At 45.9% G+C, this 284,551-nt stretch overlaps 1 protein-coding gene and 1 pseudogene across 1 annotated transcript; both read left to right on the top strand.

Moving 5' to 3' along the window:
- Nucleotides 1–5,984, top strand: part of LOC144783679 (28S ribosomal RNA) — a 9,204-nt pseudogene extending 3,220 nt beyond the window's left edge.
- A 57,496-nt stretch (nt 5,985–63,480) lies between these two features.
- ATG14 (autophagy related 14) lies at nt 63,481–276,530 on the top strand. The gene is made up of 10 exons (XM_078659860.1): nt 63,481–63,789; nt 117,950–118,012; nt 140,631–140,673; nt 155,739–155,820; nt 174,746–174,983; nt 182,415–182,644; nt 183,764–183,881; nt 225,943–226,033; nt 236,712–236,797; nt 276,130–276,530. Exons 1-10 carry the CDS (start codon nt 63,581–63,583, stop codon nt 276,434–276,436), a joined length of 1,467 nt encoding a protein of 488 aa, XP_078515986.1. The 5' UTR covers nt 63,481–63,580; the 3' UTR covers nt 276,437–276,530.
- Nucleotides 276,531–284,551: the final 8,021 nt, after the last annotated feature.

The following is a 284,551-nucleotide window of genomic DNA, read 5'->3' as shown; positions in this document are numbered from 1 at the left end:
TTCCTAACATGCTCGGCATGCGCATCCAAGAGCGCAAAATGAGCTAGACTAGCAGCTCTAGCAAGCAGCAAACCGTCAAAATTATGGTCCCAGGAAGAAATACTGCTACTAGCAGAATTGGAAAAAAGCATATGAAAATAAGAGGAATATTAATGCGATGATGGTACCACATTTGGACGATAATAACAGAAAACAAATTGCAGAAAAAAGAAGAGATAGAAGAGATAAAAGCAAACAATCCGCAAAAGATGTACTGCAAGCATCAAATGTTTCTGAAAATGGCTCTTGCAATGAACCAGAGGTTACAATGGAAGTAACAACAGAAAAGCGCAGAGACTTTATCAATCGTAAACCTGCGCAACAAATCAAGAACTTTGATGAGCTGGAAGACAGAATCACAGAAATCGAGAAGTACACCCAAAACGTAGAGCAACACGATGCTGCCATGGATCTGATGGATGAGGTAGTGACTTATATTGCAGAAAACACCACTGATATAAGTCCTACACCAGCAAGTGTACCGACAAATGAACCAGCAAGTGAACTCAATAATGAGCCTACGAACTCTGCTCAAGATGAGCACCAGAATGCCTCAGTAGGGAACAAGATAACAAAAAAAGACAAGAAAAACAGAAGGCTTAATCGGACGCACAAGAAAAATTATGCCAAAGCAAAGGACAGCTATAAAGAATACCAGGCAATGTTTAAAAAAGACAAAAAGAAAATTCCCAGGTTTATCACCGATGGGGCAGAAGATGCCACTTGCCAAATCAGTGCTGATGAAATCTTTCAATACTACAAAAACATAATTGAGAAAGAAAACAAGAAAAATCCTGATTTCATGCCGATTGTTTGGATACCAGAGGATTACGAAATTAGAAATCTATGTAAAGAAATAACACTGCTCGAAATAACTCATGCCTTTGAGAACTCCAATTTAAAGAAAGCAGTGGGGCCTGATAAGATTGGTCTGAATGACTTGTATAAAGTGCACAGGCAAACAAGACTGCTGCCCAGAATTCAATCGTCTTGGTTGTTGATGAGAAGAGTACCAGAAATTATCAAAAAGAACTGATCAATTTTGATACCCGAGAATGTACCGATTAGTGAACTTAAAAAAAACAGTAATTGGCGTCCAATTACTATCGGTACTGCATTCATGAAGTTATTCACAAAAATACTAACTAAAAGACTCTCATTTTTTGTTGACTTGAATACGAGACAAAAAAGCTTCATGAATGTGAGAGGTTGTCTCGAGAATCTGACTCTCCTGCAAAATATCATAAAGGGGGCATGAAAAAACAGTCACTCATTAGCAGTTGTGTTCATAGATATATCGAAAGGATTTGACTCTGTCAGCCATGGTCACATTATACAGAGTCTCGCAAGGCAAAGGGTCTAATCATACATCAGAGACATAATAAAGGACTTGTACACTGACTCAACAACATCTTTGAAGGGAAAGAACAGCGAAGCAACTCCTGAAATAACAATGAAATCTGGGGTCAAACAAGGTGATTCTTTATCCCCACTACTATTTAACAGTGCAATGGAAACTCTGATCTGTGATCTTCAGAAAAACGGCAAGGGCTTCACTTTTGGATCAGATGGTCTTATTGAGCAAATCACCGCTCTCGCCTTTGCTGATGACATCGCAGTACTAAGTACCTGGGAAGGAATGAGTACAAATCTGAAAATCATTGAAAAGTTCAGTAAAACTACAGGATTAAAACTTAATGTGAAAAAGACACAAGGATTTTATATCAGTCACCATAAAGAGAAAATCCTGATTAACAACTGTAAACCATGGCAATTTGAAAACGAAAATATTGAAAATATTCATCCAGGAGTAAGTGAGAGATACCTCGGATTGAACTTTGATCCACACACTGGTCATACAAGCAACAACAAAATTAATGAGGTTCTTGTCAATTGGGCTCAAAAACTTGATAACCTACCACTTAAGCCCACGCAGAAAATAGAAATGTTGTGACAGTACTTGGTACCTAAACTATCATTCAAATTGGAAATGACTGGAACAGAAGCAAAAACTTTAAATGTTCTGGATCAAACAATAAAAAAAAGTATGTCAAACACTTTCTACACCTTCCTGCATACACATGTGATGGTCTCCTATATTCGAAAAGATCATTTAGGGGCCTCAGTATACCAAAACTGTGTACACAAGTTGGTCTCAATAAAGTCAATAGTTTATTGTATCTCAGGGCAGCTCCAGACCTGTACATAGCTCATTTATTTATGTATGCAGGAGAAGATATGAATGAAAAAATTGATAACATCATCAAAACACACAAACTTAACATTTTAGACAGTAGGTTTCTGAGCTATGATTTGAAATTGTTAGCAAAAAACACAGTTGATGGACAGAATGTAGAACAATGTCATACATTCACCCCAGTACAAGGATCTGGGCCTAAATCCATTGTTTTTTTGCACTCCACACCACCCTGGGTTAGACACTGGCTATATGCAAATCAGCTCTGACCCTGTGCCTCATGGGAACAGTCCAGTCTGAACTACCAAGCCATGTCTTTCCCAGAACGGAATCAAGCATCCAAGGGTACAGGGTCAGACTGATTTGCATATAGCCATGTCTGCACTGGTATGGCAGAGTGGGCTAAAGAACGGTGATGGATTAAACCCAGATCTTTTGACTGGGTGTGAGTGTTTGATTGATTCAGATGCTCCGTCCATCACCACCCCTTTTGTACCGATTTTGGCCGCCATAAGTGTGGCAGGGTATGCTCAGACGTGAGTCCCTTGCTCACTTTGCCACTGGATTCAAGCAAGCCGGGCTGAAGACGGCTGGAATGCCAGAAACCGGTCCTCGGAAGCTTGTTTCCGGTCCAGGGAAGACATGGCTTGGCAGTTCGGGCTGGACTGTTTCCATGAGGCACAGGGTCAGACTGATTTGCATATAGCCATGTCTGATCTGGGGTGGCAGAGTGGGCTAAAGAACGGTGATGGATTAAACCCAGATCTTTTGACTGGGTGTGAGTGTTTGATTGATTCAGATGCTCCGTCCATCACCACCCCCTTTTGTACCGCTTTTGGCTGCCATAAGTGTGGCAGGGTATGCTCAGACGTGAGTCCCTTGCTCACTTTGCCACTGGATTCAAGCAAGCCGGGCTGAAGATGGCTGGAATGCCAGAAACCGGTCCTCGGAAGCTTGTTTCCGGTCCAGGGAAGACATGGCTTGGCAGTTCGGGCTGGACTGTTCCCATGAGGCACAGGGTCAGACTGATTTGCATATAGCCATGTCTGCACTGGTATGGCAGAGTGGGCTAAAGAACGGTGATGGATTAAACCCAGATCTTTTGACTGGGTGTGAGTGTTTGATTGATTCAGATGCTCCGTCCATCACCACCCCTTTTGTACCGATTTTGGCCGCCATAAGTGTGGCAGGGTATGCTCAGACGTGAGTCCCTTGCTCACTTTGCCACTGGATTCAAGCAAGCCGGGCTGAAGATGGCTGGAATGCCAGAAACCGGTCCTCGGAAGCTTGTTTCCGGTCCAGGGAAGACATGGCTTGGCAGTTCGGGCTGGACTGTTCCCATGAGGCACAGGGTCAGACTGATTTGCATATAGCCATGTCTGAACTGGGGTGGCAGAATGGGCTAAAGAACGGTGATGGATTAAACCCAGATCTTTTGACTGGGTGTGAGTGTTTGATTGATTCAGATGCTCCATCCATCACCACCCCCTTTTGTATTGAATTTGTTAGCAACATATGATTGGAGAAAAGAAGTATTTGAGAAATGGGCAAATCTCCCTGTCCAAGGTGATGGTATAAAATACTTAGCAAGTAATCCAACCTCAAACTTCTGGATCTGCAAGCATAACAAAATGAAAGAAAACCAGTACATAGCTGCGCTGATGTTAAGAGCAAATGTTTTATATACCAGGGAAACCACTAGGGGAAGAAATCGTGCATTTGCTACATGTAGGTATTGTAATGATGTTTGTAAAACAATTTCTCATATTTCAGGCGCATGTCCTAAAACTAAGGACATTAGGATAAAAAGACATAACAAAATTCTGGAATTGCTCATTGATAGAGCAAAAAGGTGTGGTTGGATGGCATATAGGGAACCTCATGTTAAGAATAATCAAGGAGAACTATGAAAACCAGATGTAGTGTTTACCAAAAATGGTACAGCTATAGTGATTGATGTTTCAATTCGTTATGAAAATTCTCAGAATTCTCTTGAATTAGCGTTTGAGAGTAAAGTGAAATACTATCAAGATCTGTCACAGCAAATCAAAGATCTCACAAAATGCAACACTGTAAAATTTCATGACTTTATCGTTGGATGTCGTGGTATTTGGCCTCAATGTAATGATGTTGTCCTGGCTGATTTAGGTCTGCAAATGCCATTCCCATTCAGGAAAAATGTTTGCCTTTCTACTTTAATGGACACTCTTAAAATGTGCCAAGTATTCATGGACAATTGAGTATCAAGCTTATACTGAGATGTACACTTTCTTGCAGCACCCATGCCACCCTTATAAAGCATAATGTTTTAACATATAGGTGTATAGTTGACACAAGATTTAGTATAGATGTGAATTTTATAGATGTGAATTTTTTTTAGATGTGCTTTTTTCTAATTAGATGTGCAATTTGTAGATGCGTATTTTTTTTAATGTGTGCTTAGAACAATTTAGATATAGTTGTGTACATCATACTTATTGAAATGTCTTGAATGATGAATAGGTCTCAAATAATTGCATACACATAATTATCACACATTGATTATTGATGTCCTGCTAATCACATTTTGATTTCTCAGGACTGTTCGTAGACCATCTTAAAATTGTTGGAATAGTACTGCAGGGTGTACTATCTCTGGCCTATATGTGATCCCAGTTCCAGTGAGGACCGCGTTCAGTGTGGCTGTACTCCGGAGCGAAAGAATGTTGTATTGTTGGAAGCAAAACCGAATTGATGCTGATGGGCGGCATAATAACCCAGAATGAGCCACCGCGAGGTGGTACAGATAGCCAAATGCCTCGTCATCTAATTAGTGACGCGCATGCATGGATGACCGAGATTCCCACTGGCCCTACCTAATATCTAACGAAACCACAGCCAAGGGAGCGGGCTTGCCAGAATCAGCGGGGAAAGAAAGCCATGTTGAGCTTGACTCTAGTCTGGCCCTTATCCTACACATGAGATGTGTAGGATAAGTGGGAGACCATCGGGCTGCCGGTGAAATACCACTACTCATCATTTTTTCACTTACCCGGTGAGGCAGGGGGGCAAGTCCCGTGGGGCTCTCGCTTCTGGCTCCAAGCGACCAGCGCCCGCTGGGCGTGACCCACTCCAGGGACAGTGGCAGGTGGGGAGTTTGACTGGGGCAGTACACCTGTCAAACAATAACGCAGGTGTCCTAAGGCGAGCTCAGGGAGGACAGAAATCTCCCGCGGAGCAGAAGGGCAAATGCTCGCTTGATCTCGATTTTCAGTATGAATACAGACCGTGAAAGCGGGGCCTCACGATCCTTCTGACTTTTTGGGTTTCAAGCAGGAGGTGTCAGAAAAGTTACCATAGGGATAACTGGCTTGTGGCGGCCAAGCATTCATAGGGACGTCGCTTTTTGATCCTTCGATGTTGGCTCTTCCTCTCATTGTGAAGCAGAATTCACCAAGCGTTGGATTGTTCACCCACTAATAGGGAACGTGAGCTGGGTTTAGACCGTCGTGAGACAGGTTAGTTTTACCCTACGGATGATGTGTTGTTGCAATAGTGAGTGAGTGATATATGCTTTATTTCGATACATAGATATCTTAAAAGCAGTACATACATTAGAAATTACATTCTTAAGGCAAAGATGAAATACATTATAAATTTAAAAAGGATAAAACAATCAACACTGTTGTAATAAATAATTAAAAAAGAAATAAATTGAAATGGAAAGCCTTTTAGAACGGATCACCCATACCCATTTTAAGAATTTAGTAACACCACAAACAATGGGGGATGATGTATCAGTCAATAAGATACGGAGGGCCACCAAATGCAGTCGTGTACCTAAAAGTCTGCACACTGGTGTAAGCCAGCGCCTCCTTGGAGCACAATAGTCCGGGCATTCAAAAAGAATGTGTGCCACCGTCTCCACCCGTGTCGAACACAGAGCACAGAAGGGTGAGGACTGGGAAGATGATTTCCACCTGGACACCAGGTTGCCTAAAGGTAAGGTACCCACTCTAAGTTTAAAGTAGAGAGCCCTGTCCAATGGAATAGAAATGAGGTCCAGATAAGGCTCATATGCAACCACGTCTTTGATTCTTAGGAATGCTGCGGTCGAGTTGCAGTGACGAGGATTGCCAATGAGTTTGGACGATACCCACTCCCAGTATAGTTTCTTCAGGGTGGCTTTGGGAGGAGCAGAACGGGTAGCCCAAGAGTCATCCAACCCCAGCTCCCCCAATAGGCTCTTAACATCCCTTAGCCATTTAATTCGATGCCATCCCTCCATTGCGATCACCTCAGACAAGCCTGCTGCATATTTATTTATTTATTTATTTCTTGTATTTGTAAAGCGCGACACTCATCCCATGGGATATCACGGCGCTGTAAGAACAAGCATTTGCAATGCAATAGGTCTCGCATTAGGCAAAGTTTGAGCTTTTAGTATTGTAAATGGCATTGGCTATTTTTTTTTTGCAGTAGTTACGTTTTGTTTTTATAAAAAGGGACATATAAACCCAATACAAGGTAGGTCACTTTTTTTCGAAATGCTGAATACATGTTCAGTTTTTTTCCCACTCAAATATGCCAGAAGAAGCCATAAGATGTAATTCGAACAAAGAATGTCACTAGAGCGTACAGTTAGGTGATGTGTATTTTTTAAGAATATTTTTGAGACGCACCTTAAGTTCAAATGCAAACTGAACACATAACTATTTGCGGTAACATCCACCCAAGTAAAAAATCCAGTACACATGTACATGTGGGGGGGGGGGGGGGTGGGTGTAAGTGTCAGAGTGTGAGCAAAAAAAAGCATATACCATTTTAGATAGTTTCTCCAGTTGCAGGAGTCCTAGGCATATCAGTGTTATTAAATAACCAGTTTTCAAAAAGATGATTATCTGGGAAAAACAACATTTCCTTAAAACGGCAAAGACTGCCTTGATGGAGTTTGGTTGAGTAAAAAAAATGCGGCAGTGCTGCTGGGCTAAAATTACAGTTATTTTGTTTTAGTTTTGTCGTTTAATTACTGCCCATGTTTGGGAGCATTAAGATGAAGTTACTGGATTTTTTGGATATGCCTAGGACTCCTGCAAGGAGCAGAGTACATTTCCCTCAAATGTTACTTTGTACGCATTAAAAACCATACATGTGTATTGAACTGCATGTGTATATAATGGGTTTGCCTAGATCACTTTGTCTTCATGCGACATCTTAATTCCAGGTATATTATTCGTTGTCTGGTTTTCATATGCCAACCACAACATTTTCCCCAAACATCGGCACAGCAGCATTGGGATTTACTTATGTTTTGTGACAGTAGGGCACAACTGGAGAAACTATCTAAAATGGTATATGCTTTTTTTTGCTCACACTCTGACACCCACCCCCCCACGTGGCTAGTGATTTTCATGCAAATTCAAAGTAAATCTAGTCCTGATGGACCAACGCTTAACACTTATGATATACCTGGTCCTTCAGCTTGAAAAGAAATTGGGTTTAAAGGAGAGGAACCCTCAAGAAGCACAGAAGATGAGAAAGAAACTGATTTAGCAATGCAAGCATGCACACAAAATACAACTAAAAGCGACCACCAGATTAATTTGGCTTATCTACAGCATTTATATAGGGCACACTAAAATACCAGTTTAGGAACATGATTAAGATATTTAAAAACGCAAACATAAAAAACGCGTTGCGACTTAGGGCCGCAAAAAACACTTAAGTGTGGCTCACATCGCTAATCTGTGTGTTGAAAGTCTGCGCTATATAAAAATGCATAAATACATACATAAATAAATACCGCCTTCGGGTAAAGTCTGCGCTATATAAAAATGCCAAATTAAATAAATACATAAATACATACCGCAAAACATCCTCGTTACAGGCAGGCCGGGGGCGGTACTGCGGGACACCTGTGACGTCTTTCCCGGGCCGCGCTCTGATTGGCTGCTGGCCCGGGACCTGACGTGCAACCAGGACGAGGAGCCGGCAGCAGGAAGTGGCGTGAGCATTGCGGCCCCGGGGCTCCCGTGACCAGGAAGGAGCCCTGGATACTGTTTCCCTTAAAGTCCCGGTCCCGAGATGGGGGACCGGGTGAAGACCCGCGGGGCGAAGCGGGCGCACTGAGGAGGCGGGGCTCCCATGTGGAGAGAGAGTCCCGCGTGATGTGGGGAGAGCCTGCAGCTGCGGAGGAAGGGAAGGAGCCTGGAGACCCGGGGAGCGCCTGCCAGACACCGGTGAGTGGAGCCGGGAGGAGAGGGGCTGGTGTGTGTGGAGGGGTTTCTGTGTATGCGTGTAGGTGCGACGGGGGTGTGTGTGCCTGTGTATGGATGTGTATGTGCGCATGCGTGAGTGGCGGTGTGGCTGTGTATGTGCGCATGCGTGAGTGGCGGTGCGCGTGCAGGCAGAGAAATCCAAGCAAAGCTCGTACACCTTCTCGTCCTTCCTTCCCTCGAGACAGCTAGCTATACGTCTCCGACCCTGGACGCATCCTTTGGATGCTCATTCCAGGGCGAGACCTAAAAAGAAGCAAAAGGACTTGACATTCAAGTTTTGGAGAACTGGAGTTTGTCTCGCCACGCAGATTTTTTTAAGTTGTGAAAAGTAAGCATAAACATCGCAAGCACCAAATGTGCTACATGAACAATGACGAGGTAAAAACCGCTCCGACTGTCTAGGATCTGCGACGGTCATGTTTGTATTAACACTTTCAATGGAGTAGGACTTGTGTTACTCGGATGCCAGAGAGTTGGATTATATCACTCTGCGTTTCCGAAGAAGCTAGCCGAGTTTCAACCAAGTCACCATTTTATTTTTGAAATAATCTGCTATCAAAAATTCCGACTCAGAAAACCCAACACAGTCTCTGTGATAGCTACTCACCTCCTTGGCATAGTCCTTGTGAGAGCAGCAGCAGCAATGAGAGTTCACAATTACAAACACGGGACACACATTTTCCTGCTATAATCCATCTGAACAAAGGTCACAAATTGGAAGGAAATGAGAAGTTAATCCAACGGAGAACTCGGACAAGAAGTGCCCAAGATCAGAGTGTGCTAGCCGACAGCAGGGCACAGATAAATGCTCACATCAAAGTGAGACAGGAGCATTGTTTCAGATTTGCACACGACTTATGCCGATTTCTGAAAGAAGTCCGAAGAGCTTGGCTCGCGTTCAGTCTCTGTCAAAGCTATATTAAATATGAAAGATAACTCTTCTGAGCCCCTCCCACTCTCTTTTCCACCACTAGGAGTATTATGTGCAAACAGGCCACAAGCCACCATGCAGCGACTGTCCCACCCACCGTTTGCACGAAGGCTCGGCCCAGATGTAAACACAGCAAAGATTATCACACCCTGCAACCCGCAAGTGGTCAGTCATATACAAAAATGTATGGAAACTGATACTATATTATGAGCAAGCAAGGACAGGCGAGCATCCAGGCAAGCCAGCCATAAACCTGCACCCGCTGTTCACAGCTCTTGGAGACGACAGAAGGGTTGTATGGAGCCCTGCAGGAAACTCGAGTTATTAGCATTATTATTTGGGCTGGGAATGCACCCCTGTATTATCGGTTAGTTTGGGATGGCCACTTCACTTGCGGGTCAGATTAAAACGACTGCTTTCTCGAACCATTACACTTAACTTTTAAATTAAACATACCAATAAAAATAACACTATGCCAGTTATAATTTAAGTGAACATCCGTAAATGGGAAAATTCATGACAGTTTCCAAGAGGCAAAATACTAAAACTGATCCATTGTTTTTAGTTGATAATTTAGCAAACACCGAAGCAATCCCAGTCAATTTCGATTAAAAAAATAAGACGGCTTTGAAAGGAACATTTTTCGACGCAATCAAAATTGTAATTGGGCATTAAAATAATTTCTAAAACAACACAAATTCATGGACTTGTGGTGTGCCGTTGCAAAACTCCATTGCGGGACTCATTTCAGCACTGAGTGAAAAAGGCAGGTGTTCAATTAAATCAGCCAGATCTCACTCACCTGGGCAGCAGAGGGGGCAAGGTGAAAGCAAAGCCGATGGAAACATTGACAGAAATGCCTTACTCTGACCTGCTTGCGCACGTGGTTACTGGCACAGACTCAACCAAATCCCTGGAGATACAGATGATGCGCTCTTCACCACCTAAGACTCAGGTTTTTTTTAGCACAAAAACTGAAATCACAAAGTGCATGTTGCACACCACAGTGTTAGAAAAGCACACGGGGGGTGGGGGGGGGGAGTGGGGGGCTGGGAGGTGAGCAGCTGCACTATTAGAGGAACAAGTATGGCGTATGCCTACATGGGAGGAATGTTACCTTAGTTAGCTATTCGAATCAATTTCCACACTAGACAGAACGTACAAACCCCGTGGTCCAAGGCTAATGAATTCAGCAACAAAGTCACATTACACGAATAAAAGGGCCATAAAAAAATCCATTATTTCCCAAGAGGTTTTTACAGTGGCGGTCAGAACTGGTTTGCTACCGGTACAGACCATTCCCTTCCAAGAATTTAAAATGCCTCGGGATTTTAATACAACAAAACACACACAATACTAGTCTCTGCGCTCCGCCACAATCCCGTCTGAGAGAACGCAGCGCCAATGGACATGGTGACATGGCGGAGTTGTTTGGCTAAAACAGAACAACAAGAAGCCGTGAGCGTGCACACTCCCGAACTTCCGGTTTTGGGATGTGCACGCTCACGGCCGTCGTGGGGCGGGACTTCCGTCTTTACGAGAAGCCCGCGCCCACGGAGTGGATGGCCAGAGGACCGGTGGCAGCTGAGGCCGCTGATGCGGTAAGTGGGGCATAGTGGGGGGCGCGGTGTGTGTGTGTGTGTGTGTGCGTGACTGTGTGTGTGTGTGTGTGTGCGTGTGTGTGTGCGTGCGTGTGTCTGCGCGTCTGTCTGTGTGTGTGTCTGTGTGTATGCCTGTGCCTGCAAGGCATTATGGGCTGCGCCGCATATTAAATGAGCGGCTCTCCCGCTGCTCCGGGGAGAGCCACGCTGGCGCTTCGCCGCTTCCTGGGCCATAGATGGGGGGTCTCTGTGTGTAGGTGCGACGGGGGTGTGTGTGCCTGTGTATGGATGTGCGCATGCGTGAGTGGCGGTGTGGCTGTGTATGTGCGCATGCGTGAATGTTGGTGCGCGTGCAAGCAGCTGAATCCAGCCGGGGAGAAGCGCGTGACAGTTTTTTGTCCGTCATTCCCCCGTGTCAGCTCGCTATAAGTCTCCAGCCCTGGACGCATCCTTCGGATGCGAATTCCAGGGCGAGACCTAAAAAGGAGACTGCTGAAACAGTGCTGGGAAGTTTGTTTTTGGGAAAGAGTTGGGTTTTTAATTTTTGGCGGAATTGGAGGAGGTCTGTGGTGTGTCTGAGGTCCGCAGGTAACTCATTCCATCTTTTAGCCGCTAAATATGAGAAGGCGCGTCCACCTGTCCTTGCCTTGTAAATGCGTTTGGGTTTCGCCAGGGCTGAGTTGTTGGATCTTAGATTCCTGTTAGGAATGTAAAATTCGATTTTTCCTTGAAGGATGGTAGGGCCCATTTTGTGGAGAGCTCTGTGCGCGTGACAGAGTAGTTTGAAAGTGGCCCTCTGACGCATTGGTAGCCAGTGAAGTTTTTTAAGGCATGCGGAAGCCGAGTCTCGCTTGCCTTTGTTACAGACCAGTTTAGCCGCCTGGTTTTGTAGGACCTGTAGGCGGGAGAACAGTTGCTCGTTCATCCCTTCGAACAGGGCATTACCGTAATCCAGGCGGCTGACCAGGAGGGCCTGGGTAATTGTGCCTCGACAATCCAGAGGTATCCAGGAAAAAAATGTTGCCAGAAGTTTGAGAATTGCGAAACCTTTGCCCCAGAGTATGCGTATGTGGTCCTTCATGGACAGAGCGTCATCCATCATGATACCAAGATTTCTGGCGTACTGTTTCGGGATGGGGGCTGATCCCAGAGACGGTGGCCACCACGTATCATTCCATGAGAGTTTGGCTCCTCCGAACAGTAGTATCTCCGATTTCCCGGCGTTTAGTTTCAGGCAATGGTTACGCATCCATTCTGCCATTTCGGAGAGGCAACTGTGAAGTTTTTTCTTCGTTGTTTCCGACCCTTCCTCCATTGTCACCATCAGCTGTGTGTCATCGGCATAAGAACATATGCCGATGCCCCACTTTCTTCCAATGTCGGCCAGAGATGAAACATAGACATTAAAGAGAGTGGGGCTTAGTGAGGCCCCTTGTGGGACCCCACAGCCGATGGGACAGGGTTTTGAATGAAATTGGCCCATGTGCACTGCTTGGGTGCGATTGCTAAGGAATGATTTAATCCATTTTAGCGCAGAAGATTGCACTCCTTTGCTCAGGAGGATGTTTAGTAGACAGTCGTGTGATACCGTGTCAAACGCTGCTGACAGGTCTAGCAGTATCAGAGCCACAGATCCCCCTTGATCTGTGATGCATCTGACACTGTCCGACACTGCCAGCAACGTTGCTTCGGTGCTATTGTTGGCTCTAAAGCCGGTCTGGGTAGGGTCCAGAAGTGAGTTGTCTTCCAGGTATCTGGATAGTTGTAAATTAACCATTTTCTCCAAAGCCTTGGAGAGGTAAGGGAGCTTGGAAATTGGCCTGTAGTTCTCCGGGTTAAGGATGTCGGATCCGGCTTTCTTCAGGAGGGGGGTTACAGATGCGTGTTTCCAGATTTCTGGGAAGGACGCGGTGGTGAGGGACTGGTTAAAAAGTTTGGTGATGAAAGGGCAAAGTGTCGGTGCAATTTCGGAAAACACAAAATGGGGACATGGGTCTGCGGGAGAGCCGGATTTGATTGTCTTTAAAACTGATAATACCTCATTTTCAGAAAATGGGTGAAAGTTGGTTAGACGTGGGGAGTTGCCTACATCTGAATGGACATTGTCTTTGTCTGATGTTGGCAAATTTTCATCGGGGTTACCTGGCATGGAAGGGGAAAGTGAGGGGGTGAAGGTGGAGTAGATTTTGTTAATCTTCTCGGCGAAGAAGGTGCTGATACGTTCACAGGCCTCAGTTGAGGGGGTGAGGGTTTGTGAGGTACTGGATGGATTACTAAGCTCCTTTACAATTTTGAATATTTCTTTTGCGGAGTTATGGTTTTCATGGATTCGTTGCGTGAAGAATGCTTTTTTCGCATCTCGAATGGCAAGAATGTATTGTTTCCGCTTGGTGACATAATTTGCCCTAGTTTCTGAGTCTTTGGTTTGTCTCCATCGATGTTCAGTTTTTTGGCATTCCTTTTTAAGGCTTTTGAGGAGAGGGGTATACCATTTTTCTCTGGTAGTTGTTTTTTTTCTTAATTCCCGCAGGGGTGCTAGTTTGTCTAGCGTTTGGCGAATTCCGGTTTCTAGCAGAGTGACGTTATTACAGATGGGGGAGTCATCCTGCAGAGTGAAGTCTATCTCCAGAAAGTGATTTTGGAAGTTGGAGTCATTGATTAGTCTCCAGGCTCTGTTGGTGGTGGGGAGGGTGGGTCTGGACTTCGCGGGTTTACCGAGAAGTTTAAGAGAGAAAGAAAGCATGGAGTGGTCGGACCAGGACAGGGGGAGGATTTCCTTCATGGTAATCGACTCCATATTAGTAAAGAGGAGATCCAAGGTGTGTCCTACTGAGTGCGTGGGGCCCTCGACCAGCTGCTTGAGTTGAAAGATTTCCATGTCATACTTTAGCTGTCCAGGGGCATGAGTATTTTCATAGTGGACATTGAAGTCACCAATGACCATGTAATTTTTATGTTTCAGGGAGGATGGAAGCAGTTGGTTCAGTAATTTAGTGCCGATGCTAGCTTGTTGTCCTGGTGGATTATAGACAACAGCACCGGCTAATATGATAAGGTTCTCTACGAGAATTTTAAATGGTAGTATCTCATGTTCGGGGTAGACGGTTATCGTCTCCGTGAGGCATGTTAGGTGGTCTCTGAAAATTACCGCGACTCCACCTCCTTTCTTTTTGCTTTGTCTGTTTTGTGTGATTATTTTGTATTCAGGTGGAAGGGCGTTGGCCAGGTCTGGAGCGCTGGCATCAGATAACCATGTTTCGGTAATAAAAACCAAGTCAGGGTTCCTGGATGTCAATATGTCCCAGATGTCTAGTGCATGTTTAGGTAGAGATCTGGCATTGAAATATAGGCAGTCCAGTTCCAGCTGATTACTAGTGGAGAATGTGTGGTGAACAGTTGGGAGTTGACCCAAACTTGACCATCGGCATGAGCGGCAAGAGGTAGGTCCATAAGATAGGCCAGGGCCGGTTTGGATGCATGGGTGCGATCTAGTAACCGTGGTGGTTTTGTTGAGAGTTAGTAGGTCATTGCGGGTGTAGCAGATGGGTTTGACCGTGGATGAGCTGGATCCTGCAGGGGGTATAGCCCCTAGTCCCGGTCGGTCACGGACGGGCGCAGACGGGCTTGCCTTAGGCGCGCCTTCGGCGCGCAAACGTCGCGCCCGCTGCGCTCGCCCGCTGCGCGACCGGGAATTACACATATTTTATAGTGCTCTGGGGTTGTGGGACAGAGGGGCGTGGCCTAAAAGGGGCGTGGCCTCTGCTCGTGGCGGGAGGGCGCGAGGGGGAGAACACGTGTGACGTCAGCGTAGTAACTTGCAATAGTCAAGCTAAATCCAAACACATAGTGAATATTCAAAATTCAGTGATCAAGAGCACAAGTGGAGGCTGTAATAAGATCTATAGTCCGTTCTTATAGTGTTCATTTCCTGTTTAATGTTCCAAAATCATAAGCCAACACGTGTTTCATCGCAGGGAACAACTGCGAATCTTCAGGGCTGGAAAAGATGGCTTGTATGATAAGTGTTTCAAGTCGAAAACACTTGAGTTATAGAGGCGAAAAAGAGCCGGTCAGTGTGTAGACTCTGGTTCTTGTCGGGAAAAAGAGGTTGTGGATCGTAGTTCATCTACTGAGCTGTGGCCTGGTCTAGGCAAGCTCTGGATTCTCAAAATTTTTCGGACTTCCGGTAGAGGGCCGATATTTAACGTTTTTAGGAATGATCTCGATTTTTCACCGATGGAGTGAAAACCGGGAGGAGACAGGTCTTCGTGACAGGGCGGGTGTGCCTCTGTTCACGGAGTATTTCGTCTTAGTGAAGAAAATCCCCCTCTTGAGTTTCCCGGCGCCGTGTTCCTGGTACGGACCAAACGCCGGGAAACTCAAGAGGGGGATTTTCTTCACTAAGACGAAATACTCCGTGAACAGAGGCACACCCGCCCTGTCACGAAGACCTGTCTCCTCCCGGTTTTCACTCCATCGGTGAAAAATCGAGATCATTCCTAAAAACGTTAAATATCGGCCCTCTACCGGAAGTCCGAAAAATTTTGAGAATCCAGAGCTTGCCTAGACCAGGCCACAGCTCAGTAGATGAACTACGATCCACAACCTCTTTTTCCCGACAAGAACCAGAGTCTACACACTGACCGGCTCTTTTTCGCCTCTATAACTCAAGTGTTTTCGACTTGAAACACTTATCATACAAGCCATCTTTTCCAGCCCTGAAGATTCGCAGTTGTTCCCTGCGATGAAACACGTGTTGGCTTATGATTTTGGAACATTAAACAGGAAATGAACACTATAAGAACGGACTATAGATCTTATTACAGCCTCCACTTGTGCTCTTGATCACTGAATTTTGAATATTCACTACGTGTTTGGATTTAGCTTGACTATTGCATGTTACTACATAGTATTATCATATCATACAATTTGTGTATAGTGCAGGGGCACTGCAGTTTGAATTGACATAGACCAGTTTCTGGTCTAAATTGAGTGGTTGGGAGGTGTTACCACTCGCCCCATTGCCTACACTGTTCACTTTGCCATCTATACCCATCAGCGGCTACCCAGGTGTGCGCCACATTACTCTGTAGCACGAAAAGACCTCTGCAGTTGTGTTTGAAGCGTGTGACGTCAGCGCTGGCTCCGCTGAGTACACGGCAGTTCTGTCCGGTGAGTCAAATCAATGCACAAGTATTCTGTGACAAATAAAGTTTCAAAGCAGATTATTCAGTGACACAAAATTATTTACAAAGCAGGTTGCCTTACTCCCGGCTTTCCGCCTCAGGAGTCGACCCTTGATCTTTGCTTGGAGCCCTAACACAGCGCTTTTTATGCGCGAGTGTTTGTTTGGGGGCGTGGCCTAAAAGGGGCGTGGCCTCCGCTCGTGGCGGGAGGGCGTGAGGGGGAGAACGCTTGTGACGTCAGCGCTGGCTCCGCTGAGTACACGGCAGTTCTGTCCGGTGAGTCAAATCAAATGCACAAGTATTCTGTGACAAATAAAGTTTAAAAGCAGATTATTCAGTGACACAATATGAATATGAGCATATGAGGCTAGCTCAGGGACCCTCCACAAGCGAGCCCACAAGAGCAAAGGCCGGAGGCGCGCCTGGTCCGCAATTGATCTGCAGCCCAAGTCAAGAAGCACCGGGACTGTGGGTGTGCTCATTGGGAGCGCCATAAGTTCTTTCAGGAATTTACTTTCTGCTTTAGCTAATACCTCAAGGTTTGAGGTGCCCCACAACTCCGCCCCATACAGGGCGGCAGTGACCCCTCTGGCTTTATAAATGTCTATAACCGGGGAAATGCAATGTTTAGCAGATGAGCGATGTTCCCTGAGTAGGACACCAGTAACCCTTTTGTGGCTGAGCAGCATCTTTTGAATGTGTGGGGACCAGCTCATGGAATTACTAAGGCGGATCCCCAAGTAATCGAACTCACAGACCCTCTCCAGGGGAACAGAGTTTAAAACCGGGGGGGGGTCCTAACTTTTTAGGAGGGTTCATGGTCAAATATTTGGTCTTGTCTACATTAATCGTCAAGCCCCTGAGAGAGCAGAACTCCTGGAAGTGATTGAGGAGCTTTTGGAGACCCTGAGGTGTCTTTGCGATAAGAAGGGTGTCGTCAGCGAAGAGCAGGGTGGGGATCCGAGTGCCCGCCAGGGACGGGGCATCTGCTGGTTCTTTAAGCAGGTGCTCTACCACACCATTCACATAAAATGACAATAGTGTGGGAGCTAACACGCATCCCTGGCGGACACCCCTACACACCAGGATCCTGTTGGTTTTCTCCCCATTCGTGCCCCATCGCACCTGTGCATAATTATCTATATGAAGTTTAATCAAGAGCGACAGGATGTAGGGGGGCAGCCCCAGCCCCTGCAGAACCCTCCATAATTCCTCCCTAGGCACTAGGTCAAAGGAGGTCTTCAGGTCAATGAAGGCCAAGTAAAGACTGCCTTTCCCCAGCACCACCACCTTCCAATACAGGAGCATCAACCTGAAGGCCTGTTCGATCGTCCCAGTGTCTGATCGGAATCCCGCCTGGAAGTCAGACAGTATCTTGTGGTCATCAGCCCATTGGAGGACCCTCCCCAAAATCACCTTCCCAGCCACCTTTTGGGAAGAGTCGATGAGGCTAATGGGCCTGTAATTGGCGGGGCTGTCCCGGCACCCCTTTTTGAATATCGGGACAACCTCCGCCCCCTTCCAGGAGTCAGGCACTAGTGCACCCCTCATGATTGCGTTTAGTAGCGTAGCGACCAATTGACCCCATTCCTTCGGATCGGCTCGTAACAAGTCACCTGGTATCCCATCCAGCCCAGCTGCTTTTAATGGGACCAGGGACTTAATTACGGCCTCCACCTCCCTCGCGGTAAAGTCATCACTGCCCCTAGCAAGAACATCATCCTCCAGGGAGAAAGACTCACTAAGAACCCCTTCAGGTTGGGAATACAGGGCCTCGAAGTGGTTGTACCAGATCTGGGCGGGGATGGTACACGTAACCAGCGATACGTCTGGCCTGTTCCTAGTTCTAACCAAACTCCAAAAGCACCTTGCATCCTTTCCCTTACTTGCTACCAACAGGTCTTCCCAGAACTTCTCCTCCCACTCCTTTTTCGCTGCCCTTAAGGTGTAGGAGTAGTCCTTCCTTGCTACCCTGATTGCTAGTTGGGACTTAGATTTAACTGCCCCTATCAAGGCTTTTTCCAGGGTCCTGCATTTTGTTGTGTACCATCCCTGTCTATTCGTGGGTTTAGTCCTATTAGTAGCACCAGAAGAGCTTGTGGGTAAGATGAAAAGCTTACTTAGGGCCCTGGTTAGATCAAAAAAAATCTGCGTGGTATCCTCAGGCACATGGGGCAATGAGCCCAGATTTCTCTGGGCTGCAGCCAGCAGTGCCCCTATGGCTGAGACTTTCTCAACAGACAAGACAAGCTTGGCCCACTTCAATTTCCTCCCACAGTTAGATACATTGGCCATCTGGAAGTTGGATCCCGACAGAGGATGTAATCCAGCCTTGCCCCATAGCCACTCAGGAGATAATACAAGAGAGAGAAGATTATGATCGCTCTCAATGGTCTGAATAATCTCCATGTCACTCAGGGTGCTCCATAGGCATACGTCGAGAAGAATGTAATCTATTCTAGACGTATGATTGGGCCTATTGTAAGTGTGTGCACCAATCAAATCAGATTTGGGCCTCACATTGACCGCCCTCAGATCAAATTCCAATTGAGGGCGTTGATCTGCAACGCCACTTGTGACCACCTTTAGATGGGGGGCAGAGCCAGGGCCGGAATCCCCTTTCTCGAATCCTCCTCTTCTATGCCTAGCACGTCGTCAGGGCCCAGGGGCTCGAACGTACAATTTAGATCACCCGCCACCAAAGTGCACGATTTTCTTGGCCGCTGCCTAAGGAGATCTTCCAAAAGAGCAATGGTGGGTGATTGAACGCCTCCCCTAGTGCCTCTAGCATAGATGTTGAAAATATCTAGGAGCAGACATCCCCGAGAATCCTTTAACGTGATGTTGAGGATGTCTGGTGAGTTTGTAGGGTGCTCCTCCACCCTGCAATCTAGGGAAACAGCAACCCAAATGAGGAGACCACCCGAAGGGCGACCCCTCCCTGACAAAGGGGAGACAGCTGGAACAAAGTGGGATGAATATCCCACCTTATGGCAGGGCTCCTTACCCCACGTCTCCTGGAATATACAGATGGAATATCCCTCCACAAGAGCGTTCCAATCAGGCAACCCCAACTTCCTATCGATTCCAGCGATGTTCCAGCTGAAAATCCTAAGGACTGGATCCGCCACAGCTGGATCACCGCCAGAGTCGAGGCCTCCTCCCACCTTCAACGGGTCCTGGGTCGTTTGGCTGCCAACCCCACCTTGCCTCCCGGGAGGCTGATTACTCTCTAGAATGGGAGCGGGGACTGCCATACTCTGAGGGAGTATACCATGGTCAATGGTCAGACCTCTCAGTTCAATGACATCACCTGAACCACCAACTCCGGGGACCTCCCCAGCGATGCCGTCGGTTCAATAACCCGGTGGTCTCCACCCTGGCGATGGCCAGACTGCCTGAGGATAGAATTGAGGGTTAGTGGGAAATTCAGAATAGGCGGAGCTATTGCTCCAACCCATGCCGAAATCTCGGCCAATCGGGGGGGTGACTGATCTTGGGTAAAAAAAGGTTAGGTCCACTCTGCCAATTCCCGGCCCCCCGGAGTTAGGTTTGTATTTGCAAATAGTTTGTGCTACTCTACTATCCCTGAAATTCACCACCACGCAGTCTCCTTCCCAATGCTTGTGGCCATGACCCACCCAACCCACCCTTCTGGCTCCTATAATTGATCCATCAAGGCCCCTAGGAAGGGGTCTGTTGGACTCTAGCCAGTGCAACGTTTTATTTGTTAAGGCTTGAGGGGATTCATTTTGATCAGCCTTCAGGGTGGGTACATTTATAAGGACAACAACATAAGGGTGACAGTCTGGGGGTAGGTCCATAGGAGGGGATATTGGAGCAACTTTGGGTAGTGGAACTTTTGGGACAGCTTTAGTTGATAGTGTTTGTGGGTGGATAGGAGCAGGATTATTATTCATAGTTTTGGCTGGACAAGCCTGACTATTAACTTTACCTTTACCTGTCCCCTTTGGTGTTCCCTTCGATTTAGCAGGACCACTCCCACCCGGCAACTCAACCCGGCCAGGCTTCGTGCCCGGGACTTTAGAGGGCATGGGACTACTTAGATGGACTTGCGTTTTTTGGCCAATACTCCCAGAGGTAGCCACAAGCGGCACTGAGGGAATATTGTCAGTCAACTGGGCAGTTACCTAGATAGCCGCAGAGGGTACAACAGGCAAAGCCTGCTGGGGCTCTGCGGTTTTCCTGTTTCCAGTGGGCCCTCCTTGTCCCTCTTCCCTTATCCTAGAATGTAGTTTAATGAGTGCTTTCAACGAAAAAAACTATCTAGGGTTGACTGTTCAAACCTGTCTATCCTGTCACCCAGCCCTGTTACTCTGTCGACAATCGGGGACAACAATGTTTTCAGCAATTCCTCGATTTGTGCAATAGAAACAGGGACACAGGGAGCCGGTGGCTGGTAACTAAAAAAGGGAGCTGCACCTGCTTCTACTAGGTTGGGACCACTCCCCTTGGTAGAAGAAGAGGGATTAATCGGGCCCAAACCCTCACCCGTTTTAGTACGTATGCCCTTAGTCCCCTGTCTCCTTGGTTTCTTGCACAATTTCAAAGAGCTTCTTTTGCGCGGGCTAGCAATCCTTTTCCTTTTGATGGTTACAGGGATCTTTCTAGCCAACGGCGGGGTGCCTAGTGACTTTGGATTTTCCACTGTGGGGGGAGAACAGGCAGGGCCTGCTATGGGAAGAGGGGATGCAATAAGAGACAAGGCTGGATTGCCACCGTCCTCAGTGGGAGGTATGGATGATTCAGCCAGCCTCTCCAATCTATCAATGCTAGCCCTCAGAGATGCAACCCTCGATTCATCAGATACATGAGGTGTGGCTAAAAGGGGAACAGGGTTACATACAGGTGACACTGCCTGAGCTAAAAGGCCAAGGGATGATCTTTTAGACGGGTGAAAATCTTGCGAAAGTCGCCGCTCCGTCATTACAATCTCCTTCTCTATGACGGCTGCAACCCGTGTAATGAATTTGTCCATAGTACCTATAACGCTACTGGGTCCCGCCTCCCCCCCCTCCCCTCAAGCTCTTCCCCGAATGGGTAGACATTAGTACAGACTATTAGGAAAGAGCAGATACCCTTATTAGCGTAAGAATGTCAACCAGGTCTGGAGTATAGAGTTGCGATATCAGAGGGGTGGCCCAGCCCAGCCTCAGACAGCCCCTGACTGCCACAGACTGCCCGCCCTTTGCCCAGGCTTCGCTCGGCGTTCCGCTCGCGTTCCGCTACGCGCCAGTCGTGCTATTAAGTAGAAAGCGTTGCGGGCGGGGGGCGTGGTTTCGATGGGGCGCGGCCAAGATCTCCGAGGCTTTGCAGGGACTCCTGGTCGAGCGAGTCCCTGCCTCGCTCCGCCCTTCTCGTAGTCGCCGAGTGTTCCTCCTCTCCTCCCTGGTTCACCGCAGGAGCAACACCAAAGCCCCTCGCTTCTGCCCGCGATGCGGCACCCGCGAAGCGGGTGCGGCGAGGAGTAGCGGGAGTAGCGGTATCCCTCGGGAGTGAGGGATAAAGGGCAGCCCAGGTCTCCGCACAGCACACAAGCCCCACGGGTCCTCGTCAGGTAAGCTCTCCCCACAAAGTAATTTTCGATAGGCTCCAGCTTAAGTCTACTTTGCATTCTAAAGAGGTTTCTGCACTTCCTACTTTGCAATAGTAATCCTGCTCAGTACAAGAGGAACCGCAGGTTCAGACATCTGGTGTATGTGCTTGGCTGACGAGCCAATGGGGTGAAGCTACCATCTGTGGGATTATGACTGAACGCCTCTTAGTCAGAATCCCCCCTAAACCATAATGATACCGCAGTGCCGTGGAGCCTCGGTTCGCCTGGGATAGCCGGCCTCTCTCTGGGGGCCGGTGCGTAGAGCGGCTCGCTTGGGGACCAGAGTGTGGACGGAAGGGGGTGTCCTCTATTGCCCTTAGTGCACCGCATGTTCGTGGGGCACCTGGCGCTAAATCATTCGTAGACGACCTGATTCTGGGTCAAGGTTTCGTAAGTAGCAGAGCAGCTACCTCGCTGCGATCTATTGAAAGTCATCCTCTGAGCTAAGCTTTTGTCTCTCCGTGCGTGGGCGCCCGCGGAAGCCTTCCTCCACCACACCCAGGGGTGGGTTCCTCTGCTGCCGGGCCAGTGGGAGGGACGCGGAGGGGGTAACGCGGGCCCGCGGGAGGCCGCCTCCACCATGTGCCCTCCAGTACGGGGGCCTCCCCCGCCCATGTCTGCCCCACCGGGGTACGGGGACGGGGGCCACCATCCCTCGCAAGTCGGCAGGGTGACCAGATGGCCTGGGCCACCAGCAGGGCCGCTCCCCTTCCCGCTGCTCCTGGGCAAGTCGGGCAGGGAGGCGAGCAGCAGCCACCTGGGGGAAGGAGCCTCCAGAGGTGTTGCCTCGGTGCCCCCAGCCACCCTCGCCGGACTGCAAGGGCGACTGGGTACGGCACCCTCCCAGGCCATCTGGGCGCTGGGTCATCCCGGGCCATCTGGTCGCCTGGCTGCGCGACCAGATGCCCCTGCGGGCCGGGTGACCAGATGGCCCTGCAGGCAGGGTGACCAGATGGCCCTGCGGGCTGGGCGGCCAGATGGCCCTGCGGGCTGGGCGGCCAGATGGCCCTGTGGTCTGGCGGCCAGGCTAACTCCAACTTTTGTCCTTCCCCAAAGTTCTGTAAGCACCCACTACGTGGGGGCTTAGTAGTCGAGGAAATCGGGCTCCCCGGGCAGGCCGTCTGGGAGAGGACGTGGCCGGGGCTTAACTCTCCTTCGTTCCGGCCGAGGGTCCTGGTGCTGGGGACAGGTGTTCCACCGGGGTCCCTGGGAGGCTCTCCCCGGTCCGGCTAGGGTTGGGAAGCTGGGCCGGGGCCTGGAGCTTGAGATCCGTCCTGCAAGCCAGCCGAGGTTCCGGATGTTCATCGGGGCCAAGGTAGGCTCTCCCCGGCCTGGCCAGGGTTCAGAAGCAGGGACCGGGCCCGGGGCTTGAGCTCTCTCTGGAAGGCCCTGGGGTGCTGGAGCCTCCCCATGCTGGACAACAAGCCGAGGGTTCGGGTGCCGGGGACCTGGGTCCATCAGGGCCCGGGGAGGCTCCCCGCTGGCCTGGCTGGGTGTTGGAAGCAGGGACCGGGCCCGGGGCTAGAGCCCTGCCCGGCAGGCCATGGTGCGGGGTGGGGGTGTGCTGGGGCCTCCCCGTCCTGCAAGCCAGCCGAGGGTCCGGGCTTTCATTGGAGCCAAGGGGGGCTCTCCCCGGCCTGGCTATGGTTTCGGAAGCAGGGACCAGGCCCAGGGCTTGAGCTCTGTGCGGCAGGCCATGGGGGGTGCTGGAGCCTTCCCCTCCTGCAAGCCGGCCGAGGTTCCGGGCGTTCATCGGGGCCAAGGGAGGCTCTTCGCTGGCCTGGCCAGGGTTCGGAAGCAGGGACCTGTCATCACGCGTCCCCTCCAGAGGCGCTTTCTGGCAATTTCAGCTGCCGGTGCCTGAAAATAGGCAGCGGTCGAATAATTCCTGCCCTGTCGAAGAAGCAGTCTACTTCTAAGAAGCAAAAATCTACTTCATTGATCCTGGAAACTGGCTTCCTAATTAATGCTAGGTCCCTAGTTAAAAATAACATTGCTTTTAGGGACTTTGTTTCCGATAGGAAGCCTTCTTGGGCCTTCATTACGGAAACCTGGGCTTCGGAATCCACGGGCCCTGAGCTCGTGAATGCAATTCCTGAGGGTTATGCCTTAGCTCAAATGGATAGAGTTGGACGTAGGGGAGGTGGACTGGGCATACTGTATAAGAGCTCTTTTAAAATGCCGCACAGAGCCCCTCTCTTCCTCCTCGGACCCTTTTCAGGCCATGCATTTCTCCCTTAATTCTTCTCCCACTGTCTCCTTCTCGGGCCTTCTGATTTATAGGCCTCCGGGCCCTAGGTCTGCTTTCAGCCATGATTTGTTGAAAATTTTAGAACCCTTTATTGACAGACCCATCCTGACTATATTAGGAGATTTTAATTTTCATCTCGAAAACCTAAATTCCAGTGATACCTCTTCTCTGGTAGACTCCTTGGCTTCCTGTGGACTATTGCAATGTGTGGACAGCCCCACCCATATAGCCGGGCATACATTGGATGGGGTTTTCTCTAATGATCCTAGGCTAAATAAAGGCTCCCCCCCTCATGGTCAGATCACATGGCTGTTCCTCTTGAACTTAAATATCATCACTCCTTTTCTTCCCCCTTCAACCTTAGGAAGTGGGAATTGAAAAGGAACTACAGGAGGATTAAAAACGAGACACTTGCCCCATTCATGCCTAGTCTCAGGTCCCCCACTCCAAGGGACACTAATTCTTCTGCCCTCGATCTCTTCAATTCTATTGCGAACGCAGTGGATACCTTGGCTCCTGCTAAACCGCACTATTCCGCCAGAAAGGGACCATCAGCGCCTTGGTTTTCCGACTCACTCAGACTGCTATGGCAGGGTTGTAGGAAGCAAGAGAGGCTTTGGCGATCTCACCTTGATCCCAAGGAGAAGGAAAAACATAAAGGTCTCCTTAAGGAGTATAAAGTGGCGGTAATTGAGGAAAAGAAGGCTCACTTTGCTAAGCTGACGGCTTCCCTCAGCTCTCCTAGGGAGCTGTTTAAGATCGTAGACTCCCTGTCTACCCTTCAGTTGCCTGATCCCATAACGGGATCTCAGGAGCTGTGTGATCAAATCTCCACTTTCTTTCACACAAAGATAGTGGATATTTATACCACCCTGGAATCTCTTAATCACGACTTGGAGGTCCCTTCTCCTCCTGTGTCTCCCTTAGTGGAAGACCAGGTTAATGGACCGCGTAACAGCCTTCTTAATTTCCCCTTCTCACCTCCGAACAGTTAAATCTGCTCCTGGATAGGGGGCGTGGCCAACAGCATGGCCGGCTAAGACGTGCTCCTCCGTAGCTCTGGACGAGCTGCACTGAATCCGGCTTTAAACTGATGCCCCGAAACCCTGTTTCGACAAAAAAAGTAAAATAAGGGTACTGTGCTTCGTTGTGGACTGCAAGCGTCCTTCCCAGTGGCAGAAATCGGCGGAAAACAGCAGAGATCGCAACAAGCCTGGCCGCGAATACAAAGATGGCGGTGGCGCGCTGATTGGACGAGACTCGACCGGAGAAGAGAGAGCTGCTGGGGCCTCCTAACGATACAAAAGGGGATGATGGACGGAGCGTTTGAGCAAATCAAACACTCACCCCCAGTCAACTGATCTGGGTTTAATCCATCACCATTCTTTAGCCCACTCAGCCACCCCATTTCAGACATGGCTATATGCAAATCAGTCTGACCCTGTGCCTCATGGGAACAGTCCAGCCCGAACTGCCAAGCCATGTCTTCCATGGACCAGAAACAAGCATCCTGGGACCGGTTTCGGATTCATAATCCTCATCAACCAGGCTATCTTGAATCCAGTGGCCAAGTGAGCAAGGGACTCACGTCTGAGCATACCCTGCCACACTTAGGGCGAACAAAGCGATACAAAAGGGGATGAAGGATGGAGCGTTTGAGCAAATCAAACACTCACCCCCAGTCAACTGATCTGGGTTTAATCCATCACCATTCTTTAGCCCACTCAGCCACCCCATTTCAGACATGGCTATATGCAAATCAGTCTGACCCTGTGCCTCATGGGAACAGTCCAGCCCGAACTGCCAAGCCATGTCTTCCATGGACCGGAAACAAGCATCCTGGGACCGGTTTCGGATTCATACTCCTCATCAGCCAGGCTATCTTGAATCCAGTGGCCAAGTGAGCAAGGGACTCACGTCTGAGCATACCCTGCCACACTCAGGGCGAACAAAGCGATACAAAAGGGGGTGATGGACGGAGCGTTTGAGCAAATCAAACACTCACCCCCAGTCAACTGATCTGGGTTTAATCCATCACCATTCTTTAGCCCACTCAGCCACCCCATTTCAGACATGGCTATATGCAAATCATTCTGACCCTGTGCCTCATGGGAACAGTCCAGCCCGAACTGCCAAGCCATGTCTTCCATGGACCGGAAACAAGCATCCTGGGACCGGTTTCGGATTCATAATCCTCATCAGCCAGGCTATCTTGAATCCAGTGGCCAAGTGAGCAAGGGACTCACGTCTGAGCATACCCTGCCACACTTAGGGCGAACAAAGCGATTCAAAAGGGGATGATGGACGGAGCGTTTGAGCAAATCAAACACTCACCCCCAGTCAACTGATCTGGGTTTAATCCATCACCATTCTTTAGCCCACTCAGCCACCCCATTTCAGACATGACTATATGCAAATCAGTCTGACCCTGTGCCTCATGGGAACAGTCCAGTCCTAACGGGTGAAGGGACAGCCGCTGAGTGCCTGCAGTTACCGGCGAGCCCTCCGCGGCAGTGTGGGGGTGGCCCGTACCTCTGAGCGAGACGCTACTGGGACCCGAGATGTACCGCGACGGACTCCGGTCGCGCCCCTGGACCCCCCCCCCCCGGTGTGCGACGTGGATAACGGAGTGGAGTAGGCCGAGCCGCAGTAGCGGGACGAGAGGCGGAGGCACCCGCTGGGACAGGAGGGCCTTACCCGCGGCGCTCGGCGCTGCACTCCCTAGTGATCGATGTCCCACCGGTGGCCTTGAGAATCAAGGGGTGAGTGATCCTCCACGCTACGGGCGCCTGACCCGCGAACGCTCACTCGGTGCTTGGGCGGCCTGTACCGACCTGTTCCCCGGTCCGTGCGCTGCGGTGGTGCCCCCCCCCCCCCTGAGAGTCGGAGCTGGAGCCAGGGGGAGAAGGGGATCGATTTTCACGGACAGCGAGACACGTCATGGGGGCCTGGACATCGATATAGCCTGTGGCCTTGGACTCGAGTCTGACTGTGTGTCGCCCTCTGAGAGGCGGAGGTGGAGGCCTACGCTGCGAGACCCCGGAGGTGGCAGCACCTGAGAAGTGCACTCGCGGCCCACGCTGCTACATAGGCCACATCCAACATTTCATATCGCAGGGCCGGCGAGAAGAGGCTGGACAGGGAGGAAAGGAGGCATGCTCTAGTTGACATTTGCCTGTCTACACGGCGCTCCATATTGGCGATCCGAGGTGGGGATATACGCCGGGGTAATTGGACTCTGTGGAGGACGGTGGGGCCCGGACGGGCTGCGAGACATCCCACGCCGGGCCGGCATGGGCCTTGGAATACAAACTGGAACCGGGCTGTAGGTCGAGGCGCAGAGCGAGACTACGGGCACGAGATACAAGACCCGAAGCCACGGACTTACAGCACAGGTGGCGGGAGGTGTAAGTTCCAAGCGGAAGACACTACTAGCATCGACAGCCATGGGGAAGAAAGATACGGTCCCCAAAACTACCAAGCAGCGCCCCATGGATAACTTCGCTGCACCACGGCCATCCACTGAGGCCGCCCCTACGATGCCAGGCGTGCGCTCAGACACTGACTTGTTGATGGCTGCCATCCAGGCGTCCAGGACCGACATTCAGGAATCCCGGGCAGCCCTGGAGGTCAAAATTGGCGAAGTTGGGTCGGAGGTAACGCTTTTGAGACAAGATTTCCGGAAGTTGACTGACAGGGTGACTACGGCGGGGACCCGAATAGGCGAAGCGGAAGACTCGATCTCCACCCTGAGGAAAGATATGGCAGAGCTCCAAGCCTCTCATCACCAACTGCTGTGGAAGGTGGACGATGCAGAAAACAGGGCGCGACGCAACAACCTGCGCTTTGTCGGCTTTAGAGAGGGAATTGAAGGGACGGACATGGCGGCCTTTCTCCACTCCTGGCTGACGACAACCTTCCCGGCAGCGCAGTTCTCGACTTGCTTCATCATCGAAAGGGCACATAGGGCCCTATTGGCAAGGCCGCCAGAAGGAGCGAGACCCCTGTCATTGCACGCTTCCTCAACTTTGCGGATCGGGACCTGATATTGCGAGAGTCCAGAAAGCTGGGGGAGATCCGCATGGAAAACACGAATATTATGATCTTCCCAGACTACAGCCAGGAAGTGCAAAAACAACGTCGCTCCTTTGACGCGATCAAAGCAAAGCTGAGAGACATGAACATTACCTATATGCTGCTCTTCCCGGCAAAGCTAAAGGTGATCTATAAGGACAAAGTTCATTTCTGAAACCATCCGGAAGATGCCTGGCAATAGCTGGAGGAACGACCCATATTCCACAGACAGGAGAACAACAGAAGAGACGGGCCGGACAGGCCGGCTCCTCACAGTGCACAATGGGAGCAGCCAAAGGCCCAGCGACAAAGGGCACAAAGAAATAGGAGACAGACGCCGCCTACGCCCTACCCGGGACGCGCCCCGATGAGCAGACGACAAGGACGATCGGCTTCACCCGGAAGGAGAGGCGCGACGGGATCTAGATTCAGTTGCCTGGACAGAACCGCCCGCTCGGAAGGAGACGAGAGAGAAGACTCAGAAGCCCACTCATCAGGAGGAGAAGAGGGAGGAGCGCGCTCAGTACATCCACTGGAAAAGGCGATCCGGGATCTCGAACAGGACGCTACGGGGCATACGACTGATCCCCGACAGGACACGCAGGACTCGCGTTCCTGAACAGGGGCAATCCGGGCAGTTGAGATTGCAGCTCATCGTTAAGGGGACACGCAAGTTGATACACCCTCCTTATACCTATTGTTTTCATTGGCTGTTGACTTTTTCTGTACACATTCCTTAGCTCTGACTCTCGAGGCTGTTTATTTGGAAATGTATTGCATGTTCTACATTGAGCTGGGCAGTGTAGGTTGAACGGGAGGGGGACCTCTGGGAGGGCGACAGACCCTCTCCTACTGACAGTTCCGCCTTGCAGAGGGATGGGACTGAAAGGGGAGGGAGGTGGGGTGGGGGAGTGGGGGGAGTTCAGTTTTGTTGAATTTGATTAGATGGGCTGGTTGGGGTAGGGGCGGGGAGGGGTTGTTGGGAAGGGGCAGTTGGATGGGAGGGGGGAGGGGGATGGACGACATGAGTAATGTATTCACCTGTCAGACGGGCACACACGCTAGCCACCATGCACCACCACGATTTTTGCATTGCCACCAGAAATTCTTTGACACACAGGGTTGGCAGCACTTGTACACTCCGTGGCCTCGGCCGGCGCGAGTCGTCAGAGGCCTTTTGATGAGATTATAGCAAGATGGATATGGGACTCCGGATAGACGCACGTCGCATGGGGAAGGTTTCAAGGTGATGACCTGGAATGTTAATGGTCTTGGCTGTAGGATTAAGAGAGGTCTGGTTAAAAACTATATAAAGCGCTCTGGAGCAGACGTGATACTCCTACAGGAAACACATCTGAAGGGTACGAAATGTGCCTTCCTAGCGAGAGGGCAATATACAGTCCTGGCCCACGCTGGGTTTACCTCTGGATCAAGGGGGGTTGCGATACTGATAAAGAAATGCCCACCAATGAAAGTAGCGCAAGTCTGGACCGACCCACAGGGGACGTATGTAGGAGTGAGAGGGATGTGGGGAAGGAGGGAATACACATTTATTTCTGCCTACGCCCCACCCAAATTACAGACGGGTACGCTCCGGGGTATATCAGACATTATACTTAACACATCAGACACGGTGCAGATCCTTGGAGGGGATTTCAATGATGTAATGAGTCCACCGGTGGATAGGACAAGAGATCGCGATCGCCCCGCGACCCTGACTTCGTTGGCCAAAACCATGGCTACCCTTGGCCTCATAGACATGTGGAGGTGGTTACACCCGACGGCGCAGACGTTTTCCTACTTTTCTGGAGCCCACAAGGTCTACTCCCGCCTTGACTATATTTTCATGCCGAGACAGACGCTACAGACGTCAGATTCGGCGGAGTACTGTGCTCGAGGGGTGTCCGATCACTCGCCACTGATATTAGCTGTGGGCAGGAGGAGACGAGTCGGACCTAGCATTCTTCGGCTCTCGGCCTGGGACCTGCAGAGCCCAGAGCTTCTGAAGGGACTGCGAGGCGATGTTAAGGTATACTTGGCTGAAAACGTAGGGACCGTGGACTCCAAGGTGGTCTTATGGGAAGCGCTTAAAGTGGTGCTTAGAGATAGGGCGCATTGTCGGCTGGCAGACGCCAGGAAGAAGGAACAGGCAGAGATCTTAGCGCTGGAAACGCAGATAGTGCAATTGGAGACGGAACATCACCGGTCTAAAGACCCAGGGACCTTGCGACAATTGGTAGATGTTCAAGCCAAATACCGACAAGTAGTGACCGGGGAGGCAAAGACACAGGCGCTGGCTACCCTACACCGCGTTTATGATGTGGGTGATAAGTCCGGGAAGCTTCTGGCATGGTTAAGTAGAAAAGAGAAGGATGAGAGATGGGTGTATAGAGTCAGGATGGGTTCGAATGCATGGGCCTGCACTGATGGTGAGATAGCAGATGCTTTCGCTGACTACTATGGGGCTTTCTATGAGGCCCGTAATCTGGGGACCAAGGAAGATGCATTGACCTATATAGCAACTATTGATATCCCGAAGCTTGACGAGACAGACTGCGAGGACTTAGAGGCCGATATTACGGTAGAAGAGGTTAGAATAGCACTCTCAAAACTTCGAGCGGGTAAAGCCCCAGGCCCCAATGGATTCCCCGCGGAGTTCTTCAAGAAGACGGAAGACCTTTTAACTAAACATCTTTTGGGCCTGTTCCGGGATGCTGAACATGAGGGCCACTTCCCCCTAGATCTCAGACAGGCCACGATTGTCCCAATTCATAAGGCGGGAAAGCCTCCAGACGACTGCGGGTCTTACCGCCCCATCTCCTTACTGAATGTCGAAGCAAAGCTTTATGCCACGGTCCTGGCTCTTCGACTAAGACGAGTCATACCGCGCCTGGTACATATGGACCAGACAGGGTTCATTCCGGAAAGGGCGACTAGATACAATCTCCGTAGGACACATAACTGGCTCTATGAGGTGGAGGGTAGAACGGAGCCTCACTGGTTCCTGTCTTTAGACGCTGAGAAGGCATTTGATGCAGTGCATTGGCCCTTCTTAGAGGGAGTCCTGGAGCATCTGGGCTTTGGGCCCAAGTTTCGACGCAGGGTTCGCATCCCCTACTCAGACCCTAGTGCCCGAGTCAGGGTCAATGGGGCGATGTCTAAGGCCTTTCCCATACAGAGGGGAACCCGGCAGGGGTGCCCCCTGTCACCCCTCCTGTTTGCCCTAACTATCGAGGTTGCGGCATGCGCGATTAGGCAAAACCCTAGGGTGACGGGCTTTCGAGTGGGGCAGGCAGGACTGCAGGAGGAGAAACTGTCCCTTTATGCCGATGATGTGCTGCTGTATGTGACAAACCCGGAGACTACCATACCTGCGCTTTTCTATGAACTAGACCAGTATGGGGCCAGATCTGGATACCAAATCAATTGGCATAAGTCAACACTTTACGATCCCCGGGGACGGACAGAGTGGCCTGAGCTACCAGACAGACTGCAGATGACTAATGTGGGTTTCCTGTACCTCGGGATATTTATAACAAAGGAAAGGAACATCTCCTATGACCGCAATATTAACCGTGTGGTTAGTAATTTTAAACTGGATGCGAGTAGATGGCAATTGCTCCCCCTGACACTTCTTGGGCGGGCAGCCATGTTCAAAATGGTCTCATTACCGAGATTCCTTTATGCATTTCAAAATGAATATTTTCTATAACAGCCCAAGATTTTTTCGGAAGTGCATGCGGAACTGAGGTCCTACTTGTGGCTAGGAAAGCACCCCAGGGTTGCGTTGGCGACCCTACGGAGAAACCAGTATGATGGGGGAATCTCACTTCCCGACCTAGAGGCTTACTACTGGGCAGAACACCTGGCGCCCATCAATGAATGGATCCATGCACCGGCCACACATCCTACTTACGCACTAGAAAGACACACTATGGGCACGCACACTTGCTTACACTATATATATATGAGGGGAAAGGACGAGCTAGGCTGCTACCGGCCACTAGACTCACATTAGGAGCGTGGCAGAAGGCCACGAAAGCTACGGGATGGACACATAGACCCTCGAGGCAGACCCCGATTTGGGACTGCTAATGGCTGAAAGAACTCAGTAAGTTAAAAGGCTTCCGAGGATGGGATGATATAGGCATTTCTTCCTTGGGGGGACGTGGTAAAGAGCTGGACTTTGAAGTAATTTTAGTCCCTACAGGCGGAATTTGGGCTGCACCGCTCCCAGTTTTTCAAATATCTACAATTCAGGCATGCTTGGCGGGCGGAAGGGACATTGCAGAAGGCACTCCCTGAATATGCCCCTCTGGAAGGCCGCCTGCTGCAGGAAATGATCCCCGAAAAGGCTGTATCCCTGATATATAAGTCAATCATGAATAATAAACTTGATAGGCTGACTGGACTTCGAGCCGTTTGGGAGAGAGAAGTGGGAGAGATGGATGATGTAGACTGGGGGGTAGTATTGATGCACCCTAGGGAGGTAGCGATTAAATCGCGACTCCGCTTAATACAATTTAAGATCCTACACATGGTATACTTCGACAGGCAGCGGCTCTTTAGGATGGGGAGAGTGTCTGACCCTAGCTGTTTGCGATGTGGAATGGCGAATGGTGATTTCTTACATATAGTGTGGTTGTGCTCACATATACAAACCTATTGGGGGGAGGTCACCGCTGAACTGGGTGAGGTATTAGAGATGGATATACCACTGGACCCGAAGCTCATTCTCCTGGGGATGACGAATGATGTGGACCTGGCCCGCTCACTGCTGATCTTCTTGGCCTTAGCGCTGGTAGTAGCCAAGAGGGACATAGCCAGGAAATGGGGGGCGCCAGATACACCCCAATTAGGAGAATGGAGGAGGGGAATGGACTTGTACATGGCGGCCGAAAGGGTCACGTATAGGGCGAGAGGGTGCCCGAAGAAATTTCACAGAGTATGGGGCAAGTGGAGGCGAGACCATGGTTTGGATGGTGGACTATGAGACTTGCCGCTTCTGTGTAACTGGGATGCGTACACAAGAAAGAGCCGTCCGAGCTCGAGAGACTATGCATTACGAAAGTGTTGAGCGACAATTACTGCATATGTATTTGATGATTGGTGGGGAGAACCTAACTTTTGCTGGAATATGTGAGGGGGGGGTTTGGTGGGGGGTGTGGGGGCCTTTTGCTTGACCATGACGTGCTTGTACTGTACTTGTTTCCAGGTGCTGAAAATAATACAAATGTTTCACAAAAAAAAAATCTGCTCCTGGATAAAATAAAGTCTGGATCTCCTTTGGATCCCTGTCCTCATAAGATTCTTAAGGAATGTAGGGAGGTAGTGTTGCCTCCCCTTTTGGAGGTGATAAATTTAGCAATTACAGAGGGTATTTTCCCCACCCCTTGGAAAATGGTGCTGGTTAAGCCCCTTCTGAAAAATGCCACATTAGATCCTGGGGTTCTGAAGAACTATCGCCCTATATCCCTGCTTCCTGCCCCTGCTAAGATGCTTGAGGCACATCTCAATCATCATTTAAACGCCTTCTTAGATGACTCTAGCCTGCTGGACTCCTCTCAGCATGGTTTTCGGAGGGCACATAGCACTGAGTCTGCCCTTACAGTGGCTATCAATAACATCCGCGCTAAGGTGGACAGGGGCCAGACTACCCTTCTGGTCTTGCTCGACCTAACAGCTGCTTTTGATACCCTGTCCCCCTCTCTTCTGGTTACACGCCTTAGGGAGATGGGAGTGGACGGTCCAGCATTGAGCCTCCTAACCTCCTTTCTTAACCATAGAGAACAGAGGGTCAAGCTGGGTGAGTTCCTTTCCTCCGTCAAACCTGTGCAGTGTGGGGTCCCTCAAGGCTCGTCCTTGAGCCCTACACTCTTTAATATCTATGTGGCCCCACTTGCCAGGTTAGTAAGATCTTTCGGGCTGGAAGTGTTGTCATATGCTGACGACACTCAGATTATGGTCTCCCTCGCTCAATCGGTGAGCATCACCGCCCTTAACATCAGGAACTGTATGGAAGCAGTCTCTTGTTGGATGATTCAGAACTTCCGGAAACTAAACGGTGAGAAAACAGAGGTCTTGAATTTTGGGGGCAAACAGGATATCTGGTCGAGTGACTGGTGGCCCCCTGCCCTTGGAGTGTGCCCTCTCAATCTGCCCGTAATCTGGGTGTACTATTAGACACCACGCTCTCATTTGACGGGCAGGTTGGTAGGACGGTATCAACTTGCTGTGGGGTTATTAGAATTTTGAGAAAGATTTCACACTATCTCTCCCCCGAAGCCCGGAAGCAGGTTACGGTGGCTCTCGTCTCCTCAAGACTGGACTACTGCAATGCGCTATACTCGGGCATAAATAAAAAGCTGGTCCAGCGCTTGCAGATAGTACAAAACACGGCAGCTAGGTTTGTTCTCGATGCCCCTAGACTTTCCTCAGCCTCCATAGCCAGAAAAAACCTGCATTGGCTTCCTATTCAGTCCAGGATCAATTTTAAGATCCTCTGTTTCATCTATGGCGCCCTCCATGGAATAGGTGCGGAAGATATTAGGTCCCTTTTATCCCCCTTTGCTCCTAGTAGAACCCTACGTTCCTCCAACAAAAACCTTTTGTCTGTCCCCCGAGTTCTCAAAGCCATATGGGGAGGGAGGGCTTTTTCTTGTCTTGCACCTAGACTGTGGAACACACTTCCAGCCGATCTAAAAGTTAAAACATACATTATGCTCTTCCGTAAGGCATTAAAAGCTTGGCTCTTCGCAGAGGCTTACTTGTAGTTCGGCATTATCTCACACTATAAGCAGCTGTACCATCTTTTTAGGCGCCTTGATGCCCTTGGGCTAAGTCGCACGTTACAAGTTTCAATTCATTCAGGGACCGGGCTCGGGGTTTGATCTCCACCTGGCAGACCGCGGGTTGCTGGAGGACCCCCGTCCTGCAAGCCAGCTGAGGGTCCGGGCGTTCATCGGAGCTGAGGGAGGCCATTCCCCGGCCTCGCTAGGGTTTTGGAAGCAGCCCCGAGGAGGGGGCATGGGGAAAGGAGACCACCGCAGCTGGGGCGATCCACAGGAAGGGCCTGACTCGCGTCCAGAGTCGCCGCCGCTCTGGCTGGGTCCAGGGGCCCCGTTGGGGCTTCTGGAAACGTCTGGCGTCCATTTTCTCTTCATACTGTGACGCAATTGGTTTCTCTTTCACTGTGCAGACTGTTATGAAGTAGTTTCTTTGCCGCAGGCTTTGCATATCCATCCTATGGCTGGACAGTTACCTTCATGGGGAAATGAAAACCCACCTCGGAAGCTTAATGTTTTTCTTCTTCAGAGACCTCCGCTTGGGTGCATCCATTTTGTGCTTATGCTTGCTTTTCATGATCAACGCTGATTCATTACGTGCCTTTTCTGCTTCCATATCAGCAGCCTGCCATTATCATTTTCTCTAAACTGTCTCTCTTAACGTGTCTCCTAAAGGAATCTGAAAGACAACTGTAGGAAGGTAGATCCCTGACTATGGTTGCCCCCAACTTTTTGCCTGGTGTTTTGCTGGTTTTCTGACTTAGTTGACCTGGGGCCCTGCTATTCAGGGCCCCAGGCCTACTGCTCTCTCTGTAAAATGGATTCCATGTACCTTAGGTACATATCTAATTGGATACTGAGTCACCTTATCAGTCCCTGTACAGTGTACCTTAGGTATCCAGGGCATAGGTGTACCCAGGGCCTACCAGGGGCTGCAGCATGTATTATGCCACCCCTGGCTGGCCATCCAAATCTGACACAACTGGCTGCACGACAGCTGGGGCAAGGTGGTGTAAACACCCCTTGCTTTAGATATAGTATTCCTATATCTAACCCTAAAAATGGACACATATATTCCTATCAGTCACTCCTATGGCAGGCCTTATCAATCCTGAAGGCAGAGTGCTTGGAATAATGTGAAATGGTGCCCTGGCATGAGCTGAGCCCGTTTGCAGCTTGCGGAACCAAGTCCTAATAGCTATTCCATGATAACGCATACCATATACTCTTAAGTGCATTATAATCCTCGCGGTTATATGCCAACTCTGGTATCGCTTTATCAAAACATGTCGAGTAAGGTGTCATACGAATTGGAATACTAACCCCTCGCCAATTCTGGCGACGGGGTTAGCATTCCAACCTTCTAGAGGGACACGACATGTATGTAACCTGTAACCCCGGTTAAAGTCAGACATAGCCTCAGCTCCACAAGATGGATGCTGCCACCGAGACACAAGTCTGCCCTCCTGCTGCTGGGAGTCCTCCCAGCACAGGAGGCAAGGACAAAGGGTTTCCTGCCAGGGGCGGTGCCAGCACCATCCCAGACAGGGTTTTGTGTATTCTAGGTAGGCAGGGCTTTAGAGGAAGGTGACTGCAAGTGGCACTCCGGTGCTCACTGTGCATAGGCCGGCTTGAACCAGTTCCAGGGGCACTCCAGCCCCTGATCTGGGGAAAGCCCGCCAAAGGAGAGGGGTGTAACCACCCCCCTCCTAGTCCCACCCATAGGGCAGGACTTAGTCGCGTGCCAGCCCCCTTTTGCAGGATAAAGGTAGGAGCAGGCCCCCTTCCAAATTAGATCAATCTTTGAATCCTGAACCGACTTTCTACGAGAGGAACTCAAGACTCTTCCTAAGATTTCTCCCTTGTGACTAAGGAGTAGTCACCCTGCAGCAGCAGGCACCAACCAAGCATCGCGGTCTGCTGTAAGTCTCTCCTCCGGATCAAGACTGCCCAGCACGACGAGAACTGGCTTCGCTGGCACCTCTGACCTCAACCTACATCATCAGCCCAGCTGTGATCCGTGGGTGTGACGAGACCTCGAGGGACCGGCCATCTTTGAAGACTGCACGACGCTTGTCCAGCACGACCACCGAGTGACCCTCGCCTAAGTGCTTTGGGGTAAGAGAAGCCCCGACCCTGAGCAGCTCCAGCACCGAAGTTCAGCCCCCCCTGCATCCACGAGATCTGCGTGGGGCCATTCTGCTCTTTGCTGCTCACCGCGTTGTCCAGGTCACTTGCCCGTTGGCTAGTGACCCTCTTACGATGCTCCACGACGACAAACACCGCTGGTCTGGTTGCTCCAGACTGGCCCTTGCTTCCCTCCATCAGAGAAGCACCCTGGACCCTCCTGGTCCACTCCAGACGCCATTTTAGGTCCACCGCGTGGGCCTTGCATTTGCCAAGACTTGTTGCCCCAATCCTGGGTCCAGCGACGTCGACAGCAGAAACCTTTGTGGGACAGCTCGCACCTCCATCCTGGTCGCCGACAACGCCTCCTGGTCCGAGAGACTGCAGAGCCCAGCAGCGCCCACTCACCTGGTCGAGGTGACTTCGTCCGGTGCCACCCTGGTGCCCACCTAAATCACTGGCTAGTGATTCAGAACTTGGTCCCCTCTGCTTTCAGGTCGTCTTCTTCCCTGATCCAGGCTTGGATCACCACGAACTTCTTCACTGGCCGCCTGCCAGCAACTTCTTTCTTCAGGCTCCTGGTTCTTCAACGAGGGTTTCCGACGCAACTTGAACCCTATGCAGCCGCAGCCCTTGGGCTAGGTAAACCGAGTATTCCGGTGCTCCAGCATAGTCCAACACCCTAAGTGTTCGGATCCACTCTTGTTTTCGAGCCACCTAGGCGGGTTCGCCCGAGAAAAGTAACTTTGCAATTGCTAGTATCCATAGACTTGTTCCCGCATCACGCGTGAGAGTTCCCACTCTGCACACGGCGTCCCTAGGCCTCCTGCTTCTAATCTAAGGGTTCAGCATTGTAGGCCTAGCGTTTCTACAGTCTAGAAAAGTATTGCTTACCTGCTAGTAATTTCGCATTCCACTTCTTGTGTATATGGTTTTTCGTGCCCCTCGGGCACTTGTGTAAATTGTGCGACTTTTAGTATTTTCTTAAGAGTTTTGTTGTGTGCTTAGCTCCCTGTCTCATAAAGAGCCAGGGTAGTCTTGTTATAAATAAATATACTTTATTTTTGATAACAACTTGTGTGGTGTCCTTTCACTTGGTGTTCAAGGGGTAATGTGATGGTAAAATAGCTGGCTTAACACGCCCTCTAGAGTCTTAGCCTTAGACTGCTCGTATCCATGCTACTAGGATAGCTGGTCTATAAGGTTGACTTACAACCAATCATCAATAAGGGTTGTTTGGACTGATACAAAGTGCTCACTAGAATAGTGAACATTATATATCAGGCCAACTTCTCACATTGGTGAGCAGCGGTTGGGATTTGAGCTTGCTGTTGTTTTACCACACATATCCTAAGAATATCATTTGAAAGATCACATAAGTACTAAGGTACATATAACTTAGCTTAGAATACTCTGAGTTCTACTGAACCAGCTGTTGTAGCTCCTAGGGCTTAGCACACCCTAAACTACAACTCTAGCAAGGGATCAGTAGGCAAACATATAGTGTAGGTAAGTGCACCACTTACACCTCACTAGAAAAGCATGTCCACCCATGGAGAGTCTTCAGAGACTCCCCTAGTGGTTATTGACCCTCCACAGGTCAAATCAAGATATGCAGCTCTCAGTTTCCAGGAGATGAGACAAGTGTGTACCTCCAGGAAACTGAAACAGGGGTCTAACCCCACCATTCCCTTTCTGATAGGTCTCTTAGAGACATATGATGCTAGGAACGTTTCTCAGCTAGATGGGAATATGCCAGCCCTAGAGGGTACCACTGGAGATCCAGACCTCCTTGACACTGAAAATGCAGTTGAGGAGGAGGAAGAAGAGGAACTCTCTGGGGATGAGGCAGACAAGAGGTCTGAAGTAGTCAGCAGACTTACTAGGGCCAACTTAGACCTACTTAGGGAAGGATCTGGGGGACCCCCAGTACTGACCCTAATAAGGCCTAACCTTGGAGTTAGAAGAGATAGATCTACTTCTAGGGACTCCAACAGATCTCTGCACTCTAATGCCTCTTCCCAGAGGAGGAGGATTTCTCCCCAGAGGAGATTGACTTCCCCTCAGAGAATAGAGCATGAAGCAAGGATGAGACAAGCTAATCTGAGGATTGAAAGGGAAGAACTTGCCCTGGCCAAAGAGAAGCTTGCCTTTGCAAGAGAGCAGCAGATGAGTGGGATACTTCCCACTGGTGGCAGCAATCTCCCAAGAGATAAAGAGAAGGGTTTAGATACTAAACACCTGACAAAGATAGTGCCCCCCTTTAAACAAGGGGATGACATCCAGAAATGGATGGCTGCTTTGGAGAGGGCCTGCACTGTACAGTGCATCCCCCAAAGTCAGTGGGCAGCTATACTGTGGCTCTCCTTTGATGGCAAAGGTAGAGATAAGCTCCTCACTACTAGAGTTGAGGATGCTAACAATTACCAAGTCCTGAAAAATACACTGGTTGATGGGTTTGGCTTAACCACTGAGCAGTACAGGTTGCTGTTCAGGGATACCCAGAAAACTCAGTCTCAGGATTGGGCTGACTTTGTTGATTGTGCCACTAAGGCTTTGGAAGGCTGGCTACTGGGTAGCAAGGTTACTGACTTCACAGGATTGTATAATCTTATTATGAGAGAGCAAGTCTTAAATAATTGTCAGAACCAGTTATTACACCAACACCTGGTAGACTCTGATCTGACCTCTCCACAAGAATTGGGTAAGAGGGCAGACAAATGGGTCAGAACCAGGATTAGGCCTAAGAACCAAGGTGGTGACCAGAAAAAGGAATCAACCAAGCCTCAAGAGAAGGGTGGGAATAAATCTGCAGATCAAACCACATCAGGGCCCCAAAAATCCTCTGAGGGGGGTGGGTCCCAGAATCCTTCCAATGCCCAGAAGAAACTTTATTGTTATCCCTGTAAACAGGTGGGTCATTTGAAAACTGACAGCAGTTGCCCAAAGAACAACAATAAGGAGAACATACCCCCAAGTAACATTCCCAAACCTCCTGTTACTACTAGTAGTAATCCCCCAGGTGGTGGGAGTGCCCCCAAGAATTTGGGTGCATTTACTTTGGGAGTTCCTGGGGACTCTGGCCTAACCAGGTCCCCTGACTTAGATACTTTTGTCTGTGAAAATGGCATGGGGTTTGCCAACTTCACTACTTGTCCCAACACTTTGAGCAAGTACAGACAGGAGCCCCTCATCAATGGTATAAAAGTTGAGGCCTATAGAGATACAGGGGCTAGCATCACCATGGTGACTGAGAGTCTAGTCCCCTCAAGGCAACTTTTACCTGGTGCCACATACCAGGTGACCAATATTGATGGAGTACAGAGAGATCATCCCATGGCAGTGGTAAATCTCAGCTGGGGAGATGTCACTGGCCCCAAGAGAGTGGCAGTGTCATCAAACTTGCCTGTAGATTGCCTACTGGGGAATGATTTAGAGATCTCAGCCTGGGCTGAGGTAGAGCAAGAAACCCATTTCAAAATGGTAAACCTCCATGGTAAGGTTAGTGGGGCAGTGATAGCCACAGCCCCAGTCCAAGATGTCCTCCCTGAACAGGTCAGGAGGGCTGTGCCAGTCACAGCCCAATCTCAGACAACTTCCTTCCCAGAACAGGTTGGCAAGGCTGTGATGGTGACAGCCCATACCCAAACTGAGTCCCCTCCTGAAAAGGTTGGGAGAGCTGTGATGGCCACAGCTCAAACTCAGACAGATAATAGTGTTGTGAAGCCTGAAACTATGGATCACTCCACTCAGACAGAGAGTATTGAGGAGGAAGAGAAATCTCCCTCCCACCAGACTCTAGGAAAGGATCAGCCTCCTCAGGGAACTGATCTGACCCCTTGTGAAGGAACTGCCCCAGAGGTAGTCAGGCCTAGCCTGGCAGAGCCCCTGATGTTAGTGGACCCTTCCAAGGTGGGACCCAGTCTGGAGCAGGTAACCTGCCCCTCTCTACCCTGCCTCAGTCAGCCCAGGGCTGTAGAGGTCAGGGAGGCCAGTGTTGGACCCCAAAGGGCCCCCTGTCCAAAAGAACCCCCCAATCAGCAGATTAAGGGCACTGAAGCTAGTAGTCCTAGCCAAGTGAAAATAAAACCAACTCCTGAGGGATCCCCCTTAAATTTAGTTAGGGACCTCCCACAGATGGACACTGTTGGGCACAGCCAAACCTGGGACCTGAGGGCCCCAAACCTGACCTGTACCTCCAGTAAGCCAAACAGAGGGACTCAGCCTCCAGCTTTAGGTAGCCAGAGGTTGACCCTGAGAGCTCAACACAACTCAGTCTTGGAAAGAAAGGCCTCTATGGTGGATAATGATTGGAGGAAGCTGAGCCCAAAATTAGTGGAGCCTCACTTCAGTACTCCATCTCAGCACCAGCCTTTTACTTTGCCAAAACACACCACAGGTAGAGATTCCCTATGGTGGAGACCCTCAGACACCCTTAGGGTGAGGGATTGCTTAGTGGACCATGCGATAGGGGGTAACCATGCCAGTGCTGGTACTTCCTTATATGGCCACTTAGGCAATATAGGCTTACCTGTCAAGGATAGCCTTATCTCCTTTCGTTTGGGGGGGGTTATGTAGGAAGGTAGATCCCTGACTATGGTTGCCCCCAACTTTTTGCCTGGTGTTTTGCTGGTTTTCTGACTTAGTTGACCTGGGGCCCTGCTATTCAGGACCCCAGGCCTACTGCTCTCTCTGTAAAATGGATTCCATGTACCTTAGGTACATATCTAATTGGATACTGAGTCACCTTATCAGTCCCTGTACAGTGTACCTTAGGTACCCAGGGCATAGGTGTACCCAGGGCCTACCAGGGGCTGCAGCATGTATTATGCCACCCCTGGCTGGCCATCCAAATCTGACACAACTGGCTGCACGACAGCTGGGGCAAGGTGGTGTAAACACCCCTTGCTTTAGATATAGTATTCCTATATCTAACCCTAAAAATGGGCACATATATTCCTATCAGTCACTCCTATGGCAGGCCTTATCAATCCTGAAGGCAGAGTGCTTGGAATAATGTGAAATGGTGCCCTGGCATGAGCTGAGCCCATTTGCAGCTTGCGGAACCAAGTCCTAATAGCTGTTCCATGATAACGCATATCATATACTCTTAAGTGCATTATAATCCTCGCGGTTATATGCCAACTCTGGTATCGCTTTATCAAAACATGTCGAGTAAGGTGTCATACAAATTGGAATACTAACCCCTCGCCAATTCTGGTGACGGGGTTAGCATTCCACCCTTCTAGAGGGACACGACATGTATGTAACCTGTAACCCCGGTTAAAGTCAGACATAGCCTCAGCTCCACAAGATGGATGCTGCCACCGAGACACAAGTCTGCCCTCCTGCTGCTGGGAGTCCTCCCAGCACAGGAGGCAAGGACAAAGTGTTTCCTGCCAGGGGCGGTGCCAGCACCGTCCCAGACAGGGTTTTGTGTATTCTAGGTAGGCAGGGCTTTAGAGGAAGGTGACTGCAAGTGGCACCCCGGTGCTCACTGTGCATTGGCCGGCTTGAACCAGTTCCAGGGGCACTCCAGCCCCTGATCTGGGGAAAGCCCGCCAAAGGAGAGGGGTGTAACCACCCCCCTCCTAGTCCCACCCATAGGGCAGGACTTAGTCGCGTGCCAGCCCCCTTTTGCAGGATAAAGGTAGGAGCAGGCCCCCTTCCAAATTAGATCAATCTTTGAATCCTGAACCGACTTTCTACGAGAGGAACTCAAGACTCTTCCTAAGATTTCTCCCTTGTGACTAAGGAGTAGTCACCCTGCAGCAGCAGGCACCAACCAAGCATCGCGGTCTGCTGTAAGTCTCTCCTCCGGATCAAGACTGCCCAGCACGACGAGAACTGGCTTCCCTGGCACCTCTGACCTCAACCTACATCATCAGCCCAGCTGTGATCCGTGGGTGTGACGAGACCTCGAGGGACCGGCCATCTTTGAAGACTGCACGACGCTTGTCCAGCACGACCACTGAGTGACCCTCGCCTAAGTGCTTTGGGGTAAGAGAAGCCCCGACCCTGAGCAGCTCCAGCACCGAAGTTCGGCCCCCCTGCATACACGAGATCTGCGTGGGGCCCTTCTGCTCTTTGCTGCTCACCGCGTTGTCCAGGTCACTTGCCCGTTGGCTAGTGACCCTCTTACGACGCTCCACGACGACAAACACCGCTGGTCTGGTTGCTCCAGACTGGCCCTTGCTTCCCTCCATCAGAGAAGCACCCTGGACCCTCCTGGTCCACTCCAGACGCCATTTTAGGTCCACCGCGTGGGCCTTGCATTTGCCAAGACTTGTTGCGCCAATCCTGGGTCCAGCGATGTCGACAGCAGAAACCTTCGTGGGACAGCTGGCACCTCCATCCTGGTCGCCGACAATGCCTCCTGGTCCGAGAGACTGCAGAGCCCAGCAGCGCCCACTCACCTGGTCGAGGTGACTTCGTCCGGTGCCACCCTGGTGCCCACCTAAATCACTGGCTAGTGATTCAGAACTTGGTCCCCTCTGCTTTCAGGTCTTCTTCTTCCCTGATCCAGGCTTGGATCACCACGAACTTCTTCACTGGCCGCCTGCCAGCAACTTCTTTCTTCAGGCTCCTGGTTCTTCAACGAGGGTTTCCGACGCAACTTGAACCCTATGCAGCCGCAGCCCCTGGGCTAGGTAAACCGAGTACTCCGGTGCTCCAGCATAGTCCAACACCCTAAGTGTTCGGATCCACTCTTGTTTTTGACCCACCTAGTCGGGTTCGCCCGAGAACAGTAACTTTGCAATTGCTAGTATCCATAGACTTGTTCCCGCATCACGCGTGAGAGTTCCCACGCTGCACACGGCGTCCCTAGGCCTCCTGCTTCTAATCTAAGGGTTCAGCATTGCAGGCCTAGCGTTTCTACAGTCTAGAAAAGTATTACTTACCTGCTAGTAATTTCGCATTCCACTTCTTGTGTATATGGTTTTTCGTGCCCCTCGGGCACTTGTGTAAATTGTGCGACTTTTAGTATTTTCTTAAGAGTTTTGTTGTGTGCTTAGCTCCCTGTCTCATAAAGAGCCAGGGTAGTCTTGTTCTAAATAAATATACTTTATTTTTGATAACAACTTGTGTGGTGTCCTTTCACTTGGTGTTCAAGGGGTAATGTGATGGTAAAACAGCTGGCTTAACACGCCCTCTAGAGTCTTAGCCTTAGACTGCTCGTATCCATGCTACTAGAATAGCTGGTCTATAAGGTTGACTTGCAACCAATCATCAATAAGGGTTGTTTGGACTGATACAAAGTGCTCACTAGAATAGTGAACATTATATATCAGGCCAACTTCTCACAACAACCATCTATAATTGAGGTGCATGGCTTCTTAATCATTAAATTCACAGAACTTACAGTCAACTCTCTCAACAAACTCATCTTTTGTTTCACCAGCCTGTTGTCGTGCTTGGTTGAAGATGTACCTTTCATAGTTGACATTCAGCATCGGATTGAACTTGGCTTCCATCGCTCCTTTTATCTTTTGGTACGATTTTCACTCCATCACCAGCAAAGTTTTTAAAAAATGTAATACTTTTGTATTGTCTTTTTCTAGGGCATTTCTGAAGTTGTCAAATGTTTCGATCAATGCAGCCCACCTGGCACTTATGTTCTGCTTCTTCGATGTGTTAAATGGTAGTGGTGGTTTCAGAAACATTGTAGCATCGTACTTTATGCTCCCTTCTGTTGCCATCGAGAGCACATGCTGTTCAGACACCATTCTTTGCAGGCAGCAGGCCTGGCAACCTCTTCAAGCAACACCCCTGTTGCTTGAGACTGGTTGTTTTTTTCCAATTTTGAGGTTGTATAGATAGTGTCAAGATCCCCGTCGTTTGTGCCTGCCTAGAGTGAAGCTGAGGGCGCCGGAAACGGAAAGGACTACTAGTCCCAGAAGGCTTAGCGAGGGAGGAGCGGCTAAAAGGAACAAACGCGCATTCTCGCGCGTGCGTAATACTATTTTGTTTCATTGGTGGCGGTTGGTGTTTGCTGATGGTTCCGAGTTGAAGTCGCCAGGAGCCAGCGTTGGATTCATGTTCCGGTATTGAGGGAGAGGATTCACCCGAGAGGAACCGGCGGACTATAGGCACAGTGGTAGACAGGTAGGGAGAGACGGTGACGAGACGCGGCGCGGCGCGGCCTGGTCTCTCTATTAATGCCGCTTTCTCTAACTGTGCAAAGGAGCTCTCTGGGGAAGCCCGTGAAGGAACGGCATTCTCCAAAGGCCCAGCTTATGGAATAAAGGGGATTTAAGGCAGCAGTGTCGTTTCCTAGGCACGGAAGGCTGCGCTAGCATCAAAGTTCTAAGGGGACGTATAAAACTTACGATTAGGCAACCTGTTGATTTCCCAGTGAGGAGGAGCGCTGCTAGGGTTTCTAGTGATTAATTGTTTTTCTCTTGGACAGCGTGTTGATCCCCCCCGAGAGGAGGAGCGCTGAGAGTGCTTGAATAGATAGGCGGCGGTTGCAGAATACCGTGGAAGCCAAGAAGAATCAAGGTTCGAGACTTCTGCTGAAAGCTTCATAAGGGTGATGTGTGACTAAGAGACTACTTTCTGTGCTTCAGGATAACAGAATTTCTACTAACCTATCCTATGTGTTAATTTGTAAACCCGGGCTGTCGTGAATAAGAGGCTTTGGTGTTTACCACAAAAGGGCGAGGATTATTTGAGTTCCATGTTTTGTTTGATGGCAAGAGGATCTGAAGTTGAAGGTATTTGGATTTAGCGAGACCTAATGAGAGTAGACTTTCAGGCTGATGTGGTATGTTAATTTTGTTTGCTTATGTATTACAGATCCTTTGTCCCTGCAGTCCCTTCCCATCCTATATCCCCTGCCTGATCTGACTAGAACTCTGTGTATATCATTAGGAGTTCGGAACGATCTGGAAGCGGAACCTTTATAGCATCATCCTGACCCTGAGGAGCCTGAGACACCTGACAGATAGTGCTGGTAAGTAAGAATCTGCTTTCGACCTTGTTGTCATTGCCTTTAGGATTTGCTCCATATGAATGATGGCTCTATGTTATGGCGTGGTGCAGTATTCGCTATTTCAGCCTTACCAGCATGTTCTGGCTGTGTATGGGCTGGAGGGGGGCATTGACTCCACATTTGCCAACCGTAGACAGCTTTGCATTGATTTGGGGCGCAGGTGGCACACACAAGCAGTTTGCCGTACCACTGCAAACTCTCAGGGAGAGCAGCCTTGTTTCTTTGGGGCACGTATCCCCTACTTATCGCCTATTGTAGGGTCTTCCCCAGCCCGGGAGCATGCAAATGAACGTGAAGCTCTATAACTGACATATTTATTCCTCCAGATAAGATCACACACTGTATGCATTGCTTCATAACATTTATAACTACACCTTAACACCTCCCAGCAGATTATTTAATTCTCTGGTTAGGGTCTGCCAAAGACCACAGGGGTCCTAGTGCTCATAGTATCAAGACACTACAGACATGCATGCTAATCCTCCCAATTTCAAGACTAGTCTCCACCTCCTCAGTGGCATAGCTAGGTGGGCCCTGTGTTTGCCGCCAGCAGACCTGTGGCGGCCACATTGAAGAGCGGGGGTAAGATGATCGCCACCCGAGACGGTAGTTAAGAGCTGGGGGGAGGTTGCCACCCTCAAAACTCGTGCCGACAGGGACTGGTCTTGTGTGATTCAGAGTATGCACTGCTACTAACCTGCTCCTGCAGGCGAGTGCACAACATTTTTGTCACACTCTGCCTGTCATAGTGCTTTCTCTGTGCTCCTGACAGGTAGAGAAAAAGAAACGTATGTTTGAATTTTAGTTATCCAATCCTGCAGCCCCAAGTCAAAAAAGATCATCCTGGAGTCATTCTAAAGTCATCCGATGACTTCACCTGAGCTATTCCTGTAATTACCTGAGAAAGCTATTGCAAGTCATCCTGAAATATGTGTATGGGGCAAAATATTTCAATGAGATGACTTTAGTGTCATCACAGAAACTATTCCAGGATTAGTTTCTGATTACTTCAGTGGAAAACATCTGATTATTATTTACTCCTGCAGGATGATCTCATGATGATTTCAAGATTAGGCTGGGTTACCGCAGATGGGTTCCTGATTACTTCAGTGGAAAATGTGTGATGATCTTGTACTACTGCAAGATGATCTCATGATGATTTCAAGATTAGGCTGTATTATTCTAGGATGATCCTGTGAGTATTTCAAGATGGGCTGCATTATTACAGAATAACCTTCTGATTACTTCAGGGTGGGGCTGCATTGCTTAATAATGATCCAAAGGTAACTTTAGAATTGGACTGCATTAAGGCGCGAGCTGGTTTTTGGTGGGTCATGAAAATCAGGATAAATAAAGATGCCTTTAAATTTTGTGTTTAATTGCAACATTTGCCAATGATTCTTTACTTTTCTTTTTCTAACTACAAAGTTCGAGGAGTTTTTTTAAAGGGAATTATGTGACAATGTAGGATGTTAATTTTGCAATACACAACAAAATGTAAATACCTGCAAAGGAACAATATGCTGTAGTGGCCTTTCAATGGAAAATGAGCTATCTGTAAATGACAATACACTCCCACACGATGCTTTAGTTGCATTCGAAAAATCACCCCACCTCATGTCCATTAAAGGTACAATGATTGCAAACATTTGTTATTCTGAAAAGTGGGTTGTGGTTGAAAAAGTTTGGTAACCACTGATCTAAGATGATCTTGAGCGATATATGTGAATTAATGGAAAAACTAAAACCTCCAATGTGAAGCCACATTGGAGGAAATTAAATCTGGGAAAAACAATTTTAAGGAATTGGAATTTTAAGGAACTACAAATAATTTGAGAATTAAACGAAGCATTTGAAAAGAATGATCATTTTAAAGAAACATTCAAAATTACATTAAACGTGTGTGGAGTTTATGACTAGTAACTGGTTTTTGGGTTCAAGGATGGCTAATCATTAGGAGTACTGAGTGTTTTTTGTGATCAGGAATGGGTGGATCTCAAGCATAGAAAGGGGATTAGGGTTTAGGAATGGGCGGAGTCTGTGGATGCTGAGGGGTTTCAAAGTTCAGTGATGAGTAGAGGTTAGGTATTGTGAGTTCTTAACATTCAGGATTGGGTGGAGTTTAGGTTGTTGAGGGGTTTTAAGGATTCACACATGGGTGGAGTTAGACGTAGAAACGGTTTTGGGGTTTAGGGTTCAGGTAAGGGTGTAGGGGTGGTATGGTTTTTTGGGGGTTGTGGATGAGTGCTGTTTAAGAGCAGTGAGGGTTTTTTTAGGGTTCAAGACAAAATACTGTCGCAAAAAAGAAATATTCTTCCTTCAAATTGGTGTTGTCATTTGCAAACGGGATTGGTCTTAAGACAACCCCTTCCCCTTTAATAATGTTGACAAAAATGTTTGTTAGGAGTAGACAATAGTTAAATGGACCCACTGCCTACTTCTAAAAAAGTTTCCTCTTAGGAAAACAGGGTGCATTAAAAGAAATAATAATTCCTTCTTTTAAAAGTAATCACAGACTTGGTGGTCTGCTGACCACAGCAGGCCACCATTCCTTTAACTCTAGCCAATCGTAGTGGGTCATAATTACAACTTGCCCCATGCATATTAATGAGGTAGGTCAATATGTGACCTACAATGGTTCGGAATTTAGTGTACTGATGCATAAGTATGTAGGAAGGTTAGCAAAATTCAACCCATTTGCGAACACGTTTTGCAAATGGAAAATCTGTAAATCAGAACCGTGGATCAGAAGCCAAACTATAATTTATTTATTTTTTATCTAAAACCCATTTCATGGGATTTCCTGTGCTTTATTTTTGATACCAAGCCACAATTTTAAATTATGCCAACAGAGTGCTATTTAATGGTTTTTAAAGCTGACGATTCCTCAGAAAATGGCGGATATATTTAAGGAAGAGGCTTTGGCAAAGCTTATTAGATTGTAAACTATCCCAAAAATCTATGCTTGACCTTTAAAGTAAGAAACTTCACCATAAAGCTCCCTAACTTCACTGTGGGATTGTTTGCATTCATGGCAGTGTCTCTGCCCCAAATAGGGTTCCATGCTATCACTATATAATCTTGGTACAATGTAGGGAGCCTCCTTGCCTTATAGCTCTATTTTTAAGTCAGGTGTTAGCTCAAACCTTTTGATTTTACTAAAATCATATGTATAATATACTTAGTTATTGGATTTCAGCCAGAACTCTTCACTCAATTGACTGCTATTGTGTAATTCATATGTTTTATCCATCCGATACAGCACAGCAGGGGGGTCAGCCTACTTCAGCCATTAGCTAACTTTACCATCAGCTACAGCATTTTTCCCTTTCACAAGAAGAACATCCACACACAAAATAATTCCCTTAAAAGCCAGGGACTACTGTGGCAATGAGTGCTTTTTGAGACCAAAATTAATTTTGCTTTTAGCCAATTATTATTATTATTTTTCGATTAATGTGTGCCTGGCAGGTTCCCCAATAACACAGTTTTGCAAAAAACATGACAAAATAAAAATATTGACAAAGCCTAAAAGTAGGCGGTCACTGTCAGGTCAGAGTTCAGGCTGAGCCAGGAAGTAATGGCAGGTCCCCGAAAGGATTTTTGTAAATTTTGAGAAACTGCCAGTGCAAGACCACACGAGATTCTGCCAAGCCAGTCACTCTAAGGCTTAGCTGTGACTATTATAAAGCAGTGGCATTGTTGTGGAGGAGTGATTTAGTGCTTTGTGGCTTATGCTGGCTGAAGCCTGCAACTTAGTGATCTAGTGGCCCCAGGAAAGAGGGTTGGGCAGGTTGCCTTTAGTTGCTGTGTTCACTGTCTGGAGAAGATTTCATGCTATGAGTTGCCATAGCACCACCCTGCAACTCAAACCTTGTCACTCATATTAGTGTCACGGAGCTGGATCGCTATCAGTCACTAGCGCCACAGAGGAGACGGCCGCCTCTCTTTCCATGAGGCTTGCAGAAGGGTCAGGTTTCCCCACCGGCAGTGATCTCCCCACTGTCTGCCATTCGTTAGAACACCCGCGTCGTCGGCGCGGGGAGCCGTCCACAGTCGCTGTAGGGTCCGGTCGTTCCAGTCCCAACGCTTCGAATGCCGCATCCAGTGAGAGTAGCTGCAGGAGCTTCCCCTTGAACTTAAAAATGATGTGAAATGGATGGCCCCAAGAGTAAGGGATGGCTTGCTCCCTCAGATATGAGGTTATTGGCTTGAAGCTGCGGCGCTTGATGAGTGTGGAGGCCGCTAGATCTTGAAAGAGGGCGGGCTGGTGCCCACGGAACTGGATGGTGGCGAGGCCCCGCGCTTTACGCAGAATTTACTCCTTAGTCTGGAAGTCATGGACACAAACCAAGATATCTGGCGGCAGGGCCTGGGTTCCCCTCGGCAGACCAACTCTGTGAACCCTGTCCAGTTGGAGATCGAAGTCGTCCCCCTCATTCAGAATCTGTCGGAACAGTGCTGTGACATACTCTCGGAGACTCTCACCCTCGCAAGGCACCGCCCGAATCCTGATGTTATTCCTCTTCGAGCGGTTTTCCAGGTCCTCTGCATGCGCCTGTAGGTCCAAATTTTGCTCCGTCAGTCGAATAACATCTTGTTAGAGTTGGTGCCGTTCGTCCGCAGTGCCTACATCATGCTCCTCTAGGGTGACCACTCGCTCTCCGATGGAGTCAACATCTCGGCGCATTTCGCGCATGTCCGAGTAGAGCTGAGATCGGACCTCCAAGATGTCCTCTTTGATAGCGGCAAAGAGCTCCAACATAAAGGCCTTAGTAGCCGGCGCCTCCACATCGTCCGGCTGCGCCGCCTGTGCCGTCGTCTGGCGGGGGCTCCCACTCCCCGGTTTTGGCAGCGCGTCCTTAGGGACCTTGTCTTTCTTGCCCCTATTGGTGGCCATAGTGGAGGCGCTCCAGGCCCTCAGTTCTAGCACAATATTTCCCAATGAGGGACCCCAGGCAGCGGTAGACCTCTGATCCAATATGGGCTCTGCGTCCTCACAATAGTCGTCGCCGCAGCTGACCATCCCCGCCAGTCGTCCCAGAAGCCTCTACGCTGGGGGCCCAACCCGGGTCCCGCTCAGGATGGTGTGGGAGTGATGGCGGGCGGGCGGGCAGCGCCCCCCCCCCGCGGGCCCGGAGCGCCCCACTCCTTATTAACGGCTGCCAGGGAGCACAGTCGCCGCATGCACTGTTGTCCAGCGGGAGGCAGATCCGCGCCGGGGCCCCCGCTCGCTGTCCGGACCAGCACTGGGCCACCACGGGCCGTCAATCCACAGAGATGCCCCCCAGCAACATGTGGTGGTGAGTAGAAAGTAGATAGGCCCTCAGGCCCATCTGTCAGGAAAGGACATGGAATTGTGTCTGAAAAAACATATAAATAAAATTCAGCACCCGCAATGTTTGGGGCTAAGAATAGTCAAAAATATACCAAATATCAATGGTCCCCAGACACAGTGAATAATCACTTACTTGTTGAAGCAAAGTAATTTAATTAATCTTAGGCTTGATTGAATCTAAATCCCAAGTATCTAAAAATAAAATGAGATACAATGAATAGTTAGTCTCCACCACCACAAGTAAAATGTTTGGATTTTCAACCTTGGTAAATGCGTTCCATAGGACTCCACGTAGATCACATACCTTAGAAGAGCGGCTTGCATCCATCTCGTCATACTGAAGACGGAGCACTGAGCCAGAAGCTGGTTAAATACTGGCTCCAGGCATGCACGTGTTGCGCTCTGGCGAGCAGCAGCAGAGTGCTGCTCACAGGGAGTACACACATAAAGGAGATTTTGTCACTGGTAGCTACGCCCGGTATGTTGAAAGAGGGATTCATTCCTTTCTAAAGGCACCAGCCCAGTGGACCTGCGTTACACACGTTTAAATCAATGTGCTCGATATTTATAATGTATCAATGTGCGTGACATTTACAATGTATCACAAACCAGTTGTGGTTCTGGTGGGACTGAATAAAACGAAAACATAGTGTATTGCAAACCAGTTATGATACTGAAGCAGTTAAATAAAACCAACCTTTGAGAATGGGATGCATTTGATGGTCAAATTAAAATACATACATATGTAATCAGAAAAAACGTAATGACGCCATTGTGCGCAGTTGTAAGACATTTTGTAACACAAACAAATGACAATTTGTTCAATAACAAAGCTGCTGTTTGGCAAAAATACCCTAGTGTATGCATCTAAGAGATGTGAGGCATATAAACAACAGCTAAATGGTCGTATATGAACAATCAGACACAGTGTTACGATTAAGCTGCGTAGCGTACGTCGACATACTTTTTGGATATATTTATGATACAGGGAAACCTGATTCTAGGATAAACCATGAATACATGGGGACACATTGACCTGTATTTCAGTCCCCAGGGTGACCTATAAATAGTGACACATATATGCTCTCATGGGGTCTATGTAGATTGGACGTTACTGAAAACTCAACATAAAGAGGTGGCACTATTCACTCCCTCACCAAGCATGATATTTTGGGCACTGCTGGCGTCCAGCTCATTTATCCCGTTCTGAATTGTGTCAAACGTGTGCATCCATTTGCATTCTCGCATGTTCAGGACCTGTTGGATGTTGTCACCCCGATGCCGAAACCGATCTTTTCAAGGACAACGCCCAGCTAATGTTATCAGGTGAGTGATTTGCTACCTGAAAATGTTCTACTAGAGGTGCCCTCACTATGCCACATCTAACCCTGCTGCAGTGTTGAAACACATGTGCCTTCACTTTTTGACGTGTTGTCCAACGTACATCAGATCACATGGGCATAGGATAGTGTAGATGACATCAGCTGTATTACAACTGGTATGAGTTTTCAAATCAGTTGTATGATGTTTGTATGTCAATTGTCTTGTCTGAATGGTAAGGCTGCAAGCCTTACAATGTCCACATTTGTAGTGTCCAGTTATCTTAGGAAGATCCCAAAGGGATTGGATGATCTGTGCTGGCAGTGTGGTTAGAAGAGAGCGCACCACATGTTCACGTATACCCTTCCCCCTCCTGAAAGAGTGCATGGGTGGTTCACATATACCCAAGTCATCAGAGATGAGTTCCCAGTAATGATTGATGATCTGTTTGATAGCATTACTGCGGGTACAAAAGGTAGGTACGCATATCAGTCTCTTGTCAGGGTTATCCTGATGTGTTTTGGCAACCAGTAGATGTTTCCTGGAGTTGAACCAGGATTTTTTTCTTGCTTTCTTCACCAACATCCACGGGTAGCCTCTCTCAGTGAGGTGATCGGTGAGATTCTCAGACGTTGACAGATAGTCGTCCTTTCGGGACTAATTTCTGCGTATCCTCAGGGACTGCCAAAGGGTAAATTATCACGCAGCCCACTGGTATGGTGACTGCTATATCTAAGCAGCGAATTGCGCTCAGCCGGCTTCCTGGATAAGGTGGTGTACAGCAAATTGTTGTCTACTTTAATAGAGATGTCCAGAAAATTAATTTTGCTGCAATCTGAGTGCATGGTGAATTTAATATCTGTGGACCGTTAGTTAAGCCACTCGAAAAAGCTTTCCAGTTCGGAAGATGTTCCCGTCCAAATTAACAGGACATCGTCAATGTCCCGTCTCCATAAATCCAGGTGTTCCAGGTATGGGTTCCTTTCGCTGAGTACAAAGGTCTCCTCAAAATGGTCCATATATATATTTAATGGCCAGATCTGGGGCAAAGCTGGCCCCCATTGCGACTCCTTTAGTTTGGAGATAGTATTCCCCTTGAAAGAAGAAAAAGTTATGCATCATGTCAATCTCCAACAATTTGACAATAAAGTCTGTAGGCACCGCGGTGGAAGCCGGTCTCTTTTTAAGGGCAGTACAGATGCTCTCCAAGGCTGGTTTTTGTGGAATACTAGTATACAAGGATACTATGTCCAAAGTCACAAGACGTTGGTTTGTCGGGTTGAAGGGTAGGTTATCCACCAGCCTAATAGTCTGCATGGTGTCCCTTAGGTAGATGCTGGTTGCTTCCGCTGTAGGTTTGAAAAAGAAGTCCACATACTTGCAAAGTGGTTCGAGTAGAGAGCCGCAGCTAGAGACTATTGGTCGTCCAGGAGGATGTTCCAAATTCTTGTGTACCTTTGGTAAAGTGTAAATTGAAGGAAGGCGAGGTTGTTTCTAATTAAGGAAATTGATTTCCAAATCTCATAAGAAACCCATATTGCGACCTTATTTTGTCACTTTGAGAATGAGCTTTGCCACCTTCTTGGTGGTGTCAGTCCGCAGGCGGGTGTAACTAATGCCATCCCCCAGCTGGTTAAGGACCTCCATATTGTAGTTGGTTATATTGTGGACCACTTTGGCTACGCCCTTGTCCGCCGGTTTGATGACAATTTGTCCATTGTTCTTCAATGACTGAAAAGCATCACGTTCCGACTTGGTGATGTTGTATTTGACGTACTGTCGCTCAGAGCATACCTTCAGAACATTCCTGGAAAACACGTTCTCATATGCCAGTATCTTATTGAAGATCAAATGTGCTGGTGGCATAAAAGTAGATTGTACTCGTAGACCAGTGTGTGACATGGAAGGAAGGGTAGGAGAATCCTTGAAATGGTACCTCAATATCACCTTCCAAAAGAAACGGTGTAGCTCCGCTTTGATGCTGAATTGGTCAGGGTGGGCAGTAGGCACAAACGATAGTCCCTTACAAAGTACCCACTCCTCATCTGGGTGAGCTCATAAGAGGATACATTTATTATGAGGCTACTCTGTGGGTTTACTACCTGTATACACGGCGTCTCGTCTGAATTTCGCGGTGGTTCTCTGGTGGGAACCGGACCTGCTTCTGGCCCCGTCCCGCCTCTGGTCTCTTTGTTCTTGGGCCTGTGTGGGCCCGATTCCAGTTGTAACCTCGACCTCTGGGAGGTCGCCGTTTGTGCCTCCCCTAAAATAGAGGGTCCTTGTGGTGCTGCGTACCAACTGTCTTGGTAGTTGTAGTCAGAATTCATCTCTGGTTGGTCCGTGTCCCTTCCTGTACTGTTGGATCCGGAGGAACCGAAAATGTGGTGAACTTTTGACGACCTCTATATCCACCTCTACCTCTACCAGTGAAGCGTCCTTGTTGGTCCTGCTTCAAGTAGTCGTCCTGGAGATATGGATAGGTCACCTTTTTGTCGTGGTAACGGATGGCTTTTTGTAGTTCGTCTAATTTCTTGGCTTGAGTATTAATGTCAAAGTCCTTGACGGTTTTGTCTAACCACTGTAGAGCCTCCTTCGCATTAGTAAGCGCTGAGTCTCCCGCACTCTCTTGTTTAAGTTCTGCAATCTCTTTAAGTTTTTCTACTTGTTTGATGGTGGTTTCAACCCCCAACACCATCCACTATCATGCCTGGTGCGGGAGTGAATAGTGCCACCTCCTCATGTTGAGTTTTCAGGAACGTCCAATCTACATAGACCCCATGAGAGCATATAGTGTCACTATTTATATGTCACCCTGGGGACCGAAATACACGTCAATGTGTCCCCATGCATTGATGGTTTATCCTAGAATCAGGCTTCCCTGTATCATAAATATAGCCAAAATGTATGTTGACATACACAACGCAGCCTAATCGTAACACTGTGTCTGATTGTTCATATAAGACCATTTGGCTGTTGTTTATATGCCTCACATTTCTTAGATTGATACACTAAGGTATTTTTGCCAAACAGCAGCTTTGTTGTTGAACAAATTGTCATTTGTTTGTGATACTAGATGTCTTACAACTGCGTACAATGGCGTCATTATGTTTTTTCTGATTACATATGTATGTATTTTTATTTGACCATCAGATGCATCCAATTCTCAATGGTCGGTTTTACTTAACTGCTTCAGTATCATAACTGGTTTGCAATACACAATGTTTTCGTTTTATTCAGCCCTACCGGAACCACAACTGGTTTGTGAAGCATTGTAAATATTGCGCACATTGATACATTGTAAATATCGCGCACATTGATTTAAACGTGTGTACCGCAGGTCCACTGGGCTGGTGCCTTCAGAAAGGAATGAATCCTTCTTTCAACATATCAGGCGCAGCTACTGGTGACAAATCTCCTTGATCTGTGTGCTCCATGTGAGCAGCACTCTGCTGCTGCTCTCCAGAGCGTAACACGTGCACTCTTTGAGCCAGTATTTAACTAACTTCTGGCTCAGTGCTCCGTCTTCAGCATGACGAGACGGATGCAAGACGCTCTTCTAAGTAATGTGATCTACGCAGAGTCGTATGGGACGCATTTAACAATGTTGAAAACACAAACATTTTACTTGCGGTGGTGGAGACTAACTATTCGTTGTCTCTCATTTTCTTTTTAGATACTTGGGATTTAGATTCAATCGAGCCTAAGATCTTAATTAAATTACTTTGCTTCAACAAGTAAGTGATTATTTACTGTGTCTGGGGACCATTGATATTTAGTATATTTTTTACTATTCTTAGCCCCAAACATTGTGTGTGCTGAATTTTATTTATATGTTTTTTCAGACAATTCAATGTCCTTTCCTGGCATTCGAGCCTGAGGGCCCATCTACTTTCTACTCACAACCATATGCTCCTGGTGGTTCTAGGGTAAAAAAGTTTTTCTTACCCATACCTCTAATAGTGAATAAATTCATTCTATGTTTCATCACCTGTACCTAATGGAGGGCCCATAACTATTCCTAGGTGTCCCATAGTTGGTCCTGATGAATACCCTATTGTAAGAGCTATACATTTTATTTACCATTGTGAACAACAGTATTTAGGCCCTTCATGTGTCCATTTACTATGGTGTTGTGAACGGATTGGTCATGCCTTATAGGCCCGATTAGCACATCATATGATTTGGATGTATATATTGCTCACTGCCCTCCCTCTCCCACCTGCCCTCACTTTTGCACAACACTGCACTTACCTTTCCTTTGCCATTGGGGCACCATTTTGGAAAAAAAATTGAATTTGTTGAACATGTACTATTGTTGCATTCTAAACGACGTGAGAATGTGTGTTCTGTATGAATAAATGTGTTGAATTAATTGTGAAATTGTTCTGAATTAATTTTACAGGTGTTGTTATAGTATTTCTTTATCATTGTGTCCACTAGGGCCATTTGTTTTATGCATGTACTTTACCCACGTCCTAGTGATTTTGTCTGGGTCTACACCCTTGTTTTATAACTCTGAATAGAAAAGGAGAGCAAACGTTTTAAACAAATATTCAGTTCGGCCAGTAAGGCTTCTTAGGTAAGTTTATTCTTCTTGTTTTAGCCAGTTTCAAGCATTTATTATTTACAAAACCATGTTCCCTCAAATCTGGCCTTTCACTCACAGCCAACATGAAACCAGGAAGGGTAAACTACAGCTGAATTACTACGCAAATGCAGCCCTAGAAACAGGAAAAACAACATTGCCCCATAGTTACTGGATACCAGCTGGGATTTTAGATTCCAATCTTGTTTGCTTGCTGGTGATGCCTTTACCCTGCAGCAGCTCTTGGACAACACGTACTGATCTTCAAGCAGTCTGAAAATGTTAAGATCCTTTAACAAATATATATATATTTATATATATATATATAATATATATATATATATATATATATATATATATATATATATATATATATACATACATATACATACATATACATACACATACCGCTATGGACCTTCGGCTTCCTTAGGAGTTCAAACAAACTTTTGCACGGCTTGAGACATAACATCCAGCACCTGCGGATGTGCATAGTAACTTTGCAAGAGTGTTAGGAGGCATTCAATTGCAGAAAAGACCTGTTTTCTTTGAGGCATGCATAGGCAAATGAGTGCATGCAAGCAAGGACAATTGGGTGCAGTGGAAAGGAGCAATTAGCTTCTCCAAATTGTTTTTCTACGTCTATTTATCGTTCCCAAATGTTAGCATGTATAATATGGTAGATTGATCACAAATGCAAAGAACCTTTAAAAATTGTAAATGTTGGCGATCAGGGGAGGTGCATTTGGAATCAGAAATAGTGATATGGAACGCTCATTTTACATAAATAATATATAGCCTTCCAAACATTGCATCACACTTCTTTACACAACAAGCATTGGCAAAGCCTGTAGGTCTCGCTTTTGAGACCAATGGCTTTGCCAGTACCTTTTGAAGATTCTGTACAGCATTCTCAAAAATCATTTTTTGCTGATGCTGTGCAGCATTACCAAAAGAAAAAAAGCATTGGCAAAGCCAATAGGTTTCATCTATTCGAGAGCAATTGTCAATCTCTTTTAGCAGGTCGACTGCTTTTCAGCATGACTAAAAGGAAGAAAACTAAGACCAGAAAAACAAACATTGGCAAACATCTTTAAAAATCAATAACAAAGCGAAATAGCTCTGCACAAGCTATTTAGCTTTGTTAATGTTTTAAAAGATGTTGCTCAGCAGTGCAGGCTGCAGTACAACATGGTTAAAGTAAATAAAAAAATAGCGATATGACGCAGTCAATGCCGGGTTGTGCCATGACTCTTTGTTTTCATTTACTTTGAGTCATGTTGCACAGCAGTCAACGTTGCTGAGCAACATCTTTAAATAACATTGACAATACCAATAGGTCTTGCATTGGCAAAACCTATTGGCTTTGCCAACGCTTCTTTGACATTTCACACCTTCACACGCAATGGCCTCAGCACTTTGGAACACACTACCAGCATGAGTTCTCTGTGCCGATTGTTAAAATAGAGCCCCACCGGCAGTGGTGCTTTCTTGTCCTCCTTGTAGTAGATACCAACTTTCATTGAAGCTTCCTATTGTTTGTCAACAAGGGAAGAACAGTTTTGCAAATGCACTGAGCAAGAGATTGGATTGCTCCCAGGCTTATCAAGAAATTGAGAGGCATCTGTTTTTGTTGGTTCAGGGAGACCTCTTTTGTTTATGTCAGCCTATTGATGAAAAATACTATAGGCTGGACGAAAACTTGATTTTCTGAAACACTGGCTATATCTGAGACAAGCAAAGGACTTGATGGAGCGTACTTTTTTTTAAAAGTAATCATAATTAACCAATTTTGGAGTAACTTCAGTCGACAGCTTTCAGCAATGGGATTTAGGGCAGTAGCGACTGCTAATAACGTGAAGTGGTGAGGCGGGGAAACAAAAAAATATAATAAAAAAATAATAATACAGCACTTACCTGCTCCAAGGGCCGCTGCCTTCCTCTTGATTCTCGCCTCCTTCCAGGAGCTGCTGCACACACACTGCGCAGGCTCCCAATTTCAGCACTGCACACATGCTGGGAATGCTATTCTCAGCATGCAAGCAGGGCTGGGGTTGGTCTGAGCACCTCAGTTCAGCACTCAGACATTGACTGGGAGCCTGTTTTGGTTTCTCCGCCCAGGTGAAAAACACAGCTAGGCGGAGAAAGGGTAGGTGCGCATGAAAGTTTCACCGGCCAAACCACCATGGGCACTTAGCAGTGCTCAACACTCCCCCTTCCTCCCTGGTGCTTGCTGCAGCATCACTGTGGCTAACCCTGCCTCTCCCTCTGCTGGCAGGCAGCCTGCAGAAAGCAAAATAAAATCAGAATAAAAATGTTTTATTATTATTTTACTTAAGTCTTTGCCTCTGCTGGCTCTCAGCTGGGGGGTGACGCTCCTCTGCCATAACTGATTTAGAGAATCTAGCCATAGTGTTGTCAAAAAAGCAGTAGCTTACCTTTATGTGTTGGCAAATATGTGACGCAAAGGAGAGCGAGAGGAGTGTGGGGGTGAAGAAGATGTACTGCAGAGGCATGCTGTCTCTAACAGCGCATGCCGTGTCTAACAGCGCATGCCGAAAGTATAAACAAGTCACAGGGGAGTGGAGAGGATGTGGTTCAGCGGCCATGGATGCTAACTCAAGAGCTGGTGATCCCGGTTTGAGGCGGCCAACATCCTATGGTTCAGTGCGAATCAATAAATCGCCCCCAGTGATAAGTTGAGCTATATAAATCTGCTGCAAGATGAAAAAGTAGAAAGAGGCAAAACTTTATGAAAAAATAGTTCTACCAAAGCTGATGTTAGCTGCTTTTTGGCTATGGGAAACTGATAAGGGAAGCAGACGAGGAACTAGCGTTGGTAAATGCAGGATAATATGCTACAGCCAATAGAAATGGATGAAAAGTAAGTTGCATGCACAGGAACCAATGAAAAGCCAGGAAAGAGAGGGGGCAGGATGTAATCCCCTTTTCAGTTTATATTATAAACGATAGATTTTACAAGCACAACTCAAGCGATGTGCAGGTGAAACCTAAAAAGGTCTGATGACCAATGACTGCTTACATTTGTGGACACCTACATGATTACGTGCCTACAAAATTATATGTAATCCCATAATGTTGCGGCAAGTTATGCCCACCCCTCTTCTATGCACTCCTCCAAAGGTTTTAATTTGTAATTGTTCTTGTCTGGGACCACCAGATGCATATTGCTAATGGGCTGCTACTTAACCGTCAGGAATGCTTTCATCTTTTATAATGTTTGTGAAGTAATCAGATACTCATTTTTACATCATCCTCAAGTCATCAGGAACAATCAGGTCTTGAGAAGTCATCAAAAACTCATTTTCATGTCATCCTCAAATTATCAGGCACAGCTTTCTAAACTCTGCTGATGACTTAAGGTGCTTGATGGTGGGAATTTACTTCTAAAGTAGTAGGATGATCAATCAATGACTGGAGAAGTGGAGAAGTGTGGCTCAATGGTTAGAGCGGCAGACCCTGATGCAGAGGTCTAGCCTGGGACCAGGGTTCAATTCCCCGCCTCGGCGGGTCTTGGGCTCAAAATTCCACGGACCTGATAATTCTCGCCTCGGTGCCTATTCCAATCATGGAGTCCCACTCTGCAACTCTGGGCAATAGCTTGCTTAATCTCCACAACGGCCCCCACAACGCTAAGGATGCCTGGCCTCCACCTTGGAGGTGCCCAGGAGTTATGTTATGTTATGTTACTTTAGTTTTGTATAGCGCAAATCACCACTGGTCTCTAAGCGCTTTTCCAAAAGAAAGGAACACAACACATAGCTATCGGTAACGCCCCCTCATCCAGTTGGCCATTTACGCTGGGGATATCGTCTTTTTAAACAGGTACGTTTTTAACGCCTTTCTAAAGGGTAGCAGCATTGCCTCCTCTTGCAGAGATGCTGGAAGCTCGTTCCAGATTTGAGGGAGAAGGACCGACAGAGCTCTCCCTCCCTTCGATTTAAGATTGAATCTCAAAGGGGTTAGTTTGCAGGTTTCAGACACATGGACACCTCACAGGGAAAGCCAGGATGGGTTCCACAGCGGTATTCGTACAAGCGCCTTGAGACCCTTGCGGGTGAGTAGTGCTCTATACAAGTATCAATTTACAATTTACATTTACTCTGGGGTGGCTTTTAAAGTATTCCTGTTTGATATGTGGCAGCACACATGCGAGTCCCATACATACCGAGAGATCTGGCCTCAATAGAATTCAATGTGTATCAAAACTTTTATTCGATTGGCGTTCGGCAAATCATAAAAAGTACAACATAAAATTTCAGTATATAGTTAGAACACAGTGTTATGATACAAGTAAAAACTGAATGACATTTAAAAACATTTGATAAAACCAACATTGCGAGTTGATACAGATAGGCTTGGAATCATGAAGACAATAGCTCAACTTTACAGCGAATTTTCAAACATGATTTTAAAAAGCGAGCTACACATTTAGCAACGTGTTGTGAGTCTAATAACTGGAGGGCCAGGTAAGCTGGCCGGCAGGTTCTCAACCCCATTTCTCGAAGAAGTGGGATGATCCAGCGCTTGCGGGGTTGCTCGTAGTAGCGGCAAAACAGAGTTACGTGTATTGTCGACTGGAATGATAATCCATCACACGGACATTTGGTCAGGACATGAGACCAGTTTAACTCGGTGGGGAAGGTAACAAGGCGAAAAAAGAATTAAAACGAAACCTGGTTAGAACAAATTTTTCATGGTTAGATAAGAAAAAGGTTAAATAAGCCTTGATGCCAGGGGAGGTCTGAACCATTAGGATCTGCACATTTGTTGGCTTAGATACTTCTTGAGAGAGACGCAAATCTCTGAGATGGTTTAGACAGAGATTTTTCAAGGCGGTTCTGCTAATATCAGATGTTGAAGAAGGCTCAGAGAAGTAAGATGTGCAGTTCAGGTCCTTTAGAAAATTGGAGACATACAATAGCCAAGGAATTTTGTTCCATCTTGCCAAGGATAAACAATCAGATATTAGTGAGCGGGTTAAATGGCATAGCGGTCTATTCCAAATACGATGCCATAAAAGAATCGGCTGACATCTGATGTTATCAGTTAAGTAGTCGATGCCCAGCTCAATGTGGCAACCGTATATTGGAGCGCTTTGGGGAAGTGCCAAGATATATTTTAAAAACCCGTTTTGGACCTTTTGTAAATCGTCTACGGGAGCGTAACCCCAGACGCCTGCGCCATAAGTTGCTACGCTATGGCATTTCGCGTGATAGATTTTGAGCAACTCGGTTGGGGCTGGTTTGCCCAATTTTCTTGAAAAGGAAACAAGAGCTGAAGTTGCTCTCTGATAGAGCAACTTTTTACTTACCACTGCTTGTTTCCAGGATAGCTGGTCGTCCATTAGAATGCCTAAATAGGGATATTCCCTGGCACGTTCCAATCTAACTTGTTCTATAAAAACAGGTTTAGGGTTCTTTGCCTTGGGACCAATGTGCATGACAAAGGTTTTGTTTTTATTTACTTTTAACCCCAGGAAGAGCATGAACTGACAATATTTGTCTAGTTGTCTTTGCAGCTGGATTAGCGTTCTAGCTAGAATGACTGAGTCATCAAGCGCCTTGAGACCCTTGCGGGTGAGTAGTGCTCTATACAAGTATCAATTTACATTTACATTTACTCTGGAGTGGCTTTTAAATTATTCCGGTTTGATATGTGGCAGCACACATGCGAGTCCCATACATACTGAGAGATCTGGCCTCAATAGAATTCAATTGAGAAAAATACATTCTCCGGACTATTTTATTATTATTTTTTTTAATTCTCCCACTTCTCTTTTCTAAAATGTTGGCATGTATGGATACTGCGATCCTGCAGCAGCACACTTGCAGCAAGTAGACCAGATGCAGGCCGCAATAGAAATCAATTGGAGAAACACACACTCCCGATTATTTATTAAGATCTCCCACTTTTCTCTCCTAAAACGTTGGCATGTATATACAGACGCTCCGTTTATAAACTCCCTACGGTTAGGCAGCCCTAACCTTAATCTTTAACAACTTGTTTTCAAGAATCGAGTAGCCTGTTGTATCCGGGGTGAGGAATAACGAAGACTCAATGTAAGGAAGCAGATATATATTTAGCCTGATCTTAAAATGGCCGCTGCTCATAACGTAACACCGCCCACGTTCACCCGCATTTCTAAAGAGGGTGGAGTTTGTTCTTGGGAGCCCTCTCTAGGCATCAGCTGGAACCGTGATGCCCTGCTTTGAAAACAAAAGTCCCACGTGACAGGTGCGGATGGCAGGCCATCATGGCTTCCTACACTGGCAGAGGTCCCCGGGTGTCACTCGGGGAGCCTCGGTTCGGCGCCGGGCTGCTGGAGGCGGTGGACGACGCCGAGGGGCTGTACGTGGCTGTGGAGAGATGCCCGCTCTGCAACAGCACCCGGCGGAGGCTGACCTGCGCCAAGTGCGTGCAGAACGGCGACTTCGTTTTCTTTGACGTTCGCGACACCGAGAGGTGAGTTGGGGTCAGGGTGTAAGGGGGACAGGGCGTACCTATAGCCTAGGTTTGGCAGGAGGTAGTGGTAACACTTTGACACCTTTCTTCCGAGGACAATACTTTATTCCTGGGTCATAACGGTGCAGGGTCCTGGGGTCTGGTGCCTCTGTTGTGAAAGTGGCCCTTTTAAGGTTACTAATCTATTACAGAACTGGCTCAGTATGTACTGCAACTTTGTGTAGAACTCACCAGTGCGCCATTTGTCAGGGAACTTCCAAATGAGGTTTAGCAGGCTGTACTACAACTTCTAAAGGTGGTCCCTGGCTCAGTGTACACACGAATTTATGGAGTGACTCACTTATCAGCTCATACCATAGAAAGGTTATATTTTGCCAAAGAATTATTGTGACAAGTGACTGTTTCAGATTTTGTTTACAACTGTATAACTTTGTTCAAATGTGTAGAGTAAAAAGTGTTGTCTACTACATGGTACTCAGACTACATTATATTCTTCCGTCTGAAATTGCGAGTTCTACACTGGTGGGTTCCACCTTGGGAGCAAAGACGTAGCCAAATCGAACATGTTTGCCACATAATCTGTGCGATCTAAATCCCAGAGGTACAGTGCTTTGACAAACCTGTAACCGCGAGAGCGTGGCATCAGCACACATACCTTAAAATTAGATTAAGTGGAGTTGCTCATTTTTCCAAAATAGGCCAGCTATCTGTAAAATATCGACATCTATATGCTTGGTAAAAATTATCACTGTTTAATCTAACTGTTGTACTTATTTATTTCTATTGAATGGCAATAGGACCCATATATAACACAAACTTGTATACAAGTAACTGAATAAAGCGAACGTTTTCACATCTGGATTCTGAGTGTCATAGTCAACTTGCTCCTAATGTCTTTTTGATGTCACCCCAGAACGCCTCACTGAAAAACATCACTGTTACTCCCAGGTGTTAATCTACAATTCTTTATGCTCTTTCCACTTAAGATAATTAATTCGAGAACTTTCTTGGTCTCTAATGTTATCGTGTAGATTGTGGGATCTGGAATGTTAGATTGAGAGTTTGTTTGTTACTTTGCTTTTAATTTGACTTTGTCAAATGTTTTTAGTGAACTTCATGGAATATTGCTATGCCACTGTAATGTGAGGTCCTTGCTAGGCAGCATTGCGGCACTTCTGGGAAAGAAGTTTCTTAATTTAATTAATTGACTTCTCTGACCCATCTTAATCTAGAGCTTCTAACATGCTTGCCGATAGTGCTTTATTAAAGATTTGCGTAAAGCCTCAATATTAAGACTTGTCTACGTTCTCTTATTTTTTTTGAACATATTTTTATTATCATATATGGTGTTTTGTTTCCACAATTCCACAACTAAATGTGTACAATAGCAGTGTTTCAGTGCAGTTCTCAATTAACATACAGGCAGGGTGATATACATTTCAATTATAATCTTGACGAAGGCCACAGCAACATGAAATTCCTATGTAAGCCTAGCGTCTGCTTATATTTGCGTGCCATTGTCACATCCGCCCCCTGTATAGTCTAACTTGCACCCCGCCTATCCCCACTTCCACGCTCTGCCTCGGTGGGCAACTCTGACTCTTTACCAGGATCGGACAGTGCCCCAAACGATTTTGTACATAACCAATTGGATTGTAACATATAATCCAATGCCATGAAAAACAAATCCAAAAGAACGAACAAATAATTAAAAAACAATAAAAACCTGCATGCAAAGAGGGTACAGGAGCGCAATAGTATCCAGTGGTGAAGGCACAAATGCCAACAGTTATGTAGTGTACGCCGTACCTCACTTGTGACTCCCTGGGTGGGCAGATTAGGTAGGGGCAGGGACAGAGGGGAAGGAAGGGAGGCAGTGGGCAGCCCCCCCCTACAAACTCCGTCCCCGGACCTACTGCCTACACTCATTGAATGCTGGTGTCGTCCAGCCACTCCCACCAAAGGGGGAGGCTACGTGCCGGCTAGGCCACTACGACTTGACCTAACTGTGCACCAGTGTGTCTTATTAACTATCACTCGCTTCCTCCACATTGGTGCTGTGAGCCTGCTACGGGTTTTCCCAATTCGCCAGCACCTCTTTCCATAAATCAGCAATCGGTCTTGTCCGGATGTCCCTCGCCTCTTCCCAACCCAGGGCCCTCGCTTCAGCCCCCTCCCAACTAATAACCTCTCTGTTCCAGCCAGCTACATGTGGTCCCATTGTCTACGTTCTCTTATGTGGAGAAAAGTGAGATATTTTACAGAAAGATTAATCAGACCTAGGTCAAAGTTGGAATTGCAAGAAGACTTTGCACTGCCCTAGAACAATATAGTTTGAATAATGTACAAAGGATAAAAAAGCAGGTTTTTCAACAAATATCTAGTGCTACTAAACAGTGTACAGTTTTGGTTTAATGTGAGAGGGTTACATCTCTGGAGTTTTATCTCTATTATAGCAAAATAATATTTGTGCAGAAGCTGTCAAGTAAAGAAAAAGAATATTGGAAAAAGGAGGAATGAATAACGAAATATTAAACAAATAGGGGACTGCAGATTCTCCTATCTCGGTGGCCTTAGTCCACTATTCTAATACTTTCCATTTTAATAAGCATCACTATACAAAGAGGACGTGATTACATATTTTATTTACTGTAATTCACAAACTGTTATTTTCCGTAGGTTTTTTGTCTTTCTTTATCAAATGTATACACTATACACCATTATACATACATATGTACACAAATATATACAACAATATAAAAACAAAACATTAATTTGTACACAAAACAAATCACAGATAATTTCTTCTTCACCCAACAAAAATACTGCTTAGTGACCTCCTATACAATCTAGAAGGTACACATAGAGGTAGTCAGACACAAATGGTTCGAAGAGTAATTACACAAAACCTGAAAAAAATGTGTCAAATGGTTATGAATTCCAAAACATTTTAAGATAGACTCCTCTGTAGTGAAAGTGTTGACGTCGTCGCGTTTTGGCCTTCCAACAAATCTGGGCTCCTCAGGACAGGGTGATAAAGAACCTAAAAAAATATATAACACCATATATACTACATGTAAACTAAACTGTCAAATTCTCTGTGCCCCATACCACCAGAATGCAAATCCGTCACCAAATCAAACCACACGTGCGTCTACCAGTGCCAAAGCATGTGTCAAGACCAATATCCAGCATCTCAAAACGAAAAACACCCAACGGATTTATCCCAAGATTTGTACACAAGCAATAAAAAGAGAAACAAGAGGTCACAGTCCCATCACCTCAATAATAGCTACATGCTAAGTAGGCCCCAAGGCAAAGGAAAGGAAAAATAACATATATAGGATCCAGAGAGAGCCCAAGCACTCTGTGAGGGTATCACCAACCCGGCATTCAGACCAGCCAAAGTGCAGAAAACAAGCAAATCAAGATTAAACACTTACTCCTGGAGCCAATCCAATGGCACCCTACGTAAGGACCCACAGTAGTGAGAGAATCTATCATAAACAAAAACACAAGCAGGTCGGCAAGCAATTAGTAAAACCAAGCACATATGCCCCCTGAAGCCCCACACCGCACACCCTTATCGCCAAATATCATACCTTAACGAGCAGCTAGCTCCGTTTTGTTCCAAATACTCAAAGTAGGTGGGGTGGGGTGGGGCGAAAGGGGAGGTGGGGAGCCCTTGCGGGAATCCTGCTCCACAATCACAATATCCCTCAATGACCAACTGTAAACAAAGAAACACACAAACACTCCTAAATTCAAAAGATATACATATCCAAACTGACACAAATAGAATTCAATACAAAGCGAGCATGGTACATATCCTAATTAAAAGACCACGCATTACGAAGACTCTGCCTCACCTTCACTCAATATAGCTCCAATCTCTTACTCCACAACGAACGGGCACCATCAAGGTAAATCAATTACCGGCATGTACGTGGCTGCCCGCTAGCTCTCCAAAAAGATAGGCGTAGGCGTCCCACGTGACCACCCCGCGCAACGTAGAGTCACACACAAAGAAAGAGGACTTCTACGCTACCAATACTCTAGATAGCTTGTAAAACACCGGAAATGCTGTGAACACGAACGAAAACGTTCGTACAAGGAAGATAGACTATGTATCACTTAGCCAACTCAGAGTATACCAAAGATTAAACGGATGCACCAACAAACTAAAATAACTCCAATCAAATTCCAATCTAAAAGGCACAAAAAGTGCACGATAACCATAAGAAAACATACCTACTCCACAGTGCTTATGGTCTACCAAACATCAAAAGGGTGGCCAGAAAAGGATGCGGGGATACCAAGGGGAAACAGAGATAGACGTACAATCTCAAGACCAATTACACAGTGTACATAAGTAAACCCTACATCACAATAGTAATACAAAACAACATTATACAAATATTAAACATAAAAATCTATACAATGAGTCTATATACTACAATTATATTAACACAATCATGTAACATACTGTATGGGGGAGACAAGGAGGGTTCAGCAATTCCAAAAACATCAGATCATTAATGCCACTAAGTTTATTACCTAATGAGTGCCCAGATTTCGTCCCGGTCATTCAAGTAAGACAAGACAACAATTTCTGCGCCTTTGATTATTTTATATCAGTGGCTTAAGAGTAGGCAACATATTTAGTCTCAAAAATTGTTGATGGTATAACTTTGAATTTGAATCACTGACTCTTCTTCTCTTGTGCAATCTTTTAATGGAGCTAAGGAGAATTTATCTAAAGTCCCAATCTAATCTTCTGGCCAGCATTCCATTTTGATCAAGGATGAGGAGTGTGTATTGCCCGATGCTTAAGATGTTGTTTTCTATCGAGCCTAAGATGCTTTAATTTAAGCTGTTGAATGGTCAACTAGACATTAAATTAAGTAAACCGGGGCAAAGCTGTGGCACTCTGATGTTCACAGTCCATCAGAAAGGCAGATACAAATTTCTTTACGTTTGAAAAGGTGTGAGGCCTCTAGTTGACTACAAGAACTTACTTGGAGCCTAGGATGGGATCGACAGGGGGAACTTGAGCCAGGCGGTGGGTAAAGTATTTCTTCCTACTGAAGAAGACAGTCTAGGTGTGGGCTCAGGGATTGCCAATGTGGAGCTTTTGATAGCAAGAGTGTGCATGCTGAAACAGCAGCCTCTCCAGCCTCGCGTGGTTGAGGCATACTGGATCTCCAAAAGCTCAGGAGGGGTTGGCAGCATAAGGAAGGAGACACAACCTCAACAGAATTGGATTGCAGGCATATCAAGGCATGTTTTCTGCTAGATCATGTGATTTAGGATTGTGAGCCGAGGAATTAATCTTTCTCCCTAGCAAATTTAGTGACCTTTTACATGAAAGGATGTCACGATTCGGAGGTAGATCAGAACACATTGTAGCCATATGTTTGGAAAGAGCTTCACACTAGCTGTTTAGAGAAATGGGAGCGACTACTTTCATTGACTCTCCTCTGACTGAAGAGATGGGAGGGTGATGAACCCACTAGACACCACAAAATATGGACCCTGGAGGATAATCGTCCCCTGGCGTTGAGGCCAAATCATCTAAGCCGTTAATTAACAAAAGGCTTACTCCATACACAAAGCTGGCCAGTCAAGCCTACTTCAGTCTGGGCTGCGGCAAAAAAACAAAAATTGCTTTTATGAAGTACAGACTGGGGCTGCTGCCCTGTACACAACACCTCCCACCCTGGCTAAGAGAGAAAGCGGGTCTCTTGTGCCGGTTATGCGGATCAGCTCCTGAAGATTTGCTACATCTGCTGTATTCCTGTAAAAAAACTCCTCAAGGAACGGAAACCACTGTTGAAGCGACATTTTAACCAGCGGGGGATTCATACCAGGAGGCAAGCTCTGCTGGCATGCTTCGCACCGGATGATCAACAACTTAACTGCTGCTTAGTGAAGTACCTTACACTGTGTGAAAGTAAAATGTTGGGAACGCTGATCTAAGGAAACCAGGTGGCAAATATATGAGCGATTTCCCCAAGGTGCAGCGAAGAAATTCTCTCAAATGAAAAGAACTTCATTTTGAATGCAAGAGGTGGTCAACTCCACAGCAGTTGAGAACACGCCACATGTAGCCGATGGTACTTCAATACAGGGGTTAACTGCCAAGGTCAGAAGGTCCTCAAACGGGGTGGGAAATTTGCTGATGGCCTGGAATGTTGCCTGCAGCACGCAGACGGAAAACAGACATTTTAACTTTAAAGCTGTTTAACCAGGAATATTTTTTGTGAAATGTTTTAACTTAACATCCATGAAGGAATGTGTAGTATATGTATTTATTTTGCTTTTTGAATATTTTGGCTTTTTGCAACGGTTTTAATAAACTATGCAAATACAAATTTATACCTCCTTTATACTCCACCACTATTTGCCCAGTCAGTTGATTGGCCTTTGCAGGGACTGGGCAGGTTTTCAGGAATGCCTAAACATTGCAGGCTTCGTCCATTGGATCTTTCTCCAGTTTCTTTTATTCTTAATTGCATTTGATATGGTTGCAGTCTCCAAATTGAGAGCCCACCGACATGTGGGATACCATATGTACTGAACAGAGTGTGGGAATGCTGAATGGTAAAACTTTCACCATTGGCTCACGTTTTGCTATTTTCCAGCACGTGATGTGTGAAAAAATTATACATTTTGTCTTATTTCAATGTTTGCAGGGCATTCTGTGTATGGAAAGCAATGAGAGCCACGCAGACGGTGTCTCCATGAATTCTAGTGGGTATTTAAAAAAAAATGCTTGGCCTTAATTGGGTTCCCTGTATAGCAGCCTGCCCCGGCCCAGATATTGCAGCCATTATGCATACGATTTCTTCTCTTCTATATCACATTTTGCATGGCTGTAGTTTGGACTTTTTCTTATCCCATACAATAGGTTCCACCATTTTAATTGTGAGCAGTGGAGGAACACTAGGCAATGGGAGTCTTGCTGCCAGACGTAAATTCTTTTGTTTTCCATCCCATAATTCTGAGCAAACTGTGTGCATTTTTTTTCCTCAAACTTACAGTTCGAAGTTTACAGAGCATTCTAGGTAAGGAAATGTGGTGGGATTCAGTCTAGTTGGCACATAAATTCTGGACACATTTCAAATATGCTTGTTTTTCTCTTGCACCTAATCTCTGCTCATCCTAAATTGAGCCTGCCTGACAACATAAGCTGTCTGGTTGCGAAATACATATCATGGGGTTTAATGTGAATTTTCCTACTCTTATACTATGACTTTCCATGTTCATATTGTCTCTTTCCCTCTTGTGAAGCATAGCCAGTTTACTTGTGTCCTTCTACTATTCACTTTTAGGAAACTACTTTTTTTCCATTGGAGTGCATGTGTTTTCCAGCAGTCTATTTGGTGTAACCCTTTCCCCCCCCTTCTGGCTGCTCATGCTCGTCCGTGCACCTCTCCCCCACACCCCCTCGCCCTTGTGGGCTTCTCTAATCTACATTGCTTTCTCGTCTGTGTGCCTCACCCAACTCCAAATAGTTCTCTGTTGTTGCTTGCTTTTCTCCAGCCCTGTTCTATTTTGCTCTCTCTCACATTTGCTTTTCTCCACTCCCATCGTATTGATTCCCCCACCCTGTTTTTTTTTTTTTATAATAAAAAACAAAAATGCTTTTGCACTTTATTTCCCTTTTTAGGTCTCGCCTGGCGTTAGCAGCACGCAAGCGCTGCTGTGGCCATGCGAGGGCTTCCTGGAATCGATACAGATTCCAAAGTGGTATTTCTGCTCTGCCTGCAGTTTTGATTTGTGCGTGTTGTTTGGTGTCACAAATTATGCAAAAGACAGTGCAGTGATTGCACCAGAGGCATTTCAACCCTCCTGGTTGCCACCCTGTCCGCTTTTGGCCCTGCCCACCGGGATTGGATCTTTTACTTGCTGCGGGAGACAGTGTCTCTTAATTAACTGCTAAACACTTATTTTTGATATTCCGGCGTTTAGCTTCAACAATGGCTGAAGCCCCTTTCGTTTTCCCCATCTTCCTCCGTGTGAGTTTGTTTCACCTACAGTCCTTTGATCCCATTGTCAGAGGTTCGAATCCTGACAGTTGAACTGGGTACAAGTCCAAATAAGTTGAGTAACAAACATCCTTTTCGCATTGCTGACCGCAATTATATTTCTATACATTTCAACTGCTTTGCTTGTGCAATATCGTGTGCGCCTAATGTTTTATCATCATTATGACAGGCCCGAAGAGTTCTGCATATCTTTACCATTATCAGGGTTATTAGGATTAAGCAGCAACAGAAAACCAGATTATGTGGTCGATTTATCTAAATTGTGCGTGAAGTAAAGGTAAATCATGCATCTGAGATTACACGGACATTCAAAGTGTAGCCATGTTACTCCAGTACTTAACTAACTATATTGATTTAGACTGCAAGCTCGTATTAACTCAAAGGCGCTGACAGTTTGCATTCTGTGGCCAGGTCTGCATTTGCATCACTAGTTTAATTACTGTTTTACTTTGGAGGCCATGCATCTTTTAACAACAGCTTATTTTCTGCTCGTGGCAGCCTGGTCGCCTTGTGCCTTCTCTCCATTCACCCAACACCCCTCCGAGATCACTGCTTGTATTTTAAGTTCTTTTTTCAAAATCACAAGGATGTTGAGGCGATGCTGAGACTCGAACTCCTGTGTCGGCAGCTCTGCCTGTATGCCCTTCATGGCATGTTTGGTGCTGTTTGATTGGTGTTTTTTAAATATTGCCATATTGAGTCATTTATGAACTCCAATACTGTTCAAGTCGCATTGCATGGCGTCTCTTCTCACCTCCTCACTGCTTTCATTTTCACCATGACATCTTGTTTTCTACTCAACCTGTGCCGCCTCTCCCTACCCCACACCCACCACCCCACCAAATCTCTGCTTATATTTAAAGTGATGTTCCCAAAATCACAGGACACCTCTTGCTCATAAGTGGCTCAGCACCCTAAAAGCTCATGGGAGACACAGTATGCTGCATTACTAAATCCTTATAAGGTCCCAAAGGCGAGACCTATTGCATTGCAAATTCTTGTTTATTTACTGATCCAACTTTGATTGGATTAGATCAGATTAGAGGTGGGCAACGCCTTAAAAGCTTTAGCCAGATCACTGGCTCAGCTCGGGGTCCACTTGGACTCCCGAGCCCAACATGATCCCAGCCCGAACCCTCCCTCCTAGTAAGGCACTGAGGCTGTGAAAACCAACATTCTGAAAAACAGGTGCATTGTTTATTGGTAGCTCTGATTAACAGACCATGCACCTGTAATGGTATTTCTTACAGTTTTAACATCATGTTTTTTGCATTGTCTTTTGTGTTTTTTTTTATTTAACCGAATAAAGTATCAATAGGTAGATTTGATTGGTCTCAAAACTCTAATGCCAACACAAACACATTGATGATTTTTCAGATGTACCAAAAGGCAATTTGTCCATGTTTGTGTTTCTGAGTTTTAACACAAAGGCTCACATGCTGTGAAAACCATAATTGTGATAAAAGTCTTAAAAATACCAACGCGGCCACTGAAGGGTAGACTACTGATGGAGGATCTGGGTGGACACAAAATCTGTCAACTTTACCAGACCCTGACCACACATTCCAAGACAAACATACACAGGACAAGGGCAGCGTGGGAGGCAGATATACCGACCCTCACAGAAGATGACTGGACTGAGGCCCTCGCCAGCTTCAGGGGTTCAGCCGTGTCCTCTAGATATAGATTGATCCAGTTCAAATATCTTTACCGAGTGTACTACACCTGCCTCCGTAAGATGGGGCTATTCCATTTCCCACCTGCTGCAGATGCAAGTCGGAAGAATGATCCTTTCTACACACGGTCTGGGGCTGCACTGCACTACATTTCTGGTCGGGGTATTGTCCTGTCTGGGGCGGCTGCTAGGCTGGGACCTCCCAGCAGATCTTTCTCCATAGCACAGAAGATATTGGGGGGGAAAAGATATAAAATACATTTACTATTTCTAGGACTCACATTGGCCAAGCGTAATATAGCTCAACATTGGAATTCCCACCCACCCCGCCTCCCCAATTGCATTGGATAAATGTATGTCGGCCGAAGTGGCGGTGTTTCAGGCTCGGGCTGCCCGCAAAAGCATGGTAAGATCTGGACCAGGTGGGCCAAATTCCCGGGGCATTGACCTATCCCTCTTTCCAATGTCAGTGAATTCAGACCCTATCAACAGACTTATCATTGACTCTCCAATCTAATTCGTGAATTGGCCAGCGTGGAGACATGCCTATAAGCCTATAGGCATATATAGTGTTTCATTTGGGAGGTGTGGTGCAAGGGAGGGTGGAGGCGAGAGGGGGTGATGTTGGTTCGAATATTTTACTGTTCCTCAGGTGCTGCCCTCACCAGCAGCTTATGTACCTGTAATCTGTAAGCCGGATGCAGAGAGCAAAGTCATGTCCTCTCACACACAGGACAGAAGCAGCATGCAAACACAGCACAAAGCAAACAGGCAGTCCATTCTGGCAGAACAACAGCTCTTTTTCCTGGCAGAATGTCCTCAGTCCAGAAGTGTTCTGAGTAGATGGTCAGAGGTCCAGTACTTCTGACCATTTTAGACTTTGATGTAGGGAGACTTTAAAGATTGGTCTTTGTAGTGCAAAATACTCTGCCCTTCCTGGCCCTGGCTCCAGACACACTGCAGGGGGTATGCATCTCTTTGTGTGGGAACAGGCACAGCTCTATTCAAGTTAAACTCCCCCAACCACTCTAGCTCAGGAAGACTCATCAGCCTGGTGATGGGTCATCAGGATATGCAGGGCACAACTCGGCTCCCTTTATGTGTGACTGTCTAGAGTCCTGTTTGAAGAGCTACTGAGTGGGTGGCACAATCAGTGCCGAAGTCCCACTAGTAGTATTTGAGTTACAGGCCCTGGACACACACAGTGCACTGTACTGGGGACTTATTAGTAAATCAAATCTGCCAATCATGGAGAAACCAAATGCCATAACATTTTAGACACAGAGCACATGCACTTTAGCACCAGGGTTGGATTGGGACTAGAAATAGGCCAGAGGAGCCCCCCAAAAAGTGGCCCACATCTGGAACGATCAGTAGCACTCTTTCTAAGCATTTGGAACAGCATAATTTACTGGAGGAGGTTCAGTTCGGCTTTCGGCCGGCTCATGGTACCGAGACTGCCTTGGTGACCGTTATGGACGAACTGCTGATGCGGGCAGACAGGGGTCAGGCAGCTGTGCCTATTCTGCTCGACCTGTCTGCCTTCGATACAGTTAACCATGGGATCCTGCTGAGAAGACTGAGAGGTGGGGTTGACGGGTTGTGCCTTGTGGTGGCTCCAGTCCTTTCTACTGGGTAGACAGCAAGCAGTGTCCCTCTCTCCTTTTCAATCTGCCTTCACCAATATCTCGCATGGCGTGCCACAGGGCTCGGCAATCAGCCCTATTTTAGTCAATATTTATATGAAATCCTTGATTGCGGTCATCAAAGAACATAATATTAATATCGTAAATTATGCTGATGACACGCAGCTGATTCTCTCCTTGGAGGGAGATCAGTCGACATCACTGGAAGTGTTTCATAGCTGCCTGCGTGACACGGCGTGTTGGTTGAAGGAAAACTCGCTGCAATTTAATGGGAGCAAGACCGAGGTGATCTATTGCTCAGCGGACAGGGTTCCTCCTGCCTTGCCCAGTAATTTCGGGCCTACTGATACCTTGACCGTTGTTCGGCCAGTTAAAACGGTCCGTAACCTGGGCGTTTTGTTTGACAATAAACTCACCATGGAGGCTCAGGTTACGAAAACGGTGGCTTGCTGTTTCGCTATTATTAGATCACTGCGGAAAATCTTTCCTCTGCTGCCCCCCTCAGGCGCGTGCGTTAGTGGCACGTAGCACTATTCTTAGCAGACTAGACTATTGTTATGCCCTTCTGCTTGACTCTCCGAAATTTCTTCTGGATTGATTGCAGAGGATTCAGTCAACGGCAGCCAAGTTAGCCCTGGGGTGGCCCAGAAGGTCTTCTTCCTCCTCTGCCTTTGCAGAGCTGCACTGGCTCCCGTTGAGACAGAGAGTTCAGTTTAAGTCCCTCTGTTTAGTATTTACAGCCCTCCATGGGCTGGGGCCTGCATTCATGCAGAGAAAGTTTGAGTGGTATGTTCTTGCGAGAAGTCTCCGCTCTTCATTGGCGAGACTGGCTAAGATACCAAGGTTCAGGAAAGTCAGGTCGGTGGTAGAACCTTTGGTGTGGCAGCTGCCAAACTTTGGAACAAACTCCCGTTGGAGCTTAGACTAGTCAGTGACCTTTTTCCTTTTAGAAGGGGATTACAAACTTGGCTGTTTCCCAAGACATAGTTGGCTGTCTGCTTCGGGCACACTCTTATTCTGTATTCTGAGTTTTGCTAAGCGCCAGGATGCCTGGTAGGTGACAGTGCGCTTTACAAATTAAAATAAATAAGAGCATGACTTTTCACAAAACATTGCTTGGTTCGCATCAAGAGGCTAATGTTTGGAGAAATGTGTGTTACATTAAGTATTTTTAAGATTGTAGGGTCAATCGCATTGGTGAAGGCTGGAAGCAGTGTAGCTGTGAAAACGGAATACTTATTTCCAGTCTCAATGCCTAGTAGAAGGCTGCAAGAATCTTACTCCCAGTCAACTAGGTCCTCACCCCTGATTGTAACATCAATCAGAAATCTAGTACAAGGCCAAGGGGAAAAGGGATTAGGTCAGGATCTCTGGGGAAAAGAGCCTGCCATGACAAAAGAAAGAGAAAAAGCGGCTCTGAAATTCATCCTCTAGATACACAACTTAAGGGTTTGATAGAATAAAACCTGTAATTTCAGTAGCACTGGCACTTATTTCACCCCCCTCTTTTTATAACACCAGTAATTAATAATAACCTATTATTCACTAGTACAATCAAAGGTATGCCCACCCTTGCTGCCACCTGAGGCAGTAAATCCGTTATCCATGAGATTGACCAGGACTAGCAAAGTTCTAGCCTTGGCCTCTGTATCCTGCCAGGCCTCACGACCTCCCCATTAGTGACCTGCTGTACTGTCACTGGTACAGGTAGCGCTAGGCGCTTTTGAGGTAATTCCTACCATGCTCAGGGCTGCCCATCAGTCATCCTGTCAGCTCATCCTCTCCCATCTCATCATGGGGGAGAGTGGTTGGCAAGATTCTCACTCACCACACTCTACCTTATAACAAGATGAGTTGAAAAAGCAAGAAACTCACAGTTGGAGCCTGTGCAAGCTCCAACTTTGAGCTTTAGTTCTTGAGGCTGTAAGAAGCTTGTGTACCCACTTTGAGAGTCTACCCAACTGTAATGAATGTGCCATTGATGTGGATAAATAGCTTGATAATGACCATCACCGTCTCAGTCTTATTTAGCATATTTTAGCATAATATAGCGATGTGTAAGCTTGCCTAGTAAGAATAAGTTGCATAGTAGGGTTTGATTATGCCCCTTTCTGTTTCTGACTTTATCTTGCTTAATGACAGTGCTTACTATTGCCTTTGACATGCTCTCATGTCATCTTGCATTCTAAGTTTGCTCTTTTGCGTGAATAGAGGCTTATGCTTGAGTGACTCCATTTTCTGAGCTGTCGCCATTTTCTGAGGTTCACTAGGTGAGGACATGTTTTCCTTTTCACTTGTTTTTCGCACTTTACAGACTAGAAAAAAAATGTTCTTGTCAGAGGAATGTGCTCGCTCTGCTCTGAAGCCATAATAGACGCCTGGCCAGCTGAAGCTGTGGCCTTGGTGTGGAGTGGTACGGACTCTGATGGCAAAAGGGGGCGAGGCTCGCAGGAGCTTTGTCTTATATTTCCACTGGTACCAAAGGAGGTGTCTGGGTTCTGTTAGGTGGTAGTTCAGAACAGGGCAGACGTGCAGCTGTGGCGGTGGTGCGTATAGTGTTTGCCATTGTCTCCTGGTTCGGCCGGAGAACAGGACTCCCCTTTGGCGAAGTGGAAACAGGATGAACAGACAGTGGTGAGGTGCTCCACTAATCTCTAATTTTCCTACTGTTGTTGCTTACTATCTCCTTCTGTTTTCAGGTACCAAACGTTTATACATATACTTCTACATATGTATCCCTGATTGCCTTTAGTAATCGTCTAATTGTTAGTTGGTTGTTGGCTAGAAATGGTACAGATTGGCCTACTGTGTATCATGTACTAATAAATATATATATCTATATCCCAGATATACCAATTTGCCTTTTCCTTGGAGCAGGAGGTGTGGACTCTTCTTGGCCAAGTATTTTGTTGTAGAAGGATGGGTGAATTCACTTCTAGCAGGTAGTTGTGTTATAGGAAGTTGTTTTACTCCTGGCAAGTGATGTGCAAATTCTAATTATTTCACGCCCAGATTTCACTTGTGGTGAGAGGTACTGTGCCTGTTGTATGTGGTTTTTCCTAGGTGAGTATTCTGTGGCAGAGAGGATTGGCTAATTGCCTCATGCACAGCGCTTGTCGCTAGGAAAATTGTTATTGTATGAGTCCTCTCAGCAAGTGACAAAATGTAGGTTTAGTTTTATTCCTGCCTTGGGTAAATATTGTAGTGTGTTGTATTTTTGGGTCCCAAGGGGGATGTGTCTGGATGACCTGTTGTTGGCAAAAATCGGATCATTACACTAACACCATTATCTGAAGCACAATAGTTCTGGTAGCTCAAGGTAAGTAAGCAAAATGAAACCCTGTGAAATGTTCTGTGAGAGTGTAACAAAATGAGATTGAGTGAGTCAGAGGGAGTGGGAATAAGTGAGACGAAGTTAGAATGTCAGCGTAAGTGCAAGTAAGTGCGAGCTAGAGTGACTGAGAATAAAGAGTGGCGAGGTCATACTTGCTATATGATATACCTAGGTAAAATTCAAAAAGAACAATTGATGGACAAAACGCTGAATAATGTCATACATTCACCTCAGTGCAGAGATATGGGCCTGAATCCATCTTCTTTTGCTCCCCATGCAGTTCCTGTCATATGCAAATTAGACTTGGCCCTGTTCACATGGGAACAGTCAAGCCTGAACAGCCAGGCCGGGTCCTTCCTGGACTGGAAACAAGTATCCTGGGCCCGGTTTTGGGGTATCACTCCTCATCAGCCAGGCTAGTTTGACTACAATGGCATGGAGAGCACAGAACGCACTCATGGGCGATGCTTGTTTCCGGTCCAGGGGGGACCTGCTTGGCAGTTCGGGCTGGACTGTCCTCATGAGGAACAGGGTCAAGACTGATTTGTATATGGCTGGGTCTAAACTGGGGTAGCATGCTGAGCATAAGAACGATGGATTTAACCCAAATCTCTTGACGGGGGGTGAATGTTTGGTTTACTCTGCATTCCGTCCATCATTGTGTGTCGCTTTGTTAGGTAAATGCAGACACATAAGCTTTAATTCAGGGCATATCTAACAGCTGTGGCCAAATGATAGTGCAGGTATACTAGGCATAATTCTTGGTACAGAGAAGAACACGGCGGCCGACTGACTGACCCGTCCAGTCGCGAGCGTTCACCTGCCCTAGAGAGCTATGACGCTTCATAAGACTTTGTTTTTGTCTGTCATGGGCCATAAATTACTGAACTAAAATATAAAGGAATCGCACCACTGACCTGTTGTGGAAAGTTGCGGTCGCCCCGCTGTTTATAGGAGAATCTCACTGCACACGATGGTTCTGTGGAACCAGAGTTCCCGGGGCCAAGAGCAGTCCGGCAAACTGAACGTTGTGTCTACGGGAAAGCAGCGAAAGAGAAGTAGAGCAGGAGACCCTGTATGACACCAATAAGAGGCAGGGGGAGGGGTGAGAACAGTGGAAAAGCCCCCAGAGACCCTAAACATTTTTCATCACCGGGGAATTCTGTGCAGAGGGGTAGGAAGGAACAAATTCTGCCCACAAGTTTAAGTAAGGGAGAGGCAAGAGTTTACGGTGTCAGCTATTGCCTTAGAAGTAGACATTTTGAGATAGAAAATCCTGGTTCGGAACACCCGCATAAAAACCTGATTATAACACTGTGACGGGGCGGGTCGCCACCCTGCCGACCCCAGGGAGGAACCCGATAGCTGTGACTAGTGGTCGACTGTCCCATTGACCCCCCCTTTCTATTTCTACTGAACAGCCGTACTCGCCCGGCCAGGAGGAGTGGACCCGTGAAGACTCTATGGAGTGGTAGAGGGCCGGAGAGGTGAAAGAACACGGCCCCTTTAACATCCCCGTCGTGGAAGACGAGACTCCGCCCCCCTGGGACGTCAGAGAGCCAAAAGGAGGAGGACCCCGGAAGAGGACGGACAGCGTTTCCCGAGGTGGAGAAGGCGAGAGGAGCGAGAACGTGAAAGCAGAATCCGAGTGCGGCGAGAAGGAGTCGTGGCAGAGCCCAGCGGAGGACGACAAGCCAGGAGGCCACCGGTTGGGTGCTTCGCCCCGCCACGCTCCCGCGGGAGGGGCGTGGCTTACAAAGGTACGGGGCAAGGTGGCGGGCTGGGTAGCTCGTAGTCCACAACCTACCGAGTAGTGTAAATAAGTGTACAGTCTCTTGCTCCCTTTCCCTCACGAGCACTTCAGGCACAGGCTCCGCGAGTAGTAGAGCGCACTTGTATCACTTGGTGTCCCTCACTTACCCGGTCCTTAACAATTTCTGGAGAGGAACGTCAGACTGACTCCCTGCTTTCTTTTTTTCTTTGGGGTATACACGCACGACCTGAGTTGCGGACTTCGGCCCCGACGACCACCTTGGAACCACCGGTCTGGAGGGCTCTCGTCCACACCGTGGTAGAAGCACCCTGGAACTCCCCATCTTCCCCAAGGGCGTCAGGACGGAGCCCGACGAGTTTGCACGGATAAGACTGTCCAGTAGACGGAGAAAAGCTTACTTAAAAATAAAACCCTCATTGAAATCACTTCTCTCTGTGTCAGTCGCTCCCTCCCCCCCTCCTGTGACCGATCCCGTACAACTGGTGTCAGAAGTGGGATCTCCATCACAGTCCATCTGCGCAACCGAGATGGACGCCCTCATCCAATATCTGGTAAAGGGACAGGAGAAACTGGAATGGGCAGTGGAACGACAGATCACTACGGCGCAAGCCGACCTACAGAAAAATCTGGTGCCACCTCCAAGCACAGTAGCAGTGGAGAGCAGGGTGCATATCCCCAACCCATCAGGTTGTCCAGTAGACGGAGAAAAGCTTACTTAAAAATAAAACCCTCATTAAAATCACTTCTCTCTGTGTCAGTCGCTCCCTCCCCCCCTCCTGTGACTGATCCCGTACAAACACCCACATTCCTCAAAAGTAGTACCAAAAGGAGCAACACAGAGGGGGAAAAAAGGGGCTAACTGCAGCCGAGGGGGGGATGCTACCTCAACACGGCTCAACTCAAGTCAAAATAAACCAGACAAACAAGGAGGGAGAATCAGAATTACCCCCTCTCTTCGCTCATACTTTAAAATTCAAAACAATCAATCAACACAAAAATCTATTCCCTGGTGAGTCAAATACGGAAGAAGGGATTAAGCGAAGTGATACAATAACAAGAATGCAAGTAGAAGCCCATACCCCCAAGAGAGGGAAACTGGCTACCAGTAATCGATACGAAGCCTTAGCCACGGAAGATATTGAGGTAGGTATACCATCTTCAAGAAGAGGGTCAATGGAGAGACCAGTGACAGAAGAAAATATAGAGGTTGGACTAAGTCACATTCCAGATTAACCCGCTGAGTCAGAGATGGGGAAACTCATGGCACTCTAATTGTCGAAATGAGAGCAAACTTTGCTAAATCATAAAATAATCAGGCGAAGATCCAAGCGATATGCGAGGCGCTCAAATTGAAAGTTAATTCCCTGATGGATCATGTACGAGCAGTGGAGGAAACAGCAGGGAAACTTGAAGGAGACGAAATCGAGAACCAAGGGGAGATCCGCACTTTGAGAATAAATGAGAAGGAGCTGAAAGATAAAATTGAGTCATTAGAAAATAACGCAATGTGCAATAATATCAGGATCTTGAATATCCCTGAAGGAGAAGGACAAAATATCAAGATCTTTGTGATTAATCTCCTCCAAGACTTTATTCCTGGAATGGATATTAGAACATTAGAAGAAGATAGTCAAAGGTTCATTGAGATTCCTTTTTAATTAGGAAAACTCAGGAAGAATTCCAATTTACTTTAAGACCTACACAATTAAAAAGATTTTGAGTGAAGCTCTGAAAGCCGGCGCATTCACCAAAGGAGATTACAAATTCAGAATCCGCTCTGATATTTCAAAAGCTATACAGGACAGACAATGAGAGCTCGGGAATCATATGCAATAACTTAGATCGCTGGGGGCAGAAGTCCAGATGAGATTCCAAGCCTCACTTAAAATCATGTGGAGAAACCAAATACATAATGTTCGGGACCCAAATGAGGTTGTAAAACTTATAGATCAGCTCAAATAAGCACATAAATAATGAGCTATTTAGGGGAAACACGAAACCACTAGATTTCTGCTCAGCTCTCAGCGAGTGACTCTCGAATTGGGCAAATCCGATCTGCCCAACAGTAATAGGCAGGTGTTGGACTTGGCCTTTTCCCCTGAAATTTTTCGCTTTTTGCCCCTAATTTGGAATGTCTCCCCCATGGGATTAAACCTGTATAGGCCATGAGTGGTGTGAGACACCTTGTTAAATTGTAATGCTATGAAATGGTGGGAGCACTTGTAAATTTACCCCCATTGTAAAATGCACCTGACTGAAATGTTCTGTGTTTAAAATGGATGCCATGGCCATGGGTTTTTCCACTGGACTGTCATAGGTCAGCAGTCTAGATATTATTACCCAGCTACCCCTAGCTTTTGGAGGGAAAGCCTGGCACCCAGGGTGCTCAACCCCTCCCCTTGAGCCAGTTTAGGCCAGCTTTGCCAACATTCTAGAAGGTTCTGGCACTGCCTGGGAGGAGGGTATAAGTAAGGGGGATGTGCCACCAGAGAGTCAGTCAGAGCTGGGACAAGGAAGAGAGGGGACATGCTGCAAGGTGCTACCGCCACATGGGCCTGTTAGCTGGGCCCTGTACCCCTAAAACCCCCCTACTCTGCTGCCCCTTGGGCCCCTGGATTATGAGGGCCCACCCAGGTCCCTGTCACTATTAAGGGACCGTGAATTACGCCAGCACAGCACGAAAGGAGCACCCAGGAGGTGAGGAAGGGGCCCCTGAGGATCTGTATTGGGACTGTCCGCCCCCCTTGGGAAGTTGTGTCCCCCGAGGAACTGTGTCTTGCTGACCTGCCTCAGAAAAATTGCCCCTGGCCTCCCTACTAAGCGCTGGGGCTGGGTGGCCTGAAGGAACTGTGAGGGGAAAGAGCGCTGGAGGAGCCTACCCTCGTTGTGGTGCGCTTGCTGCATTATTAATAATTAACAAAAGGGAGCCTACCCCTTATTGTGGCCGTCCTCACCGCCGCAGCCCGAGGAGTGTTGGCGCTGCCTTGCGCCAGTGGGATATCGCCGAAAATCACCGCCGCAGCCCGGCGCTGTAAGGGAGGGACCCCCGCTGTGGTGAGCCTCGTTGCGGCGGCCCCCGGTACCAGGAGAGGGCCGCTGAGGTGAAGAGAGGGCCGCGCTAGGCCCTGAGGCGTCAGGGCCCGCGTCACGTGACGGGGGGGCGACCGGCCATGTCATCGGCCCGCCCCCGCCAACGCCGCGCACTGATTGGCCTGCGTGGCCGTGCCCCCGGAAAGGCCGCGCAGGGATTGGTAGCGCGGCCGGGCCGCCTGCGAAGGACAGGCCGACCCGAAGCCCCGGGCCCCTGTGAGGAAAGGGGGGACCCGGGTAAAGCACCAGTGCGGGGCCCCCGTGGTCAAGGGGGAGCCCCGCCGAGAGAACGACCGGAGCGGGAGCTGACCCCGCCGGTCTGTGCCCCAAGAGAAGCGTGGCTAGCCATCTGGAGGGAGCCCTCGGTTGTGAGGAGAGCTCCGTGTGGAGAGTGTGCGCGGCGGGGCCTCGAGGCACATTGTCGGTGCCTGGCCCCTACTGCCAAGGAGACCCTGAAGGAGCCGGAGCAGAGCCCCTCCCTCTGTGAAGGTGAGTGGGGGCTCAGCTGCATAACGGTTGGGGCCATTCGGGATCTCGAGGTGCCCAGAGAGATCGCCAGGCCGCCCCCAGGACTGGGTTATCCCATCAGGTGCCCCGTCTGGCAGAGGGTACCTGCAGCTTGGATCCCAAAGGTATTGAACTGCTCTGACGTTCCGACACTTGACTGCCCCACCAGATAACTTGGGAGCGAGTGGGCCTAAGGGCACGCCCCCATAGAGGTTGGCTTGAGTGGGCCGGCAGGGAACAGAGGCCTAGGGAGCCTGCATTGGATGACGCACCAGTGTGGAGGATTAGCCTCATGCTCATGGTTTAATGCCTAACATTGCTCTATAATGTGAATGCCTAATGTTCATGTGGAGGGGGGGCTGATGTGTACACCCTGATGGTTTATGCTTGTAGTGATGCCGATGTTCTGCCTGACGCTTGGAGAAGGTTCCATGCCATTGGTTATACCCCCTGCCAACTGTGAACTGTGAGGGGAAAGAGCGCAGGAGGACCCTACCCTCGTTGTGGTGCGCTTGCTGCATTATTAATAATTAATAAAAAGGGAGCCTACCCCTTATTGTGGCCGTCCTCACCGCCGCAGCCCGAGGAGTGTTGGCGCTGCCTTGCACCAGTGGGATATCGCTGAAAATCACCGCCGCAGCCCGGCGCTGTAAGGGAGAGACCCCCGCTGTGGTGAGCCTCGTTGCGGCGGCCCCCGGTGCCAGGAGAGGGCCGCCGAGGTGAAGAGAAGGCCGCGCTAGGCCCTGAGGCCGTTGGGGCCCGCGTCACGTGACGGGGCGGGGGTGAACGGCCGCGTCATCGGCCCGCCCCCGCCAACGCCGCGCACTGATTGGCCCACGCGGCCGTGCCCCCAGAAAGGCCGCGCAGGGATTGGTAGCGCGGCTGGGCCGCCTGCGAAGGACAGGCCGACCCTAAGCGCCGGGCCCCTGTGAGGAAGGGGGGGACCCGGGTGAAGCACCAGTGCGGGGCCCCCGTGGTCGAGGGGGAGCCCCGCCGAGAGAACGACCAGAGCGGGAGCCGACCCCGCCGGTCTGTGCCCCAGGAGAAGCGCGGCTAGCCATCTGGAGGGAGCCCTCGGTTGTGAGGAGAGCTCCGTGCGGCGGGGCCTCGAGGCACATTGCCAGTGCCTGCCCCGCCGCATTGAAGCCCCGGGTCCCCGTGAGGCAGAGGGGCCCGGGAGAAGCAGGAAGAAACCGCTGGGGGGGTGCGAGTGAAGCGTGGAGCAGCAGGGGCCTCAAGGCACATTGTCGGTGCCTGGCCCCTACTGCCAAGGAGACCCCGAAGGAGCCGGAGCAGAGCCCCTCCCTCGGTGACGGTGAGTGGGGGCTCAGCTGCATAACGGTTGGGGCAATTCGGGATCTCGAGGTGCCCAGAGAGATCGCCAGGCCGCCCCCAGGACCGGGTTATCCCATCAGGTGCCCCGTCTGGCAGAGGGTACCTGCAGCTTGGATCCCAAAGTTATTGAACTGCTCTGACGTTCCAGATAACTTGGGAGCGAGTGGGCCTAAGGGCACGCCCCCGTAGAGGTTGGCTTGAGTGGGCCGGCAGGGAACAGAGGCCTAGGAAGCCTGCATTGGATGACGCACCACTGTGGAGGATTAGCCTCATGCTCATGGTTTAATGCCTAACATTGCTCTATAATGTGAATGCCTAATGTTCATGTGGAGGGGCGGCTGATGTGTACACCCTGATGGTTTATGCTTGTAGTGATGCCGATGTTCTGCCTGACGCTTGGAGAAGGTTCCATGCCATTGGTTATACCCCCTGCCAAAGAGGAAACCTTGATGTGTCTTTTATTGCAGGTGTCCCGCCCCATGATTTAGACCTATGCCTGCCGTCATGTAAAATGGGTAATGTTCTACATCTGGTGAACTGCTTTACATTGACCGAAATGTTATTTCTCCATGTAATTCACTTCTTATTGGTTACCTGTCCAGGTGTGGTGCGCTTCTGTGCCTAGTTTTGATTGTAGGCTGATTACCCTGCTAATGTGACTATGCTAATGTTATGCCAACACTAAGGTTATTGAGGCCCAGGTATACTGTTGTTTTACACCTCATGGGTGTTTTGTATGCTTTGGTGCCCACAGGGCAAGTGAAGGTGCCTTTTCTTACAGGTTTGGGCCTGGTGAGCCCCCATGCTGGCCTGACGTGTTATTCCAGGCCCCGGTTTATGCCCATGTTAAATGCGTTTTAGGCTGATGTTTGATACCCACAGGTTTATGGTGGAAGAAGCCTCGCTGATTTATTACAGGTGCTCCTGCCTGGTATTATATGCTGTAATGCCATGAAGTTTTTCCTTTACAGGGGTCGTGTTGGAGCTATACTGCATGGGGTGTCCTGATGCTAATATTGTACCTTGTAGTTATAGTCTCCTGCTAAGGATGAGAGCCTGAGTTGGCCCCGCCATTGTGACCCCAGGTTTAATAACAATGTAAACAGTCTTCTTTATTTTCAGATATGGACTTACAGACTCAGCCCTTACTTCCCATGTAAATAATCCCCCCCCTTGGATACACTTGGCTCTGGTGCCAGTTGGCGCCGTGTTATGATACCACTGTTATGCATTTTTGCTTTGCAGGTTGGAGATACTAAACTTCTTGATTTTCCAACTCAAACTGGTGTCCTGCCTCTTTTGTGGTGTGCCGTGTATGTCGTCTGTAGGTACTGCGTGAGTGCTTCACATGTCCTCGATGTTTGGCCTGCCCGCTTGGTCCGTGCCACCCCCTTGGAGATTTGGGTAACCCCATTTCTTACATTGGTGGCGAGCGGTGGGATAGGACTTGTGTTTGCGCAGTACCACAGCGGCCACGGGTTACACCACAAGTAGAGCTTTGAGAGAATTCAGAGCCTTGTTGTGGGGATTATTGTTTGGCTGAATATTGTTTGCTGTATTGCTTCCTCCTGGAAGTGTTTTTGTGGAATTGTGTCCCCTTGTTCCACTGTGGGTGTGTCCCGAGTGTACCTCACCACGATGGGGTTGGTTTATGAGGAGGTGGAACTGATGGAGTACACCGAACAGGAAGTAATAGACTTCCTCCTGGAGAGAGAGATACCCCCAGTAGGAAACATTAGGAGAAAGCTGTTTCTTTATGAGGCCCTCAAGAAGGGGGAGCCCTTAAAGATCGGTGGGGACCTGTCTGATTACCCCCCCGAGTATTTGCAGGGTGGATTCGTTAGGAGCCAGTGGCAGAGCTCACAATCTGTAACCCTGGAGGGTAATTACCCCGATGGAGAGGAGGAAGAGTTTAACAGGGCAGAGATGCCAGTAGCTGTTGAGGACACCGTAGATAGGGAGTCTCGCACTGGGTCCAGTCCCGGTGGCACTGCCCCACCCCTTTCCCTGTCCCCAGAAGAGTGGGTAGATAGGAGGGAAGAAAGGGAGCATCAGCTAGTGCTGGAGAAGCTCAGGTTTGAGCAGGCCATGGAGTTAGCGCAGCTGACAATTCAACAGCAGAGGCTAGAGACAGACATGGTCCTAGCTCAGGAGAGGATGGCAGAGGCGGAGAGGGCCTTTGCCAGGGAGAGAGATGCTCAGGTGGGTAGGTTGACCCCTGAGAGCGGTTTTAAGAGCCTGGATACACCGGAGAGGGTGGGATCCAGTGGTGGCAGCGAGTGTAGGGCCAGTGCAAGGAGTCCCATTCCTGAAGCCCAGGAGACCTTGCCTGATTCCCAGGAAGAGGGGGACGGGTTAGTGTTCAGGGGCAGGGAAAAACTGTCCCACCAGTCCTGGGGAGAGTTTGAGGAGGAGTGTTGGACTGCATTGGAGGATTGGGTGGTGAGGAGAGCAGTGGAGGATTGCGAAGGGCTGTGCCATGCCGTTATCCGGGAGCACATGCTGAGAAGTTGTTTCCCAAGTTTGCGTCACCATCTGTTGCAGTGTAGGTTCTCAGACCCCAGGGAACTTGCAAGGGAGGCAGACCTCTGGGTAAGTGCCAGAGCGTCTGGGAAGACATTGGGGAGTGATCCTGAAGGGAGTGGTGCAGGGATCTTCCGACCCAGCGTGGCGGGAGAGGTGAGAGGCCCAGCTAGGTCCCAGGATAGTGAGCGGGTTGTAGGGCCTCACATCCCATCTATAGGAGGGAGTGAGACGGGGAGGTGTCCCGAGGTGCCCCAACTGCAGTCACAGGGCCTGGAGAGTTCCATAAAGGAACCCCAGGTTGGGAGCCTAGGCTGTCCTGATGTGCCTTCTCGTGAAGGGGATCCCCTAGTGTCGGGAGTGCCCGGAGTATCAGTAATCAGAGCTCCAGTGGTTCGGGGGTCTGACCAGTCACAGGGTTTAGATCCTGGACTGGGGTTCCAGGTTCAGGGGTTGCCCGTCCTGGAGGGTGGGGTACCTGTAACCCAGGTCCCTACCAATTTGACTCCCATGGGTACTTCTCCCGGTGGGAGGGTGCGGAACTCTGGGAGGGGGTGCAGAGGGAGCAAGGTCTCTCCTCTGTCAGCAGCTCAGCCACAGGGCGCAGATCCTGGGTTGGTTGGCCAGGTTGAGGGTTTGCCGGACCTGGCGGGTGGGACATCGGTGTTCAGACTCCCCCAAATTTGACTCTCAGGGGTACTACTCCAGTTAGGAGGGTGCGGAACTCTGGGAGGGGGTGCAGGGGGAGGGAGGACTCGCCCCTGTCACCGGTGCAACCTGAGGGTTTCGACTCCAGGTTGGGGAGAGAGTGGTTGTGTGAGGGTGTCCCGGGAGGAGGAGATGGAGGAACCCTAAGAGGAGAGGTAGGGGGAGGAGAGCCTCACCCCTGAGTGCTGGTCAGCCTGAGGGTGTAGACCCCAGGTGGGTGGGCCAGTGGCAATTTGGAAAGAGGAGAGTGGTCCAAGAGTATTACGAACCTGAGGCTAGAGCCTCTCACTCTAGGAAGGAACAAGGGCCAGAGATTTCTGGATGGCCTAGAGGCCAGTCCTGGCCACATCCCACTAGGGAACACCAGTGGGGTGGTTTTGTTGAAGGGAGGGTTGCGAGAGAGAACCATTGGGTTCCAGAGTGGAGAAGAGACTGCAGGTGCTCCTGTAGTTGCAGGCCTGCGTCCACCTTTTTCCGTCCCAAGCAGGGAAGCCCATCAAGGTATTGATCGGTCTACCCTGGCTTTTGGCTGGGGGGGGAGTTGTGTTGGACTTGGCCTTTTCCCCTGAAATTTTTCGCTTTTTGCCCCTAATTTGGAAATTTGGAATGTCTCCCCCATGGGATTAAACCTGTATAGGCCATGAGTGGTGTGAGACACCTTGTTAAATTGTAATGCTATGAAATGGTGTGAGCACTTGTAAATTTACCCCCATTGTAAAATGCACCTGACTGAAATGTTCTGTGTTTAAAATGGATGCCATGGCCATGGGTTTTTCCACTGGACTGTCATAGGTCAGCAGTCTAGATATTATTACCCAGCTACCCCTAGCTTTTGGAGGGAAAGCCTGGCACCCAGGGTGCTCAACCCCTCCCCTTGAGCCAGTTTAGGCCAGCTTTGCCAACATTCTAGAAGGTACTGCCTGGGAGGAGGGTATAAGTAAGGGGGATGTGCCACCAGAGAGTCAGTCAGAGCTGGGACAAGGAAGAGAGGGGACCTGCTGCAAGGTGCTACCGCCACATGGGCCTGTGAGCTGGGCCCTGTACCCCTAAAACCCCCCTACTCTACTGTCCCTTGGGCCCCTGGATTATGAGGGCCCACCCAGGTCCCTGTCACTATTAGGGGGCCCTTAATTACGCCAGCACAGCGCGAAAGGAGCACCCAGGAGGTGAGGAAGGGGCCCCTCAGGATCTGTATTGGGACTGTCCGCCCCCCTTGGGAAGTTGTGGCCCCCGAGGAACTGTCTTGCTGACCTGCCTCAGAATAATTGCCCCTGGCCTCCCTACTAAGCGCTGGGGCTGGGTGGCCTGAAGGAACTGTGAGGGGAAAGAGCGCTGGAGGAGCCTACCCTCGTTGTGGTGCGCTTGCTGCATTATTAATAATTAATAAAAGGGAGCCTACCCCTTATTGTGGCCGTCCTCACCGCCGCAGCCCGAGGAGTGTTGGCGCTGCCTTGCGCCAGTGGGATATCGCCGAAAATCACCGCCGCAGCCCGGCGCTGTAAGGGAGGGACCCCCGCTGTGGTGAGCCTCGTTGCGGCGGCCCCCGGTGCCAGGAGAGGGCCGCCGAGGTGAAGAGAGGGCCGCGCTAGGCCCTGAGGCCGTCAGGGCCAGCGTCACGTGACGGGGGGGGGCAACCGGCCGCGTCATCGGCCCGCCCCCCCCCAACGCCGCGCACTGATTGGCCCGCGCGGCCGTGCCCCCGGAAAGGCCGCGCAGGAATTGGTAGCGCGGCCGGGCCGCCAGCGAAGGACAGGCTGACCCTAAGCCCTGGGCCCCTGTGAGGAAGGGGGGGACCCGGGTGAAGCACCAGTGCGGGGCCCCCGTGGTCGAGGGGGAGCCCCGCCAAGAGAACGACCGGAGCGGGAGCCGATCCCGCTGGTCTGTGCCCCAAGAGAAGCGCGGCTAGCCATCTGGAGGGAGCCCTCGGTTGTGAGGTGAGCTTCGTGTGGAGAGTGCTGCGCGGCGGGGCCTCGAGGCACATTGCCGGTGCCTGCCCCCGCCGCATTGAAGCCCCGGGTCCCCGTGAGGCAGAGGGGCCCGGGAGAAGCAGGAAGAAACCGCTTGGGGGGCGCGAGTGAAGTGTGGAGCAGCAGGGGCCTCGAGGCACATTGTCGGTGCCTGGCCCCTACTGCCAAGGAGACCCACAAGGAGCCGGAGCAGAGCCCCTCCCTCGGTGACGGTGAGTGGGGGTTCAGCTGCATAACGGTTGGGGCCATTCGGGATCTCGAGGTGCCCAGAGAGATCGCCAGGCCGCCCCCAGGACTGGGTTATCCCATCAGGTGCCCCGTCTGGCAGAGGGTACCTGCAGCTTGGATCCCAAAGGTATTGAACTGCTCTGACGTTCCGACACTTGACTGCCCCACCAGATAACTTGGGAGCGAGTGGGCCTAAGGGCACGCCCCCATAGAGGTTGGCTTGAGTGGGCCGGCAGGGAACAGAGGCCTAGGAAGCCTGCATTGCATGACGCACCAGTGTGGAGGATTAGCCTCATGCTCATGGTTTAATGCCTAACATTGCTCTATAATTTGAATGCCTAATGTTCATGTGGAGGGGGGGCTGATGTGTACACCCTGATGGTTTATGATTGTAGTGATGCCGATGTTCTGCCTGACGCTTGGAGAAGGTTCCATGCCATTGGTTATACCCCTTGCCAAAGAGGAAACATTGATGTGTCTTTTATTGCAGGTGTCCCGCCCCATGATTTAGACCTATGCCTGCCGTCATGTAAAATGGGTAATGTTCTACATCTGGTGAACTGCTTTACATTGACCGAAATGTTATTTCTCCATGTAATTCACTGCTTATTGGTTACCTGATCCAGGTGTGGTGCGCTTCTGTGCCTAGTTTTGATTGTAGGCTGATTACCCTGCTAATGTGACTATGCTAATGTTATGCCAACACTAAGGTTATTGAGGCCCAGGTATACTGTTGTTTTACACCTGATGGGTGTTTGTATGCTTTGGTGCCCACAGGGCAACTGAAGGTGCCTTTTCTTACAGGTTTGGGCCTGGTGAGCCCCCATGCTGGCCTGACGTGTTATTCCAGGCCCCGGTTTATGCCCATGTTAAATGCGTTTTAGGCTGATGTTTGATACCCACAGGTTTATGGTGGAAGAAGCCTCGCTGATTTATTACAGGTGCTCCTGCCTGGTATTATATGCTGTAATGCCATGAAGTTTTTCTTTTACAGGGGTCGTGTTGGAGCTATACTGCATGGGGTGTCCTGATGCTAATATTGTACCTTATAGTTATAGTCTCCTGCTAAGGATGAGAGCCTGAGTTGGCCCCGCCATTGTGACCCCAGGTTTAATAACAATGTAAACAGTCTTCTTTATTTTCAGATATGGACTTACAGACTCAGCCCTTACTTCCCATGTAAATAATCCCCCCCTGGATACACTTGGCTCTGGTGCCAGTTGGCGCCGTGTTATGATACCACTGTTATGCATTTTTGCTTTGCAGGTTGGAGATACTAAACTTCTTGATTTTCCAACTCAAACTGGTGTCCTGCCTCTTTTGTGGTGTGCCGTGTGTGTCGTCTGTGGGTACTGCGCGAGTGCTTCACATGTCCTCGAAGTTTGGCCTGCCCGCTTGATCCGTGCTACCCCTTGGAGATTTGGGTAACCCCATTTCTTACAGGAGGGTTCTTCGGAGAGGGGAGGGGGGCACATAGCATAAACAAGTTCACGAGGTGTGGAAGCATACGGGTAAAAAATGAAAAAAAAAAAAAAGAATTTTGTACATCATTCATAAGAAAACTGGGTCTGAATTTCTGAACTTGGGAGATAACAGGATTTGAGCCGGGATGGTAAAGGGAAGACGAACAAAAAATTGAACTTTATGTCCTAGAACGTGAGTTGCCTCATAGTAAAGAAAAGAAGGGAGGATATCTTAGAATACTTAAGTGATGAACAGCGACGTGATAATTTTACAAGAAACAAACCTTTTGAAACCAGAGTGGGTTAAAATCATGAAACACAAAAAATGGGTAGACCGCTACGTTTGTACAAACCAGTCTTGTTGTGTTAAGGAAGTAACAATCATATTAAAAAAAAATCTGCAAAAGTTAGGATCTTAGAAGAGGTAACGGATCCAGGGGGAGTGTGGGCCATAGCTAAAATAAAAGCAGGAAAGAATTTATATACAATTGTGGGATATTATGGTCCGAATGCAGATGACTGCTCCCCTACAAGCACTTTACTCCCAGTTATTAGAAGCGTTATCCCCAATTATACTGGGGGGAGATTTTGATATATTAGTTGACCCTAAACAGGATAGATTCCCTCTGGGTAAAGGGTTGAACCTACCGAAAATGAGGGCATGGCTGAACAGATACATAGAAGACCTGGGAATTGTGGATATTTGGAAGAGTAAGGGGAATAGTAGGTCCGGGAATAGGTTTACCTATAGGAACAAAAAATATGGACATGCATCCAGAATTGATTCTTACCCGCTAGATAACACTCTAAGCAATGGCATAGTCAGTGTAGAACATATCCTAGCCCATCTGTCAGACCATTCCCCATCACTTTGTCAATAAAGATCGATAGGCACCAGGTAACATCAAGATGGACCCTAGACCGTACACTGCTCTTAGATCAGGAGGTTATAGATAAGCTCAAAGTAACTACAGAGGAATACTTTAAGGACAATAATAGTAAGGAAACATCAATTCAGATAGTTTGGGATGCTTACAAGGCTATAATTAGGGGAGCCTTAATGAACCTATCTGCGTTTAGGAACAAAAGTACAAGAACTAAAATTGAACAGAAATATTAGAACAGTTCAAGAAACTGGAGGGAGGGGAGCCTAATCAAGCTCAGGAAAGTATTGAGAAACAAATACAGACTAAGAAAGCGGAGTTAACCAACATACTAGAATCCATAATTAGGAAAAGGAGGGAAGCTAGTGAGCTGTCTAATTACGAATATGGGGAAGGCAGTGGCAAACTGCTCGCTTGGAAACTGAAGATTAAACCGAGTAGAAAAAGAATAGCAGATAGTAGACGAGGAGGAGATTGAGAATGCCTACTCTGATTTCTTCCAGTCTTTATATGCAGAAGACTTAGTCATCAGAGGATCAGGTGGAGTCCTACTTGGGCGAAATAATGGACTCAAGCCTACAAGAAGAAGAAAGGTAATTACTCAACACAGAAATAACAATTGAAGAGGTTGATAGGGCTCTGTCTAGGTTAAGGAAAGGGAAGGTACCTGGCCCAGACGTCCTCCCGAATGAGTTGTACATCTACTTGAAGGACTTAGTGGGCCCCATATTAGTAACTCTGCTCAATGAGATCTTCTATAAGGGTTCAAACCCATGCTGCCACGGGGAAACAAGCTGTCCGATGATCCCCCCCCCCAGCCTCTTAGCCCACACCTTGGAATACAGTTTGGTGTCGGCATTTATCAGCGAAATTGGCCGATAAGAGCCCGGATTTTCCTCAGGTTTACCCTTTTTAAGGAACACCACAATATTGGTCTGTTTCCAGGAGTCAGGGATTTTCCCAGAACAAATTACTCCGTTAAAAAGATCTACCAACAACGGGAGGATTTCATCCGCTAAGGTCTTATATACTTCCATGGGTATCCTGTCTGGTCCCGCAGCTTTACCTGCAGCTAAGTCCTGTAATGCAGTCCTTATCTCATCTGGAATTATATCGTTCTCCAACTGGTCGCTATCTCTATCCTCTAGAACCGGACACACAAATCCGGACCCTTGCCTGGGTGGTACCCATCCCGTCTCCTGATCGTATAATTTCTGGTAGAATTTCTGAAAGACACCCATTATCTCTTTTGGGTCCGTATATTCAACCCCATTATCTTTGATCTTACGAATGTTATTTTTGTTAGTTTCTTGTCTTATGCGGAGCGCTAGTGCTCTACCAGCTTGTTCCCCTGTCTCATATCGTCTGGCACGAGATGACTGATATTCTCTTGTCTCCCTTTGCGTGACCACTTTTAGGATATCTCCCTTAATCAAAGCCATAGTTCTGGCGGTTTGACTACCGTCCTTACCTGATCCTATTTCCACTATATGCCGATTCTCTGAAACTGCCAACTCAGAAATAAGCATCTCCACTTTACCTCTGTCTTCCTTCCTTAACCTGGCAGAGCAGCTGATCGTCTCGCCTCTTAAAGCTGCCTTAAAGGCTTCCCAGACTCCGTTTCGGGATGCGCTATATCTATTTATGTCGAAAAACTCCTTCGCCCACTGTTTAAGATGTTTAACAAACCTGTCATCATTTAACAGTTTCCTTTCAAAAGTCCACTTGGTTACCCTCCTAGGGATATTATGCACTTTGTATGTCAATATCAGAGGGTTGTGATCCGAGACTATTCTTGGTAGTTTGGTGATTTTAACCTTACATATCTCCCCCGTTGAGACAAAGAAATAATCCAGCTTAGAGTATTTTTGAGCTGGATGTGAAAAATAAGTAAAGCCTTGATCCGCAGGTAGCTTTTCCCCCCATACATCGATCAGGCCATGCGACTGTAGTAGGGAGCCTAAAGCCCTATAGACCTTGTGTTTGCGGCCTGTATATTTACCTCCCTGCTTCCATCCAGCCGATATATTCATATCCCCACACAGTACCAACGGGGTAGCCCAGTTAGCTAGCTCCTCTTCCAACTCATCAAATATTACCGGCTCATCTTCATTAGGCCCATATATCACACACAGTGTGATACCCAGATTCAATTCAACCAGAACCCATCTGCCGGAGCCATCCGTTTTAGTACGTCTTACCCCTCCCAAATTGCATTTCCCCATGATAGCCACCCCCCTAGTTGTAGTTGATTGTGACGAGCATCCCAACATAGTATATCCATGCATATTCAGTAGCTTCCTTTTATCCCAGGGTAAATGGGTCTCTTGAATACACAATATGTCTATATTATTAAATTTGGCAAAGTGGCTCAACCTCTGCCGTTTCTTCCAATCATTTAACCCCCCTACATTAATAGTGCATATCTTAATGTTTGACATTATTGACAAGATTTCTGCGTCTGACCTGACTGTTATCCATGACTCTACAGTATACCAACTTTGAACCCTTTTTCATCTCAATTTTTTTTAGTATTTCCCCCCCCAGCTCCCTCTCCTCCCTCTCTTCCCCCCACCTCCCTCCTCCCTTCTTCTCTTTCCCCTCCCTCAACCCCTCCCATTCCCCCCCCACACCACCCAAGCCCCCCAGCCACCCCCCCTTTTCAGAGGCGCTCAGACCCACTGGTCTGTGCCCGTGACGGATCGCAGTGATAACCGGGGAGAATTCTGGATACCCACAATAATACCTGTGACACCTTTTTCCACTATTTAACACATCACCCTACCCAACACAGCACCCCACAGCACACTTGTTATCGCTGTTTCCTATTTCAGCTGATTTAGAAATTGATTATATCTACCAAGAGATCATTACTGTTCAAATCTGTAGATTATGCTAAGCTAAACCCCTTGTGTGTCCAGATATTCCTTTGCTTTCACTTCGGAGAAGTACAAGGTTCTCCCACCGTTGATTATTTTCAACTGTGCCGGATTAATTAAGTATGCCTGCATACCCTTGTCTTGAAACGGTTTTATCAACTGTCTTAGTCTCCAGCGTCTCTCCACAGAAACATGGCAGAAGTCTGGGCGAACGAAAAAGGAGAAGCCATCACAATTTTTTTTCCGGTCCGGTCTTGCCTTATCCGAAATTGCCTGCCTCAGGTTGTAGTTACCAAGAAATATTAAGATTGCTCTGGGCTTATCACCTTCCTTAACATTTTTGTTGATTTTGAAGGGGATACGATGTGCCCTCTGAATCTCCTTCGCCCAATCCCACCCCTTTAGCTCCGTGAAAGCTTGTTCAAACAATTTTACCACAAAGGCTCTCGTATCCAAATCTTCAGAACCCTCTGGTATACCCAACACCCGCAGGTTATTCTGCCGAGATCTATTTTCCAAAGCCTCCAGTTTCCATTGCACATCTGTCAGCTGCTCTCCTTGTAAATCAACCTTACTGGTGGCAGCTGCCGCCTCTGCTTCCGTTGACACAACTCTTTCTTCCAGATTGCTGACTCGTTCTCCCAGATTCACACACACCTTAGCCAACTTCCTGACTGCTCCTTGTATTTTCCTGACTGCAGCCTGTGATTTACGGCTCTCCTGTCGGACCTCTTCCCTGTGCGCGATTATTTCCTAATGTATCACCTCCAGGAGAGACATCTGTGCTGTTTCCCCTCCAGGGCTCTCCCACACAGACTTGACCGTAGAGTGTTCACATTTCTCTCCATGTGTTTTTGAACCTGTAGCAAGTTTTACTGCTGTTGTCGGCGGACTTAGATCTTCCTTCTCTGGTTCACTGTCGGTACCTGAACCACTGATCTCTTTGCTCCAAACTGTCATCATCTTCGTCCGACCATTCTCCCCCCTCGGAGACTGAGAAGAAAGCTTCACTGGGGGCCTCCTTCTTCTCCCCTGTGCTCTCGCCGGCTTCGTCTTCTTCTGGCACCTCTACCAGCGCCAGAGGGGGTTTATCAGCTTCTGCTTCTGGTTTCGGAGACAAGGTAGTATTATTTTCCGTCTCTTCAGCTGAGCCAGTTTTATCTTTGCTGTCCCCCTCTATGTTTGTGAGACCAACAAGCTGTGGAGGTATATCCGTCAGAATCTCTATATTCTCAACATTGTCTGCGGCCAGAATAGTTCCTTTAGGGTTGCTGCCTCCTTCCAATACCCCATTGCTGACCTCATCAAAGTCTTTGTCCTTACTAAGTTTTTGAAAAATATCCGAGATCGGATTACTCTTAACTGCCCCATGTGTTTGCACCATTTTCTTAATAGGGGAGTTTAGCTTTTTTTTCCTATTGCCGTCTGCCTCCCTCTCAGCCGCCGACTCAGCCTGCTCAACTGCAGCTTTCCTCCTTGCAGCAGCTTTGGAGCTAGCACTCTGTTTGGGAGCCATGATTTCCCTCCTCCTTTCCTTGTCCCCAAACTGCTCCTTACCGTGCGCTGTGCTCCCAGTCCTGTCTTCAATCAACACCGCCTCCAGGGTGCTTTGTTTGCTCTCCTCCGTCTCCTCCGTCTTTTGGTGCGTTCTTGCCTTGTTTTCCCAGAGCCTCTGCCGCTTCTGCTGCTTCTCCCCCAACGAACTCCGCCCGCTGCGAGAGCTCCGCAGCGCTTGCTCGATCAGCTGTGCGAGCAGTCCGGCTGCTGACACGCCTCCCGACGTGAGCTTCCCCGCAGCTTGTGCAGGTTCCCATAGAAGCCGCCTGAGCAGCCAGCGGCAGCAGGTAAGGGGCATACGGCGTTTTTTGATAGCTAGTTTTCCAATGAACTCCAACAGACCGCTGATCTTCTGCTCGTGTGTTAGTCCCTGAGCGGTATGCTGAACGATGATGTGCGGTCAAAGCCCGGCTGTCATGTCATCACAAGCCTGGATCTCCCCGGTCCCACCGCTTCCCAGCCGTCCTAAGCGGCCGCCATCTTGCCCCCAAGAGGCACCACAAATCACACCTCTCGCGCGATCTCGCTATTTGATGCTATTGCTGCCACGGGGGGAGAAATGGCCATGGTCGTCCTTGACGCTGAAAAAGCCTTCGACCGTGTGGTTTGGGAATTTATGTGGGAAGTTTTGGACAGTAGAGGTTTCGGAGAGAAGTGCAAGAAAGCAATAAAGGCTATGTATTCTGATCCGGTAGCCAGAATTGTGACTATGGGCCTACAGTCGGAGGAGGTGACCATTAGAAGAGGAACCCGCCAGGGATGCCCTTGCTCCCCTCTCCTTTTCTCACTTTATATAGATCCCTTGATCAGGGAAATTTTAGCCTCAGATAAAATCTCCCCCGTTATACTAAATGGCCATACCACCAAATTACTGGCATATGCGGATGATCTGGCAGTTGTCACCACCAATCCGCAGACGGCTATAGAGGAACTAAGTCAACTGGCAAAAGCATTTGGAATCCGCTCTGGGTATAAGCTAAATGAAAAAAAACTATAATAATTAGTACTAAAAATATCCATAAAATTGACCAGAGGTATGTGGAGTCTGCAGTTTATCTCGGGGTGAGAATTAACGCAAATGTTGAGAAAATTATACAAGAAAATTATGTTCCCTTGATCGATGCAATTGATAAGGAATTGAGAAGAATAGATGTTTTACACTTATCCTTGATCGGTAGGGTGAACGTGTTAAAGATGTCAATGTTTCCGAGAATATTGTATCTATTCCGTGCCATACCTTTGCTAGTAGAAGAAGGTCTTTTGAAGAAAATGGAAGCAGTCTTCTCCCAATTTGTGTGGCAATATGGGAAAATTCGCCGATCCTTAGCTCGACTATCAGCTCCACTGGAGGGAGGGGGACTGTCTGCGCCAAACCTGAGGCTCTACCACTGGGTGTGTTTAATGATGCAAATGAATATTTTGTTCAAACAGGTCAATATGGATGGGCTGATAGTTATGGACAGAACCCCCACAATATATGAACTGTTAGTAGGGGGGAAGGCAGTGGGGCTTCTAACACGAGAAATAACCGTAGGTATTTTAAACGGAGTAAAAGTAGGGTGATGCTCAGCGCCTGGGACTCTTGGAAGTCAATAATGAGGTTCCTGAAGATTCCAAAGATTAACAGTATACTGGATCTGTGGCGGTCAAATCCGTTTGTCCATCTCAGACAGAATAGTAATAGTAGGCTATGGAAGGAACAGGATGTTAGATGTTTGGGGGATGTTATGATTGAGGATGAATTATTGGGATTTGACATACTTCAGCAAAAGTTTGGTATACCTGCTGGTCAATGGTTCCTATATAGACAACTGGAGCAAACAGTTAAGTCAATTAGACCCAGGATGTTTATTCAGGAGCCTAATGTATTTGTGAACTATCTAAGGAATGGTGGAAAGAAGATTAAAATCGGGTATAGTTATCTTCTGCAGGGTCTGGGGGATGACATCGGACAAATTGAATCTGATTGGGCAGAAAGAATTGGGGATCCGGATATAGATATAGACTATGCTTTAGCACTGAATAAGAAAATACTAAGAGCTTCAAACTTAAAGGCACAGCATTACAAGACTATTTTTAATTTATATTATACGCCAGCCAAATTGTTTAAGTGGGGTAAGAGAGAAAACGATAAGTGCCCCAGGTGTAACCAAGGCCCGGCAGATTTACCCCACATGTTTTATAACTGTCAGAATCTTACCCCAGTCTTCAAAGAAATTGAAAGGTTTTTAACGGGGCTGCTAGAGCTTCAGATAACTCTATCCCCTACTATGGTCTTGATTGGCAGAGACGAAAATCTAAAATTGGAGCATGAAGCCGAAGCTTTCATCTTTCTTTGTATGGCTGTTTTTAGAATTTTAATTTCGGCCGGCTGGAAAGACCCTGTAGCTCCTACATTCCCGATGTGGCTAACTAGACTTCTCGGGATCCATAACATAGAGGAATGCTTGTACGATTTTAAAGGAAAGAGGTCGAAAGAATTTGGTAAGAACTTTTGGGCTCCTCTTAGGAAATGGAGAGAAACTAGATGAACAAGAGCTTACAGGTCTTGGGTGACGCTGAGCGCATTCCAGCGTATGCTTTTTCTTTCCCGAAAATGTTTTATCTCTCCTACGATTGTATTTATAAGATGTATACTGTATTTTCAATGTCTGATTTTATCCTGTTGATTATTGTACTAATGTAGTAATGTATTTTGTTGATACCCGTTACCATCTCAATTTAATAAATAAATAAAAAAAAAAAGAGATCTTCTATAAGGGTTCAAAGTTACCTGGTCAAAGAAATCCCGATTGAAAGACGCACGCGCACTCTCTCCATTATTATTCAATGTATACATCGAGCCGTTGTCCTTCTCCATAAGAACATCACAGGGAGTTGTCCCGTTTAGTCTTCAAGGATGGGAGAAAAAGGTGGCGTTATACGCAGACTATCTGATGGTCTTTACTAACAACCTCACAACCTCTTTACCCAACATTACTAAGCTATTAGATGACTTTGGGAGGGTCTCGGGATACCAAGTCAACTATCTAAAAACTGAAATCATGGAATGGAACTCTCCACACCCAGCATCAAAAAATAGAATCTGACATCTAGGAATAGAAATATTACAGGATATTGATGAGCTCGCCCAAACAAATTTTGACATAAAGGTGAAAGAGGCTAGGAAACTCTTGAAAACTTGGATTGGGCTACCATTCTCTTTTGGAGATCGAATGCAATAAAAATGATGATCCTACCAAAATGTACTCTTTCTTATTCAATTTTTTTTTTTAACACTATACCTTTTGGAATTTAAGACCAAATTGTTCAAGAAAATACAAGGCAAGGTTAATAGCTTCAACTGGGCATCAAAGGGTGTGCGAATAACGTAGGAAAAAAGAACATGGGGGCATAGGCAGTCCAGACCTTCTGTTTTTTCTTTAGAGCCTTCCAATTTAAACACCTGAGACTCTAAAAGTTAGAGTCTTACTTCCTATCCCTCCTACTATAAGTCAATTTTAACAGATGACTTTTATTTATATAAGTTGTCACCCAAAATGTTTTTTTAAAAGGTACGTCAAAGGTCCTACCTCATCTGGCATCAGATCAGAAAGATATTACAAATACCATATTACAGCACCTTTGCTCCAATCTGGGACTTGCCAGGTACTCCAGAATGCTTGAGAGACACGTTAGGGATTCCCATTAAACAAGCAGGAATAGCAAAATGGGATCAACTGATACAATCAGGGAGACTGGCCAGTTGGGAATCTCTAGTAAAAAAGCACAGATGGAAAATTATCAAGGTTCAAATATTACCAGCTGACAAGCTGGGGCAAAAACATGGAGCAGGCCCCGGGAGAAGAGATGGATACAGAGGAGGAGATTCAAAGAGACCCACCAAAGGAGATCTCCAAATGGTACTGGCTTTTAATTCTAGCAGGGGAGGAAGACTTCACACTTCCAGTGAAGCTCTGGGAGTGAGACTTGCCATCGAGGAATCTCAGACACTTATGGGAAGTATCTATGACTACTTTATGGAGTTTTATATAATCTGCACCTCTTAGGAAAAAACATCTTTTTACATTATACAGGGCTTATTGGACACCGGAGAAGTTTTCCAAGATAAATAAACATGCGGTGAAAAGTTGTCCAAGATGTGGAGAGAGTAAGGCAAATGACACAGACATGTTCCGGTAGTGCCCTCAATTACAGTAATTTTGGTCTGAAGTGGGTACAGTGTTAAATGAGGTAATGGGACAAAACATAGAGATAAGCGTGAACGTAACTATTTTTGGAGTGACAAATGATAATGGGGGCCCTTTACACTTAAATAATTGGCTAAAAGATCTTCTGTTTGTATTAATTTTACTTGCCAGACGGGAGATGTGCATAAAATGGATTATAGCAGCTCTCCCTACAGTGAACGAGTGGATGACATCAGTGTGCAGGATTAAGAGGTTGGACCTGAGCAGAGAGGGAAGAAAGCGGATGAAGTTCTGGGAGGTGTGGGATAAGAATGACTTTTAGATTGGGCTAAGAGAATAGGGTAAGTCAGGAAGGGAGTCCAATGATTACTCGCACCGCAGTTACAAATTCTGGACTTGGCACAGTGGTGGCACCACTAGTGACTTCCTAAAAAAATTAGGAGATTTAAGACAGCATTCCACCTCATACCAAGAGGGCCTTCACAATTCCAGGAGAGGTGAGAATGATCGAGGTTGGTAAAGTTGCCGGATTGGGATCCTGGTCTTACTATATCTCTCCTTTGCATGATATGAGGACAAACAAAATATAAAAAAATAATTCTTGGTACAAGGGAAACCTATGGTACAATGTAGGCACTAGCGTATTGGAAGTCATTCTTGGCGTATGGGATGGGGCACCCATGGCACAATGCTGGTGCTGGAACACTGGAGGTAATTTGTTGTCTATGGGACGCCAGTGGTAAAATACTGGCACTGATATATTGAATATCATTCTTTTTTTAAAAACTGTTTTTCTTGATTTTATGACCGTATAGAACATGGATACACGAAGTGTGAGGAGCATTGCGTAACATTAGAAAATTACATTGGTTACAGATTAAAGCAGTTTTAACACCAGATATTATCACATTCTACTTGAATATTATAAAATTTCCTCCTAAGAGGATAAGAGCCTTGCTATAGCTGCCGGTCAGGAGGGGTCTGAGCAAAGGGGGTGGGGAAAAGTCTAAAGTCTGCTTGTTCTTGGGCCCCACACTACTGACTCTGATTTGTCCTCTTCATCTCCCATTTCCAGCCCGTAATATGCTATCCATGGGGACCAAATCTTTTTGAACTTTTGAGGGCAACCTCTTGCTTTGTAGGTCACCTTTTCTGCCACCATATACATGTCCATGCTAGCTTTCCACTCTGTAAGAGAGGAGAGTGGGGACTCCCCAGTAGCGAACTACATCCCTATTAGCCACAACTAATCCCAGGTTGCATAGCAGGAGTTTGCAACATGGCAGATCTATTTCCGTAGAATGCCCAGTAGAACGTATTGGAGGTCTAATTCAAGTTCCGCTGTATCTCATTTAATTCTCCCAATATCTGTAGCCAGTATCTTCTAATATGGCCAAACTCCCAAAGTGTATGTATGTATGAGCCCTGGGGAGCTTTACATCTCTGCCAATCGGGTGAGTCTGCTTTTTCCATGGTGTGTAGCCATAGTCTTCCATAGTAGACCCTGTGAAGGATCTTAAACTGTATGAGTCAGAGTCTTTGTTTTATAGCCACTTAAGCTATATCCTCCAGTGGCCCTGTAGTGTCCTCCCATTTGGCTCGGAAAGGGCCCTAAGTTATCAGGGATATTATTCAATAGAGGTTTATGAGTCCAGGAGATGACTGTTTGAAATCTCTTCCTGTAAGAGCCTGCCTTCCAAGGGGGCGGATTCTGGGATGCTTGCCACTTCAATTCCCTCCGCCCTCCAAGCTTGTTGCAGCCTCAGATATGCATATCGCTAATTGTTGTGAAGTTGATATGTATCCTGTAACCTGTCAAAGGAGGCAAGGGTGCCACCCTCTAAGAGGTCTCCCAATTTGGAATTTCCAATGATATCCGATTGTCTGAAGCCTTGTAGTTTACTAATTTCCCACAGCCGTTACCCTTCCCACAAGGGAGTCTCCCTCTAGATGTTGGCATCCCATTACATCTGCCCTTCTGCACCTTTCCAGGCTTCTATCACTCTCCTGGAGGCAGGCAACAGTTGTCTAACGTCTTTACCACCAAAAAGGTAGTGTAAATATGTGTGATTACTAAATTGAAGCCACTCCCCTGCATATGTGGGGTGGTCTCACGCAGTGTGACCCCATTTGTTGAGGACTATTAGGTAGGCTGCCCTATAGTATGCTTGTGCATCTGCTAGTACAAGGCCCCTGTTATATTGGAAGCGTTGTAGGGTTTGCAATGCCACTCTTGGGTGTGCTCCTTCCCAGAGAAGTGTGCACAATTCACTGTTTAGTGTTGTAAAGATTGTCTCCGGTATTTTACTATATGTATTTTGAAACATGTACAGCAACTTTGGGAGTGTGATCATTTTATACATGGCAGACCTGCCCACTATTGTCAATTGGAATCGTCTCCATCTATGTGCATCTTCCTGGAATTCCTTTAGGACCCTAGTGATATTTTGTGCTAGATTTGCTGTCTCATTGGTGGTAATGTACAGGCCTAGGTATTGGAAGCCACCCTGGACGACCCTCAAACACCCTGGGATGTCCTGATCTTCAATGGGTCCCCTCACTAAGTATAAACTAAACTTGTCCCAATTGATGCAGTATCCGGCAAGATGGCCATATTCTCTAATAACAGTTAGGATCGTTGGGAGCATCCTGGCTGGGTTGGTGACATATAGGAGGATGTCTTACGCGTAGAGCGAAATCCGTTAGTCACCCAGGACCTTTTTAGGTTTTGCTGGCAATGCGTACGAATCTTATGTCTTACAGTGGGGAACAGGGACTCGCCCCCTGCTCCCATTGGCTAGCTCCATAAATGGAGGCTAGCCATTGGGAGCCGGATCTGTCCGTCAAGGCCGGACCAGATTCGGGGGCGTTCCTGACATTTTTTCCCTCTCCGCCTCTGCGATGTTGTCATCGCGGCGGTGGGCGGAGTTTCGTTTTTTAAAAAAAATTTGTTTGTTTTTCCCATTACGCCGCATTCTTGGATATATAGAGCCCAGAAGCTTCACACGCAGTCCTTGCCGGGCCCGAGGACAGTGGTCGGGCCGTGTATGAGCGCATTCCACAGAGAGGAGCCCCGGCACGTCATCAGACCCAGGGGTGGGCACCACCAGCCATGCGTGCACATACACACACGCCTGCTAGTGTGACGACCCCTCCCCCACTCGCTACCCTCCGGGCCCCCTTCACAGCAGGGCTGCTCTCTTGTGGCAGAGACCACTCTGCAGTGGGTGCGGTTGAAAGGGTCTGGCGGCTATGGAACCAGAAGGGCTCGTTTTAATCCCGACTTTACAGAACAAAAGTGTGTGAGCCAAGGCAAATAAAGCCATCCACCGGTGACCCCGTTCTCGTGCTCAGAAGCATTTACAAATGATGCGCACACAAACACGAAGCGCGTGTTTGTGATAAAGCGATTGCCCCGTTGAGCCTAGATGCGCCTAGAAACGAACGGCTCCATTGCGCTACTATTACACAAGTTTCCAGATGTGGGTGTAAGTTACTGTGCACTCAATAAACAACACACGTCGCATTGGTTTACTACTCTAAAAAATTCAAACCAGGGACACCTCAATATAAACAGTAAAGAACTACAATAACAAATTACTGACATCCATACGGTGCATTGTGTGATCTTGCTGTTACTGTTTTATTAATCTTTCCTTTCTTTCTGTGATATCTTCAATGGTCGGTTGTTTGGTGTATTCTGTTTGGCTCTCCTGGAGCTGCCTTCGGCGAAACGCAGCGCTTTATAGGCAAAAATACAGACACATATGTAAACGGTTTAAAAATGAAAGCAACATCGTATCTCTCTGATCCCGACCCTTATGCAACCCACAGACTGTGTGGTCGGTGCTGTCAATGTGCTGAACCATCGCAAAGGAGATGTCGACATCTATATGATTTCACTGTGTGTTGCTGTTTGGTATAGCGCCAACAAAGCGCACGATGTTCCAGAGCAGAAGAGCAGAGTGCACTCTCGTGTTTTCCAGCAGGATGCACATAAATATTACTAGACTACTGGTTCGTATTTTGTAGAACATCAAAGTGGTCATCAGAATATTTTGTGAATCTAGAGTGATAGAGGGAGCTAGGCTCGCCATGCTGTATTCCTACCCAGTAAAAGACACATTAATGCAGTTACTGGTGTTTTGCGTAGCACCAACACGCTGCCTTCCAGGCACTTCAGTGCGCTTAGATAGCCTGCAACGATTGATGAAACGCTAGGTACGTACCGCGATCTCGCTTGCGAAGCAGAGACACATTTCTTTAGTTAGGTGTGTATTAATGTATTCATTGGTATTCTGCGTAGTGCCGACATGTTGCGCTTATACACTTTTTATTGGTTCGAATTGGGGGGCAGGGGGGGGGGAGATAGCGCCAGGCTCGTGCTAATCTTTATGGTTTTTGGATTCGCTGGTTGGGTTTGTTTGTTAAGCAAAGGTCTGTATTATGCATTAAGGAGAACCCCCCCCCCCGTATATTTTTTACACTGGTTTGACCATAATAATTTTCATTGAGACTGGAAGCCTGGGCTGTGAGACCTTCCTATGCTCGACCGAATAGTCAAGTTATTCGTTTTTTTGGGACTTGTATTGCATTGCACTTGTTTTCTTTGTTTTATGTAGCTCTGACGTCCATCACTCACATGCTCAGTGCTTGAAATGGAAAAATCGAAGAGCAGGTACCCTGTAGCAGAGGACTTTCTTACTTCTGAGAAGTGCTGGCACTCTCCACTTAAAAGTATTACGCCTTTGTTTAGAAGTATAGGTGCTCTCCCTCTCAAAATAAAGAAGTGCAGGTACTCCGTACCTGACAGTCCCTGCCCATTTAAAGCACTGTACTTGCAGCCCCTCCTCAACATAGTGGTACTCGATCTAGGCTTTGCGGCACGTTTTTATATCATGAGTTTGTGTTGGAGAGATATTGTCATTCCATGGGTGTGCGCTCAGCACTTGAACGTCCAGTTTTGATGCTCTCTTCATCCGTGAATTAGTTGTTCATTACCAGGACCGGCTTCCCAAATAAAATGGCCAGATTTCATTATCTTCTGTAGTCTTGGGAGAGTAGATTCTGACTGAAGTCTTACCAGTTACAACCTCAAGAGAGAAATGCAACTGGGATAAACCATGCCTACGTTCACAATCGCCCTATGTTGATTATTTTGGTTTCTCTGTAACTAAACTGCATTGCATGGCATGACTAAAAAGGAGCTGTCTGCAAAGTACATGAAATTAGCTAGGACTAGCAGGAAGTTGCACTACATACAATAAATTCGTACTTTAGTCTTAAACATGTTTTTTTTTTTAAATTGTTGCGGCCAGATCCCTCTTCCCCTTGGTTGCCTTTTAGCTTTCCAGTAATGTTGGAGAATTATTGTTCAACTTGGTGAATGACTGGCCTACCGGACACTAAGGCACTGGCAGATGGGCCAGCATGAAACAGGCAAAGTGTTTTTTTTCATCACGTCCCACACATTGACCCTTTAAAGCCGACCCTTGAGCCGATCCTATGTATTTTACTCTCTAGGGGCTCGCAGTGTGTGGATGGGGGCTCGCAGTGTGTGGATGGGGGCTTGCAGTGTGTGGGGGGGGCTCGCAGTGTGAGGGGGTGCTCTGTGTGGGTGTGTGTGGGGGGCTCTGTGTGGGTGTGTGTGGCGGGGCTCTGTGTGGGTGTGTGTCGGGGGGGGGCCCTGTGTGTGTGTGTGTGGGGAGGCTCTGTGTGGAGGGGCTCTGTGTGGGGGGGGCTCTCTGTGGGTGTGTGGCATTTGTGAGAGATTAGGCTATTGCCATTGTAAATGACAATGCCATTTATTTATCTGTTTTCAAAACGAACACATAAATAAAAAATGTGTCATTTACAATGCCAATAGCTCTAACTTTTACAAAGGCAAAACCGTTGCATTGTAAATGCTTGTTTATCATCTTGAAAGCCACTTATGTCCGGATGGGACCTAATCACACAGGCCAACGGTTCTAACACCATGGCATACCGCAATGGGACAGGGGGCATGCCTGTTTAGTACCCCTCTGCACACGCCAGGTTGCCGAAGTTGCGCCATTGACTCAAACTCTGGCCTCTGGATCTGCATATAGTATAGCTACCCGAGCTGTGAAAACCGGACCAAATTCAACCTTCAGCAGTGTCTGTCTCATGAATGGCCATTGGACTGTATCAAATTCCTTCTCGACGAATAAGGAGAGAAGCACATGAGGAGTATCCCTGTGCTTCACAGTGTCCATCCAGTTGGCAAGCCTGCGAAGGTTGAGACGTGTGGCTTTTTTGGGCATAAAGCCGGATTGGTCCCAGTGTATAAGAGAAGTGATAACCGTCAAAAGGCGTGTGGCAAGAATGGTAGCCAAGATCTTTGTTTCTATATTAAGCAATGATATTGGTCTATAAGACCCACAGTGTGTTGGGGGTTTCCCTATTTTGTGGCCATACGTAGGTCTGGTGAAAGAGTTCCCTCTTCCTGTGCTGCCAGGAACATATTTAAAAGGTGAGGACCCTATTGAAGATCATTCTTGGCATATGGGACACATATAGCAAAATGCTGGTGGTACAATACTCAAGATAATTCTGAGCATTAGGAGGACAACCCTGGCATGTTGGTCAGGGGACACAGGCAACCACAACAACATTCTGGCCTTGACTTTCTAGTGGTTATTTTGACCTCTGAGTCACCCATCACATATACATGGATGTAATCATGGCAGCAGTCTGCCACTGGCCTACTGTATGTAGTTCTTGACATTAACAGGGTGCCCATTGCAGATGGGACCCAACCATACCAAAACAATTCTAGCCCTGACACATGGATGTATGTGTTACATAAAGGGGCACCTGCTGCACATGTTGAATTAAATGGAGTCAAACAGTTCCATTGACTTGGAACACCTTTAAACTACTTCAGTATTTAGTAAGGGCACTTTGAGAGTCAGTGGTTTTTGAGCAAGTTTATGTGAAAATTCTTTTTCAAAATACACAATTTGACATTCTTTAAAAAAAAAAAAAAGATTTATGGGAAGACACCTCATTGAACCTTCCTTGGGCATGCTCTCTTTGCTTGCTCACGAGAATGCAGAGCAAGTATTACACCACACCTCTTTCAAAGCAGCTTTTTGACTTTTTTCAACCCCTGTATGTATTGTTAAGGCATAATTTATTTTCATATTTCATTTATTTTATAGCGCTATGGGTCTTAGTGTAGGGTGTCCATAGTGATTTATATCACGCATATCTGCATTGTGTCTCAACCTTAACTGAAAGCTCAAAGCACAGGCAGCAGCGCGCCGTTTGTAGCAGGGCACTGCACGAGTGCTGTGCTCCTTCAGCAGGCTTTGGCTCTCGCACTGAGACCTCAGGAGGTGCTGGTAGTTTCACACTTTGTGACAACGAACTGCAGTGCCAGACGTATCAACTTCATGTCATCAGATTCGGAGAGGCACGGCGCAGTTGACTGACAGCCTGACGTCCTGAATCGATCTAAGGTAGTGTCCAGTAAGGTTGTTGCTACAATTTCGCCGCCAGGGACGTCCCATGCTGCTGCCAGGGAGCGCAAAGTTTTAAGGAAGGCGCTGGCTAGTTTGCGGGCGGCTCCGCAGTAACATAATGCAAGAAAGAAACCTGTCGGCTGGGGATTCTCTCACATTAACTAGAGAAATGTCATAAGCTCAGACAGTATCTAACTTGAAAAGTTGATATCTGTTCAGACAGCGGACTTTCACTTTCCGGAGAGATCAGAGAGCACGTACTGGGTGCCGACTGTCTCCACAGTGTGGATGAAAAGATGTACTCTCCAGCAGGAAGAGAGGCTCCGCTGCAGGGTGATCCTTGAGAAGCTTGTCTGTCCTAAAATCGATGGCAAAGCATAAATGCAGTAACTCTGTGTTTAAAAGCACATAAACGGTTTCTATTTTCTGCAGAGTACCATAGCTGCCAAGGTTTCAAATTGCTATGTGTGACATTTTCATAATTTCAGTGTAAATATGAGTGACATTTCAACTACTGAGTGACACTTTCTTGTAAGCAGAAAATCAAGCAATGAAGATGAGGGAAACATATATAAGTTTGAAATTAGACCCACTTGAGCATCGAGAAACTCTAAGAAGATCTTAAAACTGCTGCACAGGCCTGAGATGGCTAACTCATAATTACAACTAAACTATCAAAATGTCACACATAGCAATCAGAAACCTTGGCAGCTATGAAAGAGGATGGGTATCACTTCACATGATATAGCTTTGAAGACCATGCCCATACTTGCATATTTCATTAAAGTGTCAATAGGAAGTATGTGTTTTATTCTATTGCTATTTAATTGCTTCCCCTGTATAATGCTGCTTGTATAATAAACTTGTGAATTTTGGATAGAATAATATATTGATTAATAAGGAAAGAGGCGAAAACAATACGAATTAAGCAAAAATAAAAGATAAGGAGCATGTTAAAACAAGGAGAATAAAACAAATCCCTTTTACCAGGTGGTGGCTGTTGTCCAAGACGAGATAATGCAAAAAATGAATGTGATGGGAAAAGGTTTAGCTCTTGGAGGGGGGTGAACGGAGTCGGTAAAGCTGCCATGCCACTGCAGGGGCCAACAAATTCATAAGCAAATGCTGTAATCTAGAAAGTAAGACTTTTCAGGTAACTACTAGTATCAGCCTCAGATGTCACCACTACAAAACAATAAAAAGCGGACATCTAGAAAGCAGTTCACATGGCTCTTCTCAGAATTAATACCCAAAAGAGCAAGGACTAGCGTTCAGACTGCAGAACCACAGGACCCTATAACTGAATGTGATGGCCCTAACACAGAGCTGAGCTGACTCGCGGGCTCCAGCCGCCACAGTCCGCACATGTGTTACAGCATAATTGCTGGGCAGGCTTCAGGAGAGGATGTGAGATGCACACAGCGGGCTGTAGTATTTCCAGATGCCACACCAGTATAGTGAGAGGCTCTGTAGTCCACTTGCAATTGCCGTAGTCCCGAGATATCTTGAATTGGCTAGACCTGGGAAATACTCTGCTTGTAAACCTATTTTCTGCTCTAGACGAAAACTTGAAATCTCTTTTGCAATCTCAGTCAAATTCTTCGACTTGCTTCCACCCAATCAGTTTATATACCGTACTTCCAAAACATTGTAGTTTTTCAACACCTTTCCAAAACTCTGCAAAGCAAAAAAGCCCTACTCTCACCTCCAAACCATTTATGTGTTTGAAGCTTTATTCCTAAGACCATCTGCCACCAGTCTCCTGCTACCCAGACAAGCAACTCAACTAAAAAGGCTTGCATCTGTCTCTAGTACAAAATCTGGACAAACTCCCAAATTTGCCCAGCCATTCATCCCTTGCTTTAACAGAACCTTAAATCTGGTCTCTCTCCACAGTGCAAATATTTATCTGGTGAGCCTGCAACCTAGGCGACATTGAGCTGCAGTGCATGTATAACAGTGATCTGCACAACAAAGGTATTCAAATTTTTCATTCTTTTACTGTGTAGCCTAACGACAATTATGGCTTTTTATTGAAACATCATAGCTCCTCCTTTTTTTCTTTGAACTTACCTGAAACTCCTACTTTACCATGGGAACACTGTGTAGAGATGCTGGAGAATTGCATTGTATCATCGGATGGTAAGGAGTTTTCAGCGGCCAGAAAGAAAGTATTATTATTTAGTGTACTGGGTAATGAGGTCCAAAGAGTTTTCAAATATCTACCAGTAGCAGTGGCTCCGAATGGTCAACCTATTTCTAATGTTTATAAGGGGGCTATTAAGCATCTTGAAACCAGGGTTGCAAAGAAGGTGAACTTGGTCATGCTATGGTATAAGTTTTACACTCGCCCTCAAGCTGAACACTAATCCACTGATGAGTTTGTGGCGAGACTCCACGAACTTTCAATTAAATGTTGATTTGGTGTGATGACCGCTGAGTTGATTTGTGATCAGCTCATCCTACAGTGTAAAGACAGGAATATCCAAGAAAGGTTGTGGACGGTGAAAGATCTCTCGCTCAGAGGCAATTCAGATGGCGAAGGTCATTGAAGGATCGCAGAAGTGCATGAAGGAACTTAACAGGAGATAAAAAGATGGGGATATCTCATTGGTCACTGATAGTACTCACGGTGTTGAGGATGAAGTTTGTGTAGTGAAAAAAAGGATGAGAAGGCAGGACCATCATGTGTATCAAAGGGTAACGTGAGGAAGTGCTCTCGTTGTGGTAGTACATTTCACATGGGAGACTCAAAGCACTGCTTTGACATTCATAAGGAGTGCAGGAGAAGTGGACGCAAGGAACATTATGCGTGGATGTGTAAAGGCTACAATGTGAGTAGCAAGTAGAGGAGATCAAGGGCAAAAGTAGTAGAGGGGATGAGGGATGGTTGCTATGGTGATTGATGCTATGGGGACAGGATTTTAGTGGTGTGTGAAGACACCATACAGGAGGATGTGTGTGCAAATAAGAGTGTGGAGTGGAGGCTGACCAGGCCAGTGGCTACATTTTCGGTGTGTGGGAAAGAGTTGGATCTTATGCTCGACTCCGAGTCGATTTACACCATCATCTCTAGACATTTGTTCAAAACACAGTGGGGTGATGTGTCATTGAAGTCTAAGGATATCAATCTGTGTGGGTTTCAAGGTGAGCCTTTTGACTACAGGGTACATTGAGGGAGGCATTCAGTTTTGGACGCGGTCCACAAAAGGTAAAGTGTATGCATCTGTGGGTGGGCCACCAATTTTGGGTTGGAGGCACCAGTTTGATCTCAATATAATTATAAACCTGAGAGCCACAAACCAGATAATGGTGCTGGAATATGTGCTTTTGAATGATGTTTTGGAGGGAGAGGAAGTGTTTCGCAAAACTCTAGGGTGTCTTATGGGGTATGTGCGCAAGATTTTATTGAAGGACCATGCTGTGCCAAGACCGCATACACTAAGGAGTGTACCACTCTCAGTGAAGGATGGGATCAAGGAATTGTTGGATAATATGTTGAGTGAAGGTATAATTAAGCCTGTAGAAGCTTCTCAATGGATTTCTCCTCTGGTGATAATTACTCAAAAATGGGATGGCCGTCTTGGATTCTGTCTGGATCTTAGATCTCTTAACCAGGAGATTGTGATAGACGTTTCCCCTCCCCAACATCAGTGAGTTATTCGTCTTGGTAAAGAATGGTAAGTAATTCTCAAAGTCAGATTTGAGGAGCGCTTACCATGTTTTCAAACTACATGATGATTCGAAAGCTTTGACAGCTTTCATCACTAACGAAGGAACATTCCAGTTCACTCGCATGCTGTTCTCCTTAGCACAGGCTGCGAGGGTGCTCCAACTAATGATGACTAAGGTCTTAGAGGGAGTGCTAGATGTTATTAATTTTCAAGACAACATCTTGATTATAGGAGAGACTGTAGAACAGGATAATGTCACTTTGAGGTTGGTTTTAAACCAATTGGGTGAGTTTGGGTTGTCACTCAACAAGGAAAAGTGCACATTTTTGACAGAACAAATAGAGTTCTGTGGGCATACTATATCTGGTGGTGAAGTCAAACCTAAGCAATCGTTGTTGGATCCCGTAAGTTTAGAACCTGCTCCAAAAGAAAAAGATCAATTGACGTCGTTTTTAGGACTTGTAGAATATAATGCAAACTTTGGAGACCGGTTTGCAGACCAAACAGAGGGTTAAAGGGAACTACTCCGTAAGGAAGGGAGGTTTATTTGGGAAGAGGAGCCACATGTGTGTTTTGATTACATAAAGAGAAAAATTTGTGATGCTGGAATTTTATCATTGTTTATTAACAAATTGAAGTATTGTTTGACTGTAGATGCAAGTGTGATTAGTTTGGGAGTAGTGTTATCCCAAGTGCATGGTGGAAGGGAAAGACCTGTTGCATTTGCATCGCGACACTCACCCAAGCAGAAAGGAAGTACTCAGTCATTGAAAGCGAGGCGTTAGCTAATGCTCGGGTGCTGATTATTTTTGGTCGTATTTGTGAGGTGCTTCTTTTGTGAGGCACACTGATTACAAACCTTTCTCAAGATATTGTCATCGAAGGGCAGGCAAAGAGTCTGCTAAGTTGGCAGCAAGACTTCAGGAATATTCATAAGTAATTGAATGTGTGCATGGGTGGAGGAATGTGCAGGCTGATTTCCTATCGAGATAACTTTTGAATTGGTATAGTGTTGATGGTGTGGCTGTGAGAAATTTGGAAGCAGAGGATGCTGTGGCTTCTGTGCAAGATGCCATACAGTGTTATCTGAGAGCATTCACTTTTGTGGAATAGTAGGAGGAGGAGGAGCAGATGGTTTCGGATGTTCTCAAAGAAGTGCGAAATCTCATGCGACTGGGTGCCACGAGAGAGAACATGGTCTCAGGCTGTGCAACCGTATTGTAAAGTTTTAGAGGAGTTGCTGTGCTGCAAAAACGTTTCAATGAGAGGTGATTGTTTTTTTCCCCGATAGGGTTGCGACATAGGCTGCTTGATATGGCGCATGAGGGCTACTTGGGTCAATGGTTAACCAGTAGAGCATTTGCAAGGAAAGTGAGAAAAGACTACGGGTAGATAGCAAGGGCGAAGAGGGTCACATTGACGATCCTGGAAAGCCATGGCAAACAATTTGTTTGGACTTCATTGGGCCTACGGTGGATTTGCCTGTTGAGGTAAGATTTGCGTTGGTGATGGTGGATGTTTATCCTAGGTGGATAAGTGTTAAATTTATGAGGGATGTTACCACGAGCAGTATCATCTCAGTACGGGAGAGTGTTTCTGTGGTCTTAATAACGAATAATGGGACTCAGTTGACATCGCGCAAGATGATGACTTTTCTGGAACGGTCTTGTATAAGACATTAATGCACCTCATTGGACAACCCACAGGGAAATGGTTTGGTGGAGAGGGTCAACAGGTTGGTGAAAGGGACTATACAACTGACTGTTGTTAAACATTGTGATTTGGGGAAGATGTTAAGTGACATGGCGGGGGCATATTTCACCACTGCTCAGTGTTACCCACAGGAATCCATTTTATGAGATGCGTGGGTGGATGCCTGGAACTAAGTTAGCTCCTGCTTGGTAGAAGGTTTGGGTCAAGAATGAAGGACATGCTTGAGATGGGATGGGAAGAGGGAAAGGGGAGGTGGGTAGTGAAGGGAGCCGAAGGGACATACCACAACCGTCTTATTGTATACTATTCAATACGGAACTAGATGTTGAAGTATTCATATTGAAACGTCTTCACGTTCTTAATGAATATCGTATCTATCGCAACTATGAAAATGCCAATAAACACATAAAAAAAGAAAAGAATGAAGGACGTGGAAGTGATGCTCCATGAGTAAGGGTAAAATGAGGCATTGGAGATTGGGTCAAGATAAAATCAGGGAGAGTTGTGAAGGGACTTTCTACGTCTAAGGGTCCTTTCCGTGTTGCCATAGTGAAAACTTTTTTGGGGTGTTGGATAATGGAGAGAGGTGGAATTTCAGAAATATGCCCTAATATCAAAAAGGTGGTGGTGGTGCAAGGAAGGGAAGGTGATAAAAGGGATTTGAAGAGTTCGGAGACCATCTATCTATATTGAGAATTATGACAGATTTTAGGAGGTGTTTTGTATAGATTTATCTTTGCTCTGTTCTTTTCTTCTTGTTTTCCTTTATTTTATTTTCATGTATTGTTTGTTAGAAGGGAAGGTGATGTGTTATGATGTAAGTGATGTTATGTTCTAGAGGATTTGAATATGTTCCATGTTGAGGGTTCCACACTAGATTGTAACGCTGAGGGAATTCCAAGGTGGGCAGTTGATCCCTGGCACTTTGTGGAGGACTGATACCAGGTTTTGTCTCCAATACAGCTTACTGGGCAGATTACTTAATACATGGTGTATGGTGTCAACTTCCTTCAGTACAGAAACATTAAGATTTTGAATGTCAATCATTTTGCATTTGGGGGATAACTGCGGTATTGGGTGCTGGTGTTGACTGTTACACTTGGAAACCTACCAACACCAGACACTTCTGAAAACTAGACAATTGGGGAAGTTCTGTTTTGAGGGACTTGCATGGTCCCTGTTATAATCCTACTTATAATGCCCTGCAAATATAGACGAAAGTGTAAAAACGCAATTTTGTCTCATTTCCTTGAAAACTTAGGAACTTTCAGCCAGCAGAAAATGTCCTCCCATTAGGCCAATCCAGAAATGCACAAAAAGCCTGACCACGCATACAAGGGTACCACTATTTTTTGGAGAGGTGTGTGATAACTGGATGGCAAGACATTTGATGCTAGCTGGAAGTTCTACAGTTCTCTGTCGGATAAATGAAGGGAAATTGAGTTTTTACACCCATTATTTAGCATTTGTGAGAAATACAGGCTAGAAAACTGTGGTGGGATGCATGTAAACCACCCACTCTAGAATCCCCAGGGTATCTAGATTTCAGAAAGGCCTGGGTAGAGTGGGGTTTCCTGGATGCTGGATGACCCCTGGCCCAAATACATTAACATTCGTGGGAAGTAGATAAAAATAGGGATTTTTCAAACATATGTTTTTAGGTTAGGCTAAGAAAAATGTGTTATTCTCAGCAGGCATCTACAAGTAGTTTAAAGGGAAGAATTGGAACACAGCCAAGAAATCACATTCAAGCCAGTTGGTTTAGAGCAAGGCGAGTCATTAGGTCCAAATTCTCAATGCGTTGACACCAACTGACGAAAATGGGCTGACAAAGATGTTCAAAGTCAGAACTGCATAAAAACAGCAAGCACACCACTATTGCAATAGTTGATGTAGTCTAATTGAAAAAACATTAACAAAAATACTGGGAAAACGGTGCATACAAGTGTAAGCCAAAGAGGAGCCAATAATCTCCACACTGGGCCAAATGGCAGAGGGTTCCACTCATGTACGTGCACCAACATAGAAAGGGCGCAGATAGTGAAGCTGCTGTTGAAAACATGATTGCGAAGATCATTGCCAAATTTCACAAATGAAGACTGCTTAAACATGGAGGAAGAAAACAAGTATACCCTATAAACCTGCAGGCTCTGCGAAGTAATCAAGAGTAAAACTATTTTTAATTCTTCTATTTAATCCTTTAAAGTAGTTTTCTGTTATGTGTGTCTATAATTTGACAGGACTCCAGATCCGCTTAAAGGTGGGAGGACTATACTCTCACATTTGAAAGAGCAAAATTAAATCAATTGTAAGGTGTGAAAAATGAGTTTGAGGCTGCCCCACTAAATACCCAGTGGATTTGGTCCAATGGAGACAGCAAAATGAAGTTTGATGTTCCTGGTCTGACTACCTCCTACGTAGCAGCATTCATAGCTACAATCAGAGGTTCTGACAGAAGACTTTTCCCCCGCTTTCTTAATGGGACTCAAAACGTGTTGGTTTTATGTAAGCAAAAAGCATTATACCCATTTCCTAATTGCATGTAGAGATTGCCTTGAGTGGAAATACTAATAAAAAGAGACATTAAAATAAGAGTGAAAATCGAAACGGAACAAAAATACAACTTGTGTAGGCCCAATTTCTGCACCGCCAAACTAAAACTGATTCCCTCAAGCAGTTTTGCTCACAGTTAAACTTTTCTTGGTGTTTGTAGTCTCTTCAGCAGAATTACTCTTCACTAGAGTGTGATGTTTGCAAGCACTCTGTCTTCTCTCTCTCTCCCTGGATGGGGACATATGCAGTCATTCTCTTTCACCCCCCATCCAGATAGCGTTCCCATAGCTAAGGTTGAAGAGGATGCTGTCTTCCCTACTATAACTGAAGATTTGTTTCCATGTATTTTTGTTGTTAACCTCAACCAATCCTAGTCTATCACCTTATGAACTCACTTTCATAGTTCCATGAGCAACTTTACTGTTGCTCATGGAAACTATATATGCTAGGAGGAGGGGGGCACTAGTAAGCAAAAGAGCACTGATTGGCTGTAATTGTTGATCGAAAGATTAGTGTAGGGAGAGTAGTGTAGGGAGAGATTCTCGATGTCACTGCTGTGAGAGTACTCTTTCATCACTTTTCTTGCCCTTATTACCTCTGCGTGCCCTAAAACTCCTGGGCCATCTTTCAGAGGATAGGTTACACAGGGTAGACGAGTAGCACCAGGTCAATACGTTTTTATATTGTACTTGAAGGGCTCATGGTGGTACTTTGATTAAATGTTTAAATATTGTATAGTTTGATTTTTCTTAGAATTACATACCCCAGATGTTCACATACAAATAACAAAATATGTATAGTCCTGCACAGATATATTTTCCAATAAATTACAGTATTTCATTTTTCTATTATCCATGACTCTTATTTGATTGACGTTGGTTCTTTATATCATACCATAAAATTGAAACTGTTTATCTTTCAGATTCTCTGACAAAAAGGAGCGGTTAGCCCTCATTAAAAGTAAATGGGCAGAATTCCAAAAACAGTAAGTAAAATAGTCTTTTTTGACTGTCACATAATTATTATTTTTCCCATCGTGATATTTGATAAAGTGGATACTTGTCTGTATGCTGCAGAAAAGAGTGCTAAACTGTGTACAGAATTTACAAGAAATTAAGGACTTGATAGTTGAACACCAGTAGTGCTTTTACGTGATCCCCAAAGTACATATTTTGATTGCTGCTAAATTACTTATTCTTTTTTTTATGTTATGATGGCATGTAGCGAGTTAGGTATTTCAAAATGTATAAGCTGTTCTTCATTGATGAGCAACCTGAAACGCTTTTGTAAGTAAATAAGAAGTTAGTTCTACATATGCTCATTCCACACAGCACCTTCATGAATCCGTTTAAACTTTAATACTCAAGAATGGTCTTGGAATCTTGGAATCTTGAAATCTTATTATTTAGTTTGCATCGCTGCCAGTCATCTGGTCCTGAGACTTTTCTCTTAGGCGTGCTTCTGAGGGTTGCCCTCGATCAGCAGCTTCTGGTAGCACACGTTTTAGTTACTGTCTGGAAAGGGGGAAGGCTTCCACATAGGTTAATATTTTTGTGCCCAAGAAACCTTAACTAGTTGATCTCAATGTCATATGGAAGGATGCAGCTAAATGTCAGTTCCTTCAACAGAGTATATTGAAAGGCAAGTAAAATATCATATGTGCTGCTGTTTGATTAGCCGATCCCTGTAGCCGATGAAGTAGCTAGTAATCCCTGTTGTACAGCTGAAGCTGATGTTCACCTTTTGATGGTCGATGCCTTAATCAGGTAGGTCAGGATCTGATATGGGCACTAGTGTTAGAAGAGATTTGTTTGACAGGCTGTACTACTTCCAATTTTCGATGTGCAGGCAGTGGTGTCACTTATCATCCCCCCAGCCTTCCCGCTTTTGTTGTGAGACTAAGATGCCCATCTTGAGTTTTGAGGTACAAAAGTGGGACTGGACCGTGATATGCCTTATGAATGATCAAATGTGTTGAGATGCGCAGTGGGAATTTAGTCTAATACACAAAGGACAAACCATTTACCCATTGGAAGTTGCTTAATTACCAGTTATTGTTATAAGATGACCATACCCGGAAGTAGTAGTAAGTTTCTAGTAGAAAAATAAATACTGATTTTTGAATGGACACTAAATGTTATAGAATTAACTTTGCCAGAGATCCTAATAGCTTAGCTATGAATATCCAATTAAAACATGAAAGGTATGGTACTTACTATGCTTTATAGTTCTGTTTCACAAAAAGCTCTTGTGTAAGCATACGTGAGTCAGTGAGCCTTATCGTAAACATTGGTGCTTCCCAAACATTTTAGAACCGCAACCCAATTTTTTAGAATGGCAAACTTTCATAATCTACCTTAATTTATTGGGCATGAGGGATGGCAATTTTTTAATGTAATAATTTTTGTACTTCTGTGTTTTTACATTTATTGCTGAATATCAATATAATTTTACCAAAAATGATTTGTTTCTCATAATGAGGCGTGTGCGAAGGGTGTACTTGTTTCGGTTTCTGTTGATGACTGCATTGACCTCCAGGTTGATGCAAAACAGTTTTAGGTGCAAGGTGTTAGACAATTGCATTTTGCTTTGAAATTTGTTTTCAATTCTTTCCATTGTCAATAGCTAATTTCAGAGATGTGCGACGATATTAAAGGGAGCAGTACCTTCAAAGCTTCAGTAGAAAGAGTTGAATAGATTTTTTTGTTCTCACCGCCAGAACTGTGACCATTTTTGGCGGTTGAAATTCATTTTTGATGAGATGTCTTCAAACAGATTGAGTTCTTTGTCAGCCTTTGTTGATATCCCAATAGTCATGTCACCCTGAAATTGATTCGCTATCCAGGTCTTTTGATGACCGTTTTTCACATGTTCAAATGGACATACAGGTGCGTTATCTGGTATTTGATAGCGCACAACTGCTGCCAGTGTGGAATTGTGGTACAAAAGGGGGGTACAAAAGTGTGGAATCGTAGCACTTGTAACTAGCTGGAGGCTTTCCAGTTTGGATGCAGAAGCGTGTGATATTAGCATGCTTTATGCAGTAGCAGTTCAGTGAGGTGCATGTAGAGTTGCCACTAGCCTGTATTTTTTTTTATTTTTTTAAGGGTTTTATTGAAGAAAACAAGAGAAAATTTACATATATCGGGCGTCATACATAGAATACAATATAGCGATAGGTGAGCGAATAAACCAATATGGACAAATCTATTAACAGAAGTATGCAACGTCAACCTAGTTAGGTACATTAATGAAGAAAAATACGATCAACAATCCAGCGAAGCAACAGTCAGCAGGGCTCACCCACCCCTAGTTCAGGATAATGAAGACCAAATTAGACACCCCGATACATAAGAAAATCGATACAGGATAAGAATCTCTCGTAAAAGGAAAAAGGAAAGAAAAAAAGGCCATAGAACTAAACTAAGGCAAAATAACAAACCCCTCCCCGATCCCCCCCCACCCTGCACCCCTGCAATGGCTACGGCCCAACCCCACTAGCAGTGTGCCTGTCGCCCCGGAACTAGACCTAAAAGTAGGAAAAAAAGAGTGGAGGAGGAAATATCAAACAGACCCCCGGTCTCCCTTACCCCCCACCAGTAGCAGACCGCCCCCACACATATCCAGAGTAATACAATGCAACGATTCAAATCCGACGGGGGGGAGCTTATAAAAACCACCCAACTCCCGCCCCATTATAGGTTACAAGTCCCGTATCAAATGAAGTCATGTTTCAAACCCATCCAGTCAAAGTCAACCCTGGCCACTGCGATTTTTCATGCATGCCCTGTCCGCTCGATCCGCCATCTCAATGAGAGAATCAAAATGTTGAGAGTTCAAAGTCAGTACGGAAGGATTGAAGCCAGGATATTAGTACACAAAGTCCAAAAGCCAAACGATGTTAACTGTCCACCAAAGATAGGTCGCTAAAGCGTAGTCGAACCATCCAGGAGAAAAGGGGTGAGGTAACAATCCGACAGTCACTGGAGAACTCGCTCTGAAATATAAGATCATCCATGTCCTTCTGGGGTGGTATCGGCATAGGGCAGGATGAACTTTTGATAGTCCCGGGCTTGCTAGCCGTCGTTCGGGGGTCGACAAAAAATACCAAGTCTGGCTTCAGCGCGGGGCCCTCCGTCTCAGACACATCCTGCTCCACGCGTAAAACAGCTTGTTCCAGAACCAACGAAGGGTCGGAGTCCGGTCTCCGGCAGATGATATCAACCGTTACGACCATCCTCTGGATGATGGCGGTGACCTGTGAGTGGAGCTCCTCAATGGCGGCCATTACAGTATGCAGCGACGGTATACATTCCACCCGCTCCATCGCCTCTCACGAAGCGACCAAGCAGGTCTTTGAACCCCGGAGGTCGACTACTCCGGGGTACCAGGCACAGGCAAATCCGATGACAACTGTGGGCACTCTCAAAAACGCAATCTCAACACCGTCGCCGCCAGCGAGGATCCAAGCCCATCGACCCCGGGAGCCCAACGGGGCCTCCGGGCAGCGGACCCCCGACCACAGCAACCGATGCGTAACACCGCCGTAGCTGCGAGATAAAACTGCCACCGAGCCACCATCCAAAACTGTCAAGAAACACTCCACTTCGGGAGACCGGACGCTACCCACGTCCCGCGGCCGATGTTGTTCAACTCCAACCCGGCTGGGTTAGAAATCGAGGCCCCGGCTTCAACTCTGGGTTAGGCCGAGAATGGAACACGGCGTATCTTCGTTATTCAAGCAGATAGGAATTCCGGGATTGCACCTTTAGAGTCAGTAACACCTCAGCTGCATGGGAGTCCGATGCGAAATCAGGATATTCGTCAGGATTTATGAGCAACTGGCGGAGGTCGGCGGAGCCGGGAGCTTATGCGGCCATCTTGGTTGCTAGCGTAGCTCCTCCTCCTAGCCTGTATTTTTAGGGCTACTCCTGTGAAAAAGTTGGAAATGTTTTAAAAAGTCAGTTATTTTTCGCCTTTGAAATATAATCTTGAAACAGGAAACGCACACAAAAATCACAAATAGAAGAGTATCGGAGAGCTTTCTAAATTATTATTAAAGCAGATGGGTGTAGTTGCCAAGCTACAAAAGAATACCGAGGAGTTTAAAGAAAATTATTTTTCACCATTTCTAGGCTCTTCTAAATAGCAAAATGTAAACAAATGACAGGTGTATTTTCAGGTTGAGCATTAGAAATGACAATTCCTTTTATATATGTGTTACTTTGAAAAACACATAAATAAAAGGCATGATTATTTACAATGTCAATAGCTTAAAATCTTGCAATTGCGAGACGTATTGCATTGAAAATGCTGGTTTTCAGCTGGCTGCAGCACACCTGTGATGTGCATGTTCCTGAATGCATTCGAAAGGTGCAGGCTCCTTGTAAACTCACTTTGTGGTTCAGTGATGAATTGAAAGTGGCAAAGCTCGGGCGATGAAAATTTGAAAGACAGTGGCTACAGCACTTTACAAAGAGAACATTTTAGTGAGGGCTTAAGGAAGTATAAAAGCTTGCTCCTGACCAACAAATCCTCTTTTTATTCTAACCACATTAATTGAGTGGCAAATAAACAAAAGGACACTTTTAAGATATTAAACAAACTCATCTGTTCTCATTGAGTAACCCGGGTTTATCAAATCCTCCCAAACTCTGTGCGACATACTCCGTAATATTTCTGTGAGAAAATTAAATCAGTTAAGGATAGCATTGCAACTACGTTCTGCCTCAACTACCAGAGTAGAATGTGTGCTTTGGTGTCATTAATATTAACTCTTTGGTACAGTTTCCTCAGCTTCAGGAGAGAGTCTTATTCCACTCATGCATAAGGTGAAATCTGGCTCCCGTTGGATCCCTTTCCTGCTACTATTATTCAAGCTCTGTCTTTCATAACAGCCAACCCTCTGTTAGACCTTTTGAATAAATAACTTGCTCATTTTCTTTGACTGATTTAAAGGTGCTATGTTACTTCCCTTGCTAAAGAAGCCAGGCGATGATCCTAAGCTGCTAAAAAATCATTTCCTCGTTTCACTTCTCCCCAACGCAGCCACAACTTTAGAAAATGTTGTTACTCAGAGTCTAAGCAGGTTCCTTTATTCTTGCAATTTACTTTATCCATTGCAGGCTAGTTTCCGTCCAGCCCACATTCTAGAAGCACTTCCAGATTTACACCGACCCCAAGACCACCCTTAGAGGAACACTCATCTACAGACCCCCGGGCCCGCGCACACAATTCAGCGAAACCCCGGGCCCGCGCACACAATTCAGCGAAACCATCGCTGACTTCATCAGCCCGCACGCCCTAGCCTCACCAGAATACATCCTCCTAGGGGACCTGAACTTCCACCTGGAGAAAAACAATGACAACAACACAACCACCATGCTCGACAACCTCGACAACCTCGACAACCTCGGACTCAAGCAGCTGGTGAACACCCCCACCCACCTAGCTGTCCACACGCTCGACCCCATCTTCACCGCCAGCAACCACGTCTCCTTCAGCCGCTCCACCGGGCTACACTGGACCGACCACAGATGCATCCACTTTACCTTCACAAAGACTACATCGCACCTCCGCACGAACAAATTCCCCGCAGATGCTGGAGCAAAATCACCACAGACCAGCTCCTCTCATCACTGAGCCAGAACCTGCCAGCCGACACAGCGGACACCAACAACGCAGCCCGCAACCTCACACAGTGGATCACCAATTGCGCGGACGACCTCGCTCCACTGAAGAAACCCCCAGGCGAGTCCCGAAACAGGAAATCCTCATGGTTCACCTACCCCCTCAAAACCTCAAAAAGATCCTGCCGAACCCTTGAAAAAACCTGATCAGACCACCAAAAACATGACTGCCCTCAAGAACGCCACTCGCAAACACTACCAGCTGATCCGCACCACCAAAAGGGCATCGTTCAAAGAGCGGCTAGACAGCAACACCCACAACAGCAAGGAATTCTTCAGCATCGTCAAAGAGCTCTCCAAACCCAGCGCCAGCAACAACGACATCACACCATCACAAGACCTCTGCAACTCCCGCGCCACGTTCTTCCACCGCAAATTCACAGACATACACGACCGCTTCGGACCCCACACTCCGCCTCCAGCCACCGAACCACCGACCACCACCACCATCCTCAGCCCCTGGACCCCCATCAGCACTGAAGACACCACCCACGTCATGAACACCATCCACTCTGGCTTCCCCTCTGACCCTTGCCCCCACACATCTTCAACAAAGCCGACATCATCATCATCGCACCCCACCTCCGGACCATCATAAACAACTCCTTCACGTCAGCCACCTTCCCTGAGAGCTGGAAGCACGCAGAAATCAACGACCTTCTGAAGAAACCCACAGCGGACCCCAAAGACCTCGAACGTCCGCCCCATCTCTCTTCTTCCCTTCCCGGCTAAAGTCATCGGGAAGACTGTCAATAAACAGCTGACTGCTTTCCTCGCTCTACCCGTCCCAGTCTGGATTTCGAGCCAACCACAGCACCGAGACCGCCCTCATCGCAGTCACCGACGACATCAGGACCCTGATGGACAACGGAGAAACAACCGCTCTCATCCTCCTAGACCTCTCGACCGCCTTCGACACCGTATGCCACCGCACCCTGATAACCCGCCTCTTCAACACAGGGATCCAAGGAAAGGCCCAGGACTGGATCACCTTGTTCCTCACCGACAGAACCCAGAGAGTCCGCCTACCTCCTTTCCGCTCAGCGGCCACCGAGATCATCTGCGGCGTACCCCAAGGCTCCTCGCTCAGCCCGACCCTCTTCAATATCTACATGAGCCACCTCGCCGCCATCGCACACAAACACAACATCAACATCATCTCCTATGCCGATGACACCCAACTGATACTCTCCCTCACCAAAGACCCAGCCACCGCCAAAACCAACCTTCAGGAAGGAATGAAAGATGTTGCAGGATGGATGAAACTCAGTCGCCTGAAATTGAACTCAGACAAGACGGAGGTCCTCATCCTCGGACAATCCCCTTCCGCCTGGGACGACTCCTGGTGGCCCACAGCTCTGGGCTCAGCACAAAAACCCACGGACCACGCACGCAACCTGGGATTCATCCTGGACTCCTCCCTCACAATGACCAAGCAAGTCGACGCGGTTTCGTCATCTTGCTTTAACACCCTGCGCATGCTCCGGAAGATCTTACGGTGAATCCCCACCGAAACCAGAAAAAGTCACCCAGGCCCTCGTCACCAGCCGACTGGACTACAGAAACGCCCTGTATGCAGGAACCACAGCCAAACTTCAGAAACAACTCCAGCAAATACAGAACGCCTCCGCACGACTCATCCTCGACATCCCCCGCCACAGCCACATATCCGCCCACCTGAGAAACCTGCACTGGCTCCCCGTCCACAAGAGGATCACGTTCAGGCTCCTCACCTACGCACACAAAGCACTCCACGACAATGGCACGAATACCTCAACAACCGCCTCTCGTTCTACACCCCCACTCGCCAGCTACGCTCTGCCAGCCTCTCCCTCGCAACTGTCAGAAGATCATTCTCCTACCTGGCAGTGAGACCTTCACGGGTGAGTAGCGCGCTCTATAAATGTACTGATTGATTGATTGATTGATTGATGCTTTCTGTCCTTGATGATCTACAATGGGAGTTAGATTTGTGACATGTGTCCCTGATAGTTCCCCAAGATTTATCTCGTAGATGATACTGTTGAACATGGGATTCTGCCAAATTGTCTGAAGGTGACAGATCTGTCAAGGCAGGCTCTATGTTAGATCTCCTCCTTCTTCGGAGGCTGCACACAGGAAGTGCAGCAAAGGCCAATTTCTTCTTCAAAACTAAAGCCTGTGTCATTGATGGGGTCTCCCAGGGCTCAGCATTATCTCCTTTGCTGTTTATTGTTTACATCTGCCTATTGGCTTAGCCATGGCTAGTTGTGGCTGTATATTAAACAACTATGCTGATGACTCTCGACTGCTTAATCCCACCAGGAATTTGGATGGGCACTACTCCCTCAAGATAAATTCTGATAAGATAGAGCTGGTTATTCTCAATCACAAGACAGATCTCTGAGCCAACACCTACTATCCCTCTGAGATCAGGTCCCCTCCTGTTCCAGTGACCTCTGCCATGAACCTGGGCATCGTGGTAGAAAATAACTGTTCATGATTCTCCCCCAGTTCAAGGCAGTCACAACAAAGTGCTTTGGCCTATTGAAATCCATTAAGAAGGTCACTCCTCTTTTGTCACCAGAGGCTTTGAAAGCGGCTATTCCAATGGTAACTGTGTCCCACGTGAACTATACAAACTCCCTCTATTTGGTTCTTCCTGCAACTTCTTCACACTAATTACAAATCATTCAAAATACAACAGTGAGGATAATCTCTAAATTGCGTAGACATGCGCTTATCTTTCTTACCTTAATGAAGCTTAACTGGCTCCCCACCAAACCGAGCTCTTTTTAAAACTACTTGTATAATTTATAAATTCATTCATGAGGAACTCTTTTTAAAATGGCTTGTATTATTTACAGATCCATTCGTGACCAGGCTCCAGCCTATGTAGCAAGCAGAATTTCAGACCCTCTCTTGCCAACCGGCAGAGGAGCCCTCGGTTCAAGCGACAGAAAACTGCTGTCAGTAGCATTTCGCCTGCTACTTAAGACGCGCTGAGCGCCAAAGCACGCATTAGCCAGACAGAAGCTCCTGAGGCGGAAGCCGGGAGATTAGCTCACATTTTAAAACTCTTATCTTGTAAAATTGTCACTTTACCTGTTGCTTTCACTCAGCCCTGAGCACTCCCCCCTCCTTCAGAATCGCCGACATCACAGCGCAGCCGATGTTAACGCTGCCGCGGGGTTGAACAATCTTTTTGCCGCCATCAGCGAGGGCAGCGAGGCCACGCCCACCCGCCAGAGGCCACGCCCCCTCTTTAAAATGTGCCAGGGCCGGACGCGCGCAGCGGGTGCGCCAAAGGCAAGCCCGTCTGTGCCCGTCCGGGCCCAGCTGGGCCTAGGGCCAAAACCCATGCCCGACTCGCTAGGGGGACACATCAGCTATACTCAAGGAGATCTCATGTTACTGAAACCCTTTAAAAACCCGAGCTGTCACTACATACATAATGGAGAAAAGGTATTCCGCAACTGCGATATCTGCAGCCCACCCCCCTCCCCCCACTTATGAACCCTACTCCCTCCAAATGGCCCTCCTGAACTGCAGATCCCTTCCCAAACATTCCCTACAGATCAATTCTCTACTGCAGGACCACAAGCTGGATATCCTGTTTCTCACTGAGACATGGCTGACACTCAACTCAGAGGCCGATATCCTAAGTGCTCTCCCCCAAGGATTCTTAATCCACTATCAGGTTAGGCCCGTTGGCAGAGGAGGCGGTCTGGCCATACTATATAGAGACAACTTCGTATGTAGGACTAAAGATAGCGGCATCGCCGACTGCGAGAGCTGTCATTTCCTTATACAAATTTCACCTACAGTATCCCTCTCTGGCCTCCTCATATACCGTCCACCTGGATGCCCCAGACACTTTGCTAGTGTCCTGATAGAAACGGTTACTGCATTGGCAGCCTTTACTCCTAATTTTATAATTTTGGGAGATCTTAATCTCCACTTTAATGACCCCCGGGACCCGGTTGCGACTGACCTCCACCTCGACCTCACCACCTATGAGCTGGAACTTATCAATACAGGGGCGACACACAACAAAGGACATCTGCTCGACCCTATTTTCACCAACGCTCTTGCTTTGAAAGCTATATCTCCTTTACCTCTCCCGTGGACAGACCACTTCCTGGTCCCTTTCTTCTGGCCAGTCAGGACCAGGCCTCCACAACCCCCCAAAAAACATATCACGGACAGGGTCTGGTCCAAACTCTCGGTTGAGAATTGGATCTGTAAACTAGAACATTCATACCCCCCTCCTGCTCTCGACCCGGTGGTTGCAGATGCCAACTTTGAAACCTGGCTTACCAGCTCTCTGGACTCTATTCTCCCCAACAAAAATTATCCAGAAAAAGGAGAAGAGAGCCGACTCAGCCCCATGGTATACGTCCGAGCTGAAACTCCTTAGAAAAGGATGTAAGAAGCTGGAGCGCTCCTGGAGGAAAGACTGGGCGGGATCAATCAATCAATCAATCAATCATGGCATTTGTATCGCGCTCTACTCACCCGGAAGGGTCTCAAGGCGCTGGGGGGAGGGGGTTGCTACTGCTCAAACAGCCAGGTCTTGAGTTGTTTCCTGAAGGCGAGGTGGTCCTGTGTCAGTCGGAGGTGGATGGGGAGGGAGTTCCATGTCTTGGCTGCCAGGTAGGAGAAAGATCTTCCTCCGGCGGTGGCTCTTCGGATGCGTGGTACGGCGGCGAGGGCGAGGCTTGTAGAGCGTAGCTGGCGGGTGGGTGTGTAGAAGGTCAGGCGGTCGTTGAGGGACTTGGGGCCCAGGTCGTGGAGAGACTTGTGTGCGTGGGTGAGAAGCCTGAACGGGATCCTTTTGCTGACTGGGAGCCAGTGCAGGTCCCTCAGGTGTCCGGAGATGTGGCTGTGTCGGGAGATGTCCAAGATGAGTCGGGCGGAGGCGTTCTGTATGCGCTGGAGTTTTTTCTGTAGTTTGGCTGTGGTTTCCACGTAGAGGGTGTTCCCGTAGTCCAGTCGGCTGGTGACGAGTGCCTGGGTGACGGTCTTCCTGGTCTCGGTGGGGATCCATCAGAAGATCTTACGGAGCATACGCAGGGTGTTGAAGCACGATGAGGAGACGGCATTGACTTGTCTGGTCATCGAGAGGGAGGAGTCCAGGATGAAGCCCAGGTTGCGTGCGTGGTCTGTTGGCTTGGGAGCGGTGCCCAGGGCGGGAGGCCACAAGGAGTCATCCCAGGCGGAGGGCGATGGTCCCAGGATGAGGACTTCCGTCTTGTCTGAGTTCAGTTTCAGGTGGCTGTTCTTCATCCATTCGGCGACGTCTTTCATCCCTTCGTGTAGGCTCGTTCTGGCGGTGTCGGGGTCTCGGGTGAGAGAGAGGATCAGCTGTGTGTCATCGGCGTAGGAGATGATGTTGAGGTTGTGTTGGCGTGCGATGGTTGCAAGAGGTCTCATGTAGACATTGAAGAGGGTTGGGCTGAGCGAAGATCCTTGGGGTACGCCGCAGATGACTTCGGTGGCCTCGGATCGGAACGGGGGGAGGCGGACTCTTTGTGTTCTTCCGGCGAGGAATGAGATGATCCACTCCAGTGCCTTTTCTTGGATCCCGATGTTGCTGAGGCGTTGCACTAGGGTGCGGTGGCAGACGGTGTCGAATGCTGCAGAGAGGTCCAGGAGGATGAGGGCCGCTGTTTCCCCGTTGTCGAGCAGGGCTCGGATGTCGTCGGTGGCTGCGATGTGGGCGGTCTCGGTGCTGTGGTTGGCTCGGAACCCGGACTGCGAGGGGTCGAGGGATCCGTTCGTCTCGAGGAAGGCTGCAAGCTGTCTGTTGACGGTCTTCTCGATGACTTTGGCAGGAAAAGGGAGGAGCGAGATGGGGCAGAAGTTCTTGAGGTCGGTGGGGTCCGCTGTTGGTTTCTTCAGTAGGGCGCTGAGCTCGGCATGCTTCCAGCTCTCCGGGAAGGTGGCGGTGTTGAAGGATGAGTTGATGACGCCCCGGAGTTGGGGTGCGATGATGGAGTCAGCCTTGTTGAAGACGTGGTGGGGGCAGGGGTCGGTTGGGGATCCGGAGTGGATGGTGTTCATCGTGCGGGCTGTGTCTTCGGTGGTCACCGTGGTCCAGGTGCAGAGGGTGGCGGTGGGGGGCGTTGGTTCGACGATTGGGTGCGTGGAAGGTGCGGCGAAGCTGTTGTGGATGTCGGCGATCTTGCGGTGGAAGTACGAGGCGAGAGAGTCGCAGTGATCTTGTGAAGGAGTGATGTCGTTGTTGCTGGTGCTGGGATTGGAGAACTCCTTGACGATGTTGAAGAGTTCCTTTCTGTCGTGGGCGTTGTTGTCCAGTCGTTCCTTCAGTGATTTCTTCTTGGTGGTGCAGATGAGTTGGTGGTGCTTGCGGGTGGCGTCTTTGAGGGCGGTCCTGTTGTCTGTGGTCTGGTCGCGGAGCCAGGCTTTCTCGAGGGTGCGGCAGTTCTTCTTGGAATTCTTGAGTTCGTCGGTGAACCAGGAGGCTTTCTTGCTTCTGAGTCTGCTGGGCGGGTTCTTAAGTGCCGCGAGGTAGTCGGCGCAGGCGGTCAGCCATTGTGTGAAGTTGCGGGCTGCTTCGTTGGGGTCCGTTGTGCTGGCGGGTGGGTTCTGGCTGAGGGAGGTGGTGAGCTCCTCGGCGGTGATCTTGTTCCAGCTCCTGCGAGGAACCTGTTGCGGGTGGTGGTGGGTCGTGGTTCTTCTGAAGCTGAAGTGGTCCCAGCTGTGGTCGGTCCAGTGAAGTGGAGTGGCTGAAGGTGATGTGCTTGCTGGCTGAGAAGACGGGATCAAGCGTGTGGCCGGCGTAGTGGGTGGGGGTGTTGACCAGTTGCTTGAGTCCGAGGTTGGCGAGGTTGTCCAGCAGGGCGGTGGTGTTGCGGTCCTTGTTGTTCTCCAGGTGGAAGTTGAGGTCCCCTAGGAGGAGGTAGTCAGCGGAGCAGAGGGCGTGCGGGCTGATGAAGTCCGTGATGTCTTCGCTGAATTGTGTATGTGGTCCCGGGGGTCGGTAGACGAGGGTGCCTCTGAGGGTCGTCTTTGGGTCGGTGTGTATCTGGAAGTGGAGATACTCGGCGGTGGTGAAGGTGTCGTTGGAGTCGGTCGTGATGCGGATGGTGTTCTTGTGTACGATGGCGATGCCTCCTCCAGTCTGGCTGGCGCGGTCTCTCCGGATGATCTTGTATCCGTCTGGGATGGCGATGGCGATGTCGGGTGCTGAGGAGGCGTTCATCCAGGTTTCCGTGAGGAAGGCGACGTCTGGTGAGTTTGTGTCGAGCAGGTTCCAAAGTTCGATGGCGTGTCTGTGGACGGAGCGGGTGTTGAGCAGGATGCACTTGAGGTGGTTGCTGCTTGGCGGGTGCGGTGCAGGTCCGGAGGCAGGTGAACTTGCAGGCCTGACAGGTGAAGGGTCCGTGGGTGCGTCTCGGGGTGGCTCGGTGGCAGGGTCTCGGTCGGTTGGGTTTGAGTGCGATGAGGGTGGCGGCGTCATAGGTCCGTCGGGGGCCAGGGGTCCTGGCACTGGGCGCGGTCCAAGCGCGGACGGGCGCAGACGGGCTTGCCTTCGGCGCACAATCGGCGCGCCCGCTGTGCGTCAACGCTGCGCGTGCGTGGTGGCGACATAAGAAGGGAGCCAGGAGGGAGGGTCCGCTGGGTGGCGGGAGCGGGGGGGCCAATCGGCTGGCAGGGGGCGGGGCCGCAGGGAGGCAGCGGCGGGAAAAGGCGAGTGGCGAGTGGCGAGTGGCGGCAAAAACAGCAACAGGAAACCAGCAAAACAGCAGCAGGAGGAGCGTGGGGGCGACCCGGCCTGGCAAGGCACATTGTTCGCCCCCACGCTGGATCCAGCAAAGATGACTACCGCTCCGCCATGAGAGCATATAAGGCTGCCCTGCGCAGCACTAAGAAACAATTCTTTGTCGATAAAATCAAAAACTCATCGAACTCTTCCAGAGAAACCTTCCTTATCATCAAGGAACTGCTCAAGGTGCCGGAACCCCCTCTGGCTCAAGACATCTCAGGGTCTAAATGCCACAAATTGGCGAACTACTTTGACGCCAAAATTTATAACATCCCAGCCACACTGCCCCAAGCCGAGCCTGGAACAGACACTAGTTGCCAACCAGCAACGCCCGACATTCAGCTCGATACCTTCGGCCCTGTATCAGTGGACGAGGTACTTAAAACCCTGGCCACTGTCAAAAGCGGCTCCCCTAGTGACCCGGTACCCATGCGAATCCTGAAGCAGATTGCAACCATCATTGCTAACCCAGTCACTGACCTCATTAATTTGTCGCTTCTTCAGGGAGTGGTTCCACCTGGCTGGAAGAGAGCTACTGTTAAAGCCCTTCTTAAAAAGCCCCTCTTAGACCCTGCAGTTCTTGCCAATTATAGACCAATTTCACTCCTCCCTGGACTTAGAAAAGTCACGGAAAGACTGGTCAATCAAAAACTGTCCCATTTTTTAGAGTCCAATGGCCTTCTCCGGAGCTCGCAAACCGGCTTTCGTCCCGGACAGGGCACGGACACCGCCCTTCTGGCAGTTGTCGAGGAGACAAGATGCATTTGGATTCTGGAGGATCAGTGGCAGTGATCCTCCTGGATCTTAGTGCAGCTTTCGACACAAGTCCTCATTCGGCGACTGACAGAGTTGGGTGTGGCAGGGACCGCCCTGTCCTGGCTGACCTAATTTCTGAGCAACCGCACCTTCCAGGTTTGGGAGAGCAACTCACAATCGGCACCTATTCCCCTCCAATGTGGGGTACCACAAGGCTCATCCTTAAGCCCCACATTATTCAATGTGTACATGGCCCCACTGGTGGAGGTGGTCGCCCCATTTGGAATCAAAATCGTGAGTTACGCTGATGACACCCAACTGGTCGTTTCCTTATCCCAACATGCCCAGTGCCCAGACTCCCTCCACTCCTGCCTATCTAATATCTACACCTGGATGTGCAAGTCCCCCCTCCAACTTAATGGGTCCAAGACCGAAATCATGCTACTAGGGCACAAAGGGCCCTCCTTGCCCCCCAACATCTGGCCCTCCTGTCTTGGGGACCCCCCTGCCCCAAAAAATGAGATAAAAAGCCTTGGGGTTTGGATGGAACAGGATCTTTCATTTAAGACCCAAGCAAAAAAATGGCGGGAGCCTGTTTTGGCCTCCTCCGATCGGCTCGGAAGGTTCTGCCACTCCTTCCCCACTCCTCTAAGAAACTGCTTATCCAAGGTCTTATCCTGTCCAGTTTGGATTATAGCAACGCTATCCTCCTGGGTGCACCAGAAACCACTTTCGACAAACTCCAGCAGATTCAGAACGCTGCAGCACGGCTCCTCACGGGCACCCCAGTCAGAATGTCAGCCAAACCTGCACTTAAACTGCTGCACTGGCTCCCAATACGCGAAAGGGTAAAATTCAAATCCCTATGCATCGCCCACAAACTGTTGCAGGGCAAGGGGCCCCCCATACTGAAGAAATTAGTCTTACCCTACAAAGCCAACAGACCACTTCGCTCAGATGGCGAGCATCTGGTCATTGTGCCCAGAGTAAAAAAGGCACGTACAGGAGGAAGGCGATTCTCAGTTAACACCGCTAAGCTGTGGAATTCCCTCCCCCTGAAACTACGAGCTGAATCCTGCCATCTGCGCTTTCGGAAACTCTTAAAAACCCACCTATTTCCTTAATTCTTCTGCATTTATTTCTCTGGCTCTTCGCCTTGGTCTCTCTGTTCTGGTTTAGCGCTGGGATGCTTCCGGGTTACTATGCGCTCCACAAATCTATATTCATTCATTCATATTCATTAATTTCTGTCCTGGCCCCCCGCTTATCGAACTCATTTTTTCCTTGGTCAGGCTGGAACCTAACTTCCTGTAGTTCAGGAAGCTTTTGAAGGCCTGCCCCTGTTTAAGCAACATCTGACTAGTCTGAACCATCTTTGATCTCCCTTCTAGTTGTCACAGCGCCAATAAACCTCTGGGTGTACATACTCTGTATACGTTTTCCTAATGTAAATCCTTGTTTGAGTTTTGGGGCAGATGTTCGAGACTAGATGTTGAGTATGTTTCTCAATTCTCTCCTGTATTGAGGAAAGCCCAGCAACTCATATGTACAGCGAGAGCCCTAGCTAATATTGTAAACGGTTCCTCACGGAACTGGTAGCCAAAGTAAACTTTTTCATGGCATGTTGAATGTGATCCCTGGACTTTGGTTTGTATGCTGCCTGGTTACTCTCCAGTAGCTGTAGTTTATGTATTTACCTTTTGGAAAGACCGGTGTTGCGAGAGAATGGACCAAAGTCCTGTATTGTAGGTGTCTGCTTCAAGTGTTGACAAAGCGCAAGTCATTGTTTGTCATATTCAGCTTGGAACTTACCTTCCTTTTAAATGTAATGCTTTTGTGCTAGAGAGTTGGTTTGCTATGTATTATCCTCTTTTTCTACAGATTTTACTAGTGCAGACATACACTTGAAAGCTGCTGGTGGAAGCTCAACTCCATTATTCTTTTACGTCTAGTCATAAATAAAATAATTACTTTTGGAAAAAAGCTAACAAAAAACAGTCCTTCTTAGCTTGAATAATACAGTTCTTTGATATCTTCCCTAATCCCATCCTGCCACATCCACGGCTGTGTGAAAGCAAACTAAAATTAATGGTAGCTTTTGAATGGCTGAAGGCAGCCGCCAGAGGAATCATACTTGCTTTGGGTAGCGTGTGGTCGAAAGGATATTATTGTGGCACCCTGCTATCAAACTTGAAACTGAAGTTGTCCTCCCCAGAGCGGCTGGGGGCCCAGATCCTCTCTCACTTTTATTTTTCAAACACAACAAGATGATGGACGGAGTGCTGAAACTTTATAAACACTCACCCCCAGTCACAGATCTGGGTTTAATCCATCGTTCTTTTTCTCACTATGCAACCCCACTTTGAACCCAGCCATATGTAAATCAGTCTAGACCCTGTTCCTCAAGGGAACAGTCCAGCCCGAACTGCCAGGCCTGAAAACCGGACTGGAAACAAGCATTCTGGGACTGGTTTCGGGGTATTATCCCTCATAAGCCAGGCTAGCTTGAATCCAGTGGCACAGCGAGCAAGAGACCCATGTCTGGGCATACCCATGGCCACTTAGGCTTAGAATTTTTTTTCCCAGCAGAACCTATGCACATTTGTTGAGGGTGTCGTGCAACTCTATAGTGACGTCGTCCACCGGATGTGGTGTCGACTGAATCCATATAATCACTTCTCCGACGTGCTGACGGCAGTTTCTTCTTTTCTGCGCTACTTCGATCTGGAGAAGCAGTTCCTCTGGCCGTTTTTTGGCCTTCTACATTGTTTTTTCATCTGGAATAGTGTGCTTTTCTTCTATGACTTTTGGTTTTAAACTATGAGTCTTGTGCTAAACAGACGTTTGGCACCGACCCTCATTCTGTTTGCATGTGGTGCTTGGGCGAACACCACAACTCTGAGGAGTGTGACGCCTGTCAATAAATGAAGCGGAAGGTGCTGCGGGAGCGACGGATGAAGCTCCTGACCGCGCAGTTGTCGAGATCCTCTGAATCTCACCCGGTCTCCTTCCCGAGCAATGGTCCTTTCCCAGAGCCGTTCCCACAGATGTCGCTCGCTGTCAACGCCCCATGGTAAGTCGCGTAGCAAATGGTCAAAGTCGTGACATCTCCCTGCTTCGTCTCACCATGTGGTTTCCCACGGCACCACACTGCCTCAAGCTAAGGACCCTGTGTATGAGTCTCTCCCATGCCTCATGCTTTTCCTGGGGCTGGGGCGACTTTAAATGAGAGATTATTATTGGCCTCCCCATGCCAACTTTGGGTCTTCACCTTCCCCTGGAGCACCTTCAGGCTCTAAGGAGGTGTTGGGTGCTTTGACTGTGCCTATGCCTATGGGTTCACCCTCGGCTGCAGTTGGGCCCTTATACACATTGACGCTGGTGCACAGCCGTTCGGGATTCACACCTGCGGCACCGATCTACTCCGATTTGCCTTTGGGGCTTGCTCCTGAGACGTCAGCCTCCCCAGGCATCATTCTGTCCACAGTGCTGTCTGCGCCATCAGAGGCCCTTCCAATGTCTTCTCACAACATCGGTACTAGGCCAGATCGGCGTTGATCGACGTTGGGTGCAGAGCAAATGCCTCAGGGTTTGCTGGAACAATTTTTAGAAGAAAATGAAGAAGGGGTTGGGCTTGTGCCAATATCTGTTAATTCTCCTATGGTGGATAGTTGGATTGCTGATTTGGATGAAGCCAGTGGGTTAGAGTCTTCCCCTGCTTCTTTCCTTCTTTCTCCTCCTTGCCTGCCCACAGAGGACAGCTCTTCTTTGGCAGACAATAGGTGGCTGTAGTTTTAGATTTCTCTTCTTTTGGTAGCAATGTCTACGGACCTTCATCTGATTTCTTCACCCCAGCCAATCAGGTGTTGAGCCGGTATTGCCCTTTTGTGAGGCACTTTATGATGCTTTGTTAGGTGCCTGGTCTAATCCTGATACTAGTGCTCCTGTGGACAATTTTATTGCCCACAAGCACCGCCCTGCCACTACCAACCCCTGGATTGTCTTCTCCGCCACCCGCCACACCGCAGTTTCGTGGAGCAAGTCGCTACGGCTTCTCATAATTTGAATACTAATACTCCGCTTGACAGAGCTTCCCGGAGTCAGGAACCTTGTGGAAAGTATATTTTCTCTTACATCAGTTCTGCTTTACGTTCCATTAACACATCTTGCATCCTCAATAGTTTTTCTCATGCCTTAACTGGACTCTTTGGCACAGCTGTTGCCATCGCTTCCGGATACTAATCAAAACAACCTGGCCTAGTTGATTTTGGATCAACAGCAGGCTGCTAAATCAATTAATATGGTGTGGACGACATCACCAATTTGCTTGGCTGTGCCATGGCTTCTTCTGTGGCATTGCACTGGCGGCTTGACTTAGTACCACTGGATTTTTGGAGGCAGTCCAATCCACTTTAGTTGACATATTTTTGATGGCCTACATTTATTTGGCGCCCACACTGACACTGCTTTGCGCTGTTTTTGAGACCGGGGGGGGGGGGGGAGTACAGATACTTAGCTCTATTGACCTTTTCTCAACCTTCATTGTTATTCTACAGTTGAGTTGTTCATGTTCAGCTTGTTGTTCTGTGTTGTCACTGACTTATAGCAGTGTTCTATTACGCTTTTTGAAGAACCCCTAAGTTGGTGGGCTCTGTATATTTAGCATGTCACCTGGAGGGGTGTGCCTGCAGGTCTTATACTTCTTTGTATTTACACTGTGAACAACAGGTTATCTTTCTTAGTATCCTTCTTACTGGTGTGACCTGCTCTTGGGGGCACTTGTGGTAGGCATATTGCCATTCTTTTTTTGGTCTCACCTAGCGTTGTAGCGCACATGCGCTACTCGCTCTGCGAGGCGTCTTGTAATCTATAAGATTTCTGAAGGGGACTTGAAGCGACGCCATCATTTATGCCAACCGCTGGGCTCCAATTGAAAATGAGGCTTCTTGGTTAACGCCATGTCTCCTTTTGGCCCGCCCATCTGGACTGGATTGTTTGCTTGCTGCAGTACATTGTCCTAGATATGTAGGCGGTAAGCACTATTTTGTTTCATTTGCACCCTACTCAGCAGTGGCGCTGCTTTCCACATCGGTGGCCAGACACACACGCTTTTTGATTTATTATTCACGTAATGGCGACAGCTTGTTTCAGTCACCTTTGGGAAGGGCGGCTGCGTGTTTATCATTGCATCGTGCTTTCACTTCAAGTGAAAGCGCGATGCAAATATAAACAAGCTGCTGCCTTTACGCAATGGCGAGAACTTTTTTCTTTTTTAGAAACCCAGGTTAAATTGTGGATCGCTGCTTGCATTTGCCCCTCTTGAGTACTTATTTGATCTCTCAAGTCTGTGTTCTTTCAGATTACTTTGTATTCTGCTACTGTTTTGTTACAATTGTTAAAGCACTGAATGTTCATGTATTTCTGTGATGCTAATAGACTGTTTTGCAGTATTTGGTAACAAGAGCGTACTACCACCTCTTTTGTAAAGGGCCCTTAATGCCTCTGGGTCAAGCCAGCGCTGCATGAAATAGCAAATAAATAAATGGATACACGCCTGAGTAAAGCTATCGCGAGGGCAGAGTGGGTTTACTATTCCTGCTGCAATCTAAGTGAAGTCTCTGCTGCGAGCTGTACAGACGGCAGGCATGGGCGGTTATTAGTGCGTCATAATCCCTCCGCATCCTAGAAGATTATGAATATCCTGGAGCGGCTGCGATCTTCTGTGTAATGACGGGGCGTGCTTTGTACTGCTCTGCTGAGGACACGCTGCGCCAACAGGAGAGGCAATCTGCATTTTGTGGTGCCTCCGTTCTTTATGAAAGCCTGTTTGTTTTCACTGTGAGCCGCGGCGGTGCCACGAGACCACACGGTCTGTTGATGGTTTAAAACATTAATGCACTGTCTGTGGAGGGACAATCGCGAGAAAGTTATTTTATTAAGTGGGGGTTCATTGCGCCGAGTGGAGACATGGACTTTTGGAGGACCTAGTAAAACATTGTGCAGGTGTTCGAGCGCCCCCTGTAGGATGATGGTGGCCAGTGGGAGAGACGGGGGCCCGAGGGAGGCACATTTCTGCCGTAAGTGGATGCAGCACCGGGATGCGATACCATTGACTGGGCCATGCATTCGGGGTTTCCTGCAATGGATTCCCGGGAAGTGGACCTGGAGGATTATCACTTGTCCTTTCACTTCGACAGTGGAGTCAATCAAAATTATCTTTTCCTGTCACCTGGTGAAAGCCTGACGCCGCTCGGGTCACCGACTCTGCAGCGCTCTGGTAAAGGCTGTTTTTTTGTCGCTCATGTAAAATCAGACGCAGGGGAAATAAAGAAGGCACCTGTTATATGCTTTATGTCTCCATATGTGTATGCATAAAAAAGGATTTAATTTCGGATTCATTTATAAAGGTATTATTGGGCTTCTGTGGTGTGGGTTGACTTCCTTCATACCTGGGAAATGTAATATATATATACAGTCATGTTTCCAAGTCACTAGAGAAACCAACCTTTTCTGCATCTTGATTGTATGTCTTTAACCGAGCGTGAAGATTGTTTTATTCACTGTAAAATCGTAGTTGACAGTAGTAACTATGAGCAATGTTTGAGTCATAGTACGAGGTTTTGTTTTTTTCTTCAGTAGTCAGTAAAAGCTTTAGGGCGATCTTTGTTTCCAATAACATGTGCTGATTTTCCAGTAAATCTTAACGAACATTTCTGTTCGTGGAGAGGTGGTTCTTAAAATTTTCTTTCATTTTATGCAATCTGTATTTGGGTTTTAGCCTTTTAGGTAGGTTTGGCACAGTGGTTAGACATGTTTCTCTATGTATGTGTGCAATCGATAATAGTTTTTAGAATTTAAGACCAAAATTTAGGATTATCCAGATGGAACATTGTTTGATAATTATTATGCATCGAAGTTCACTTCCCTTGTATGCACTGCCTTAATCCTGTGTCACGAGAGGAAGCCTGTCCGAGAATCCAACACTTTTTTTTATCAATACGGATTGTATGTGATGTTTGACGATTTAGTGGATTACTAGGGCAGTTAATTAGAAGTAAAGTATGTATAAGTGGGTTTAGAATTTGCTAGAATAGAAATGTCCTGTTTAGGCTTGTTGAGCAGAGATGTGACTAACGTATAATCAGAACTTAAAGAACTATGTCCCAGGCAAAAAAATATTGACTGTGAGATTTGAGATTGTTTCTAAAAATCTTCAGTACATGCATAATTGCTTTGGAAAAATAAATTAAAACAAATCTATATACTGTAAAAATAATTCATTAGAAAACAGTGACGGTGGAATGTTGAAGTAATCCTTACCACTGGTAATCACTATGGGCCGTATTCCAGTTCATTTTTATTTTTTTATCACGTCAAGAACTTATTGGCCTAAAATAGTTCATTCACTACATGAGGGCACATGGTTCTGTAGTCAGGGAAACCATGGTGTAAAATATATTCTAAAACCCACACATAACTCATGCAGAGTGGAAATGTACATTTGAGGTTATATCTTTAAAAAGACGACACTAAAATACAACACATTTACTTGGGCATCAATTCATGTTTACACTTTGATTCCTGTTAAATTTGTTTTACCTTTTTTCAAGTGTTGGTTTAATTATCGTAACAGAAAGTTTCCTATGGGATTTCTACGAAAATTGAAAGTTTTGGGTCTCCTGTGCCCCTAATAACTTGAACACTTACTAAACAACGTGACTAAATGTGGAAGGATTAAGGTCTGAACTTTGTAGTTTGTTTTCAAAAAGTTAGGTGTAATTTTTGAGAGTGGTGCACAGTTATTAACAGTGCAGTAATTGGGCTTTCTATGAGGTGTTGTCAACTGTATCTACAAAGGAGTGAATCAAGACTTGTAATGTTTATTCTAAACTCATTGTATATGTCCATAAGTTTGTATATATTTGTGCATGTCGGTCCATCTCTCCTTATTCATCTACAATGCCCATTAATTCTCATAAATTGTGTCCACCTGCAACTTGATGCCATTACATACTGTTGCAACTACTGTATAATCTGTGCATACATCAAATGATTAAAACAGGGTTTCAGTCTTTGACTTTTAGCTAAGACCGCTTTGTGGTCTGGGACTTAGACTTTGCGATATTACATTTGGGCAAACATCTCCTGTCATGCAAACTGTAGTTGGCTACATCATCTATACACAGGAGGACATTATTTTCAGTAAAAATGTTTTCTTTTTTAACTACATCAGACCCTACTCTTTCTTTTGGTGAAAACTGTTGTTTTGTGTGTAGCACGTTAATAATGTATCTGTGCTGTAAATAACAGTATTTACGATAATCTAAGTTACTGTAAACTATCTTGTGTCTAACCGCTTTAATCTGTCACCATTTTGTTTTTTTCAGAGTTATAAAAGCTATTGAAGGGAAAATGATTGCAGATGAACTCGTAAGTTGTTATTGGCACAATCTAAGATAAAATTACATTGTGATTGTACATTTGTTTCCGGGGTATGTATATGGGATCGACTATCTGCATTGTAAAACTGTTCATAAAAGTTCAAGTTAGCACAAAGATATTGTGGTCTGACTGCACATCGCTTGCTCTCTTTCTGAACCCACATGTCCAAGATAAGATGTCTATATTGGGTTAATGCACACTCTTTAACATTTTCAGTGCTTAGATGTTGGACCACAGATCTTTTTACAATTTTGCTATTCAGTTGCTGAAACATATGCCTCATTTGCCATGCTGTGCGCTTTCTGATAGAGACTTCTAACTGCATATTCCTCACCTTGTGAATTTCCTCTGACACTAGACTGGATCTGGTAGATTTTTTTATAGCAACTATTGTGTGGGGCCAGTAAGTGAAACTATGCGGCTCTGTGTCGAGTCTGTCCCACCCTGGCTGTGACGTCCAGGCCATTATATGCCCACCACCTCCGCACACTGGCCTTTCTTTCTGCACCTTCTGATGCAGACCTGGAGCTCTCTCCCTCAAGTCTATCACACTTGACCGAGTTTTTCTGGCCAAAATTTCCAGTGTGCAAGGGACAATCCTAAGACCACAAGATTCAAGCTGTGCAAAGATTGCCGTAAACAGATATCAGTGAGAGACCCCCATGAGTTCTGTTTGGTGTCTGGGCTTCTCAGATCGGGCGTCGTCCAATAACTGCACCAAGATTAACCCAAAGGTCATCCGCGATCAGAACACAGAACTCTACGTTGCTGAGCATCGACTTAAGTCGAAAAAGGCCCGGTTGAAGTCCAGGGCATGGATGGACTCAAGCTCCTGGGGCCAATCATCGTCCAAATCTAGATCTTCCGGAACACTGCTACCCTTAATTATGCTGCTCCCACCATTCAGAGTCGTGTGACCTCCCAGGTACTGCAAGGCCGCAATCTTTGTCTCCAACCCCAGAACCGGTTTTGACCCTCCTACAAATTTGAACTGATTTTCTAGGCCCTGGGGCCATGCTTCTACAAATTCAGGAATTCTGAGTATGTTTTAGTACCCCTATGGATCCCTCTGGAAAGTCTTTAGTACCTAAAGAACCAGAGTGGTCTTCCGTTGTTACTGCAAGGGGGCCCATCCTCTACACTGACTCTGGCACTCTACCTCATTTTGAGGCCTGTTCCAGCTTCATGTTTCTTTTATCATGCTGCAGCCCCAAGGATAGACATCTGCACTGATGCCTCTAACGCCAAAGGGTTCCAGTTCTCCGTTTTGACTCTTGAGATGAGACTGGTGCGACTTCCACCCTCGTCGCATGTACCCCCATTTCGACCCTGATCACTCCTGCTACGCCACCATGAATTCAGAGATGAGGACTATAGTCATAGCCTTGTTTATATGAAGAGGAAAACACATTTTTCCTGTGCTTAGATGCATCCCATGACGGAGGCTGAGATTCTAGAACTTACACTACCCTCAGTGGCAGTCAAGATGAATTTCTTGACAGAGGTGCTTTAGCCGGAAGTGGTCCCCATAGAATCCATCTTCCCTTTTAATGATGCCCTCACAGATGTCCAGCTTGTGGCATGGACCAAGCCCTTTGCAGGGGCTCCTGTGCATAGGGCATTTGCCCGGCGCCTCTGCCCAGCTCCTGGGGACCAAGCTTTCCTCACCTAGCAACCCACCCCAGAGAGCCTGATTGTCCAGGCCTCCACCCCCAAAGTCAACCTTGCACCAGCCTTGCATTGCAGTCAGTGAACACTGCGTACCTCTTGGGCTGATACACCAGCACAGTTTGTGACTTGGTTGTGCATGGGCTGCCCGTGGTCTCGGAGGAGGCCCAAGCCATCCTGACCCAAGCTGTTGCCGATGGCAGAGATTCAGCAAAGTTCAGTATTCGCTGCGGACTAGATTCGACTGACTCACTAGGCAGTGTGATTGCGTCATCAGTGGCACATCAATGCCACACCTGGCTGAGATCTGACTTTTCTGTGGATGTCCAGGCATCCCTCATGGACATGCCTTTCGATGGCACCCACCTCTATGGTGATACGGCAGATTCTGCGCTGGACCACTTTAAGGACAGCTGGGCCACTGACAGTTGGTTGGGTCTCTCCCCAGTCCCATCCCAACTCCGTTCTGTCTTTTGTTTTCATGGCTACGGTAGGGGCTACCAACTGCTTCTATTCCCACCCTGTCCCCGAAGGCTAACAGTCTCTCCAGGCCTTTGGTGGCCATGTATGTGGCTTCCTGGGACACAAAGCCACCCACCACACTGGTATACGTAGCCTCAACCACCCTTTACTTTGCCCTATCACCAATACGGACAACCAGTTGGCAGCAGGATTCACCACCACCTGCCCCCTGGCAGTCATAACATCAGACAAGTGGGTACTTCAAATTGTTCAGGGGGTTACTCCATCCCTCTCTTAGAAACCACGTCGTGTATGCCACCATCCTCAGACCGGCTGATGGAGATCCACTTCTCTCTGCTACCTCAGGAAGTGCAGGATCTTTTGGCCAAATGACCCATTGAGAAGGATGGAGACCTCTGCCCTCATTTAGACCTGCACCCTCTCAACTTCTTCCTGAAGAAGGAGAAAGCCGAAATGTTGATGTTTGCCTCAGGTTCTGGCTGCCCTGGATAGTGGATGGTAGCACTGGCCATGAAGGATGATTACTTTCATATACCGTCCTGCCTGCCCACAGGCGTTCCCTGCGGTTCACGATGGGCCACAAGCATTATCCGTTCGCAGCACTCCGTTTTGACTCCACCAGTGCCCCTTGTGTGTTCACCAAGGTGATGGCGGTGGTCGCAGCACATTTATGGAGGTCAGAGTTTTCAATCTTCCCCAACCTCGATGACTGGCTGAAGGCCTCCAGACTAAGGTGGACCTCCTGCGTTCAATAGGGTTCACTATAAATGCAAAGTGGCCACAAGATGATCAGAAAGTGCTTTACAAAATAAATAATAGTTGGCTGGAAATCATGTGCATCATGACTAGTTTTTTAAAACCCTATTGTTCCTATCCAAGCCTTCTTCCTTAAGTTTCCTATCCTTTGCTAAATTCCTACATGATTCTCTTTCTGTCCTCTTTACCAATGCATCCTCACATCTGATTCTAAATAAATTCGATATTATGTTGGATTTACATAAAGACATGCATACTTCGTCTGCATGGAAGGGTATTTTTCACTTGCTACAGTGTCCCTCCCCTTACTTTCCTGCTTAATGGGTTCTAGGCAATTTCAAGTATGTTATGTTCTATCGGGGGTCTCCAAACTTTTCTAGTGAGAGCTATTTTTGATCATTGAAAACTGCTTATCACTACATAACATAAGGATTGCGAAAGGGTAAACAACATAAACACAGAGACTCGAGTATTCCCAGGTGTGGTCCAGTGAGCATTACAGCATTTTCACAATAGCCAAAAAAGAAAGGAAGAAAAGGAAAGGAGCAGATAAAAGAAAATGAGGGAAATAAAAAAGGAATGAAAACAGAGAACTGAAGGAAGTAGAAAAAAAGAAGCGGAAAAATAGAAGGGAAGAAAATAAAAAAGGATGGATGGAAGAAAGTCCAAAGGAAAGAAGGAGAATTAAAGGAAAAAGAAGAAAGCAGGAAAGGAATAAAGACAGGAAAAAGAGCAACAGAAAAAAAAGAAAAAGTTGGAAAAAAGAAAACTAAGTGAATGAAAGGTACAAAGAAAACAAGCATTTGCAATGCAATAGGTCTCGCATTAGGAAAGTTTGAGCTATTGGTATTGTAAATGACACATTTTTTATTTATGTGCTTGTTTTGAAAATAGCGAAATTATAGCTTTATCATTTACAATGCCAATAGTTTTATCTTTCGCAAATGTGACACCTATAACATTTGTAACACAATATGTGTTGTAGCACTGAGTGGTATTTGGAGTGTATGTTGCATTGAGCGTAGTGTAATTATGTGGCATGTAATTATGTGGTACTGAGTGGGATTTGAAGTGTATGTTGCATTGAGTTTAGTGTAATTATGTGGTGTGTAATTATGTGGCACTGAGTGGGATTTGGAGTATGTTGCATTGAGTTTAGTGTAATTATGTGGTGTGTAATTATGTGGCACTGAGTGGCATTTGAAGTGTATGTTGCATTGAGCGCAGTGTAATTATGTGGTGTGTAATTCTATGGCACTGAGTGGTATTTGTAGTGTGTGTTGCATTGAGCGTAGTGTAATTATGTGGCGTGTAATTATGTGGCACTGAGTGGTATTTGGAGTGTATGTTGCATTGAGTGCAGTGTAATTATGTGGCGTGTAATTATGTGGCACTGAGTGGGATTTGGAGTGTATGTTGCATTGAGTGCAGTGTAATTATGTGGCGTGCAATTATGTGGCACTGAGTGGGATTTGGAGTGTATGTTGCATTGTGCGCAGTGTAATTATGTGGAGTGTAATTATGTGGTCCCCCCAAAACAGTATCCATAGCGATGTAATTCTCTTCCCAATGAATATTGCAGTGAAGTCATAAGCAATACATTCGTTAATTTATACATATATGGGAAACTGTAACTTTAAAAAAGAGAGTGCATATATTTTACGCAATAGATATAAATAAACAACTGGTTTTAACATGACAGTTATCACCTATTCATTTAGAAGGATCAACCTACTGTATGTTTACATAATCAAACTCAATATACAAGGCATATCAAGACAAGGCATATCAAGAAAAAAAAAAATTGGGATAAACACAGAGGAGGTGGTAACAGAATGGGTGGTGGAGGGAGAGCCACAGAGAGCTAAAGAAGAGAGCGAGGTATAGAGGAGGGTACAGAGATATAGAAAAGAGCTGAGTGAGGAGGTAAACGAGTGTGGGTGAGGGGGGACCCAAGGATAGACGCAAATAAAGGCAAAAATTGAGGAGGGAATGGTACAAAATGTGGAGGAGTGAGAGGGGAAGGTCCAACGGGAGATGAAGGAAGTGGGGACGGTAAGTGGTCGGGAGGAGTGAGTTAAGAGACAATGGAAACATTATTGAAAGGGGAGGAATGGTAAAAACTGAGGAGAGAAAAAAAGTGAGAGGAGCAAAGAAACAGAGATAACAAAAGACAGGTGCATGTAAAGAAATCAGGAGGGAGCTAAATTGGTTAAGGGGGCAGATGGGAGGAAGAGAAAAGGGGAAGAATGAAAATAAAATGGGAGAGAAAAAATTCGGCTGAATCTACCCCTGAATGCGAGTGTCCAAAAGAGGAGGGAGCCGACGCCTAGACTTGAACCGGTTTCCCAGTTCCAAAGTCGGCAGCTTTTGCCGTTATGCCACATTCTGACTCAAGTAATAGGGCCTGAACACAAACACGAACATTATTGATCAAAATATTCTCTGAAAAGTTGAGTTCTGTTATTTACAGCTCTGCGCTATGTCCGGGTTTAAGAACACGGGAGCTGGAAGACAATTGCCTGTTTCAGACCGACGCCCGTAAGCATCTTCGTTCATGGAGGGGTCGCGAGCTGAGTGGCGGGAGACTAAAGTGCGAGGACGATGACGGCATCTAAAGAGAGGAGGAGCGCCATGTGGGTCGGCGAGGGAGGATGAATGAGCTAAAAATAAAATGCTGTGGGGTTTGAGCGGCACATGACCCGGCCCTGGCATTTCTCCACACACCTGCCCACAGAAGCATTCTGGCCTTTCTAATGTTATTTCTCTGTAATACTGACCAGTTCCTCGCTCGTCAAGTTGCCAGAGCGCAGGGTTCTCAAGCCCTGCCGCCATGTGGCTCTATCCATTTCGGCTCATGAGATGGGGTTGTTAGACCACTCTAACACTATAGTAATTTAAGGCAAACAGACCCTGGAAAATGAAGAATACGAGGCTATTAAAAGAAGCACTGGTAAAGAGAACAGGTCTTGTTTTTATGTGCTAACACATACAGCAGTAGCGCTTTCAAGTGAGGCACACAGCAGGGAGTCCGCAGGAGCGGACAAACGGGGCTGTAGCTGAAGTTTAATTGTAAGGTAGGAGCGGAGGGCTACCACTAAATATCATTAGGCGATAGGCGAGAGATAAATAATGAGGCCGAGCTAAGACGTGATTAACAAAGTCTCAAACTACTGGCGGAAGAAGGCTCGTGGAAGCAATCCGATGGAGGCAAGGGGCAAAAGTAAATAAAAATAAAAAATAGGAAAAGTTGAGTCAGTGCCCTGGCACAGCTCTGCGTCTCCGAGTGTTCATGTGTTTTTGCAGTTTTATATAGCATGAACTCGACGCGATGGTATAGGAGCGCTTTTTACACGAGCACAAGTTGCATTACACAAGAACACATTTTTGTTAGCAACGGAGATTAAGTGATTTGCCCAGAATCACAACAGGATGTTGAGCCGACGCCTAGACTCGAACCCTGTTTCCCAGTTCCAAAGTCGGCAGCTTTTGCCGTTATGCCACATTCTGACTCAAGTAATAGGGCCTGAAGACAAACACGAACATTATTGATCAAAATATTCTCTGAAAAGTTGAGTTCTGTTATTTACAGCTCTGCGCTATGTCCGGGTTTAAGAACACGGGAGCTGGAAGACAATTGCCTGTTTCAGACCGACGCCCGTAAACATCTTCGTTCATAGAGGGGGCGCGAGCTGAGTGGCGGGAGACTGAAGTGCGAGGAGGATGACGGCATCTAAAGAGAGGAGGAGCGCCATGCATGTGGGTCAGCCAGGGAGGATGAATGAGATAACAAGAATGTGGCGTAATGCCCAGAGCTGCTAGCGAAAAGCTAGAAAGCCAGGTACAAGTTAGAATGTCAGCTCACTATACTGTGACTGTGGGAGAATTAGTTAATGTTCCTGCGGCTTTAAGAAGGCAATGTGTTCTTGTACTATGCAACTAGCTCTCATGTAAAAGTGGTGCCGAAGGGTGTGAAGGATGGGGGTGGGCGGGGAGCGTAGGGGTGGCTCGGGCCGAAGTAATGACAAAGGGTGTGAAGGATGGGGGTGGGCGGGGAGCGTAGGGACGGCTCAGAGGCCTGAGGCAGAGCGCACCATATGGAGAGGGAGGGGGGTGGCAGTGGGAGGGTGATTGATGGGCGGGGCAGTGCTGGGGAAGCCTTTGATGTGGCCTGGCGGCCGTGGAAGCCGGGCCTTTGAAGTGAAGCTAAGCTTCACTTCAAAGGTGTCGGAGGAATGCGGGCGGCTGTGCACGCGCTTTTAAGCTCAATGCGCATGCGCATTGAGCTTAAAAGTCACGGGCACTGCAAGGAATCGCCACGATTCCTTGCAAGTTAGATAAAGAGTCGATGAGCCCCTATAGTCTCGCTTGCTCGATGCGCATGCGCATCGACAGGCGAGACCTAAAAAACCCAAAGAAAAGTAAAAAAAAGAAGGAATGAGCTGCGCCGAGGTGCAGTATTTACACTGTTGGATCCATTTTAGCCCTACACGGCCATAGAAACTAACTATGCAGCCAATGGTCCCTGACCACAGCAATTTACCTACCTTAAAAGGCATCGAGGGAGGCGATAGACAGTGGAGTGTGTGCGCTGGGCAGAGGATGGCTTGAGAAAGCGTGCTAGACTACCTGGCCTCTACGCTCCCTTCACCCTTCTTGGACACAACCCTCCGGTACCCCCCACCCCATGCAAGACTCGGGTGCCAGACTGTAGGCACCTTCTCACACCTGTATCCAGAGGATAACTTCATACCGAAACGACTACATCTTCGACTCTCACCACACTTGATATACTTTTATAATTCCAACTCTGGGCCACCTGCAATGCATCACACAACACATTCCCAGCCCCTCCTCATACACTAACCAGCATTAGAGCACATTCTCACCACGCCCTCGCCACGTAAACTGATAATTCGCCTTTACACCATAATGCATCCTCTGCGCCACTCGCAGTGCCGGCTACACATACGGCACAAGAGGTAACAAACGGACCCCGCACATAACAGATATATACTCTCACTCAATTACCGACTGTGCTCGGTACACTTCATATTTGTACACCACCTCTACTGCACCCCAATGCAGCTCTATAAAATGGGACTCGCTGCAAATCCACACTTCCTTAGGTGCCCTTCACCTCCAGCCTCCTTCATTCATCTTTTGTGGCAATGCCCAAAGGTAGCTGCTTGTTTGGAGGGAGTGTTTTAGACTATACCCACAATCACAGGACAGTTACCTTCCTGCAGACCCCTGGTGGGTCTGTTGGGCTATGTAAAGACACCAACTGATGATTGCAGACTCACTGCTATGCTCCTTCTCCTGCCCAAACATAGGTTGGCCATGAATTGGGGCAGGAGAATTGCTCCCACTATACAGGCCTGGCTACAGGGTTAAAATTATTGTCAGGAGAAGCTGTCGAACTTCTGGGAACTGATGTCCCTGCCTTCCTGCCCCAAGGACATATGGGAAGCTTTTCTTTCATTCCTATGCCAAAGGGACCCTATCACCCGAATCGGGAAAGTCATACTCCGGAAACCACTCCGTCCGTGATGGTACTTGAATGTCTATTCCACCGAACAGCGTGGGCTTCCACAATGATGCACCCCTTGAATTGATGTACACAAAGCTGGCCATCTGATGTCACCTATGTCCTTGCAACACGCTGCAGTAAGTGGCCGTTTCAATACTAGCGGAATTGAGTTGCACATCCTCCTCTTCTTTTTGGGATAATGCAAATGGGAATGTTATGTATGATCCTTTCGCTGTCATGCAATGCTTAGCTACCGTGAATCCTTTCCTTCCCCCTTCCTATCCCTTATTTCTGCCCCCCCCCTTTCCCCCTGTTATGTTATGGTTGCTGTATAGTTCTTTTTTGCCATAAATGCTAATACATGGACAACTTAAAAAAAAATGAAGGAATGAGCAAGAAAAAAACTAAAAGAAGGTAGAAAGAAACTGAAATAGAGAAATGTAGAGTCAAATGAAAAAGGAAAAAAACAGCAACACGCAATAGAACGAAAGAGGTAAAGAAAGACCGACCTAGGAAGAAAGATAAAGAATGAGTAAGGAGACAAAGTAAGAACAAGCATTTACAATGCAATGGTCTTGGCATTATTAAAGGTAGAGCTATTGGCATTGCTCATGACATTTTATTTTTATTTTTTTTTAAATCATAAATAAATGGCATTGTCATTTACATTGCCAATAGCTTAATCGTTTGCATATGCGAGACCTATTGCATTAGCACCGACACACAGGGGGCAGTGGCAGGAGAGCAAGCACAACGAACGAGGGAGCAGGGTAGCAAGCACAGCGAAGGGGTAGGGGAGCAGGCACAGCGAGGGGTAGTGGCAGGAGAGCAAGCCCAAGCAACGAGGGGCAGGAGAGCAAGGCCAAGCAAGAAGGGGGCAGGGGCAGGAGAGCAAGCATAAGCAACGAGGGGGCACGAGAGCAAGCACAGCCAGGGGGCAGGTGAGCAAGCACAGCCAGGGGGCAGGTGAGCAAGCACAGCCAGGGGGCAGGGGAGCAAGCACAGCCAGGGGGCAGGGGAGCAAGCACAGCTAGGGGGCAGGTCAGGAGAGCAAGCACAGCAGAACCATTACTCGGCGCCTCCAATGCCTGCCCAGAGTGGAGGTTGATGAGGCGCCCTTAGCTCCAGTACCACCGCTGCAGGTTAGTCTCGTCCTCCAGGAATGGTCGAACCTGGACAGGCCCCCCCTCTCGGCTGCCAGTGAGTAGAGAACAGGGAAACGTTTCGACTTGTAGGAAGAAGGGGGAATAGAGGATGGCGAGACACAAAGGTTTGTCCAGCTCTGGAGAGAGGCAGACAACAAGGATTAGCTGAGCTCTAGCTATGTACAAATAGTAAAGACTGCCCCAGCTCGGAAGGCAACTGAACACAAAAGAAGGTCTCAGCTCTGACGATAAACCATCCACAAGGGAAGGCCCTGCTCGGTGGCAAAACTCTAGGGAGAGGTAGATTATAAGAATTAACTATGATCAGGGCCAGGACAAAGGATAATAATGGACCCTACTGTTTTGTTAATGACAGACACGATCTGCAAACTGACCTCTCTGAAAGTATTCAATTAAAGGACTTGTTCTGAAGCCTTTATTGTTGATACTCGAGTTATTATTGTCCAAATACCTCGAAATAGCTGGCTTTCCTAAAAAGATGTGAGGCCCTCCTGTGCTTAGCCTTGGATACAGGAAATGCACAACAGTACTATACTAAAAGGACACACGTTCTAGTTGTTTTGCTTTTTTAATTATCATACACAACTTGATACAAAAAAAGATACAATTTCATAGCTTTTCATTATTTGATAGAGCTCTTTTTCATGCATGTCGAAAAAACTAAAACCTAGTTTTGTAACGGAAGAACGGAATTAGGGAAGGAAAGATGGATGACAAGGTGGATGAATGAATGTTTACCACTGTAGTGATTAAAATGCGGTTTAGGAGAGCTTTAGAAAACGGCGAGGTATTTTATAAGTCAGTTCTGAACACCATGTGATACGTTTTAATATCCAACAGTTCATGAATGTCACAAAAACATACACATCAGTATAATTTGCCCAAAACGGCTGGGATATAAAATAATCAAACTGCGAAAGCAAAGAGCAACAGCTGAAACATGTGTGAGAAAATGCAAACACATGACTCGGTATGGCGTGACACATACGACAAAGAGAAAATAGCCTTTGACATATTGCAAGATACTAATGCAAAGAATTGTCTACACACTAAAAGAGCAGCATAGCAGCTTGCACCTGCAACAAACTAAACTCTTTACCGCTGATTTTGTTTCCCCGCAGTTTAACATCACGCCTTGTTTGAAACATAAAAGCACTTGGTGTTAAATATTCCTTGTGCCTGGATAACTTCGAGTGACGTCATTGAATGCAGCACTAACAGCAGAAAAAACATTGTAAGCATGAACTGATATTGTGCTACCAGTGCATACGTGTCATGGATTGGAAGACGGTAAAAGGCACAGCATGTACCAATTGGTGCCGAAGTCTAAGAAACCGGAAGTGACGCATTCGTAATATACTGCTAGAGTCACTGACACGATTGCTAGGCGCAGACCTTGAACCATCATTCTGTTGGTAGGCAGCCTTACATTGCATACCCTTTATAAGCACTACTGAAAGCATTAAAGGTGGCCTGTAGTGTAATACGCGTCGTCTTAGATGGCATATATTTCACCCTACAGTAAATGAGCATTACTCTTGCAAATTGTTCTACAGAGTCATATTAGTGTCACTTTTTAACCGTTTTACCCCGCCCGCAAAGATCTAATTTCTATTTAATATAAACACTTTCCGTCGTATTCTGTAAATAGTTCTTCCCTAAGGTCTTTCAGAATACTTCTCGTGCCCACGACCCCCTACTCCGCGCCTACAGCAATGCCCCTGCCGATCACCCTCCCTCCCCTCCGCCTCCCCCTCCCCGATTCTTACTTCACATGTGTTGTTTCTCATTTAAATGAACAGTGGGATTCTTTTATTTCCTACAAGTGCCGGATTCGTCTTATCGCCCGAGTTCCATTGGGGGTTGCCAATTTGTTTTATCCACGGATGTATCACTTCTCAGGCTTTCCTTTTTTTCGCGCAAAGAGAAAGAACCACTTTGTCAACCAGCCTCTCCAAAGTGGAAGATTAACAAAAGGGGCTTCTGGGTAAGGTTACCCGATGGCTAAAAGATATAGTGCTTTAACCTTCGGGTTTAGTTTACAAACATGATGCATTCTGGGGATTGTAGTTCATTACAGCTGATTATATAATTGAAATAACACGCCTGAAAACAATGATTTGCAAAATAAACGCCCAGGACCGGAACACTGTGTCACCGGAACACTGACCACAAAGGAAGGACAGCCTACACACGCGTGGCCTGGCTCCAGAGAGTAGATATGACACTGGGGCAGACTGCGTGAGTTCCGATTCCAGGCCACGGACTGCGATGAAAAGCTGCCGGTTGCTGATTTGTTTCTGAGCCCCACCTCTCCCCTGAAGACATTTCTAGTGAAGGCTCCTTGAAGAGCACAATCTTCGCAAAGAATAATGCCCCTGGTGCAGTGAGACTGGCGTATTATTTTTGGCACGACATCTTGATGTGGTAGGAAGGCCGCTTCTTCCTTATAAATCCGCTGCTAATTCCCATGTGGGCGCTCCGTCAGAGGCTGCCTTCTGCCGCATGATTACGGGCCAAGGTGTAATGTACCGCTTCGACTGACGTTCCTTAAGCCGCTACCATCATGGAGTCCCCTTCCGATAGACAAGTTCTCTCATCCAGAGTTTATTTCCACATATGTTAAAAAGGGTAAGCAATTGGCTGTTCTATGCAGCGCTTACACTGGACAGAAATGTTTCCAGTGTAGGCGCTGCATAGTAGTGCAACTTGTCTATCGGAAGGGGACTTCGGAGTCTCACTCACTGGCCCGCTATCAAGGCTGAGAAGTCACTATATGGCAGCAGTTTTCCTTAAAGCAGCGGGGTGGGTGCCTCGTAGCACGGCCTGCTCAGAGTGTTAAAATCCGAGTACAGACCAGAGGATACACATATAGAAACGTGGTGCACAGGCAGAGGGGGGGGGGGGAGCGGGACGAAGGAGAGCTGCGGGCAGAGGGAGGGGGGGAGCGGGACGAAGGAGAGCTGCGGGCGGAGGGAGGGGGGACGAGCAGAGCAGCTCTGGAAACCACCACCGTCTTTCTCCGAGGCAAAGAAGAAATGCCTCGGAGAAAGCATGGTAATTTTCGCATTCGGGGGCGTGGGTTTTGTTGTTCTGAGTGACAGACAACGTCACTGTCTAAAGAACAGCAAAACTTACGCCCCCGAATCCGAAAGAGACGTGGCTTGTTTGGAGTGACTCCCTTCTCTTCCAATGGCTGGCCTCCGTTTAGGAATCCAGCCAATGGAAGCGAACCGGGCTGGGAGGCGGGTTTAAACTGCCCTACTCCAAAACATAATTTCTCCGGACCGGAAGCTGCGGTTTGCGCAGCTTATAGGTCCCTCGACCTAATAATTTCTCCGGACCGGAAGCTGCGGTTTGCGCAGCTTATAGGTCCCTCGACCTAAACAGGGGAGAAAAGGTGAATCGAGAAGAAAAACTAGTCTAGAAAGAACCAAAAAGAGAACAATGCAAGGAAGGGAAGAGGGAGCAGAGAAATATAGGGAAATCTAAAACATTATCTGAAGAGGGTACTCTGCAATGTGGGCTTACCAGGCCTCACATAAGAGTGCACAGTATTCACAGTGCTGCCTTTCCATAAGGGCAGCTGCAGGTTTGCAAACCAGCTTATGGGCACTAATGTTTGAGCTACCGAATGGCAGGCAGCAAGCTACTGGTAGCCCGTGATTGACCTGCTGGACATCTCGTCATTAACATGCGCAGTCTGGTGACTTATTGGGCAGGGTTCCAAACTTTTCATTGCAGACTTGAGTCTGATTTGGCGTGTAGCTAGACTTGACTAGCCGAAGTGGGCATCAGGCGTTTCCCCCGGAGGTTAGAAGTGTGGGGGGCTGTTTTGTAGCAGTTTTAAAAACGCTGCCAGGCTCCTGTATATCCAGCAATTTTTGAGCAACAATACAAATGTCAAGATAACTCTGGTGACTAATGTACCTTCTGGAGAGAGATGGGACTTTTGTCTAGTGACATTTTTGTCTAATCTAAGGTAGCAGAGAGGGTTAATATGCATGCTGCAAAGAACGTGTACCATGCATATCAAAGAACAGTATTATATGTGCATAGCTCAGTGGATTAATACTTTTGTCACAGTGATTCTTTTGTTACTGTGCAGTTCATAAATTACAATCCTAATCTAGCCCAGTGAGCTATGAACTGGCATCAAAGAGCTGCATGCAAACTGCATGGTGCAGATCAGAAAGTTGTTTTTCCCTGTATTTAATTATCCTGATGTTACTAAAAAAAAGTTTGTTTGGGTAGTCAATCCTAACTATTGTGTTATTTTCGGAATCCTGAAGTTGTGCATCTCCAGACCAAGCAGTCTTAAATGCCTACTAGTATTGATAACCTGCAAATCCTAAACCTTGTAGTACCCTTTGCCTTATGTAACATTTTCTATACACTGATTTCCACACGTATGATTCATTGTTCTGTATGTATGTGAGATGTAAAGTGCTCCAACACCCTACAATGGTGTGAGGGGTGGTACAAAACAAATAAAATACATGTGCGAAAGGGGATATAGAGAGATGTCTCTTCTATTTTGGAGCAAGAGATGTTCTGAATAATGTGTTCTGTCTTATGTGTTTATATTGAGAATTGCCATTGTGAGCCACACAAGCAGCGAGCTGCTTTGCAAACTAAGCTGTGCTGGATGTAAGAGTAGTCTTCTGTCTAGTGTGTGCTGCTGGATGCTTGTTTTGGGTCCTAGCCATCTATGGATTGTGATAGGGTGACTGTTATTGTCTAGTGTGTTTCATTGGGTGGTTGCCTATATTACAAGTTTCTTTTTTGTGAGTGCGGTTAGGAAATATACGTGATAAATCATTTTTGGCATATTTGCCCCATGATGGAGCCAGTCTTATCGCCTGTGGGCAGCATAAATGGCAATGTTTTGCTTTGGTGATTTTTAACTCTTGTTTTTTTAATTATTGTACAGAAGTTGCTCATAGTTTCGCATTTTTGCTTCTGTAAAGGATCTTCTGTGGAGTCTCTCTCCAGTTTATCATGGTTTAAGGGAAACTGATTGAAAATGTATATCTGTGTTGTCCAAGATGAAGTTATTAAATTGGGCCAATGGTATGCGTTCATTTTAAGCCAGTACTCATAATATAGGCTAACTATGGGTATTTGGTGACCATGTTTGGTGATTATGTGACCATGTTTACTGAACGGTCAGCATGCAAGAGGGCTAAGTTCCGTAGAAAAGTCCAGATACGCAATTCTTTACTAAAGACTTTTCGTGTAATTAAAAAATGCTAACAAAGTTTAGGTAGGGTCTCTATTCCATACATCTAGACACATTGGGGATATTCAGGGACATTAATATAACTGTACAGACTTAAAAAGACTTTTATAGCGGCTTATAGTTTTCTTATGTTAGTTTTGTAAAGTGTGCTGTCCTCCCATGGCAATGGATAATGTCAGTATAATTTCAACTCATTCTTTTTCAGAAATGGAAGATCATGTCTTGCCAGATGAGGATTGAGCAGTTAAAGGAAACAATATGTAACGGAAGTGAAGCAATAACAACAGGTAAGGAATGAAACCTTCATGCTGAACACATTACTTGTTTGGAACTCTGTATAATTTGAAGGCTATGACCTCCATAGAAAAACGTACAAATCAAAAGGCATGACGCTTTTGCCAAACCGGAATGCTTGAAAATGAAACAATGTAGATATCAACTTAGTGCAGCAATTACTAAATTAAATATTTAGGCTACAGTTTATCCAATACATTAGATCTAGACCTCCTTTAACAGAATTGTTCCTGCCTAAAAGGAGTAGTGTTTCCTGATAACCTGTTTCATCCAGATGTCCAATGTTTTTGAATCAGTATGTCTAAAACTACAATTTAATTTGAGTGTGGGTTTGAGGTGTGCTTAACGTGCTACCAGTACTACCAGGAGCCTTCATGTAAATCCTAAGTCCGCATAAATTCATCTTATATTTATTTCTACACACTGACATTGTCATTAAACACCACTCCGTTTTTGTAGATTATGTGTTGATTGCTTGTAATGTGTTATTTCGATTTCACAATTAAGAATTTTAAATTAACCAGTTTAATCTGCTGATCATAAACAACTTCTTAAGCTGGGCTGTCTCTTTTGTTAGCCTCTTGATGTGGAGTGTGCAGACACCGCCTTGCCTTTCTTTTGTGGATCGATTTTCTTGACTGTTACCTTGGCTTTGTGGTGGTAGATACATGTTACTGAAGGTTTTACATTTGCTTAAATTGCACCCAGTTCCTTCTGTGGAGGTGGCGGCTTCAGCTAGCTGGTAACTATTTGAGGGGGTAGATTATATCACTTATTGTGACCCCATTTTTCCAAGATTCCAAACCATTTTTACATTGAAGCCTATCGGACAGCACAGCTGTCTGGTTTGCTAAAGACATCTTGAAAACATTCAGGAGGCTGACCTAGGACTAGGAATGCATTCCACCTGTTGTTTACCATTGGCTTTGTGGTTTGTAACTCACATTATCTGGCTTTATATTTGCTGGCTTTATTTGCTTTGGACTGTCCAGCTTTTGTTCATCCCTCCTGTTGCCCAAAACGTGTTTAATGTATTCTTCATGAACTAGCTTTCTGTAAACAGGCCTTTAAATCTTCTTCTTATCTGGTCACATTTGCTGTGCATTCAAAGACAGACAAGACAGACGTCAAATGTCAAGCTCTCTCTTCCGAAGAAGCTTGGTGTTTTATTTTCTTTCTCTGACTTCAAAGTGAGAGAATTAATTTGACAATCCTGCTGAGTATCCATTTTCAAAGAGAGGGTGAAGGAAGCTTTTTAGGTCTGAGCTCTTTTTTGAAGAGGTGTTGTATATACCTTTTGGATGTCAGCCCGCCTATAGGCTTCCCATTGCTGGTTCCATCATTGCTCCCATATTCTTTCTTCCCATTTGTCCATGGCATGTGTGCGTAATGCCTCTTCCTGTGTTAAACCCTCCCCCCAACTCCTCCTAACCCCCCCCCCCCCCTGAGAGCATAAACCAATTACTACTATCCATCCACTCCTCCAATTTTAGCAACTGTTTTTGGAACTACTTTGTATTTGTTTATGAGCTCTTCACACAAGCTTTCATGTTTTTACTCGCTCCAAGCTCTGTTTGTAAACAAGCTAATAATTTTTGTTCATATCTCGTCAAAATTAGATATGGTCTCTTAATACCAGACACCAGCCCTTCACTCTGATACTAAGGAATATTTTGCGGTTTCTCTTCCTGCATTCAAGAATTAGGGTTCTCACTTCTACGCATCAGCAGCAGAGCAGCCACCAAGTTGTCCACTTCGCTCGAAATAGGCGCACACCACCCGTTGTGCTGCCTGCATTGTGTACTGTCCCTCACCACCTGATCTACGTCATGCTTTAGTTCAGATCAAAAACTAGTCTGCGGGTTGCCTAAAAGATCCCTACGGCAGAAACCTACGATTGCATATTTCCACGCTAACATTGCCATAAGCCAGGGATAATGACATATGTGAATCTTGGCAATCATATTTGATTAGTGCTGATTCTTGGTATTTTCAGAAAGATACATGGACGCACCTGGCAGCTTTTAAAGATTTTCCCAGGAACTGTGACTTTGTACAAAGTAAAGCTAACATTCCGAAAGCTAAAATAAAGGAGGCTTGTGTATATGAATTTAATTTAATAGACTTATGGCAAATATACTGTGCATGTAAATGTATGGTAAGCAGTGAATCTCCTGTTTGCTATTGTGATGGAGCTGCCGGCAGCGAGGTTTAGACGGCATCATGCCGCCAAAGGGTTGGGAATTTAGCACAAGAGGACTGCTGGTCTTCTCTACGCGGTCGACATTACCCTGTATATTTCGAACCTTGTGTGAACACCACTCCCAATCTCTGGGAACTGATCAAATTCCGGGGGCTTTCGGGCGTATCTATACATTGGGCCAAGTCCACAATCTTCCCATTCACAGACAGTACAACCTCATTCCCTGTAGAGTGCCCCCTCATTCCCTGTAGAGTGCCCCCTCATTCCCTGTAGAGTACCCCCTCAAGTGAGCAGATGGCCCAGTGAAATATTTGGGTATCTGGCTAAACCGGGATGAAGAGGAAATTTGGAACATGAATTTTGGGCGGGCGGTCGCGTGGCTGGAGGGATAGTGGCTACCTGGAGGGATAGTGGCTACCTGGACCAGGCTGCTGCTCTCCCTGGCAGGGAGGATTGCGATAGCCAAGATGGTGGTTTTACCCAAATTCCTATACTTAATTGTAAATATCCCAGTTCCCATAACCCAGGCGTTCTTTAAAACTATCTGCACTCTATTATTTTCCTTGGTGTGGGTGGGAAAGCAAGTGAGGATATCAAGGGAACTTTTGACTCTGCCGCTGACCCAGGGTGTGATGGGAGCCCCTGCATTTCATTATGCGCTTACTGCGCCCAGGCCCAATTCTTGCATCATTCGGTGCACCACATCCCATTTCAGCAGCAGCCCCCGTTCCTCTACCAGTGGCACTCTACCAATCATACAAGTGACTACGCGAGTGGATTGACACAGTCGAAACCCTGCGCTGGCCGTGGGACCGGCTGCGTGATAGAGCCCAGTTGCAAATACTGTATGCTACTTCTGTTCCTCTAGCTCACAACCCCATGATCCCCACGATGGATGAGTGAGCAAGTCGATTGGTAGCAGAGTCTCTAGGGCTCCGCACATTTGCAGATCTATATTTCGGGGACGTCTTCATATCCCTGCCGACAACACCGGAGGGGGGAGCTGGAAGTTTCTATGAACTATTTTTATATTCCAAACTTCAGGCGACATGCAGGCACTTACATGCTACATTTCTGGCACCCCCGCCCACCCTATCGGTGCTCGAAAACGTAATGTAGACTTCTTCCCCTCGCAGGCTCATAACCCGCCTGTACAGTAATATGCAAAATACTGCCCCCGTACTAAGGCCGAAGTCCGTCCAGAGTTGGAACTGGGAGCTAACTAATCAGATCACGGAGGTTCAGTGGGCATTCTGCTGCAATCAGCTCACTGCGCTGTCCCCCAACTACAAATTGAGACTAATTCTTCATTTTAAATACATTCATTTTAAATACATTCACCGCTTTTACAGAACTCCAGTTCAGTTATATCTTCTGGGAATAAGAGGATGACCGATGTTGGCGATGAGGCTACACACCAGCTACCTTCATACACCTGGCATGGAACTACCCAGCTCTGGTAGCCTACTGGTCAGATATCTTTAGCAAAATACAGGACATAATAATAGGTGCCTCTTCTGAGCCGGAGCCGCTTATCGGCCTACCAGGCTATGTGAGACATGGAGGCAGCAAAGCGCAAGCTACATGCCATATTACTGCTGCTGGCTAAGCGCAGGGCGGCGACCAGGGTACAGGAAGTTACATTCAGCCATACACAACTGACAACCTTCTGGGAACTGATGCCATCTGCGGCTAGACCGAAGGACATTTGGGCCCCATTCCTTGACTGGGTTCACTCACTGAACGACTTTAGGGAGTAGTTCCTGGAACAGGCCAGATATGCAGGATCATAATAAAAGGCAGTTTAATGGTTGACTGCCTGTGGTTATAGTCTGGTATATAATGCCTAAATGCATTACCTATAAATAGTAGGATGGCCGGTCGGGTATTTCCTCCCCCGCACTGGGATGGGTTAGCTAACTGTATAAGCTGGAACTCGCCCTGGCCCACATTTCAAGTAACATCTTTTCTATCATGATATGCTGTGAGTGTAATATGTGTATACGAAAATGCCAATTATTTGTGTAACACAAGTGTCACAGAAATGCCTCTTTGACCAAGCTGTTGTTAACGTTGTTGTTTCTGAAATACCAATAAAAATACATTTTTTTAAAAATAGTGAATCAGACTATATATTCCTTCTGTATTTTGGAAAGGTTGTTCTGTTTTTGATTTCGCTTTGTTGTGCTGACATATGTAAATATCTGTTTTGTTAACATGTGAAAATGAGACAGTCACATGCAAGCTGCCTGAAGTCGCACATGTCCTTTTCAAACTGCAAGTTGAGTCCTACTTTCCTTTCCATTACCGGGGCCTCGGCTAAGGTCAAGCAGTGTTGCATTGCAGCTTAGCAAGGGGACCATGCAATGTGCTGCTTTTGTGATACATAACTGCCGGGTGCTACACTCTGTTGTAAAGACATTGCCAAGATCTATTGTCTTTGCCAATCCTTTATTCTTTTTTTTTTTTATGAACTTTGCTGATGTTTCAGAAAATATCAGAATTGGTGTAAATGAAGTGCATGGCATTTGTAATTCTAAAGTGTGGTGGTAATATTTGAATACAGTGAAAATACAGCAATACATGTAGGCATGACATTTGTACACATTCTTTTGTGTGTATTAAAACCGTATTTTGGTGCAACTTCAATGGTCATTTAAATTGAAAATGTGTTATATGTAATGGCAGAGCGCTGCCAAAACCATGCATACTCCACACTTCGCCACTCTATGCCTTTCCACTCTATGCCACACAGCATTTTTCTAAAACATTCCACTCCACTCTACAACACGCCACTCCACTCTACCACATGCCACTCCAATTTATGCTTCTCACTCCACAACACACCACTCTACTTTCCTCCACACCACTTATCCTACTCAACTCTACCCCACTCCTATCCAATCTTTCCCACTTCACTCCACTATACCCCTATCTGCCGAACCCCACACCTCTACATTCTACCCAAATCTTCACTCCAATCTACCCCACCACACTGCCTCAATCTACCCCACTCTAACCCAATCTACCCCACTCCAGTCTACCCCATTCCAATCTTCCCCGGTCTACCTCATCCCACTCCACTCTAGTCTACCCCGATCTGAATATATCCGAAAAAGTACAAATGAGGCACATTCTTAGATTTCGTCTAGGCACTGCTTGCGCTCCCTCTTCGAGACATGCTATATTCAGGATATGAGCATAAAGCTCTGCCCACTTTCCCCCATTCCTTTATAATTGACTCCTGTCTTTTGTAAATTGTGGCTTTTTATTAGTCAATAGGCTTATTAGTTCCCCCTTAGTACCGCCTTGTCTCTTTTTGTAACCTCCCATGATGACAGCCCCTGTGTTGTTACAACCTAGGTTTTATGTACAGCCTCAGCGCACTATTTTCTTAAAGGGCTTCAGGCAGGACACAAACTTGGTCATAGACAAGGCTGGCGGTGGTCACTTTAACCACTAGCACATCTCACATTTATGTGAGACCTTCTATCAATTCCCCTCCACAGAGTGCAACCTAATGCGGAATTAATATAACACTTCTTTTGTCACATTTCAAAGCTACTAATTGTGTATGGACATAGGTATTTGAATGTATTATGGGTAGGGTGAAGTTACCATATCTTCTGCAGGGTGCAGTACCATATGTGATAAGAGGTCCCATGGGACCCCTTTTGGCTACATATGGTACTGCACCCTGCAACATGGCTAGGTAAAAAACATTGACAAATATAATGCCAATAACTCCAACTTTGCCGGATGCATTACTATATGTGGCCAAAAAAATAGTACTATATGTGGCCACAAGAGGTCCCATGGGACCTCTTGTGGCCACATATAGTTCTGCACCCTGCAACATGGCTAGGTAAAAACCATTGGCATGTATGCCAATAACTTCAACAAATGCAATACCGATTGGATTTACAATGCAACAGGTCGCACATTTGTTAAAGTTAGAGCTGTTGGCGTTGAAAATGATCATGATTTTTACTTTTCTCTTTTATACCATTGGCAATAGTGCTATGCAAATATAATACCTCAACTGCAAATAAAAAAACAAAACTTAAAAACATTATTTTCAACGCCAACAGCTTTAACTTTAACAAATGTGAGACATACTGCATTGCAAATGCTTTGTTTTGTTATTCTGTAGTGTGGTGGAAACAAATATTTGAATACAATAAAAAAATGAATACAGTTGGTGATGACATTTGCACACATTATCTTTTGCGTGCAGTAAAACGGTATTTTGGTGCACATTTAATGGTCATTTCAATTCAAAATGTGTTGAGCATAATGGCAGATGCAAAAACAACAGTTGATGGACAGAATGTAGAACAATGTCCTACATTCACCCCAGTACAGAGATCTGGGCCTAAATCCATCGTTTTTTTGCACTCCACACCACCCCAGTTCAGGCATGGCCATATGCAAATCAGCCTTGACCCTGTGCCTCATGGGAATAGTCCAGCCCGAACTGCCAAGTCATGTCTTTCCTGGACCGAAATCAAGCATCCTAGGACCGGTTTCTGGCTATCAACCGTCTTCAGCCAGGATAGCTTGACTTCAGTGGTGTGGAGAGCATGGGACTCACGTCTGAGCATACCCATCCCACTCGGGGTGACAAATGTAAAAACAACAGTTGATGGACAGAATGTAGAACAATGGCATACATTCACCCCAGTACAGATCTTTTGACTGGGTGTGACTGTTTGATTGGTTCAGATGCTCCGTCCATCACCACCCCCTTTTGTACCGCTTTGGCCGCCATAAGTGTGGCAGGGTATGCTCAGACGTGAGTCCCTTGCTCACTTTGCCACTGGATTCAAGCAAGCCGGGCTGAAGACTGCTGGAATGCCAGAAACCGGTCCTCAGAAGATTGTTTCCGGTCCAGGGAAGCATGGCTTGGCAGTTCGGGCTGGACTGTTCCAATGAGGCACAGGGTCAGACTGATTTGCATATAACCATGTCTGAACTGGGGGTGGCAGAGTGGGCTAAAGAACGGTGATGGATCAAACCCAGATCTTTTGACTGGGTGTGAGTGTTTGATTGGTTCAGATGCTCCGTTCATCACCACCCCCTTTTGTACCGCTTTGGCCGCCATAAGTGTGGCAGGGTATGCTCAGACGTGAGTCCCTTGTTCACTTTGCCACTGGATTCAAGCAAGCCGGGCTGAAGACTGCTGGAATGCCAGAAACCGGTCCTCGGAAGCTTGTTTCCGGTCCAGGGAAGGCATGGCTTGGCAGTTCGGGCTGGACTGTTCCCATGAGGCACAGGGTCAGACTGATTTGCATATAGCCATGTCTGAACTGGGGTGGCAGAGTGGCTAAAGAACAGTGATGGATCAAACCCAGATCTTTTGACTGGGTGTGAGTGTTTGATTGGTGCAGATGCTCCGTCCATCACCACCCCCTTTTGTACCGAGCATAATGGCAGAGCACCACCACACCATGCATACTCCCCTCCACTCTATGCCCTTCCACTCCATTCTGAGACACTATACGACATGCCACTCCATTCTACGTCACACATTCCATGATTCAACACGCCACGCAACTCCCCTCCACACCACTTATCCCTCTCCACTCTAGCCCATTCCAGTCTGTCCCACTCCACTCCAATGTACCCCAATCTACCCCACCCCGCTGCAATCTACCCCAAACTACACAACTCTATCTACTCCACTCAGTCTCTTCATCCAATCTGCCCACTTCACTGTAATCTAACCCACCCCAATTTTCCCCTTCAATCAAACCAGCCCGCTCCAGAGTACCCCACCCTAATTTTCCCCACTGTGACCCAGTCTACCCGACTCCAATCTACCCCAATCCACCCCACTCCACTTTACCCCACACTAATCCACCCCATTCCAATCTACCTTACTCTAATCCACCCAATATACCCCACCCCAATCTACCCCAGTCCAGTCTACCCCACTCAATTCCAATCTACTCCACTCTACTCCATCCTACCCCAATCTACCACACTCCATTCCACTCTAACCCATTCCTCTTCAGTCAAATTTACCACATTCCACTCAAATCTACACCATTCCTCTTGAATCTAACCCACTCTACCCCTATCAATCCCACTCCAATTTGCCCTTATCTTGAGATAAGCCAATGCAAAAGGGTTAAGTAGAAACCAGGACATGACCCCGAGTTGCCTTTTAGGCAGTATAGGAGTTGAAGGTGTACCTTTAGTGCTGCGATCACAGCAAGTTATACTCCCTTTGCTGTTCCTCAGAGCTTGAGTGTGTGATTTTAAAGCTACGCCATGTGTAGGATTCCTCATTTTGACAACTAAGACCAGTGGGAAGTAGGCCTGCAACGAGCGCCTGGATACTCTTTTGAGTGATTAGTGTTTTGTACAAATCAACATAACGAGGAATCCACTATTGTGCCTTGGAGGGGCCTTCATGTGCAGTAGTCTAGGTATTGTCCTATGTTTTTAGGACCATCAGTCAGGTTCAGAACAATGGATATTAACATTGGATATTGAATTCTGCTGGGGTTAAACTGACACCATACAGTTGCAGATCATTTCAGCACTATTGTTTCTTAAGATATATAGCATTCCATTAAAGATGATTTTTCCAAATTTACAGCATTGACAGTTAATTGATCCACACCCTCCTGTACAATTAGATTATTTTATTTCTATAAACAATAAAATGTAATTGAAGCAGCTTGAAACCTAACAACCTGAATCCTGAACTTAGGCATCACCCTAACCTAGCACTGTCTCTGTTTTTAGGTCTCCACTATCAGGCAGCGCAGCTGTCCGGTTGTGAAAGAGCTGTTGTGAAGTTACAGTTGTTTACTACTTGCCCATTCGTTGGCTTTATTTTCTCTCTCATGTGCTTGGTTTTTACTTGATGGCTTGCCTTCCTCTTCTTGCGTTTGTCCCTCCCCTGGAGCATAGCTTTTGATTGACTGACTTGTCGTCCACTGCTCACGTTTAGGAAACTACTTTTTTCCTTTTTATTTAGCACTCCATGAGAAGTGTGTGTCTTTTCTAGCCCTCTCCCTCATGTACTGTTTCTCCCCTATCAAATATCTGTCACCTGCTCTGTGGTGCCTACCAATCCTCTCAGCTTGTCTGAAACCACAGCAGACTGGATGTTATTCCTCTGGTATGGCTGACTAGCACTTGGAGGATTGTTCTTGTTTTATCTGCTGCAATCCACATATTGAATAAAACATAAGCTTTTATGGGAATAGCCATCTGCTGAAATCATTCAGCTGGCATCTAAGGTAGGTGTAATCAGAATCACGCCTCATGAAAGCCCATAAATCTGCTCCCTGGGCTACAGCAGAGAACCAAAAGCCTAAAACTTGTGCACACTAAATTTGGTTTTGGCAAGGTTATTCTCTTTACAATATGTAACTTCCTCATTATTTTTAATTTCCTTTCAGAGTTTTTTTTGTGAACAGTATTTGAAAAATAAATCATACCATTTATAACGATTGAAAACATTAAATTCAATGTTCAGTTCTGAGATATCATGAAACGTGCTTTTCCCCCAGTGTTTAGAAATGTCTTTCTTATATTTGCCTACCTTTTTTTAAATAAGTTGCAGACATTAACAAAGTAAATACCTCAACACTCCTGTCATAAATGTGAGACCTATTTGATTTTGCCAATGATTGTTTATCATGATTATAACACACATATGGACCCAAATCCCAACACAAAACTGAACCTACACACTAACTTGTCTCAACCCTATTTTCTCTCCGGAGTTGTAACTCCTGCTGAAAACAAGGCATCTGTTACATAGGAAGTCGAATGTGAAAGGTCTTGTACGTTTACCTGGTAAGCATAGGGACCACAGTAAATGAGTATTTTCTTTCTGGTTCTGTTAATTGTACAAGTAAGGTTCAGTGAGTGTTAAAACCTGGGTAATTAGTTCTCTATTGCAAAACAAAACACACTTAATTTTCATTGCAAACCCAACCACAATTAGTGATCTTAGGGTCACAAAAAGTTCCTTCTCATAGTAAACCAGAGCAAGGCTTCCTGTTTATTGCTATGTCTATCTTTAGGGCATGCATAACTTTACATTGGATCAGTCCAGATTCTCCCACCTTTTGTAACTGGAGGGCCCGACTTTTGGCAACGTACAACATGGAGTCTGCTGTGTATAGATGTAAATGTAAATGTACAGGAATTTATATAGCGCAAATCACCAAGCGGTTTCTAAGCGCTTGCTTAGGGAACCCGTCCTGGTATTCCCCTGTGAGATAAGCCCCGGCAGGGTATCCGCAAGGTGAAAGCCAGGCATCCCGCCGCGAGGCCTCAGAAGACAGGAACTGGGTCGCAGAATATGGGCTCCTGTCATGGATTGGTTAGGATGAATCTCCGGTTTTTGATTATCATTTATGTTCAATACCCGCTCCTTGTTCTTTTTGGCTGTTTCTTTTTTCATTTTTGTATTCTTGTATTGTGTATTATCTTATGTTAATCTTCTGCTTAATTTTTGAATTATGTATTGCCGTAACTTTCTGTTTAAAGACAAAAATAAAGACATTTTTAATAAAGAAAAGAAAGAAAAAAAAAACCAACCACAAAGCATAATTTTAATGACCTGTCATACTGGGGGTCTTTCTCAAGAATAATAATGAGTGATATTCACATTCAAGTATCCACTAACTATAATAAAATCAACATTTAAAATGAGTACAACCGATTTAACAAGTCCTTGAGATTGTTTTTCAATTTTGTCAGCAAAGTGCAGAGACAGTTTTCAGGAGCCCGTACAAATGGAATTTATGGCGAAAGAGAGCTGAAGATTTTCATATTTTATCCAAGATATTAAGAAGGTGATTTTTAGGCATTAGAGTGGTATACTAGATCTGTACATCCTCAAATTTCAATTTATGGGTAATTAGCTTGTCGACTATGACTGCGCCTGGTTCCTCTGCAAGGCTTAGGTTTTGATGTTTAGCAAGTGACTGGTTTAAAATAAGCCATTTTCTTTTTAAGGAACCTTAATCTAGAAAGAGCCATTCCAAGGCTTCAATCAGGTAATAAATTAAATGAAATTAAACTTGTTAGCCTCTTCTTTTAAGACTAAATGTAGAGCCCAGGGCTCATCATCTTTTTTCTATTAAAACGTATCTCCTAAATTCTCAATTTTAGTATTTTCTTGTTCCAGGGCCTCCTTTTCTAGTGTTTGTCATTATTCCATGACTGGGCCGTCTATTTTTTCAGTATAAATCGATACCCTCGCCTTACGTTTGAAGTGGTTTCTTGTTTAATAGAAGTATATTTTCTTAAAATGAAAATAGTAACAACGTGCTTCAAGTATCGACGCGTGGTCTCAAGTACCCCCTTATGAAATTATCCCATTTTATTGTCCTTGGTTATTTTGGTGCAGTTAGTAAATTGATTTGGGGAAATCATCTGTAAAGAATAGAGTAAATTTAATATTCAAATTTTGCAGTGAAGCCTTTTTTTGTTGTTGTTTTTTTTGCAATATTCCTTCCCACAACTTGTTTAATTAGCACATTGATCCAGATAGGAACTGTAACTGTAGCGGAGCTAGCATCTAAATGTTGTGTACAACTTTCGCATCCATTTCCACCTCTCCCTCTGCATAACTTTCCACTGAACTCTGTTGTTGAATGGGCGATTGCCTTTTAGCAAAACATTACTGTTCTCTAATAAAATACGTATTTTTTGTCATAATATTTTCACATCCTTTGCCTTTTTATAACTAATGCCAATTTGTGGATTCCAGTCTCTAATTTGAAGTCCGTCCAATTAAGAGCTCCTGTTGAAGTTACCTACAGATCCCATGTATTTGCTACTGCATCACACTGTCCCTCTCGGCCTTTAGTACTCAAATTACAGCTACTTATGTTTTCCTAAATTCTGTATACTCAGCATTATTCCAACTTTTACAAGTAAATTACCATTTTAAAGCAATTTGCATTCCCACCACTTCTATTAGAGTATCAAAACCCTTCGCCCAATATCTTTGGATAATAAGATGCAGCAGGGAGAGCCACTGGCAAATTCACATCTAAGGCAGTCTTTAAGTTGTATAGCACACGTCAGAAAGAAATACTTAAATTGATTAATTTGCAGCCGAGCTGGATTACCTGCTGCCGGGTGGTCTTCTTTGCCTCCACTCAATCATCCTCTCCGATCTCAACCAAATACAATGCACATTTGCCTTTTAATTGTACCATTGATTCCGGTACATTAATAACTAGAGTTAGGATACGTTCTTCCATGGTCAACTTGGGTTCCAGGTGGTTATGTTCTGGAATCGGCTTGAGGGAAGTCCTAAATGGGGCCAAAGCTGCAGATTGAAAATAAAATTGGGATGTTTGGAGGTCAAAATGTTCAGTCAGCTGTTGAAAGAATAGCATATGGTCTAAAGCCCACTTGCATCCCCAACCTTGCAATTTACAGCCTGTCCTAATTCTTGAATCATAGCAGGTACATAACTTCTTCAAGCCAAGTCCCATACCACTAAGTTTCCTTTGTAAGCTTTTTAAACTACCTTATCGATTTCAGCGCCATAGGCCAACATTCGACTGTTATCAGCGTCACTACTGAAGAACTACCTCCGTACAACCAAGACCATGGCGCCGGCAGGTACAACGTTGCTACTTCTAGTCATAGTGCCAGATCATCACTTTTCGCAAATAGCCAGTTGTTTATCAGGCACATCTGAGCTGTCCAGTAATAGTGCAAGTCCACTGGCCCAATTCCCACATGCTTGGGTACATTTCTTCTGCGTGACTCTCTATGAAGCTCCTGGCCCCCTCATATAATTATCTGCAGCCTGTAGCTTTAAGAACCATGCGGGCGTGATCCGAAACAGGTAGTATTGCGATACTTGTATCATCTGTGTCAATGTCCCCATTTTAAGCAAGGTGCTTCTCTGCAGCATATTTAATGGTAGTGTGCTCCATCTTGGCTTGTGGTCTTAACGTTTCTAGGTTAGAGTTAGGAAATTTAGATCCCAGCTAGTCTTTTGGTCCTGGGATAGCCTTATACCCAGATATTTGAAAGGACTTGGTAGTAATGGGTAGCAGGATTAACTAAAGCCTGGTCTGGAGGGTTCCCAATTAGCGCGTTAACAGCAGTCGTGTTCCAATTCACTAAGAGGCTAGATAACTCGCCGGATGTGCATCAGCCTTGGAATTGAAAACTCGGGTCTCCGGATGAATAACAGGACGTCGTCCCCATATATGGAGACACAGACCTCTATACCGCTTCCCACCTCAGTCCCCAGTTTTGTGCATCCTTCACTAGACACTCATGTGCATGGCCTTATCAATGAGATCCCATGAGAGAATGCTATTGGTTTCAATACTGTGTGAATCTGACCTGGTATATGTCCTGATTTTCATGTTGTTTTATTTTGTATCTTTTGACATGTTTCAGATCAATATCCTTATTCCATTTTTCCTTTTCTATAGGTTGTGGGAGATTATTTGTCTTGTTGCATATATTTTAGATGTTTAGCCCTTTGTCAGGATCCTATATGTATAGGTAGCCATCATGGCACTCCCTTTAAGCCTTACAAGTCTGCTCTGTTGAGTTTCTATTCCAACATGGCGGTGAAATTGGTCCATCTTAGTTATGCCTCTGGCGAATGCTTGAATCTCGTTCCAGCCTCCGTCTTCCTTTAAGTCAAGTCATGCCCTTGGCCTCCCTTTTATGGCAGAAGCTGCACTGCCGATTCATCGGCTGGCCTACTCACAGCTAAGTCTGACTGACAATATCATGCAGCTCTGTCCTGCTGACACATCTGCTTAATCCCCCGCATCTCAGCCAGATGGAAGGAACTCTGCAGAGGGCCACCTAAATATGTGAATGTGTGTTGGTAAGTTTCCCCCCCGCCCCCCGCCCATCACGCTTTGTTGTGGCCATCTCTGTGCCATTTCTTATGCCGTTATTTGTTTGGTTTATTTGCAGTCTGTTTTTGTTATCCATGTACATTTTCCCCACACTGGGAGCCCCCAAGATGCAGCGATACATCTTTGCGCCATATGTGGCGAGTTGTTTATATATTCTTATACACAAAGGCTAATTGACCTATTGCGTCCAATAATGATCACACATATTCATTATCATTAGCCCTCCATTAAGCTTGACCTCGTTTTTCTATGATCCTAAGGACCAGATAATCCTCTGTATGCAATACGGCATTTATCCGAAACTGTAGATATTTTATATTGGAATAACCCTGCTTATACTCTGCATAAACTCCTGGTTCTTTATGATGAAAGTTTTATAGACGGTTTATCCTTTTATGCCTTAGGACAGTAACACTCTGCATCATTACTCTGCATCATTACAGAAGTCTGCTGAGCGCGTTATATATTTACCAACGCAGCGATCCAATTAGCCATACAATTAATAGCAGGCTATTCTGGTTTTTGCAATCCAAGACTCCTTTCAAAACAAAAATGTGCCAAACTGCAGGTCACTTTAATCTTTCTAGCCTTTATCTGTTAGTGTTAATTCTGTTCCGTAGCACTAAATATGGCTAAAGGCTTTTTGCCGGCTAGTGTATCTTTTCAAGCTAGTTCTGGTGAAGGTTTTGGTTTTTGGTCATTGGGTACAAATAGTGTTATTTATCCCTGCTCTTAGTTACTATTTCTTCGGTCTTGTTTTCTTTAGGGCAGTATTCCATTGTGACATGTATTTGCAGGTATTTTTGAGTGATATTAGCATATGCCACGCACATAGACAATTAAATACAAGCCATAGGAAGATTTGTCTTAAGACATTTGATCAAACATAATGAAATATTGACTGTATTATCAACCTATTATACAATTCAGTATTATTCTGTGTATGATATTGCACTGCTATACAAATTGTCCCGTACTCTGCCTGTGTGTGGTTTTAGAAAGAATGTTGATCCGAAAGTCGTATATCTGAGCTTTTTGTTTTTTTGGACTTTAGAGATAATAGCTTTATAAGAGTTTATTCCTGTTAATATATTTTTGCTCTATAAATGATTGAATGTTAAATTAATAATAAAATATTTGTTATACACGCTCCTATATATAATTATCTTTTTATTGATAATAAATTGTAAACCTAGTTGCCTAAGGTTTCTGCACACTGGTGCATTCTTCCTTAGGCATAACTGCCAAAACTGTCTTGGCATTATATATGGGTGTTGTTTTAGGGTTACCCTGGCATCTTCTAAACCGTGCTACCTGTTGCTGAAGGATTTCAATTTCAATTGTCTTTTTGTCTACCAGCTAAATGTAAAATAATTCTAGCCAGATGACAGCCTTCATTGCTTCCCATAAGGTAATGTGCGATATCCACGGTATTGGGTTCAGCTTCAGTATACATCAGTCTTTACCCCTATGTATTCATGGAACTTATCATCTTGCGACATTCTTGGGTCCAGCCTTCACTGCCTGAGGGACCCTCCTCGGAGACGCTGAAAGGTGATTTCTATTGTTGAGTGGTTGGAGAGAGTTTCTTGGCAGAATTTAGCACTCTCAACCCCCGATAAATCTGCTGGGATAAAAAGTATTCTAGCCAGGAGTAAGATTTGAGTGAGTAAGAATAAAAGGTTTGTTCATAGGTTTCTTGGTGTCTGCCCCTTCACACATCCCTATGTTCTAGTTAATCGGCCCAGTCATGTAAAGGCTACACTCTGAGGGTTGGCTGTGTATTTGAAATCAGCTTGGGCAATTATCAAGTTGTTAAAATCTCCCTCATAATCATTTTGCCCTCAGGGCTGTAGTATAACTTTAGTCAGATCGGTCATAGTCATCTCGATGGGGGAGTTAAGTTTGGTAGGGGTTGGAGGATGGCATATACACTTGCAACCATCCAGGCTCATCTTTCCCAATGAAGCACCCCCCTGTTGAACTTCTCATTAAGCCCAATTACGTTTCAGGAGATCAGTTAATGAGGCAGAGCTATGTTACTGTGCGACATGGTAAACTAAAATATTGAAGTGATGTACTTATATATGGAATAAACTACTTGCGCTCTATTATGTAAAGCTTAAACCCAACACCAAATCTCTGCTCCCCACCTACACTTCTAAATGTGTAGCATCTGTTGCCGTTATAATTAACTAAAACTTGGTCAGAAGGGGCGACTGAAGCTTCTCCTCATTCTACAACAGCTAAGTTATATAATATATAATGTCCCTGCCTGCAGCCACCCTTAATCTCTGCTGCTCAGCTCAACAGGGGAACAAACACCTTCCCAGTCTCAATGAGCATTGGAACACAACACCACCCCCTCCCCACCGGCTGTAGCTTCTCTATTGATTAGGTGTTATGTCAAAGTTTGAGCATCATCCTTGTTGGATCCTTTGGCTGAGAATCCCTTGACAATGTCATTTGTGCATTTCTTTGAGCCCTGGCAGCGTCTATTTGTCTTTTTACTTGCCGCTCAAGTTGCGGTAGCCCAGTGCTTGCTGCTATCTCATTCTTTGCCATTATGTAGTCCACTGCTTCCATGAATATTGAGGAGTCTGAAAGTAAAAGGATTTTCCTTGAAACATAACCTTCCACTTGAATGGGTACTGCAACATGTATTTATTTAATTTGCATTGCTCTTAATAATTTTTTTCACCTCGGTTAAGGATTTGCTTTGAATCTTGTTCATATAATTTAGAAATATCTAGAGTTATGATGCTGCACAGTGCACATCTGGGTTTTGGCACGCCATCAGAAGAATAGTGTTCATTCCAGTCTGACGATCATTGGTCATGGGGAAATGGGGGTGCCCTGCGGGGTCAGTACGCTATTCGCATGCACAAGCACAAAGCAGGATTCAGTTTAGTGTTCAGTGTCAAGAATCCAAGATTTTAACCAATTTGTTAAGGAGTCCATGGCCTTGCACCCTCTGCCCCTCAGGCAGCCCCACCAGTCTTGAGTTTGTTCTTACGTGACCTGATTTCTGTGTCTTCCATTTGTGGTTCAAGATTGCTTTGCAGTCTATTCATTCCTTTTAGAGACTTGGTCTCCACATCTTCAAGAAGGAGATTCTCTGCTCTGCTTCTTTCATACGGTCAGACAAGTTTCTCAGTTCCCGACATAGAAGAGATTCTTCCTCACAGACCCCTTCGATCTTTTCATCTAAATTCTTGTGTGTCCTTCATTACTTGGAGTATCGTCTGTAGGAGCATTGTCTCCCATCAAAAGTTCACCCCCAGCTCCTGCAGGCGGAATGATCAACTTGAAAAATGTGTCGATGTTGCCTTGGTTTTGTGGAGCAGGAACTTTCTTTCACCATTATTGTCATAACCCCTAACCTTGAATGGATTATGACAGTAATGGTGAGCCTTCCACAGACTCCGGCTGCGCTGCTCCTCTTATAATGGTCACACCTCGCTCCTCCAGCACCCCTCTCAGGTACTTTATTCACGTGCGTTCCTCTGCCCCCGTCAACTGCTGCCAGATTTCACATGCCTGGGACGTCGGATAGAGTATACTTCATTATTTTAGTTATGCTGCATATTAGGGGAAGGATGATGAAGGATTTTCAACAAGCTAGCACGGAGCTCTTTCATTTTGTGGCTGTCATCTTAGGCCATCAATCCATGCCCCCCATTACAGCTCCTACTGACTTTCCCCGCACACCTCAACCCATGTTTCTGTCAACTAAGAAGTTTATGCTGCTAAACAAGCACTCTGCTTTAGTAACTGAACTTAACTAACAACCAAATATTCAAGTATTTTTTTTTCTAGATCCTTGTCATATTATATCCTGTTATGAACCAGAATACTGTGTGTGCACCAAACCTCTGTTACCAAGGCAATAGAAACTATGCTGTGGATGATCACCCTGCTGCATTTTCTTGTCCCTATCTTCTGCTTTCTCCCCCTACTTTCCTTCTTTCTCACTTCAGACCACCAAAAAAAAGCTCTATTTAACTAGAAACTCATTGTTCTCCAAAGAGAGTCTCTAAATGCATGTAGCAAAAAAATGCTCTATGATCAATGGAGGGTTAGTGCAGGTGAGCCCCTGAAATACATGCCATTCAGCTATACTTTGCCAGAAACCAGAGAACAATTTCTATCACTGCAGCATTTTCTTGAGCTCATTTTAAGATTTGCAAGGATTATGGATGATCTTGAGGTCAGTAAAAAAAAAAAATCAACGTTTTACAAGCTTGGTTGTTTTTTCTTCTTTTCCCTGACTAACCTAATCATTTTGGATCTGTCTCTGAAGTGCAATATCATTGCAATGTTTAAAAAAAAATTATATATTGTATGTGTTGTGTAGCCCTGAAGAAGTCCCGGATGGGACGAAACTCGTTGGTTATAGATTAAGAATAAAGTAAAACATTTTAAGAAAAACATTGGAGTCTTTGCATTATGTCGTTTTGTTTGAATTAATTCGGAAATGTCTGCATGATTCACACAGTGTCTTGCAATTATACTGACCATCTTCTGTGCTGGATCATGTATATTGTAAATTTTATTATGGATCTTCTCCTGCTGGGAAGGTTAAGATGACCGATCTTCCAGACTCGTGCACCTTTTTCTAACTTTGTTAAAACCTACTTTGATGAGAAGTGCCTCAGTCTGTTTGTAAATCAAACATTAAAAAATGGAGAGCCCAAGTATTATATTGATATGAACCGATATGTCTAGCATGCTATATAGACCAAATGTCCCACTGTTTCTACATGTTGGTCATAAGCTTATGACGTGAACATCCACTTCTAGAGTTGTCACTACATTTTATCCTGTTTGTAGATTCTGAGAAACTTATTAAAATGAAAGAAGACAACCAAAAGCTTTATCGCAGAGCACAGCGACATCTAGAGAAGAAAGAAAAAATACAGCGACACAATCGCAGACTTGGTGATCTGGTGGACAAAAGAAATAATGATTTAAGAACCCAGCATGCACAACTGGCAGATCTCCGGCGGTCCCATATACTGGAGCTAACGTCTTTTATTTTCCCTGTTGGTGAAGTAAAAACCATAATTAGGTAAATTAATAATCTGAAATTCACAATAATCTTGGTTGTCAGTGCTTGTTTTGTGTTTTCTGCCAGGGAATCCTGGGATCTGTTTTAGCAGCTCATTAGAGGTATAGCATTGTGTATTTCTTTAGTTATGTGTATTGAACCATGACTCTTCCTGATCAAGTAATGAATCCTTATATGCTTTAGATCTTCCCGTGGGCTTATGCCCAAAAATGTGTGTTCTGCTTAGAAATGAATCCTAGTTTAGGTTGAAAGTGATGGGGGCATGCACTCATTTTGCACATGTGATCCTTTCCTTGCATGGCAAAGAAGTGCACTAGAGGAGCTGATCTGAAGGCCGCAATCCTTTATTGAGCAGTGAGTATCTCACATAGATCAAGTGGGGCATCCAACATCTCCCACAAGTACAGTTTGCCCAGATATAATGCCACCTCTTGATTTCTTGGACATAGCTGTTTACTTTAATTGTCACAATCTAGATTAGAATTCCTACCTGTCTAACTAGCACTCTTAAATTATTATTGTTTTCTTCTGGACTCTCTTGGGCAATCAGTTACTTAACTCCTACAGCAAGGGAAACTTCCTCATAAAAGTTCTTTTATATTTTATTTCTCCTTCTCCTCATCAAACTGATGCCATTAAATAGTCATTGTATAGATTTCCACCTTCTAGGGATGACAGCAGACTTGTGCAAATTATGTATATCAAATGTAATCATAGGTAGGAAAATCTGTGATTAATCATAAATCCCTTACCTCCATTTTTTTCTCCATAGGAGTATTTTACAAATCACATTGAAGGGCCTGTATCCCAACAGGGGTTCTCTTAATATACCAACAGCACAACCACATACCACAAAGCCCTCTAATCTGCACTCAGTCTAACTATCATAGAATCAAACTAAAATGTCAAATAGTTTACAGTACAAAATATAACCCAGCTTTGCATTATTTTTCTAATCATTTGCGTTATTTTTTAAATCATTTGCATTTGCCAATTAAACTACAACTTCACCTCAATGATGATCTAAAAAACATTAGACTTAAAGGCATATATAAGGTCAAGCTTCTGCTCTTATAACACCTAGGTGTACTGCTTCCCTGTACACCCAGCCGAGTCCATCTTACTCACTTGTAGAACTAATCGCGCATTAGCCTTCAGACCCCAGAATACAAATGATGGTATTGTTTAGGGCTACAAATAGTTTTGTAGGTTGTGGATGGGGGAATACTAAGAATGTGGCCCCTATCTTAAGCACAGGAACGTTTCAACATGATTTGTGTGAGGGAGGGGACCACTTTAGTAGGTGAATGGACTGAATACTCCTGGCTCATTCTGTGATACAGTATGGTAAAGGATGCACCAGGAACAGCCTACCAACCCAGAATCTTGTAGAACAGAAGCAAGTGTGTTATTGTTTTACTATATATCGGACTAGGTACTAATCCATCTGCTTACATGTAGTGCGGGCATGGAACAAGGCATTCACTGGTTCTACATTGCAGTCTAATCTTTAGTTTACGCAAAATTATTGGATCAGTTATTTTTTCTAGATACAAATTCCAATGATGCCTTGTGGAGGCTATCGATTGCACGTTGCATCTGAACCAGCACAACATAGTATGCTTTAATGTGCTGATGGACGGCAAACTGTGAGATTGACTCCAGCTCTGTCTCTAGGGCCACCCACGCAACTTCCATCTCCTGTTCTGGAAAACAGAAATTGGAGGAACTGACTAATTCATTGCCAGAAATGTCCTTAGTTGTCTGTGAGAGATCCCCGCTAACAGCTTCCTTTCCTAGGGTAGAGACCAGTTTACAAAGGATATCTGTGCCACAGTGCACATAGAAGCCACTTTCTCCTTCATAGAGTGCTTATTGTATTATGAATGGGTTGGGGGTTCTATCTCCCAAAGTATAATAAGAGCACTGATATGCCCATCAGCTGTATCTCTGGCTAGGAACTTAGTGAAGGAACTGTTTGCCAGATATCTTTGCTCTCCTGGTATTAAGAACACCGTAATGCCTTTGGGAGCATGCTGTGTTCAGATAAATGAATTTGAAGTGATTAAATCCACACCCAACATTATTTATATAAAACCACTATTGCTTAGCCTTTTCTATATTCCACCTCTTAGCTCACCCTAGTTTTCTCACATTTAATTTCTGCAAGGTTTGCATTCCACGTGCAAGGTTTGTGTCCATTGTTGACTTTGAATAGACCCAAGATATAAATATTTTTATACAGTTCCAGATTGTGATTGTTTTTCCTCATATATTAGAGGATTTGTTCTATGTGGTAGAATCTGAGGCTGGCAGCTGTTTGGTCTTGGGTTCCTTTTATTTAATAATTTTTGCGATGGAGCAAGGTATCGTGAAATTAGATATCAGTGACTTAAGCAATCAATTTTTTTCAGAAATGTAATGCATTAACCGGTTGAATCCTTAACTCCCTCAGAGATTCGGAAAGTTCTAAGATTTCCTCTTTGGTTTCCTTTTTCCAGATCAGCAATTTCTCTTTGTAAGTGTAATGCCCTTGTGATGTTGGAGGAGAGGTATTTTATCATTTTAGTATTTGAGTCTTCTAGTGAACTAATCCTAGCTTCCGCTTCAGCAGTTTTGTTGTTTAGTTGTCTCATAACAGATCGTTTAGCCACAATTTCTGATTGCATTAAGTCTGTATTGAGTTTGGTTAATTAGGCAAGATCATCAACTTCAAATCACTTTTTTCAAGATTGTAGCTAATGTATTATTGATATCAGCTTTCCCTTTGATGGAGGAGTCTGCTTTGGGTGGATCTGCTTTGGTGCATTTAAGGCTGGCATGGGTTTCTTTGACTAGAATGTATGTAACAGACGAGTATTTCAAACATTAGAGAGCTGTACTTTGTCGACATGTTGGTATGAAATCAGAGATTTGGATGATCTCAAAAGGTTCTGCTCGGAGACCTGAGAGCTGATGGCAGAATCCTGTGCTGACAGGTGATCGAATCCTGTGGGTGTAAGCTTGCTCCTGAGTAAGAGGTTTAGACGCAGGTGGGTCAAGGATTTTGAAGATTGCACTACATTGTGCAAATCCTCTAGATATTATTGATAACAATAGAGAGAGGCTTCTCATCTATCTGCAGTCTTAGATTGGGATGTCATTGCTTCAATACCAGGAAAAGATGCATTGCCATAAGAGAATAATTATACAGCTATCCTCTTGCGGATCCTGGAAAATCAGAAGTAAATTAGAAGGATAAAGTTCAGTTCTGAGTAAACACATTAGATGTAACAGCATATTTATGCAAAGGCTCCTGTGTTGCGGCCATCTACCTTGGATCAAGGTCATGAAGTATTTTTATTGTATTGAAATTATTTGATTGAATTCACAAATTCCAATGAAAACAATGCGGAATACAAGCAGCAAATGTATACTAAAATTATACAATTGTCAAGTGTGATGCATATGACTCCAGCAATAGAAAGGGGGAGGGGGAGAGGAGCCAGTATAACAGGCAAGCAAAAACTAAACGGAAGGGGAGGGGAAACGGGTCATGCAGTATTAAATTGTGCACCCAGCATTGCTGATTCTGAGCTACAGGAAGGTGAACAAGTGAGGAAAAGGACTCACAAGATAGATGAGGAGAATTGGCTTGTGATCAGCATGTCATCGGTGCACTGCCATAAAGTACAAAGAGTCTCTAGAACTTCCAGAAGATCCGCCATTCCCTTGGGTTATTCAGGTTCTGGCAGCAGCGCAGGCTGTGCTAGGCCACGTTTATCTCTGTGAAGTCTTCTTTTCCTGTATTTTAACCATATTGTCAGTATGTGAGCATCTTGTTGGTGTGTTGAAGTCAGATCCTTGGGATAGGCTCAAGCATGATCAGGCGGAGCTGGAAGAAGGAATAACATAGGACAAAGCAGAAGAGTCACGCTCCCATCTTCCTCTACGTCCAAGCCATACCCCCAGTTAATTTTCACTTGGGCTTTAACATGGAAGTACAATAATCAAATTCAACCAAGATAATTGGGACCAAAGTTATGTTCCTGTACCAATTTAAATAGGAACTCCTACCCACACAGTAGACTGTTTATCCTGTATCAAGGTAAGCCTCTATATTACCATTTCCAAGAAGTGTTTGACATGAGTCATATATCCATGGTTTGGTTGTTATACTTCAGTCCAGCACGAATTCAGTTTCGTACAGATGGTCCGACAATTGTATCACCATCACGAGTCTCCTAGGTATTGCTGTACTGATGTTGGTACGAATCATTGACCGAGGTCTATAGTATTTAACATCCGTCTAAACTTTTCCCCACTTAGTCACAATGATTGTCACTGTCCCTTGCATAGAACTGGACAGTCAATTCAGTGCCTCGCTTCAGACTTCCATAAATTGTAATCAGCCGATGTGGAACACTTTGGAAAAATACAGCAGGCAGCTCATCTGTCCCTGGTGTTTTGCATTCTGTTTTATCATCAGTGAGTTACTCCGTTCTTCTCCCAACAGTGGTTCATCTAACACACCCCTCAGCACAGAGGCAGCTAGGGCAGCTATGGTTATCAGGTCATGTCATTGATCTTGATGTTTTGTCCTGTCTGTGCCTGCACTATTGTCTTGCTAATGAATTAGTGGTCTTATTGGAGACCAGCAGTTACAGTGTAGCCAATATCCCTTTCCTTTCTATTTATAGAGCACCTATTTGTGGAGCATCATGGGTAGGGGCTGGAGCAAAGGAGCGGGGTTAGTCTTTACTGTCAGAATATTTGGAAAGCCTTCATTTGGGAGGTGTCTGCAGACCTAAGTGTTTGTCAAAGCGTAGGTCTAAACTGACCAGATATGGAATGACCAGAAAACCAAAGTGTTCCCAATTTCCCTCTCTGTGGTCGGATCTTGTAGAGCTAGATCACTCTTGTACACCAGTTGGGCCACTTGCCGTGGCAGCGCTGCGCAGTGCTGGTGAAATATATTGTATTTAATATAAATCTTAAAAGAGGCTTCAACTCCTGCCCTCGCTTTTCATTGGTTCCCGTGCTTCGCATTTACTCTTTCTTCTTTTCTATTGGCTGTAGCAGACTATATCCTGTTATTTCCTCGTATTCTTTTCAGTTTTCCGAGGCCCAAGTACTCCCTTTCATCCAAGTTGGTCGGTGGAACTTTTTTTATTCCGTTTCTTTTAACTGCGTTTTTAGTTTAGGTTTACCTAATCATTCCCTGCCTACACACATTTGAAGCATGCTTGTAATCTCTACCTGCACGCATTTGAAACGTGCTTGTTGTCTGCATGTTTTTCACAGCGCCTGCTCTGGTATGTGAAGCCCCTCCCTTTTGTTTGCTCTTGAGACAGCCTTGTATTTTCTGGAAAGCTTTGAGTTGCAACCTTACATCATGGGGTGCAGTAGCTTCCTTTTAAGGAAGTTTCCCTGTGGATCTGCAGCCCCACTGGTCGTCTCGAATACGGTTCTCCCATGGGCACCCACTGTTGCAATGCTGCTAGCCGTACCGAACAGCTTGTGGCTTACGGTTGATGCCTGCACAGCCACAGCTCACTTGTCCAGCCTTGTGTCTGGCCCCGCACCCGGTCTTCTCTCCCTGCCTGGCCAGGTACTTCTGACTCTGCGTTGATGGGAGGTCATATCGTGTGGATTAGACAACAACGTTGCAAGTTTGTTGTTATATGTACATATATCATGGCATACATCGACATCGTATTCATCAATCCAGATCAGTGCTGATGATGCGTCACGCAGCTGGTGCGATGCGTCCGTTTCAAGGAGTTGCAAGGCTCTGGTGCTGAGTCCAGCCTAGTTATCAAGGTTGCCGCGATGAGGGATGTGAGGGCTTGTGCAGAGGATGTGTTGTGCAACAGCGTTTCCAATGAGGCATTGGAATGCGATGTGTGTTCTGTTCCATGCAGCAGCTCTGCCTCTTTTCTACTCTGGGTTGTCATACAGCAGAGGACATGTGCCAGTTCCGCTGGATCCATAGAGGCTGGCAGAGCACCTTAAGCCTACTTCCAAGGGTCCAAGACCGGGGTGGAACCACTTGGCTGGGTAGGCTCACAGATGGCAGAGTCCAGTTGCAAGGTTGTTGGAAGCCTGTTGTGTCCCTGAGGCTTTAGATATGGAGGTCGGCCAACTAGCCTTTAAAGTCACTCTGGGTTCAAGGGATACAAGTCCAGTCTTTCTTACCCAGGCAAGAGTGTAGCAGGTCAGCACAGCAGGCCGGTAGACCAACAGAGTAGCAGTCCATCAGATTTTCAGTCTTTTCAGTAGCACAGCAGTCCCTTTTCTCTGTATCCACAGGACCAGAAGTTTACTGAAGCGTTGCTGTCCTCCAGTATTTATAGCCAGTTGTGCCTTTGAAGTGGGGAAAAGCTTCTAGAGGCATGCCTCTGAAGTGCACAGGTGCTTTGCGTTCCTAGCCCTGGCCCCAGACTAACTACATGGGGTATGCAGCCCCTTTGTGTGGCAGCAGGACACAGCCTATTGAAGGGTGGGTGGGGTGGGGTGGGGTGGGTTGGGGTGGGGTTGGGCCCAGCTCCACTCTCCCATCCTGCCATTGATGATCCATCCAGGCACACCCAAGCTCCATTTTGTTTGTGGCTGTCTAGGAGAAATACACAGTCAACTGTCAGCTACACCCAGTCATGTGACCCAGAGTCGGGCTGAACGCACAACATGGCTAAGGCAGGAAAATGCCAACTTTCTAAAAGTGCCATTTTCAAAACTGTGATTTAAAATCTGACTTCACCATATGTCAGGCTTTTTGATTACAAATTCAAAGAAACCAAACATGAATGTTTACCTGCTCCCGTTTGAAAAATTGCAGCTTATTTAATGTAATAAGGTAACTCCAATTCTATGCCATAGGAGAGTGCAGCCTTGCAGTAGTGAAAAACAAATTTGAGTTTTTCGCTACCAAGACATTCGTAAAACCTAAAATGTGTCCAACTTTTTATAGCTACATTGCACCCTACCCTCTGGGCTATACAGGGTATATCATGGGAGTGACATATATGTATTAAAAAGGAAAGTTTTGGGACTGGCAATAGATTGATTTTGCCAGGTCAAAATGGCAGTTTAAACATCTCAGGCCAGCAATTGCAGCCTGTGTGTGTGCAGTGTTATAGTGCTTCTCAAGTGGTTAGCACAATCAGTGCTGCAGGACCATTTGTAGCATTTAATTTATAGGCCCTGGGCACAGGAAGTGCATTGTACCAAGGTCTTAGAAGTAAATTAAATATCCAGTTGGGTATAAGGTAATCTTCTCATGTTTTAAGGAGAGAGAACAAGAACATTGGCACTGGTTAGCAGTGGTAAAGTCCCTAGTCCAGCAAAAACAAAGCCTGTAAAACAGGAAATCTGAATGCAAAATATTAGGGGGAAAGCCACACCAATGATGCCAGGTGTAACAATAAGGATGTATTTTCTTTTTCATTTCAGAGATCCTGCTGATGTATCCTGTGAGAGTGACAATGCAATGACCTCTAGCACTATAAGTAAACTTGCAGAAGCCAGGAGGACAACATATCTCTCTGGGCGATGGGTTTGTGATGACCACAATGGAGACACTTGCATTAGTATCGCAGGGCCCTGGATAAGCCTTCCCAGCAATGGAGACTATTCAGCCTATTACAATTGGGTTGAAGAGAAAAAATCCACCCCAGGACCTGGTAAGTATTTTATTTTTTTAAAACACTATTTAAGCCTAATACTTTGAATAATAATGCATCTGACAGTGGTGGAATCTATATCAACTTCTTAAAGATGTTAAATTCAGAATGGTGGTCTCTGTATTGAATTCTGATTAGTAATTTTACATGTATAACACAAATTATTTTCAAATAAAATGTTAACTCCTAATCAGCGCTGCAGTACCAGCTGCCTTTTCCACAGATCATTCTAACGACGAGACCAGAGGCATGATCGTGAACATGCATTAGCTTTTAACATTACTATTTAGGGTGGGGCAAAAGCTACTAGTTTCCCTACCTAGGGCGGTCTTTTGAGTCATGGTTGCCCCAGGCAGGGAAATCGCTCAGTGACCCTCAAATGCATAGGGGATACTCCGTGCACGTCCGTTTCATTTATGTAGTTTTAGTGTTTTTTATCAAGCTAAATCTTCCACTTTTTAAGTTTATTCTTGAAAAAACAAAAAAGTTGGTGAAAGAGGTTCATCAAACTTGCACAAATTTGGCAAAGCTTTATTCCCGTCAATGGTGCAGAAGAGGTTCTATTGAACACAGTAAGATTTCCCCGAACCCCTCTCCCTTTCATGGCGACCAACTCTAAATATGGTGGATGGTCTTCCGCCAGATTAGCAGAGGCTCTAGACTCTAATGATCACGCAGGCCAGACAGCCGTTCTCCATACTTCAATCTCCCTGAGTGAGTATGAAGCTCAGGGTGACATTGTCAAAGATTCATTGTCATTTGTTGGAGTGATAAATAAAAGTAATTAGAAATTGCATAATTGAATTTTTTTGTTGTTCAATTTTCTCATATATATGTGTTATTTATAAGGTGCACTCTACAAACGGAATGATCCAAGTGCCTTTGACATCTTATCTGTGGTTTGCTGTTATTCTCATTAAATTAGAAAAATTAATGTTGTGTAGGAGTGGAAAAGCCGCACCTGGTGCTTGTAAATTAATTCCTGTAGTGCACATGCTCTACAAACTTGATAATCTTTATAGAAGATGCATTTTTGGTAGGTGCTAAATACAGATGAAATGGCCACAATAATACAAAAAATGTCGTAATGTATTTGCTGACATGCGTTATTTCTTTTAGAAATGGAACACAATAATCCTGCTTATACCATCAGTGCTGCGTTATGCTTCGCTACTCAGCTTGTTAACATACTGTCTCCCATACTTGATGTAAATCTTCCAAAGAAACTGTGCAATGGGTAAGTACTTTCACACCTGCTACCTATAAAACTGTTCTATATCTGATTCAAAATGCACATTTTATAATGTAAATGTAGACTTGAATGTATGCGCTCATTTCAGATATCCCACAGACGATTTTGATCACTGATTTAGTGTGCCAGCTAATATTTCTGTACATCTGATTTGTTTTCTATGCTGAGTGTGTTAGTAGAACCCTCAATAGCAAATCGTACAGGTATTATTTTATACATTTAACAAAAAGTTTCTAATTGCCACTTGGGTGCAGGGACTGTCAGTATGAGTTGAGAGGCCTGATTTGACAAACTGTTATCATTATTTACCTGTCATTCTCTACTAATTCGACACTCAAAGCAGAAACAATGGAATATAGTCTCGAGTGAGCAACCGAATCTGTTATAACATATGCGCCGGATTTGAGGCAGGACCTGTAATGGTGCCAGTTTTGCATTTCGATATATCATCTTAAGGAGCAGTACTATAGCAAGAATTGAAGTACTAATGCCACACACTCGGGTACACTAGCAATGTACTATGTGAACGCACAATGCTCCACAGTTTGTTTCAGTTCTTCATAACATCATATTTAAAGATTAAAGAAATGAAACAATCGGGCAGGCAAAGCATAACGCCTACTGTGATATTTCTGGTGACTGTGAACATCTTTTGACACAGGACACTTTTACTCAACATTACACTGACTGCTACCTATCCTTGCCACAGTCTTTACATAATGAGTTTGAGTCCTGTCCAGGACTTGAGCAACTATGCTAGTCCTTTAAATGTAATAAAAATATTTAGCCCCTCCCCATGGGGAAATACTAACCTGGCCACTTAACCGAAAGTCCTGTTTCCATTATCCAAACAGTACCACCATTGTCAAAGACACAGATTGCACACAAGGGGGGGGAAACACAGTAATGTGATGAGAATAGTAGGACTCAAGTGCTAAGTAATCCTAACATTAACACTTCAACTCTCTTCCTCGTTAGAGTTTCTACATTGTGAGGAATTAGAAAGCTATGTCAAGTCTTCCAATGACACCCGTAAGACATCATCCTTGAGTCTTGCAGCTTGCAGAACTCGGTGGCTGTTGTCTTTTTTTGTGGTGGTGGTCTTTATTTGGAGCCAAGTAAAAGAGCAATACAACAGTAATAAAGCCTGGTCACCTAGGTACCAAAAGGCTCCAACGGGTTATACAAACGGCAGTAGTCATTGAAACATCAGTGGTCTGAATTCACAGGGCTCGAGCTAGATGACTGTTGTCTTAATCCATATTTTGGAGCCATTTCTTCCCACAGGAGGGCAGGATTTGCCAATGACAGCAAAGGCTTGTAGTACCACAAGATACAAACCAAATAGAGTATGAATATAGTAGTGTATTAACAGGTAGATAATTAGCCAACCCTCAGCCTTGTGAAGGTCAAAGATCAGAGGTGTCTCCACCGAAGAGATATTCACCCAAACCAGAAATGGTCAGTTAGTCACCGAAATACAAGTTACAGACCAAGAATATGGCACCAAACTGAGAAGCTGAAGCCAAAATTCAGAGCTGCTTAAACAACATGGTAGACACCGAACTATAATAACAGGAAATACTGCCGAATAAGAACAAAGCCATAACATATGCTTGATTTCATTTTCTGTATCCTTGCCTGACTAGAGTTGCACAGCCAGACCTGAAACATAGACTGGATCGAATCCACCATAATACTGACCATATAGAAGGTAAACCCAAGAATACCATCTCAATATTCTGAGAGTAACTTACACCCCCATGAGAAGTTGTACAGCAATGTCTATCATTTACAGGATGGCCACTCAGACTGCAGTATAATCACTGAACAACAAACAAAGCAATAATCAAGTGAACATTGTGATTATGTAACTATCACGTGAGCCATCAAAATATTAACACTAAAAGCCAGGAAATCTCCAGGCCACAAGCCCACCAGGAAGAAACATGGATTCAAAGCAATACCACTGTTGAAGGACAAGCGTTCCAAGTGTCTCAAAATATACTAATAGGAAGGTCCCAGATGCCAGACGATTACAAGCACTAGCTCAGAAAAGGTTTCAATTAAAAAGTAACAGTGTCCTGCTAGGATTAGTAAAACGTACTAACCTCCAGAAACATATCCAGCAGGGGTGATGCGCAGTTCCTAGATCCCCTTTGCACAGCTCCCCAGGGGGTTTGAAAGATCGTTCCTGCACAGTAGTACGCAGGGGAAACAGGAAAAAAGGGATAACAAAACCAAAATGCAGTAGTCCTCTACCTGTGGCCTCTTGATTACTTGTTGACCCAGAATAGCCCTTCACCGGGAGAGGATGCGTCACGCTGTGTATGAAATAAAGGACAGTAATTACTTTCAGTATCCAACATGCAAAAACACTCTGTGACAAAGAAATGGTCACTAGTTCCCCACTCGTTTCATGCACTTACATGATACTCATACTGGCCATGGGCAAGAAGGCTGGCCGGATCAGTCGGAAGGTACTACCAGGCAGGTGCCAATGTAGAAAATAAGGTAGGCGCGGAAACACTCTATCCTTGAGAATGAGCGCAAACAGAACAACAATTATGTCCCAGGAAGAGTAGCAGAATGGTGTGATACGTCTCACACGCTGCTGGAATCCAATGGGGAGTTAAGGATTCACCAAACACATAATTATATTCTGAGGTAGCGCTCCTACAAACAATAAATTATCAACAACAACAAAAAGTATTGGATGAACATGAACCAGGTTTCCGTGTAGATGTCGGAGACCAAGATCCAACCCAGCCGGGATTGAAAAAGTCATGAAACAGTAACCAGGCAAGCTCATGGAGCCTCCGTGCACTCCGGTACGAGAATGACCCATAAAGCTCCTCTCTCATAGCGAGTGTGCACAAGTCATGGCCCTACCGCATATGTAACACGGAGTCCATGTGTATGAATCCAGGAATGATAGGAACGTTCAGCGGCGTCCCGGGGTTGTAGAGCGAGCGCTTCGTTGATGCTTTAACAAGCTCTTCCTGAAGTGGTGAAACGTCCACGGCGTCTTCCATGATAGCCTGGACGAAGCCGAATTGGCACCTGCAACGGCTCCAGAGGACACACTGATGCGGAAGTTCATATTTTGACAAGCGCCGGATCCCCCTGGAGGAAGGACTTATGTATGCAGTCTCTCTGTCTCGAGGAAACACGGCTGGTGGTGCTAATGCATTCTGGGTCATGTAGTCTCTCTCATACCTGACATACCCGCTTTCACACCGCACCACGAGGGTTCATGACACACAGATATAGTAGGTCATAGAAGTTAGCATCAGTAAATGAGGAAAGGAATCCACAACGTCGAGTGATCACCTTGCTAAACTAATGTGAACAGATGCAGAAATGCTCTCAAACTCAAGTGTGTTACCCTGCTGACTATGTTTTCTAATCTATCGGCTGATATCAAACGGGGGTTTGAGGAGTCATCTAAAATTCAGAGAGAGATCAGGACATACTGCGAATCGTTAGATAGCAAAATAGATGGACTTTTTTCAAGAACTGGGGTCTTGGAAGAAACAGCCGCAATGTCTCTAGAATTAGAAAGTGCTAAGGAAGATATAGTGAAACTCAAGAGAGAGGACACCGCACTGGCTGATAGAATGGAGGTACTGGAAAACAACGCGAGGCGCTGTAACATCCGCATTCTCAATGTACCCGAAGGAAGTGAAGGAGCTGACATCAAGTCATATACCATCCAACTCCTTATTAAATCTCTCAATCTAACGCATACAGAGGAGGAATTGAATGTAGACATTCAGCGGATCCATAGGGATCCTTTCAGGCGGAATCCGCAGCGGACGAAGCCCCGGAAGATACTGGTCAACTTTCATACATTCCTATTGAAGGATCACATTCTTAACTTAGCCCTTAAACAAAAAACTCTGACTGGAGGGGGTTTCACTTTCCAAATACGATCGGATCTTTCAAGGGCAACACTGGATAGACAGTGGGAGCTGGGCAGGAGAATGGAGGCCTTCAGGAACCTGGGAGCATCTGTACAGCTAAGTTTCCCTGCAGCATTGAAAATTATGTTCAAAAACAAAATGTACAATGTCCGTACAGTCCAGGCAGCAGATGAGCTATTGATGAATATAGGCACTTCCAAGAGCTGAGGATAGGTTAGGCTTAAGCTTAGATATTGGGGGCTCCCCCACTATTGCTGACCATAGAGTTTATGTATGTATATATGTATGTGTATATATATATATATATATATATATATATATATATATACAATACAACTTTAATTTGCTTTTTGACTTTCTCAGTCCTTTTTTGAAAAATAAAAAAATTAAAAAAAAGTGTAGAAAATCAGATAAATAAGAAATAAGAAAGAAGAGAAAAATGAAATAATGGTCACAAAAAAAGGGGGGAAAAAAGGGGAGAAGGGAGAAAAAAAAACACAAAATAAGGGGAACAAACACACACACACACAAATCATTAAAACTTCTGTAGAGCTACAATTTAATGAGTACATAGATTTTGAGTGTGGTTGTAATAGGCTAAGACTCCAGATAGTCTTACTAGTCCTCAACACTACAGCTAACAATGCTTCGTGTGAGCCTAGAATGGGTTAGGGGTACCACGAACCGGACGTGTTCCGGTTGGTCAAACAAGGGTTCCTCAGGGGAGGGCGGGTGGCTTTCACGTGGGTAAGGGTTAGGGTAAATAAGCATAAAAAGTTTCTCATCTCCAAATTGGCTGTTGACAATTTTATGTGTGAAAAATTGACAGATTTTGCATGCTTGAGTTGTACCAAGGGGTGTAAGTTAGCAGGGCTTAGTCTCACTGGATATAATAACTATGAGTACCATTAAGATTCTCTCCTGGAATGTTAATGGCCTGCGCACCAAACCTAGATCAAATACGATTTTACAATATATACGTGATTTTGATGCGAAGGTCATTATACTTCAGGAGACACATCTAGTTGAAGCTGAAGTACTGGATCTGGTAAAAAAAAAAAACAGGTGGACAGAGCTGTCTGTTACCACTTCTCAAACAGTTAACACTAGAGGGGTTACACTCCTCTTTAAAAAAACAACTTCTACTAGTCTCTTAGAGCAGAGGGTTGATCCCTCGGGTAGGAGGGTCATGATAGGCAGTTCTCACCTCACGATTGTAGGGTACTATGGGCCTAACCGAGATGACCCCTCTGCCCTGGCCTCGCTATTCTCTGAGCTCTTGCACTTTCCAGAACCAATGATAATAGCGGGAGATTTTAATATCGTGCTTGACCCCCTGCTAGACAAGACCACTTCCAGTCGGCAGCTTACGCTGTCTAAATCCAGAGATTTCTTACTTAAAGCTATGCACCAATATGGAATTATCGACATTTGGAGAGTAAGGTCTGGACAGAAAGTTGGTTTTTCCTTCCGAAACTACAAATATCGTCATAGATCCAGGATCGATTTCTTTTTAGTAAGCAGAGTCCTGATTAATTCAACTAAGAACGTAACCTATTTACCATCTCATCTGTCGGATCATTCGGCGGTACTTTTAGATCTTGAACTACAGATTCAACCCCCAATTAGGTCATGGTCTATTGATAGGTCTCTCCTTACATCTCCAGATAATTTGAGTATATTAAAGCAGAAACGCAAGAATTCTTTAAAGTCAACATCGGCCCTGCGAGCTCTAGTACAGTTTGGGACGCTTTTAAATGTTCTCTGAGAGGGGTTATTAAGAACAAAACCATGTTTCGAAAGAGACAGTACACCCAGGAGGTCGCATCGATAGAGGCAAACCTATTGACAGCTCAAACGGAGTTAGAAAACCTCAAAAATGCCCGAGAATGCTATACTGGCTAAACAGGAGGAGTTGCTGAAGCTCAAAGGGCAACTAGCTTCTGTACTCAACCAGCGCATCTTGCAAAGGTGGGAAGCTAGTAAATTAGCCCATTTTGAATTTGGGGAAGGGGCGGGTAAATTACTAGCCTGGAAGTCTAGAACTGATCAGACCCGCAACAATATTGGGTCCATAATTACCAGTTCCGGTATAGTATCCTCGGATCTAGAAATTAGATCAGCCTTTAAAGACTTCTTCGAGACCATCTACCAAGAAGATAACAACATCTCCTCTGAAAATGTAAAGAATTGGCTTAGAAAAATTTCACTGCCATCACTTTCTCCAGAACAAATCGCCTTTTTGATCAGGCAATAACGGTAGAAGAGGTATCGACTGCTATACTTAATAGCAAATGCGGAAAGGCGGCAGGGCCAGATGGCCTGCCCGCCGAGATATATAAACATCTTGCGACTGATATTGCTCCTTTTCTTACTGTTATTTAATCAAGTCTTGATGGAGGGTGATTTACCGCCCACATCGTGGAATAAAGCATCAATCACACTCATTCTAAAACCAGGCAAGGCTTCCACCGACTGCGGCTCGTACCGCCCTATTTCAATACTCAACGCTGACTATAAGATCTTCGCGTCACTCTTAGCTAAGAGGTTGGGGCAGGTCGCTCCCTCAGTTTTACACTCCAACCAAAAGGGCTTTGTCAAAGGTCGCCACCTCTTTGAATTGACGTACGACCTAATAGGAGCGATCGACATGGCAACTAGCTCCTCGATACCCTTAGCTATTCTCACGTTGGACGCTGCCAAGGCCTTCGACAGGGTCAACTGGGTGTACCTGTTGGGGGCCTTGGAAAAATTCGGTGTGGGTCAGGCTTTCCGCAGAGTGGTGGAACTGTTATCCCACAACCCATCAGCTTCGGTCTTGGTTAATGGCGGACTGTCGGAATCATTTACCATCACAAGGGGCACACGACAGGGATGCCCGCTATCGCCCATGCTTTTCGATCTCTATATCGAGTCATTTGCGCAAAAAATTCGGGAGGACAATAACATCATACCTTTCAGATATAGAGATTGGGAAAAAAAAGTATCCCTGTACGCTGACGATATTATGATTATAACTTCAGATATCAGCATTGCGTTTCCGACAGTCATAAACTTAGCAAGACAATTTGGTAACATCTCTGGCTACGAAGTAAATGCCACCATGACTGAGGTTATGGTGTGGAACAGCGTAGTAACGGGGCTTCCTGTGCAACTCTGTGATAACATGAGATATCTTGGAATAAGAATTGTCAAGGATATCAACTTGATCGCCTCTACTAACTTTACCTTAGTGGCCAAAGAATGTAGGAAATTAATGAGTTCTTGGGGACATCTTCCACTAACGCTCTTGGGTCGGTCAAACTTAGTTAAGATGTTTATTTTACCTAAGTTGACTTTTATCCTTAATAGTGTACCATTATATTTTGACACATCACTAATAGCGAAGATGCAGAGTAATATCACTTCATTTGTCTGGGAGAGCAAGAGTGCAAGAATAGCTTGGAGGAAATTGAGGCGTCGTAGGGAGAAGGGTGGTTTGGCTGGTCCAGACCTCCAGATCTATGCTTGGGCCTTTCAGATGACACACACCCGAATACTACTTAAAACTCCATCAGATCGAAGCATCGGGTTGATGTTTTCAACATTATTGCAGTGTGAAGGTCTAGGGCAGCTGGGGTTTCTTTTCAAGTTTGGAGACCCCAAATGTTTCAAGAAGATCAAACTGAAGGTGCTGCAGGGCCTAGCAAGAACTTGGTATAATCTCAGAATGATCACTAAAATAGGCTATCACTCAAATAGATCCCCTATATGGGACCTCCCTGCTTCTCCTGGCTGGGCTAACGACACACTGATAAGTCCATTAAAAGACGCTGGAATCTCTACATGGGGAGATCTGTTTTTGGAAGGAGATATGCTCTCCTGGGAACATCTAGTGAGTAAGGTGGGCCCTACTTTTTCTAGATTAAAATTTTTACAAATCTCAAGCTGGGCACAAGCACAAACAACTGGGGCCTATCGTCGCCCTCAATTGCCCCTTGGAGGAAGTAGTCATCTGGTATCTTCTTTACTAGACAAGACACCTGCACCCAAGGAGGTTTCTTTCTTCTATAATCTAATCTTAGAGGATATCGATGGAGAATTCCTTCTCCCAGACCAGCTATGGGGCTCCCTGTTGCCTTCTATAAACTTGAATGAACTATGGCTAGCCTCCTGTAATGTTCTCTGGGATATTGTCAAACCAGCTTGGCTTCGTAGAAACCATTTGTATACCCTCCATAGGGCTTACTATTCCCCCCAGAGATTGTCTAAATTTTCAACAGGAGTTCTAGTGGCGTGTGCCCGTTGCGGCCAAGTGGCGGCCTCGGATGCACACATGTTTTATGAATGCCCACATCTAACATCTTACTGGCAATCAATAGGCAATAAATTAACATCTTCAACAGGCTCCACCGTGACTATAGATCTCCGGCTAGTAATTTTTGGAGTAGTGGACAAAAAGCGAAGCCCAAATAACAACCTTCTGTTCTACTCTATGTTGGTCGCTCGACGTGAAATCTGTAAGCGATGGAAAGAGGTTTCTCCTCTGACATTACATGATTGGTGTTCCTCCATGTTACAAATATCAAAAATGGATCTTTCCAGGGCTGCAAAGCCAGACAAAAGAGCTTTTTGGCGGAAACTTGATTGGTCCCAATAGTCGGCGCTGTTTTTTTTTTTTTTTTCCCAGTTCCAATGATTACGAAGCCAAGACACACTCTTTTTGCTACAACATCTTCGCCCTTTCTCTTGTGCGAATTGGTGGCAATAGCAATGGTGGAAATCGGTTAATGGCAATCATCTGTTAGACAGTACACAAGGGGTAGGGATCAGATGGGAAAAAGACATTGCTGTAGGGTTTTTGACGGATCCGTATATCGATTACACCCAAACCAGTCTTAGACTGAGACCGCATGTTTACTTCTCATATTCTATCCTTCCCTGTCCATGGGTCTGACCGATTAAGCCATGGCGGAGATGAGGAACACAAAAAAAATAAAAAGTGTGTTACCCTGCCAGTACTGGGCCCTCTGACAATACCAAGTCATATCCCAGCTCTGGTATGCCTTGCTTTCCATAGAGAAGAATTTGGGAAGAAATCAGGGATCCTGCTATTATAATAAATGTCCCCAATACTTATATGTTCAATTAGGGGCATAATAAAGTTCCCAAAACTTGAAACTGCAGGGATCTACAGGTGAAAAAAATCTGAAGGCAGCAGTTTGCAACAGAAAGGGAAATATTCACAGACTATCAACATGACATGACACTGGTATTCTTGTTTAGCAGACCGAGCCCCTGCCATCCGTTCTGTAAACCCGAGGGATATCGTACTGTCCATGGAGCCAGACATTCAGGACCACGATTTGTGAGGTCTAGTAATCTAGCCAGATTTATGTCTTTCATATGCCTCTGCCTTATGTAGATTGGGTGCATTTATCAAATGCGATGCTGAGGGCTTGGTTCGTCCCCAAGTTTTGAAATGCGTAGAGAAATCTGAATAGGGCTATTCTGCCCAGCATATTGAGCGGTAGGTTTGACAATCCTGATATTCTTTTATGCTTTAGATAACAGTGAACATAGACTGTAAGTAAACCTGGATCTAATGCATGGACATGCCAAAGTACTAAGCGTGTGGACAAGAAACAGGACAGGAAATCAACTGCTTCTGGGCCACCCCTGACTGAGACTTGGGGTGGCTTCTTCCAGTTAACCGTCACACCAGAGGCCTTGCTGTATAATTCTAGCATTTTAATCAGAAGAGCACATCTGCGTAGAGTACAATACAGTCCTCGTTGCCTCCCTCCCACTGGACCCTTCTCACCTAGGCATCTCATCTGACCCATTGGCTCAATCCCCCCCAAAAATGGGCCTAGTGTAGAGTGCTCTAATGTAGGAAATGGAGCAGAGGCCAAACTCCTTACGCGGTGGCACCCTAAAGAGAATGGTCCAATCAAGATTATTGAATTCCTTCCGAAAGTTTCTCAGCATAAGGACACAGGAGTCTCGAAGGGTATGTGCCTGTGCTAGAGCGACATGCATCCTGCTGATAAAGTGACAAGTTCTGCGATTGAAGATGAAATCTAAATGGATGGATGTTAGCAAAAATCTTAGTTTCTTTGTTTATAACTGTGAGCAGGGCGTAGGAGGAGCAGTGCTCCAGTGGATTCTCTGGTTTTAGGAATCATCACAGTTGTTGCTAGATCAAATCCAGGCAGCAGAGTGGATCTTCTTCAACTCCCATCCCCCCCTGGTGTGGCCACTCAATCCGCCATCCATTGATTGGAGCATTACCAACTCAGTCGGCCTACTATCTAGGTACGACCAAGATCATTGGGATGAGAGAGGAGAAATCATCCAACATCTCCTGGTCCAATACAGACAAAGGGCTGAGGAGCTTGTAGCTGAGGGCCAAACCATCTTTAATACCAGCATCAGATGTACCTTGGATTTGGCTGACAACTCTGCAAAGGTAATTAATTCCAGGACCCTGATTCACCGTCATGCTGGTCTCCATGTATTTGGCTTTAAGCCAGAAGTCTAACAGCATCTGATCAAAATGCCCTATCATAAGGAACATATCTTTGCCCCTTAAGTTGATCAGACTCTAGAAAAAATAAAGAAAGGCACGCACACTCCCAAGGCAATGGGGGCTCTTCAGTCCCCATCGCCCACTGGTCCTTTCGTCCCTTCCAGTTTTGGGGCAGTGCAAAACCCACCTTCCCGTACACTTCCACCCTGTAGTAGCAGCAGCAAGCCTCCACAGGCTATTCCATTGGTGCCTACAGAGGCCATCAGTCAAAAAGTGGGTGCAGACGCAGTGCAGCGAAGAGAGTTGCTCCTGCTAAGCACTGACTCCTTCTCCCTTCTCCCATTCACACAATACCTGTTGGGATTACATAGTGGGGTTCCTCGCACAATGGCAAAACTTCACCTCTGACGAGTGTGTTCTTTCCATTGTGGAACACGGCAGTTGCCTGGAACTCACTGCTCCACCAGCAAACATCCTTCCCGCAAATACTCACTCCTAATACATCACCAGTACCTCCTCCAGGAAGAAGTAGACATACTATTGCTCAAAGGATCCATAGAGCCTTTGCCACCACACCGCCACAGCAAAGGGGTATACTCCCTGTACTTTCTCATCCCCGACAAAGACTGGTCCCTCAGGCCCTTACTTCACCTCAGGCCCCTCAACAAGTATATTCTGTCAGAGCACCCACACATGGTCACGCTCCAAGAAGTCATGCCACCTTTGCAGCAAGGCAACTTGATGACCTCCCTTGACCTGAAGGATGCCTGCTTCTACATCCCGATCCACCTAGCGCATTACCGCAACCTCAGGTTTGTAGTAAGTGGACAGCACTTTAACTACAGCACCCAGAGTCTTTACCAAATGCCTTGCAGTAATAGATACCCTTTGCTGGAGGAGCAGCGGCCACGTCTTCCCATACCTTGACGACTGGCTACTAAATGGAGATTGTGATCAGAGAGCAGTGGCTCTTCCACACTTAGATCACCATAGACCTCCTCCACAATCTTGGCTTCACCATCAATGTGGGCAAGTCTCACCTCCAAATCCTTCAGATGTAGTCCATTTTAGGGGCAATTATAAACTCAGTCACTGGTAAAGCTTATCCCAGCTCTGGGTGCCAGCCTTCCAGCATCTGCTGCCTCTTATTCAGCCAAATCGCGTGTTGACCGGACCGTAATGCTCCTCCTCTGCATGATGGCCTCCTGCATCGCCATCGTTCCCCATGCTCGATTACAAATGCATCCACTCCAACAGTGCTTAGCGGTACAATGGTCACAGGCGGAGGTTCTCTGGGAGGATCTATTGTTGATTTGGGCTAGCACTCATCACTGTCTGCAGTGGTGGAACAGCAATAACCTGTTTCAGGACATGCCCTTTATAGATCCAATTCCCCAGGTAAACATCACCACAGATGCCTCTTTTACAGGCTGAGAGGCGCATTTGCAAAGTCTCAGTGTTCAGAGATTGTGGACACCCCTCCAGCAGACCTTTCTCATCAACTACCTGGAATTGTTTGCAATCCAGCTGGCTCTCAAAGCTTTCATTTGCACATACATCACAAAACAGTCCTGGTCTGAACATCACTGTCAGAAACAAGGGGCTACGCATTCTTCTCAACTCTCCTCGCTAGCGCAAAGCATTTGGTGCTTCACAACCGGGTCCATCTGCTAGCAGAATACCTTCCAGAAATGGTCAAAAACTTTGTAGACCTCAGTCAGTGAGTGGGAACTCCACCTAAAGACCTACTCTCCTACTTCCAACATTGGGGTTTTCCTGTTGAAGATCTTTTCAACCACAGAAAACCCATCATGCCCAAGCTTCACCTATAGGTTTCCACAGTCCAGCAGCAATGCACTATGAAGGGAATTGGTCAGGGATATTTGCCTACACTTTTGCACCTCTCCCCATTTTCCCATATGCGATCTGACTGCTCCGGAAGGCCTCTCTCATGCTGATGGCTCCCACATGGGCCAGGTGACCGTGGCTTACAACTCTCCTTGAGTTATTCATATTACCTCATCAGAAGCTTCCCAACAGACCAAATCTCCTCACTCAAGGCCTGGGCACAGTCAGGCACCCTGACCTTGGGCAACTCAACCTAGCAATCTGACTCCTGAGGTCATGGAGTTTGAGTACCTTATCTAGCCAGCTGAGTACTTGCCCATCCTCATTGAGGCTCGCCTTTTATGCCGCGAAGTGGAAGATATTCATCCACTACTGTTTACCCAAACATTTTGATCCACTTATGCCTGCAGTGCAAGATTGTGAGGAAGAGGACCCAGCCTTAACACCCCCTTTGCCCCAACTGCTGTGTTTACCTCTGTATGCCAGGACTGCAGTCTCGCAGAGACTGGGAAAGCAAAGGTTAACTCTCCCTGACGCCTCTCGTGTACAGGGAAAGGACCAGCATCCGGAGAGTGGGAACCAATGGGAGCAGTGGATGGTGAAAAGGGAGGGGGAGCAACCGCCTCGTAAGGAGGGCCCAGGAGACCCGGAAGAGACTGAGATCCTTGAGGGAAGACTGAGCCCAGCTGTAGCACGGACGGTGGAAGCCACTACAGAGGAGGAAAGGAGCACCGCTGCACCACATAGAGAAGAACACCCACCAGAGAGCATAGCTGACGCCGTGAGAGGGGCAAGGACGCCGACAGAGATCCTGAGAGCCTGTCCGAAGACTGGTGGACGCCCCTGGAGGACGCTCTCACTCCGCCACAATTCAGGAGAGTGGCGGCTCCTGCGGTATGTGATTCGGGCATGGGAGGGGAGTAAAGGAATGGGGAAGATGTTACCAGGGAGGATAAGGTGAGGTGGGGCACAAGGGGCATCACAGGGAACTTTGGTTGCATATGTCTGCTGGTCACCTCGAGCACACTACCGTTGCACCTGGATCCCCTCCCTTTTAGGAGCACGTCCATCGACGGACCTTTGTTTTCATTCCTATTGACTAAATTAAGTTACATGCGTCCACTCCCATAGATAAACACAGCACATCTAGTGCATGAATCCGACCCTTTAAGATAAAGGACTGGATTTCTTCTGTAGCAAAACAGAACCATATAGTTTTCTTTACTTCTTATTTATTTTGGCTTGCTGCACTCCTTATCGCGTGGTACCCCAACACTCCAGGGGATGGTGAAGGACTTTACCCTTTAGAACGCAGTCCCACTCATCAGTTATACTTATCGCCTTCTTTTTCTTTTCTCTCTCTAACTCCTGGGGACGTCCCTACGCTGAAGCTTTGGCCTACAAGGAAGAAGACCCCAAGGAAAGAAAACCCACAGAGCAGAAGAGAAAGTCCTGACTGTGACCTTTTGTAATATTCTTGTCATCGTGCTCCACAATAAACCACGCGATAATTGAGCCGCATATTAAGCCTCCGAGATTCTTTTTCCGCCTGTCCCTCACACATTTGGTGTTCGAAGTGAGGTCTGAGGAAATGGAGGCCGCAGTACAGAAGATGGCGGCGGGCCAAGAAAAGCTGGGGTGCATTATGGAGAAATTTCTGGCGGTGGCAGCGGAGGATAGGGAAAAGCTTCTTAAGACACTCACTGAACAGAGCCAGGCCCAGGAAACGATCATAGGGAATTCGGCGGATAACCTCCTTCAACCAAGAGGTCATAGCACCCTCCCCTCTGTGGTATTACAGCAGAAGTATGACAGCAGGGGTGACCCCCGACTTCTTCATCTCCAACTTTGAAAGGATGACAAGAGTGGTGGCATGGTCCTTGGACAAAAGGGGACAATATCTGGGCCCACTCCTTTCTGGGGACCTTCAAGCCGCATACCCAGCTTTCAACCCACTCAGAACCACACCTTATGAGGAGCTTAAAGGGGAATATTTTGGAGAGGCTGGGGATAGATTAGGAGACTTACCTGATCAGCCTCAGACAGATCAAGGAAGGGCCTTGAGAAAACCCTAGAGCTCTCTCTTACCGAATCGGGGACATGGCGGATATTGGCTGAAACCTCTGACAGCTACCAAAGAAGAAATAATGGAAAAATATATTTAGAGCAGTATTTGTCGTCTTTATATCCCCACGTGCAGAAGTGGGTATGTCACCATACCCAGCTGACCCTAGAGAGAGCTATTTAAATAGCCAGAGCTTTTAACCAGGCGCAAGAACTCTGAAGAGGCCGAGAAGAACATCATTGGAAACAACATGAAGGTACTATTGCTAAGGTCGCAAGGCATCCTAACCCATGAAAACCAGAGACAGTTACCTCACTGCCCGGACCTTTACCAGTGCCTATCAGAACCCCTCCCGAACCTGGACTCTAATGTTTTATCTGTGGGGCCTTTGGTCATATTGCTTGAGCACAACTTCCCTTATCACTGTTTGGTGGTGATCAACGGCGAGAATAGGGAAGCCTTAGCAGATACGGGCTCCCTGCAGAGCGTGATGCAACCCCAGACCGTCCCTGGTGGGGTTTCCCACACCACAGTGTACGTCAAGATCCAGTGAGTGCACAGGGAAAACCAACAGTATCCCACCACCGATATTAACATACGGCTAAAACTTGCCACAAAATCAATTCCTCTAAGGGTGGGTCTAATCCCCAAGCTGCCAGAACCCTTGGTTCTAGGGAACAACTTTCCCTATATGTCTAAACTGATACAGGAAACCTGGGCAGACGGAGAAGAATGGAGATAGACAGCCCTTTTTTCCCCAAGGAAAACAAAGGAAAAGCGGAAAAGAGAAGAAGCAGGAAAAAAAAGTAATTGGACATGAATAGCACTAACCCAAACGAAGGAAGACCCCATATGTCAGTATGACTGAGGATTTTCTGCAACCCAAAGGGAGGACCCTACTTTAAGAGAAGCCTGGAATAAAGCTACGAATGCAGAGGATCCAGAGCAAGTAGGTCCCCAATTCTCTATAAAAAGGGGTTATTGTACAGAAATGGGGAAAAAAGACCATCCTCTCCAATTGCTAGTACCTCAACAGTATAGAGAAAAAGTGTTGTTCCTTGCCCATAGCCACCTGCTAGGGGGACACTTCAGGGAGGGGAAAACAGAAAAAACTATCTTTGAGAGATTTTACTGGCCTGGTATTTATCATCAGGTCCGCAGATACTGTAGGGAATGTCCCATTTGCCAGAAAAATACCAGGGCACTACCAATGAAAGTCCCATTGCGACCCTTACCCCTTACCAATGAACCATTCAGCAGATTAGGGATGTATATAATTGTGCCCTTACTCCTCTTTCACAGATGGTGTAGGTATGTACTGGTGGACTATGCCACTCGCAACTCAATGCCTTACAGATCACCAAGGCTATGATAATCATTTTTGCCCCAGTGGTTTTTCATAAGGAGATCATAACGGATCAAGGGACTCCCTTTATATCCTGGTTGATGAGATAGGTGCGTCCACTTTTAAACATCAAACAAATCCGCAGCGTAACATCCCCAAACTGACGGATTAGTAGAAAGATACAGGCTACTCCCAAGACTACCTTAAAAAAGCTTCTAGACCAGGAAACCCGCAAATGGGAAGATATGCTTCCCATTCGCTGTAAAACCCAGAAAAGTACTGGTTATTTTCCCTTCGAGTTACTGTATGGTAGGCAACCGCGTACCTTACTAGACATGGTTAATGGAAGAATGGAAGGAAGAGCCTGAAGGCGTCAGACCCATTCCGGACTATGTCCTAAATGTGAAAATGCATCTACAGCAGATCCCGTAGTATTGTAAAAACGCATTTTGAACAAGCTCAAGCTTCCCAAAAAGCACAGTATGATAAAAAAACAAAGAGCGCACCTGGAGGTGGATGACTTTCTTTTTGTTGATAATGCCCACCTCCTACCATAAATTGTTAGGACAGTGTCAAATGCTATCTCCTTTTTTTGGAAAGGTGTCCAGGGAGAGGGGTGTTTTGCATGGAAGTTAATAATGGATCCAAAATTACCGCTATTACACATATAACTGTAGATATTTGTAAACATACATATAAAAGGGTGCTTTTAAGAATCCTTTTACTGACTATTGAAAAAGATATTGCCAAAAATTGCAAAATCCCCCTTCTTTGAAGTATGGAGGAAGGAACTCAACCACTTTATGACCCTAGAAATACCTGTATATAGATAACGATAATGTCCTCAAAGATTCTTTAAAATGTAGTTAGAAGGGTGCCAATATAGGGCAATTTTCTTGGACATGAACAAAGGCCTCACTTTTGACCTTGCTGGGGGTCACTGTTTATACATTTGGGGGGTTTGCATTATAACCTTGTCAGTAGGATAAATGACAGTTTGTATAATGTCATGCTGTTGTCACTGTAGCTCCGTTATGATTTATTTTTGTATTACTGAAATGGCAATAAATTGTATTACAAAAAAAATCCATCGTTATGTTAATGATGCTAAACAGTACCTCATAACCTCCTTTGTCAACAACACTCAGTGACTGAAACCATTCCTGAGGCCAATTCCAAATGAAATAGCAAACATCCACTTAAAACTCTACCCAGCAAACCCTGAATTTCTACCGCTCACCATTGGCTCCAAACATCCACTGGTTCAAGCCTAGCCACCCAAACTGAAAATTATTTGGATCCGCCCTAACAGAACTTTCCAATCGAAGAATACAGTGATAAGAAACCCAAAAGAGCATGGTATTATCTAGCTCTTCAAAACCAAAATGGTGAAACCCTACCTAATGGACGCCAGCTTCAAATCAATGGTACAGCACTTTGCCATATCCCAAATGGATGGATGACTTCCCTGAATCATCCTTGACCCCAATAAAAGATGCCCTGTTATCTGTCATCTCAAGGGCCAGAAAAATTGTCACTGTATTGTTCCAATACTGTAGAACTTACATGGCTACCCCTCTTGGGCTGCACAATCTTCAAGCCCAGCTGTTTTGCTTAAAAAGCAGGCAGAAAAACAGTCCTGCATATCTGGTCAAGAAACTAGCCATCTCGTCTGAACGGACCAAGATCTCTCCAGACTGCAGACATGGATATGCTAAAGGGAAAAGATTAGAAGGCACTCCTGAAGTACTGCTCTTGCCTTCCTGCAATTTAGTAGAAACTGAAGTTACTCCAGTATTGGGACTTTTTTTTTTTTAAACACGTTATTAGTATGCACAAATATAAATGCAAAGCCCCGATCACCGGGGTCTGTTGCACACAGTAATGGAACGAGCACAGCAGTGTCAGACATTTTCATAAGATACAACACCCCTCCCCCTCCCCCACCCCCAGCCTCCCTCCCCCACAGGTTGCGCTGCTTCCATATACCACATCACTTAGAACAATAAGATAAACAATGAGTGCATGCCAGAACCATCAGAGCACTACTAACGTGCTCCAGCACTCCCTTGTAGTTAAAATGTCAGAGTGTAATCACTTTCCGGGGGGGTCCAGGTCCAGCCCCCTGTAGTCCGCCCACCTTTTCCAAATCCGAAAGTGCTTACGGGGGCATCCCCTTGCCAGGAAAATAGGCTGCTCCAGCCCCATACAGAAGTCCATGCCGTTCTTCCAGGCGTCCAGGGGCGCCTTCCAAGCTCTAGCTATGTCACGTTTAGCCAAGGTCAACCCAAGCAGCAACAGGTGGCGTTTGTACCGATTGCCTCCAACCCCCTCCATAACATGTAATAAGGCTAATTTCGGTTCTCTAGGCAGTTCCCACGCCAGTGTCTCTGATAGACATCAAAAGACCCCGGTCCATAACCTATGCAGCGCCGGGCAATCCCATGTTTGCAGAAGTGTGCCTACCTCGGAGCCACATCGCAGACAATCAGTAGACCCTATTATACCCGTCTTCCACAGGCGCTCCCTGGTGAAGTATGTGCGGTGGAGGTATTTAAATTGTATAAGCCTCAGACGTGTGGAAATCGCCGCCCCCCCCTAGGACTCGCCAGGGCCTCCATCCAGTCTTCCTCCTCTAAATCCCCAACATCCCCCACCCACGCTTCCCTCAACTTCTGTAGGTCAGGGGAACAATGATGCACCAGGGACTGGTATATACGGGACAGTTTTTTGTCTGGCAGTTCCCCCATAAACAGCTGGGCTTCGAGTGGGCTAAAGTCTGGAAGGGTGTCTATGCCCATCAGGCAAGGTGTCAGTGCATGTCGAAGTTGGAGAAAGCGAAAGAATTGAGAACGGGGTATCCCAAAGTCATTCTGCAGATCTTGGAACGACTTCAGGGTATCGGCCGACATCACGTCTCCCAGAGAGGAGACCCCTATTACATCCCACCCGTCAAAACCCTTGAGGGTCACCAATTGGGGCGGCGACCATTGTGCCAAAGAGGGGTCTTCCGAGTGAGAACGTTCCACCATCCCATCCTGCGCAGCGCCTGCCGCCAGATGGAGAAGACCACTTGCGTGGCGGATGGAAGACTCCGCCGAAGCAGTGCCGAGTACAGTAGGGCATGGATGGACGACGAGCCCATCAGGTGGCGCTCAACAGCGTATGCTGGATCCTCCCTGTCCCCGTACCACCAATCATTGAGGACCAAAAGATGCGCGGCTTGGTAGTACAAGAGTATATCAGATGTAGCGAGGCCCCCTACGTATGTGGACCAAAAGCATGTCCGTAGCGCAACCCTGATGGACCCACCCTCTCACAGGAACCCGCCCAGTGCCGAATTAACTTGTTGAAACCAGCGAGGCGAAATAGGGTAGGGATGATTCTGTAGTTGATACACAAGTCCTGGGAGCGCCACCATTTTGAATATGGCCGACCTCCCAAAAATGGACAGCGGCATGCGACCCCACACCTTCAGATCCTCCCGCGTGCGATCCCAAATCGGGGTAAGGTTACAAGCGCGGGAGACGCCTGCGTCTTCGGACAGAAAGACTCCCAGGTATTTCATTCCCCCGGAAGCCAACTGTAAGCCAGCTGCCCAGTCACCCACCGATCGCCCGTCGCCCAGCACCCACAAGGTGGATTTACCCGGGTTCACATAGAGGCCGGAGGACTCCCCGAAGATCTGCAGGATGCACAGTAGCCGTGGCCCCGACCGATCAAGATCCGTAAGGAAGAACAATACGTCGTCAGCGTATAGTGCTATTTTGTCCGTAAGACCTGGGGACCAGCGAAAGCCCTTGAGCTGGGCGTCAGTATTGGGACTTTTATTGATTCACATGCTTGAATCATTCCTCTTCATCAAGATGTGAGTCCCCCGTATCATACAATAGCAATGCAATGTTAAAGATCGAGCATGAAGGCCCTAGGTCCTTCAATTTTGCAACCTATCATAGCCTATTAAAAAAAGAGACCAAACTTAGACTTCAGTCGATCAGGCTGATTTGCCCTCTAGAACACTCCTGATCGAAGTTCCAGTCCCTCATATTTTCTACCGCACACCCTGCTGGTAAGTCTCTACTGAGCTCTGCTCAGTTATTTCCTACTTGGATACTTTCAAGGAATATTTCCAATATCTTGGTGTTGTGGAAGTAGTTACCTTTTACCCCCAATTCTTTTCTCCAAGAAATCTGACATCTTGTCAGACAAGGAGAAGAAGTCTATTCAGGGATACCTGCGATAAAAAAGAAACTTCACTCTGAAGACTCTCACCAAGACTGCATTTATTACCTCCACCCGGATCATTCTGCCAAGGACTGTAATGTTTATCATAACTTTTCAACCAAAACTTTGAAGGATAGAGAAGGAAGTCTGTTGATCAGGCTTCAAAAGCACAAGACCAGAAAAGAGTCTGTTTTGACTCTGATGGTGAGGGTACTCCTCTTCGTCCCCAAGAAGGAAAAATCGCCCCATTTCCGATCCTCCTCTGAGCAGCCTAAAAAACATTAAAAAAAGACCACTCATGGGTCTTATAAAGACTGCAATCCTTCGGCAATCCCGATATTCCTCCTACACATCTACCTCCCATCAGTTTAATCTGCAATATTCCCAGAAACAACCTTCTCAAGTGGCCTACAACCGACCTACGCCTAGAGGAAGAGCAACAATTCAGGGAAAGGACACTGGTCACCTACTCCTATTTCCTCATCATTCAGACTAGGAGGAAGAATATCTCAGTTCATCCAACACTGTCAAGAAAGAACATCGGACCAATAGGTCTTTGACCTTTTTCAATTCAGCCACACCCTAAAAATTCATTCAGAACCAACCAACAAACCCACTGCACACCTCCATTCCAAACATCTGCAGCTACTCAATTTGGAGGTCAAGACCATCCTACGTAATAATTTAATTTCCCTCTTTAACAACAAGGAAAGGGTTTCCTTTACCTTTTCTTTCTGATTTGCGAAAAGTTGAAGGAATAGCGGCCTATCATCTATCACAGGGATCTCAACACATCTCAAAAAACAATCATTTTGCATGGTAAACTTTCAAGATATTCTCCTATGTCTAAACCACGGAGATTAAATGTTAACTATCGACCTGCAGGATCCATATTCTCACTTCCCCATCCATCGTTCCCACAGGAGATTACTAAGGTTCAAAATAGCCAGCAGCGGCTAAAAGTTCAGGGTCCTTACTTGTGGTCTGAAGTCAGCCCCCAGGATATTTAGGAAGTGTCTGGCACCTGTAGCAGCCTTCTTAATAAAACAAAAATACAAGGTGTTCCCATACACAGACTACTGGTTCGTCAAAGCTCATTTCAGTCGCGCAGCAAAGAAATCCACAAATGCTTACAAAGCCCTGTTCAACGCATTAGGTCTCACTCTGAAGTTGGAAAAGTCAAGCCCACAACCATCAAGAGCAATAACCTTTTTGGTAACAATACTAGGTACTATAAGCAACAAAGCCTGCCCCATGTCACAAAGACAAGTAAGGTTAATATAATTGGCACAGTATATTCAGGAGAAAAAAAGAGTCCCTTTCAATTTGCCGCTACAAGCCATTATTAGGGATGTCATCATGCATTCCTCTAGCTCCGTTCTGCCAGTTAAAGATGTGACCCCCTACAGGAAGAACTATACCTCCAATGTGTACAAGCAACAGGTTTTTTCAACGATGTCATCAAAGTCACTCCAGCCATGATTAAAGCCCTATCTTGGTGGACACTATAGATACTGCTCTCAGTCGGCCTTTGATTCCTTGCTCTCCGTTTGTCATTACCACCAACGCTTCCTTAGAGGGATGGGGAGCATACCTTTAAGACCTCCAACTCAGCGGCAAGTGACTGAAGCCTCATCCGCATTTTTACATCAATCTGCTCAAGCTCAAGGCAGTAGATCTGGCCTTGCAAGCTTTCCTCCCCAAGATGAACAACTCAGAGGTTCTGATGAGAACAGACAATACAACAAAGATGCACTACATAAACACTTCTTTTGTCTCAAGATTCACAAGATATGTGGAATTGGGCCATTCAAAATAAATGAAATGCGTAAGCAAGCGGAGCATGTCCCTGGAAAGCTAAACGAGATAGCGAACACTGTCTGCAGACTTAGGTCATCTTTCCACGAGTGGTAACTCGATCAGGTGACAATCAACCACATATTTTCACAGTGGGGAAAACCCAAACTCGACCTCTTTGCGAACCCTCAGAACACCAATGCCAATTCTTTGCAAGCTGGCATCACCATCCGGGATCATAGGGGAATGCATTTTCATGATTTGCCTTAGACAGAGAAGTACATTCCACTCTCATGCTTTTAAACGCACATGCCACACGTGTTTCCAAGCAAGACTGTTTTACTGTTGTGCTGTGAAGAAATAAAAACATCCCACTCTGAAGCTAAAAAAAGGAACAAAATGAAATCATGCAAGAGCACAAAATTGTCGTACATTCAAAATGGAGTCAATGAAAACACATGGAGTCGATAGTCACCACATGATCTCACAATGTATATAAAGGCATATAGCACTACTCTCTGAAAATAGTCAGTGCCCTTGTGTTTTTGCACTGTGAAACCCCTTTTGATATAATTGTTAATATACCTCTTTACGTCCACCATTAAGTCCATAAATTCTATTTATTCTGTGGCTGAAGAGATTATCCGCTAGCTCTTAATGTGACCCTTTGTAGAGATCCAGGTTAATTAGTTTCCCTACCAGCATCCTTTCCTCCTAGGAAAATGACCCAAATTAGTTGAGCTACTCTTGATATCTAATGTTTTTCGTCCTTTAATTGATTCAGTTGGCTGTCTTTGAACATCATCCTGTTCACTAATATTTTGATATTTGTGACGTAGCATTGCTGACAGTGCTAAATTACTTATCTGTTCCCACTACATATATGCTTTTTAATGCAGGCCAATAAGTTCTACACTTAAACCATGCAGCATGACATTGAGCCCAGCTTTTAGGGGTAATAGCCTGAAATGCATGTGGATATAACCTAGGAATTAAGGCAGAGTTCTCTTTGGAACATGTCATGACTGAATTGCCTTCGGTTAATCCCCTTCTGTTGTAATGTTTGTAGAATTTTGTAGAGTGCTTGTACACCCATCGGGGTGCTTGGCCAAGAGGATTGTTAGCAGAAAAGCAGCCGCGGTCCTACTTTTGATCTATTGGTTGAATAAGAAAGTCTTATGATTTTTTTCATGAACATGGGTAGAACACAAATCTTACAGATCTCTTGGGAGGGTGCTTAGATGGCCTCCCACTGCTTCTCTCCTGTAAAGCGGAACTTTCAGAGACGAGGAGTGCAAAAACTTGGTGGGGTTGTGTCTAAGAAGATGCAAAATGAGGGCTGTTCAAGACAACCCATTTACAGAATGGTAAATAAGGCCTTTAGAGAAATGTTAGCAGGAAAAGGTAGCCAGTGAAGCTGTTTAAAGGTGGGAGATGCTCCAGTAAATCTATGGGTCACCATCCATGCTGTGTGGTTCTAAATAATTCGAAGATAGTTTAGAGGAGGCTTGCTAACACCATGGTAGAGTGCAATACAGTAATCTAAACTCCAGCAGACACTGGTTGACTGGTTTGAAATGTTTCTGGTAACTGCAGGATGAGCCTACAGTAGAAATATGTGAATTATTTTGAAATCTAGAGTCCGTCTTAATGCCCAGATGCCCGAAACGTAGGGGCACAGGGCCTATTCCTGTGGTTATAAAGTGTGTTTCCATAGATGAGCACTACTACAGGCCACCAAACCCTCCAATTTCGCAGCACTGAGCTTCAGCCAATATATTCCTGTCCACTCACTGATATCCAGAATGACTCGGGGAACTCATTTTCCCAGGACCTCTCAGCCACTGACCAGGAAGAGCAGCTTGTATTCAGCATAGGTGTAAAACTAAAACCCATGGGGGAGATTAGAGCAACAGAAGACCTTACGTAAATGTTTCCAGAGGGTAAGAGTTTAGAACCACAAGGCACACCTAGTAAGATAGAAAAGTATAGGATATGAAATGACTTGGAGCCTTTTTCTGGGTACAGTCGACCAAGAGGAAGAGAAGAAAATTAGCATGGCTTCACCCAGAGCTGCCTTCTTCGCTTGTTAGGCAAGAGGTTGTGGTCATCAGTTTCAGACTCCGCTGTTATATTTAAGAGAATTAGGGGATTGGCACTGCTATCTACTAAAACTGTCAGTATGATGTCTTTGCTGTGACTTGGGTCAAAGCCGACCTTCACATCATGCAGTACATTATCGGTCCCCAAAATAGAGCAATGTTTCTTAGTAACATGCTATTCCAGAATTTGTGCTACTGGCAGAAGAAGAGAAAACATCAGTAGTTAGCTGGGGCAGGATCCAGATCAGCATTCTTTACAAGTGGGAATTATTGCAGCAATCATTTTTAATAAGAAAGATTCTGCTTCTGTGGCGTATCTTCGTTCAGGAAATTATTTAAAAATAAGGATAGATGGAAAGTGTGGCAAGATCTGCAACTTGGCAGACACATTCCTCTGAGGTTCCTGAATCCATTCCAACCAGGGCCGATAAGACCCCTTAAAAATGCAAAGTAGACTAAGATCTAGATTACAAAACTGGACGATGGGGCAGAATCCGTTGATGCACAGGAAGAGCAGAATGGTGGACTGCCTCGACATAATAGCTGAACGTTTATACATCTTTCCTCCCCGCCAGCCCTCACTCCACTGAATATATCTGTGATTAGGAGAACAGCTGGTTCCAGATATGATCTTGAGGTCTTGACAACCTTGGAGGTTGCAACGTGGACTGTGGTCGGGGACACGGAGCGAGACACGAAGGCGGGATTGGCCCCACTTGCTTCATACAGGGTCTTCTCTAGATGGCAGCAGTGCCAGTGAAACCTATAACATACAAAGACGAAGTAGGCTGGTGTTGAGCGATGGACATAAGACCCGAGCATCCTGAGCATGGCGCTGGTGGTACAAAGATGTCTAGGTGCTATTCAGTGGCAAAGATGTGCACTGAGGTGACGCAAAACACTTCGGGCTCGAAATGAGAGGTCTGGAAATGATCTAGCAGCTGGAAAGAGGTAAGCAGCATAGAAATTAAGGCACAAATTTCATGATTAAGAAGTCTGTGGAACCAGCTAAAGGACCATAAGTGGTTTTGAAGAGCTCCATTATCACTGCATACTGGGGAGATTTAGAAAAAGGGGGGCAACCTCTGAGATTTGCCAGAGGAAGGGCACCAAGCATGAAGATTGTAAACTACTAGCTGATTGCTGTGGAACGTCTGGTTAATCTTGAAAAAATGGGAGTCCCAAAAGGGACAATATATAAGAGTCTAAATTGTGCCTGGACAAATGTCCTCACTAAAGCCAGGGTAAGAAAAGGGACGGAATTTTTGTTTGACCAACCCTCCGAAGAGCCATGGAACCAGCAACATTTTTTATTTTAAAATAATATGAAGGATGAAGAGTAGACCAGAATCGTCAATGTGGTCTTGCATAGAGGAGACCACTGTCATGCATTTTGATGACAAGGAAATGTGCTAAAACCAGGTTATGGTTGCCACTGCAGGCTCCACAAATTTAAAAAGAAATAGAACCTTCCACAGGGGCTTTGGGAGGCAAGTGAGCCTGTTTTCTCAACAGATTAAAGCACTCTATTATCTGAATGAAGGAAGGGTCTCTAAAAAGATGACCAAAGGCATTGATTCTTTCTGCAAACCTAAACTACCAACCTCAGAGCTCCAGCTGAAAGAATGGCCAATTTTTACAAAGGATAACACAACAGCTAAAAGAAGGGATGGCATGCGGACGCAACCCATAGCGCATCGCATGTAGCTCTTCCTTGCCCCTCCCCTGATGCTTTCTCCCCCATCTAAGAGAGAAGCAGCTCGGTGGAATGCCGGGAAATCGCCGGCATAGGTGGTGTACTTTGAGCTGATTATAGACATGTTGTGAGCCGCCATAGACTGGTCCTGTGTGCCACCACTGCTCATTATTGGCTATGGAAAACTCTGTGGTTTTGGCGTGTTTATCCGGTGCCATGTTTGGTCTTTTGTGTGCTGTTTGCCAAGTGGCTTTAATAAGGAGATAGCTCCCTGCAGCCCTTTAGCCTGCTCCTATCCAGAAAACAACATCTTCGGTAGTGAAGTAAGCTGGGCTCAACTAGGGAGAGGTCTTTTTCAGCGTTTTTATCACAATATTCCCTGGGGGGAAAAAATAGTGAGCCTGAAGCTACTTTACGAGAAGCCAACCCCTTAGATACGTCTTGGATACCAACCTATTAAAAGAAAGAAACTTAGAATGATGCCCTTTGTGAGACGGAGTTCATTATCAATTGACTCTTAATGTATCACTAACACAAAAATCCATAAAGATATATCAAACCGGTATGAACCATGCATGCAAAGGGGGGGCACTAGAGTTAGCAGAGCCACCCTGTTGGGGAAACAAGCTCATTTGGCTGTGGGCAGCTTAAGAGAGAGTTTGGTAATTTGCCAGGTAATTTAAGAGCGAAAAATATGGAGATGCCGCAAGAGTCTGTCAGATAAAAGAATAGACCAGGATGCGGAAACACCCTCTTAACCAATAACCCAGAGTGTTTTGCACAAGGGGCGGCACAAATACCACCTGGATCAGCACCAGAAGTCACTGCGATGGTCTATAAGGAAGAGCCCCTGGGAGGATGGGCAAGACTGTGGAAAAAAAGCCACAATGCAAGAGGCTGAGTAGAGGCGCCTTCCCTCCTCTCATTATTAACAAAACCATTACGAAAAAAATGGATTTATGAGACACATTGGCGCACTGATGAACCACACAACGGTTGAGCTTGTTCCCCTTTTTGTTAACAGGGTGATTACACCTTACATTGTCAAAGACTTGGCAGCTGAGTTAACTACTTTTTCTAAAAGTACGGTCTAAAGCGGTACAGGGAGGGGCAGCCCAGGATAATCGAGATTTAAGGAGTAGCAACAACCCTGAGGTGGCAACTGCACCAACAGAACTAAGATCCATGGAAGATAACCAAAGTGAAACCAGAGAAGGAGCTCTAGCAGAGCACAAAATTACAGTCGCCCTGCAACTAATCCTGCATGAGACTTTGGGGTAAATGAAAGAGATTGAAAACGCACAGCAAGAAATGTCAAGACCGATGTCTATCCAGCTTATAGGGGAAATCTCCCAGACACTTGATAGAATGGATGAAATAGAGCATTGAATATCAGGCTGTGAGGACAGACTCATACAGACCACTGGAGAAAATGGAGAATAAAATTGACGCTCCACAGTATAAGCAGGAGCAGCTACAAAATCACTTCAGAATGTCTAATTTAAGAATCACTGGACTACCTAAGCAGATAGAGGAGCTGAGGGTCCCATAACGTACGTGAATGACTTGATTAAAAAATGTTATCCCTGACCCCACGCAGGATTTAACCATTGTCTGCTCTTATAGTGTAACTTTTCATCCCCTGGTGAAGACCAAGTTCCCCATACATTTTATATACATTTTTGCAGACTCTCTATTCAAAGATTTTTTTTTCAAGTAAAGAAATTTGTGATAAAATGTTTGAAATTGATAAAGAATTTTCAATCAAAATCTGTTTGGATATGACAGTAGGGACTGCTTGTAGGGGAGCAGGCAACAATCATTCAGCCCGCAAAGCTTTAATGTCTGCATAAGGGCAAGTTTAATGTGTATGCAACAGCCGAGGCTAGGGAAAGTCTAGAGGGTAGTAAATAATGAAATCTCTATAAAATGATTGGCTGGAAGAAAAGGGCTTTCGAGGAGGGGCAGGAAGGCAAGGTACAAAACCTTGAAGCCAAATGGTGAAGAAGCAGGAAACTCTGCAACCAAAGCAGGTGGGGATTTGGAGGAGCGTGGAATTGGGATTTGGGGCCTGGGGACGTTGGGGGCTTGGGGAAATTTGGGAAAGCAGGGGGAAGAGCAGATGTAAAATGGAAGAATTTGCATTATGTGGTGCAGCAAAGTTCATTTATCCAATCTACAGCCTGGATATGTTTCGTATTCAATAGCAGAATCCTCGACACATGAGTATTTTCAGGTGTAGTGGTCTGCACGTAATGAAAAGATATGACATATTTTAGCACACAGACACTTGGGTACTTTGACTTGTGACACTTTAGGCCTTCAAGGGAAAACATACTTTAGAGGCACTTTAGATACTTTAGGCACTTTGGACGCTTTAGAAGTATCTCTGCTGCAGTTCAGATTAGGTAAAGAAGTTTGTTTTAGTGTGTTCTATGTAGAAAAGCCGTAGGGATACTGCAGTTAGCAATGCACCCTAATCATTTAAGACTGCGGTTTTAGCACAGCAAACTTTAAAGATTAAACACCCTAAGTTGGCTATTCGGATAAGTCAAAGTACTACTTCGGTTTTCGTTGTTTCTGGGTTCAGCACTAAGCAATACTGTCTACATGAAATGATTGTTTTCATTCAAGTTCTATATCCTACGCAGCACTTTATTTAATCACAATTTGCATTGCATCCTATATTCATGCAGTATTTTTCTTGTGTAATATTATGTGTATGGCTTATTTAGAATTTTTAGGATCTTTAGAAGATTAGGAAGGTTAAGGGGTTGGCCTGCTCTATGTGGTATCCGAGCTAAAAGAAACTGAGATTGGTGAATCGTGCACTCCTAGTACAAAATAAAAGGCTATATTGTGTAATGGCAATGGTCTAAATAACAAGCGGAAAGCAAAATCAATTAATAAAAACCTACTCTCCAGATATAGCTCTGCTACAAGAGACTCCTTTCCAGAAAGGTTCAAAGCAAAGATCTGCAATGTTTAAAAACTGGGCCGCATTTGATTACATATCTAGCGCTAAGGCCGCCCATAGGGCCTTGGCAATTTATATAAAAAAGCACTTCATGTTTGATATTAGTGTGTCTTAAGCAGATAGAGAGGGTAGAGGGTAGAAGGTTGTGGGTTAGGGGGCAGGTAGATGGTGGCCAAATTCGGTACTATCTATGCCACTGCTGCCGATGACCCAGTCCCACTAATAGAAGTGTCTTAATCATTAAAAGCCATCTCTGGTAAATTAGATTTGGGAGGGTATTTTACTTCCTTCCAAAACCAGCGTTGGATTCATCATCAAAAAGTCCTAAACCACTATCTGACTATATGAAGGCACTGAACTTGAGTGATCCGTGAGAAATAAATTGCAGACTCAGAGAGAACATGCTTGTATCTCAGAAACTTTTAAATCAGCTGCTTAGACTAGATTTATTTGTACTTATTTGGATCTATCCTTAAGTAAGTTTAGTCATATAACAAATGGTTTTTCATATCGCTCACTAGTTATAATATTAGTGACGGGAAGACAACTTGATAGGTCTTCCTGCAGATGGTCTTTTAATATAATTTAATTAGAAGACAAATCTTGGACCCAGGGGATTAATAATGCAATTGTTGGCTATTTTAAAAGCAGTAATAACAGGGCAAGCGTAAAAATGGTTTTGGGTGCTTTTAAAGCCATAATTTGAGCTCTTATATCCTCAAGAAGCCTAGCAGAAAGGAGGTGCTTGAAAGGAAAGACAATGGGCTTAAAACAGGAATTGAAGCAGGCCATGGAAGAATTTCTACATCATAGAACCTCAACTAACAAACCGGGGCTTAGGGAAGTCAAACAGCCCATGCTAGATTACTATTACCATCAAGATTTTATTTCTAATAGTGCTTATTTGCAAAAGACCCATTAGGAGAGTGAATATGTTGGTAGGTTTTTAGCCTAGCAGATTTGGCAGAGGAGGGTACAGAATACCATTACATTACTCTAAGATGAAGAGGCTGAGGCTTGGATCGCCAACCCCCAAAAGATGAAAGATACATTTTGGAAGCATTACAAGCATGTTTATAGCATGGAAGCATTAGAGCATAGTCGATCTAGTGCAGCTGCAATCCTTTTTGGGCAAGATCCCTATACCCAGGATGAGACAAAATAAAGCCTTTGGTGACTTTGCGTTAAACGAAGTGGATGAAGCAATCAAATCCATAGCCAATGGAAAGACCTGTGGGGAGGAATGGTAACCCTATTGAGTTCTATAGGAAGTTTTTATAAGTCTTAAATCAACAAATTGTGAATCATAGTAATCACATTTTAAAAGGTGTTAACATTATTGATGACAACACTCCAGGAGTGGATACTAATACCCCTTGATCTCACATTTGACAATATACTTTTTTTCTTCCTCCTCCCCTCCCTCCTCGGATCCCATGCTTTCCTATTATTATATTAACTTATAGTTTTGTTGTATTTTTATTTTAATATTCTATTATCTTATTATTTTCTCTTTTCTAATTTTCTTCTATTCTTTTATTCTTACTATTTCTTATTAATATCTAATTTCTCATTTCTCTTCATTTAACTTCTATTGATATGCTCTGTTAGTTCTTATATCAACTATTTTTCTATATTCTATTCAATACTCCTTTCTCGATATATTTTACAATTTTCAATTTTACAAATGAATTACTACTCCTCGAGGGCTAAGGAGATTTGTCATGTTACTATTTTCTATATTTGTAGCTATATACAATGTTTAATCTTTATACTCAATTTATATATCTATTGAGTTAACCTATAATTGTTTCTTTAAGACTTTTATATTTCTTATATATGTTGCTTGCATTATTTAAATAATTAACTTTTCTCACACCATATTTATTCAACTGTATATCTTACTATTTATCTTTATAGTTGTGTTATTTATTGGTGCATAGTATTTATCATATATACAGTTTCTCTTTATCTTTTCCATATATTTTGTATATTTATTATATCCTTCAAATTTTAAGTTATTAACTTTATTGTACTTATGATGAAATTCTCAAAATGTCAATAAAAAATTATAACACAAAAAAAAGGTGTTAACATTCGTCCATCATTCTATTGTAGTAAGCTTTCTTTAAAAAAAGATAAGAATCCAGAGAACATTTATTCATACATGCCAATTAGCCTTTTAAACACAGACTACAAAATTGTTATTACATTATTTGCTAACTGTATGAATAGGGTAGTTTGCACACTAATTAATAGAGGTTGGTGTGGCTTTATTACAGGTAGGCAATTACCCACGAGTACACATTTTCTAATTGAGGCTCTGGATTTCTTTAAGCAGCAGCACGTCCTGGCCCAAGCCTTATTTTCATATGCCGAAACCGCTTTTGATTTGGTCTGTTGGAAGAGTCATTTCTGTATTGATCAGGGGGCCCTTGCACAATTAATATTGAATTTGGTTGACATAAACGTATGCAAGGTTAAATGGGGAACAAGACAGGAATGCCCCATCTCCCCTATATAGTTTGCGTATTTTTTCAGAGCCACTTGCATTTACAATAAGAGAAGACTGCAAAATTGGATCACCCGTGAGTGGGATGTCGAAAAATAACCTATATGCAGATGATGTAGCACTTTTTTAAAAACCAGGCTTGGAAATTCAATTTAAAAAAAATATATATTTCACAATTGGTGGGTAGATACAAGATCAATAGGCTAAAAATTTAATTGTATGTAATTGCTCTATAGACCCTCTATCGTAAGAGCTTTGTCTTCTTGTGAATCATAAACCCAAGAGATATCTTGGTATATATGCCACGGAGGACATCAACAATCTTTTTGCTCTAAATTGCATGCCCTTAGTTAAGAGGATTAAAGCGCCATTTTTTAAGTGGATAATTCTACCTAAATCTTTAATTGCCAGAATTGTGCTGATATGGGTGTCTGTTTTACCGCTTTTTAATTTTTTATTCACTGCTTTGTCCTTTGTTCTACAAATTAATTTTTTCAAAGAACTAGAAGGAATGTTTCAATGTTTATTTGGGCCAACAAAGCACCTGGAATAGTAGTATGAATTCTCTTTAAGTCAGTAAAAGAGAGGGGGATATAGCATTGTCCAATTTGAGAGCCCATTATTTTGTGAGCTTTGCTCATTTCTTTTTATCGATTTTTCTTTTTTTTCTTTTAACTTCCAGTGCTGAGAGACTAATAGATCATTTTCTTTAGATTAACACTGCAGGAATGCAAGATGAAAGATTTCTTACGCCTAACCAAATCACAAATAAGCTTTTTGCAGGAGCTGTTAAAAAGAAAAGAACAGCTGTTTGAATATTAAGCAATCCGAACTATTAATGGATCAACCAGATTAGTGAATATTTTTATAGGATCTTATCCCCTTCTAGATGAAATAACCACCCATAGATGGGAGATCAATGGATGCTACCCGATCTGTGATTTTCTTTTTTTAAACTATGATACTTGGAAAGTACACTGGAAGACCCCCTCCCTCATTCCGTACTTATCTAGTAAATGCCATCTTGGATTACTTCGACTTTAACTCCAACACAGCGGCATCCAGACCGATTGAATGGGAGGCATTCAACTTGCCCGACATTGCCTGGGTACCACCAGTAACATGCATCACCAGTTAGACAGGGGCTTGGCTCAGTCCGAACACGCACTGTTAGGCTACAAAACACAAGTTGCACGAGACCCCGGACACAGGGATAGGCTTAAAAATATGCAGCTAGGACATACCACTTTATTTGAGAGCCTGCGATGTCTCAATTAAGCAGCCCATTCTGCCAGAACTCATGCCGGGGTGGACAAATCGGGAGTAGTGCTAGCATGGCTCATTCGCTAGGAACAGCAAGACACACTATTACGGAACTACAGGTCGCTACTGGCGCACTCCTTCACATTCAATCCAACATACATGCTAAATTAACGCACCACTATAAGACATTGTATCAATGTGTGATGTTCGCATCAGAGGAGGAGATTAACTCCTTCCTATCTAGTGTATCCTTGCCTTGGGTAGCACAGGAGCAGAAGGCAGAATTTGACCACCCCATAACCCTTTTTGAAATACAAGAAGCTGTCCGTGCACTTGCTACTGGAAAGGCTCCTGGACTAGAGGGTTTTCCAACCGAATTTTATAAGACCCAGCCCCCTTCCTGCAGACCATGTATAATGAAGCTCTACAGGCCGCCTGCTTACCCATCACAATCCGAGAGGCACTTCTTGTGTCCCTTCCTAAACCAGATAGGGACCATGCCGCGTTGGGGTCTTACAGGTCGTTGCCCCTATTAGACACATATTATAAGATATTAGCCAAAGTGCTTGCTGGCTGTTGGTGCGCTTACTTGTGCACCCTGACCAAAACGTGATTGTTCCAGCCCAAAACACCTTGTTCACTTTGCGGAGATTCTTTCGAGTTTCGGAGTATGCTCCCAGTTCCTGGCCCCAAACGGGCTGCTTGGTGCTGTATCTGGAGAAAGCATTTTATTACCTGGAGTGGGTTTTTCTTTTTGCTGTGCTGCTGTGCTCTGGGTTGCAGCCCCGCTTTCTATGTATCATCAAGTTTCTTTATACCCTCCCTATTGCCAGAATAAAAACGGGCACCCTTATCTCTGACCCTATCTCGATTAACAGAGGTACCTGATAGGGATTCCCACTATCTCCTATAATATTTTTACTAGCCATAGAACCACTGGCACTTTCCCTACTCAAGCATAGGGGTGATTGGGGGATCCCCTTGGGTGATGGTCTAAACTCTGTCTCCCTCTATGTGGATGACCTGCTCCTGTATCTCTGGGATATTCACATTATGCATGCTGCAGTGGCACTGACCTTTGACCATTTTGCGGCAATGTCGGGACTTAAGGTCAACTGGGCCAAATCGTGCCTCTTTCTGTTTACCACCACAACACTTGACCCTGCCTTTTACCTCAACAGCATCCGCTTGACTAGGCAAGCGACCATATTCCGCTATTTAGATATTCACGTTTATCATACACCCCCTGACCTCTTTGATGGTAACCTACGAGGGCGGTGACCTCACTGCAAGCGCAGATGGGATTCGGAAGTCATTGCCACTTTCTGTTGTGGCCCGCATTGCCCTAATAAAGATGGTAATGTTGCCAAGATTGTTGAATTATTTTCCAAACTTCCCCTTTATGTTACAAGGCCCTTTTTTCGATCTCTTTAAAAACTGATGCAGGAATTTATATGGCATAACACACATTGCAGAGTAGTGTTACGAAAGCTTTATTTCCACACTGACATGGGAGGATTAGTTGTCCCAAACTTTAAACAGTGCTACCTGATTTGCCGACTTCAATGGGTAGCCCAGTGCCTGGAAGGACTCCACATTACTGATACTGCTACTGTTTACCCGGCCTAAGATTTACCTCTCCTACTGCGCCCTTTTCACCCCTGTATGATAATAGTGAAGGCTGCTCTCAACCTCCTACAAGCAGCTTCTCAGTGCTACACACGTACTATTTTTCTCACTAACACCACCACACCATATGCGACAGAACTCCCATTACTTGGAACGCTGAGGAGAGATCAAGTCACCTCAGTGGAGGAGCTAGCCACCTGGCATGAAGTGGGAATTCACACACTTGGCGACTTGTACCTTGATGGTGCTCTTGTCTCAGTTGAGGATTTGATTTCTAAGGAGGGCTCACCTCCTGGTCCGTTGCTCCTATAGACTCACTCATTGGGGATCTGGGGGACCTTTGAGGAGGCATACTACAGGAATATCACATGCACCTTATTGTCCAATACCTTCAAGTCATGGGGTCAGGGAAAAACTTAACATTTTGGCTGGCTGACTCTCTGCATACCCATACAGCAGCATCACTGCTTTACTTCTCTACGAGTGCACTGGGAATGGAGACTTGGGGAGTGCTATTTTAGAGTGCCTTATCCGTGTAGCACGCAACGCCCGCTTATGCCTCATCCAATATAATATCCTTTACAGAGCGTACCTTACTCTACATAAAGTCATAAAGTCAGTCGCTATTTTAACTGCGTAAATACCGCTTTCCCCCCCAATGTTGTCTTCCTGGTGCAGAGTTTTTACATATGTTGCGGAACTTCCTGTCCCTCCGGCTATACTGGCACATGGTTGCCTCACATTTGGCGACCAGCACTGAATGTACCTCCTTTCAGACATGGAAAGTCTGCATACTAGGTCTACATCAGAGTGATAAGAAACACAGAGCCATAGCCAATTTCATTCATCTGGGTCTCCTAGTAGCTAAACGCTTGCTAACCGTGCAAATAGAAGTCCCCCTTACCCTCCCCCACTTGTTGCCGGTGAACAATCCCTGACTGTGGGTGGAAAGCATTTCCGTAGGTATAGAGGACATGTTGGGGCTGCGTAAATACCCCCTTGCAACTCACAAGGACATCATCCTAATGGACTTCCAAACTGCTAAACACCACACGGTTGATTCCCCAAACCGAACTCCAGTTGCTACTGCAGATACAGGCTCCCCAGCTGTGAGTGGATCATAAAAAAGTTCATATGCCCCACACCGATCATTCCTCGTTCACTCTTTAGCCAATTCCTTGAGTGTCACGTTGCAACTCTGCTTGTATTCCTTACATGGGTGGGTACGGACCTTTTGCTTGTTTTGGTTCCCTGTTCTATTGTAACCTTGTTTGGGATTGTTTATATGACAATGGACTGACTGTATTGCCTGGGATCTAGCCAACTAATACTGTAGGATATGATTCCTGTATATAAAGGAAATTGTACTCCATGTATCATTTCTTCCTTTTGATGTACACGATTATTTTTCACCACTGTATGCAGATAAGGATACTACATTGCAAATGTCAATGTGTTATCTAAAATTGAAAAACTAAAGTGTTCAATAAACCGATTTTAAACAAAAAAAAGATACTTGGAAAGTATGGGCAGATCTAGAACCAAAATTAGATATGCAAAAGTACTTATCCAGTAGTCTTTAATCCCACTCACACATTTTTTTTAAGAGTTGGATCCTATAATAATTTGGAAAAATCTGGGGTTACTGGAAGATTTAATCGAGACCAGTATGCGCAGATCTCTGTAGAGTACTGGAAGCATGCACTTTTTAAATGATAAAGGAGTTGAGGTTTTCAGTGTAGCGCAACAGAGCTGGCAATCAAGGGAGGAAATGTGTATCGTGAGAGAGGCCTGGAATAAGAAACATTTATACCATTCCTCCCTATTAAAGGAGGCGAATAGCCCCTGTATGCAATTCTATACCAAGTGGCTGCTATATAGGAAGTCAGCTCTACTGAATAAAATCAACTCCCAGATACCGATAAAGTGCTTTAGGTGCTCTGGAGTATCTGTTGGCAATTGGATTCATATTTGGAATTGCCCCAAGATAGTGGAATTTCTGGACCTCCATACAGGACTACTGCAGGCGTACAGTAGATATTGAATTTCCAAATGATCTACAGTTAATGCTATTGAGCTATCCACGGGTACCAATTTCAATAGTGAGCTAAAGAAAAAACATTCTTTGATTACCCTTCTTGCGAGGTCCATAATTCTCCAAAACTCAAAAACCGAGCACTGGAGTTCTAAAATTTAAGAAAAAGGGATTAGAGCGATGTTATGCGCCATGGTCAGGCTCACACAGTAGATTTCTGGTGCTGTGGGAAGGTATTGAATAGATTGAATATTAACTGGAGCCACATCAGGGGTCAGAAGCTATAATGTACTAATGTGTTTTTCCTCATTCTATATAGTAATACTGTAATGTGTAGAAGATTATCTGAGGTTGTATTTGAAATGGTGTTTGTTATGAGTAGGAGGAGGAAATGAGATAAATGGCAAACAGTATTATTATATCTGTAATTTGAGTCACTGCTTGAGCCTCTGCACCATTCAGGTTTAGGTATCAAATTGCAACAATATTTGAGGGGAAGTGGCGAATTGTTCACTGTGGAGTTTTAAACTACACTTCGTAACGCTTTAAATAAGACATGCTGTCCTGAATCTGCTGCTGAAACATAAGATAAACTGAATATTATTGCTGTGGCTTTTCAAATTGTGCTGTGGAACGTTTAAAAAAAAATGTGCTGTTAATGAATTTGCTGCAATGTTATTGAATGAATTGAAAGATTTTTTGTAAACGCTTCTAACAAAAAATAAAAAATAAAAAGCAGCTTAAAGAAATGAGTGGGGCTCACAAATGAAAATCCATTATCGTGCCTTCAGGAACTCTGTAACAAGTGGAGGGGGCAGACCTCAGGCATGAAATTGCAGGCATCATGAAAAGCTTGAAGAAGGTTTTCATCTGTCTGTCTGTCCGTGCCAGGGCGTTGATCAGTTAGGAGCCAGATTCCTGGAAGAAGTAACTACAAAAGACATGACTGCTAACACCGCAATAACAGAAACCAAGTTTGCTATATTGGAAACACAAATGGATGCCTTAAATTTAATATCCGGATTTTGAAACTGGGAAAGAAAGGATAGCACAGATTCACATTGCATCTGAGTAGAGAGGGACACCGTATTTGACCGTATACTAAAACTCAAGGACTGCGAGAAGGTAGCAAGAGAAAGAGCAGACCGAGTAGGATCTGGGAAAAGGGGGCACTCTTGGCACCACAGGTGTCTTTTGGTAAAGCTCTTATCGTTCCTTCAAACAGAACACATCTTGAAGGAATCTAGAAATAATTCACTGTTGATTTTCAGTGAGGGTAGGTGAATACCACTGCAAGCTTGAATACAGATTACTTTGGCAAAGAAAGCCAGTTGCTAAGATCCTCAACTAGGAAGTTATCTATGTTTAGTAAAAATATCCTGTTGGAATGCCATTCCATGCCGAAGTCCGGGATCACTACATTCAAATGGCTCAAGAGCGTGTCAAGGTGCTTGGCTTGCATTCATAAACTGGTGATCAGACTGAAACTGGATGTATGTAAAGGTCCCGGGAGCACACAGTGGATCAACTCCAAAAGACAAAAGTGCAGGAGAAATGGGACCAGTGGAGTGATAGGGAAAAGAAGCAATGAAATGAAGTGTATTGTCATTGAAGCGACTGTCATGTGATGGCGACCATGTACATAGAGGCTTGGAGAGGGTCTTCCACCCCCCCTACAATGAACCTTCCAATGGGATCCTCTCCGAGATGGCTCTGTGGTAGGTGGAAGAGGGAACACATGGTACATAGTCCTTTCTGATTCCGCTAATGCACACTGACCTAGTATTTTTTCATGTTATAAGCATGCGTCATTTCTACAGCACAAAGCTAGTCACAAGTCATTGAAGCGCTGTACAAGGTCGAAAACCAGCATAAAGTCAGTGAGTGACGGCGAACTGGCTGGTGTGGACTGATAATGCACTGTGATGTAGCGTTCTTTACAGAGGTGTGTCTTAAACACTTTACTAAACTGGAGCAGGATTGAGACCGTCCTGATACAGAAATGTTGTTTCACTTCTTAAATGTATAGTTGGAACAAATCTTGTTTTATCTTTTGTACATTTTTCAGTCTGCAGTCTGATGGTTCCAGGCTGCCGGTGTGTCATCTTTGTAAATGATGCAGCTGGTTTTGAAGATTGTGCAGTTCAGCAAGAAAACCCAATGGAGTTTCACCAGAAAGGGGCTAATGTGATCATATTTCTTCAGGTCCTGGATAAGATAGGATGCAGCATGTATGGTGTCTTTAAGGGATGCAGTGAGGAACATGACGATGCTGCCATCTTCCTGCTGTGAGAGGTTTCAAATGAGCCTAGCTGGGATCAAATCTCGTGTCTACCTTACCCACAACTAGACCTGTGAAAGTTAAGCCAAATTCGGGTTGTTGTGTATATGTCCATATAGGCATCTGTGTTTGTCATGTTCTATAATGTTAAATAGGTTTATGTAGAGGAGTAGGCTAATAAGCTTAAAGCCAAGATTTACGGGGTCCAGATCCAAGCTCTGGAGACAAAGAAAACCACTTGCTAAACTTTGTGAAAATAAAGAGGTTAATAAATTGAATGGGAAGCTTCACTATGGTTAAGGGGAAGCTTGGAGCAAGGTTTTAATGGTGGCATCCTGCATACCATTAGTATGCCATTAGGCAGGACCAAAACTCTTTTTGAACTAGCTAGTTCTATAAAGTGTTGGGGAATACCAAGGGTGGGTGTTGGAGAAGTAAACGAAATCTAAGGAGTATATAGGAAATATTTTAGATCAAGTCAAAGAAATCTTGGAAGAGTTAAGGCTGCCGACACTTAGTGTGTGAAACAACAAAACAATTGAAATTACTATTGGTAGTCTGTAATGCATCCCACCTGTTCAGGGATCAATCTGGCTATACATTGACAGTGTGTAAACAGTCAGTGATGCAAATATAAGGACAGTCCCAATCCCTGATCATATGCCAAAGGGGTACAATTTGGAAAACTAATTAAGTACACTAGCGAAAAGAGATTCTGATTGGGAAGGTACCCTCTACAGGTTGCTTGAAATAGAGCTGAGGTATCCAACGTGATAGATAAGTATTTAGAACCAACACATCAGACACTCCTTAGACATTCCTGTGAGATGCCCTTATGGCAGTAATTTGGACCAAAGTGATGTAGCTGGTATGCTCCAAAAAAACTCTAATCCATCTTGAGGCAGAGTTAAAAATAGCACAAGCATAAAATTGGGGGATTACAGCTGATTTGAAAGTAGTGGATACTATATGGTGCCAGCATTAATAGTCAATAAATATTAAATTTCCCTTTTGATCCTCGAGATCAAATGTACGAGACCGGAATGAAGAACGGAAGCTTCTGTCAAATAAATCTAACAGGAGCAACCTGGGACTGTATTACAGTAAGGGCTCGAGCTGCAACGGTCGTTTGCACTCACTAGGGACACCTTGTTATTACAGAAGGGGGCGCAGACACTTGTGCGTCCCCTTCAGTAATACCGATAGCACTGGTGCACTTAAAGCGCCAGCAGTACCTTCAGGGGGCATTCAATTATTTTCATTGGGGAGTGCCCTATTCAAATGAGGGAATTCCTTTGCCTCTGCACCTGCGCCATATTACAGATGTATGCACAGAGGCAAAGAAGCTGTCGGGTGACACTCGCAGGTCGCCACCTTCTGCTAGTGCGCCCCCTGAGAGCAGTCCTCCGGAGGGGAGAAGGGTGGTCCTATGGACCCCCAGACCTCCCCTTGCAGGCGGATGCAGTCACTGACTGCACCCGCCTGCAAGGGGATCTCAAATCACTTTCAAACGTGTAGGCGGGTTGCCCTTGGGAAGTGCATTCATCGTAATAGGGCACATTTTCATTGTTTGCACCCGGCACACCTTTTAAAGGGTGCGCCCGGCGCAAACAATAAAAATGCTTAATATGGCCCCTGGTGTATGGTGGGAGCCCTACTGTGCCCCCCCCCACCTCTATTCTAGTGGCCATGTAGGTAACACGACTTAAAAGAGCGATTTGATTTTCCTTAGCTTTCCCCAGCTGTCATCATAGACAGACCGAGGAGCTGGACTACACGAAATGGAGGAATTTAATTCTTACTGTGATTAAAGTCTGAAACCAAACAAATACCCAGGCCCATATCGGTTCAGAGGGCAATTATACAAGACCACCTCTGGTACAATAACCGTAATAATTACGAAGGTTCCAGTCTTGTTCAGACAAGCAGCAGGTTTCCACCAAAGTAGTCATCCCAAAACCCTGAAAAGACAGTCAGAAGTGTGTAGCTTATTGATCTATCAACATTGGGACGCCCCAGGGTAGCCATGCGCTTTACAAATCCCATTCTAGTCCATTGATATTAAGATCTTTAGGAAAACCCTAGTGTACAGATTGTTGCTTCCGTTGCCTTTAATCCAAGTAGTTCAGCCAGGTTTCAACCTGCTGAGACAGTCCTTTGATAATATATACAGGCTAGCTCACCTTGTTGAAAAACAAAAGGATTAAATATACTTTATTGGCACTCAACGCTCAACAGGCTTTTAACAGGTTGCACTGTTCATTCATCACTCTGGTGATATGTAGATTTGATATGGGGCAGTCACTTTTGGCAAAGTATTAGCGAGCTATCATAAAACCCACGGCTAAGATACTTGGTGTATGACCATTCTCCCAACCTATAGATCTGGTACGTAGCACTAAGTAACAATAACCTATGTCCTTTCAGTTGTTTGATCTATCAATAGGACCCCTGGCCATGAGAATAGGCCTTCAGATGCTTTCCCTTTGGTCAAATGATTTCAGTTTTTTGTAGGCAACATCCTACTCTCCCTACAAGACCCTATACTACCTCTGAAACTCTTGAAGAATATGGCGGGATCTCAGGCTATATGACAAGTTCAAATAATTATCTATGTATTTATCACAACAAGAAAGTTTGCTTCAAGCAGCTACACCCTTGGTCTAAGTAGGGTTTGTAAGCATGTGGTAATTTGATCTATTAGCAGCATGTATTCAAGCAAATCTACCTGTCCAATTCAAGAAGATATGTGAAAATGAAAAGATATGTATATATATTCCTAGGCGACTATATACTTTTCAGATCTTAGTTGTAAAAGGAGGAAAGAGAGCCTTGGACAATCTCAGAAGAGCACTGATATAGTTTGTGGACAGGGACAAGCCCCAAGAGTGTTAAGCAGGATAACTAAAGCTCCAAAGGATAAGGGAGAAATAGGTTTCCCCAACATAGCTGACTAAAATGAGGCAGTCATTTACATGTATTTGGTTGATGGTATCAAAGAAACACTAATAAACACTAGGTTTGTTTGGACAGAGTATTGATTGGGAGATTTTTACAGCATTCATTGTGGTTATCAAAGAGAATTGGAACTCTGAATGCTTTCTGCACATTACAGACACTATTGGAGACCTAGGATAGGATAGCAACACAAAGCAATATTACAAACGTTACATCTTCTTCCATGCCCATACATGATCATATTGAATTCGAACCAGCTAGAGAGAACCTTTCTTTGCAGAAATTGAGTGATGGAGTCAACAGACTGACCTAAAAATGTTAGAAGGCAGACTGGTCAGGTCCTTTGAAAAACTCCAAAAAGGTTTTTGAACTGCCAAAGTCAATATATCAGCCCACCTGGCATACATCGTAATGGATGATCTGGAAAATAATGGCAGCCATGACGCTTTCTGCCCATGTCACCAAGGAGAGATAATTTTTTGGCTGCAGCTGGCTGTGTTGCTATACCCCGATAAAGATAATGTTCTTGTTACTGCACAACGTTTCTGCTTTTCACTTGATTGTGAGGTGGCAAGACCTTTTACCCAGGGTACCCCATTTTGGAAAAAAACAGGATAAAGGAAGTGAAGCACCACCCGCTGGGAACCGTAGCACTTAAGGTGTCAGTCTTATGCTGACTGCTGAACATGTAGCAGTACGTTACTAGGACGAGTGGGGAAAAAAAGTACTGTTAATCATCGTGAGTCCAATTAGCAAATTTAATATTCCATACATGAGTTGTCTGTTATGTATGTGAAGTTACATATTACTATTAATGTTTGTACACTTAATGTCTGAAATTTGCACTCGTAACATTTTTTTTTTTTTTGTGTTTTAGTGAATTCTGTGGAGATAATCTGAACAGGCGGAAGTTTACACGAGCAGTGAATAAATTGAATGCCAATATACTTTATCTCTGCTTTTCTCAGGTGTGGACATGTGCATTTGTAATACATTTTGCCTTAAAATTTGGAATTCTGTGTTCTAGAAGTTTCACTTGTATTTAATTAAGCTTTTGAAAGAAAAATCACTGCAGATTTATCAAACTGATTACATGTTTTTCACCCACAAAACATTTATTTGTACAACTATGTATATATCCCTATCGCTATATATATATATATATATATATATATATATATATATATATTTTATAATATAATATATAATTTCCCAGTGGTGTTTCCACGGTGCCTCACAGGGTGTGTTGCTCAGTACCACAGTTCTGGGGTTAGCCATAAGGTCTCACCTTCAACCAGCACTGCCCCTAATTTCTTGTGGGTGCCCAACCTAAGGCCAGACCCTGCACACATCCCCCACATGCATCCACCACCTGCTGCACAGTGGGGAGGTTGGGAACCCAGCTCCCCCATTGTGTATGGTCTTTAACCATACACCACGAGGTGGGGGGTTATCTACAGGTCCTGGCGCTCACTTTTTCAAGAAAAATGTGACTTAAGGGGGGGGGGTCAATTCCTCTTCACACCCCACTCCCCCTACATTTCCCACACCCAAATGTGGCCTTTTGATTTATTTTTTTCGTTTTGATTACTTTCATGACACATTGACCGAGTCATTAAATTGTGTAATGGAAGACACTGCATATTCTCCATGTTGTGGCCAGCCAGTCAGGATCAGCCCATAGACCTTAATGGGCCAATCAACACATATCTGGACACCTGTTATCCAGTGCCTGTTTGACAAATCTTCATGAAATTTTCTAGACCTATTGCTTTTGCTACATTGCCAGAGGATGGAAAGTTTTGCCGTGATTGGTCATGGGGGAGCAAAGATAAAGAGGGAGGGGGAGTCCCAAAAAGCATTTGGGCACCAGTGAATGTTTCCATACACTTTGTACGCATGTGTAGCCGCCAGGCACCTAGTCCGATTTCCATGGAATTTGGCAGGATTGTAGAATATGGTGTGCAGATGATCCTTTTTGGTGTTACAGGTAAGTAGGGTAAATATTGTGTAAGTTATTTATAGGCATTTAAACTTAGTGATATCTGTTACTGCAGTAGTTTCGCAAACGTAAACGGTATTTTATGAATCCACAGTGGTATATAGAGATGACAAGGCATTATATGAATGGCTAATGACTGCCTTTACAAAAGTTAAAGGAAGCAGTTTTGTTTTAAGGTTTCTTTCCCTGTGTTCTGGGTTAGGCCCTTAGATATTGATACGTATTAGGTTTCATAATATTACAAGATCTACAAATAACTATTTTAAACTTAGTATTTTTTTTATAAATTTCCAAGTTTTTTTTAGTGCAAGTTAAAATCTTAGTACCTTACCTATGCATAACTCCACTTTAACTGTAGTTTTCGTTCAGTTAATCTTTTAATGGTTTTTATGAATTTCAAAGTTTTTTTAATGCAAGTTAAATTCTTAGTACCTTATGTACACTCCACATTAACTGTGGTTTTATTTCAGTTAATTTTTTCATGGTTTGTTTTAATGTAAAGTAAGACCTAACCATACTTCCGTTACGTACGGCAGGTCCTGCACCCAAACCCCCGCTAAACTGAATGTATTTATGTTCAGCCACTATTTCTGTATCTTGGTCTAAAATTCCTATGGAAAATTGCATAGGAAGAATGCGTTTTTAGAAACCCCACCTTCTTTCGTTGCCCCTGCTTGATGGATCACCCGTAAACCTTCCAGGAAGCAACTAAGGGAGATTGACTTATTTTTTGGACAGTTGCTTGAAGTTTTGTCAAACAACGCCAAAATTATTTGCATTAAAATACGCTCTTGCTACGGAAACATTGACTGTCATATAGCTTCACAGTGGTGGGCTATCTGGAGCCATGAAGGAACAATTGTATTATAATTTGGACACAGGACCAGCATCCGTTGATTTGCAACAACGTTGCGGTGGTATATATGTTGCTCAAAGCAGGGAATCCAAGTTCTAACACAAGTTAATGTACTGCCTCAACTTCCTCTAACACTGCCACCTTACTGTCTTCTAGCTGTAACTGTTTGCACAAGTAAATCTTACATGCATATTGGTGTAAAGTCTGAAGTCCAGTTTGCTGAGAGCGGGCTCATTTCAATTTTGGCAATTGTGTACCTTGTGCTTTGGCAGCTGTCAACTGTTCCTGGCTGTGCCAAATGTTGTGGAAAAAGAAAGACTGGGCTTAGTTTTGCAACCAGGCTGCTAGAACAGTTGTAAGCTTTCTTATCACCCATTTTTGTACCTCAGGACTCATTATGTTTACAAAATGGTCCTGGGTAAGGCAAATCATACTGACACCTTCGCCCAGAATGGTCTCGGCTAAGGAGAACCATGCTCACAGCTGACATCTCTAGCAACACAGTTAATTATTGTGGTGATGGTGGTGGGCCAGCGTTCCTGAGGCCTTCTTCATCCTGATTTTTTTAAAATTGTGAGGTAGGCCTAGAACAGCTGTGCTATTACTGTGCTTCCAACTTAAAACGGGGCACTAGAGGTCTAAGGAAGTGTGTATGTTGCGTATGCGAGTTTCTTTGTGTGTACCTCAGCCTGTGTTTGGGTGGCTGATCTTGTGAGTGTCAGATTATGTGCATGTTCACATGAACGTTTGCCAATGCCTGGTGGGTTGCCTGGCTATTTGATTTCATGCTTTGATACTTGATCACAGTTGTTGGTGCCTGTTGGCATGCATGAGTGTCAGCTGTGAAGCATGAGTGCCGGTTGGCATATATGGGTGTCTTTTGGCTTACGGTTGTCCGTTAATTATGTGGTTCTCTGATGTTGAATGATAGCTGTGTGGATGAATAACAGTGGGTGTGTGTAGGATGGGTGTGTTGGCATATGATAGTTGCTCTGACGACAATCTTGCAACCGCCGAACACCTCCACTTTCAGATCCACACCGACCCCAGGACCACCCTTAGAGGAACCCTCATCTACAGACCCCCAGGCACCCGATCTCAATTCAGCGACGACATCACTGACTTCGTCAGCCCGCACGCCCTCGCCTCCGAGAATTACATCCTTCTAGGAGACCTCAACTACCACATTGACAACATTCTCGACAACAACACCACCACCCTCCTGGACAACCTGTCCAACCTCGGACTCAAACAACTTGTTGACACCCCCACTCACACAGCCGGACACACGCTCGACCCTATCTTCACCTCCAGCAAGCACATCTCCTTCGATCACACTACAGCTCTCCACTGGACGGATCACAGCTGTGTTCACTTCAGCTACAAAACAACCCTGACCCACAACCGGCCACAACTCATTCCCCGAAGAAATTGGAACAAAATCACCACCGACCGACTCCTCGCATCCCTCAGCCAAAACACTCCCACTCTAACAACGGACCCAGACCAAGCGGCCACAAACCTCAGGCAATGGATTACACACAGTGCGGACGAACTAGCACCCCTGAAAAAACACCAGTTGAAATCATTCAGCAAAAAGGCTCCCTGGTTCAATGATGACCTTAAAAAATCCAAGAAGACATGCCGCACCCTGGAGAAGAATTGGAGAAAAGAACCAACCTCAGACAACATGACCTCCCTCAAGACAGCCACCCGCAAACACCACCAACTAATTCGATCCGCCAAGAAATCAGCATTTAAGGACCGTCTCGACAACAATTCTCATAACAGCAAGGAACTCTTCAATATCGTCAAAGAATTCACCAACCCTCCCGCAGCATCCAACGACATCACTAACTCCCAAGACCTCTGCAATGCGCTATCCTCCTTCTTCTACAACAAAATTGCCGACATCCACAACAGCTTCAAGAATACTCCCAATGACCAACTCACCCCACCCCCTTCTGATCCCACCCCTCCAACTAACTACCTCAATTCCTGGAACCCAATCACCATCGAAGATACCATTCACCTCATGAACTCAATCCACTCTGGCTCACCTTCCGACCCCTGCCCCCACTACATCTTCAACAAAGCTGACTCCATCATTGCTCCCCAACTCCGCGATGTCATCAACTGCTCCTTCAACTCAGCCACCTTCCCAGAAATATGGAAACACGCAGAACTCAGCGCCCTTCTGAAAAAACCAACAGCAGACCCCTCAGAACTGAAAAACTACCGACCCATCTCCCTCCTCCCTTTCCCGGCCAAAGTCATCGAGAAAGCCGTCAACAGCCAACTCGCAGCCTTCCTTGAATCCAACAACTCCCTGGATCCCTCACAGAACGGCTTTCGAGCCAAACACAGCACCGAAACCGCCCTCATTGCGGCGACCGACGACATCCGAGCACTCCTGGACAACGGCGAAACAGTGGCCCTCATTCTACTCGACCTCTCCGCCGCCTTCGACACTGTCTGTCACAACACCCTCATACAACGCCTCAACAACATCGGCATACAAGGAAAAGCCCTGGACTGGATCATCTCGTTCCTATCCGGGAGAACACAGAGAGTCCGACTCCCCCCTTTCTACTCAGAGCCCACCGAAGTCATCTGCGGCGTACCTCAAGGCTCCTCACTCAGTCCCACCCTCTTCAACGTCTACATGAGTCCCCTCGCCTCCATCGCACGTCGACACAACCTCAACATCATCTCCTACGCCGACGACACCCAGCTGATACTTTCCCTCACCAAAGACCCCAACACCGCCAAGGACAACCTTCACGAAGGTATGAAAGAAGTAGCCGAATGGATGAAACAGAGCCGCTTAAAACTCAACTCAGACAAAACTGAGGTGCTCATCCTTGGATCCTCACCCTCATCTTGGGACGACTCTTGGTGGCCTTCCGCTCTGGGATCAGCGCCCACACCCACTGACCATGCACGTAACCTTGGCTTCATCCTAGACTCCTCTCTCTCAATGTCCAGACAAGTCAACGCCGTATCGTCCTCCTGCTTCAACGTCCTTCGCATTCTCAAAAAGATCTTCCGCTGGATCCCCCTCGAAACAAGAAAGACTGTCACCCATGCACTGGTCACGAGTCGACTGGACTATGGCAACACTCTCTACGCCGGAATTACAACAAAATTGCAGAAAAAGCTCCAGCGCATCCAAAACGCATCAGCGAGACTCATATTAGACATCCCGCGCCAAGAGCACATCACCGGTCACCTAAAAAACCTCCACTGGCTTCCCGTCAACAAAAGAATTACTTTCCGCCTTCTTACCCACGCACACAAGGCCCTTTATAATCTAGGACCAGAATGCCTCAACTCCCGACTGTCCTTCTACTATCCCACCCGCCAACTAAGATCATCCATTCAAGCCCTCGCCGCAGTCCCACGCATCCGAAAAACCACCATGGGTGGCAGATCCTTCTCCTTCCTGGCTGCCAAGACCTGGAACTCACTCCCCACCCACCTTCGCCTTACTCAGAATCACATCTCCTTCAGAAAAGAACTGAAAACTTGGCTATTCGATAAACAATGAACCCCTCCCTCTAGCGCCTTGAGACCCTCTGGGTGAGTAGTGCGCTCTATAAATGCCTGAACTTGAACTTGAACTTGGGTGGCTGGTTGTGAGAGTTTCTACACACATGACGCGGGTACATTTTCATTTTTTTATGTAACGGTTTTCTATTATTTACAAACTGAATATAATATAGGCATATACACAATTGACTCTTGCACTGTAGGTTCCCATTAGCCCCTATATGTAAGTGGTATATCTATAGTGCAAACCTAGCCAAAAGACAGCTGAGGGCTGTGTAGGGTCAAAGACCATCACAAAGTCAATGAGTGATGAGAGGTAGCTGGTTTGTGAATTGTAAACTGTTAAACTTTCCTAATTTATAGCAGAGTTGTGATCCTACAGTGAAGTAAGGAAGGTGGAGTATTTTGGTAGTCTTCCTATAATTTTGTACCTCATGACCATTTGGCACCACATTTGGCAAGATTAATGGCATTCATTTTAAGATGGCTTTCACTAACTTTGTTTCACATTCTAAATAGAAATAGCCACTCTAATTAAGGTTGTCTTTGGAAAAGTTGCTTTGGATTTTCACCCATGACTTTGAGCCTCCATGACTAATGTACATCTGATCCTGGATTACAGAACGGGTGCACGTTCTCGGTTTGTACGAGGTAAACATTTAAAAAGGTGACCGAAACCCCCCTGAAAGCGTTCCTTCATTTGCATGGGGAAAACCCTATCAAGATAGCGCTGATGCTACATGTGCTTCAGTGCTACCAGTATTACAGAATGCCCCACACAAGCATCTGTAGCCCATTCTGCAATTCATAAAACTCCAAGGGTGCACAAAGTGGGCGCACATAGCCGTTGTGCTCTCTGGGTCACTGTGCCTAATACGCCCCCACATTTGGAAGGCATGTATGGGTCTGCCTCATTTGGTACTTCTTTCAGGTTGGCTTATTTTTGGTCCAGACATTTTTTCTAATTGTCCATGCTGAGTTATTTGCTTGAAAAGAGTGGGAATATTAAAAAAGGTAAATAAATCCTCTGACTGGTTAGATATTTCTGATGTTTTTAAAAATAAAGATTTGCTGGAATCCCTCTGAAATTTGTTCAAAAGGCAGTCACTTGTTTCTCTTGCATTTGATCATGAATCTCATGATGTTCACAAATCAAAGGAGTCAAAGCAGAGGATGTGGGTGCTTTTGCCATATGTAAATATGGTTCACAAACCTTGAGACAGCTAAAAAAGAAAAGAGCAATTGTATTTTTTTAATTTGGTTTTATTTATTATAATATTCAACCTCCCCAGCCCACTGAAGTGTTGGGTGTGTGTATTTAATAACCACCCACCTTGCCCAGGAACGGTGGTAGAATGTATCCCCGCCACCCTGGGTGTGTGGGAGAGGGTTAAATTCAGAGTGGGACAGCTACCTTGCTGCTGTCTCTGCATCTTGTGCATAGTTCCAAACCTGTTGCTAGGTAGATTATGTGTGCCCAGCTCTGTTTTCTCAATTGAAAACCCAACTCTGGGAGAGAGGCTTTCTCCTATCCCAACGCTGTTGCATATTCATAATACAGTGCAGGGTCAGATGTATGCTGCCACACATCTTGGGCAAGGTGGGAGGGGGAGGGGGGGTGGAATACAGTACTGAAAAATTATGCAGTGAAGAAAAGGGCCAGACCCTACCACACACATTTAAAGCAGGATTTTTGCAGTAGCTTGTACCCCCACCATCTGCTCCTGGATATAGTACAGCAGATATGAAGAGCTCTTCTGACCTTCTTGAGATATTTTCTGTGTAACCAGTTTCATGTGGCCAAACAATACTACCAGTTTGCGGTATTCAAGACCATGTTTGTTGAGTTTTGTGGGTTTGGGAAAGGTAAGTATTGTTGATTACTACAGGTGTTATGTTAATAAGTCTTATAAACCGTGCAATTACCCGCAGGTGTCTTGCGCTAGCTTTAAAGTAGCTGAAGAAAATACAGCAATAAGTCTGGGTTAGAAGGTGTTGAGAAGCCAAGTTTTCAGCTGTTTCCTAAATGTCAGCAGATTGGAAGCATTTTCAGATCTAAGTCTTATACCATCACCCAAGGAGTTCCGCAGGGATCGGCGTTGAGCCCCACTCTCTTCAATTTATATGTACAACCTTTGGCGGAGGTTGCGAAGAGTTGGGGTCTCACAATGGTATCATACGCCGATGATACCCAGCTGGCAGTGGTCCTCAACGGGGACCCTGATACATCGGCATCTAACTTTGCGGATGGTTTGAGGGCTGTTGCCAGTTGGCTTACAGCCAATTGTTTACAGCTTAACGCCCTCAAAACCGAAGTGATGGTAATAGGGAACCGCCCTGATCTGTGGGGTGCGAGTTGGTGGCCTAATGAACTGGGTCCTCCCCCAAAACCCGTTACCGAGCTAAAAAACCTCGGTGTGTGGTTAGATTCTAAACTAACCATCGCATGTCATACTAAGAAGGTAGCATCCATGTGCTTCGGCATCCTGCGGGGTTTGAGGCCTATCCTCAAATTTTTCGATGCCCCCACACGCCAGATGGTGATCCAAGCTAGTGTTTTATCCAGGCTGGATTATGCTAGCTCGCTGTTTTTAGGCGCCAACCAGGCGGAGATTATGCGACTCCAACGGGTTCAGAATGCGGCCGCCAGGGTTCTGGTGGGCCTACCTCGCTTCTGTTCAGCCCGCAGTACAATTTCTAAACTGCACTGGCTACCAGTAATTAGACGCATAGAGTTTAATACTCTTTATTTTGCGTTCAAAATTCTTATTACTGAGACCCCTACCATCCTTCAGCATCTTTTGACTCTGTACATCCCTTCACGCAGTCTGCGCTCTGCAGGTCAGAAACTAGCTCTTGTCCCACGTTTCCAAAAATGTAGATTGGGTGGTCGATCGTTTACAGTGCTGGCTTCTAAGCTCTGGAACGCGCTTCCTGTCCATATTCGATCTCTAGAAGATCTTTTTTCATTCAGGAAAGCAGTTAAAACCTATCTTTTCCCATTGCCCTATTAAAGCCAGCTCTTTTCCTAGTTGTTGTCTGTTGTGTTACTTTGTTTGATATAGCGCCGGGACGCCCCTTTGCTGGGGCAGCTGCGCGCTCAAAAGATTTGATTAACATTAACATAACATATCTTTTGGTTAAGTATTTCAGGCTTTTAACATGACTAGAAAGAAGTTCCTACTGCCCCAGTGGGACAGCTGGAATCTGGGAACAACCATGAGTGTAGCAGAGGCCGATCGTAGGGTTCTGACTGGGTTGTACCACTTGAAGCTATGCTGCAAATAGATCCGGCCTAAACCGTGAAGTGCTTTATGAGCAATACAGAGTGCCTTGAAAGTTCATCTATGTCTGATAGGAAGCCAGTGTAGTTTTTAATGGCAGAGGAGACCGAATGGTATTTTGGTAGCTTTAATAGGAGCCTAGGTGCCGCATTTTGCAAAGTTTGTAGCCTATTAAGCGTATATTGGGGGGTAGTGAGAAATAGACCATTGCAGTTGTCTAGTTTAGAGGTGACAAGTGATGCAATTAGGAATTTTTGCAAATGTGAAAGAATGAAAGGAAAAATCTTTTTAAACATCCTTTAGGTATAAAACATCGAGGATGAGAGAGCATTGATATGATTATTGTAGATTAGTTTATGATCAATCAGAAATCCCAGATAGATTCTAAGCTTTAGTGGTGTGAGTGGGCAGATTACCCATTTCTGTTGGCCAACACGAGGACGTCCAAAATAAAGTTTGTACTCCAAAGAGTATGATTTTGGTTTTTCTCAACATTCAGGTTGACAGTTCCTACTCATCCATGTAAATACAGCTTGCATACAGTTGTGGAATCTATTGCTGACTCCTTGATCTTTTTTGGCCAGAGATAAGACCATCTGGGTGTTGTCTACATAGGATGTTAAAGAAAAAACAAAGTATTTTTATGGGTTTGGCAAGGGGTGTGATATAAATATTAAATAAGGTAGGGCTGAGTGAAGAGCCCTGAGGAACTCCACAAGGAAAAGGAGAACGATTGAAAAGCATACTCGTCAAGCTTGACGGATTTTTCTCTATCAGTGAGAAAAGATTTTAGAAGGGTCCATGCAGTACATTTGACATTGATTTCCAATAGGTGGTTTAGCAGTAGTCTCTGATCTCTCGGCCACCTTTGATGATACAGTGGCCCAAACAGTATCAGTGCTGCTCCTTGGTTCTCTTTGATTGCGTTGATTAAAGCTGATTGTGGAGAAATCAGACAAAGTGTTGCAACCCTCTTTATCTCAGTATTTTACTTGTTTCGTACTGGTACTGAGTGGGAGCTAGATAAGAGTTAATTAGGTATGCCTTGAGGTGGCCAGTTTACTGGAAATGTTCTTAGTGTGTATGGCCAAAGAAGAAATAGGTGCTTCTAATATTTCCTCTTTCCCAACACCACAAACAGTATAGGGGATGGGACAGATTTGAGTCTTCTAAATCAACGGTAGAGGTAACGTGGTATTTTATTTCAGAGTGAGCTTTGTGCCAGTGACTAGGATTTCAACCATTCGTGCTTGCTTTGTAGAGATGTTAAAGTCAAGAATAGAGTTAGAATGGTTAATTTGAGTATTTAACATATCTGGCCAACATATAACTTCGCTAGAAGATGACTTTGCTGAAGGTGATGGCGTTAGAAAATGTAAATTTTTAGAAAGTAAGGGCGGAAGTTTGGGGAACGTCAATAAATTTGCTGTTTCGAGTAAGAGCAACATTTCTTTGACACAGGAGGAGCTCTTGTGAAGGAAAGATGGAAGAAGTCTCAGTCCCTGAGATGCCAGCCACATCATATAGCCTATCCAATAGTACAGAGTGGTCCAGGGTGTAGAGAGCAGCAAACAAGTCCAAAAAGGCAAGAATGGTCGAGAACATGTGGTCGCATATGGTTTGGATATCATAGGATTAACACCAGGTTGGTTTCAGTGCCAGTTCATTGATTGGAATACAGAGTGGATTCTGTGGAGCGGTTTGGTGTGAATCCTGGTGTGTTTGCAGTGGAGTAGTGTTTTTCTTAGAATCTTCATAAGGAAGGGAATGTTTGAGGTTGCGTGGTTATCTGTCCTAGAAAGATTAAATGAAGTTTATATTTAGGGAGGTGCGGTTGGTTGTATCCACCTTGGCTTGTTTCAGTCTGTATTAAATAGTTTCTGTACTCCTTTTTAAGCATTTTTAAAATTGAAATCTTATACACTGCTTTGTCTTCATTTTTTTCCATGCAGCATGTAAATTTAGACCTGCTGCATCCCTTGCATACGCTCAGGAACCTCATGTACCTGGTCAGCCCAGACACTGAAAGCTTGGGCAGGTGAGTTTACATTTCTTGGTGTTACGATTTTTTTGTGAAAAATATCTTCATAGTGTTACAGAAAAAGTAGTTAAAATAAATCCCTAATATGGTCACAGACCTCATACTATCTCTTGGACCCATGTTTCCTTTAATTTTGAACTTAAGCCTGTGGGATCTGTTTTTCCACAAATCGTCAACATCTCATGAATTATGTGAATGATTCTAGACCACTTCAAAAATGTTGTGAAAAAACAGTCATATAAAGCCAATTGGAAACAGCATTGAATTGTGTATTCAAGGCAGAGGATTATTTGACCATCCCCTCTCTCGAGTCCTGCTCTTCATTGGACCAGAAACCATAATAATGGATGACCATAAACAGTTACTCTTTGCTAGAAATTATATCAAATCGATCTAGGAGTATATGCAATTGGTCAATGCTTTTAAAAAAGAAAGCATGTGGCTATTGATAGATACAGCACATAGTTCAGGTATATGAAGATTCTTCGTAGAAAGGTAGCTGTCCTGCAATGACGATGGATATTTAAAATTCAGTTATATGGCTGTCAACGATTTAAGCATGCAGGATCTTTGTGGAAGTGCAGTTTGTTTGGAGTTACCAAGACTGTTCTAGATTAATGTACATTCCTATTAAGAATTCTAGCACACAAGTTCAATTCTATCAGCAAAATGGAGGCATAACCAGGGTCCTGTCAAAAAGAATGGCTTAATGAGTTCTCTTATTGTTTTTATGGCATTTGCTTATCCAGAAAGGCCCAAGATGGCTGAGCGAGGAGTCTTCTTTCTTTGTCAATGGCTTACTCTCATGCAGGAAGTACCGAGATAGCTCAGCAAGTGAGTCCTCTTTCTGTGTCTATGGCTATCCTTTTTCAGGAAGCCTGAAAATCCACCAGAATTCCCCAGTCAGCTCCATGCTTGCAGTTGGTCTATCGAGGGACTGAATGTTTGGTATGGGGTCTGGAGCAGGTGGGTCTACTGAGGCATTCCAGAGGTGAAGGAGAGAACACGAGCATCCGGCCACAGCAGGGGCAATTTCTGGATGCAGATCCTCCACTCTGGAGATCCATGGCTGATCTGGAACCCCGCTGCACTGCAGATGAGGCTTCCAGTGGGCAGGGAACAAAGGTAGAGGTCTGAGAAAAGAAGTTACATAAACAGGCAGTCCCCAGTCGACAGAGCTCTTTAAGGGGCTCCTACATGTCAGTCATCCTAGTTGAGACCTCCAAGGCTTTAAGCTTTGTTGACAATAACCAACAATAAGAACACTGGTGTGTCCGACTGCTGTGTTCTAACACAGAACTAGTGGTTACATGCAACATGGTTAGAGACTTCACTAAACCCAAGCTATGGCTATTTTTATCATAGTTGGCAAACCAAGAAAGTAATGCCTCTAACGAACCTATAATGATTAGTCCCCCTCCCCCGATATCCTGAAATTAACTTGCTCTCTTACTCTAAAACAAGAATTATCCTAAAGTGAATACAAATAGAACCATAAAAATGCAAGCTGTAGGTGGAGGTGGAAATGCCCTGAAGATGGGAACACCCCTCTCAGCTGGACTGCAGTCCCATTCTGCTACCCTGAAAATATGTTGTAGGGTGAGAGAGATGTTCTTTAGCCCATTGACATGTACCATGTTTTACTCCCACTCTGTTGTTTTATGTATCATCCTGCCACCTAATTGGTGGTACTTTGTTAAGACTCCATTCAATAAATGGGAGATAAGAATGTGCGTAGCACACAGTGAATTGCAGTTGTTTTCCACCAGTTTGAGGAATGGGCAGCTTCCACTCCCTTGTGCTCATTGCGTGTCTAAGACTGCCCCAGAACTCAGGAGAATGATAATGGAAGAAATCCTACAAAGGCAGGGAGTGTAATTAAGCTTGATGGGGATTCACTTGTTTCCGGTACCATCTTTATTGTGAGTGACTTTAAACATATCACACAGGGCATATCTCACGCCACAGAAAATCAGATGCCTATACCCAGGAGTGCACTCCGATTGTATTGTTTGCTATTATTCCTCTGTAGATTTCAGTCAAACCATCTGGGACTGCCCCCTCCTTGAGTTTTGGAACACAATGTAGCTCACACTCTTAGCAGTTACCAAACAAGCATTTGCAGTTAGAGCTGTTGGCATTTTATTTATTTAACATTTATATGGCGCAGCGAATCATCCCCAAGGGGATCTCTCGGCGTATTGAAAACAACAATGTTTTTTACTTTTTTTTTCTTATTTGCAGTGGAGTTATTACATTTGCATGGCACTATTGTCAGCGGGATAAAAAATATTGTCACTCATTTTCAATGCCAACAGCTCTAACTTTAACAAATGCGAGATCTATTTTTTTTTTTGGGTAAATATATTTTTATTGCAGCAAAAACAAGTATTTATGACATATTGTATTCGCCATATCAGCCATTAATCAATGTGCATATAGTTCTCCAATGCTTCCCTCACACAGCCATTTAGCTCACACCCCGGAGGTTGAGCGGCGCAATCGTGGAGAAAGGTCCGTCCTGGGGGATGTCGCAGGGGTCAGCGACATCCTGTTGTCTGGAAGATGGCAAGGCCGCTTTTCGGACCCCACATTCCCCCCCACGCTTGCAATGTTACAACAGTCCCCACCAAACTTCGTCCCCCTCCCCGAGCAAACCCCTCCCCCTTGCCCAACTCCCCCAACCCCCCCTCCACCCTACCTTCTCCCCCCCTTCCTCAGCTCCCCTCCCCCCTTCTCCCCACCCCCCACGCCCCCCAGGCGTGTCAGAGTACCACTAATGCGAGTCTACATACCACTCTACTAACCCGGACCCGAGGCAGAACATCAGGAGCAATCAACTAAGACTGATAGTCATCACGTAGGAATCAGGGAAACAAGGGGTGGAGGTCGGGCCATCACCACCTCAGACGGCTACTCCGCCGGAGCAGGGCTATGTGCGGGGGTGTCTTCATCATCTAGGTCTAGGAGTTGGAGGTCGAGGACCAACCGCTCCCACGCCCTGGCCCTCTCCAGAGCCGCGTCATTGTTCGCCCTGAGCGCGGCCTTCGTGCGGATCTCCCCCTCACATCGGGCCCATTTGTGTAGCTCAGCCTTCCATCGCTCTATAGTGGGACCCCTACTTGATTTCCATTGGGATGTTATGGCCCGCTTTGCTAAGAGTAGGCCTAGGTCCAGAAACTTGCTAGTGATTTTGTTCTTTGATGTGTGTGGGAACCAGTGTAGGATGCAGTGTGCCATGCTGAATTGTAAGTCCCTCTCCGTGATCTCCCCCAGAGTATCCACTACCTCCCGCCAAAAGGAGCATAACTGCGGGCAGGACCAGAACATGTGCTGGAAGTCAGCCACGTCCGCCGGACATCGCGGGCAGGTCGCCGGGTGGGACGGGAAATATGTATGTAACTTGTCAGGGGTCAGGTAGGCCCTGTGCAGGACGTAGAAGTGCACCAGCTGGAACCTAGCGTTGCGCGACCCGCTCCGGGCCCGTTCCACTATGCTAGACCATGCCTCCTCAGGAATCTCCGTCATCAAGTCGGCCTCCCATTTCGCTTTCAGAGATAGGAGTGGGGCGATAGTCTCCGAGACCATGCGTCTATATAGGCACGTGACAGCCTTGACCGTCCCCGCCATCATCACTGCGTATTGGCAGCCCAGCGAAAGTGGCGGTTCCGACATGCCACGTCCTCCAGTGCTTGCGGATCGCCGTCGTCAGCGCCGCGTGGAGGAGGAAGTCCCCCCCCCCCCCGTCAGTTCAAAGCGGTCTCGCAAGAGGTCGAAAGGCAGCAGCACTCCGTTCTCATACAGGTCCCCCATGGACTCCAACCCCTGCTGCCCCCAGCTCTCAAGTCGGCGCCATGAGCCCCCATGCGGGAGTGCCCCGCACAGCTTCAGCGGGATCTCAGGTGCATATGGGACCGCAGTGTGGCCCTCCGTCGGTATCTGTTCCAGCATTTCCGTGCCGTCGCGAATTCCTGGGTGAGGTGGAACTCTCCCATCGGAAGTCCCAGGACAATCCGGGCTAAAACCTGAACCGGTCCCGCCGGCTCTCCTGATCCGTCTTCCTCCCTCCTGGCTCTCGCGACCCACTGTGTCAACCATTGCAGCTGGGCCGCCAGGTAGTATAATTCATAGTCCGGCACTGCTAGCCCTCCTTCTGCTCTAGGACGGAGAAGCGTGCTGTGTGCCACCCTGTGTCTGCCCGCCCCCCATAGAAAGCCGATCACCATTGACCTCAACTTCCGGAAGTAGCTCACCGGGATCCAGATCGGGAGGGTCCTGAAGAAATAAAGCAGCCGCGGCAGGGTCACCATTTTAAGGAGCGCCACTCTCCCCATCAGCGACAATGGGAGCGTGCTCCAGAAGTCAAAGTTCACCTTAGTGAGCCGTATTGCCGATCCAATATTGCCCTCCAGGATGTCTGCCGAGGTAGCGAAGACTCCTCTCCTCCCACGTCACTCCTTCCGCAGACTGGGAACAAAGTCTGCGCGGGCGGGCCGGGAACAGGTAGGACTTAGCCCAGTTCACCCGGAGGCCCGACACCCTACTCAAAGATTGCAGGAGGGACTTAGCCCCACGCAGGGACGCTGCCAAGTCCGCTAAGAACATCAGCAGATCGTCGGCGTACAAGGCGATGTGGTGCACCTGTCCGTAGACATCCAGCCCCTGATACGCCTGGCCCTGCCTGGCTCGCGCCGCTAGGGGTTCGACCGCTATGGCAAATAATAGGGGGGAGAGAGGGCATCCCTGGCGGGTGCCCCTGCCCACCACACACATCTCAGAGATTATTCTGCCAGTCCTGACCCTCGCTGTGGCGTTTCGGTAGAGCAACGCCGTCCAGTCCACGAAACCCTCACCCAGGCCCAGCGTGCGCATGACCTGGAAAAGGTACGGCCACTCCAGGCTGTCAAAGGCCTTCTCCATGTCGACTGCGAACACCGCCGCTTCCTCACCGTCGTAGGTGTCAGCTTCCAAGACATGTAGGAGCCGTCATATATTGAGCGCCGTGTTGCGGGTCGGGATAAACCCGGATTGGTCCGCGTGGATCAGCGTGGACATATGAGGGAGTAATCGTGTCGCTAGGATCTTACTCAAGATCTTGTAGTCCAGATTGAGCATGGACAGTGGTCGATACGCCGCCCTGTCCCACGGCTGTTTGCCCGGTTTCAATAGCGGGACGATGAGCGCCTCGCCAGTGGTCATTGGCAGGCTGCCCAGCCGCCTCGCCTCATTGTAAAGCCACGTTAGGCGGGGCGTAAGGAGATCAGTGTATGTGAGATAGAATTCCGTAGGGAGCCCGTCAGAGCCCGGCGTCTTATTTCTCGCCATGTTCTTGATGGCGACTCTCACCTCCCTCTCTTCAATTTTGCCCCCGAGCAGCTTCGCGTCTTCTTCCGCTAGCTCCGGCAAGTCTAGTTCCTCTAGGAAGCCCCGGAATGCGTCCTCCGACGGCAGGACTCTGCTACGGTAAAGCTCCGTGTAGTAATCATAGAAAATGTCATTAATCCCCTGCTGGTCAAACCGCGCCGCCCCCAAGTGGTCTCTGAGCTCGAGGATGACCGAGCTCCGGCGTGCCGGATTGGCCAGCCAGGCCAAGAGAGCACCTGTCTCATCACGCTCCGAGTGTGCCCGGGTGAGGTAGGCCTTGTAGTCGAAGCACCTTAGCCGCTCCACCGCCACTAGTTCCCGCGCCTCCAGTAAGGCCTCATGGGTGTCTGGACGCTCAGGTCGCGCTCTCTCCAGAACCCGGAGTTTCTCGTCCTCCCGTGTAATGTCAGCCAGCAGGGTCTTTCTAACACCCGACACAGTCGCGATGCATTGCCCCGCACTACTGCTTTAAAGGCGTCCCATTCAATCGTGGCTGAGCCCGCGGTGCCCGCATTGACCCGAAAGTAGTCCTCGATGTTCGAGGCTATCGTGGTGCGGAAGAGCTGATCATCCAACGCCTCCGGGCGCAGCTTCCAGGCAGGGACTCGGGGGCGGCACTGCGACCAGCGCAGTTGCAAAAGGAGCGGGTTATGATCGGAGATTGTGCGTGTGAGATACTCACTGTGGCACACCTCCGCATGCACGTCCTGGGAACACAGGAAGGCATCTATGCGGACGTGCAGGTCATGAAGAGCGGAAAAGAACGAGTAATCTCTATCCGATGGATGCCAGCTCTCCACGAGTCAACCAGATTCCATTGGGATTGCCAAGCGGAACGCGCAAGCGCCAGTCTGCCAGCCGGTGCATTCGGTAGGGGGGGGTGCGATCTGTCCAGCGCAGTGTCAGTGACACTATTAAAGTCTCCACCGAGGAGCAAGGGTTCTACCAAGAAAGGGGCCAGCCTGTTGGACAGCAAAGAGAGAGAGGCCATTTGTTCCACATTTGGGGCGTATACACAACCCAATGTCAGGTCCCTCCCATCTAGCTTGCCTCGCACCATAATATACCTTCCCTCTGGGTCAATTAATTGCTGTGTACATTGGAATGTGACTCCCGCCCGTACCCAGATGGCCACCCCCCCTAGCATATGCGGAGTAGCCAGTATGAAATACCTGCCCTCTCCATCTTCTTTGCAGTGCTTTCCCCTCCTTAGCTAACAGGTGTGTTTCCTGGAGGAAGGCGAAGTGAATGCCCCGTCTAACCAGATAGGAGTGGATCTTGTGGCGTCTGTGCATAGTGTGCATCCCTCTTACGTTCCACGTGAGACATTTGTAGCCTAGGTCGGGTCCCATTGCAGTACCCATCGTGCTTCATACATCTTCGCAGTGATCTCCCTGACACGCCCAGGACCCTCCCCAGCCCCCCCCCCCCCAACCAAACCAAGAAGACCCCCCCCCCCAACTCCCACTCCCCCGGACAGACAACCAACGTGGAATCCACATCCAAACTCTAGTAAAGCGGGTGTATCTTAACAGAAGAGGGCTAGGGTGGCCAGTACGCCGACCCAGATAGACCCGAAGCCCCCCGAACAAATGCGAGATCTATTGCATTGGAAATGCAATCTGCATTTGTTTGAGTTGAAGTTATTGCATTAAAAATGCCAATGTTTTTTACCTAGCCATGTTGCAGGGTGCAGTACCATATGTGGCCAAAAGAGAACCCATGAGACCTCTTTTGGTCACATATGGTACTGCACCCTACAGAAGATATGGTAAATCCACCCTACCCATAATGCATTTCATGCAAGACAGTACCACAAGTACATTCAGATAGCTATGTCAATATATACAATTAGTAGCTTTAAAATTAATTCGGAATTAGGTTGTACTGTGTGGAGCCTTGCTTAGGACCAAGCATGTGTCCTGCCTGAAGCCCTTTAAGAAAATAGCGTGCTGAAGCTGTAATTAAAACCTAGGGACTTGCAACACAAGTAGCTAAATGGAACACCACTGAAGCAGTGGCATAGCTAGGCCTTTTGCGCTCACGGACGTAAGTGTGGGTTGGGGGGGGTTTGCGAACAAATCCTGCGTTTACCACACTGCGCATCTGCAGGTAGGAGTGGGGAGGCTACCACCCTCAAAACTCGTGCCACCCAGAGTGGCTCCCTATCCCCCATTGCTACGCCGTTGCACTGAAGCCTGTCTGTTACTTATGTCACCCAGGTCTCCAAAAACTAGAGTGACATTAAAGTTCATTTGGCTCCTGATCAAAAGTAGTATAACTATGCGCTGAGGATCTGCATACCTCCTTCTGGAGCAACCTGGAAGGCCAATGCCCTCTTTTGGACAGATGCAAAAGAAATATTTGATGGACGGAATGCTGGACAATGCAAACATTCACCCCCAGTCACAAGGATCTGGGTTTAATCCATCATTCTTTTGCTCACCACACCACCCCGGTTTGGACCTAGCCATATGTAAATGAGTCTTGACCCTGTTCCTTGTGCGAACAGTCCAGCCTGAACTGCCAAGCCAGGTCCTCCCTGTACCAGAAACAAGCATCTTGGGACCGGTTTCAGGGCATCACCCTTCATCAGCCAGGCTAGCTTGAATCCAGTGGTGTAGAGGGCACGGGACCCACGTCTGGGCATACCCTTCCCACTTAGGGCGATAGATGCAAAAGAAACAATTGATGGACTGAATGCTGGACAAGGCAAACATTCACCCCAAGTCACGAGGATCTGGATTTAATCCATCACTCTTTTGCTCACCACACCACCCCAGTTTGGACCTAGCCATATGCAAATCAGTCTTGACCCTGTTCCTTGTGGGAACAGTCCCGCCCGAACTGCCAAGCCAGGTCCTCCCTGGACCGGAAACAAGCATCCTGGGACCGGTTTCAGGGCATCACCCTTTATCAGCCAGGCTAGCTTGAATCCAGTTGTGTAGTGAGCACGGGACCCATGTCTTGGCATACCCTTCCCACTTAGGGCGACGTATGCAAAAGAAACAATTGATGGACGGAATACTAGGGGGGGGGTGCTTGCGAACAAATCCTGCGTTTACCACGCCGCACATCCGTAGGTAGGAGTGGGGAGGCTACTGCCCCCAAAACTCGTGCCACCCAGGGTGCCCCCCCCCCCAGTAACGCTGTTACACTGAAGCCAGTCTGTTAATCATGTCACCCAGGTGTCCAAAAACAAGAGTGACATTGAAGTTCATAGACCTCCTTTGGCTGATCAAAAGTGTGCTGAGGATCTGCATACCTCCTTCTGGAGCAACGTGGAAGGCCAATGCCCTCTTTTGGACGGAAGCATGGAGTAGGGCACTCCACAGAGAAGAGCAGTACAGCACATGATAAGAGACCACTGTGAACCTGCTTCCTCTATTTATTTGCTTAAACTACCAGCCTGGAGGACCCTCAATAAGTAAGGGACCATAAACACTCTGTAGTATGACAGGGGAAGGAAGGAAGTGTAGTGGGTTAGCATATTCCAGAGGCCCCCTCCAATCCCCCATGTACTTCACACCCCTGTGATAGTCGAGAGATCACCGCCTCCGGCCTTTGTATAGTAGTTTCAAATTTAGGCATGTCCTGCACATACTGGCCAGCTGTTGCTGCAATCAAGAATCCCTGAAACTGCAAACATTCTTGCTAATACCCTTGGATTTTGAATGACAAACTTTATCTGTGACTGGATTGTTACCATATTCTCTGGAGGGATGAACTCCCTCCCTGTGCTCATGCGAAACGTCTCGTTACCTTTCTTGGTCTGTCCTAGTAATAGAGGTAATTTTATTTTGTTGATAAGGAATTCAAAATACGAGTGGCATCAGGCAACTATAATGCAAAGGAACCACTGATGATCCCCTTGAATTGGTAGATGAATGTTTGCATATGCTAGGGATCCCTTCAAGTACTCTTCCAGGATCACAGGACCGATTTGCTTGATGTGTTGTCATCTTGAAAGCAGTATATTGACAAATCTGGTGACCTCCATGAGCCTTAGAATTGGAACTCTGAAGTGGTCTTGGTGGTCTCTACTGGTTTTCCTAAACATCTTTATGGTAGAGATACCATTGCTCTGGGGGATCCAGTGCAAGCTCCAAGGTGGAGTCTGAGTTTAATACCTGCAGCATGCGCTGGTCATGGTTTCACTCTTCTCTTAGTAACTGAATATGTTCAGTTTGAACCTATGGGAGTACCACAGTCTTGCATAGGAAAAGGACTGTGGCTGCTCTATTAGTACGGGCCAGGGCCTGGGAAGGATTTTTCACATGAAGCACCACACCCACCATGTGGAACAACTTAAAGAAGAAATCTGAAATAAGATCATAGCTTTCTTCCCCTTAGATCCTCCAACTCTGTCCCAAGCAATATGTACATAAGTGTAGCTGTATCATTACATTCGGTTCTGCTGCATCCAGTTTCCAAGCACTGAGCACAGGCCTTCAAATGTAGTCAGAAAAAAACCTGACGAGTTGGTCCATGGACCTTAATTCTCTCGTTGTCATTATTCTGAATATCGTCATACAGTTAGTGGGAACCATAAGTGAGTTGTAGACCAAATGGGAGCCAGATTATGAGCAAGTTGGCGAGGTGGAAAACAGACCGGTAAAGTGCCTTCATGCTTTGGATCCATTTGTTCTAATGGAAGGACTGTGAGCTGGAGATCAATATATTGCCTAATAGAATTTACTCTCTAGTGATTAATGGTGGGAGGGTTGAGTGATAGTCTTCTGTTCGAGGCATATGAGCTGCAGATTGTACACTTCGCATTAGATCGCAACCTGGTGTTGGGCTCGAATGATTGGATGTTGTTGTCGTCATGAAAGAAGTCTTTGTACGAGATAGGTGACTCCTCCTTTGGATGACAGTGCGCACTGGGTTCGGATGCAACTTTTCCGCTCCGGTTCGAAAATCTACTTTTGAAAGACTTCGACGCGCAAAACTTTCCAAAAACAAACTAACTTCTATGTACATAGACTTGACCTCATCACATCGATTCCGTTCGTCGACGCGGGCCGTCGGGCCTCATGGAAAGGACACCATTCAAAAGATGCCCCAAGTGTGGAGCAAAATTTCCACACAGCGACCATCAGGAGGTGTGTAACCTGTGTTTATCACCGGAATACGACGAGTCGAACTGCACAGCTTGTGCGTCCTTTTGATCCAAGAAGACCATTCGAGATCGGAGGGCCCGTCGACGCGACATGCAGAGATCAGCTCCGGAACCGGTGGATATCTTCGACAAAGGTCCGTGTGTCCCCGAGGAAGATTCCGATGATCTCCAGATCGTATTTGAGGCAGACGACTCCGATGACTCCATACCATCAGGTCAACGCATGAGTACGACTGCCCCTACCCCAGCCCCAACACCTAAACCAAAGGCTAAGGTGAAAACTCCGTCTTCGGGGCCCAGTCGAGACAGACATTGCTTCGAAAGCCCCGCCATCGAGCTCGGCTCCGAAGAAAATATTAAAGCCTTCCGGTAGCTCCATACCGAGCAAACCGCACGTGCCGATACGACCAGCTCCTTCGGAACCGAAAGAAGTCCCGGTTCCGAAAAACACCCAGAAACCTTCCACTCCTAAAGACAATACGGCACCAATGCAGCCTGTTTCCGACGCTGCCAAGCTGACCAAAACAGCTTCCAGTCCAAAATCCTCGGTGCCACCTGCTACCGATGCCTCCAAGCCCTCAAACCAGGCCTCGGCACCGAAAACGATACCTTAGGTGCCGAAAACTACGGCAAAGGACTATACAACAACTCCTAAGGCTAAAGACAAGCAGAAACCAGGCCCGGAGCCGAAAAAATTGGTGCCAAAAGCAATTTCTGAAGAAGAGCTTTTTAGACCTGATCCTTTGCAAAAGAGGATATACATAGACCCAGAAACAGGACATGTTTCCACCACACCACACAGGAAGAGGAAGTCAGATACAGCACCTACACCTCCAGTGCCTGTCAAGAAAAAGGACTCTGCCACGTCTCCTATGCACCCTTCTTCTCCTGTATCTCCCTCTGCTGCTGCCCCTTTAAACATTTCACCTCAAAATTCTCCTCTTCATTCTCCACAACAATCAGGATGCTGATGATGATCAGTATAGCATGGGGGAGGGAAAGACCCAGATGACCCTTTTCCCTACCCAACAGGTTCACTAGACTGGGAGTATCCAAACCCACAAGATATACCAGATATTCCTGACCCACATATATATATATATATTTTTTAATTCTTTTTATTGTTGCATCAGGCAAATCATAAGTACAAGAAACAAGACATCTCGGGGGAGCGTCAACATTCCGCTCTTCCCGACCTTACGCAACTTTTGTAAATCGTCAGTTACATGGCATACATTGTGGTGAACTTATTTATTTCCCATTTCCACCCCGAACTCCCCCCCCCCCTTTAACTACAAGTAAAGTCAGCAACTGAGAGACCTCTTCTCGAAGCCCCCCTTCCCGCCCTCCCCTTCCCCCCCCCCAGCAGCGTGTACCCCTTCTCTACCACCCCCCCCCCCGACATCCGTGTCTCATTCGGCTTTCTAAGTTGTGTTACATTGAAGATAAGCAATCCCATGGCCCAAACCCTCCGGAGGCAAAATGCTGGCATCAGCGACAAACGTACCACTCCGGCGAACCACCCCTCCCCCCGCCCTTCTCCCCAGTCAGTCTCCCCCTCCTACTCCAATCCATGGTAGTGTGTCCACTTAGCCCATATTTTTCGGAATTTTCGTGGGCACCCTCTAGCTTTATAGGTAACTCGTTCCGCTGCCATATACATATCTAACCCCCTTCTCCAGTCCTCCAGATTGGGCTTCCCAGGCGCCCCCCACAATCTCGCAATGTCCCTCTTTGCGACTACCAGGGCCAGCAACAGAAAAATGAGTAGGTGTCGTGTGATGTCGACCTCCGCTGACATGCCCAGAAGCGCCAGTTTGGGGTCCTTAGATATCTCCACCTCTAGTATCGCACTCAATTCATTGAAAACCTCGTCCCAAAATTCCTGTATTACAGAGCAACCCCAAATGATGTGAAAGAAATCACCTGTTTGGTGTTGGCATCGTAGGCAGGTGGTGTCGTTAACCCTCCCCATCCGAAAGAGCCTCACTCTATCAAAGTATGCCCGATGAAGGACCTTAAACTGGATGAGGCGAAGCCTCGATTTTATGGCTACTTCTCGGGGGTGCATGAGTACGAGTTCCCAATCCAGGTTCTCCATCGTGCCCACATCCGCCTCCCACCTCTCCCTGAGGGCCTGTAGATCGCCCAACATGTTATTTGTTAGCGTTTTGTATGTCATGGATACCGCCCCCCTCTGCATCTGCTCTTGCAGTAGGCGGCCCTCAAGTGGTGCAAACTGGGGTATGTCAGTGAGAGATATGTGTTGTGCTCCCCATGCGTGTCGCAACTGTAGGTATTTATAGTATTGGGTTCTCTGTAGTCCAAAGTCCTGCTGCATCTCCTGGAAGGTTTTAAGTTCCCCCCTTGCTATGACATCCCCAATTGTGGAGATGCCAATATCGTCCCACCTTTGGAATCCCCGTAGTTTGTACAGTTCAGCCAGCCACCTACATGACCACAGGGGTGTTTGGCGGGTGGGCCTTTCATGCCAGCCCATTCTAACCGTCGCTCTGCGCCACGCCAATAGTGTAATCTTAGTCGCAGGGAGGAGCTGTCGGCCCCCTCCCCCCCCCCCATACAAGAAATGTAGCATCGTTTTATTGCCCCATTTAGATCTCTCTAGCGCATAGGTAGCGTGGTCAGCCGGGGCATGAATCCAGTCATTGATCGGGGTAAGGTGCTCTGCCCAATAATAGGCCTCCAGGTTAGGCAACGAGAGTCCCCCACTATATTGGTGGCGCTGCAGAGTCGTGAGTGCCACCCGGGCTTGCTTCCCCAGCCACAAGAAAGAGCGGAGATCAGTATGAATTTTGCGCACTGTCATAGCCGGTAAGGGATAGTACTCATTTTGGAGGGCATATAAAAACTTTGGTAGCAGTATTATTTTATACAGGGCGGCCCTACCCAGAATGGTGAGCGGGAGCGGTCGCCATCTATCCATCTCCGCCCTCGCTGCCACCACCACCCTATCAACATTGTCCGCGTAGGATGATAAAGACCCCCAAGTACCGGAAGCCTTCTGTGGTGTGTATGAGCTGCTCCGGCAGGCCCTCCCCCCGCGGCGCGCCTTGTGGGTCGTAGAGGATCGACTTATGCCAGTTTATAGTGTGACCGGCCACTGCTCCAAAGTCGCCCAGTTCCCTAAATAAGGCCGGTATTGTCCTAGCCGGGTCTGTCACGTACAACAGCACATCATCGGCGTATAAGGAAATCTTCTCCTGGTCAGTGGCCGATTCTCCCCATTGGAAGCCAACCACATCGCTATTGAGCCGGATACGGATAGCGAGGATCTCAATCGTGAGGGTAAAGAGGAGTGGGGATAGCGGGCACCCCTGACGTGTCCCCCGCTCTATCGCGAACTTTCTCGATAACCGCCCATTTATCCGCACTCTGGCCCTAGGGTTCGAGTATAGAAGTCGCACCCAATTCTGGAACTTGGGCCCAAACCCGAACCGTTCAAGGGTCCCCATTAGGAAGGGCCAGTGGACCGCATCGAATGCTTTCTCTGCGTCCAAGGAGAGGAACCAGTGTGGCTCACTTCTGTCACAGACTTCCTGGAGCCAGTTGTGTGTGCGCCGCAGGTTGAGTTTAGTGGCCCTATCCGGCAGGAACCCGGACTGGTCTGGGTGTACTAGGTCCGTTATGACCTGTCGCAGTCGCCTTGCCAGAATCGTGGCCAGGATTTTAGTCTCAATATTCAGAAGGGAGATTGGGCGGTAGGAGGAACAGTCCCCCCTGGGCTTGCCCTCCTTGTGGATCGGGATTATGGTAGCCAAGGCCAAGTCCGGCGGGAGAGTCCCAGAGTCAAACGCATCCGCATATAACGTCTTCAAGTGACGTGAAAGGAGGTCCCCTGTCCGCTTGAAAAATTCCGCTGGGAAACCATTAGGTCCCGGGGCTTTCCCCGGTTTCAGGGCAGTCATCGCCTCCGCGATTTCATCCAAGGAAAGGTCGGCTTCCAAAGCCTCGCTATCTTCGGGGGTCAGCTGCGGGACCTCCATGTTACCCAGGAACGACTACGCCACCCCGTGGTCCCCCAGGTCTCTAGCCCTGTAAAAGTCTTCGAAATAGGTCGCAAAGGCCTCTACTATAGTGTCATCCGAGGACGCCCGCGCCTGACCAGGGAGCTCAACCCAGTCTACCCACCTGGCATCCCGCTCCCGCCTGCTCAGCCACGCCATGAGTTTCCCGGACTTGTCGCCGACGTCGTACAAGCGATGTAGGGTAGCCAGCGCCTGAGTACGCGCCTCATCCGTGATTAGTTCCCTGTACAGCCTTTGAGTGTCAAGCAGTATTCTTAGATCTACCTCCTCCTTCGTTCTGTGGTATTCGGCCTCTTGGGTCAAAATGTTTGCCTCTTCCCTCGCTGTGGCTTCTGTGCTTTTCCTTCTGGCCTCCCCCACCCTGGATTGGAAGCGGTCCCTCAACACGGTTTTCATGGCTTCCCATAGTGTAACCCCGGACTGTACCGATCCCTCGTTTTCCGCCACGAAGACTCTAATATCCGCTCTTATGCCCCCTAGAATTTCAGGAGTCTGTATGTCCCATGGCGACATATGCCAGTGTGCCTGTCCTCTCCCCCTTCCACGACCTATGTGTACAAACAGTGGGGAATGGTCCGAGATACCCCTCGCCCTGTAGTCTGCCGAATCCTCCGCCGAAAGTTCCTGCCTCGAAGTGAATATATAATCTAGTCTAGAGAAGACTTTGTGTGCCCCAGAGTAAAAGGAGTAAGCTTCCTGTGCAGGATGGAGCCACCGCCATACATCGGTGAGACCGATTGTGTCCATTCTACGCGCCAAAGCAGTCTCTGTGGCCACTGAGTGTGGGTTCCCTGATCTATCGCGTGTCGTGCACATTACGTCATTGAAATCCCCCCCCACAATCTGTACCGTGTCGGCCGTGTCAAGTAGTATATTCGTGATCTCCTGCATCGTTTGTGTCTGCAGTTTGGGTGGAGCATATACCGACAATAATGTGTACCTGCGCCTCCTCCACGTCCCCTGCACTCCGACAAATGAGCCCTGTGGGTCCAACCATGTGCGTGTTACTGTGAAAGGTGCTGTTTTCCTAATGAGTATTGCAGTGCCCCTTGAGTCCATGGTGTATCCAGCGTGCGCCAGGACTATGTATTGTCCGCGCGCTAGAAAAGGACACCGGTTTCCCCTCAAGTGTGTTTCCTGGAGGAAAATGATGTCCGGAGCTGCGCGCTTAATGTATGCAGTAACCAGGCTCCTCTTAATTTTGGAACCCAGGCCGTTCACATTCCATGTTAGCGCCCTAATCCCGGCGCCTTCTCCATTCGGTGTAGCTAGTGTACTTGCCATTGCACCTCACGAGGACCATCAAGGACCGGACCCCAGGGCCAGGACAATAGCAAGGGTAACTTTTCTAGAACTCGCTGCTTCATGGACATCCGTCCCCCTCCCTCCCCAACATCCCAACACCCCAACATGAGGTAACAACACCAGCGCTCCCCCCCCACCCCCACCCCACCTCCCTCCCCTTCCAGCTGCGCCCCAACATGGGACCAAACCATCAATGGGAGCAGGTCAGTCGCCCTCCCTCACATCCCTCCCCAACTTAAACAGTGGTTAAATCAAACACCAGGGGAAGTAGGGTATGTGAGGGGGACTGTGCCAACTTGCGTGCTCCATGTGCGCCGAGTTGCCATCGTCATCGAGCCATACCGCTCCAGGTTCATGAATGGGAGTCTTGTGTGTCTGTGGTTAGGCCGTGGCCTGATAGGTCCTGTTCCAAGTGACGGATCTCCTTCGCCAAAGGATGCAGTGATTCACTCAAAAGTTCCATGTCCTCCTCACCGGACGATGGACCCACCGACTCCTCCACATCATCGCCCTCCGAGCGGGCTCCCTTCCGGAGGCCACTAAATCGTGAGCCTGGCGCTGCGTCGGGGGATTCCGATCTGCCGACCCTCCTGCTTGCCAACCCCCGGGTCCTATACGGTGTCACTGAAGCCTTGTGTTGGGTTCTCCGCGTCCTCTGTCCCTGCGGTTTCGGCACTTCCCACTGTGACTTACTCCTCGCTGTTTTGTCCATTGCCTCCCGGCTGGCCACATCGCGGCTATTCAGGATGGGGCGCTCCTCGAGCCACTGCCAAGCGTCCTCGGGATGAGTGAAGAAGATCGCTTTGTCTTTATAGATCACTTTCAGCTTGGCGGGAAAGAGAAGCATGTACTTGATTTGCAGGGATCGCAGTTTAGCTTTCACCGAGTCATAGGAGCGGCGTTGTTTCGACACTTCCTGACTATAATCTGGGAAAATCATTATCGTTGCGTTCTCCAGTCGGATCTCCCCCAGTGCCCTGGCTTCTCTGAGGATCAGGTCCCTGTCGGCGAAGTTCAGAAAGCGTGCGATGACCGGCCGGGGTCTCGCACCCTCCGGGGGTTTGGCCAAGAGCGCCCTGTGCGCTCGCTCGATTATGAAGCAGGGAGAAAATGGCGCCGTCGGGAAGGTGGTCTTGAGCCAGTTTAACAGGAAGGCAGCCATGTCCTTGCCCTCAATTCCTTCTCTAAACCCCACAAAGCGGAGGTTGTTGCGCCTGGACCTGTTTTCCGCATCGTCCACTTTCCATTGGAGGTTGCGGTGCGCTGCCTGGAGGTCCGCCATGTCTCTCCTGAGTGTAGTAATCGCCTCTCCGTCTTCCTTCAGCCTGTCCTCCACGGCCGTCACCCTTTCGTTCAGGTTCCTAAAGTCTTGGCGCAATAGCGTTACCTCCGCCCCGACCTCCCCAATCTTCGTTTCCAGAGCTGATCTCGACGCCTGGATGTCCGTCCTGGACGCTTGAATGGCCTCCAGCAACACGGCCATATCGGGGCGGGAGCCCGGTTGGTCAGTCCCGGTCCTCGGGGCCGTGAAATTATCCATGGGGCCTTGCCTTGTACTCTTGGGAACCGTCTCCTTTTTTCCCATGCTCTCCACGTGAATGCTTTCTGCTCCGCAGGGGTCGTGTAGCACCGTTCACCTCCTCCTCCCCCGACACCCACCTCAGCTCTCCGGCCGGCCAGGCGTGGATCGCTGGCCAGATTCCACCGGGGGGAGTCCAATCGTATCCTGGTCTCAGTATGGCACCCTTGTTACTTCTCCCCGGTCCTCGGAACCTGTGCGCCGCACTTCACCCCGCCACTGTATCTTTCTCCACCATCCACACCGTGCGGGCGAAAACGGGGGGGGGGGAAGAAGCTACGCCCGCCGGCGACTGTGTCTCCTGGATCAGGGTCTCAATTTGGATCGTTCCCCAGCTCTCCTCCGTTCCCCGCCGGGCAGCGCCACAGCTCAGCACTCACCGCCGGCCGCCATCTTGGGATGGGACTGTTCTCCGCCGAGTGGTCAGTGCGGGTCCGGCTTGCTCTCCCAGCCGCGCGTCACAGTCCCGGACCGCGAGGGGTCCCTGGGCGCTCCGCCGCTCGTTCCTTAAGGCAGCCTGCCGGACACAGCGTCAGTGTGTTCGCCGTCCTCCGCGCCGCGCGGCCGCCATCATGGCCGCCCTCACCCCGATGCAGTCTCCGGGCTCGCCGAATTCCAGGGAGAAACCGCACCTCTACCCTGGCCGCCTGCACTTCGGTAACCGGAGTGGTTTTGCTTCAAGTTGGTATGCTTTTTAGCTCGATGTCAGGGTTTTAAGTCGGATTATGGGGCAACTCGGCCGGAGCTCCGGCGAGGCACGTCTAATCGGCCATGCTGTTGGCCACGCCCCCCCTGACCCACATATATATCCATCTAAACATTCTCCTCCAGAAGACAATATTGGGTTTGGACACTTGATTAATAGGGCTGCCATCTATCACAATGTCACCATGCATTCAGATGAGGCAGAAGAGGACTTTTTACTAGACACTTTTCAACATTCCCAAAAATATATGCAAATACTGCCAATGATTAAAGGAGTTATTAAACATGCCCCAGAAGTGTTTAAAGATCCTGTACATGCTAGACTCATAAACCCAAGGATAGAAAAAAAGTACAGAGCAGCTCCTGGGGGTCCTGCTTACATTCAGGTACAGTTACCCTTAGACTCCCTAGTAGTTTCAAACGCTAGGAAAAGAGCCAATTCACAAACATCAGGAGAAGCACCACCTCCTGATAAAGAATGCAAAATCATAGATGCTTCAGGGAAAAGAATAGCTGCCCAAGCTAGTAATGCATGGCGCATTGCTAACACACAGGCCCTCCTCGCAAGATATGATAGGGCTCACTATGATCAGCTAGAGAAGCTACTACAACATCTACCTGATAAATATAAGGCACAAGCAGATGACCTCATACAAGAGGGTAAGCCTATATCTAACGCCTCCATTAAATGCGCACTAGATGTAGCATACACTGCATCCAGGGCAATAAACATCAGTATCCTCCTTAGATGTCACGCGTGGTTACGCATTTCAGGATTTAAGCAGGAGGTACAGACTACTATCTTAAATCAACCATTCAACCAGCACCAGTTGTTTGGTCCAGAAGTAGACACAGCTCTGGAAAATATGAAAAAAGACACTGACACAGCCAAGTCTATGGGAGCTTTGCAGTCCACCCAAGCAAGAGGCTCCTTTCGTCTCTCCTTTTACAGAGGAGGCTCCAAACAAGCTGGACCAGACAATTCAGCTTCCTTTAAAACTAATACACAAGCATCCTCTAATAAAGGATACTTTAGAGGGGGCTACAGAGGTAATAACAATAAGGGAAGAAGTCGAGGTAACAACAACAACAATCGATCCTCTTCCACCACCAAACAGTGACTTCCTTCAGCTCCCCCAACAGCATACCACTCCTGTAGGGGGGAGATTAACACAGTTCCTACCTGTCTGAAATTCCATAACAACAGACAAGTGTGTAAGACCGATTATCCAGTATGGTTACAGCCTTGAGCTTACAGCTACCCCTCCAAATATGCCACCCAGACAATGTCCAATGTCCACAGAACATCTAACGCTGCTCCAACAAGCGGTGCTCTCATTGCTACAAAAAGATGCAATAGAGCTAGTTCCAATGCAACATCCAGGAACAGAGGTCTATTCACTCCATTTCTAAAACCCAAAAAGGATGGGACACTAAGACCAATTCTAGATTTGAGGCCTCTCAATCTGTACATACACTCAGATCATTTTCACATGATCACTTTACAAGTGCTCCCAGTATTGCAACAAGTCGATTGCCTCACTACACTAGACCTCAAAGACGCCTACTTTCACATTCCCATACATCCTTCTCACAGGAAGTATCTCAGGTTTGTGCTAGAAGGACAACACTATCAATTCAAAGTCCTTCCATTCGGGGTAACAGCACCAAGAGTGTTCACAAAGTGGTTAGCAGTAGTAGCAGCACATATCAGAAGACAACATATTCATGTCTTCCCTTACTTAGACGATTGGCTCATGAAGGCCAAGTAATTTAACCAGTGTGTTCAACACACATCCCACACAATTCAGACACTGCACAACTTGGGGTTTACAATAAACCACAACAAGTCCCTACTACAGCCCTCTCATGTACATCAATACCTAGGGGCTACCATAAACACCAATACAGCTCTAGCTTATCCCAGTCCAACCAGGATACAGAACATTCAAGCCTTAGTCACACGGTTTCAAAACCAACACTCTCTCCAAGCCAGAGTGTTCATGCAACTAATAGGAACGATGAATCTTGTATTTTTATTGTACCATATGCAAGACTGCAAATGCGTTCGTTACAGGAATGTCTAGCACATCAGTGGAATCTGGCTCAAGGACAACTGACAGACCTGGTGTTGGTGGACAGCCGCACACATCGCTCTCTGCAGTGGTGGAACACCAAAAACCTGTCCAGAGGGCGGCCGTTCCTCGAGCCTGTTCCACAAATAGTACTGACAACAGACGCATCCCTGACAGGATGGGGAGAACATCTGCTCCACCACACAACTCAGGAAAGATGGACTGCTCAACAAAAGGTGCTTCACATCAATTACCTATAGTTGCTGGCGATTTTCCTGGCACTGAAGTCCTTCCAAGTGCACATACAGAACAAAGCTGTCTTAATCAGGACGGACAACATGACAGCCATGTACTACATACAGAAACAAGGGGGCACACATTCCCTGCAGCTGTCCCAACTCGCACAGAACATTTGTAGATGGGCCATTCTACAAAAGATATATCTGCTTGCAGAACACCTTCCAGGAGTTCACAATCAGATAGCAGATCTATTAAGTCGACAGACACAACAGATTTACGAATGGGAACTACATCTGCAAGTTCTTCAACCATTCTTTCACAAGTGGGGTCATCCAGACATAGACCTGTTTGCCACACATGAAAACGCAAAATGCCCAACCTTCGCCGCCAGGTTTCCACACCCGTTGTCCAAGGACAATGCAATATGGATGAACTGGTCAGGCAGATTTGCGTACGCTTTTCCTCCAACCCCACTAATACCATTAGGGGTACGCAAGCTCAGACAACAGTCTCTCAAACTGATTCTGGTCGCTCCCGGTGGGCACGCCAACTGTGGTTCACCACACCGCTAGAACTTTCTCTAGTTCCACAGCAAAAACTGTCTCTCACACCATTGATGTTAACGCAGAACCATGGAGACATCAGGCATCCAGATCCAAATCAACTGAATCTGGCAATCTGGCTCCTGAAGTCTTAGAGTTTGGTTACCTTAACCTCCCACCAGACTGTTTGAATATCATTAAAGAAGCCAGAAGACCTACTACTTGAGCTTGCTATGCTGCTAAATGGAAACGATTTGCCATTTACTGCAATAATAATCAAATTGATCCCTTAGATGCTTCCAAAATATTATCTGTTACCTTCTACATTTACAAAGATGTAATCTAGCTTATTCATCTATACATTTACATCTTCAGTCATTGCCGTATATCTGCAAAACAGACATGTCGTTGTTTAGAGTACCAGCAATAAAAGCTTTTATGGAAGGATTAAAAAGAATTATTCCTCCTAGGTTACCACCCTCTCCAGTGTCGAACCTAAACATTGTTCTTACAAGGCTCATAGGACCCCCTTTTGAACCTTTACACAAATGTGAACTACAATTTCTCACATGGAAAACAGCTTTCCTTGTTGCTATTACCTCTCTTAGAAGAGTTAGTGAAATTCAAGCTTTCACTATACAAGAACCTTTCTTACAAAACACCGTAACAAAGTGCTTCTACGACCAAACTCTAAATTCCTTCCTAAAGTAATTACTCCTTTTCATCTAAACCAATCAGTTGAGTTACCAGTGTTTTTTCAAAACTCACTCGGTAGCAGAAAGAGCTCTACACACACTAGATGTCAAAAGAGCTCTTTTCTATTACATAGATAGGACCAAGTCCTTTCGCAAAACAAAGCAACTATTTGTAGCCTTCTGTCCACCACATGAAGGCAATCCCATTTCAAAATCAGGCATTGCAAGGTGGATTGTTAAATGTATACAAATATGCTATCACAGGGCAAAACGCACATTAACAGTTCCTCCTAGAGCGCACTCCACACGCAAACTAGGAGCCTCTATGGCTTTCTTAGGAAACAGTCCTCTAGAAGACATATGCTAGGCAGCAACATGGTCTACAACACACACCTTCACTAAACACTATTTTGTTGATGTACAAGCCAAGCAGCAAGCTGCAGTAGGCCAAGCTGTCCTTAAAACTCTTTCAAACGACTGCAACAGACACAGGTGACCACCGCTAAAGGAGACACTGCTGCACAATCGATGCCAAGTGTACAATCTGCAGCTCATATGCCTCGAACGGGAAAGGCTACTTACCAGTATGCATCTGCTCTTGGCATGTAGAGCTGCAGAGTTGTACGCGCCCTCCCGCCTCCCCGAGACCTGTCTGTTCCAGTTTTATCTTAATTAGATATACACGCATGGACATACTTTCTTCTTTCTACTAACTCCATAATTTCCCATCATGGCGAAAAACAATCTAAGGATGGAGCCGATGCCCATGCGCACTGTCGTCCAAAGGAGGAGTCACCTATCTCGTGACTACAAAGACTTCTTCCAAGACGACAACAACGTGCAATCATCCGAGCCCAACACCAGGTGGCGATCTAATGCTAAGTGTACAACTCTGCAGCTCTACATGCCAAGAACAGATGCATACTGGTAAGTAGCATTTTTCTTCTGTTCTTAGACCAAGATGTTTTAATTGCTGTACACATGAGCAGTAAATGTATCTCTGTGATCAGTATTTGAGGAAATCATCACTCTAGTGAGTGTATTTTTGGCCCTCAAACCAAAGGACTGCACTGATTTATTACAGTTCTTTTTCGAGGAATCTTGGATTCCCTTCTAGCCTTTTCCTGATGTTCCTGCATACAACCCTGTGTGGCAGCCACTACTATCATATTTATCATATTTCTGAGATTTCTCCTAGAGGAGGCACTTGGGGAAGTTCCACATTCTCGAACGCATCTGAGGGGTTCAATAGTGAGTGATCATTGGCCCAATGCATCCCTCCATTTCAAACTGCATATCTGATCATAGCAGGCAGATTGCTTGCTCATTAGTATGTATAACCCATCATCTATTTTTACAGACGCCTCACTTCTGTTCCATTTCAGGCCTTTTCCCCATTGTGTTTTAAAAAATATATATTTTAATTGTTTTATGCGTTCAACAAGTACATTAACATACACATCATCCCCTGATCACCCCAGAGTCCAAACACTGCTGAACCACAGCAGCAAAGTCCATATCATCACCCCCTGTCTGCTCCATCTCACTGATCCTCCCATTCTCTTGAATTCTTGTGTGTGGGCCACTGAATCAAACGATCTCTACCCTCCCAGCTAGTATTAAACAGTGCTGTCGCAAGAGTTTGTGATTCCTCAATATAGTATTCATTTTCATGTCACCCTTTGCAGTTTCCTTGATATAGTATCATTTGAAATTTGTTTCTGTATTGTTTTCAATCTCATGGAGAGTGTTGCAATCGATTGCAACACTCCATGAGATTGAAAACAATACAGAAATAATTAAAAGGGATGACCTTGTTACATCTAAGATCGACAAATTTCAATTGATACTATATCAAGGAACCCGCAAAGGGTGACATGAAAATTAATACTATATAGAGGAATCATGAACCCTTGCAGCAACACGGTTGAAAATCCGATAACTCCATTTAAATTTGGTATTGTGAAATTACCAATAATATACATCCCTAGAATTGTGTAAATATGTACATAACATTTAACTTTATCTGTGTGCTGCCAGATCACATGAAAATAATTAGAAATAGTCTGTCTTCAAAAGAATGGACTAAATTAATTTAAAAACTACAAATTCCAGAAGACCACATCATTCACTAAGAGGGGAATGGGAATTAAATAGGAAGATTAGTAGTGTCCTCCAACAGCGTGCAAGGCCCTGCGAGGCCAAAACGCGTCGATGAGACAGACTGGCTCGGTTTGAATAATAAAACTTCGGAGATAAAGGATTTCGGAGTGCAGCGTACTTTTGTTTAAAAAAAAAAAATATATATATATAATCAATTCAATTCAAAACTTTATTCGGCTATATTTCATAACCAGAAAAGTTCATAAAAACACTATAAAATTACAACACATCAAAAACATCAAATATTTTAAAAAAAGATATAAAGAAAACAATCTAAAAAGTACATATGCAGAATAAGCCAACAATCAAATTATCATTGATTTACGCAAAAGAAGAAGATTTTTTAGGAAAGCCACAACTGAACAAACTGAGAAAATATCCTCCAAGGACTGTATGGCGAGAAAGGCAGGGCGACACTGTCTCTGATTCATATATTTTAAGATGGGCATTATCCATCTCCTCCTCGAGATCACATAAAATCTACAAAAAAAATAAGATATGCATGTCTGATTGATCCGAAACATCGTCGCATAAACATTTGCATAGAGGTTTAGACCAATCGTTCATGATAGGGAAACTCAGTAATTTGAAGAAAATCCCAAATCTGAATCTAGTCAGAAGAAACCTTTCCTGCTCTTTCATTTGTAATTTGAGATAGGGCTGAATAGACCTTCCTTTAGTAATCAATTGATGTAAAATCACAGTCTGTTTCTTAGTTTCATTTGACTGTCTTTGAATCATAAGGAAATTTAGGCACAGATGTTTCAGAGTCTTCCTAGTAGTCCCAGACAAAGAATCAGGCTCATTGAAGAACTCAGGGTGCTTAATGTTAGTACAGACAGTTTTAATATGACATAGCCATTTAATCCTTTTTGCCCCATCCAGTTTTAACACGTCTCCCAATATAAGTCTATTTAAATGGCATCTCTCATTGGTCCATACCCGGTGCCATAAAAGCACTAGTTGGATCCTAATTAGATCTTCTAGAAAAGAGAGACCTAGTTCTGTGTGGCAATTATAATTAGACATACTCCTTGGGAATGCCAGTAAATACCGTAAAAAACAATTTTCGGTTATTTGTAAACTACTGACATTTAGATGTCCCCATATACCTGCCCTGTAAAGTGCAACCGAAACACAGCTAGTTTTGTAGATGTAAATAAGTTCTTTTACTGGTTTTTTGCCAATCTTTTTACTGACAGATTTAAGGGCCATTATGGCTTTGGCAAATAGTAAATTCCCAGCCTGTATTGCACGATTCCAATTCCCAGTATGCTCAAAGAGGATTCCCAGGTATGGAAAAGTAGGGGTATGCAATAACGGGGTAGATCCAATAAACATAGTTTTTTTTGTTTTTGGGAACATTAACACAGCAGTTCATCACAAAGGTCATAGAGCAATTAATTTTGAATTCAAGTTTGTCCATAAAGGTACTAAAGGACGTAATCATCGTCTGCATGGCTACAGGAGTTCTTGCCATTAACACAGTGTCATCTGCGTAAATTAATGCTGGTAGCCTACGAGAAGAGGCGTTAGGCATATCATTGCATTCCTGTATGAGAGTATCCTCTAGGTTATTAATATAGATAGAGAATAAAAAGGGTGCAAGAACGCACCCTTGCCTAACACCCCTTCCAACTCTAAATTTCCTTGTGCATTCACCCCCCACGCCAAACCTAACCATAGCACAGGCCCCATTATACAGTTCTTTTAAGAAACCGATAATATTTCCTTCAACTCCCAACCTAGTTAAAATAATCCAAAGTTTACTGTGATTGACATAATCGAATGCCGAGGTAAGATCTAAGAATGTTAGATAAAGTCTACCTCCCTTCGCCGTTGTGTATTTTTCTATCAAAATTGATAGATTAAGTGCTTGTTCTAATGTGCCGACACCTTCTCGGAACCCATACTGAAGGTCACTTATGATATGGTGTTCCTCGGCCCATTTCTGGAGTCTGTCTAAGATGACTCTACCTATGATCTTAATTGTAGAATCAAGCAAAGAGATGGGCCGGTAGCAGGCACATTTGGATCTCTCTCCCTTTTTAAAAATTGGTATGATAATTGATTGATACCATGTGTCAGGTAATCCTATGGAGCAAGCAGCATTAAAGAATCTAGTAAGCAGCGGGGCCCTGAGACTGATGTTCTTTTTAAAGATATCTACTAGTACGCCATCAGGACCTGGCGCCTTTCCCCCGCGACTAGACTTAATGCCCTTGATTACCTCATCTAAAAGAAAATTAAGATAGGGCCCTTCTGCATGCTTTTTCTTGACCGTAAGTACCTTAGGTGGATCACCGGTAGCTGTTACTGAATTATAATGAATTTCAAAATACTTGACCCAGTCATCTTCGTTAATGGCTAACTCCATACGAGCCTTAGAGCTGTCTTTAAAAAAAGGAGCATTGACTGCTTTCCAAAATGCTGTCATATCCTTAAGTTCAGAAGCCTCCACTATCGATTTCCAAGCTCTGTCTTTTATCAATTGTTTTTGAGATTTCAATGCGGTTTTATACCCCTTCCGCAAGGTCCTAATCAGAGGCTGGTTTCTCACTCGCTGGCACAAGACCATTTTTAGTTATTTGAGGGCCTTGGTACAGGCCGGTGAGAACCAGGCTCGTTTTTTCCTTGAGTTATTGTTGTTAGCCTTTGAGTTTACCCATAAACCATTTTTTATGCTAGCAATAATTTCTTTAAAGTTAGCTAAAATTAATGCATCCTCAGTTTCTGGATCTAAGCAGACGTCGAAGTATGTGCTACAATCCTTAACCAGTCTACTTAGGAAAACCTCGGGAACCACCCTGGTCCATTTAATGGCATAACCATTTTGTCTATTTATGTCCACATCTGTGGAGGTGGCTTCAGCTCTTTTATGCACAATTAAGTTAGTGTCCAAAAGTTCCATCCTTATTGTGGAAAAGTAAATTTTGCCATGTTCTGTGTCCCTACGCGTCCTCCATCATATGTTATATGTGCATGATTAATATGCATATGTTATTCCCCATGTTTGATTAAAGACGCAATTACAGTTGTGTCCATCTCTAGTATGCCAGTTTCCAGTTCTCGTGAATACTACGAATATCAGGCCTATGTAAAGCTACGTTGCCACGTTTCTCAGTGTGCACGTTATTCCATTGTAAAGTCCCCGTTTCTAGGCCTCAAAAGGGCCTGGACACCAGATTCAGCTCCTGTCTCCTGTCTCCTGAAGCCTCGCGGAGGAGCGATACAGCCCCCACCTGTATCCTCGACCCTTCACTTACTTCCTGCCTCACAGTGCCCGGTTCAGCCTGGCTCTGCCTCTGAGTCTGCCAAGAGTATGTTATGATTCCAGTTATCAGTTCAGTCCTCCTCCTCTGCATTCCTAAAGCTACTGAACTGCATCAATAGTTTCCGTCATTGTCTAGCCTTTACGGCCCCATGTTAGAGAAATACTGTATTAATGGTCATTTAATATTCTTCATCACGCACTACATGTAGAATAATGCATGCTCCAGTCTTAGAGTCTGTTAGCTTTTCCCCTCCTGACTTCTAGTTTATATCAACATGTTCCCTAAACATCAGATACTAGATAGGGTTTAGGTACATGTCGCCCTGACTCTCCAGACTTCAGTCTCTGCTCCTAGCACAGAGTTCATAGCCCCCAGCTTCTCCTAGTAACACGTCATTGCCAGTTTGCGCGCACCATCAGGTTAGAGGTCCCGGCTCCTTAGGTAGCCCCCTCCATGGTTTCCGCCCCATTCATGACATATTCTGTTACGTTTGCATCACATGTCTATGTATACGCCCTGTTACACCTCTTTTCACCCTTATCTTTCGCGACTGCTACGCGTCACACCTATTGCTCCACCCACTGCTACGCCCATTGCAATGTAATGCTATGTGTTTGCGATATGTATATATGCCCATGTACTGTTATTAAAAAGTTATCCCTTGTCCCGATCCTGACCCCGGCAGCGCTGTCGGGCCCTGCCATCCTATTCCTGTGCAGGTTGTCCTGGTCCTGTCCTTATGCTGTATTAAACCTGCAAAACTCCTACTACCTCGAATCTTGACTCTTATTTATTGAGCTATCTGTTACTCATTTATACATTCAAAAAGAGAGGTATTATTTATTTATTTACCACATAATGGCGCCCGAACAGGGACTTGCCCTCTCCCCACGCGTCGGTGAAGCCACGCTGACCCCCTGACCCTCTGCAGTCGTGACGGAACTCTTCTGCGCACCGGCAGATATTTCTGCTTCAAGTATCCCTCAGGCCCACGGAGGAGACGGAGGAGGCGGTCCAGCATCCAGACGAGACGGTGGAGGAACGCGGCGAGTCCCGACCAGAGCCCAAGCCGAGAGTCCAAGGTCCGAGGTATCCGGAGGTCCACCCGTAACAGAAGTCCGAAGTTCGTCCGTCCGGCGTCCAAGCAGTCCCGTCCAGTCTGAGGCCTTCCGTTCTTACTGCCCGGTGAGTACCATTACTGGGGTAGTATCTAGACAGGGTCAATTTAATTGACTCTGGTCCGTGGGTTGGTGGTACACAGACCCACAAACGAAGTGTCCACTTTGGTGGATGTGGGTCCTGACGTGTCTCTTTATGAGACCGGTAAGTTTCGTACTGTTTCAGCAGTGCATCTAGTTTCTGTTCCAGTCAGTTCTGTTCTTGAGAAAATTCATGTATTCTGTGTTCCGTATTCCAGGTAGTATTCTGTTCGAACTGTTATTTTAAATGTTCTTCATGTATTTTAATGTCGTGGTATGAATGGGGAATAAGTATCGTGTTCATTGTGTATTGTATTGTGTCTAGATTACAGTCCAGTCATGCCCTTGTTTTCTAAGTTACGTCAGTTAAAAACTAGAAAGGGTCTGCTGGAAGCAGCAGTTCCAGTTCCGCCTAGGGACAGTCCAGGTCATTTTATGTATCAGAAGCATGGCATAAGCGCCATATTATATCTAGATTTATGGGTAGAGTATACCAAACAGTTAGAAGAAAAGTATAGATGGCCCGTATCGGGTACATGGGATGCCGAGTGCATCATGAGAGTAGAAGAAGCATTATGGAAAAAGAAAGCCAGACAGTCACAGAAAGATGCCATCGAGTTATGGCGCAAAGAATCTCATAAAAGAACCGAAAAAGAAATCAGAAAGTCAGAATTAAGTAGAGAATCCTTAGAACGAGCACAAGAAAAAGAACTAATCGAGATAGGTGAACAAGTTAAAGCCGAACAGTCAGACAGACAGAGGCATGCTCTTATTAGGGGTATGTATCCTCTTCTTGCCGAGGGCTTGCCAAAAGCGACCCCAGAGGCATCCAGTAATTTCCCGCCACCATTAGTTCCGACCAAGCTACGTCACAAACCGACCGCAGCTGATATTTTTATTTCGTCCTATTTGGACGACACAGTCCCAGAATATGCAAATCCTGTTCGCGCTCCGCCAGTCCCTGTAAATCAGGCACTTCCCGCTCCTCCAGACACCGGAGTACCTGTTACGGTACCCCCGGTCCAGCCCGCCATACAAGTCCAGCCTACATTTCCATTTCCCACTCTGCCAGGACGAAGAGCATCAGTAGACGACTCTAGTTTAGGGGCCGCAGGGGGAGGTCCTCCTCAGACCCCGCCGCCACATAAGCGTTTAACGTCAGCCGAATTACATGCACAAGCGTCACAGCGTACGCCCAGACATCAGTCTGTAGCAGAAATAAGAAAAGCCCTTAATGAATGCGGCTATGATCCAGTCCCAGGCGAGGATAATATGGTTTTATATTCATTCCGCGTAAGAAAGGTGGCCGAGTATCTAGTCACCCTACCGAATATGAAAGAAGATCTAGACAGAATATATCGTTTCATCCGTACAGGGGATGATCCAGAAAGCATTGGCGAAGTCATGTCTCAAAGGAAAGCCGAGATCCAGCTCATGATACTAAAGTTTTTGATTAATTGTTTAATAAGAGAACAAGATTACCCGTCCAAAGATCAAGCCGAAATGAGAACCCTGACAAGGTGGAGTGATAATATAGCCGAGGGTAAGCACAAGACCGTCGGTGCTATGGAGAGTATGTACAAGAAAATCCGTCAAGAAATAATAAAGTTACACGAGCAGCGTAAAGCAGCACAAGTAAGCGAGAAAGAAAGTAACTCTGATACTGAAGAGGTAGACGACGAGAATTCCGCCAGAATAGCGTATGTAGGAAAATCTAGATTCCCAGATCACCATTTACGCCTAGAACACAAGTCAACTTTCCATCATCCAGCACCAGAACAAGGTTCTCTAGAACAAGTGTTTCAAGCTACCGATCACATTCTGAAATCACGAATCGGTTACAGTGAGTTAAGTACTATGCATGAACAAGGACTAGCCCGATCAGCAGTCCGATGGACTACTGATTCTACCACTTTTCCAGACGAAATAGTGGCACAAATGTTTCTGAAAATGCCCCCAGCCGAGCAACGACTGGCGGGTATGTATATGATTCAGCACCTCATTACATTGTATGAGGGTCAGCACTCTGATCCAGGCCCGTTACATGATATCCTGAACGAGTTACTCCAGTATAGATGGAAAGGTCTAGGTACCGATTTAATTAGTGTCATTCTAGAACAGCGTCACAAATATAGAACGTTTCTGAACCCGCATTTTGTTCATGTCTCACCCCCAGAAAGTAAACCATTTTACATGGAGAGACAGAATCCGTTACGAGAAGTCCACCCAGTTAGAGGAACGGGTGGCGAACTAGAACGAGTGTTTGTTTACACTCCGATTACAAAGATGGAACTCTTAGAGATGAAAAAATTAATCCCCTGTCATGATAAAGATCCAGCAGGGTTCCATCGAGAATTAAAAGACATGCTCCGTATGGGAGAATACACGTATCCAGATATAATTAAAATGTTAAAGGTTCTGCTGCCCGCAGGGGTGTATGAAAAGCTCAAGGAAAAAGAATGGGAGGTGGGAGAGAAAAAGATCGATTGGGCAGTTCTAGAAGCTGAAGATAAGGCACGAGTACCAGGTACCGGTCTTGGAGCGAAATGTAAAGAATTACCTGAATTATTGATTCAAGTTTTACCCAGATTGTTAACAACGAAAAAGGAAGACTGGGATGCAATCTCAGCCTGTAAACAGAAACAAGACGAAGACATTAGTGATTTTTATTCTAGATTTGAGAAATGTTTTAGCATCAACAGTGGCCTCAAGACAAGTAGTGAGTCATACCCTCATCTTTTTGTTACTAAATTAGTCGAGAATTCAAGTCCACCAATTAAAAATCGAGTTTTGAAAGTCGAAAGTACCTGGCAAGCTAATACCCCGTCCCAGATGTTACAGATGCTCCAATACCACCAGAATAGAATCAGGGAAGAGCAAGAACACGAGAGAAAACGTATGAAAGACACGAAAATGAAAGTACTAGTTGCACAATCTGTTCCTCAAGACAGTCAGAAGAGGGGTCCGAATCAAGCCAGTCATCCTGCAGCTCCCGTTAAAGGGAACTGCAATTATTGTAAACAGCCAGGTCATTTTATAAACGAGTGTGCAGTTCTGAAACACAACATAGCTACTGGTAAGACTAAAGAAAGACCACGTCCGCCTAGACAAGAACAAGTTTCACAGATTCCTCAGCCACAGAATGCACCACAGACAGTTACAGCACCGCAGCCCATCGCTGCAACACAGCATGTTACACAGCAGATGTACCAGTATGCACAGTCTGAGTATCCGGAGTATCAACCGTATTCATGAAACAGCCTAGAGAGGGAGGTAGGCTTGCCTCTCATCGAGATACCTGTAGATCAAGAAGGTCCCTATGTTCATAGTCAAGTATTAGGGAAAGACAGAAAGTTTCTGATTGATACAGGGGCAAGTAGGACCACAATTAGCCATGCCGAAGTTCCAGGGGCTCCGCTCTCAGGCTCAAGAAATGTTTCCCTTGGATTTTCAGGAAAACCTATCGTAAATGAAATATCAAAGCCAGTTACTCTAGAAGTAGGTCCATTGTCCCGTACTACTGATCTGTTACTTACTAAGTCATGTCCAGAAAATCTGTTAGGCATTAAAACACTGAAAGAATTAGGTGCAGTTATATGCTGTTCCCCAGAGGGAATACGTCTGTTCCTGCGTGACTTTAAGGGTCACTATGTATTACGAGATTTTGATCCCAGATTGTCCAATGTTCCGCAGCATTTATGGGCGCAAGGTCCAACTGATGTAGGTTACATGCAAATCACACCCCATCGTGTGACTCTCAAGCCAGGTGTAGTGTTACCACGAATCAGACAGTACAGATTGCCACCTGAGGCTGTAGCAGCCTTATCCAAAATTATTGACGAGCTCATCGCTCAAGGAGTAGTTGTAGAAACTGACTCCAATGTATGCAATTCTCCGATCATTCCAGTCATGAAACGTACTGATCCAAATGCACCCCCAGTATATCGATTAGTGATTGACCTACGAGAACTTAATAAATGTATTATTCCCCAGTACCCAGTTGTCCCAGATATCTCTTCCCTATTGACAGCCATTGATTCCGAAGCCACATTTTTCACTGTCATAGATCTCAAGAACGCATTTTTCAGTGTTCCCATTCATCCAGACAGCCAGTTTCTTTTCGGTTTCTGTTTAAATGGAAGGAGCTATATGTTCACACGAGCTCCTCAAGGTTTCACAGAAAGTCCTAGTATTTACAGTCAAGCACTCAAGAGACAACTAGACAACATTCACATGCCAACTGACACTGCCCTGCTCCAGTATGTCGATGATCTACTGATCACAGCCCGTTCTGAACGTGACTGCGAGCGAGCGTCACTGACGGTTCTGTATTTCCTAGCCGAGATGGGGCACAAGGTGTCCCCTTCGAAGCTTCAATTCTGTGTCCAGCAAGTGGTATACTTAGGACACTTACTGTCCAAGAGGGGTAGGCAGTTGACACCAGACCGTATCCAGTTAATAGCGAGTCTTCCTCAGCCCAAGACCCAGAAGGAGGTACGTGCTTTTATCGGCCTTACTTCTTATTGCCGACAATGGATTCCTCAGTATGCATTTCTAGCCAAGCCACTGATACAGTTAACGACACAGGAGGCAGCAGTACCGACTGTCCTCCCTTGGACATCTGAACATACACTCAGTTTCAATGAGTTAAAGAAAGCTTTATACCAAGCTCCAGTTCTAGCTACACCAAACTACAGTAAGCCTTTTACACTTTTCGTCACAGAACGCGAAGGTACAGCATTATCTGTTCTCACACAAGATCAAGCAGGACAATACAAGCCATGTGCTTATTTTTCGAGCACATTAGATCCTGTAGCCCAGGCTCTGCCTGCGTGCCTCAAGTCAGTTGCAGCCACAGCACTAGCTATCAGACAAAGTGATTCCATAGTATTAGGACATTCCTTGACAGTACAAGTTCCACACTCCGTGGAAGTTCTTTTAAATCGAACACAGACTCAGCACTTGACAATTGCACGTTTAACAGGTTATGAATTGACACTGTTCCAGCCACACATAGAAATCAGACGCTGCAACGTTCTCAATCCTGCTACACTGTTACCATCAGCTAATCCAAATCCTGCCACACATGACTGTGTGGAAGTAGTTAATATTACGACAAAGCCAAGACAAGATCTGACAGATATTCCGTTACCAGATCCCGACCTGACACTTTATGTGGATGGTTCATGTATGAGAACAAGTACAGGAGAACTAGTCGCCGCGTATGCAGTGACTACCGACACCGAAGTTATTGAGACACACCGTATTGACACCCTGTCCGCTCAAGCAGCAGAGCTAGTTGCTCTGACACAAGCCTGCATACACGCTAAGAACCGGAAAGTTAATGTTTACACAGATTCACGCTACGCATTTGGAGTCGTACACGACTTTGGAGTGCTCTGGCAGGAGAGAGGTTTCATGACTTCTCATGGAACCAAGATTCAGCATGGTCTCCTTATTCAAGCTCTGTTAGATGCCATACATTTACCGACATCTATCGCTATCATGAAGTGCAAAGCACATACGAAAGTTACTGACATTATTTCCCAGGGTAACGATCTAGCAGATCGCACAGCCAAGCTTACAGCACAGACTCCAGACATTCCAGTTAACATGACACACACTCCAGATCCGACTACATGTATGACAGTTAAGGACCCTACTCAAGATGTCATAGATATCCAGTTACATGCTACTCCCGAAGAAATCAAGAAATGGTCCGAACAAGGAGGGGTCCAGACAGATCAAGGATGGTTAACGAAAGGAAAAGCCACTTGGTTTCTCCCCGACTCTATGGTTCAAGTCATTATCAATACTGCACATAGTCCAGCACATTTAGGAGAAAAAGCTATGTTAGACAGTATCCAGAACATTTGGTTCAACAAGCAGTTACGAGCTGCAGCCAAGCAGAAAGTCCGTACCTGTATGATATGTTGTCAGTTTAATCCAGGTAAAAGTGTCCCGGTGGAACAAGGTGGATTCCAACCTCCTGACCACCCTTTTGAAGTCCTCCAGATGGATTATATTCAGATGGAGCGATGTCGAGGTTTCAAGTATGTCCTTGTAGTTGTATGCGCTTTGTCCAGGTGGACAGAAGCATATCCAATCCCAGATTACACAGCCGCGACCACTGCCAAGCAGTTGGTTCGTGAGTTCTTCCCCCGTTACGGACTCCCTAGGATCGTATATTCTGATAACGGCCAGCCATTCTCCTCAGAGTTAATGAAGCACGTTTCCCTTTTGTTAGGATACCAGTGGAAGTTCCATTGTGTACGCCATCCTGAAGCAGCCGGTCTCGTAGAGAGACATAACCAGACCCTGAAAATCCGCATCGCCAAAGTATGTAAAGAGAAAGGTGTGGACTGGCTAGTAGCTCTGCCAGTCGCTTTGTTCTATATGCGCATGGTCGCACATTCCAGATCAGGTCTGTCCCCGTATGAGGTCGTTTTCGGCCGCCCCCCTAACATGTGGGGTACACCTAGACCCCGAAGTATTACCGATGTTTCAAGTAATATGCTGACAGATTACCTAGCTTCCTTGATGTCTGCCCTCAACTCTTGTCGTTCACAGGTTGCCGCCGCATTTCCAGACAATACCGAGGTGGCACCGCATGAAATCGTTCCAGGATCCATGGTTCTTGTCCGGAATTTTGACCGCTCAAGTCCGCTGGAGCCACGCTGGAAGGAGCCCCGACAGGTCCTCCTCGCCACCCGTACAGCCGTGAAGTTGGAGGGTCGCAAAGGCTGGGTGCACCTTTCGCACGTAAAGAAATTTTATGGACTGAAACCCGTCTCAAAGAACATTTCCCAGGATTTGAAGGATTGCCAAAGTACTATTCTCAAGGACTGTCCCGCAAAGAACAATGATACTGCACCCTCCCTGTTAGAGAAAACTCCACAGCAGGAGTATAAGTTGAAACTCCGGTCTAGTAAAGTAAGTCAGCCAGTTTGATTGTCTAAGTCCTCCCCTAGGTGAAACGGTTAGACTGTTTCTGACATGTATAAAATAGACCCCCATAGTGAGAGAGTTAGTCAAAACTCAATCCGATGTATCGTTTTTCTATGTTTCATATTATTTCTCAGTATTATGATTTCCTGCACCAGTTATGCATTCTACTTGTATTTTCTAGTTTCTCATGTAAATAAGTCTACCAATGCTACAGTAGAGCATACGTTTAGTGATCTGCCTCCTCATGAACTCTCTTACCGCCTCGCTATGCGAAATAATTCTTTCATCCGCATGTTACATTATTCACACCAAACCAGCAATGCCACTAATTGTTGGGTGTGTGGTCGACTCCCCCCTTTTCAGACACCGAAGGGAGTTCTGCCACTCTTTCCTTACCCTTTTTCACATAATGGTTCGTGTGGAGCATGGTCCACGTTAACGTCATCCTCAACAGATATGTCTTTTCTTAACAGTACATGTTTTCCAGACAAGCAAGGTCTTCCCAACAGAACAGGGTTAGATCTAGAAAATGAAGTGTATAATTTAGGTAATTATTCTTCGAATTTCATGGTCCTGAATGTTCAGTCTGATACTACTCCAGACTTACCTGCAATTTCAGTACTACCAGTCAAAGGCGAATTATGTGTCCGAAATAATGGTTCCGTACACGTAGGACATAGCGATTGTACTACTATTGTCAAGTATAGTGACAGTGGGAAATCTATTTTCAAAGCTTCACGTCATTCTTATTTTATTTGTGGTCAGACCGCATATGTTCGTCTGCCCCTCGATTGGGAGGGAACCTGTTACATTGCCTTCCTACTGCCACCTGTTTTTCTAGCCCCACCCGACTACCATAGGAATTCCCACCTAGTACATACTAGACACAAGAGAAACCTCCCGATTGACGATTATACTGAAACTGTTCTAGAACAATATATAGATATCAATAAAGGTGTCTTCCCTTATTTAGGTACAGTCGTGAATAGTAAACTGATACGTAGATTAACCAGAACACTCGAAGCAGTAGTAATTGAGACTACTTCTGCTCTAAGTAATTTAACCGAAGAACAATCCTTTATGAGAATTGTCGTGCTCCAGAATCGTCTCGTCCTTGACGTCATATTGGCCGATAGGGGCGGGGCCTGTAGAGTCATCGGATCTAGTTGCTGCATTTTCATTCCAAATAACGCGCCGTCTGTTTATTCAGCTATAACCAGACTCCATAAAATTGCCCATCTGTTACACCAAAATCCAGGCACCTGGACATGGTCCGGTTGGTTCTGGAATATAATTTCCGCTTGGGGATGGAAAGTCTTGTCCTTTCTAGGTATTGCAGTAGCGATCATATTTAGCTGCTGCCTCTGTATACAGTGTCGCCCTGCGATTTGCGGCATTTGTGCTACATCATGTATTCCTAGTCCCAAGCCCCGTTCTAAAACCCGTTCCAAGAAAATTCGAGACGAACAAATGATACTGTATGAAATGATAGATGGTATCATGAATATTGATGTTTCCTGAAGGAAACGTAGTGACAAGGAGGGAATGTGGAAAAGTAAATTTTGCCATGTTCTGTGTCCCTACGCGTCCTCCATCATATGTTATATGTGCATGATTAATATGCATATGTTATTCCCCATGTTTGATTAAAGACGCAATTACAGTTGTGTCCATCTCTAGTATGCCAGTTTCCAGTTCTCGTGAATACTACGAATATCAGGCCTATGTAAAGCTACGTTGCCACGTTTCTCAGTGTGCACGTTATTCCATTGTAAAGTCCCTGTTTCTAGGCCTCAAAAGGGCCTGGACACCAGATTCAGCTCCTGTCTCCTGTCTCCTGAAGCCTCGCGGAGGAGCGATACAGCCCCCACCTGTATCCTCGACCCTTCACTTACTTCCTGCCTCACAGTGCCCGGTTCAGCCTGGCTCTGCCTCTGAGTCTGCCAAGAGTATATTATGATTCCAGTTATCAGTTCAGTCCTCCTCCTCTGCATTCCTAAAGCTACTGAACTGCATCAATAGTTTCCGTCATTGTCTAGCCTTTACGGCCCCATGTTAGAGAAATACTGTATTAATGGTCATTTAATATTCTTCATCACGCACTACATGTAGAATAATGCATGCTCCAGTCTTAGAGTCTGTTAGCTTTTCCCCTCCTGACTTCTAGTTTATATCAACATGTTCCCTAAACATCAGATACTAGATAGGGTTTAGGTACATGTCGCCCTGACTCTCCAGACTTCAGTCTCTGCTCCTAGCACAGAGTTCATAGCCCCCAGCTTCTCCTAGTAACACGTCATTGCCAGTTTGCGCGCACCATCAGGTTAGAGGTCCCGGCTCCTTAGGTAGCCCCCTCCATGGTTTCCGCCCCATTCATGACATATTCTGTTACGTTTGCATCACATGTCTATGTATACGCCCTGTTACACCTCTTTTCACCCATATCTTTCGCGACTGCTACGCGTCACACCTATTGCTCCACCCACTGCTACGCCCATTGCAATGTAATGCTATGTGTTTGCGATATGTATATATGCCCATGTACTGTTATTAAAAAGTTATCCCTTGTCCCGATCCTGACCCCGGCAGCGCTGTCGGGCCCTGCCATCCTATTCCTGTGCAGGTTGTCCTGTTCCTGTCCTTATGCTGTATTAAACCTGCAAAACTCCTACTACCTCGAATCTTGACTCTTATTTATTGAGCTATCTGTTACTCATTTATACATTCAAAAAGAGAGGTATTATTTATTTATTTACCACATTATAGGGAAATGATCACTGAAAGGGACATTTAAAACATCAAAATTAACAATACATTCCCGATAGAATGATGAAATAAGGATGAAATCAATGGTTGACATCAGCCCTCTACCATTAAAGGTCGGCGTAAATGCGGTCTTATTACAGCATAGTTCGTTAACAAAGCCTAAATCATAAACATAGAGAATCTCATTTAGGGCGTCACCTAAGATTGAATGTTCAAAATGAGATGTAATAGTTTCCCTTTCCAAAAACAGACCGCAGTTTCCAGTTCCAGATCTATCACATAAAGAACAGTTAAAGTCCCCGCCCCAGATTACAGCAAACAATCTATTAGTACTGTTAGTAATACTATTTAAACTATTATTAAGATTTTTGAGTACTGCTAGTATGTCGGCGGGGGGAATATTATTATAGAAATTAACTATCAGTATGGAGACAGGACTGTCAAAGTGCAGACCAATGATGTGGACAAAATTGGTATGGGTATATAGCTGTAATTTTTTAAATAGAAGACAATTTGAAATGTAAATACATAGTCCACCTTTTAAAAAAAAAAAATATTATATAATCCAAAGTTTCTCCGCTCCTACTTCCCACTTACTCGAAATACCATGGGTACGGACCGCAGCTTGGTGTAAATATTGTGTTATTTATTCAGGACAGCCTGCCAGTATATATTGTGGCACAACCCTCTTGGCTTGGTAGCTATATGTGCAAGATTAACATTAAGAAGAAACTTGTTAATGGCAAGTTTATCCATAGAACCCACGTTTGTCAGAGTAATGCAAGAGTGATATATGTAAGTGCATATATTATGCAATTGCATTTCATAAAGTTTTTTTTAAATGTTTTAAAATTCTTATTTTAACTTGTGTTATGCAGTAATTTGGACTGCAATAATAGTGCAGCCTGTCTGCTCAGTAAATAAAACAAGTGAAATCATCCATGTGATTGAACTTAAATGCCGTTTGAATAAGAACAAATCATGTTGGAGCATTTATCAGACTATGAAATCTCTGAACATTTGGAAAGTAAGGCATACATATTTAATTTGCATCTCACTTTAACTGTGTGTTTGAGGCTGCATGCTTTGGCTTTATCTGTTCTCTACATTCAAATGAATAGTTTTGTCGTAAGAATTTCCAATCAGAACCTAAAGACACTAAAAATACTAAATTAAACCTCAAAGCTGTGATTATAAGTGTTCCGTTGATGGTCTGCTTTCATGTCAAGAATGTCCCTAGAACAACTGGAATCTGTGACTAATTTGCCCTCTAATTTCGTGTGAACATATTCATATTTTCTGCAGATCTGGTCCTTTTGAACTCAGCGCTGACCTGGAGGATTCAATGGAGTTTGTGGATCCCGGTGGTGCTGGAGATACAGATGAGAGTGGAGATGAGTACGTAAGCGACGAAGAAACTGACTTAGGAACTGACTGGGAGAATTTGCCAAGCCCCAGGTTCTGCGATATACCTTCTCAACCTCAGGAAATGTTACAGAGCCAGAGTGCACAGCTGACACTACCCATTGCCAGCAGCAGTGCGGGTGGAATGATCTCTTCTGCTGCCGCCTCAGTTACATCTTGGTTCAAGGCTTACACTGGACACAATTGAACACTGTGAGAAAAAGAAAGACTGATTCCTTCATCAAATCGCTGTAGTTGATTTTACTCTGAGTAGTGCCTGAATAAAGGTTAATTATACTATTCTGGAAGGAGGATATTTTCTACTCCCGATATATGTGAATACACGATTGCAATTACAGGAAGATACACACCTGGATAGAAAGTGGATATTTATCAGCGGTCTTTCTACCTGAACTTGTCAGGGGAAAAATGGTGTTGGTCTGTTTCCATATGCTGAAGAGAGCGGTGATTTAACTTCTCTGATCAGGTTTTTACTAGTTTTACTGTAGTGTAGCTCCTATTTTCCCAATAGGCTCTGCGCATTGGAATAGTACCTACAGTAGTAAAGGCCTAGGCCAGACGTTAACTAGGTCTACTACTGTCGAAACTAGACTTAATTTTTGGGTTTGCCAGCTAAGCTCAGAGTTCGCTAGAAACTTTCTCGAATGTTCAAGGAAGGATTAACTCCCCTGATTAGACAAGAAGGGATTTAGTTTCTGACAACCATAGAACATGACAACTTTGCTCTCCCCTAATCAAGAGTCAATCTCAAGAGTCGTGTGAGCACAAGGCAATTATTTTACTCAGTCAGTACGTGCATTCTTAGTCTCATCAGAATGTAGAGAAAAGGAAGAGACGGGCGTGTTCAATAAAAGATGTTATTTATTGATCAGTCTCTTTTCTCGTACAAGAGAAATGGATCGATATTATTGCAATACTTATAGTTAAGTAAAGTGCATACATTAGAAGCAATAGTATAAAATAATACTGTAAAAACATTGATATGGTTTCTGAGCCATATGATGTTTAAAATGATTAAAATATATTTACATACACATATACATTTGACTAAACGTACTCAACTGGTGTTTCTAAATACGCCTACCCCGTGTACCTGACCTAAGTCTAATGCGTGGGCGGGAATAGAAAGTTACAGTTTAAGTTAAGTTTGTTTTTGCCAAGTGAATAACTAAAGAATTCTCTAGGAGGGGTTATTCAGTTCTGTACCTGGAATTTAGGATGAATGAGGAATGGTATCTCTTTCTCTGCTCTCGATATTCCAGGCTGCCTGCAAGGGCTGCCCAGAAGCGCCGGTGCTGGGTCTCTCGGCTTGAGATAGCAGCGCGTCTCTCAGCGCGTCAGGAAGGCGGGGCTGCTGCCTGCGGGGTCTGCTTCTGCTCTCGGCTTCGGCAAGTATGGCTGCTCCGTCTTGTCACCACGCGTGTGTTTGCATAGGGCAAGGTCGGCAATATTTATACCTTAAAGGTGCCGAGATTGACGTAAGGATGGACATAGGTACGTCAATAAAGATGTCATACGACTTGCTCGTTAGCACATTCTTTTGCAAAAGTTCTCTGTGAAATCAAAACAATGGCCGCACGGATTTTCCAGGTTGTCATAGGTTTGATTTGTTATGAGAACGTCGTATGCCTTATCAGGGGCTGGAGGAATGTCGCTTGTCTAATTAGATCTCAAGCGTTATGACCTAATCAGATAACACGTTCCTGTGCCGTAGTGTGACTGCGTCAGATAACGGTATCTGCATCATGGGGGATTTCTTGCCTCATGGGCTGACTGTTAGTTAACTAGCTAGGTAGTTTAACCAGAATAGGGTCAGGAATAGGGGGATCGATTCAGAACCTATAGAAATACACGACACCCACTCCACGCTAACTATGGTCATATCTACTAATCTATGCATAGTATAACATAGTACAACATACTATAGAGTATAGTGTATACCTTACCACCCCAAAATACATAAATGCATTTCGAAATTTTCAAATATACTGAAAAATTGCAGTCATATATATTGTATGCACTTAAGCTATGAATTAAATGCAAAAGTAAACACGCATTGTAATGCATTATTGCTTTTTGGTATATGAGAAATACACATGAAATGGCTCTTAATATAGCTATACAGAAAGGAAGTTCGAGACCATTTCATCACATAATAAAATATTTGTGAACATACCAGCGGGCAGCTAAAGTCTATATAAAGTATCTAAAATAGAAATCTTAGTTCTCTAGGAATAGTTTCTTACTTTAAGCAGAAGATCAGTGTCCCGGGGAAAAAATATATAGAAAAATATTTTAAGGGCTTGCTGAAAAAAGTTGCTGTCCGTGAACTGGATTGTAATTGTTCATGTGACTTTATTTTTAATGGTTGAAGGCCGAATTCAGGGAACGCCGTGTGCGAGTTTACTCAAAAGTCTCTATTTCTGTTCCGGAGAGAACATCATATCATTCAGGCTTTCGAAAAAACTGTCAACAGCTTCATGGGAAAGTTCCACTAAGTCGGAAATAGGGGTAACCATGCATTCGTGCGCATGATTGTCTCCATTGACATTCTGATTTGCATTGCTGACAGAAGGTCGTACCTGTTCGATGCTGCTTTCATCTTGAACTTCACTACTCTTCAATCGTAGTGGTGAAGATTCCAGGAATGCCGTCATCAGAATTGGCAGCCTTTGAGGGCAGCACAGTGCGTGAACCTTGGTAGGAACCAACAGTGTATCTGCATCCACCGGCGCATCCGATTGTAGCGTCAGACTGGTGTCTAACACGCATTCTTCTCCGCATAGCAGACACCTTAGTACAGGTAAAACACACCTTTGCCACATTGGTCGAAATGATAGAAACCAAGTCATGTTTAGGTCTCTAAGCCGGGAGAGTCCCAGGATTTTTGATATCCGGTCCCGGTATCCAATGGCTAGGATCGTATCTTCCATTGTCGCGAGAGTTTGATCTGTGACATGGGTTGCCATAACGAAAATTAAGGACTAGGAATAGGATTCCTGCAATTAGTCCCAGGATCAGGGGAAGTCCGCCAAAAAATCGAATGGACGAAATCTGGAAAAATACCCAGTATGGCTTTGAATGGTGTTAATGCCATCGAAAATACTGTCTTAAATACCTTTGAGACCCCAGTGGTATCAGAAATATTTAAGATTTCGCTCAGGATTTCCGCGAAATGTACGGGGGAATTAGTTGATAATAATGTATGTATCTCTGCAGTCGTCCTTGCGACTTGTAGATCATACGTTTCTTTAGATGACGTGAGCCTTGTAGGCGTCTGAAGAAGCACTGTTTTCATTCTGCTTAAAGTGTCTATTCGAATAGAAGTAATTTTCAAACCGGGCCATGCCCTTGCCTCCCTGTCTGGTATGAGGAGCTGGGGAACAAAGAACGTCCACAGCACTTGACCTTCGCTTTCGTGGTGACGAGATAAGGAGTCCCGGGCATAAGACTACAACATCTGCGGTCTACAATAAGAATGTAACTCCCATTATAGAGTCTTTGAAAGAATGGTTCTATTTCAGTTGCAGGTGCGCCTTGCTGGTGACATGAAAGGTTGTATGAATTCCCTTCACAGGCTCCGTGCAAACTAATACCGTTACACAGAAGCGTGCCGCTTAGTGACATAGCACAATTGTTGCCACTAAGAAACACTTTCTGTCCTTTGTTACTGACACATGCATGTGAATAGGGCAGGTTCCAAGTTGTTTTAAGGTACCCCTTTCCCAATTTCTCGTACATGCCAGCCTGTATATATTTTTGGCAGTATTGAAACCTGAAGGTTGAGATTGGAATATTTATGATTCCGTGGATTATCCATTCACTGACAGGTCGTTCTGACATTGTCATTGGTAATCTTTCTAGTTTTTCAATGCTCAAGATTGTATAATCAGCACCCTTCTGCGCCATACCGATTTGTCTATCAGTAAGGTTAAAGATTTGGAATAGTGACGTTGTGTTGATTAAACGCCAAGGCACATAGCCTGAACGCAGATTTTGTAACGTCCAGCCAAGCTGTACAATAGAGCGCAATTGCGACTGACCATGTTGTAATAACAGTAAGTCTTGCGATAATATGTCGATTGCTGAAGACACAATGCTGTCCAATGAAAATATTCTGGAGGACAGAGTCATTAACCCATTGTCCACTACAGAAAGTGATTTTTCCAAATTAATACGATCAATTTCACGTATTCTCTCTGCTGTTTCAATTTGAGCAACCTTCCAGGCCTCATTGTATGCTGCATATACAGAGGCTGCTATGAAACGCTTTTGACCCTGTTTGCGTGGTCCCAGTATGAAATCACGCAAGTCAGCACCATCAGTAAGTAAAGTTAGGTGTTGCTTAATTTCAGGCAGTGTGGAAGTTTGTAGCCATTGAAGGCATAATTTGCCCACACTGTAGGTTGTTATTATCCCTGGGTGATGTCTTTGAGGATATCTAGGGTCTGGCCCGGTCATTTTGAAACCCTGTGTTTTATTCAGGAATCTATCTTGACAGTTATTTGTATCTGTGGGCCAGATCAACCATTGTTTCCAATCAGGATGTGTTCTGTTTTGGTTAAGTATATGGCTTATGTCTATTTCTTCATCTGTATCAGAGTTATTGCTAAACATTGTTGGCTTTGGAATAGACAGGTTATTTAAATCTTTGATTTTGGCTAAGCCAAGACAGGTGGTTTGTTGAACAGTGTCATTTAAAAATATCATTGGTTCTGGGATCATGCAGGCTCTAAACAAAGCTTCTATACCCTGTACTTGCCATTCTTTTGTACCCCAAACACTTTTCAAATCAACATTTTTGTCCCAATAATCAAATCCAAAAGTATTCATTTTTTCAAAGAATGAATCTGAATATATCAATTTCGTGTTGGTTATCATGGTTTTCATCCCTGTCTTGTTTGACAATTTGTAATAAAATGTTTCAGCATTAGTTATGTTAAAACCTGAAAAATATGAATATTTGTCATAAACGGTTCTAGAGCTCCCTTTTGGAGGTGTAGCACAATGTTCCCATTGATTATAATTTAAAACATTTCTAGGTTGTGCAGATTTATGCAAGAAATGGTTACCATAATGGTTATAGCAATACATACTATCATAATTTGTAGAACCTTGCAAATAATCATGTTTTGTAAATTTAGCAGACATTACTAAGTCAGACATCATATTGTTTATACTTTCAAAGTCCCAATCATCAGCAAATGAGTTTGGTTTTGCAAAGTCACTCAAGGAGATCTTGATTTGGTGTGGATATTTCAGGATCTCGACCGGACCATAAATTTCATAGTCAGTGTTGTCCCAGGCTACCCCACCAGGTATTGGAATTGCTGTGAAGTTGGCTGAAGAAAGTTCTGAAGAAAGTTCTCGTTTCTCGACGTGTGAAGATGTGTGTGGTTTGAGGACCAAGTTGATGTTCTGACTTGCTGTGTCCATTTTAGCATATTTTCCCTCAATGAAGCGTCCCAAGGTAAATACCATGATGAGCCAAAGTATGAGGATAAATGCACCAAAACCCACCCAAAATTCAATCCATGGAGTAACCAGATATGTTTCTTTCAGTTGTTTCAAAAGTTCCTTAGCTTTGTCTTTAAAGGATTTTGATGATGGCTGTGTCTTTTGTTCGCTGAAACCTTCAGAGGAATCATCGAAGTTGATGAAGTAACCAGATGCAGTTCTGTCAATTGTTCCAATTGGTTCAGGATTTTTGTTTCTTGCATTTTCACTTGGAACTTCATTGTAGATTGGTGTGTCTCTGCTAAATGTCTTTATTTGGGTTTTCAGAGGTCTGAGTTCTATTGCATTGTTGCATAGTCCTTGTTGTTCTTCTTTAGGCGTTTCGAATGTGATGAGCCTCTTTGTTAGGACCTCTGTACTGGTAGCAAACCTTGGTGTTCTGCTACTTATTGGGAGTCCACTTGGCCTACCGTTTGTTATCGGCCACATGTTGTGGTTTTACCAGGTCGATGGATACAACTCGGTTCTCCTTTTTTCCAGCAAGTGGCGGTAGTACAACTGATCTTGTCCCGTTGACAGACAAGACAGGAACTGCTTTTCTGTAAGAAGGCCCAAATTCCTTCTTTACCGCGATCTTCTCCCTGACTAGATCCCCGACTTTTGGAATCCAGACAGGTCTTGCTGGGACAGGTGGTGATTCTTCAGTGGTTGTTGGCTGTTGTTTCAACTGTATGTTGCTCAGGTCTTTTCTTGTTTTGTTTAAGTCCTGCAAAATAGCCAAACGGTCTTTGACATCAAAGGTTTTTTCTATTACCACTGAAGTCTGACTATCAAGGTCAGAGATCAACATCCTAGTTCCGAATAATAATTCGTACGGACTGAATCCCTTCAGAGAATTTCTTGGCAAGTTATTTAGACTACGTTGGACACTTATTAGATGTTTGACCCACCCAGCTCCCGAACCTAATACCTTTGCCGTTATAGATTGCTTTATGTCACGGTTTTTTCTTTCAACAATTCCGTTCCCCTCAGGGTGAAATGGACAAGAGTACCGCAATTGCACGCCCATGCTGACCATGGCCTCCTTATAAGCCCGAGAGCTAAAAGCAGGACCATTGTCCGAATGCAGAATGCCAATTGCGTATGTGCCGATAAAGACTCGCAAATCTTTTATAACAGTTCTGGCGTCAGCCGTTCGCTGGGGCCACATCCATATGAATCTCGTGCATGAGTCCACTGCAACCAAGATATATTTATAGTTACCATCCCTTTGTAAGGGACCGCAGTGGTCTAGATAAACACAGGCTAATGGTTTATCCGAGATTAGAAGGGGCGTCTGTGCTGGACGTCTCACAGTTGATACTTTCATTTTTTGACATATTTCACATGCTAGAACATAGTTCCTTGTTTGTCTTCTCATTTGTGGCCACCAGTATCTCTGTTTTAATAATGATACAGTGGCTGAGACGCCAGCATGGGTAGAAGCAAGCCCTTCGTGTGCCGCTATTATCAGTCCTAACCTATGTTCCATGTTTGGAATTGCCCTATCCCCCACTCCAGGGATTCGAGCAAAAGGAACATTGTTTGTATCAGTTATGTATGAGTATTTTACTGGAAAGCCTTTAGGGAGTGGTTCTATCGAATCCTTTTCTGAAGCGCTGACAGCTTGTAATATTTCGCTGTCTATTTTTGTTTTTGACCGGGTGACGGCAGCTACGGAAGCCGTTTGCACAGCTGCCTTCGCGGCCTCATCAGCCAATGAATTCCCTGCAACGTGAACGCCATCACGTTGATGACTCAGTGTATGTATCACGTGAGTCTTTGGTAGTTCTTTTTGTAAAAGAGCTACTTGTTCCCAGAGCATTTTATGCTTGATTGTTCCACCTTTCGCATCCTTGAAACCATTCTGAAGCCAGATCTGCAAGTATTCATTATAAGATTGAACGCAATAATACGAATCGCACACTATGAGCGTGGGGAATTCTCGATCGGTATTTTCAAGCGCCATCTTGAATGCTAGTAATTCAGCTCGCTGAGCTGTACAATCTCCTAGGGATTGTGTTTTAGTGAGGGTTGGTTTAAATTTCCCTTCGTGCCAACGACCTTTAACAATCGCGCACGCAGCACTGTAAGCTTGTTTACCCCCTACTGCGGGTTGTGCTGATCCGTCTGTATATATTATACAGCCGTAGTCATCTAGAGGCAGAATTTCGGTTGGCGGAGGACATTCAAATTCATATTGGAGAAATTCTTGTGTTTTTAAATAAGGATCAAATTCGTACATCACGTCTGTTGCAGCAAGAGAGTTAGCCCATTGTATCCATCTTGGATGGAGTGCTTTAGCATTTGGAATGCTTGCCTTTGTTACCGCCTCTAAGGCTGGTATTGGTGTCACGATTATTATTCGTTTACCTTGTGCCAGGGCTCGTTCTTTTGCTATAGCTGTCTGTGTTGCTGTAAGAATTTTTTCCGTTGGGCTAAATTTCATTTCAGCCTTAGTGTACAAGTGTGATTTGAATGCAATTGGTACCTTTTCTCCCTCATTAGAGGTCAGGTATGTGAATCCGCATCTCCCTGGGATGACTCGGATCACAAGGTTGCGTGTATTATCACGGGTTTCTAATTTTGTCTTAATTAGCATGTCTGTTTGTAAGGATCTCAAAATTTCTGTGTGTGTTTGAGTCCAACTGGATCTTTTAAAGTCTGGTTTAATTAGATCGTAAAGGGGTTTCACCCTTTCTGCGTAATTTGCAATGTATGTTCTTCCGAAATTTAGGAAGCCTAAAATTGACTGTAGGTTTTTTAGTGTTTTAGGAGCTTGGATAACGGCACATTTCTCTAGGAA

The sequence above is a fragment of the Lissotriton helveticus genome, chromosome 9, assembly GCF_964261635.1.
Source record: "Lissotriton helveticus chromosome 9, aLisHel1.1, whole genome shotgun sequence".
Lineage (NCBI taxonomy): Eukaryota > Metazoa > Chordata > Amphibia > Caudata > Salamandridae > Lissotriton > Lissotriton helveticus.
The sequence above is the reverse complement of the archived record's forward strand: the minus strand, read 5'-3'. Positions and strand labels throughout refer to the sequence as shown.

Coding starts and splice junctions, on each gene's coding strand:
- ATG14 (XM_078659860.1), top strand. CDS start 63,581: ATGGCTTCCTACACTGGCAGAGGTCCCCGGGTGTCACTCGGGGAGCCT. Junction 118,013..140,630: donor TGGGCAGAATTCCAAAAACA/GTAAGTAAAATA, acceptor TGTTTTTTTCAG/AGTTATAAAAGCTATTGAAG. Junction 155,821..174,745: donor AAGTGAAGCAATAACAACAG/GTAAGGAATGAA, acceptor TCCTGTTTGTAG/ATTCTGAGAAACTTATTAAA.